The following is a 288358-nucleotide window of genomic DNA, read 5'->3' as shown; positions in this document are numbered from 1 at the left end:
TGGTCGGTTTCTTATTGCTGGTTTTCTTTCCCGACCTGCAGACTCGTGCTTTGTGTCCTACTTTTCCACACTGTCTGCACACTTTGTCTTTGAACCAGCAATCATTCTGGTCATGTGTTGTTCTGCCGTAGCGATAGCACTTCTCTGTTCCATATGACATTTCGTTTGTGCCATATTCTTGCGGTCTCTGTTGTATCTCTGCAGTGCCCCGTGCTGCTGCTTCATATGATAGCGCAATGCTGAAAGCCTTTTCCAGCGTAAGGTCCTTTTCAGATAAAAGCCGTTTCTGGGTTCCTTCACTTTGAAGCCCACACACAAACTTATCCCTTAAAGTATCTGCTAGTCCCGTTCCAAACTGGCAGTGTTTCGATAGCTTGCGCAGTTCCGTTAAATACTCAGCATTACTTTCATCTTTATGCGAAACTTGTGAAACTTAAATCTTTCTGCTATCAGCAGCGGTGTGGGGTTTAAGTGGTCCTGTAGGATTGACACTGTATTTTCAAAATCCTTTTCTACTGGCTTCTCTGGGGTTACTAGGTTTCGTAGTAAGCCATACGTTTTTGCACCCATTGAATTCAACAATACCAGCGCTTTCTTGTCATCTGGCACTTCATTCGCCTTGCAGTATACTTCTATGCGTTTGACATATGTCGTCCAATCTTCGACTTCATTGTCGAACGCTGTGATACTCACTCTTCGGCATTTTTGGGTGTGGTTAGACTGGCTTAAAATGGCGTCTCCCGCGCTTTCCTTTCTTCCCCGCTGCGGCTTAAAATGGCGTCTCCCGCGCTGCTGCCAACGCCGCTCTCGGCGGTCCTCGTGGCAATGGCAACACCTCGCGTTTTCCTGCGTGCCTCTCTCCCCCGTTGATGCTGCTCGGCCCTTGAACACCGGCTGCGCTCTGCTCTCTTTCGTCGCTCTCCCCCGTTGATGCCGCTCGGTCCTGAACACCGGCTGCGCCCTGTGTGCTCTGCCCTCTCTCTCTCCCCCGTCGACGCTGCTCGGCCTTTTTCTGTGCCGCTTGGTCGGGCTCTAGCCCGCCGCTGTCCGGGAAGGGTCTGCGCAGTACCTGTTGCCAGCCCGTTTTGCTCAACCACCGTGACTGGAAAGCCAAGCCTGGCTCTCGACAGCCTCCCCTGCGATGCTCAAATCTCCGCTGGATGACTGGCCGGTTGCCCGTGGTCGACGCCCGTGCTTCTGGACTCGACCTTCTTCCACTGTTCTCCAGGAGCGAATCCCTGGGAGGTGATGCAGAGTTGCAGGTAGGTTCGAATCTGCCTCGTCGCCAATGTTAGGTCCGTATATCTTAATGTTGTGTCCTTCAATAATCAGACAACAGACTGCAGGGAACGATTCAACAGATGTTTACTCAACGTGGTTCAAACTGCAACTGAAACAACAGATTACTACTCAGCGTTATATACAGGTGTGGTCACTGCCGGTGCTACAGTATACATGAGCTGTAGAAAGTAGTTCCCCCCTTAAAGGTACATACATTACAGGCGGGGTAGCTGTACTAATTAGAAATAACATCATGGCAGTAGAAAAAAGGGACATAACTAACATTAAGATAGAAACAGAATCCACATGGATTGAGAAGAAGTGGTTGATCACACTAAAAGGGGTATTCTGCAGACCATCTAATATTGGAAGGGAAGTAGAGGAAGAAATATGTAAGCAAATCTGTGCAATGAGTAAAAGACATAGGGGGAGAAATACAGTATCGCCCCATTTGGGGCACAATTATCAGCCGGGCGCAAATTATCGCCTCCGACTACAAACTTGGCTTTTATCGCCCCCGGAGGTGATTGGAGTGCTAAATCAAGCGCTTCACATGTGTATTAAGGTGCAAAGTCCGAGGAGTGAGGCGCTACCTCAGAGCACTGGTGAAGCTCGTGTGATGTCAGTCAGCAATGGAACACAGACACAATGGCGCCGGCCAGTTCTTAAAGCAGAGGGTTGATCTTGCTCTCCAGCCACATCCTGCTCATTGCAGCCTTGAATCTCGGCCTGGAGAGACCTGTACATCAAATCTGCTGGAAAGAACAATGGAGAGGCCCAGGGAAAGAGCTCAGAGTGCAGCCCCCACAGTCTCTTCTAAATCGATACAAGGAAGGGCAAATCAAAATGAACCTGCAAAGTGCTGCTCAGTACCCAAAACTCCTTCACACAGCGTTGAATCTCTCCAGAAGTCGCTCTCTCTCGATCAGAATGCGTGGTGCAAAAATGTTACCAACAAAAAAAGGCAGGAAGCGTTCGCCTTTAAATAGCACTCCCCCAGTCCCTTCCTGACTGCAAAACGCTCCCCTCAACCTGTCGTTGCTAACGGCAGGCGGTAAAGCAGGGGGCGCCAATCAATATCCGGTCTGGGGTGCTACCGGGGCATTGCACACTTGACTGACATCATGATCTGCCGGCGCAGGAGATCATGGCAGTAGTGTTTAGCACCGCCGCAAAATGTCTAGTTAATTTTGTAAGCGGCACAAACATTGCCGCGCACGGGCGCTAGTTGCTTTGTGCCCCATTAGCGCCCTCTTAAGGCACTAACGGGAGGCGCAAACCAACTGAATTTTTCCCCCACAGAATAATAATCATGGAAGATTTCAACTACCCCCAAATAAATTGGCAAAAAGGGGAAAAGGGAATGGAGTTTTTACAGTGTGTTCAGGCCTCTTTTCCTACCCAGTACGTAAGAAGCCCAACAAAAGAGGAATCACTGCTCGATCTACTAATGAGAAATGAACCAGAGCCGATACGAGAAGTAAATATAGGGTAATATCTAGGCAATAGCGATCACAAGATAATAAGGTTTAAAATAATGATTGAAAAAGGCCAAAGTACTAGATTGTAAAAAAGCTAATTTTGAGGGGATGGGAATGGAACTAGGGAAGGCAAACATAGAAACATAGAAGATGGGAGCAGGAGTAGGCCATTCGGCCCCTCGAGCCTGTTCCGCCATTTAATGAGATCATGGCTGATCATCCATATTCAGTACCCGGTCCCTGCTTTCACCCCATATCCCTTGATCCCTTTAGCCTTAAGAAATATATCTAACTCCTTCTTGAATATATTTAATGAATTGGCCTCTACTGCCTTGTGTGGTAGAGAATTCCACAGGTTCACCACTCTCTGGGTGAAGAAATTCCTCCTCATCTCCATCCTAAATGGCTTACCCCCTTATCCTTAGACTGTGACCCCTGGTTCTGGACTCCCCGACCATTGGGAACATCCTTCCTGCATCTAGTCTGTCTAGTCCTGTTAGAATTTTATAAGTTTCAATGAGATCCCCTCTCATTCATCTAAACTCTAGCGAATAAACTGGAAAAAATTACAAAGAGATAGAACAGCAGTGGGAAATATTTAAAAAGGTGATCAATATGGTTCAGGAGAATATATTCTGCTAAAAAAACAAGATCAAACTAGCCAATAATGAACATAAGAACATAAGAAACAGGAGCAGAAGTAGGCCAATCGGCCCCTCGAGCCTGCTCCACCATTCAATAAGAGCATGGCTGATCCAATCTTGGCCTCAACTCCACTTTCCCGCTCTCTCCCCATTCCCCTTGACTCCCTTGTAGTTCAAATGTCTGTCAATCTTCGCCTTGAATATATTCAATGACTCCGCCTCCAGAGCTCTCTGGGGTAGAGAATTCCAAAGATTCACGACCCTCTGAGAGAAGAAATTCCTTCTCATCTCCGTCTTAAATGGGTGACCCCTTATTTTGAAACTATGCCCCCTAGTTCTAGATACCCCCACTAGGGGAAACATCCTCTCAGCATCCACCCTGTCAATCCCCCTCAGAATCTTATATTTTTCAATAAGATCACCTCTTATTCTTCTAAACTCCAATGAGTATAGGCCCAACCTGCTCAACGTTTCATCATATGTCAACCCCTTCAACCTAGTGAACCTTCTCTGCACTGTCGCCAATGCAAATATATCCTTCCTTAAATATGGAGACCAAAACTGTACGCAGTACTCCAGGTGCGGTCTCACCAGCGCCCTGTAAAGTTGCATCAAAACTTCCCTACTTTTATATACCATACCCCTTGCAATAAAGGCCAACATTCCATTAGCCTTCCTAATTACTTGCTGTACCTGCATGCTAACTTTTTGTGTTTCATGTACTTGGAACTTCAGATCTCTTTGTACCGCAGCATTTTGTAGTCTCAATCCATTTAAATAATAATTTGCTTTTTCATTCTTCCTTCCAAAGTGGATAACCTCACATTTTCCCACATTATACTCCATCTGCCAAATTTTTGCCCACTCACTGAACCTATCGATATCCCTTTGCAGACTCTTTGGGTTGGATTTTGATTGAGGAGTCGTGTAGCAGGCAGGACAACAACTTTTGGGGTTGTAGTCCCGCCTCCATCGAGTTGTGGCCAACCCACGCAATTTTCATTGATTGACCTTGTTGAGCCCACCCAGCAGGCTCAGCAGGCCAATTAAGGGCCACCCAGCAATAGGTGACGTCAGAGATTGACATTTCGTCTGTCAAAAGCTTTTGACAGATGAAATATCAGCATTTGACAGCTCTTTGAAGCTGTCAAACACTGACAATCTGTACTCCAAGTTAATTCCTTCCTCTCAGGCTGATTTAGAGATCTCTCCAGAACAGAAAGCTGAATGCTGCAACTTTTGACAGATCGCGGCCATTCTGCTTTCTGTGCCAGTGAGATGAGGGACTCCAGAGACCTGAAGGAAGGAAGGCTGTAAAGGTAAGTAAACTTCTTTAAACACTTTACACACACCAAACACACTTACCTCTGAACTCATGCACCCATCACTCACCTGAACACTGGACATCTCGAACGCTCCAAGCCCTTCAGCCTGACGGTCCGCCTCGCTAACTTGGCGTGGTTTGGAGCCGTCAGGAAACCCACACTTCAGCAATAAAAATAGGGATTAGGCTAAAAACTGCCTGTTAACTACCTGTTAACAGGCAGTTCATTGGCACTAATCCTCTTCCCGCCTCGGGGAGGCGGGTCCCAGTGCGGGTCGGGTACCCGCCTCCTTTGAAACTGGCATGGAGGCGGGTTGGGGGGCGTGATGGGTTTGTGCCCCCCCATTTCAAGATTTTAACCCCCCACACACCTCCAATCCCGCCTCCATGGCCCAATGAAAATCCTGCCCTTTGTGTCCTCCTCATAACTTACTAACCCACCTATCTTTGTATCATCAGCAAATTTGGCTACAGTGCACTCGGCCCCTTCATCCAAGTCATTAATATAGATTGTAAATAGTTGAGGCCCCAGCACTAATCCCTGTGGCACCCCACTAGTTACTGATTGCCAACCGGAAAATGACCCATTTATCCCGACTCTGTTTTCTGTTAGTTAGCCAATCCTCTATCCATGCCAATATATTACCCCCAACCCCATGCACTCTTATTTTGTGCAGTAACCTTTTATGTGGCACCTTATGGAATGCCTTCTGGAAATCCAAATACACCACATCTACTGGTTCCCCTTTATCCACCCTGTTTGTTACATCCTCAAAGAATTCTAGCAAATTTGTCAAACACTATTTCCCTTTCATAAAACCATGTTGACTCTGCTTGATTGTCTTATGATTTTCTAAATGTCCTGCTATTACCTCCTTAATAATGGATTCCAGCATTTTCCCAATGACAGACGTTAGGCTTACTGACCTATAGTTTCCTGCTTTCTGTCTCCCTCCTTTCTTGAATAGTGGCGTTACATTTGCAGTTTTCCAATCTGCTGGGACCTCTCCAGAATCCAGGGAATTTTGGTAGATTACAACCAACGTATCCACTATCTCTGCAGCCACTTCTTTTAAGACCCTGGGATGCAGGCCATCAGGTCCAGGGGACTTGTCGGCCTTTAGCTCCATTAGTTTGCCTAGTACTTTTTCTCTAGTGATAGTTTTAAGTTCCTCCCTCCCTATGGCCCCTTGATTATCTATTATTATTGGGATGTTTTTAGTGTCTTCTACCATGAAGACCGATCCAAAATAATTGTTTAGAGTCTCTGCCATTTCTCTATTTCCCATTATTAATTCTCCAGTCTCATCCTCTAAGGGACCAACGTTTACTTTAGCTACTCCACTCCTTTTTATATACCTGTAGAAGCTCTTACTGTCTGTTTTTATATTATTTGCTAGTTTACTCTCATACTCTATCTTCTCCCTCTTTATAATTTTTTTAGTCATCCTTTGCTGGTTTCTAAAATATTCCCAATCCTCTGGCCTACCACTAAACTTCGCAACATTGTATGCCTTTTCTTTCAATTTTCCAAAAATTCACAACCCTCTGAGTAAAGAAATTCCTTTTCATCTCAGTCTTAAAAGGCTGACCCCTGATCCTGAGACTCTGTCCCCTAGTTCTAGACTCTCCAGCCAGGGGAAACAATCTACCCTGTCAATCCCCCTCAGAATCTTACATGTTTCAATGAGATCACCTCTCATTCTTCTAAACTCCAGAGACTATAGGCCCAATCTACTCAATTTCTCCTCATAGGACAACCCTCCCATCCCAGTAATCAATCTAGTGAACCTTCATTGCACCGCCTCCAAGGCAAGTATATCTTTCCTTAGATAAGGAGCCTAAAACTGTGCACAGTACTCCAGGTGTGGTCTCACCAAAGCCCTGTACAATTGTAGCAAGACTTCCTTACTCTTATACTCCAACCCCCTTGCAATAAAGGGCAACATGCCATTTGTCTTCCTAATTGCTTGTTGTACCTGCATGCTAGCTTTCTGTGTTTCCTGTACGAGGACACCCAAATCTCTCTGAACACCAACATTTAATAATTTCTCAGCATTTAAAAAATATTCTGTTTTCCTATTCTTCCTACCAAAGTGAATAACCTCACTGTTTGACTTTTAGTTTTGTCAGTCCTTCCTTTTGTGTGCTCTCCTTGGGGTGGGGGTGCAGAGAGGTTGGGGGGGGTGTGTGTTGAGCGTTGAGGGGAGGAGGCATACTGCTGGTCTTTGTCCAAATGTCTGAGCCACCAGCTGATTTCTAGCCACCCTGCCTGTTGTAGCCGTGCCTGCCTCAGGGGAGGGGGAGGAAGGGCACGACCCCAGTGACATCTGGGTTGGCATCCTCCAGATCTAATGACGTCTCCTCTGCCAGGTTAATTGCAGGGCACAATTGCATAGTGCACAGCAGACCATCACAATCCTCGGCACTTTGCTAGGTGAGTACTGCAAACCCCCCACCCCCCGACCTGCCCAGGCACTGGTAGCATGATTTCAGCACCTGTATTGTCCTCTCCACCACTTGGCGTGTGTACGGTTGTACCACTGCTGTGCTGCATTGTTGGTGACATGGAATGGTGTCATCAGCCACAGCTTCAGCAAATCGGCCTTGTCCCCTAAAATCCATCCCCCTCTTTGTCCTTCCCTGGTGAACGAGTGATATAACTTTGAGTGTTGAAGGACAAAGGCAGTATGCGCGCTTCCCCAATGCTCTGCCTTAGAAGCATAGAATCATAGAATGGTTTCAGCACAGAACAAGGCCATTTGGCCTGCCGAGCCCGTGCCGGCTCTCTGCAAGAGCACTTCAGCTAGTCCCACTCCCCCGCCCTACCCACTTAGCCCTACAAAATGTTTTCCTTTAGGTACCTATCCAATTCCCTTTTGAAAGCCACGATTGAATCTGCCTCCACTGCTTTTTCAGGCAGTGCATTCCAGATCCTAACCACTCGCTGCGTTAAAAAGTTTTTCCTCATGTTGCCTTTGGTTCTTCTGCCTTAAATCTGTGTCCTCTGGTTCTCGACCCTTCCGCCAATGGGAACAGTTTCTCTCTATCTACTCTGTCTAGACCCCTCATGATTTTGAATATCTCTATCAAATCTCTTCTCAACCTTTCTGCTCTAAGGAGAACAACCCCAGATTCTATCCATGTAACTGAAGTTGATCATTCCTGGAACCATTCTTGTAAATCTTTTCTGTATCCTCTCTAAGGCCTTCACATCCTTCCTAAAGTGCGGTGCCCAGAATTGGACACAATACTCCAGTTGAGGCCGAACCAATGCTTTATAAAGGTTCATCATCACTTCCTGGATTTTGTACTCTATGGCTCTATTTATGAAGCCCAGCATTCCGTATGCTTTTTTAACTGCTTTCTCAACCTGCCCTGCCACCTTCAACGATTTGTGCACATATACCCCCAGGTCTCTCTGTTCATGCACCCCCTTTAGAATTGAACCCTTTAGTTTATATTGCCACTCCTCGTTCTTCCTGTCAAAATGTATCACTTCGCACTTTTCTGCGTTAAATTTCATCTGCCATGTTTCTGCCCATTCCACCAGCCTGTCTATGTCTTCTTGAAGTCTATCACTATCCTCCTCACTGTTCACTATACTTCCAAGTTTTCTGTCATCTGCAAATTTTAAAATTGTGCCCTGTACACCCAAGTCCAAGGGCTGGATTTTGCCAGCCCTGGGGAGGCGGGTTTGGAGGCGGGACTGCCGGGAAAATGGAAGAATCTGGGGGCGGGTGCCCATCCCGCCTCCATGCCATCTTGCCAGGAGGCGGGTAGCCGTCCTGCGCCAGGTCCCGTCTCCTTGGAGGCAGGAAGGGATTACAGCCACTTAACTACCTATTAACAGATAGTTAACAGGCAGATAAGAGGATTATCCCCATTTTGCCCACACAAGTGCGGGCTTCCTGAAGGCTCTGAAACCCGCCAGGGTCACCGAGGTGAGTAGGAGTCTGCGGGGGTCTGCAGGGTGCAAAAGTGCGCTGCGAAGGTAAGCGATGGGTGCAAGTGTGGAGAGGTGAGTATGTGAGTTAAGTGGAAAGTGTTAGATAAAGATTACTTACCTTTGTTTCTTACTGCAGGCTTCAGGAGTTGGGTATGCGGAGAATCTCGCACCTCCGCGGCAGAGATGTCAGATGGCTGTTGCATTCTCCAATGCAACAACTATCTAATTTCTGCAAAAGAAAGAGGTTTGATGAGGTCTTAAATTCAAGAGCTCATCAAACTACAGAGAATGTCAGTGTTTGACAGCTTCACAGAGCTGTCAAATGATGACAATTCATCTGTCAAAAATGTGTGACAGATGAAACATCATATGCTGATGTCGTCTGTAACCGGCTTTCCCTTAATTGGCCTGCTAAACCCGCTGGGCGGGCTTAACAAGGTCAATCAAGGGAAAATAGCGTGGGTTGGCCAGAAGTTGATGGAGACGGACTGAAACCCGAAAAGTGGGAGTCCCGCCTCCAAAAGCTCCCCATTGGCAAAATCCAGCCCCAAGTCATTAATATATATCAAGAAAAGCAGTGGTCCTAGAACCGACCCCTGGGGAACACCACTGTGTACCTTCCTCCAGTCAGATAAACAACCGTTCACCACTACTCTCTGTTTCCTGTCACTTAGCCAATTTCGTATCCATGCTGCCACTGTCCCTTTTATTCCATGGGCTTCAACTTTGCTGGCAAGCCTATTATGTGGCACTTTATCAAACGCCTTTTGGAAGTTCATGTACACCACATCAACTGCATTGCCCTCATCAACCCTCTCTGTTACCTCATCAAAAAACTCTATCAAGTTTGTTAAACACGATTTGCCTTTAACAAATCCATGTTGGCTTTCCTTAATTAATTTATATTTGTCCAAGTGGACTGTTTAATTTTGTCCCAGATTATCGTTTCTAAAAGCTTCCCCACTACCGAGGTTAAACTGACTGGCCTGTAGTTGCTAGGTTTATCTTACATACATTTTTGAACAAGGGTGTAACATTTGCAATTCTCCAGCCCTCTGGCACCAGCCCCGTATCCAAGGAGGATTGGAAGATTATGACCAGTACCTCCGCAATTTGCACCTTTACTTCCCTCAGCATCCTAGGATGCATCCCATCCGGTACTGGTGAATTATCTACTTTAAGTTCAGACAGCCTTTCTAGTACCTCCTCTTTATCAATTTTTATCCCATCCAGTATCTCAACTACCTCCTCTTTCACTATGACTTTGGCAGCATCTTCTTCCTTGGTAAAGACAGATGCAAAGTACTCATTTAGTTCCTCAGCCTTGCCCTGTCTCCATGCATAGGTCTCTATTTTGGTCCCTAATCGGCCCCACCCTTCCTCTTACTACCCGTTTACTATTTATATGCCTAAGGAAGACCTTTTGAGCCAGGTCTCCGTTATAACCATTGTGGTAAACCACTTTTATCGTTCACTATCGTTACACTATAGTTATCACTGTTATATCGTTATCACTGTTCACACTGTTGTATCACTATACGAGGTCGCCTCTTGTCACGCTGTTATACCTGGGCTGACCACTGCTGACTCCGCCCATGGCTCCACCTACCTGCCCAGGTATAAAGGTGGTCGACTGGCTGGTATTCCTCCTTGTTGGATCCGATCACCCATGAGGGTGGGCTCTGTTATTTAGCCAATAAAAACCTATAGTTACTTTCTTAACTCGTCGCTTTTCATTGGATGAATTGATAGGTATATCAATTTTATTGGCTAAATTTTAAAATGTCGACACTTGAGCAGTCAAACGACCAGCCAAGCGACCAGCCAGACGCCCAGCTACAACAGCCACAGCAGCCTGCCTGGCTGCGAGCCCTCAGACCACCGTACCTGGACCTAAATCCACAGGCAGCAAACTCAGCCCTCGACTTTGAACACTGGCTGAGCTGCTTCGAAGCCTACCTGGGAGAATCCGGCGTGCCTCAGAAATCCATGCTAAGAGTTCTGAACGCCCAAGTGAGCCCTAAAGTATTCACACTCATCCGGGACCTCAAAACATACGAGGACGCCATCAACCGGCTGAAAAGACAGTACCAAACCCCGGTAAATTCCATGTATGCCAGACACCTCCTAAGATCCCGCCCGCAACAGCCAGGAGAGCCCATGGAGGAATTTTTACGGGTGCTACAAGCACTCGGCAGAGACTGTAACTTTAAAGCGGTAACGGCGGCAGAAAATACTGAAGACAATGTCCGCGATGCCTTCGTGAAAGGCCTGCGGTCCGACTACTCACGGCAAAGACTACTGGAAGCAAGGGACCTCGACCTGGACAAAGCTGCAGCCCTCGCTCTCTCTCTAGAGGTGGCCCATCGGGACCTCGAGGCATACTCAAGGTACTGTAACTCGCGACCCTGGGACTTGGGACCGACCCCGACCGCGATACCCCCCGCAGCACCCCCCCTGGGACCTACCTCAGCGTCGGCGTCCCGGATCCGATCGAGACCGCCACCCCCGGTACCGGCTCCGACATCGGACCCCCGCAATCGGGCCGCCGGCTGCTTCTTCTGTGGCCAGGCGAAACACCCGAGGTCGCGCTGCCCAGCCAGGAACTCTACCTGCTCAAACTGTATGAAGAAAGGCCAATTCGCTAAGGCCTGCAGAGGTGGATCATCAGAGGCCAGAAGTGCCTCATGCGAGCTGTGGGGGCGGCCATCTTCCTTCAAGGCAACAGAGGCCAGCATCCCCACATGTGAGTCATGGGGCGGCCATCTTTGATACAGGCAACCGACACCAGCAGTGCCTCATGTGAGTTACGGGGGCAGCCATCTTCTCCGCCATTTTGTCCAACCTCGTGGGAGACGCCATTTTACCCACCACGCTCGACCGCCACCGTGCCTCTAGACCCGACTACCGCCTCACCCGCAGACTACAACGACTCGCTCAGCTATACACTAGCCTCCGTCTCACTGGACCAAGCCCGCCCGCATCACCTGTCCAAGTCAATGATGGACATCAGAGTAAACGGCCACGCCACGACCTGCCTGTTCGACAGCGGAAGCACGGAGAGTTTCATCCACCCAGACACGGTGAGCCACTACTCCCTCCCTGTCCTGCCAACGCGCAACCGGATCTCGATGGCATCGAGATCCCACGCCACAGACATCAGCGGCTACTGTGTTGTGACCCTATCGGTTAAGGGTACGGAGTATAAAAATTTTAAACTCCTCGTCCTCCCCCAGCTATGCGCCGCCGTCCTACTAGGGCTAGACTTCCAATCCCACCTCCAAAGCGTCACGCTAGCATACGGCGGACCCCTCCCCCCACTCACAGTCGACAACCAACAGATTTTAAACTGCCCACCGCGTAACACCTGCGGCCTATCCACCCTCAAGGTCCCGCCACCTTCCCTGTTCGCTAACCTCACCCCCGACTGCAAACCCGTCGCGACCAAGAGCAGGCGGTACAGCGCCGGGGACAGAGCTTTCATTAGCTCTGAGGTGCAGTGTCTCCTGAAGGAGGGCATCATCGAGGGGAGCACCAGCCCCTGGCGTGCCCAGGTCGTGGTCGTTAAGACCGGCAATAAAAACCGCCTGGTCATCGACTACAGCCAGACCATAAACAGGTACACCCAGCTGGACGCATACCCCCTTCCCCGCATATCTGATATGGTCAATCAGATTGCGCAGTACCGGGTATTCTCCACCATCGACCTTAAGTCGGCCTATCACCAACTCCCTATCCGCCCTGAGGACCGCCAGTATACAGCCTTCGAGGCGAACAGCCGCCTCTACCACTTCCTTAGGGTTCCCTTCGGCGTCACCAACGGGGTTTCGGTCTTCCAAAGGGAGATGGACCGGATGGTTGACCAGAACGGGCTGCATGCCACGTTCCCCTACCTAGATAACGTCACCATCTGCGGCCGCGACCGGCAGGACCATGACGTTAATCTGGAGAGATTCCTCCGTACGGCCCAACGGCTGAACCTCACCTACAATAAGGAGAAATGTGTGTTTAACACCTCGCGCCTTGCCATCCTCGGCTGTGTAGTAGAGAATGGAGTCATCGGCCCCGACCCCGAAAGAATGCGTCCCCTCATGGAGCTACCCCTCCCCCACTGTCCAAAGGCTCTGAAGAGAACCCTGGGGCTCTTCGCCTACTATGCCCAATGGGTGCCCAATTATGCAGACAAAGCCAGACCCCTCATGAAGTCCACATCCTTCCCCCTTACGGAGGAAGCGTGCGCAGCCTTCTCCCTCATTAAGGGAGACATCGCCAAGGCCACAATGCACGCAGTGGACGAGTCCATCCCCTTCCAAGTGGAGAGCGATGCATCCGACTTCGCCCTAGCCGCTACCCTTAACCAGGAGGGGAGACCAGTGGCCTTCTTCTCAAGGACCCTACAGGGCCCTGAGATCCGACACTCGTCGGTCGAGAAGGAGGCCCAAGCGATTGTGGAGGCGGTACGACGCTGGAGGCATTACCTGGCAGGCAAACGATTTAGCCTCCTCACCGACCAGCGTTCGGTCGCTTTTATGTTTAATAACAAGCTGAGGGGCAAAATCAAGAATGACAAGATATTGAGGTGGAGAATCGAACTATCCACCTATGATTATGATATCTTGTACCGGCCAGGTAAGCTGAACGATCCCCCTGATGCTCTGTCACGAATTACATGCGCCAGCGCGCAAAGTGATAGACTTCAGACCCTCCACAACGACCTCTGCCACCCCGGGGTCACCAGACTTTACCACTTCATTAAGGCCCGCAACCTGCCATACTCCATCGAGGAGGTCAGGACCATGACCAGGAACTGCCAGACCTGTGCCGAGTGCAAACCGCACTTCTTTAGGCCGGACAGAGCAAGCCTGATCAAGGCCACCCGCCCGTTCGAGCGCCTGAGCATCGACTTTAAGGGGCCCCTCCCGTCCTCTGACCGTAATGTGTATTTCCTCAACATCGTTGATGAGTACTCCCGTTTCCCCTTTGCCTTCCCCTGCCCAGACATGACCAGTACCACGGTCATCAAATGCCTGAACGACCTCTTCGCCTTGTTCGGGTTCCCAAACTATATACATAGTGACCGGGGCTCCTCCTTCATGAGCGAGGAACTCCGTCAGTTCCTACTAGCGAGAGGTATTGCTGCAAGCAGGACCACCAGCTACAACCCCCGAGGGAACGGCCAGGTAGAAAGAGAGAACGCGACGGTATGGAAGGCCGTCCTCTTAGCCTTAAAGTCTAAGGGCCTCCCAACCTCCCGCTGGCAGGAAGTCCTCCCGGCAGCCCTGCACTCCATCCGGTCACTACTTTGCACTGCCATTAACGCCACCCCCCATGAACGAATGTTTGTTTTCCCCAGGAAGTCGACTACGGGAACCACACTACCAACCTGGCTGACCTCCCCGGGGCCCGTCCTGCTGCGAAAGCACGTGAGGACCCATAAAACGGACCCCCTGATCGAGAAGGTGAACCTCCTGCACGCTAACCCCCAGTACGCCTATGTGGCTTACCCGGACGGGCGGGAGGACACAGTCTCCTTGCGAGACCCTCGGGCATTCCGGAGACACCACCTTTATCACCCCCCACCCCAATTCCAGCTCAGGTAGATGGCATGCCGGAACCCCACGAGCCTTCGCCGACCACGCAGACACCAGCATCAACACCGGAGAATGCAACACCGCCGCTGCGACGATCAGAAAGGCTTACGAGGCCTCCGGACAGACTGACTTACCAGAACTGGTAGTACACTTCACCCCGCCGGACTCAAATCTAAACAAGGGGTGAATGTGGTAAACCACTTTTATCGTTCACTATCGTTACACTATAGTTATCACTGTTATATCGTTATCACTGTTCACACTGTTGTATCACTATACGAGGTCGCCTCTTGTCACGCTGTTATACCTGGGCTGACCACTGCTGACTCCGCCCATGGCTCCACCTACCTGCCCAGGTATAAAGGTGGTCGACTGGTTGGTATTCCTCCTTGTTGGATCCGATCACCCACGAGGGTGGGCTCTGTTATTTAGCCAATAAAAACCTATAGTTACTTTCTTAACTTGTCGCTTTTCATTGGATGAATTGATAGGTATATCAACCATGACATCATATTCCCATGTGGCTATTTGCGCCTGCAGCTCACCAACCTTATTTTCCATGCTTCGTGCATTCACACACATGCTCTGTAAACCTATCTCAGACCTTCTTGTATTTTCTCTTAGTCTGACCCACCTATATACCTAAGACTGTCCTACTTCTTACTCTTGTGCTATCTGTCTTTCCCAATCCTTTGTGTATCTTGTTTTTTCTTTCTACTGCTACATCCTGGTGCCCATCCCCCTGCCAAATTAGTTTAAACCCCAACTTAACTTTCATGATCTGCAGTTAGGCATCACAAAGTATCATGACATTCAATGAATGGTACCCTTTCTTGTTGAAGGACTTCACAGGTGCTTGACGGGATACTTTCAGTGGCACATAGGTTCCTGCCCACCCCATTTCCACCGGGCTAGTAGGATTAAAATCATCCCTTCTGTGTTTTAATTGTCTACTTTGATGACCATTCAGAAGTGAAATCAGGAAGCACTATTTCACAAAAAGGGTTGTAGAAATCTGGAATTCTCTTCTCCAAAAGGTTGTGGATGTTGGGACAATTAAAGCTTTCAGCATTGAGGCAGACAGTTTTTTGTTGGGTAAGGGTATCATGGGGTATGGAGCCAAGGTGAGTAAATGGAGTTGAGGTACAGATCAGCCCTGATCTAATTGAATGGCAGAACTGGCTCGAGGGGATAAATGGCCTACTGCTGTTCCTATCATTCTACAGTGAAGAGTTAGGAAGAAGTGGGATTAATGGGAATGAAATTCACTTCAATGGGAAAGAGAATTGGGCGGATTGTAAAACAGGTGGCCGATTTGCTATCAAGTCATGTTCTCCACTCTATAAGTTAATTAAAAAAAATCACTCCCTATAACCCACCAGCCTTTGACCCACATCCAGTGCCCCCTTGTGATTAGACGATGAAATAAAGGATAGTTTAAAGCGCCATGCATGTTATAAATCAGTCGTTTATTGAAACCATTTCCCACACGTACTGGGTTCTTTGGGTGCAGGTTTGTGTAGCAGGAGACAAATTATAAACATCTTATGGAACAGTTGAGTAATCCATCAACCCAGGGAGGAGATTTTTTTTTACTGTATATCAATAATGCCGCACTATGGCCCCGAATTTCCACAGGACCTTCCAGCAGAAGTCAGCCAGGTGTGCAGTAGAAAGCCTGGGACTGAGGCCTGGATGTGGATATGCCAGGTCCCAGTTTTACTCTCAGTTCCTGGAGGGCTGGTTGGGAATCCTATTGGGAATGGAACCTCCGTCCAGCCTAAATCAGACCGAGCGTAGCTGGGGGAGTGAATTCCCAGGTCAGGACTTGCCTCGCTCCTGGCCTGGGTTATGCAGGGTGACTGGTACATTGGGAGGAACAATGCGTAGCGGCTTCAACGCCGGTGTATTTGGGGGATCACTGGAGGACTGGGCCTGGTGCTGAGGCTAGGGCTGAGGGCTGGGACGAGGGCTGGGCCTGGAGCTAAGGTTGGGGGCTGGGGATTGGGGCTGTTGCTGGAGCTGGGGCTGGAGTTGGGGCTGGGCTCTGGGCCTGAGGCTTGGGCTGAAGCTGGGGCAAGGCTGGGGCTGAAACTGGAGCTGGGCCCTGAGGCCTGGGGCTGGAGCTGGAGCTAAAGCTGGGTCTAGGGCTGGAGGCACAGACCCAAGTTGCTCCCCAGTGCCACAATACCTGCCTCTCCTGAACTGCAGGATGCACCCCTGCTGGTGTGGGCATCTGCCATGAACAGCTAAATTAGGGAACTTACTCTGCTCCCCAAAACGCTAGTGGGGCTAGTGGCAGAGGTTCAAAGGAAGTACATCTTGGAACGTATGCTGGGAGAAAAGGCTTGAGGAAGTTAGGGCCCTATGTAACTGGTCTAATGATGGGCACCTGACACCTGCAGAAACGCACAATTTTTAGAAGGCTCCATATTAAGCTATTGAGATAGTTTACACAAGTCGACTTTCTGCTTGCTCAATATGAAGCGCACACTGGCCTAGAAATTGGATCGTGACTGCACCCTGCCCATGCCCAGTGAGGCCAGCGACAGGGGGTTCAGCTAATCACCAACAGAGAGGTAATGATCCATGGCAACAAGGGATTGACCCTGTTACCCACAACCATCCAGTTGCTTCAGACTCTTTCTTGAAGAGATCAGAAGAATCCCTGAGAAAATTGTCAAGGCAACTGGCAGCTGATTTCTGCTCTAATGATTGACTGGCTGCAGGTTTCTGCTCTAATAATTTCCTGTTATTTGGGGCTTTGGAAGAAACAACTTCCCATCTTGTATTTGTCTGCCTATCGATCCATATCCTGCTCACTACTTGCTGGCAGAGTAATATTTGTAAAAATGATTAACCATTAATAATAATTAGTAATATTTTAACTCTTACTTGGACTACTGGTGCACTCTGCCAATTGTGAGCCTCCTTGTAACATTTTATTATGTTAAAGGCACTATATAAATATATAAGTTATTGTTGCTGTATACTGCTTTTTGAAAAAGCCCAGGATATGTGACAGAGCGATAGTACACTCTGTAGCTGCGGTAGGAATATGAAACCCTGTGTGTCCTCCAAAGGCTGCTGCACTTCTGAGCTGTCACCTCCACTTGCTCCTCCACCACTGCAATGAAGTTCACAACAATCAAAGATTAGTTAAGATAAGACTCATCCTTCTGTTGAAACCTTCAGCCCCCTCATCAAAGCATCCAACTGCATCTTGAATGACTCCAGGGTTTTTTGCCCTTGCGACCCTACCTAGAGATAAGTCAGTCCAGGTATGAATCACTCTCTGTGTGAAGAAGTGCTTCCTAACATCAGTCCTGAATGTGCCTTCTTACGAGCTCATCTTGTAGTCATGGTTTAAGTGGCAATAACACTGATGATTAATTTAAGTAGGACACAGCTGCATCACAGGCAGCTGCTGAGAGAGAGCTACGAGACAAACTAATCAGAGAGACTTTCAGTAATGTCTAATCATATTATCGCTATACAACATCTACAATGACCGGGTTGCTCCGCATAATTTAAATCTACAACCCTTCAGACTATTAATCCATCATTAAAGACAGAGGTTGTAGGAGGGTCTGAAATTCTTTCCCACTCCAGTACAACTTTAAGTTTCCAACTGAACAATCATGAACATTATCAATATATTACACTCAACAAAAAGCATTTAAGGTCTGGAACTTCATACCTCAGATGCCATTTAGTTTCCCCTAACTGAAATATCTCCCTGGATGTAGTGTATGTAACCTGTACCACCTTAAGAGACTACCTTAAGGTGATGAACTACTTTCTGATGGCTCCTGTATATTGTAGTACCGGTGGTGACCACACCGGTATATAAACCCTGTGGAGCAGTTTGTATTTCAGTTCAGCCCTGACCCTCAATTACTGAAGACCTGTTTAAGTATTCTGTTGTCTGTGTACAGTTATTCAGCATAACTACATTTGGAAAAGCACAGACTCAACAGTGGCGACGAGTCTGATCGTACCTAGCGGCAGTTGTGTATCCAAGGAAGCTTCGTCCTCAGAACGGGCGTCGAAAAGGGGCATCCGCCCTCATCATCCTGCTGAGCACCGCATCGCACGGGAGGCATCAAGAACCCGGTTTGGAATTGCTGGCCACGAAGTCCACCATCAGCAACAGGCAGTGATCATCCCTTCTACGACAGCGGCGGGTAAGCCCGATCTAGCGACACGGAGAGAAAGTCGGCCGAGTTGTCAGTGGGAGAAGGGGAGGGAAACCGAAGAAAAGGGCGGAGAACACGACCGCAGCCGGTGAAAGGGGCCGGACTGCAATCGGGCAGAGACGCGCAGCAGCCAGAGAAGCGTTAATGTCCACGAGGACCGCGGGAGCGGTGGGGAACAAGAGCAGCAGCGTCGGGGGAAATAAAGGACCGCTGGGAGGCAAGATCGGCAACAGCGCGGTAATCGCCATTTTAGTCGGCGGGGGAAGAAGACAAGCACGGGAAAAGCCGCCAAGCGCGGGAAGCCGCCATTTTGGAAAATAAATAAATTAAAGGAAACTCAACAAGATGCCAAAAACGGGTAACATCACTGCTTTTGATAGCGATGTAGAAGATTGGGCCACTTATGTGGAACGCGTTGAAGTTTACTGTACAGCGAATGAGGTACCGGCGGATAAGAAAGCACTAACCATATTAAACTCGATGGGTGCGAAGACGTACGGGTTATTAAGGCACCTTGTAACACCAGATAAACCGGTAGGAAAGAGTTTCGCAGAGATTGTTACTATCCTGCAAGAGCATTTAAACCCCACGCTGCTGCTGATAGCGGAACGATTTAAATTTTACAAAAGAATTCAGCTTAAAGAGGAAAGCAACGCTGAATTCTTAATCGAACTGCGCAAGTTATCAAAGTACTGTCAGTTCGGTACAGGACTAGCAGACGCTCTGAGAGATAAGTTCGTGTGTGGGCTACTAAAGGAAGGAACCCAGAAGCGACTGCTAGAGGAAAAGGATCTTACGCTGGACAAAGCTTTCAGCATTGCAGCATCGCACGAGGCAGCAGCACGAGGCACTGCGGAAATGCAGCAAAGGCCATCGGAATTCAGCACCAATGAAATGGCATTGGGTGCAGTAAAGTGTTATCGTTGCGGAAGGACAACGCATGATCAGAACCAGTGCTGGTTCAAAGATAAAGAATGCAGGAAATGTGGCAGACTTGGTCACATAGCGAAAGTATGCCGGTCAGGAAAGAAGACCAGCAACAAAAAGTCGCCGCAGGAGAAGTATAAGAAAGTACACAAGGTGACAGAGAACAGTTCGGATGAACAAAAGACGGATTCAGACTCCAGCAGTAAGGAACTGGGTTGTCTAAAAATACATAATGTGGGTAACACAGCAGACCACCAAACTGTCTGGGTCATGCTTCGGATAGCAGGAGTCCAAGTGAAGATGGAATTGGACACTGGATCGGCACTGACGGTCATGAATAAGCAAGAGTACAAAAGGTTATTCTCACACATTCCCCTGAGGGATACGGAGATTGTATTGAAAACATACACGGGGCAAAGAGTATACCCCATCGGAAAGATAAAGGTAAAGGTGGTCTACAATGGTAAAGAAAGTCAGGGAATGGACTTGTATGTGTTACCTGAAGGAGGTCCACCACTACTGGGACGGGAATGGATCCAGAGAATAACTATGGACTGGCATTCCTTACAAGCACTAACTGTAGATTCCTGTAAAGAGGACGACGTCAAACCTAAACGACTGTCCAAAATATTGGACGATGCTAAGGAGGTGTTCTAACAGGGACTGGGAACACTGAAAGGAATTACGGCAAACATCAAGGTTGAAGAACATGCAAACCCAAAATTTTTCAAAGCCAGACCGGTACCTTATGCGATACGACCTGCTGTGGAAGCAGAGCTGGAAGGGCTAGAACATTCAGGAGTACTGTCAAAGGTGGACTGGAGCGAATGGGCCACGCCCATTGTTCCCGTCATGAAGCGTTCGTTGAGCAACAAGCCGGGGGAACCTGGGAAGGTTCGCATCTGTGGCGATTTCAAGATCACTGTTAATCCGGTTCTTCACACAGTGCAATATCCGCTTCCGCGGATTGAGGATATCTTCGCTTCGCTGTCTGGCGGGAAACACTTCACCAAGATAGGCCTGGCGCAGGCGTACTTACAGATGGAAGTGGATGAAGCGTCATGCCAGTATCTCACGATCAACACACATAAGGGCTTATATCGGTATAATAGACGGGTTTTTCGAGTGGCATCGGCTCCAGCGATTTGGCAAAGTGCCATGGAGCAGGTATTACAGGGAATTCCAGGCACACAATGCTACCTGGACGACATTCTGATTACAGGAGATGATGATAAGGAACACCTCGCGAATTTGGCGCAGGTGCTCACCAGATTGAAAGAATATGGACTCAGAGTTAATCGCCAGAAATGTGAGTTCTTTCAGAAGCGAATCTCGTACTGCGGTCACGTCATTGACCAGGAGGGGCTTCATAAGTCACCTGACAAGATCGAAGCTGTTGTGAAAGCTCCCGCTCCGGAAAATGTATCCCAGTTGAGGTCGTTCCTTGGGTTGATTAACTATTACCACAAGTTTCTCCCAAATTTATCCACGGTGTTACACCTGCTGAACACTCTTTTGCAAATAGGAGTACCATGGAAGTGGAGCGAGGACTGTAAGCGGGCTTTTCAAAAAAGCAAGGCACTGATCACCTCTAAGGAAGTGTTGGCTCACTTTAACCCAACGCTGTCTATTCGTTTAGCTTGTGATGCTTCTCCATATGGTATCGGGGCAGTGCTCTCACATAAGTTGCCAAATGGCTTGGAAAGGCCAGTCGCGTTTGCATCCAGATCATTGACCTCCGCTGAGCGCAACTATGCTCAGATAGATAGGGAGGCTCTCAGCCTCGTGTGGGGAGTGAAGAAATTTAACCATTACCTGCAAGGCCAAAGGTTTACGCTGCTGACAGATCACCAGCCGTTGGTTTCCATTTTTAACCCTAAGAAGGGTGTTCCGGTTATGACGGCGCAGAGGCTTCAGAGATGGTCCCTTTTCCTAGGGGCACATCAATATGATATCGAATTCAAAGGTACAAAGCAACATGGTAATGCTGATGGGCTGTCGCGCCTGCCACTACCTACAGTGGAAGAGGCACCGGCAGTTGACCCTGTCGAGATATTTCACTCGACCATCATCGAATGTTTACCAGTCACCAATGCGAGTATTGAGAGAGAGACCAGAAACGACCCGACACTGTCTCGGGTCTACGATTTGACAGTGAAGGGATGGCCAACACATGGCGAACCACTGTTACCGGCATTCTCAGCCAGACGAGAGCAGCTGTCCGTCTGTCAAGGAACATTGATGTATGGAACAAGGGTGATTATTCCTCCTAAATTAAGGGAGAGAGTTCTGAAGGAACTGCATGAAGGTCATCTGGGGGGAGTCAAGATGAAAGGCCTTGCTAGGGCTTATGTGTGGTGGCCAGGTATCGACAAACAAATAGAGGATCTGACTAAAAGCTGCTCAGTGTGCCAAAAAGTTCAAAATGCACCTCCAATTGCACCGCTGCATCCGTGGGAATGGCCTTCAACCCCATGGCAACGTGTGCATATCGACTTTGCAGGTCCATTCATGGATTCCATGTTTTTGATAGCGGTAGACGCACACTCTAAATGGCCGGAAGTGATTAAGATGTCAACCACTACCTCTGAAAAGACGATCGCAGTTCTAAGAACCATATTTGCAAGGAATGGGTTACCGGAACAAATATGTTCAGGCAACGGACCACAGTTCGTGTCAGAAGAATTCCAGAAATTCATGAAGAAGAATGGGGTGAAACACTATACATCTGCCCCATATCATCCGGCTACAAATGGGTTGGCCGAGAGATTTGTAATGTTCAAAAAGGCGATAAAGGCCATGAGCGAAGACCATATTCCACTACAACACAAGGTGGACAATTTCCTGATGGCATATCGAAACGCCACGCATGCAGTGACAAATCAAAGCCCTGCCATAATGTTCTATAACAGGAGGTTGCGGTCCCGGTTGGATTTATTAAAACCCAATGTGCGTAGGGAAGTCGAAAACAAACAATTCCAGCATGTAAATAACAAGGGCACTCGGAGTTTCGAAATAGGACAACCAGTGTTGGCCAGGGACTATAGGAATGATAAATGGCAATCCGGAACAATTCATGCCCGACAAGGACCCTTGATGTACACGGTAGACGTTGGTGAGAACGTAATACGACGTCATGCTGACCAACTTGTGGAATCGAGAACAAGGGTCGACCCCATGTCTACGGCAGAGACACCAGTCGAAGAAGTTATTGAGCCTGTAGCATCTACCTCAGATTCGAACGTACATGATGATGTTCAATCCATAAGAGATCAAATGGATGAGTCACCCCAGCAACGAGAACCAGAGACCCCTGAAAGGCGTTATCCGGCCCGGATCAGGAGGCCTCCTCAGAGACTGAATCTTTGAACAGTTTTGTGTGAAAGTTGTATATATGTTATCCATGTTATGTTTAAATTGGGGTGTACACTGTTAAGCTAAAAGGGGAGGAATTGTAGTGTATGTAACCTGTACCACCTTAAGAGACTACCTTAAGGTGATGAACTACTTTCTGATGGCTCCTGTATATTGTAGTACCGGTGGTGACCACACCGGTATATAAACCCTGTGGAGCAGTTTGTATTTCAGTTCAGCCCTGACCCTCAATTACTAAAGACCTGTTTAAGTACTCTGTTGTCTGTGTACAGTTATTCAGCATAACTACATTTGGAAAAGCACAGACTCAACACTGGAGTTATGCACAAAGAGGCTGTGCTTCACTCCAGCAGCGCTGGAAGAGCTTTGCACTATCTGACAGGGAGATCGGCCTCCTCAAGAACCAGGAGAGCTCTCACTGTAGTTCGGGAAATCACTGCAGTGCTTAAATTCCAGGGCACTGAATGATTCTAAGAGGCAACAGGAGACTTAGGAACATAGCAACAGGAGTAGGTCATTCAGCCATCTGCTTGTGCAGAAGGCAAGTTATTAATGCTTTGTTAGCCCTTCTGCAGCTGAAGGCAGATCCTGCATTCTCAACTTGTGTTATGCGCAATTTCTCAGGATGTATCGGATGCATTTTTGTCAGCTCAAATGGTAGCTCTTCTTTAGCTAATAACAATATCTGTTGAGTTGCTTTTATAAATGATTAGAAGGCAAGCTAGAGGACAAATTTCAGAATCTTTATCCATGTAATTTTGGTTTTGAGTGTTTGTGTATGTGTGAGTGTGTGTTTTTGTGTGTGAGACAGTGGCCTTGATTTTCCTGGAGCCATCGGGCGGGGTTTCAGGCGGGCGGGGGCTGAAAATCACAGAAATAGGGGGTCGCGACCCCCCCCGCCCGATTTCCCGCCCTGCCCGACTTTCGCCCCCGTGTTTCAGCGTGATCCGTATCAGTCCTGCCTGCAGCAGGCGGGAATGGTCGGCGGGAGCCTAATGATCACTAATTGGCATGTTTAATCCTATTTTCAGGGGCCCTTGGAATTTTCAGCCTTTCCCCATGTAAACCACGCCTGGTGGGTGTAAGAATTCGCAATAATTTACAGTTCTGAAGATTAATTTTTTTGTTTAAAGAATCCCTGAGCGTTGTGCTTTTAAATTTCCAGGGATAAAAATGGCTGTCATACCACATGGCCGAAGACAAAGGGGCTTGGAAGCAGCTTTCTGTGTCTGGAAGTAAGGTTCAATGGAGACAAAACGTTACCACAGGACAATGCTTTGTTTGCAAAGCAATTGAATGCTATTAGCATTTGTTTGTATATCGAGTGGATACATCTAAACTGCAGAAGAGACTTTTGTATCTTGAATGGGATCCGTTTAAGAATTGAATGGGTCTAAATCACCTAGCATTCTGGACAATAGAGCAGTTGTATTTCCCTTTTGTTTCAGCCCAGGGAGCTCCGGAAGACACATTAACCCAGTCCAACCACTCTGAGTTAGCCAATCACAGCTTTCTCTTGTGTATTGGACCCTTTGGGTGGGGAATTTTGCACACAGCCCTTGCAGGGCAGAACGGCAGGACCTCACCAGGTATAAAAGATAGCTGCTGAGAAGCTATCTCTCTCTTTACTTCGCTGGACCACAGGTGAGCAGGGTGTTCTGACTCCTCAACAAGACAACCTAGCAGGAGTTTGGGATGGTGATTTAAGGGAATTGCTAAGATTGTTTAAATAACATTGTAGCCATTGTATCCCTCGTTTTCACCGTCTGCAACCCCCTGTTATATAGTTTTACTGTAATTACTGTGTTCGTGTGGTATAGTTTATTCTTTTGATTGTAGTTTATTTAGGTAATAAAACTTGATTTTTCTCTCATCCAAACCACTTGTCCGTTTTAATATCATTAATAATAAGTTCCTCCACTCAGAACTGAAGGAGGGGTAGCGATTCGAAACCGCTGTTTGTAAATTGGTTTAGAGTGCAGCAGCAAAAGCCTGCTGACCAGGTGAATTACTGTAAACCAGGTAAAAGGTTGGAATTGGTCAGAGCTCAGAGGCAAAGGCTGCTGGCCAGGTAAATTACCATAAACCAGTTAAAAGATGCCCCCCCCTTACAAATGCCGAGCCAGGTAGAAGTGGAGGCAGTTTTTGATTTAATAAGTGGTCCGGATCTGGAGAAAGCATCAGCTATAGTTTCTCTCATTTTCAGTATGTGGGTAGCCCTGCGGATGTTAGCAGCAGCGTGTAGGCTGACCTATCATGGTATAGGTGGCTGGGTTAAGGAGGGTGAGAAGAGGGTGCAGGAGGAGGTTAAAGATGCCAAGAATTGGGAGTCCCAGCTTGAAAAATGCCAGGCGGAGGTAGAACGCCTCAGAGAGGTGTATGAGGCCAGAGCTAGTGGAATGAGGGTGCGGGAAGAAAATGCACGCCTCACACTAGGGGTCACGAAATGCCAGGCATTTATAGAGTGCCTTGTGCAGGAAGTAGCAGAGGCTAGGGACAATGAGATGAGGCTACAAGAGGAGAATGCACACCTCACCCAAGAAGCTAGCGAGGGAGAGAGCCATGCGAGAAACAAGGCAGAATTCCTAAAGTACCAAATTATAGGAGTAAAGAGGAGCGAGATGAGGCTGCGGGAAGAGAATGCCCGCCTCACCTCAGAAGTAACAGAGCAGGAGGAGAAATTTAGGGAAGTAAAGGCAGCTTATAAGCTGGCCTGCGCCCTAAGGTTTGAGGAAGCAGATCATGGCCCCTGTAGGGCAGAGATAGAAAGGCTTTAAATGCATCAAAGGGGATGATTTGTCTGATCAGCCCGAAGGCAGGTCAGCTGGACTTTACTGGCAGCCCAAGTAGAACCATCCCACAGGCAGCACCCAGAAATGTGCTGGATTGGGAATTACAGACCCCAAGACCGCAGCCCACAGCTCCGAGTCTTGAGGAGCTCTGGCAGCGAGGAGGGGTGAACAATGGGGTGGTAGGAGAACACCAGCAGGTCCCGCTAGGCAGGCGGGGACCAGGATCAGTGTACCCCCTCCAACAACGGAGGTACGGTCCGCCCATGAGGAGTGAGCCTGAGAATAGGAATCCTCAGCCCACAGCAAGTTCGAGTTCACAGGCAAGCACTGTGGCTTGTGTGGGGGGAGGAGTCATTCATGTTCAGAGTAAGCTGTTTAAGCCAGGGAACAGGGAAGGAGAGTTCTGGGACCCCTGTAGAGCAGGTCCAGTAGCAGAAATCCGGGAAAAGGGAGGCACACAGTGGATAGTTTTGGCCCCAGACGAAAGGCAGGTCCAAAATTCCCCATTTAAAGCCACCTGGGTGAGGGAACATGAGTTTGCTGTCCATGCAAGTTCAAGTTCACAGCCTACAAAGACAGGCAATGTGGCTTGCTTCCAGGGACAAGTTGTCCAGCCCACCAATTGGAACACTTCCCTATCCCAGCGGGACCCTAGTTTTGCCCAAAGTTCAAATTTAAAAGGATTATGTGGCTCAGAAATGGAGAAACAGCAGCCTGGGATTAGAAATCAGCAGGCTGCTGCCCATTCATTCACTGAAACTGCCCGCACATGTGCAGTCACTGGTCTGGAGACAGGAATCCCCCAGTCTTCCGAACAGCAGATTCACGCAGGTGCAGTGGCCTGTTTAAAGGGACCAGCTTCCCAGCCCACTTCTAGAGTGGTCCCCCCCATGATGTGGGACCCTGGGGGGGCAGGGATAGAAATCCCTCTTGCAGGAGACATAGGGAGGGAGCTAACACCAGGTTTTAAACATGGGGAGGAAAATTTCCAGCCACCAGCAGCGGGTGGTGAGAGTATACCTGCCCTTCGCACAGGAGTGGGCAGGGAAGAGCAGACAAACCCAGAGAGAGATTTGCACCGGCAGGCTGCCAGGTACATTAGACAGTGCGGGCTATTTGGACATGGGGGAGAAGGTTCCCAGCCAGCTAGGGCTGCGACCCTGGCTCAGGGTCCGCCAGCCAAAGTTTCCCCCACAGAGACGCCCCTCAGAAGGTGTCAGCGGGCCCGCAAGCCCGAGAAAAGATGGACACCCACTTTACAGTGGAGTAGGGCGGTCTCCCGAGCCAGGGAGAAGCCAGACAACAGAGGCCCCCACTCAACAGCCATAAGCTGCGAGGGACCAGAGACAGGGGGCAGTCCAGCTTCGCTGCAGCCAGCAGCAATCTGTGACAGTGCCAGAGATTAGCCTGGCCGCCCGGAGACGGGCGGCATTTGTATCATAGCTATGTGTATATAGCTTGCTTTAAGGTGTAAATTGTAAGTTTAGATTTAACTGGTAGTTTAAGTGTAAGTTTAAGTTTACATGTGTGCCAAATGTTTGCATTTTGGTCCAAGGTCGAGGGACCCGACCATGTCTCCACCTAAGGCAGCAGGTCAGTGAGACCTGGCTGCGTGTCCTTTTAAGTTTTTGCAGGAGATTGGAAAATGAAGCAGCCCTGTTCACCCAGCCCGAGCTGGGCACCGAATGAAGATATGGAGACAGAATGTTGGGGATCACCTCGCCACTGGACGAATCCAGGAGACCCCGCAGCGATCTTCGGGAAAAACCGGACAGTGTCCGGAGGAATTTGCCTACTCCTCCTACGGGGAGGTGATGGCCCCAGCTGGGTGGGGCACAGCCCCCAACCCAGCACCATCCTGACCGAAGTTCCACTTGCGGGAGACCTCGCTGTTGAGGAGTCACGATGGGGGAGCGCGGGTGCCTTGTGATAGGGACGCGTTCCTCGGGGGTGGGTGGTGATGGGCCGGGAAAGATTGTATAGAGGAGGGGGAGACCCAAGAGTCGCATGGGTGCATTCGGGGAAGGGAGGAACTCACCCGGGGGCCCACGGGCAAAGTGAGCTGGGAAGGATGAGTGGGTGGCCGGATCTGGGATCCAAGTTTGTGTGGGGCCAGGGAGAGCCACCACACAGGCACCCATCATTTTCTACAGCCAGTCGAGGGTAGACGGGAGGGGGAAAGACTGGGAGTCGAGATCCCATGCTCCCCGGTCTCAGTCTGTGCTAAGATATATTTTAAACAGGAGGGGTACCCCGCCTCCACAAAAGGACAAGGGAACGGCTCGGGGCTGGTGGAGCAGACTGGTCTGTAAATCCATTCTGCCTGTTTTAAAGTTTAAGAAACAGGGGGGTGGAAGGTACTTTTACTGCCCGGGTGGGAGGAGCAATACCCACTCGAATTTCGCGACCCATAATCGGCACGTGATGATCGGGGTTTATTTAAGCATGTTGTTTCAAATGTTTAATGATTTTTTGTATTTTGTGTTGCAGCCCCAAGTTGAGCAGAGGCGTAGGATCCTCTCCGTGCTTGGGACCATTTTGTGGCAACTCCAAGTTGAGCAGAGGCGTAGGACCCTCTCTGTGCTTGGGATCATTTTGATTACATTGTGTAACTAAGATTGCAACATTTTGTAATAAGCTATGATGTAAAAATAGGTGATTTTAAATTTGGTTTACATTGTATAATTTTACAAGCGTGTAGGGGTATGAGACCCCTTATTGAAAACTGAAGTATCTGTAAGATGCCTACCGTACCATGGTTTTTTTTCTTGAATTTAAGGGGAATAGACGGGACGGGGATCAGTGGCAGATAGCTATTAGGTAAATACAGGGGATGGTTGTTTGTGAGGGGTCAGAAATTATTGCTCATTTCTTCAAGAGGATACTACAAGCAAGCTGGAAGTATCCAAGGGCGGACTGTAAGAATTCGCAATAATTTACAGTTCTGAAGATTAATTTTTTTGATTAAAGAATCCCTGGGCGTTGTGCTTTTAAATTTCCAGGGATAAAAATGGCTGTCATACCACATGGCCGAAGACAAAGGGGCTTGGAAGCAGCTTTCTGTGTCTGGAAGTAAGGTTCAATGGAGACAAAACGTTACCACAGGACAATGCTTTGTTCACAAAGCAATTGAATGCTATTAGCATTTGTTTGTATATCGAGTGGATACATCTAAACTGCAGAAGAGACTTTTGTATCTTGAATGGGATCCATTTAAGAATTGAATGGGTCTAAATCACCTAGCATTCTGGACAATAGAGCAGTTGTATTTCCCTTTTGTTTCAGCCCAGGGAGCTCCGGAAGACACATTAACCCAGTCTAACCACTCTGAGTTAGCCAATCACAGCTTTCTCTTGTGTATTGGACCCTTTGGGTGGGGAATTTTGCACACAGCCCTTGCAGGGCAGAATGGCAGGACCTCACCAGGTATAAAAGATAGCTGCTGAGAAGCTATCTCTCTCTTTACTTCGCTGGACCACAGGTGAGCAGGGTGTTCTGACTCCTCAACAAGACAACCTAGCAGGAGTTTCGGGTGGTGATTTAAGGGAATTGCTAAGATTGTTTAAATAACATTGTAGCCATTGTATCCCTCGTTTTCACCGTCTGCAACCCCCTGTTATATAGTTTTAGTGTAATTACTGTGTTCGTGTGGTATAGTTTATTCTTTTGATTGTAGTTTATTTAGGTAATAAAACTTGATTTTTCTCTCATCCAAACCACTTGTCTGTTTTAATATCATTAATTATAAGTTCCTCCACTCAGAACTGAAGGAGGGGTAGCAATTCGAAACCGCTGTTTGTAAATTGGTTTAGAGTGCAGCAGCAAAAGCCTGCTGACCAGGTGAATTACCGTAAACCAGGTAAAAGGTTGGAATTGGTCAGAGCTCAGAGGCAAAGGCTGCTGGCCAGGTAAATTACCATAAACCAGTTAAAAGATGCCCTCCTTACAGTGGGAACACCGCTGATGAAACCTGGCGTGAACAATGTCAGCTTGCTTGCTTTCAGCTGCAGGTCAATCAGGAATGAAGAGATTTAATCAGCCAGCATTTGTAGGCTGCAGGACCTTGTTGCTTAAGGCTTGGGGCAACTTGTTGAAGGCTTAGGCACAGCTGTGGAAGGTTGGAGCCTCACACACTTCTCCAGTGTGAGCTCCTGGGAATCCCCTCTCAGCACCCTAACTCAGCGCCTCCTCAACGGAGGCATCTGCCAGAAGCATGGGAGGCCTTTTGTTCCTTCCCTTCTTGGCATTAGAGGATCTCCAACAGCAGAGGAGGCTGCAGCAGATCCAGCAACAACAGCAGATCCAGCAACAACAGCAGATCCAGCAACAACAGCAGCACCAGCAACAGCAGCACCAGCAGGAGCGACAGGCTGCGGCTCAGCCACCTGAGGCAGCACAGGCCAGAAGGGGCCAGATCATGGAAGGCCGTCGGCGCAGGAGATACCCCCCAAACAGGGTCTACAGACACAGGGTGAGCTACCTCAACATGACTGAGCAGCAGTGCCAAAGGCGGCTCCGACTTTCACGAGAGGTAGTGACTGACATCTGCGCAATGCTACAGCAAGACCTGCTGCCCAGAGCACCAGGTCGACACTCCTTACCAGTGGCCATCAAAGTCACCACCGCACTCAACTTTTATGCCTTGGGCTCCTTCCAGGGATCAGCAGCAGTCATCAGCGGCATCTCCCAGGCGGCCGCACACACTTGCATCAAACAGGTCACCGATGGCCTCTTTGCCCTTGCACACAATCACATCCATTTCACCCGGGATCGCGCAAGTGTGAGGACGCGAGCGCGTGGATTAGCTCAGCTGGCAGACTTTCCAAGGGTGCAGGGCGTCATTGACTGCACACATGTGGCTCTTAGGGCACCCCATCGCAATCCAGGAGTTTTTGTCAACCGCAAGGGCTTCCACTCCCTTAACGTTCAGCTGGTGTGTGACCACAAGAAGGAGATTTTGCATGTTTGTGCCAAGTACCCTGGCAGCTGCCATGACTCCCTCATACTGCGCCAGTCTACTGTGCCTCCGCTATTCAGTCCGCCAAACAAACTTCAGTGATGGCTACTTGGAGACAAGGGATATCCCCTGCGGGCTTGGCTAATGACGCCGGTGAGGAGACCAGCCAACGAAGCTGAGGAGTGCTACAACTCCAGCCACATTTCCACCAGATCCATTATCGAGCAAGCCATCAGATTGCTAAAGATGCACTTCAGATGCCTCGATAGATCAGGTGGAGCCTTACAGTACTCATCAGCCAGGGTCTCCAAAATCGTCGTGGTATGCTGTGTGCTTCACAACATGGCACAGCGTCGTGGCTTGCCGATTCCGCAGGACCAAGAGGCTCCTCACAGAGCCGCCTCGGATGAGGATGATGCTGAGGAGGAGGAGGAGGAGGAGGAGGAGGAGGACGGAAACGAGCATCCTGCAGAGGCCCGTCAACCAGCGGCACCAGTGCGCGAGAACATTGTTGGGTGGAATGCAAGGAATGCACTCATCCTGGGCAGATTTGCGTAGCCTGGTACCTCAAACACTGTAGCCTCGCTGCTTCTTAACTGACCATGGACAGTGGCTCATCCCTGCGCATTTCTACCTATTGGACCAGCTTGCTGACATCTGCAAGTAATCCTAAGGCCTCAATGTGAAATCCCCATTTGCCAAATGACAGACGCCACAACTCCAGCAGTTGCAACCAGATTTTTTATGTGCAACAAAGTAACGGCATTAAAACTATATACAAGACTTCTCACCCAAGTGACTACCCTTGTGATTAGTGGTGCCTTATTTTTCTCTTGCACGTGCTCCTACGTAGTGGTACCCCTGTGGCTTCAGCAGATGTGGAGGCCCCTTGCTCACTTTGCTGCTGCTCCTGTCTCGACATCTTTGGCGGGCGTCCTCTGGGGTGGCGAGGCTGTGAGGGCTCGCCAGCAGTCTGCTGCTCCTGCGGCTGTGCAGGGGTTGAGACTCCTATCTCACTTGGGTGTGGACTCCGGCGGGGCTCTGACCGAGGGCTCTGAAGTGGCATGGAAGTGAGAGCGCGTGGAGAGGAGCCCCCACTACCTTGAGGTGTGCCAGCAATCTCCCTCTCATGGGTCAGCACCCCCTCAGTGCCTGCAAGTGGCTGGACAGCACCTTGCTGCACATCAGTGGGGCCATGGGGACCTGTACGGTGAAGGTCATGGAAGCGCGTCCTGCACTGTATCCAGGTTGTTGTGTATGTGCCTTTAAGAGAAGAACTGATTCTATACTGCAGTACCGGCAGTGACCACCCCTGTATATAAAGCCATAGCAGGCTTCTGTATTTCAGTCTTGAATTACTCCCTGTTCAGTAAATACCTGTTTTATTGTTCTCCTGCAGTCTGAGTATTATTGATCCTCGGACACTACACAGGTCCGTCAGCTGACTCCCTGAGAGTTGACCTCTGCAGCCACCTCCAACCATGCAGCCCTGGTCTCTTTGGGAGGCCTCTTCATCCCTGAGCTAGGGAAGAGGACCTCCCTGTGGGCCCTTACCCCATCCACCAATGTCTGGAGTGACGTCTCGTCAAACTTGGTGGCAGCTCGGCCTCTGCCGCTGGCAGCAGCTGGTGCAGACTCCTCTGCCATTCTGCAAGTCTGTTTGGGAAGCCTGCAGAGGTTGAAAAGCTTGCTGGACACTTTAAAAGCACCACGAATGATGACATCATACTGTGGGCTTTCTGTGGAAATGGACAATTAGCAAGCGTGTCCACACGCTGGAAATAAATTGGCCACTTGAGGGAAAATTGCGTGCAGCTAGCTGACCCATTTAGATTCAAGTCAGAACCTGACATTCGGGGAACCTGACAATTCCCCGCACCTTCAGGAAAATCGGGGCCAGTATGTGTGAGAGTGTGTGTGTTTGTGTGTGAGAGTGTGTGTGTTTGTGTGTGAGAGTGTGTGTGTTTGTGTGTGAGAGTGTGTGTGTTTGTGTGTGAGAGTGTGTGTGTTTGTGTGAGAGTATGTGAGACAATTGGCTGGATTTTGATACTGGAGGCATGTAGGAGGCAGGACTACAACTTTTGGTGTTGTAGTCCTGCCTCCATCGAGTTGTAGCCAACCCACGCGATTTTCAGTTGATTGACCTTGTTGAGCCTGCCCAGCGGGCTCAGCAGGCCAATTAAGGGCCACCCGGCAACAGGTGACGTCACAGATTGATATTTCATCTGTCAAGCGTTTTTGACGGATGAAATATCAGCGTTTGACAGCTCTTTGAAGCTGTCAAACACTGACAATCTGTACTCTAAGTTAATTCCTTCCACTCAGGCTGATTTAGAGATCTCTCCAGAACAGAAAGCTGAATGCTGCAATTTTTGACAGCTCGTGGCCATTCTGCTTTCTGTGCCGGTGAGATGAGGGACTCCCGAGACCTGAAGGAAGGAACGCTGTAAAGTAAAATAAATAAAACAACTTTAAACACTTTACACACACCAAATACATTTACCTCTGCACTCATGCACCCATCACTCACCTGAACACCGGACATCTCGAATCCTCCAAGCCCTTCAGCCTGATGGTCCGCCTCGCAAACTTGGCATGGTTTGGAGCCGTCGGGAATCCCACACTTCAGGAATAAAAATAGGGATTAGGCTAAAAACTGCCTGTTAACTACCTGTTAACAGGCAGTTAATTGGCACTAATCCCCTTCCTGCCTCGGGGAGGCGGCTCCCAGCACAGGTCGGGTATCCGCCTCCCTTGAAACTGACATGGAGGCGGGTTGGGGGCAGGATGGGTTTGTGCCCCCCCATTTCACGATTTTAAACCCCTACACGCCTCCAATCCCGCCTCCACGGCCCAATGAAAATCCTGCCCAATGTGTGAGACTGTGTGTGTGAGTTTGTGAGACAGTGTGTGAGACTGTGTGTGTGAGTTTGTGAGACAGTGTGTGAGACAGTGTGTGAGACTGTGTGTGTGAGTTTGTGAGACAGTGTGTGAGACAGTGTGTGTGAGTTTGTGAGACAGTGTGTGAGACTGTGTGTGTGAGACAGTGTGTGAGACTGTGTGTGTGAGTTTGTGAGACAGTGTGTGAGACAGTGTGTGTGAGTTTGTGAGACAGTGTGTGTGAGACTGTGTGTGTGAGTTTGTGAGACAGTGTGTAAGACAGTGGGGTCAATTTTAACTCAGGTGCGGGGAATTGTCGGGTTCCCTGAATTTAGTGTTTCCCACATGAATCTAAATGGGTCTGTGAGATTGATGCAATTTTAACTCAATTGGCCAATTGATTTCCCACGTGTGGGAAGCCTTGGCAATTGAGTATTTCCAGTCAGAAAGCCGCAGACTATGACATCATCATTGCTTCTGCTTTTAAGGTCCACAGCAAGCCTTGCTTCTTCTGCAGGCTTCCAAACTTTACCAATAAGATGGCACAGGAGCCTGCAGGAGCAACGGCCAGCGTGAGGACAAGAGCTGCCCCAAAATTTGATGAGGCTTCACTCCAGGCATTGCTGGATGGTGCTAGGGCCCACAGGGAGGTCCTGTTCCCTTCTTCAGGGAGGAAGAGGCCTCCCAGTCAGACCAAGGCTGTGTGGCTAAAGTGGCTGGGGAAGTCAACTCCTTGGGGCTCACACGGCGCACCTGGCTGCAGTGCAGGAAAAGATTCCATGACCTTCATCGCACTGGAAAAATAAGTACTGTATGAAGTTTCCATCACCCTCAATCTGATCCCCATTGCCTTTCCTCACCAGCACTCAGCTTTAGCTATCTCTTCCTCCACATCCCACTTGACACTGACATCCATGCACCCTTACCCATTCCCTCTCTCTCTATGCTCACATTCACTTAACTATTCGACCATGCAGTCCTCACACTCCCTCTCATTCTGATGCTTTGAACACAACTGACAACACACAAGGAGGGCCCTTGGTCTTGCAACCTCACTCTATCATTGTCTCCTTCTAAGTATCTATGCTATGCAATCTCTGCACTCACTCCTTCATTCTCACTCAACCTCCACTTGTCTCCCTCATTGCAGGAAAAGAGAGCTCACAACAGGAGAGAGTGAGCCAGGACAGGAGGAGGGCCGTCCTCATTAGCCCAGCTCACTCCCTGGGAGGAAGCCGTCCTGGAGATTGTCGGGGCTGAGATGCGGAATTTGGGGAAGGACAGACAGGTGCATCCCCGCAAGCTGGTGACAGAATATTTTTCCATCTCTCTCATTGGCATTGCATGAGTCGCTGATATTGGCCCAGAAATTCGGGTCGGGGCCTTCCCGCGGGTGCAAGCCCCCGATCTGCGCTTACCTTGCGTGCCGGCCGTTGAGCTGTGGGCCCCCGTGGAATTCCGATCTGGGGCCTGGTCCAGCTGCCGGCGCACAGTGCTTGCGTATCCCAGGGGCGCAGTTAGTTCGATGCGTCCCCTGGGATCTCGTGGGCCATGGGCAGCCAATCGGAGCAGGGAATGCTCCATTCATAAGGCTGACCGGAAGTGCTGTCAAACTTAGAAATACTACGGGCCCTTTCTTCTTACAAAACATCACTAAATCTTCAAATAATTTTTTTTTTAAATCACATTTTTTAAATAACCTATAAATTAAATGAAATAACTATTTTAAACAATAATTTAAATTTTTGAAAAAAATATTTTTTTTTTCTAACGGGGCTAAAAATAAACTTACCTTGCTTTAAAGTATTTAAAAATAATAAACCTGTGGAAAAAATGTTTTAATTTTAATTAATTCACCACTTACATTTCTAAATTCTGCAGGCTTACCTTCCCGGGAAAACCTGTAAAAAAACGAAGTTCGATGTGCACGCGCAGCCTCCCCCGCGCACTCGTACGACCTCTGAACCCCTTCGTTCAGAGGAACAGAAGTGCCAGTTTCCCGCGCATGCGCAATGCATGCAGGAAACCGGCACTTCCATTGGGCCTACGGGTGAGTACCCCATGCGTACCCACCCGTGGAGACCTGAATTTCTGGGCCAATGATTCTGAAGCTACATTATATGAACTTATGATCATCTGCAAAATGCAATGTGCATGTAACCTTGGCATCATATCTCTAACTTTTTCCTTGACTCCCCCACAGGACCATCGAGAGCCCCTGTCCCCAGTGTGCAGGAGGCAGAGCCTGAGATGCCAGACTCCTCAGAGGAATCTGCAACCTCTGAGGGCACAGCGTCAGCAGAAATAAGCGCACCCAGCACCAACGCAGACACTCACACCTCGGTGGGACCTTCGGGACATAGAGTAGAGTTGTCACCTGGTGTATCACAGCTCACAAGTGAGCATCAGCAGATTGTGGAGACAGGGAAAGCAGTGAAGAGTCCTCGTCGGAAGGCGCAGGACGGTGCCAGCTCAGCTCAGCTGCATGTCGACCCTTTGCCTCTGGGTCCATCCGTAAGATCAGAGGTGATGGAACTCCATGCACAGATGCAGGAGTCTCTGGCAGGTTTTGTCTCTCGGGTCGCTGCGATTGTGGAGCGAATGGAGGAGTCCATAGGGAACATGAGCAGAGCCTTTGTGGAGTCAGTGGCGCATGAACACATCAACACGGAAATGATAGCTACCTACGTGGAAATGATTGCTGCCTCTGTGGTAAGGCTGGCTACCGTAGAGGAGAGGATGGCTACGGTAGAGGAGAGGAGGGCTACGGTAGAGGAAAGGAGGGCTACGGCCATGGAGGAGGTTAGTCGCCAGGGTATGGAAAACATGGTGAGTGTTCAGAATAGAATGACATCTCTTGAGGAGCGATGGGCATCTATTGAACAGAGAAACCAGACCTTCATGGAAGTCCTTCTGAGTAGGACTGCCATTGCAGATACGGGTCCCCATGGCCCCCCTGATGTGCAGCAAGGTGCTCTCAAGCCACTTGCAGGCACTGAGGGGGACCTGACCCATGAGAGGGAGGTTGGTGGCAGACCTCAAGGAAGTGGGGGCTCCTCGCCAAGCGCTCACACTTCCATGCCACTGCAGAGCCCTCGGTCAGAGCCCCGCCGGAGTCCACACCCAAGTGAGATAGACGTCTCAGCCCCTGCACAACCGCAGGAGCAGCAAACTGCTGATGAGCCCTCACAGGCTCGCAACCCCAGAGGACGCCTGCCAAAGGTGTCGAGACAGGAGCAGCAGGAAAGTGAGCAAGGGGCCTCCACATCTGCTGAAGCCACAGGGGAAGCACTACGTAGGAGCACACGTAAGAGGAAAATAAAGCACAAATAGTCACAAGGGTAGTCACTTGGGTGAAATGTTGTGTATTTTGTAAAAATGCCATCAGTTGTTTGTTTTGCATAAAAATTCTGATGGCAACTGCTGCAGTTCTGGCATGTGTCATTTCGCGAATGGGGCTTTCACATTGCGGGCTTAGGATTACTTGCAGTTGTCAGGATGCTGGTCAAATAGCTCGGACTCCGCAGGGTTTGGCCATTGTCGATGCTCAGGTAAGAAGCTGCGAGGCAAAAGAGTTTTATTTACTAGGCTAAGCAAATCTGGCCAGGATGAGTGCGTTTCTTGCCTCCTGGGCAGCAATGTTCTCGCATAATGCTGCCACTGGTTGATGGGCCTCTGCAGGATGCTCGTTCTCACCCTCCTCCTCCTCCTCCTCATCATCATCATCATCATCATCATCATCATCATCATCTGAGGAGTGCATGTGAGGAGCCACTTGGTCCTCAGGAATCTGCAAGCCACGACGCTGTGCCATGTTGTGAAGTGCACAGCAAACCATGACGATTCTGGAGACCCTGGCTGCTGAATATTATAGGGCTCCACCTGATCTATCCAGGCATCTGAAGTGCATCTTCAGCAAGCCGATGGTTTGCTCGATTACGGACCTAGTGGGAATGTGGCTGGAGTTGTAGCGCTCCTCAGCTTCGTTGGCTGGCCTCCTCAACTGCGTCATTAGCCAAGTCCTCAGGGGATAGCCCTTGTCTCCAAGCAGCCATCCGTGAAGTTGGTCTGGTGGACTGAATAGCGGAAGCACACTAGACTGGTGCAGTATGAAGGAGTCATGGCAACTGCCAGGGTATTTGGCACAAACATGCAAAATCTCCTTCTTGTGGTCACACACCAGCTGAACGTTAAGGGAGTGGAAGCCCTTGCGGTTGACAAAAATACCTGGATTGTGATGGGGTGCCCTAAGGGCCACATGTGTGCAGTCAATGATGCCCTGCACCCTTGGAAAGTCTACCAGATGAGCTAATCCAACCGCTCGCGCCGTCACATTTGCGCGGTCCCTGGTGAAATGGATGTGATTGTGCGCGAGGGCAAAGAGGGCATCGGTTACCTGCGTGATGCAAGTGTGTGCGGCCGACTGGGAGATGCCGCTGATGTCTGCTGCTGATCCCTGGAATGAGCCTGAGGCAAAAAAGTTGAGTGCGGTGGTGACTTTGATGGCCACTGGTAAGGAGTGTCCACCTGGTCCTCTGGGCAGCAAGTCTTGCTGTATCATTGCGCAGATGTCAGTCACTACCTGTCGCAAAAGTCGGAACCGCCTTTGGCACTGCTGCTCAGTGAAGTTGAGGTAGCTGACCCTGTGTCTGTAGACTCTGTTTGGGGGGTATCTCCTGCGCCGACGGGCTTCCATGCCGGGCTGCTGACCTGTGCTGCCTCAGGTGGGTGAGCAGCAGCCTGTCGCTCCTGCCCCTGCTGCTGCTGCTGTTGCTGCTGTTGTTCCTGGTTCTGCTGCTGCCACACCTGGTGCTGGTGTAGGATTTGCAAAATTCCCACATTTCCCCAAGGTTATTAATAAAGGAGACCCTATGGACAATTTTAAAAGGGTACCCAAAAGATGGCGTCCGTACCGCGTGACCAAAAACCTGTAAGATTTTAAAAGCTTGGACTGTGCTGCACAGAACAAGCTGCTTTGGGAAATCGAAACTTAAAATGCATTTCTGTGAAAAAGGACTTTTGTGTTTGAAAACCTAGCCAGTTAAGCAAACACTGAATATGCATTTCATCAGGTTGGAACAGATCACCCCAGTTAGGCCTAAGCGCAAGGCCATTAGTTTGTTCGCATACATACTCGGAAACAGCTTAGGGAAGCGACCAAGGCTGCACAGGCCGATTAAAATGCATTAATGACAATACAGCCCGGACATCGGGCCATTAGGTGCGATAAACAGCCATCTAAAACCAGTTAGTTTAGATTGGTATAATAATTTAAAACAGCCCACCAAAAGTGAAACAATGGACTGACCTGATTTGGCACGCAGATAAGGGCCATCCGAAGGAGTATAATTGTAGGCCCATCAGTAACCAACCCTCTCTTGCCCTCTTGGCTCTTGCTCTCTCTTTCCATCCCGCGCTTGCCACCTGGTCACTGCCCGTGTCTTCCCGAACCCATCAGGGACGCCCGGCATCGCACCAGGCGAACACGGGCAAACCAGGCCAGACGAGGCGGGACGAGACAAGGCGAGGCGAGATGAGACGAGATGCGATGGGATGAGATGAGATGAGATGAGATGAATTGGGAGAAGATTGAAGAACGCTTCGAATAATCAGGCCTTCAATCCAGCCGACCTACGACTATCTTCATGCAAACTTCAGCTGCTGCCGCCCAAGGAAGAAGAACCATCATCCCTGCAAGGTAAAGTACCCAAGCAAAGACTTTAACCTCGGGCTACTTTACCTGGACGATGCCCTTGCAGCACCCTGAGACCACGTGACGACGGCAGGCCCCAGAGAGCACAAAGAGCGAACCCCAAACCCCACAACTGTTTGAACTCAGCAGATTTTGACTCGGTGAGCATGAATTCCTGGCCCCTCTTAGCTTAATCTAGTTAGGCATAGGGGTGGGATAAGGATAAGGGGATTGTTAACGTAGTTTTGTTTTCCCTCAATGTGCCGTGTGTTCCCCATTCCCTGTATAAGTATAGTTATCTTGTTTATGCCTGTAATCATTTACTAGTAATTTCCCATGAGACTGTGTTTTTTATTCCTGTTTTAATAAAATCTTGGTTTTCTTACACCAAACCACTTGTCTACTCGAGTTTTCTGTATTGCCACCTGCACCTAAGTCCGGTGTCTAGAACCCAGGGGCATGGGAGCGATTCGAACCGCTCACCAACAGTCAGGGGCATAACTGACTGGGTGCACGCGCCACACCCGCCACCCCCTACACTGGAGGTCCTCTAATGCCAAGAAGGGAAGGAAAAAAAGGCCTCCCATGCTTCTGGTAGATGCCTCAGTTGAGGAAGTGCTGAGCGAGGGTGGCGAGAGGGGTTTCGCAGGAGGTCACACTGGAGAAGTGTGTGAGGCTCCAACCTTCCACAGGTGTGGATAAGCCTGGTAAAAGTTGCCCCAGGCCTGAGACAACAAAGTCCTGCCACCTGCAAATGATGACTGATCAAATCTCCTCTTTAATGGTTGACTTGCAGCTGATAGTCAGCAAGCCAATAGTGCTCACGTCAGGTTTCACAGGCGTGATCCCCACCAGGCGTGTTTTATGTGGGAAAAGGGTTAAACAGGCAAGGGCCTGTTAAAATGGGATTATAAAGGCCAATGAGTGCTGTTTAAGGGCCGTAAAGACCAGTCCCGTCTGTTGCAGGCGGGACTGATTCGGGACCATCAGACACGCCTGGGTTAAAATGGCTAGGTGTCGGGAACCAGGCGGGGGAGGGGGGTCCCGGCCCCCAGGTTTTGCGATTTTAACCCCCCACACGCCTCAAAGCCCGCCTGACGGCTGAGTTAAAATTGAGCCCAGTGTGTGTGATTGTGTGTGTGAGACAGTGGGCAGGATTTTCATTGGGCCATGTAGGTGGGATTGGAGACATGTGGGGGGTTAGAATCTCAAAATCGGGGGGCATGAACCCATTCCGCCTCCATGCCAGTTTCAAAGGAGGCGGATACCCGACCTGTGCTGGGAGCCACCTCCCCGAGGCGGGAAGGGGATTACTGCCAATTAACTGCCTGTTAACAGGTAGTTAACAGGCAGCTTTTTGCCTAATCCCTATTTTTATTCCTGAAGTGTGGGATTCCCGATGGCTCCAAACCACGCCAAATTAGCGAGGCTGAAGGGCTTGGAGGATTCGAGATGTCCGATGTTCAGGTGAGTGATGGGTGCATGAGTGCAGAGGTAAGTGTGTTAGGTGTGTGTAAAGTGTTTAAAGAAGTTTAATTACCTTTACTTACCTTTACAGCCTTCCTTCCTTCAGGTCTCGGGAGTTCCTCATTTCACCGGCACAGAAAGCAGAATGGCCGTGAGCTGTCAAAAGAGCTGTCAAACAATGATATTTCATCTGTCAAAAGCTCTTGACGGATGAAATGTCAATCTGTGATGTCACCTGTTGCCGAGTGGCCCTTAATTGGCCTGCTGAGCCCGCTGTGCGGGCTCCACAAGGTCAATCAAGTGAAAATCGCATGGGTTGGCCACAACTCGATGGAGGCGGGACTACAACCCTGAAAGTTGTAGTCTCACCTCCTACATGCCTCCAGTATCAAAATCCAGCCCAGTGTGTGTGAGAGTGTGAGACAGTGGGCAGGATTTTCATTTGGACGTGGAGGCGGGATTGGAGGCGTGTGGGGGGTTAAAATCCAGAAATCGGGGGGCACGAACCCATCCCGCCCCCAACCCGCCTCCATGCCAGTTTCAAAGGAGGTGGGTACCCGACCCGCACTGGGACCCGCCTCCCTGAGGCGGGAAGGGGATTAGTGCCAATTAACTGCCTGTTAACAGGTAGTTAACAGGCAGTTTTTAGCCTAATCCCTATTTTTAATGTTGAAGTGTGGGATTCCCGACGGCTCCAAACCACGCCAAGTTAGAGGAGGTGGACCGTCGGGATGAAGGGCTTGGAGGGGTCGAGATGTCCGGTGTTCAGCTGAGTGATGGGTGCATGAGTGCAAAGGTAAGTGTGTTTGGTGTGTGTAAAGTGTTTAAGTAAGTTTAACATGCCTTTACTTACATTTACAGCCTTCCTTCCTTCAGGTCTCGGGAGTCCCTCATCTCATCGGCACAGAAAGCAGAATGGCTGCGAGCTGTCAAAAATTGCAGCATTCAGCTTTCTGTTCCGGGGAGATCTCTAAATCATCCTGAGAGGAAGGAATTAACTTAGAGTACAGATTGTCAGTGTTGGACAGCTTCAAATAGCTGTAAAACACTGATATTTCATCTGTCAAAAGGTCTTGACAGATGAAATATCAATCTGTGATGTCACCTGTGGCCGGGTGGCCCTTAATTGGCCTGCTGAGCCCGCTGGGTGGGTTCAACAAGGTCAATCAAGTCAAAATCGTGTGGGTTGGCTAGAACTCGATGGAGGCAGGACTACAACCCCGAAAGTTGTAGTCCCACCTCCTACCCGACTCCTCAATGAAAAGTCAGCCCACTGTGTGAGAGTGTGAGACAGTGTGTGTGAGACAGTGTGTGAGAGTGTATGTGTGAGAGTGTATATATGAGAGTGTGTGTGTGAGTTTGTGTGTGAGAGTGTGTGTGAGTTTGTGTGTGAGAATGTGTATGTGTTTGCATATAAGAGTGTGTGTGTGTGTCTGTGTGTGAATGTGTCAGAGTGTGTGTGTGTGTCTGTATGTGAAAGTGTCAGAGAGTGTGTGTGAGTTTGTGTGTGTTTTTGTGAGAGAGAGTGTGTGTGTTAGTGTATGTGAGTGTATGTGCGTGCGACAGAGAAAGAGAGAAGCACAAAGAGGCAGAGAACCACTATAAACCTGAGCCCATACTGATTACACATTTGCAGCACCTTTTTTCTTCTTTTATTCATTCCTGGGATGTGGGCATTGCACGACCCGCCCAATGGTCATCTCCACAAAGGAACTGACAATTGGGTGTGTTCTATAATAGACAGGCAATCCTCTCTGCCAGTTTAACGGCTCAAACAGTGAAGGTTAAAATTACCCCCTGAAAGCAGAATCTGTGCAGGTATTCATTCAGCAGTGACCATAGAGCCTTACGCTAGTGATTACATAGGATTACATCCTGCAAGCCTTGGAAGGAGCAGAGTTTCTGCCTATCCCTTTACACGGCCAGTGGCGTAGGAGGAGGGAGGGCAAGGGGTGGGAAATCCCACTGCCAGGAGATCTCGCCTGCCCCCACCTGCCCATCTCACAAGGACCCTGTGCATAATTGATCTGGTGAGGCATAGCAGGCCTGTGACTGGTAGCGGTGGGGCCCATGTGAGAATCCAGTACTGGATCGTGGCCTGGATCCCTAAGGAAGAAGGATGTTTTTCTTTTACATTTCAGCCACTGATTCCACCAAAGTTCACCAGGGTCAATGGGAGGTCCCTTGATTAGCAGGTGAATGACGAGCGTCTGCACCACTAGGGCTGCATTTGGGGCTCCCGTCTCCCCTTCCCTAATGAAAGCCCACTTACAAAGGGGGCTGAGCAGGCACCACTTCAACCACTTCCCCGTCCCCATCCGTATGTGGCAGCATTCGCCAGCTTCCCGACATTCGCTAATCGAGAGACCTCCCCCCCACCCCATCAACCCCAGCCATCCCTGACCTTTGGTGGGGTCTGTGGCTGACGTCCGGGGAAGGCGCATTCCATCAGACTTTCGGCACCCCTAATGCCTACCTCCAGCTGGTACATCTGGCATACTTTTTGCTGTGTATTAATTAAATAGATAAAGGAATATATGGATACAAAAGCAAAATACTGCAGATGCTGAAAATCTGAAATAAGAAGACAAAATGCTGAAAACACTCAGCAGGTCAGGCAGCATCTGCGGAGAGAGAAACAGAGGGGGAGATTTTGTCAGGGACTGCTGCTTGTCGGGTTTTAGTCCTGTCTCCATCGACTTCTGGCCAACCCATGCTATTTTCCTTTGATTGACCTTGTTAAGCCCACCCAGCGGACTTAGCAGGCCAATTAAGGGGAAGCTGGTTACAGAGAACATCAGCGTATAACGTTTCATCTGTCAAAAATATTTGATAGATGAATTGTCATCGTTTGACAGCTCTGTGAAGCTGTCAAACACTGACATTCTCTGATGTTTGATGAGTCCTTGTATTCAAAACTCACCAAACCTCTTTTGTGAGCAGAAATGAGATGGATGTTGTATCGGAGAATACAGCAACCATCTGTTATCTCTGCTGGTGAGATGCGAGACTCTCCATATCCCCAATTGTTGAAGCCTGCAGGAAGAAACAAAGGTAAGTAAACATTTTCTGTCACTTTTCACTCACCTCACATACTCACCTCTCCACACTTGCACCCATCACTTACCTTCACAGCGCACTTTTGCACCACTCCGACCCCCGCAGACCCACTGCTCGCCTCGGTGACCCTGGCGGGGTTTCCCGACGTCGGGAAGCCCGCGCCTCTGTTGGAAAAATGGGGATAATCCTCTTAACTGCCTGTTAACTACCTGTTAACAGGCAGTTAAGTGGATGTAATTCCCTTCCTGCCTTCAGGAGACGGGACCCGGCACGGGTCAGCTACCTGCCTCCTGGGAAGATGGCACGGAGGCGGGTTGGGGGCGGGATGGGCACCCGCCCCCAGATTCTGCCATTTTCCCGGCAGTCCCGCCTCCAAACCCACCTCCCCAGGGCTGGCAAGATCGTGCCCAGAGTTAATGTTTCAGGCCGATGACCTTTAATATATATCTATAAATAGAGCTCTGTATTATATTGAAGCTGGGTCTAAGTTCTTAGCTGATGATACAAAGCTCTGTTTCATGGGAACTCTATAACATTTTTATACATATATAAAAAGATGTAGGATTCGCAAAATTGAACTTTATGTTATAAAGGGTCGAATGGCAGAAGAGGCCATGATTTTAAAGACTGTTTTAAAAGAAGCCTAGGAAAAAGGGGCATTCAAAATGGCCACCAGACCCCGTGACCAACATATTGGGACACTTTGAAAGGACCTCAAAGGTTGTAATCTCTGGATTACTCCCAGTGCCACGTGCTAGTAAGTATAGAAATGGGAGGATAGAGCAGATGAATGCGTGGCTAAAGAGTTGGTGTAGGGGGGAGGGTTTTACTTTCCTGGATCACTGGGCCTGCTTCTGGGAAAGGTGGGACTTGTACAAGTCGGACGGGTTGCACCTGAACCAGAGCGGGACAAATATCCTTGCGGGGAGGTTTGCTAGCACTGTTGGGGGGGGTTTAAACTAACTTGGTAGGGGGATGGGATACAGAGGGGAGCTGAAATAGGGGGGGATGTGCTGCCAATTATAGAGAAAAAAACAAGTCAGCTTGGTAGACAGGGCAAATATATAAGGGCAAGGCTGGATGGCATCTATTTTAATGCAAGGAGTCTTGCAAATAAGGTGGATGAACTGAAGGTGTTGATAAACACATGGGAGTATGATATTGTTGCTATCACGGAGACATGGTTGAGGGAAGGGCAAGACTGGCAGCTCAATATTCCGGGGTACAGAATCTTCAGGCGAGACAGAGGGGGAGGTATAAGAGGAGGGGGTGTCGCAATATTAATTAAGGAGTCAATTACTGCAGTAAGGAGGGATGATATATTAGCAGGGTCCTCTAATGAGGCCATATGGGTGGAGCTTAAAAACAAAAAGGGGGCAAGCACTTTGCTGGGAGTGTACTATAGGCCTCCAAACATTCAGGGGGAGATAGAGGAACAGATATGTAGGCAAATCTCAGAGAAATGTGCAAATAATAGGGTAATAATAATGGGGGATTTCAACTTCCCCAATATTAACTGGGATAGTCAGAATGTGAAAGGCTCAGAGGGTGTAGAATTCTTAAAGTGCATCCAGGAGAGCTTTTTGAGCCAGCATGTAGAAAGTCCTACAAGAGAGGGGGCGGTACTGGACCTAATTCGAGGGAATGTGGCCGGCCAAGTGGAAAAAGTGCTAGTAGGTGAGCACTTTGGTGATAGTGACCATAATATGGTGAGATTTAAGGTGGCCATGGAAAAGGACAGGGATGGGCCGGAAATAAAGGTTCTAAATTGGGGGAAGGCCGATTTTAATAGGATAAGGCAGGATCTGGCCAAAATGGACTGGGATCAGCTACTTGTAGGAAAATCCGCATCGGAGCAATGGGAGGCTTTCAGAAGGGAGATTGAGATCATACAATGGCAACATGTTCCCGTAAAGGTCAAGGGTGGTTCCAAAAACCACAGGGAACCTTGGATGTCAGGGGATATACGAGAATGGATTAGGAAAAAAAGGAGGGCTTTTGGTAGATACAAAAGGCTAAAGACAGAGGAAGCCCTAGAGGAGTACAAAAAGTGCAGGGGGATACTTAAAAAAGAAATTAGGAGATCAAGGAGGGGCCATGAAATAACACTGGCAAGCAAAATAAAGGAAAATCCGAAGATGTTTTATAAGTATATTAAGGGTAAGAGGATAACTAGGGAAAAAATAGGGCCCATTAGGGACAAAAGTGGCAATCTGTGTGTGGAGCCGGAAGATGTAGGAGGGGTTCTAAATGAATTTTTTGCATCTGTTTTCACTATGGAGAAGGACGATGTAGACATAGAAATAGGGCGGGGGGACTGTGATATGCTCGAACATATTAACATCGAGAGGGAGGAGGTATTGGCGGTTTTAGCTGGCCTAAAAATGGATAAATCCCCAGGCCCGGATGAAATGTATCCCAGGCTGCTGTGTGAGGCAAAGGAGGAGATTGCGGGGGCTCTAACACATATATTCAGGACCTCTCTGGCCACAGGGGATGTGCCAGAGGACTGGAGAACCGCTAATGTAGTACCATTATTCAAGAAGGGTAGTAGGGAAAAACCGGGGAACTACAGGCCAGTGAGCCTAACATCAGTGGTAGGAAAATTATTGGAAAAAATCCTGAGGGACAAAATTTGTCTCCACTTGGAGAGGCAAGGATTAATCAGGGATAGTCAACATGGCTTTGTCAAGGGAAGATCATGTCTGACTAATTTGATTGAATTTTTTGAGGGGGTGACTAGGTGTGTGGATGAGGGTAACGCAGTGGATGTGGTATACATGGATTTCAGTAAGGCCTTCGATAAAGTCCCGCACAGGAGACTGGTCAAGAAGGTAAGAGCCCATGGAATCCAGGGTGCCTTGGCACATTGGATACAAAACTGGCTTAGTGGCAGAAGGCAGAGGGTGATGGTCGAAGGTTGTTTTTGTGACTGGAAGCCTGTGGCCAGTGGGGTACCACAAGGATTGGTGCTGGGTCCCTTGCTGTTTGTGGTCTACATTAATGACTTGGATATGAATGTAAAGGGTATTGTCAGTAAGTTCGCGGATGATACAAAAATTGGTAGGGTGGTAAATAGCGAGGAGGGTAGCCTCAGTCTGCAGGACGATATAGATGGGTTGGTCAGATGGGCGGAACAGTGGCAAATGGAATTTAACCCGGAAAAGTGCGAGGTGATGCACTTTGGGGGGACTAACAAGGCAAAGGAATACACAATGAATGGAAAGACCCTAGGCAAGACGGAGGGTCAGAGGGATCTGGGTGTGCAAGTACACAGATCCCTGAAGGCGGCGGAACAGGTGGATAAGGTGGTAAAAAAGGCATATGGGATACTTGCCTTCATTAGCCGAGGCATTGAATATAAGAGCAAGGAGGTTATGATGGAGCTGTATAAAACACTGGTTAGGCCACAGCTGGAATATTGTGTGCAGTTCTGGTCGCCACACTACAGGAAGGATGTGATCGCGTTAGAGAGGGTGCAGAGGAGGTTCACCAGGATGTTACCAGGGCTGGAGCGCTTCAGCTATGAAGAGAGACTGGGCAGGTTGGGTTTGTTTTCCTTGGAGCTGAGGAGGCTGAGGGGGGACATGATTGAGGTGTACAAAATTATGAGGGGCATAGATAGGATGGATGCTGAGGAGCTTTTTCCCTTAGTAGAGGGGTCAATAACTAGGGGGCATAGATTCAAGGTAAAGGGCGGGAGGTTTAGAGGGGATTTGAGAAAGAACTTTTTCACCCAGAGGGTGGTTGGAGTCTGGAACTCACTGCCTGAAAGGGTTGTGGAGGCAGAAACCCTCACAACATTTAAGAAGCATTTGGATGTGCACTTGAAATGCCATAGCATACAAGGCTACGGGCCAAATGCTGGAATATGGGATTAGATTAGACAGGGCTTGATGGCCGGCACGGACACGATGGGCCGAAGGGCCTCTATCCGTGCTGTATTACTCTATGACTCTATGACTCTATGGTTCCTGCAGTCCTCAGACAGCTTTGTGGATTCAGCCCACAGTAAGTTCTGGAAGCCGTTTCTGAGAGAACGAAACCAGACACCCACATATACATATAGATTGGATGCAGATCCAGTCAAGATCGGCCTGTAGATAAAGGCCATCTAAATGTTTACCCAGACAAAAGGGAACAGTTTTATATTCATGAGAAGAGCATCAAGGACCCGTTAAGGACATCACCAGGAGATTAAAAACAATGAAGGTAATTCCAGACCAGAGATGGCCCTTTACCGGCCATCCCAAAGTATTTTAAAATATAATAACTACCCTGCTGTGCATAAGCCCGCCAAAAGTTAAACAAAGACTAACCTGATTTGGGCGGGAGAAAAAGGCTTCTCCTGAGAAGTATATCTGGGGAACCTGGGGGTAGCAAAAAAAGGGGAGCCATCGTGGTGCTACCATCGTATTCGGTGGCATCATTGCTTGAAGAAGGGGAAGAAGACAGTTCGAGCCGACGTCCTGCCCCGGGGTAAAACATCGGGAGATCATCGACCTACCCCGGGCCGTTTGATGAGACCAAGGACCGTAGTCCTAAGAAACCTATATGAATATTGTCAAACAGATGGTCGTCCTCCACACTGGTGTCCAGGCCCACTGAGATCCGGCCTGCTCGTGACCTTCACATCGAGGAAGAGAGCAGTGTGGCACAGCCCGCAGTGCCCACCACGAGGAGACAGGATGCCTGAAGGGATCAAAACACAGACCTGTTTCAAAACCTTACACTTCCTAGTTGGATTGGTGAGCATGTTTCTGGCCCTTCATAATCGGATCTAGATAGGTTAAAGGGGGTGGTCATTTAGGGTATAATTAACATGAGTTGTTGTCCCTCGATGTTCCGTGCGTTTCCCCATTTCATGATGATCTTTGTAGAGTATAATATGCCTGTATTTGCCTTAGTTAGTATTGTGTCGTTATGATTTGTTTGTGTTTTTCCCTCCCATGTACCCTCTTATTTGCTTGCATTTGATTTGTTTTATATTATGCAATAAAATTCCATTTTGTTTCATCAAACTTGGTCTATAAGAGTTTTCTCTACATTGTAGTTCCTGCCCCAAAGTCCAGAGTATAGAATCTAAGGGGCGAGTGGGTCGAACCACTCACGGGTTTACTGTGCAAGAGGGAGAGGCCTCTAGAGAGAGAAACCTCTGCGATCTAAAACCCCTTACAGAAAATGGTGACCGCGGCAGGTCTCTGGCAGTAGGATTGTAATGTACTAGATCCAAGTTTGAATGGACGAAATGGTATGGATGAGAGGAGAGCGGATTATGTCTTTAGCAAGGTAAATCTCACTAAGCAGTGGATTTCCGATCTCTTACAGGATGGGCGTCCGGTGGACGCAGCCATCAGGTGGACAGAGAGCAAAGAGCATAAGAAGTCAGTGGAGAAGGCAGTGTGGCTGATGTGTTACAAGAAGCAAGTCCAGATCTTGAACCGAGTCGTTGCAGCACAGGCAGCCAGGATCACAACCCAGGCAGCAGAGACAGAGGAAAAGGCCATGGGTGGGGAAAAACTCATCACAGCACTTCACGCGCTGAATCAGGAACACCAAGTGGTAGCTAGTCAACATCAGGCTAGGTAGAGTACCTGGAGTGCCTGGTTACTGAGGCAAAAATCGATGAAACGAGGATACGGGAGAAAAACGCCCGCCTTGCACAACAGTTAAGAGCACAGGAGGAGAGAGTAGTGGAGGTTAAGGCAGCTTACAAGCTAGCCCTCAAGCACGGGTTTGAGAGCACAGACCACGACCCCTGCCAAAAGACCATAGAGGACCTAAGAACGGCCCTGGCTAAGGCAAAAGGCATGGTGTGTCTCGTCAGCCCGAAAGCCAGTCACATGGACTTTTTAAAGGAATCGAAACAGCTGATTCCAGCCGAAGTAGTTGTGTCACCAGCCACCGAGCCCTCAGCACCGCCGAGCTATAGTGAGGCTTGGCTGGAAAAACAGGGGGTGGTAAAAGAGGAGGTAGCCGAGGTGGAATGTGAGGAAGGACAGCCACTGGTAGCAAAGCCGGGACCGGCACCAATGTGTCCTGCTCGGCACCAGAGGTTCGGTCCCAACGCCGCAAACGGCGATGATGGACCCCACCTGAACCAGCTCGTGGTGCCCTACAGTGCCCAACAAATAAGATCCATGGTGACCCACCTCCCAAGACTCACAGTAAAGGGAGATCCCTCAGTTCATTTCAGGGAGATAGAGGAGACAGCCGCCATTAATGATTGTGATGATCAGGAACAGGTGAAAATGTTGCTCTTCTCCCTGGATTGCACAATCCTTCAGTGCCTCTCAGATGAGAGTAAGAGGGGACGGAAAGGGTATGTGGATCTCAGGGAGGAAGGTTTAGAAGTAATGGGAGTGGACGACGGTAGTCCGTTCGACCATGTGGAAGGGACCGTGCAGCTATCTGGAGAACCCCCACGGGTTTTCGCAGAAAGGCTGTGGCCAGTGTATCGACGCAGTTGTCCGGGTGTGCCTGAATGGGCTGCAATGAATGCTGAACAGCGGGTTCATTGGCTCCGTTGCTTGGTTACCAACAGCTTGCCAGAGATACGGGCCCTAGCCAGATCTTGGTTTGATCCCCAAGGTCCCGGTATCACGGAGGAGACGGTGCTCCGCCAGCTCAACGTTGCGTATAAGAATTGTAGAGGTCTGGAAACACCTCCCCAGAAGGGAAAGGTGCATGAGGCAAAACCCGCAGCCCCAAGCAAGAAGGAGTGGCGTCAGGAGGGGAATCGTCCTGCCCAAGCCAAGCTCAATTGCTATGGGTGTGGGAAGGATGGACATTAGCGCAAGGACTGTAGAAATCCGTGGAAGGATAATAAGGGAAAATTTCCCGCAGCCCAAGCCCAAGCCCAGACCGCTGCCCCAGCACCAGCCCAAACCCAAACCGTAGCTCCTGTCCCAGCACAAGGAGTTGGTGCAGCTATGAACCCCGCTGCGATTGAATCAATTTTAGAGACATTGCGGTCTCTTATGATTTCGCAGGGGAAGATAGCCGTCACCACTGGTCTTGTCGTTCCCGAAACCCCGACCGCTGTGCCCAAATGACTAGAGCCGGCGCAGCCCGTTTACTTGTGTGCGCTGCGATATGATATATGGAGGCGACCCCTCGTGGAGATGGAAGTGGAGGAGGTAAAAGGTACCTATCTGTTGGATACGGGAGCATCGTGCACCGTGATCCACGCAGATAACCCTATCACCTCGCCTCTATCCACTGGGGTTCCATATATTCTGTCGGGCTTCACAGGCAAGGAACAGGCTGGCGCGTTTTCCATTCCCCTCTCCGTTCGTTTAGGACCACTCCGCACCAAGTGGAAGTGTATACTAATGAAGTGGGAAGTGGAGAATGGGAAAGGTATCCTCGGGTCTGATTTCTTGGTAGAACACGGGATCCTCGTGGATCTAAGAAATCACTGTCTCTGGGGAGCGGGTAAGGGTAAACCGGGAAAGATAGTCGTCATCCCAGGGAAAGGAGAAAGAGGGACCCTGTGTACCGTGAAGCCGAAAGAGGGCTACGACCTCGAACTCATGGTCGCAAGCGTCCCACAAGATCTGCAGGCATTTGTGTCAGACCATCTGACTACGTTTGCCATGCACAAGCACGATTGCGGGAGGGTCACCGGGTTTGAGGTCAGAGTAGACGGAGACCCCATGGCCCGACCCCAAAAACAGTACAACTTTCCCCGGGAAGCGGAGCCCGATATGGAGACAGCAATGTCTTCATTGGTGCAGCAGGGCATGTTGAGACCGATAGTCACCCATGTGAACTCTCCTTTATGGCCGGTAAGGAAGCCGGACGATTCTTGGAGAGCTACGGTGGACTACAGAGTCCTCAATAGCAACATCCCCGCCTGCGCGCCAACGGTAGCAGCAGTTGCCGACCTGATAGGAAGTATTCCAGCATCCGCGACCACTTTCACGGTGCTGGATATTTCCAATGGGTTTTGGTCCGTCCCTTTAAGGAGGGAGGATCAGTACAAGTTTGCCTTTACCTTTAAAGGGCAACAGTACACCTGGAACTGCTTGCCACAGGGTTTCCACAACAGCCCCAGCATTTTCCAGCAATGCATGGCAGGGAGTTTAAAAGAGTTCAGCCAGCCCAACCAACTAGTGCAATATGTGGACGACCTGCTCCTTTTCACAGATTCCAGAGAGGAGCATGGCCCACTATTAGCCGAGTTAGTGGAGCTGCTGGGTAGAAAGGGTTTCAAAGTGAACCCAAAGAAGGCACGGATCGGCCAGCAAGAAGTAAAATTCTTGGGTCTGACCATCTGCGCTGGCGAAAGAGCTACAGATAAAGCCAGGCAGGAATCAGTACAAGACCCACCGGTCCCCACCACCGGAGCCCAGGAGTGGGAAGTAGGAGATAAGGTCATGGTAGGAAACTCTGCCTGAGTGGGGAGTTCCGAACCACTGTATAAGGGGCCCTACAGGATTGTAGCCAAAGCCAGCCCCATGGTATATGCAGTGAAGTTGCCCCAGCGCACTAAATGGTTTCACATCAATCAGTGCAAACTGTTTAAACCGGGTGCAAAAGAACCAGTGGCCGAAGCCAGGTCTGAGAGTAAAAATCCTCAGCCTGAGGCGTGCAGTGAGCCACAGACCACACAAGCTGGAACTGTAGCCTGCTTGGAAGGCGAAGCTGTCCCGCCCACCTGGGGGGAGGTTTCCCCACTGGCCTGGGACTCGGACGAGGAGGAGCCCGAACAGCAAGGCCCTGCCCTCGACACGATTCTGGAGGAGGTGGAGTCGGAGGACGGAGGTCCCGCCCTCGACTCAAGCGTGGGGGAGGTAGAAATTGGGGGCAGAGATTCTCCACCTGTAGGGACAGGTGAGGAGGAGCCGTCTGCCACAGGCCCAATTCTGAAGGGTCGGAGCCTGTGGGGAGGGAGCCGAAGCCCACAGTCGTGGAAGAGCCACGGGCTGTGAATGCTGAAGTCCCACCCGAAGGTCCATTTGCTAAGGGAGCTTGCCCAAATCCCAAAGGGGCGGAGCTTGAAGGAAGGGAGCCGAAGCCAGCAGCTGTGGAAGTGCCACGGGCTGTGAGGGCTAAAGTCCCACCCGAAGGTCCGCTCGCTAAGGGAGCCACGCCAAAAGTACCTCTTCGCAGGTCAGCTCGTATGCCTCAGCCGGTAAAACCTTGGCCCGATTCCCCCACCTTCAGTAAACGCAGACTTGGGAAACCCCTGGCAGAACGCCATCCCCAGTTGACAGCAAAAGGCTGCGAGGAACCCAAGCCACAGGTCACTGCAGCCCCACCACAGGGAGCGGCAAGCTGCAGTCCAATCAGGGATTAGGCAAGATGCCCGGGGACGGGCGGCGCTGTACATAAGTTTAAGTTTTAAGTTTAAGTTGTGTAAATATTAAAGTGAGTAGTGTTAAGTAGTTTTGGAATCTGCCCAGTATGTGTGTTGTTTTGGATCGAGGTCGAAAGACCCGATCATGCCTTCACCTAAGCCAGAATCTCTCGGGAGCCTGGCTATATCGTTTAATTTTGTTACAGGAACCAAAAAGATGACGAGAGGAATTCTCGTCGTGGTCATGGTAATCAGGTGGAGCTGGGCCTATCGGGGCCGCACCAAGGACTCCACGGTCTATGGGTGCTCTGGCAACAGAGGCCCCATCGCGATCGATGGAACCGGCCCGCGGGACGCTGAAGAGACTTCTGCCTACTTCCATGAAGGAAGATGGCCAGGCTGGCTGGGGTCGAACTCTACTGAATACTCCAGCCAGACGGGGTTTGCATACAGAGAGACATCTCTGATGTGCCCCAGGGTGCGGATCATTGCACCCAGAATAAGCGTCACCGTCGGGAAGAAGATTTGCCTGGTTTGACCTTTGAATCGCTGGTGGTGGCTGCGCAAGTTGAGCATGAGGTCTTGGGCAGGATAGGGAGGCAAAGAAGGGGTGCAGTAAATGATATTTTCACAGCTTTTAATACAGGAACTTCCGTCATCAACACACTGGATGACGTGGAGCTGCAAACCCAGATCAATGGTTTGAAAACACAATTAAGAAAGATACTGAATGACGAGAACAAGGTAGTGGGTTCTGAGTTACATGAGGACCAGGCCATGACACTACACTTAAAAGAAATTATAGCTGAGCTGGAGAAACACGCCAGAACGGTAAATGCTCTCATCAGGGAGGATCGGAATGCGTCCGATCAGGCTGCGCAGAACGAAGCTTGTGTGCTGTACGGGGCGTGGTTACTGGGCGAGGGCCGCAGTAACCTGGAGGATTTGAAACAAGGTTTAGTCCCCTCCTGGATCAGCAACAAGCACCTCGCAGCTCTCCACCCTTTTGAGAACGCATTGAGCCCGTGCCAGCTCAGACTAGCTTCAGAAGCCTACCCAGTCCCAGTGGACTGTGGACGGTCTAACTACACCATTATGGGTATAGTGGTAAGAATGCCGGTGATGGGAAAGACAGCTAAACCCGCCCCGGTATACAGGGTGGAGAACATTGGAGTCATTCAGGGGGGTGCGCACATTCGCTACACAGGGGTCCCACCTTACATCATTCGATGGGAGCATGCAATGATGGGTACCGACCTCTCGGGGTGCCGGAACCGGGGAGCACACATCATCCTGTGTCCCCAGCACTTGAATGCCCATTCAAAACCACAGTGCGGGTTCAGAACTGCTGGCGCGGAGCCTATAAATTGCACCATGGAGGCAATGGAACAAGGTCATGTGCCCCCGCAGGTGACATCTATAGGAGGTGGGACATACTGTGTCACCACTGCAGCGCCCCACTACCAACATGGACAGCACGGTTGGTGTCCGGTTAGTGACAGCAGCTTCTGTTTCAAGCCCAGGGCAGAAGTTCAAGTGGCGCAAGAGCGAATTGTCCCCATTCCTGAACCTTCCACTGTTCACATCACTGTTAAAGAGAATTTCACCACTCTGCAGCGATTCATTGCACATTTTGGATATATCATTCCCCCTCTCCCTGAATGCCTCACCAAGATATTAAAAGCCGTTGTTGTTTCAAAGAAATATTTCTATACACTGGAGCAGAAGACTTTAGAGATAGGGGCAGACATATTGAATATAGTGACCCCACCGTGGTGGGACCTGTTCACTAATATAGAAGTCCCTTCTTGGATTAGGATAGCCTCCCACATTCTTGTAGTGTGCCAGGTTATCATTGTAGTTTATTTACTGTTTGTACACTGTATAAAGGTCAAACATTCGCAAAAGTATGAGAACAGAGGGGAATGGAGGGAGCATTATGTGCGGGTAGAAGAAGAGACACCCGTTTAGATTTTTGCTGCTCTGTATAAAGTTAAAGTTTTCCCTCCCTCCTCTGTATTATTTTGATATGTATTCATGTGCATTTGATTTTTTGTGTGTGTACTTTATTTTTATTCTTGAAGTTTATTAGATGTGTTGTTATTATTAAAAGATAGTGTGTATGCACCAGGTGATGTAAGGGTAATAGGCCCCCCTCCACGCCTGGAAGTGAGTATGTCAAATTTCACATCTGAAGTATTGCCATCTATAGATGCTTAATGTACACTAGGCTTTTCTGAAATGGGAAATGCATGTGTCGTGGGGTCATAGATAGGTAAATACTGGGGATGGTTTGATTATGGAAAGTCAGAAAATTTTGCTCACCCAGAATTATGATACTTCAAGCAAGTTACAGTATCATCAGGGGGGAGTGTAGGATTCGCAAAATTGAACTTTATATTATAAAGGGTTGAATGGCAGAAGAGGCCATGATTTTAAAGACTGTTTTAAAAGAAGCCTAGGAAAAAGGGGCATTCAAAATGGCCACCAGACCCCGTGACCAACTTATTGGGACGGTTTAAAATGGTTTCTGCAGTCCTCAGACAGCTTTGTGGATTCAGCCCACAGTAAGTTCTGGAAGCCGTTTCTGAGAGAACGAAACCAGACACCCACATATACATATAGATTGGATGCCGATCCAGTCAAGATCGGCCTGTGGAGAAAGGCCATCTAAATGTTTACTCAGACAAAAGGGAACAGTTTCATATTCATGAGAAGAGCATCAAGGACCCGTTAGGGCATCACCAGGACATTAAAAACAATGAAGGTAATTCCAGACCAGAGATAGCCCTTTACCAGCCATCCCAAAGTATTTAAAAATATAATAACTACCCCGCTGTGCGATAAGCCCGCCAAAAGTTAAACAAAGACTAACCTGATTTGGGCGGGAGAAAAAGGCTTCTCCTGAGAAATATATCTGGGGAACCCGGGGGTAGCAAAAAAAGGGGAGCCATCGTGGTGCTACCATCGTATTCGGTGGCATCATTGCTTGAAGAAGGGGAAGAAGACGGTTCGAGCTGGCGTCCCGCCCCGGGGTAAAACATCGGGAGATCATCGACCTACCCCGTGCCGTTTGACGAGACCAAGGACCGTAGTCCTAAGAAACCTATATGAAAATGGTCAAACAGATGGTCGTCCTCCACACTGGTGTCCAGGCCCACTGAGATCCGGCCTGCTCGTGACCTTCACATCAAGGAAGAGAGCAGTGTGGCGCAGCCCGCAGCGCCCACCACGAGGAGACAGGACGCCTGAAGGGATCAAAACGCAGACCTGTTTCAAAACCTTACACTTCCTAGTTGGATTGGTGAGCATGTTTCTGGCCCTTCATAATTGGATCTAGATAGGTTAAAGGGGGTGGTCATTTAGGGTATAATTAACATGAGTTGTTGTCCCTCGATGTTCCGTGTGTTTCCCCATTTCATGATGATCTTTGTAGAGTATAATATGCCTGTATTTGCCTTAGTTAGGATTGTGTTATTATGATTTGTTTGTGTTTTTCCCTCCCATGTACCCTCTTATTTGCTTGCATTTGATTTGTTTTACATTATGCAATAAAATTCCATTTCGTTTCATCAAACTTGGTCTATAAGAATTTTCTCTACATTGTAGTTCCTGCCCCAAAGTCCAGAGTACAGAATCTAAGGGGCGAGTGGGTCGAACCACTCACGGTTTTACTGTGCAAGAGAGAGAGGCCTCTAGAGAGAGAAACCTCTGTGATCTAAAACCCCTTACAAAGAGAGAAGCTATCTTTCGGATTAGCCATGCATTATTCTGAGTACCTGTGATTATTCTGAGTACCTGTGATTATTCTGAGTACCTGTATATCTCAGGCACCTATTGTTTTGTTGAGAAAGCCTACTAATGCACAAAGGCTGAGAACTTTTAGCAGCGAATTCGAGAGTAAGTGATTTTTATGCTCTATAACGGGAAAACATTATCTCGTTGTAAAAGACTCTCAGCCTCTTTGAAGTTAAGGTAAAATAGAGGCTGCTCCTCTGTGAAGGGTTTAGACATGAAAGGTAATGTTATTAAAGCAGCTGAAGAAATCAGCACTCCATTATTTAGGAAGAGAGGGAGGGAGAAACCAGAAAACTACAGGCCTGTCAGTTTAACATCAGTTGTGGGGAGATTACTGGAATCTATCACCAGGGCCAGAGTGACTGAGCACATAGACAAGTATGAGTTCATCAAAGAGAGACAGCATGGATTTGTGAATGTAGGTCATATCATCGTAGAATTATGCACCTCGTTATTAATCCCCCCACAGCGGGTGGGAGGGAATCAGGGGAGCGGTAAATTTTTTTAATGGAAATGCGTCTCCCACCTGCCGTGTATGCGCCCTTGCAGTTTTCACCACGGCAGATTTTGAGGCGTGCGAGTGTCCCACGTGGAGCGTGGGACACTTCATTAAGGTATTTAAATCAGGCTGTTACAGTGCAATTGGGAGCCCGATTTAAAATTGCCGTGCGGGTTTCCCATGGCTCAGCAGTAAAAGGGAGGCCGGAGCTGCCGGCTCAAGAAGGTAAGTGCCTTTTACAGCACTCCCTGTGGGCCAAGAAGAGCAGGAATGCTCCCTCCAGCCCCTCAAGGAAGCCTTCGGCTTCTCCCCTCGTGATTGCCTCTCTCTGCTAACCCCCACCCAAGCCCCAATCACTAGCTTTCCCAACATTTGCTAATCGAGAGACCCCCCACCCCCACCCCCCCAACCCCAGCCGTCCCTGACCTTTGGTGGGGTCTGTGGCAGACGTCCGGGGAAGGCGCATTCCATCAGACTTTCAGCACCCTATCCAAAATGCATCACATCACACTTCTCTGCATTAAATTGCATCTGCCATGTGTCTGCTCATTTCACCAGTCTGTCTGTGTCCTCCTGAGTTTTGCTACTTTCCTCCTCACTGTTTACTACATTTCCGAGTTTTGCGTCATCTGCACACTTTGAAATTATGCCCTGTATATCCAAGTCCAGGTCATTAATATATATCAAAATAAGCAGTGGTCCTAATACCAACCCCTAGTGGGGACATCACTGTATACTTCCCCCCAGCCTGAAAAACAACTGTTCACCACTACTCTCAGCTTTCTGTCTCTTGGCCAACTGCTACTGCCCCTTTAATCCCATGGGCTTTAATTTTGCTAACAACTCTATCACGTGGTACTTTATCAAAAGCCTTTTGAAAGTCGATGTCCACAACAATTGTACTAACTTCATTAACCCTCTCCATTACTTCATCAAAGAACTCAATCAGGTTTGTCAGATATGTCGGCCCCGATATTTACAGGGAGGCAAGGAGGGAGGAGTTCTGGCTGAAATTAATAGGAGGATGAGTTTTAAGGTTTTTCACCCAGCTTTCCGCTGAACAGCCAGTCTGATTGACAGCCTACCTGCTTGTTGGGTGGCAAAACCTCAGCACAAGGCCGCAGCCAGGGAACGGAGAAGATAGAGGTCAGGGAGAAGATTGAGGTCAGGGTGTAATCGAGGCGGGGTGGGGGGGCTGGTGTCGGTGATTGCAGGAGGGTCAGTAATCATGGGGGGGTGGGTCGGTGATTGCGGTGAGGAGAAAGAGGCTTACTTGTTGGGTCTGGAGGAAACACTAATGCTCCTCCTGGCCCACAAACTGTGCTCTAAATGCACTTACATTATGGATTCAGTCCTTACCACTTTCTTTTACCTGCCACAATTCCTGGGCGCCAGGGAAACAGGCCAAAATGGATTAAAGATTAAAAAAACCTGTAAAAATGGAGGCACGCAGCCTCCTTAAAAGGTCTTAATGACTGTCGCGTGTCCTGAGAGGGGATTGGTCACCCACCCCTGATCTGCCTCCGTTAAAAGTGGAAGTGGGCAGTTTGGGGTCGGGTTTGAGATTTTTACTTCCCACCCGACCAAACCCAGCCCTTCTTGGATGCTAAAATCCACCCCCCCCCCACCCTCAACCTGTCACGTCTAACTAATCTAGTTGAATTTTTTGAGGAGGTCACTAACAGGGTGAATATAGGAGGATCAATAGATATTGTCCATATGGACTTCCATAAGTCATTCAATAAGGTTCTGCACAAGACATAATTAACAAAAATAAAAGCACACGGAATTAGAGGTAACCTTGTGACATGGGTTGGAAATTTGTTGGGAGGTAGGAGAGAGAGACTAGGGATAAAGGGAATGTACTGTGATTGGCGGGATGTGACATGTGGCGTTCCCAGGGAACTGCCTTGGGCTCTCAGCTTTTCATCATATATATCAATGACTTGGATGCAGGAATAGGGAGTTGCATATCCAAGTTTTAGATGACACTAAGTTAGGAGATACAGCAAGTTGTGTCGATGGGAGCAGGAAGTTAAAAAGGGACATAGAAAGATTAAGTGAGTGGGCAAAACTGTGGCACTTGAGGTACAGATCAGCCATGAACTAATTGAATGGTGGAACAGGCTCAAAGGGCTGAGTGGCCTACTCCTGTTCCTAAGTTTCTATGAAGGGTTTTTAAACTTGTATGTGCAAGTAATTCCTTTTAGGTGAGATGACATCACCTCTTGTAGGATACAAAGTTAGGAAACCCCTGAACCACAGTGCAACATACAGGAGGACCTGTGCAGGAAGTCATATTAGATGGTTACTATTATATTGTTGCCCAAGAAAGAGATGGGACATAAAAACAGAAAATGCTGGAAATACTCAGCAGGTCAGGCAACATCTGTGGAGTCAGAAACAGAGTTAATGTTTCAGGTCGATGACCCTTGTAGGGGGTGGCGGGTGGCGCGTGCGCCCAGTGAGTTATGCCCCTGACTGCCTGTGAGCGGTTCGAATCGCTCCCACGCCCCTGGGTTCTAGACACCGGACTTAGGTGCAGGCGGCGATACAGAAAAACCGAGTAGACAAGTGGTTTGGTGTAAGAAAAACCAAGATTTTATTAAAACAGAAATAAAACACAGTCTGATGAGAAATTACTGGTAAACAATTACAGGCATAAACTGTAGTGTATGTACCTTTAAGGGGAGAACTACTTTTTACAGCTCCTGTATACTGTAGTGCCGGCAGTGACCACACCTGTATATAAACCCTGAGTAGGGATCTGTACATTTAGTTTTAGAGTAACCCTCATCCAGTAAATACCTGTTGATTGTTCCCTGCAGTCTCGTGTCTAGTTATTGAAGGACACACAACATCAAAATACACGGATCTAACATTGGCGACGAGGCAGATTTGAACCTACCTGCAACTCTGCATTACCTCCCAGGGATTCGCTCCTGGAGAACAGTGGAAGAAAGTTGAGGCCAGAAGCACAGGCGTCGACCACGAGCAACCGCCCAGTCATCCAGCGGAGATTTGAGCATCGCAGGGGAGGCTGTTGAGAGCTGGGCTTGGTTCTCCAGTCACGGTGGTCCAGCGAAACGGGCTTGTTGTGTATGTACCTTTAAGGGAATAACTGGTCTCAGACTGCAGTACCAGCAGTGACCACCCCTGTATAAAAGGCCCTAGCAGGCTTCTGTCGTTTCAGTTTCCAGGTTGTCTCCATTCAGTAAAGACTTGTTATAATCCACTCCTGCAGTCCGTGTCTCAATTATACACGGACATAATACTGGCGACGAGTAAGAAACAAACTTACCTGCAACTCGGCAGCACCTCAGACGACGTTATTGAAGTTCGGAGCCAGAAGAAAGAAAAAAAAAATAATCCAAAGAAACTCAAGAAACGGGCGCCGACCGTGGGCAACCGCCCTCCAAATCATCGAATTGAAAAGTTGCAGGAGAGACTGTCGAGAGCCAGGCTTGGTTCTCCAGTCTGTGGTTTCCCAGCTAATCAGGCTGGTGGCAGGTAGTGCACTGATCCTTCCTGGGCTGCGGCGGGCTAGAGCTCGATCGGGTGGCTCTGCAATGGGGCCGGGCAGCGAGTCGGGAAGCAAAGAGAGAGAGAGAGGGTGGAGCACACAGGGCGCGGCCAGTGCTTCGAAGCCGGGCAGCGTTCGGACCTAAGAAGAGGGAGGGAAGTGTCCCAGAGGGTCCGCTCCACGACGGGAACAGTTCTTCAATTAACGGAGCAAATATTGAAGCGCGATAGAAAAATAAAAATACCGCGGAGAGCGGCGTTGGCAGCAGCGATCGGGGAGGCGCGAAGACCATAGGTCATCGCCATTACAGGATAGTAAAATAAATATAATCGCCAGCTGCGGCAGCGGCGGGAAAGCGCGGGAGGTGCCATCTTAACTCGGCGGGGAAGAAGGAAAAGCGCGGGAGGCGCCATCTTAGATTTTCAAGGTGCCAAAGACTGGCGATATCACTGGCTTCGATAATGCAATAGAAGACTGGACCACGTATGTGGAAAGAGTCGAGGTATATTGCGAGGCAAACGAAATAGCCGATGAGAAAAAGGCATCGGTATTGCTAAATTTAATGGGCGCAAGAACGTACGGCCTATTGCGGGATCTGATTACTCCAGCCAAACCGAAGGCGAAGAGTTTTAACGAAATTGTTGCTATCCTACAGGAACACCTAAATCCTACACCGCTGCTGATAGCAGAAAGATTAAAATTCCACAGGAGAAATCAGCATAAAAATGAGAGCAATGCTGATTACCTTACGGAACTACGCAAGCTATCAAAGCACTGCCAGTTCGGAGCAGGACTGGCAGATACCTTACGGGACAAATTTGCCTGTGGACTCCTGAGTGCAGGAACCCAGAAGAGGTTACTCTCAGAGAAAGAGCTGACGCTAGATAAGGCTTTCAGCGTGGCAGTATCGTACGAAACAGCAGCAGCTGCAGAAATACAACAAAAGCCACAGGAATACGGCACCCACGAAATGACACGGGGATTTGCAAAATGTTATCGCTGCGGCAGAACAAACCATGACCAGAAGGACTGCTGGTCCAAGGACAAAATATGCAGGCAATGCGGAAAGATGGGACACATTGCACGAGTTTGCAGGTCTGGGAAGAAGACCAACGACAACAAAAAGGCTACTAAGGAACCGTACAGGAAAGTACAAAAGATGGCGGACAGTAGTTCTGAAGACCAGATGAGCGATAGTGAATCCGGGAACAAGAGACTAAGCTGTCTCAAACTTCACAACATAATCGCAAAAGAGGATCACCGAACCATTTGGGTCACCCTCACGATAGCAGGGTCCCAAGTCAAAATGGAATTGGATACAGGATCAGCTCTAACCGTCATGAATTGACGAGACTACGAGTGGCTATTCTCACACAAACCCTTGAGAGAGACATCCATTGTCTTGAGGACGTATACGGGGCAAAAAGTATACCCCAGAGGAAAAGTAAGGGTGCCTGTCGAATACAACGGCAAGAAAATACAGAAATTGTATCTCTACATTCTGCAAGATGGTGGACCACCGTTATTGGGACGTGAATGGATCAGAAAGATAAGTTTAGACTGGCACTCCATTCAGGTACTGACGGTGGCTGGTAAAAAGGATGACGACGTCACTCCTGGACGATTGTCAACAATCTTAGCTGATGCCAAAGAGGTATTTCAACAAGAACTGGGCACTCTTAAAGGCGTAACCGTCTCGATAAAAATAGAGGAGAATGCAATTCCCAAGATTTTCAAAGCAAGACCGGTACCATATGCAATTCGCCCAGCCGTCGAGGCAGAGCTGGAGAATCTGGAGAATGCAGGCATGTTATCTAAGGTAGACTGGAGCAAGTGGGCGACACCCATCGTTCCTGTCATGAAGAAAACGTTAAACAATAAGTCTGAGGAGCCAAGGAAGGTTCGCATCTGTGGGACTTCAAGGTGACGGTGAACCCAGTCCTTCACACAGTACAATATCCTCTTCCAAGGATAGAAGATATCTTCGCCTCACTATCTGGAGGGAAGCGTTTTTCAAAAATTGACCTAGCACAAACATATTTGCAGATGGAGGTTGAAGAATCCTCTAGGAAGTATCTCACGATAAACACTCACAAAGGTCTTTACCAGTATAATCGACTGGTATTCGGAGTAGCATCAGCTCCAGCGATATGGCAAAGAGCGATGGAACAAGTCCTGCAAGGGATTCCGGGGACTCAGTGTTACTTGGACGACATCCTAGTGACAGGTGAAGATGACAGTGAACACCTTGCCAACCTAGAGCAGGTGCTCACTAGACTACGTGAACATGGGCTACGAGCCAATCGCCCCAAGTGCGAGTTTTTTAAGAAACAGATATCGTATTGTGGCCACGTGATTGATGAAGAAGGGTTGCATAAGCCCCCTGACAAAATTGAAGCCGTAGTTAAGGCTCCAGCACCTGATAATGTGTCGCAACTGAGGTCATTCCTCGGATTGGTGAATTACTACCATAAGTTTTTGCCGAATTTGTCCACAATTTTGCATCCACTGAACGCCCTATTACGAACGGGAGTAGCATGGAAATGGAGCGATGAATGTAAGCGGGCCTTTCAGAAGAGTAAGGACCTAATCACTTCAAGAGAAGTATTGGCTCACTACAACCCATCACTACCGATAAGACTGGCATGTGATGTGTCTCCCTACGGCATTGGGGCGGTACTGTCATATAAATTCCTTGATGGTTCAGAGAGGCCGATAGCTTTTGCGTCATGCTCGTTAACTTCAGCCGAGCGTAACTACGCCCAGATTGACAGAGAGGCCCTCAGCCTGGTGTGGGGGGTGAAGAAGTTCAATCACTACCTGCACGGTCATAAATTTACTCTACTAACTGATCATCAACCTCGCGTCTCCATTTTCAACCCTCAGAAGGGCGTACCGATAATGACGGCACAACGGCTACAGAGGTGGTCCCTTTTCCTAGGGGCTCACCAATATGACATCGAGTACAAAGGAACTAAAGAGCATGGGAATGCTGATGGATTGTCGCGCCTACCATTGCCGATGGTGGAAGAAGAACTGGCAGTGGATCCAGTGGAGTTATTCCACTCTATTATAGTCGAATGTCTCCCTGTGACGAATGCAAACATAGAAAAGGAAACACGAAATGACCCGACACTCTCCTGGGTCTATGATTTAATGGTGAAGCGATGGCCAGCACATGGCGAACCACTGCTGCCAGCATTCTCGCCGAGAAGAGAACAGCTGTCAGTGTGCAGAGGAACCTTGATGTGTGGATCCAGAGTAGTAATTCCACCCAAATTGAAGAAAAGAGTGCTCAATGAGTTTCATGAGGGTCATCTGGGAGGGGTAAAAATGAAGAACTTAGCCAGAGCGTTTGTGTGGTGGCCGGGAATCGATAGAGAAATCGAAGAGATGACCAAGAGCTGTACAGGATGCCAGAAGGTCCAAAACGCCCCACCACAAGCCCCTCTACATCCATGGGAGTGGCCCTCATCTCCATGGCAAAGGGTGCACATTGATTTTGCTGATCCCTTTATGGACTCGATGTTTTTAATTGCGGTGGATGCACATTCAAAGTGGCCAGATGTAATAAAAATGTCCTCAACCACCACAGAAAAAACTATCACAGTCTTACGAACCATATTCGGGGCAGCACGGTGGCATAGTGGTTAGCACTGTTGCCTCACAGCGCCAGGGACCCGGGTTCGAATCCGGCCTCGGGTGACTGTCTGTGTGGAGTTTGCACATTCTCCCCGTGTTTGCGTGGGTTTCCTCCGGGTGCTCCGGTTTCCTCCCACAGTCCAAAGATTTGCGGGTTAGGTTGATTGGCTATGATAAATTGACCCTTAGTGTTAGGGGGATTAAATACGTGGGGTTACGGGGATAGGGTGGGATATGTGTTGGTGTAGGGGTTACGGGGATCGGGTGGGATATGTGTCGGTGCAGGCTCGATGGGCTGAAATGGCCTCTATCTGCACTGTGGGGTTTCTGTGATTTCTGTGATTTCTGTGATATTCGCCAGGAATGGGCTGCCTGAACAGATTTGCTCTGATAATGGACCACAGTTTGTTTCTGAAGAGTTCCGGAGGTTCTTAAAGAACAATGGTGTTAATCATTACACATCTGCCCCATATCATCCAGCCAATAATGGATTGGCCGAGAGGTTTGTCCAAACATTCAAGAAGGCTATCAAGGCAATGTGTAATGAAGATATACCCCTACAACACAAGGTGGATAACTTCTTGTTTGCCTACCGGAATGCGACACATGCGGTTACCAACCAAACTCCAGCCATGATGTTACATAGATACATAGAGATAGGAACAGGAGTAGGCCATTCGGCCCTTCGAGCCTGCTCCGCCATTCAATGAGATCATGGCTGATCTTCGTCTGAGATCATAGCTGATCTTACCAGTTCAGTACCCCGTCCCCGCCTTTTCTCCGTAACCCTTAATCCCCTTAGCCTTCAGAAATATATCCAATTCTCTCTTGAAAATATTTATTGAATTAGCCTTCACAGCCCTCTGTGGCAGGGAATTCCACAGGCTCACCACTCTTTGAGTGAAGAAATTCTTCCTCATCTCTGTTTTAAATGATTTGCCCGCTATTTTTAGACTGTGGCCCCTGGTTCTGTGCTCCCCGGCCATTGGAAACATTCTCTCTGAATTCAGCCTGTCCAGGCCTGCCATAATTTTATATGTTTCGATGAGATCCCCTCTCAATCTTCTAAACTCCAGTGAGTACAAGCCCAAACTATTTAATCTCTCTTCGTAGGTCATTCCCGCCATTCCAGGTATCAGCCTGGTGAATCGCCGTTGCACTCTTTCCATGGCAAGAACATCCTTCCGCAGATGGGGCGACCAAAACTGTACACAATACTCCAGATGCGGTCTCACCAGCACCTTGTACAGCTGTAGTAAGGTATCCCTATTCCTATACTCGAACCCCCTTGATATGAAGGCCAACATACCATTTGCCTTCTTAATCGCCTGTTGCACCTGCATGCTCTCCTTCAGTGACTGGTGCACAAGAACACCCAGGTCCCTCTGCACTTCCCCATCTCCCAATCTATTGCCATTTAGATAATAATCTACCCTCCTGTTTTTACCCCCAAAGTGGATAACCTCGCATTTATCCACATTATAGTGCATCTGCCATGTATCCGCCCATTCCCCCAACCTGTCCAAATCGCACTGTAGCCTCCTGACATCCTCATCAGAGCCCACCCCTCCTCCTAGTTTAGTGTCGTCAGCGAATTTGGAAATATTGCATCCAATTCCCTGATCCAGATCATTTATATATATTGTGAACAGCTGGGGTCCCAGGACAGATCCTTGCGGCACCCCGCTGGTCACTGCCTGCCACTCCGAAAACGAGCCGTTTATTCCAACTCTCTGTTTTCTATCCGCCAGCCAGTTCTCTATCCACGTTAATACTTTGCCCCCAATCCCATGAGCCTTAATTTTGCATGATAATCTTTTGTGTGGAACCTTATCGAAGACTACGATGCCGCTTGGATTTGGTTAAGCCAAACGTCAGAAGAAATGTGGAGAACAGACAGTTTCAGAATATGAATGAAAGGCCGACTAGGAGTTTTAAGATAGGTCAACCAGTTTTGGCCCGGGACTACCGCACAGAGAAATGGCAGCCAGGAACGATCTGTACACGGCAAGGACCTCTAATGTATACTGTGGACGTTGGCGAGAGCATTGTAAGACGCCATGCTGACCAGATTCTAGAGTCACTGGAAAACGTCAACTCCACACCACGATCTGATACACCTGGCGATGAAACTGAAGTACCAATTGCATCTACTGCAGAATCGGTGATATTGGAAGCAGACGAACTAAACAACGACATTGATCCTGACTCAACCTTGCCAGAAGAACCTGATATCCCAAAGAGGTATTATCCAGACAGAATCAGGAAGCCTCCTCAAAGACTGAACTTATAATTGCTTAACTTCAACCAATGTATCAAGCAACCGTAATTGTAATTGTAATTAGTTATTATTTAGTTGTTAAATGAATGTTATGTACTGTTTATCTAAAAGGGGAGGAATTGTTGTGTATGTACCTTTAAGGGAATAACTAGTCTCAGACTGCAGTACCAGCAGTGACCACCCCTGTATAAAAGGCCCTAGCAGGCTTCTGTAGTTTCAGTTTCCAGGTTGTCTCCATTCAGTAAAGACTTGTTATAATCCACTCCTGCAGTCCGTGTCTCAATTATACACGGACATAATAGGGCTGGCAACAGGTACGGCACAGACCCTTCCCTGACAGCGGTGGCTAGAGCCAACCGACGGCACAGAAAAGGCCGAGCAGCGTCGACGGGAGAAGAGAGAGGGTAGAGCGCACAGGGCGCAGCCAGTGTTCAGGACCCAGCAGCGTCGACGGGAGAAGAGAGAGGGTAGAGCGCACAGGGCGCAGCCGGTGGTCAGGACCGAACGGCATCGACGGGAGAAGAGAGAGAGGTGCAAAGGAAAACGTGCAGAGCGCAGCCGGTGTTCAAGGGATGAGCAGCGTCAGTGGGGAAGAAAGGGAAATGCGCAGAGCGCAGCCGGTGTTCAAGGGCCGAGCAGCCGAGAAGAAGGGAGAGCGCGGGAAACGCCATTTTGAGCCGCAGGGGAGAAGAAGGGAGGGCGCAGGAAAACGCCATTTTGAGCCGCAGCGGAGAAGAAGGGAGAGCGTGGGAAAATGCCATTTTGAGCCGCAAGAAGAAGGGAAAGCGTGGGAAAATGCCATTTTTAGCCAGTCTAACCACACCCAGGGATGCCGAAGAGTGGCAGTATCACAGCGTTCGACAATGAAGTCGAAGATTGGACGACATATGTTGAACGCATAGAAGTGTACTGCAAGGCGAATGACATGCCAGATGAGAGGAAAGCGCTGGTATTGTTGAATTCCATGGGTGCTAAAATGTTTGGCTTACTGCGAAACCTAGTAACCCCAGAGAAGCCAGTGGAAAAGGATTTTGGAAACATAGTGTCAATCCTACAGAACCACTTAAACCCCACACCGCTGCTGATAGCAGAAAGATTTAAGTTTCACAAAAGGAACCAGCATAAAGATGAAAGTAATGCTGAGTATTTAACGGAACTGCGCAAGCTATCGAAACACTGCCAGTTTGGAACAGGACAAGCAGATACTTTAAGGGACAAGTTTGTGTGTGGGCTTCAAAGTGAAGGAACCCACAAATGGCTTCTATCAGAAAAGGATCTTGCGCTGGACAAGGCTTTCAGCATGGCAGTATCACACGAAGCAGCCGCACGGGGCGCTGCAGAGATACAACGGAGACCGCAAGAATATGGCACAAATGAAATGTCATACGAAACAGTGAAGTGCTATCGCTGCGGCAGAACAACACACGACCATAATGATTGCTGGCTTATGGACAAAGTGTGCAGACAGTGTGGAAAAGTAGGACACATAGCAAGAGTCTGCAGGTCGGGAAAGAAAACCAGCAGCAAGAAATCTCCACAGGAGAAGTACAAGAAGGTACATAAGGTGACAGAGAGTAGTTCAGACGAACAGAAAAGTGATACAGACTCCGGAAGCAAGGAGCTGGGTTGTCTGAAACTACATAAGGTGATCTAAACGGAGGATCACCAAACTATCTGGGTCACGCTCAAGATAGCTGGAGTCCAAGTGAAAATGGAATTGGACACAGGATCAGCCCTAACAGTCATAAACCGAAGGGACTACAAGCGGCTATTCTCACATATACCCTTGAGAGATACAGAGATTGTCTTGAAGACGTACACGGGGCAAAAAGTCTACCCCAAAGGAAAAATAAGGGTGAACGTTGTCTATAACGGTAAGGAAACACCAAAAATGGACCGATATGTATTGCCAGATGGAGGACCACCACTACTAGGACGTGAATGGATCCGGAAGATACAGCTAGATTGGCATTCCATACAAGCACTGACTGTAGATGCCAAAAAGGATGACGACGCCACACCTGGACGACTGTCAAAAATGCTAACTGATGCACAAGAAGTGTTCCAGGAGGGACTTGGAAAACTAAAAGGCATACCAGCAATGATCAAAATAGAGGAAAATGCAAGCCCAAAGTTTTTTAAGGCCAGACCGGTGCCTTATGCGATCCGCCCAGCCGTCGAAGCAGAGCTGGAATGTTTGGAACATTCAGGAGTACTGTCCAAGGTGGACTGGAGCGAGTGGGCCACACCCATCATTCCTGTAATGAAGAGGTCGTTGAGTAATACGCCTGGGGAACCAAAGAAAGTTCGCATCTGTGGGGGCTTTAAGGTGACAGTGAACCCAGTCCTTCACACGGTACAATATCCGCTTCCGCGGATTGAAGATATTTTCGCCTCACTATCTGGAGGGAAACGCTTCACTAAGATTGATCTGGCCCAGGCGTACCTGCAAATGGAGGTAGAAGAAGCCTCGAAACAGTACCTCATGATCAACACTCATAAAGGTCTCTACCAATACAACCGGCTGGTGTTTGGGGTAGCATCAGCTCTGGCTATTTGGCAAAGGGCAATGGATCAAGTCCTGCAAGGGATTCCAGGGACCCAGTGTTATTTGGACGACATCCTGGTCACGGGCGAAAATGACAGTGCTCACCTTGCCAACCTGGAGCAGGTGCTCACTAGATTGAAGGAATATAGGCTCCGAGCAAATCGCCACAAATGCGAGTTTTTCCAGAAGCAGATCTCGTATTGTGGCCACGTTATTGATGAAGAGGGGTTACATAAGTCCCCTGAAAAGATTGAGGCAGTAGTCAAGGCTCCAGCACCGGAAAATGTGTAACAACTGAGGCCGTTCCTCGGGCTGGTGAACTAATACCATAAGTTCTTGCTGAATTTGTCTACAGTACTACACCCACTGAACACCCTACTGCAAACGGGGGTACCATGGAAGTGGAATGACGAATGTAAATGAGCTTTCCAGAAGTGAAAAGAATTGATCACATCAAAAGAGGTGTTGGCTCATTTCAACCCAGCACTACCAATTCGGTTGGCGTGTGATGCATCACCCTATGGCATTGGAGCGGTGCTGTCTCACAAGTTCCCGGACGGCTCGGAGAGGCCGGTAGCCTTTGCGGCTCGGTCACTAACCTCAGCCGAGCGTAACTACGCCCAGATTGACAGGGAGGCCCTCAGCCTAGTGTGGGGAGTGAAAAAGTTCAACCACTATCTGCACGGGCAGAAGTTCACCTTGCTGACTGACCACCAACCACTTGTCTCCATCTTTAATCCAAAGAAGGGCGTGCCGGTGATGACTGCGCAACGGCTACAAAGATGGTCCCTTTTTCTAGGGGTGAACCAATATGAAATCGAGTATAAGGGCACGAAACAGCATGGAAACGATGATGGGCTATCACGCCTGCCACTGCCTACTGCGAAGGAAGCACCAGCAGTGGACCCTGTCGAAATATTTCATTCGACTATAATTGAACGCTTGCCAGTAACTAACGCTGATATAGAGAAGGAGACCCGAAATGACCCGACACTGTCTCATAAGAACATAAGAACATAAGAAATAGGAGCAGGAGTAGGCCAATCGGCCCCTCGAGCCTGCTCCGCCATTCAATAAGATCATGGCTGATCTGATCCTAACTGCCAATCCACTATCACAGAACCATCTCCTGCATCTAACAGAATTAGACACACGAAATAGGAGCAGGATCAGGCTACACGGCCCCTGGGCCCGCTTCGCTACCCACAGGGCCATGACCGATCCGAACCTAGACTCATGTCCAAATTCCTGCCCGCTCCCCGTAACCCTTAATTCCCTTTACTTCTAGGAAACTGTCTATTTCTGTTTTAAATTTATGTAATGATGTAGCTTCTACAGCTTTTTGGGGCAGCATATTCCATGGACTTACCACCCTCTGAGTGAAGTAGTTCCTCCTCATCTCAGTTTTGAAACAGCAGCCCCTTATTTTAAGACTATGCCCCCTAGTTCTAGTTTCACCCATCATCGGGAACATCTTCCCTGCATCCACCCGATCCAACCCCTTCACAATCTTATATGTTTCAATAAGATCGCCTCTCATTCTTCTGAACTCCAATGAGTAGAGTCCCAATCTACTCAACCTCTCCTCATATGTCCATCCCCTCATCCCCGGGATTAACCGAGTGAACCTTCTTTGTACTGACTCGAGAGCAAGTATGTCCTTTCTTAAGTATGGACACCAAAACTGTACGCCGTATTCCAGGTGCGGTCTCACCAATACCTTGTACAACTGAAGCAATACCTCCCTATTTTTATATTCTATCCCCCTAGCAATGAAAGCCAACATTCCATTGGCCTTCTTAATCACTTGCTGCACCTGCATACTAACCTTTTGAGTACTTCAGTACTTTCCAGTTTCTTGCCATTAAAATAATAACTTGCTCTACGATTTTTCCTGCCAAATTGCATAACCTCACACTTTCCAGTATTGTATTCCATCTGCCAAATCTCTGCCCACTTACTTAGCCTGTCTATGTCCCTTTGAAGGTTTTTTATGTCCTCCTCACTCACTACTTTCCCCCCCATCTTCGTATCATCTGCAAACTTTGATATGTTACACTCGGTCCCCTCCTCCAAATCGTTAATATAGATTGTAAAGAGTTGGGGACCCAGCACTGACCCCTGCGGAACACCACTAGTTACTGATTGCCAGTCTGAGAATGAACCATTTATCCCAACTCTCTGCCTTCTGTTAGATAGCCAATCCTCTATCCATGCCAGAATATTACCCCCAATCCCGTGATTTTTTATCTTAAGCAATAATCTTTTGTGTGTCTCGGGTATATGACTTGACGGTGAAGGGATGGCCAACACATGACGACTCACTGTTGCCAGCATTCTCATCCAGAAGAGAACAGCTGTCAGTATGCCAGGGGACCTTGATCTGTGGATCCCGAGTGGTAATTCCACCCAATTAAGGGAGAGAGTGCTAAATGAGCTTCACGAAGGCCATCGGGGAGGGGTGAAAATGAAAAGCCTTGCTAGGGCTTATGTGTGGTGGCCGGGGATCGATCAGCAAGTTGAGGACCTGACAAAGAGCTGTTCAGGATGCCAGAAGGTCCAAAATGCACCACCACATGCCCCTCTACACCCATGGGAGTGGCCCTCATCGCCATGGCAATGGGTGTGTTGTGTATGTACCTTTAAGAGAATAACTGGTCTCAGACTGCAATACCGGCAGTGACCACCCCTGTATAAAAGGCGCTAGAGAGCCTCTGTTGGTTAGTTTCGTTTATGCCTTTCACCAGTAAAGACTTGTTTGTTTCTCTCCTGCTAGTCCGTGTCTCAATCATTCACGGACTTAACACTGGCGACGAGTTAGAAAGAACTTACCTGCAACTCAGCAGCAGCTCCGACGACGTTGAAGGTCGGACGAAGAAAAAAAAGGAGTCCATTGAAACTCGAGGAACGTGCGTCGACCGTCAATCATCGGGTTCAAGGCTTTGCAGGAGCGACATTCCAGAGCCAGGCTGGGTTCCTCGGTCCGTGGTTTCCCAGCTAATCGGGCTGGTGGCAGGTAGTGCTCTGATCCTTCCTGGGCTGCAATGGGGCCGGGCAGCGAGTCGGGAAGCAAGGAGAGAGAGAGAGGGTGGAGCATACACGGCGCGGCCGGTGTTTCGAAGCTGGGCAGCGTTCGGACCTCAGAAGAGGGAGGGAAGTGTTCCAGAGGGTCCGCTCCACGACGGGAAAATAATAAAAGAAAAAGAATACGCGCAAGAAACCGTGGAAAGCAGCGCTAACAACAGCGGGGAAGAAGGAAAAGCGCGGGAGGCGCCATTTTGTTAAATCAGAGAAGAAGGCAAAGCGCGGGAGGCGCCATTTTAGATTTGCAAGATGCCGAAGACTGGCTGTATCACTGCTTTTGATAATACATTAGAGGACTGGACCACGTATGTGGAAAGAGTCGAGGTATATTTCGAGGCAAATGAAATAGCGGAGGGGAAAAAGGCATCAATATTGCTAAGCGTAATGGGCGCTAGAACGTACGGCCTATTGCGGGATCTGATTACTCCAGCCAAACCGAAGGCGAAGAGTTTTAACGAAATTGTTGCTGTTCTACAGGAGCACTTAAACCCTGCGCCGCTGTTGATAGCAGAAAGATTTAAATTCCACAGGAGAACTCAGCACAAAGATGAGAGCAATGCTGAGTATCTTACGGAACTACGCAAGCTATCAAAGCACTGCCAGTTCGGAGCAGGACTGGCAGATACCCTATGGGACAAATTTGTCTGTGGACTCCTGAGTGAAGGAACACAGAAGAAGTTACTCACAGAAAAAGAGCTGACGCTAGATAAGGCTTTCAGCGTGGCAGTATCGTATGAAGCAGCAGCCAGGGGAGCTGCAGAAATTCAACAAAAACCACAGGAATACAGCACCCACGAAATGACACGGGGATTTGCAAAATGTTATCGCTGCGGCAGAACTAACCATGACCAGAAGGATTGCTGGTCCAAAGACAAAATATGCAGACAATGCGGGAAGATTGGACACATTGCACGAGTTTGTAGGTCTGGGAAGAAGACCAGCAACAACAAAAAGGCTACTAAGGAACCGTACAAGAAAGTACAAAAGATGACGGACAGTAGACCAGATGAGCGATAGTGAATCCGAGAACAGGAGATTAAGCTGTCTCAAACTTCACAATGTAATCGCAAAAGAGGATCACCGAACCATTTGGGTCACCCTCACGATAGCAGGGTCCCAAGTTAAAATGGAATTGGATACAGGATCAGCGCTAACCGTCATGAATCGACGAGACTATGAGCGGCTATTTTCACACATACCCTTGAGAGAGACATCCATCGTCTTGACGACATATACGGGTCAAAAAGTATACCCCAGAGGAAAAATAAGGGTGCCTGTCGAATACAATGGCAAGAAAATACGGAAATTGTATCTCTACATACTGCCAAATGGTGGACCACCGTTATTGGGACGTGAATGGATCAGGAAGATAAACTTAGATTGGCATTCCATTCATGCAATGACGGTGGACGGTAAAAAAGATGAAGACGTCACTCCTGGACGATTATCAACAATCTTAGCTAACGCCAAAGAGGTATTTCAACAAGAACTGGGCATGCTTAAAGGCGTAACCGCCTCGTTAAAAATAGAAGAGAATGCAGTTCCCAAGTTTTTCAAAGCGAGACCGGTACCATATGCAATTCGTCCAGCCGTCGAGGCAGAGCTGGAGAATCTGGAGAAGGCGGGCGTGTTGTCTAAGGTCGACTGGAGCGAGTGGGCGACACCCATCGTTCCTGTCATGAAAAAAACGTTAAGCAATAAGTCCGGAGAGTCAAGGAAGATTCGCATCTGTGGGGATTTCAAGGTGACGGTGAACCCTATCCTTCACACAGTACAATATCCTCTTCCAAGGATAGAAGACATCTTCGCCTCACTGTCTGGAGGGAAGCGTTTTACAAAAATTGACCTAGCACAAGCATATTTGCAGATGGAGGTTGAAGAGTCCTCTAGGAAGTATCTCACGATAAACACTCACAAAGGTCTTTACCAATATCATCGATTGGTATTCGGAGTAGCATCGGCTCCGGCGATATGGCAAAGAGCGATGGAACAAGTCCTGCAAGGGATTCCGGGGACTCAGTGTTACTTGGACGACATCCTTGTAACAGGTGAAGATGACAGTGAACACCTTAACAACCTAGAGCAGGTGCTCACTAGACTACGGGAACATGGGCTGCGAGCCAACCGCCCCAAGTGCGAATTTTTTAAGAAACAGATATCGTATTGTGGCCACGTGATTGATGAAGAGGGGTTACATAAGTCCCCTGACAAAATTGAAGCGGTTGTTAAGGCCCCAGCGCCTGAAAATGTGTCGCAACTGAGGTCATTCCTCAGGTTGGTGAATTACTATCATAAGTTTTTGCCGAATTTGTCGACAATTCTGCATCCAGTGAACGCCCTGCTACGAACGGGGGTAGCATGGAAATGGAGCGATGATTGTAAACGTGCTTTTCAGAAGAGTAAGGACTTAATCACTTCGAAGGAAGTATTAGCTCACTACAACCCAGCACTGCCAATCAAGCTGGCGTGTGATGCGTCTCCCTACGGCATTGGGGCGGTACTGTCACATAAATTCCTTAATGGTTTGGAGAGTCCGATAGCTTTTGCGTCACGCTCGTTAACTTCTGCCGAGCGTAACTATGCCCAGATTGACAGAGAGGCCCTCAGCCTAGTGTGGGGGGTGAAGAAGTTCAATCACTATCTGCACGGTCAAAAATTTACTCTACTAACCGATCATCAACCTCTTGTCTCCATTTTCAACCCTCAGAAGGGCGTACCGATAATGACAGCACAACGGCTGCAGAGATGGTCCCTTTTCCTAGGGGCACACCAATATGACATCGAGTACAGGGGAACTAAACAGCATGGAAATGCTGATGGATTGTCACGTCTACCGTTGCCGACGGTGGAAGAAGAAGACCTTGCAGTGGATCCAATGGAGTTATTCCACTCGACCATAGTCGAATGTCTCCCTGTGACGAATGCAAACATAGAAAAGGAAACACGGAATGACCCGACACTATCACGGGTCTATGGTTTAACGGTGAAGGGATGGCCAGCACATGGCGAACCACTGCTGCCAGCATTTTCGTCAAGAAGAGAACAGCTGTCAGTGTGCAGAGGAACCTTGATGTGTGGATCCAGAGTAGTAATTCCACCTAAGTTGACGGATAGAGTGCTCAATGAGCTTCATGAGGGTCATCTGGGTAGGGTAAAAATGAAGAGCTTAGCCAGAGTGTTTGTGTGGTGGCCGGGAATCGATAGAGAAATCGAAGAGATGACCAAGAGCTGTGCAGGATGCCAGAAGGTCCAAAACGCCCCACCACAAGCTCCTCTGCATCCATGGGAGTGGCCCTCATCTCCATGGCAAAGGGTGCACATTGATTTTGCTGGTCCCTTCATGGACTCGATGTTTTTAATTGCGGTGGATGCACATTCAAAGTGGCCAGAGGTAATAAAAATGTCCTCAACCACCACGGAAAAAACTATCGCAGTTTAACGAACCATATTCGCCAGGAATGGGCTGCCTGAACAGATTTGCTCTGACAATGGACCACAGTTTGTGTCTGAAGAGTTCCGGAGGTTCATAGAGTCATAGGGCTAGAAATTCACTTTGGCCCCGCCAGCTGGCTAGCGCCCAAAAGTTAGCGCTGCGCGCGGAGCCAGCTGCGCCCGTCAGAAATTCAGTTTTTGCGCCCCAAGTCGGAACCGGGCGCTATTCCAGGGTGTGCCCGCCCCCGCTTGGGGCGCTGAAACTGAATTTCAGCGCTGCAGGTGCCGCAGCGCCACCCGCTGCGGAGCGGCAGGCTGCGGTACTGCAGGCCTCCTCCTTCTCTTAAGGGGGAGGTGCCTGCAACTCGGAGATCGCCGCTCGCTAGTGCCGGCAAATGAGCCCGGCACCACGGAGAAGTGCCGGGCTCCCGGAAAGCAGCCGGCAATGCCGCGGGGGGGGGGGTGGAGGAGGCCGGGGAAGGAGGTGCGGGCAGGCGGCGTCCGAAAAAGCGGCCGGCTGCACCTCCGCCTTAACTAGCGCCACTAAGGCTGCAGCACGGCCCAGTCTTCACATCGTTGTTTGCGGCCGCTGCGGAAGAGGCGGCCGCAACTAAATATGGGGGTCGGGCTGGTAGCGGGGCGGAACCGGGGCACTGCGCACACCGATGATGTCATCGGTTCCGGCACAGCGCTACCGGCTACCGCCGCCATTACCGCAGCACTGAATATCAGCGCAAACTCCTCTACTGGCGCAGAAGCCCTCTTTGGGCGGTAACTGGGCGCAACGCCCACTGAATTTCTGGCCCATAGAGTCATAGAGTTTTACAGCACAGAAAGAGGCCCTTCGGCCCATCGTGTCTGCGCCGTCCATCAATCCCTGTCCAGTCTAATCCCATTTTCCAGCATTTGGTCCATAGCCTTGTATGCAATGGCATTTCAAGTGCTCATCCAAATACTTCTTGAATGTTGTGAGGGTTCCCGCCCCCACCACCCCCCCAGGCAGTGAGTTCCAGATTCCAACCACCCTCTGGGTGAAAAAGTTCCTCCTCAAATCCCCTCTAAATCTCCTGCCCCTTACCCTGAATCTATGCCCCCTTGTTATTGACCCCCCTACTAAGGGGAAAAGTTCCTCTTTATCTACCCTATCTATGCCCCCTCATCATTTTGTACACCTCAATCAGGTCCCCCCTCAGCCTTCTTTGCTCCAAGGAAAACAACCCCAGCCTGTTTAGTCTTTCTTCATAGCTGAGGCGCTCCATCCCTGGTAACATCCTGGTGAATCTTCTCTGCACCCTCTCCAAAGCAATCACATCCTTCCTATAGTGAGGCGACCAGAACTGCACACAGTACTCCAGCTGTGGCCTCACCAGCGTTTTGTACAGCTCCATCATAACCTCCCTGCTCTTATATTCTATGCCTCGGCTAATGAAGGCAAGTATCCCATATGCCTTTTTAACCACCTTTTCTACCTGTTCCGCTGCCTTCAGGGATCTATGTACATGTACACCAAGGTCCCTCTGACCCTCTGTACTTCCTAGGGTCCTACCACTCATTGTGTATTCCCTTGCCTTATTTGTCCATCCAAAATGCATCACCTCGCACTTTTCAGGGTTAAATTCCATTTGCCACTTTTCTGCCCATCTGACCAACCCGTTTATATCGTCCTGTAGCCTGAGGCTTTCCTCCTCTCAACTTACCACCCCACCAATTTTCGTGTCATCTGCGAACTTACTGATCATACCTTTTACATTCTCATCCAAATCATTTATGTAGATCACAAACAGCAAGGGACCCAGCACCGATCCCTGAGGTACCCCACTGGACACAGTCTTCCAGTCACAAAAGCAACCTTCGACCATCACCCTCTGCCTCCTGCCACTCAGCCAGTTTAGGATCCAACGCGCCAAGGCACCCTGGATCCCATGGGCTCTTACCTTCTTGACCAGTCTCCTATGCGGGACTTTGTCAAAAGCTTTACTGAAGTCCATGTAAACCACATCCACAGCATTTCCCTCATCCACACACCTAGTCACCCCCTCGAAAAATTCAATCAGATTTGTCAGACATGATTTTCCCTTGACAAAGCCATGCTGACTATCCCCGATTAATCCTTGCCTCTCCAAGTGGAGACTAATTTTGTCCCTCAGAATTTTTTCCAATAATTTCCCTCCCACAGATGTTAGGCTCACTGGCCTGTAATTCCCTGGTTTATCCCTGCTACCCTTCTTGAATAATGGTACTACGTTAGCTGTTCTCCAGTCCTCTGGTACATCCCCTGTGGCCAGAGAGGTTCTGAAAATTTGTGTCAGAGCCCCTGCAATCTGCTCCACAGCAGCCTGGGATACATCTCGTCTGGGCCTGGGGATTTATCCACTTTTTGGCCTGCTAAAACCGCTAGTACCTCCTCCCTCTCGATGCTAATATGTTCAAGTATGTCACAGTCCCCTTGCCCGATTTCTATGTCTACATCGTCTTTCTCCATAGTGAACACAGATGCAAAAAATTCATTTAAAACCCCGCCTACATCATCTGGCTCTACACACAGATTGCCACTTTGGTCCCTAATGGGCCCTACCCTTTCCCTGGTTATCCTCTTGCCCTTAATATACTTATAAAACATCTTAGGATTTTCCTTTATTTTGCTCGCCAGTGTTATTTCATGGCCCCTCCTTGCCCTCCTAATTTCTTTTTTAAGTATGCCCCTGCACCTTTTATACTCCTCTAGGGCTTCCTCCGTCTTTAGTCTTTTGTAACTACCAAAAGCCCCCCTTTTTTTCCTAATGCATTTTTGTATATCCCTTGTCATCCAAGGTTCCCTTTGCTTGTTGGTCCCACCCTTGACCTTTACAGGAACATGTCGGCGTTGTACTCTCTCTATTTCCCTTCTGAAAGTCTCCCACTGTTTTGATGTGGGTTTTCCTATAAGTAGCTGCTCCCAGTCCACTTTGGCCAGATCCTGCCTTATCATATTAAAATCGGCCTTCCCCCAATTTAGAACCCTTATTTCCGGGCCGTCTTTGTCTTTTTCCATGACCACCTTAAATCTCACCGAATTATGGTCACTGTCGCCAAAATGCTCTCCTACTGACACTTCCACCACTTGCCCGGCTACATTCCCTAGAATTAGGTCCAGTACTGCCCCCTCTCTTGTAGGACTTTCTACATGTTGGCTCAAAAAGTTCTCCTGGATGCACTTTAAGAATTCTGCACCCTCTAAGCCTTTCACACTCTGACTATCCCAATTTATATTGGGGAAGTTGAAATCCCCCACTATTATTACCCTATTATTTTCGCACTTCTCTGAGATTTGCCTACATATCTGTTCCTCTATCTCCCCCTGACTGTTTGGGGGCCTATAGTACACTCCCAGCAAAGTGCTTGCCCCCTTTTTGTTTTTAAGTTCTACCCATATGGCCTCATTAGAGGAACCCGCTAATATATCATCCCTCCTTACAGCAGTAATTGACTCCTTAATTAATATTGCAACACCCCCTCCCCTTTTACACCCCCCTCTGTCTCGCCTGAAGATTCTATACCCCGGAATATTGAGCTGCCAGTCCTGACCCTCCCTCAACCATGTCTCCGTGATAGCAACAATATCGTACTCCCATGTGTTCAACAACAACTTCAGTTCATCCACCTTATTTGCAAGACTCCTTGCATTAAAATAAATGCCTTCCAGCCCTGCCATATTCCCTTTTGCCTTCACATATTTGCTCTGCCTTCCCAGCTGACTTGTTTTTTCCTCCGTATTTGGCTGTAAATCACCCCCTACTATAGCTCCACTCTGTATCCCATCCCCCTGCCAAGTTAGTTTAAACCCCCCCCAGCAGTGCTAGCAAACCTCCCCGCAAGGATATTGGTTCCCCTCTGGTTCAGGTGTAAACCGTCTGACTTGTACAAGTCCCACCTTTCCCAGAAGCAGACCCAGTGATCCAGGAAACTAAAGCCCACCCTCCTGCACCATCCCTTTAGCCACGCATTCATCTGTTCTATCTTCCTATTCCTATACTCACTAGCACGTGGCACCGGGAGTAATCCAGAGATTACAACCTTTGAGGTCCTGCTCTTTAATCTTCCACCTAGCTCCCTAAATTCTTGCTGCAGGACCTCATCCTTCTTTTTACCTATGCCGTTGGTACCAATGTGGACCACGACCTCTGGCTGTTCACCCTCCCCCTCCAGAATGCCCTGCAGCCGCTCAGTGACATCCTTGACCCTGGCACCAGGGAGGCAACAAACCATCCTGGATTCACGTCTATGGCCACAGAAACGCCTATCTGTTCCCCTTACTATAGAATCCCCTACCACTATTGCTCTCCCACTCTTTTTCCTCCCTTCCTGGGCAGCAGGAGCACCCCCAGTGCCAGGAAGTTTGCTGCTGCTGCCTTCCCCTGGTGAGTCATCCCCCTCAACAGTATCCAAATCGGTATACTTGTTTGAGAGGGGAATGGTCACAGGGGTCTCCTGCACTACCTGCCTGCTTCTATTTCTCCGCCTGGTGGTCACCCATTTCCTTTCTTCCTGTGCAGCCCTTACCTGCGGTGTGACCAACTCACTAAACGTGTTATCCACGACCCTCTCAGCATCGTGAATGCTCAACAACCCATCCACCCGCAGCTCCAGCGCCTCAATGCGGTCTGCTAGTAGCTGCAGCTGGATGCATTTCCGGCACACGTGGTCATCAGGGGCACCGGCAGTGTCCCTGAATTCCCACATAGAGCAAGAGGAGCATAACACGGGGCTGGGCTCTCCTGGCATGACTTACCCTTTAATTAATTTAAATTAATTCACTATCCCCAATTAAAGATATCTCTAAGGCGCTTGTATAGTCTACCAACAGTCCCTGCTACACCAGAAAAGACCCTAGTAACTATAAATTACAGAGTTAAAGTTTAAAAAAGAGAAATACTCACCAACCAATCACTTACCTGCTCCCTGGTGACGTCACACTCTGATTAATTTTTACCTCTCTCCCCGCTGCTGAGTTGGTATGCCTCGCTGCTTGCGCTGGTTTTTATACCGGGCTCACCTCGCTGCTCCCTGCTCCGTGCTCTGACTCCGACTGGTCGGGCCTCGCTGCTTGCGCCGGTTTTTATACCGGGCTCACCTCACTGCTCCCTGCTCCGTGCTCCGACTCCGACTGGTCGGGCCTCGCTGCTTGCGCCGGTTTTTATACCGGGCTCACCTCACTGCTCCCTGCTCCGTGCTCTGACTCCGACTGGTCGGGCCTCGCTGCTTGCGCCGGTTTTTATACCGGGCTCACCTCGCTGCTCCCTGCTCCGTGCTCCGACTCCGACTGGTCGGGCCTTGCTGCTTGCGCCGGTTTTTATACCGGGCTCACCTCGCTGCTCCCTGCTCCGTGCTCCGACTCCGACTGGTCGGGCCTCGCTGCTTGCGCCGGTTTTTATACCGGGCTCACCTCGCTGCTCCCTGCTCCGTGCTCCAACTCCGACTGGTCGGACCTCGCTGCTGGCGCCGGTTTTTATAGCGGGCTCACCTCGCTGCTCCCTGCTCCGTGCTCCGACTCCGACTCTTAAAGAACAATGGTGTTAAGCATTACACATCTGCCCCATATCATCCAGCCACTAATGGATTGGCCGAGAGGTTTGTCCAAACATTCAAGAAGGCTATCAAGGCAATGTGTAATGAAGATATACCCCTACAACACAAGGTGGACAAATTCTTGTTTGCCTACCGGAATGCGACACATGCGGTTACCAACCAAACTCCAGCCATGATGTTCTTCAATCGAAGACTACGATGCCGCTTGGATTTGGTTAAGCCAAACGTCCGAAGAGATGTGGAGAACAGGCAGTTTCAGAATATGAATGAAAGGCCGACCAGGAGTTTTAAGATAGGTCAACCAGTTTTGGTCCGGGACTACCGCACTGAGAAATGGCAGCCAGGAACGATTTGTACATGACAAGGACCTCTCATGTATACCGTGGACGTTGGGGAGAGCATTGTAAGACGCCATGCTGACCAGATTCTAGAGTCACTGGAAAACGTCAACTCCACACCACGATCTGATACACCTGGTAATGAAATCGACGTTCCAATTGCAGCTACCGCAGAACCGGTAATATTGGAAGCAGATGAACCAAACAACGACATTGATTTTGACTCAACATTGCCAGAAGAACCTGATACTCCAAAGAGGCGTTATCCAGACAGAATCCGGAAGCCTCCTCAAAGACTGAACTTATAATTGCTTAAACCTAACCAATGTATCTAGCAACAGTAATTGTGATTGTAATTCGTTATCATTAGTGTTAAATGAATGTTATGTACTGTTTATCTAAAAGGGGAGGAATTGTTGTGTATGTACCTTTAAGAGAAAAACTGGTCTCAGACTGCAATACCGGCAGTGACCACCCCTGTATAAAAGGCGCTAGAGAGCCTCTGTTGGTTAGTTTCATTTATGCCTTTCACCAGTAAAGACTTGTTTGTTTCTCTCCTGCTAGTCCGTGTCTCAATCATTCACGGACTTAACAGGGTGCATATTGATTTTGCTGGTCCATTCATGGACTCAATGTTTCTAATAGCCGTAGATGCGCACTCGAAATGGCCTGAGGTAATCAAAATGTCGTCCACCACCACGGAGAAAACTATTGCAGTCCTACGGACCATATTTGCCAGGAACGGCTTTCCAGAGCAGATTTGCTCTGATAATGGACCACAGTTTGTGTCTGAAGAGTTTCGAAGATTCATGAAAAGGAATGGGGTAAAGCATTACACATCCGCCCCGTATCATCCAGCCACAAATGGATTAGCTGAGAGGTTCGTACAAACCTTTAAGAAAGCAGTAAGGGCCATGTGCGATGACGACATTCCACTGCAGCATAAGGTGGACAATTTCCTGTTAGCCTACAGAAATGCAACACATGCAGTCACCAACCAGACCCCGGCCATGATGTTCTTTAACTGAAGGTTGAGATCTCGTCTGGATTTGCTCAGACCAAATGTACAAAGAGATGTTGAGAATAAGCAATTCCAGCACATCAATGAGAAGCCGACAAGGAGCTTCAATGTAGGGCAACCAGTCTTGGCCCGCGACTACCGAACAGAGAAATGGCAACCAGGAACGATATGCACACGGCAGGGGCCACTAATGTACACAGTGGATGTTGGGGAGAACATTGTGAGACGCCATGTCGACCAAATCCTCGAGTCACAGGAACGAGTCAACCCCATGTCTCGCGCACCTGGTGATGAACCCGACATACAGTTAGCATCTACCCCAGAAACAGTAGCATCGGAAGCTGATGAACCAACTGACGACAGGGGGCCTCCGCACCAAGAACAAGACACTCAGGAAAGGCGCTATCCAGAAAGGATCAGGAAGCCGCCCCAAAGACTGAATTTATAAATGGACTATTTTCAGTTAATGTGCATGTTAAAAGTGTTAATTGTTAAATGAATGTTATGGTACTGTCAATCTAAAAGGGGAGGAATTGTAGTGTATGTACCTTTAAGGGGAGAACTACTTTTTACAGCTCCTGTATACTGTAGTACTGGCAGTGACCACACCTGTATATAAACCCTGAGTAGGGATCTGTACGTTTAGTTTTAGAGTAACCCTCATCCAGTAAATACCTGTTGATTGTTCCCTGCAGTCTCGTGTCTAGTTATTGAAGGACACACAACATCAAAATACACGGATCTAACATAAACAAATAATTCTACTTATACAGGGAATGGGGAACACACGGCACATCAAGGGAAAAACAATTACTTTAACAATCCCCTTATCCTTATCCCACCCCTATACCTGACTAGATTAAGTTATGAGGGGCCAGTAATTCATGCTCACCAATCCAAAACCTGTTGCTTTAACATTTGCGAGTTTTGAGGTTTGGTCTCCTGTCCTTTGGGGTACCCCATCGCCACGTGGTCTCAGGGCGCGGTGCTGGAGCTGTTGCTGTGACACATCTTCCCTCTCCTCAGCTACCGTCGTTGTCTCGTCGCGATGGGTTCTCTTCTTCTTCTCCCTCGGGCGGTCGTTGGCGGTAACGTTGCGTTTGTGGGACGGTTGGCAGTCTTCACTGCTTAGATTTTTTTTCTACACATTCTTGGAACGCCGGTACATTCGTTGCGGCGTGGACACCTGCGTTTAACACCAGCTCATTCGCAGTGTCCAATAGCCAACTTATTCTCACTGTCCATGCATATATTTTCTTCCCCAAGCGCCAGCTTATAACTAGGCGATCGGTCTTTATCAATGCATCTTTTGCTGCCCTTCTCTGCTCTTGTCGGGTCTTTACCTTTTTCTTCGTCTTGCCTTGCCTCGCCTCGTTTTGTCTGCCCCTTTTCGTGGCCCGTGTGTCCTGCATGACTTTGGACTCGGGTCTCGTTCCCCTCTCTGCGATTGGTATGGATGTCCTTGGTTGTTATACAATGCGGGGAGCGAGAAGAGAACCCGCCACGAGGCCAGGGCACGAGTACGAGCGGCAGCAGCCCAGGAGGTCAGAGTCGAGAGAGCAGAGGAAGAGAGAGAGCGATTGCCACTGACGGCCTACAATTACACTCCTTCTGAAGGCCCTAATCTGCGCGCCAAATCAGATCAGTCCATTGTTTAACTTTTGGCGGGCTGTTTTAAATGATTATACCAATCTAAACTAACTGGCTTTAGATGGCCATTTCTCACACCTGATGGCCCGATGTCTGAGTTGTATTGTAATTAATGCATTTTAATCGGCCTGTCCAGCCTTGGTGGCTTCCTTAAGCTGTTTCCGATTATTTATGCGGACAAACTAATGGCCTCATGCTTAGGCCTAACTGGGTTCGATCTGTCCCAATCTGACGCAATGCATATTCAGTGTTTGCCTAGCTGTCAGGCTTTTCAAACACAAAGTCCTTTTCACAGAAAATGCATTTTAAGTTTCGAGTTCCCAAAACTGCCTGCTCTGTGCTGCAGAGTCCAAGCTTTTAAAATCTTACAGGCTTCTGGTCACGAGGTGTGGACGCCATCTTTTTGGGTACCCTTTTTAAATTGTCCATGCAGGGTCCCTTTTATTAATAACCTTGGGGGAATGTGGGAATTTTGCGAATCTTACACCCTTCATCAGAGATGGGACCTTGTGTTACCTAGTGTTACATTGCCTGCCATCGCCAAGTCATTAAGCTGTTTCCTGTACTGGTTTACAATTGCAAGGGTGAGAGAGTCACTGCCTTCCCCCTCCACATGGCATCTAAGTCACCTTTTCTGTGGTTTCCTCCCATGGGCATCCAGTAGTTTTTCGCTCCTCTGCTACATTTCGCCCAGGAATGTCTGAAGCTCAGCCTTTTATTTTATCTCTCCTTCCAATGCATTGCTCCCTTTCTTTGGGTAGCTCTGCTTTCTCCTCCAGTAAAAGACATGTTTCAAAAGAGCCACAAATCCTTACATGAGCCAGCCACCACAGCAGCCGGACGGTCTTCTCAGTCCACCCTCAGGATCATGACCCAGCCTACCGCTGCAATCTTCAGCCATTTCTTCTTGTTTAGAGGCTGAACCAGTAGTTTCCACCTGTCCCCCGCATCGCAGTACTCCCATGTTACATTGGAATAGTGCTACAGAAATGCCACGGGAGTTTTTTTTTTAAATTCGTTCATGGGATGTGCGCGTCGCTGGCAAGGCCAGCATTTATTGCCCATCCCTAATTGCCCTTGAGAAGGTGATGGTGAGCCGCCTTCTTGAATCACTGCAGTCCATGTGGTGAAGGTACTCCCATAGTGCTGTTAAGGAAGGAGTTCCAGGATTTTGACCCAGCGACAATGAAGGAACGGCGATAAATTCCCAAGTCAGGATGGTGTGAGCCTTGGAGGGGAACTTGGAGGTGGTGGTGGCCCCAGTGCTTGCTGCCCTTGTCCTTCTAGGTGTTAGAGTTTGTGGGTTTGGGAGATGCTGTCGAAGAAGCCTTGGTGAGCTTAAACAAGCCGACACCACATTTTACAGTGCTGCAGGTGGGAGGAGGTGGTCGGTGGCCGCACTTACCATCTTTGAGACGCAACACTGCTGTAAACGGCCCAATGCAATTCCAGGGCAGGGTGTTGCTACTACATAGGGGATAACATCAGGGCCAAAGTGACAGAAAAAAGCAAATTTCATTTTTTATTCAATTGCATTCTGGGAATTTTCCTGGGTGCTTTGCCATCAAACCCTAGGGCTAGTCCATTATTCCACGAGGACTGTCAATGAGTGGTGCTTCTGAGTGAGTTATATTTTTAACCATTGACATTGGTTGGCGAGGTATTCAGTTGTGTATATGTAAATATATTTACATGTGCACACACATTGGCACGTTTCAGTGATCTTTAAAAAACTGCAAGAGAGTATTTAAAAGACTTGATTAAATATTGTACAGCTTGAAGAGAATGAATACTTTACTGAATTTTTGGAAAGTGCGTTAGGTAGTGTTACTAAATAAATCATTTTCACGTCGGTCGGACTTGAATTTAATTTTATGCTTACAAATTTGAGACAGGGTGAGGGAATTGAAGACCCGTAATGATTGTGAGAGATTTAATGAATTAATATATAAATGGAAGAGAATTATATATTTATTTATTTGTTTGGTCAGTGGGCTTGGAGTAGCAGCGAATGAATTATTCATTTTAAATTCAAATTTAGACATGTTGGATTTGATATGGAATGTAAGGAATTATGCAAGGGTAGATGAATTAAGCATGGCAGATTAGAGGAATGAATTTGGGGTGAAGGTGGAATGATTTAATGATTTATTTGTTAGAAGGTTAGGGATGGTTACTCGTTTGTTTTTAAGCTGGCTGTTGTGCGCTAAACACATGTCAGGGTGGATGAATGCTGGGATTTTTCCCTAACCCTCGGATTTGCTAAGTAACCCTTGGATTAACAAAGCAGCATCACCAAGGGCACTGCAGAGTAGACCCTGATGTGCTGGAGAATTGGTCTGTGTTGAACGCCGTGTAGAACTGAATCACTCAACAGCTCAGAATGGCATCTCTGAAAGCAAGAACATTGCTGGGCCACTGGTTGGCTTTGAAGTGAAGGGGCAGCTGCTGCGAGGACTGGCAAAGCAGGATCATCACAGTGCAAACAAAAGACCTCCTCTTCAGCACTTACCAGGCCCAGCTCAGTTACAGTCACTGCAGGGAGAAGCCTAAAGCTATTCAAAAGCACTATGTTTGACCTGTGCTGCCTACTTTATCCACAACTGTCAGCTCAGTCCACAATCAGCGGCCCTGTTAGTTGCCACAAAGGTAACAATGCCATTAAATGGCCCAACTCTGCATTCGTCCAACTCTGGCCTCTTGTGCATCTTCCCACTTCTTTCACCCCACCATTGGAGGCCGTGCCTTCAGCCGTCTAGGCCCTAAGTGCTGGAAATCCCTCTCTAAATCGCTGCCTCTCCAGTGCTCTCTCCCCCTTTAAGATGCTCCTTAAAACTTACCTCATTGACCAAGCTTTTAATTACCTGTGTTAATATCTTCTTCTTTGGCTCTGTGCCAATTTTTGTGTGATTACGCTCCTGTGAAGCACTTTGGGATGTTTTACTACATTAAAGGCACTATATAAATGGCAGTTGTTGTTATTTATTTATGAATGGGTCTCCTTGAAACATCAAAGTGATGCCACTACAAAGGCCAGTTGATATGTAGGGATATTCCGCCTTCGAAAGTGACTGTTGTCCTGCATGCCAAAGCAGAATAACTTGTTAAATCCAATGGGTAGCAGCAGGGCAGATATTTTGCTTCTGCAGCCCCAGGCAGGGAGCCTCACTTGACAGGAGCATATATCAGACAATCACACAGCCCATGACGGAAAAGCCACGGTCTGCCCCTGCGTTCTCGGTGAGCATGATACCCCACCTTGATAGCACTAGGGACTACAGGAATGTTGAAATGTCGCAGCATGTCCCAGAGTGAAGGGTCATTGACACCATGCACGTGGACATTCCCATTCCCAACCACAGGACCAATGTGTATGTGGTTGGAAGGATTCCATTTGATGTGCAGATGGCGAGTAGTAGCAAGTACAAAGTAGTACAAGCCAATGCTCGTTACCTTAGCAACACCCATGATTCATTTATTCACAGACAATCTGATGTGGTGACCACGGAGCTGATAATGTTATTTTGACGCCTTGTATTAACTGGGTGCAGAGGCCTCAGGCCTATTCTGTGCTCGACGTGCACTGCATAACATAAAGAAAGAAACTTTCTTTATGAACTTTCATTTATATAGCACCTTTCACATCCTCAAGATATTCTAAAGTGCTTCACAACCAATGAAGTACTTTTGAAGTGTAGTCACTGTTGTAGTGTAGGAAATGCAGCAGCCGATTTGCGCACAGCAAATTACATCCACCCGAGAAGACAGAAAGATTGACGTGTATGCAATAGCGCTCAATGATGCATTCATCCTCCTTGCTATCTATATATATGTGTGTGTGTGTGTGGGTGTGCGTGCATGTGCACACGTGTTTGCGCGTATCTGTGTGTACATGTGCACACGTGTGTGTGTGTGTATTTGTGTGTGCCATGGTGCACACAAATACACACACACAAATGTACGTGGTCCCAGAGTGAGACTCACTGGTGATATGGGCTTAGGTGGTGCTGTTCTTATTGCTGCTTTCATTTACTTCAATGAAGACAGCACACGGCCGACATGCAAGCTGTCAAACACTGACAGTCTTACTTCTAACCTGAGTCCTTCTCCACAGACTCAGCTAGAAATCTCTCCTGCACAGTAAGCTGAAGGCTGTCACTTTTGACAGTCCGCAGCCATTCTGCTTTCTGTGCCGGTGAGATGAGGGACTCCCGGGACCTAAAGAAAGGAAGGCTGAAAAGGGAAGAAAAGGTAATTTAAACTTCTTTAATCACTTTAGACACACCAAACACACTTACCTTTGCACTCATGCACCCATCACTCACCTGAACACCGACATCTCGACCCCTCCAAGTCCTTCAACCCGACAGCCCGCCTCCTCTAACTTGGCGTGGTTTGGAGCTGTCGGGAATCCCACACTTCAACCTTAAAAATAGGGATTAGGCTAAAAACAGGCAGTTAATTGGCACTAATCCCTTCCCGCCTCGGGGAGGCGGGTCCCAGTGCGGGGCGGGTACCCGCCTCCTTTGGAATTGGCATGGAGGCGGGTTTGGGTGCGGAGTGGTGTCGGGACCCCTGATTTCGGGATTTTAAGCCCCCCCCCCCCCCCACGCCTCCAATCCCGACTCCACGACCCACTGAAAATCCTGCCCTATGACTCTATGGGCTGGATTTTATCAATGGGGACGTGATGGAGGCGGGACTCCCACTTTTTGGTTTGTAGTCCTGCCTTCATCGACTTGTGGCCAAACCGCGCTATTTTCCCTTGATTGACCTTGTTAAGCCCGCCCAGCGGGCTCAGCAGGCCAATTAAGGGACACCTAGTTACTGGTGACGTCAGTGATTGACATTTCATCTGACATGAGCTTTTGACAGATGAAAAATCAGTGCTTGACAGCTCTGTGAAGCTGTCAAACACTGTCAATCTGTCTTCTAACTTGAGTCCTTCTACTCAGACTCAGCTAGATATCTCTCCAGACCAGCAAGCAGAATGCTGCAGCTTTTGACAGTTCAGCGGCCATTCTGCTTTCTGTGCCGGTGAACTGAGGGACTCCCGAGAACTGAAGGAAGGAAGCCTGCAGGAGAAAGTAAAGGTAAGTAAAACTTATTGCCCAGAAATTCGGGTCAGAGGCTTCCCGCGGGTGCAAGCCTCCGACCTGCACTTACCTAGCGCGCCGGCCGTTGAGCTGTGGGCCCGCGTAGGATTTTGATCCTGGGCCTCCTCCAACTGCCGGCGCGCAGTGCCTGTGTATCCCAGGGGCGCGGTTAGTTCGATGCGTCCCCTGGGATCACGTGGGCCATGGAGAGCCAATGGTAGCAGGGAAAAGCCCATTCATAAAATTGACAGGAAGAGCTGTCAAAACTATAAATACTATAAGCCCCAAAACATGACTAAAACTTCAAATAATTTTTTTTTTTAAATCACATTTTCAAAATAACTATAAATTATATAAAATAATTATTTTAAACAATAATTTAAATTTTTGAAAAAATTAATTACATTTTCTAACGGGGCTAAAAATGAACTTACCTTTCTTTAAAGTATTTAAAAATAATAAACCTGTGGAACAAATGTTTTAATTTTAATTAATTCACCACTTACCTTGTTAAAAGCAGGCCTTGCGCCTGCTTTTTACATGTGTAACTCCTGGAGACTTACCCTCCCGGAGAAACCTGCAAAAAAACTGTAAGTTCCATGCGCACGCGCTGCCTCTCCGGCGTACGCGTTCGACCTCTGAACCCCTTCCTTTAAGGGAACAGAAGTTCCGGTTTCCCGCACATGTGCAGTGCATGCACGAAACCGGCACTTCTGTTGGGCCTACGGGTGAGTACCCCGTGCGTACTCACCCGTGGAGACCCGAATTTCTGGGCCAATAAAACACTTTACACTTACCTCACACACTTACCTCTGCACACATGCACCCATCACTCACCTGCACAACGGACATCTCGACCCCTCCAACCCGTTCAGACCGACGGTCCGCCTCGCTAACTTGGCGTGGTTCGGAGCCGTCGGGAAGCCCACACTTCAGGGCTAAAAATAGGGATTAGGCAAAAAACTGCCTGTTAACTACCTGTTAACAGGCAGTTAATTGGCACTAATCCCCTTCCCGCCTCGGGAAGGTGGCTCCCAGCACAGGTTGGATACCTGCCTCCTTGGACATTGGCACGGAGGCGGGTTGGGGGCGGGATGGGTTCCTGCCCCCCCGATTCTGCAATTCTCCCACCACTCCCGCCTCTAAACCCGCCTCCACAGGGCTTGGAAATTCGAGCCCAATGACTCTATGAAACGAGCGGACTATCATAAAAACCCATCTGGTTCTCTAATGTCCTTTAGGGAAGGAAATCTGCCATCCTTACCTGGTCTGGCCTATATATGACTCCAGATCCACAGCAATGTGATTGACTCTTAACTGCCCTCTGAAATGGCCTAGCAAGCCACTCAGTTGTACCAAACCGCTACAAAAACAATCATAAGAATAAAATCAGATGGACCACCTGGCACCATATTCGGACTCGACAAAGGCACACCCAGCCCAGTCAACCCTACAAAGTTCTGCTCACTAACATCTGGTGACTTGTGCCAAAATTGGGAGAGCTGTCCCACAGACTAGTTAAGCAACAGCCTGACACAGTCATACTCACAGATTCATACCTTTCAGCCAATGTGGAAGCAGCATGCTATAGACACAGCTAAGCAATCCCACAAACAACGGATAAGATCAAAGCTCTGCAGTCCAGCTACACCCAGTCATGAATGGTGGTGGAGAATTAAACAATTAATGGGAGGAGGAGGCTCCACAAACATCGTCATCCTCAATGATGGCAGAGCCCAGCATTGAGGGCAAAAGACAAGGCTGCAACATTTTCAACCATCTTCAGCCAGAAGTGCCGAGTGGATGATCCATTTCGGCCTCCTCCTGAGGTCTCCACCATCACAGAAGCCAGTCTTCAGCCAATTTGATTAACTCCACGTGATATCAAGAAACTGCTGATTGCACTGGATACCGCAAGCACTATGGGACCTGACAACATCCCAGCAGTAGTGCTGAAGACTTGTGCTCCAGAACTAGCCGTGCCCCCAGACAAGCTGTTCCAGTACAGCTACAACACTGGCATCTACCTGACAAAGTGGAAAATTGCCCAAGTACGTCCTGTCCACAAAAAGCAGGACAAATCTAATCCAGCCAATTACCGCCCCATCAGCCTACTCTCAATCATCAGCAAAGCGATGGAAGGTGTCACCGACAGTGCTATCAAGCAGCACTTACTCACCAATAACCTGCTCACTGATGCTCAGTTTGGGTTCTGCCAAGATCACTCGGCTCCTGACCTTATTACAGCCTTGGTCCAAACATGGACAAAAGAGCTCAATTCCAGAGGTGAGTGAGAGTGACTACCCTTGACATCAAGGCAGCATTTGACCGAGTGTGGCATGAAGGAGTCCTAGTAAAATTGAAGTCAATGGAAATCAGGGGAAAACACTCCACTGACTGGAGTCATACCTAGCACAAAGGAAGATGGTTGTAGTTGTTGGAGGCCAATCATCTCAGGCCCAGGACATCGCTGCAGGAGTTCCTCAGGGCAGTGTCCAAGGCCCAACCACCTTCAGCTACTTCATCAATGATCTTCCCTCCATCATAAGGTCAGAAGTGGGGATTTTCGCTGATGACTGAACAGCGTTCAGTTCCATTCGCAACTCCTCAGATAATGAATGCATGCAGAAAGACCTGGACAACATTCAGGCTTAGAACATAGGAACATAGGAACAGGAGTAAGCCATTGAGCCCCTCGAGCCTGTTCCACCATTCAATGAGATCATGGCTGATCTGCGACCTAACTCCATATACCCGCCTTTGGTCCATATCCCTAATACCTTTAGTTAACAAAAAGCTATCAATCTCCGATTTAAAATTAAGAATTGATCTAGCACCAATTGTCATTTGCAGAAGAGAGTTCCAAACCTGTACCAGCCTTTGTGTGTAGAAGTGTTTCCTAATTTCACTCCTGAACGGTCTGGCTCTAAATTTTAGACTATGCCCCCTAGTCCTAGAATCCCCAATCAACGGAAATAGTTTCTCTCTATCTACCCTGTCTGTTCCCCTTAATATCTTGAAAACTTCAATCAGATCACCCCTTAACCTTCTAAATTCTAAGGAATACAACCCTAATTTGTTTAATTTCTCCTCGTAACTTAACCCTAGATGTCCAGGTATTATTCTGGTAAACCTATGCTGCACTCCTACCAACGCCAATATATCCTTCCTAAGGTGTGGTGCCCAGAACTGCTCACAATACTCCAGGTGTGGTCTAACCAGGGTTTTGTATAGCTGCAACATAACTTCTACCCCCTTGTATTCTAGTCCTCTAGATATAAAGGCCAGCATTCCATTAGAGTTTTACATTATTTTCTGTATCTGTTGCTGGGCTGATAAGTGGCAAGTAACATTCCTGCCACACAAGTGCCAGACAATGACCATCTCCAACAACTTAACTGGACCAGCCACATAAATACTGTGGCTACAAGAGCAGGTCAGAGGCTGGGTATTATGCGGCGAGTGACTCACCTCCTGACTCCCCAAAACCTTTCCATCATCTACAAGACGCAAGTCAGGAGTGTGATGCAAGGCTCTCCACTTGCCTGGATGAGTGCAGCTACGACAACACTCAAGAGGCTCAACACCATCCAGGAGAAATCAGCCTTCTGATAGAATTCTTCATTAAGATGGAGAGTGAAGTATTTGACTCAGAGACTAGGGTCCTGAAATTAAATAAAGGAAACTACGATGGTATGAGGCGCGAGTTGGGTAGGATGGATTGGGGAACGTTACTTAAAGGGTTGACGGTGGATAGGCAATGGCAAATATTTAAAGATCGCATGGATGAACTACAGAATTTGTTCATCCCTGTTTGGCATAAAAATAAAACAAAAAAGGTGACTCAACCGTGGCTAACAAGGGAAATTAGGGATAGCATAAGATCCAAGGAGACGACATATGGGTGGGCGTGTGTGCTGTGAGGAGGATGCCGAGAAACTCCAGGATGATTTGGATAGGTTGGGTGATTGGGCAGAAGCATGGCAGATGCAATATAACGTGGATAAATGTGAGGTTATCCACTTTGGTAGCAAAAACAGGAAGGCAGATTATTATCTGAATGGCAATAGATTGGGAAAAGGGAAAGTGCAATGAGACCTGGGTGTCCTTGTGCACCAGTCGCTGAAGGTAAGCATGCAGGTGCAGCAGGCGGTTAAGAAGGCAAATGGTATGTTGGCCTTCGTAGTGAGAGGGTTTGAGTACAGGAACAAGGATGTCTTGCTGCAGTTGTACAGGGCCTTGGTGAGACCACATCTTGAGTATTGTGTGCAGTTTTGGTCGCCTTATCTGAGGAAGGATGTTCTTGCCATGGAAGGAGTTCAGCGAAGATTCACCAGGCTGATACCTGGGATGGCAGGAATGACGTATGAGGAGGGATTGGGTCGATTGGGCTTGTACTCGCTGGAGTTTAGAGAATGAGAGGGGATTTCATTGAAACTTATAAAATTCTGACAGGACTGGACAGATTAGATGCAGGAAGGATGTTCCCGATGGCAGGGGAGTCTAGAACCAGGGGTCACAGTCTAAAGATAAGGGGTAAGCCATTTAGGACTAAGATGAGGAGGAATTTCTTCACCCAGAGAGTGGTGAACCTGTGGAATTCTCTACCACAGAAGGCAGTTGAGGCCAATTCATTAAATATATTCAAGAAGGAGTTAGATATATTTCTTAAGGCTAAAGGGATCAAGGGATATGGGGAGAAGGCAGGGACAGGGTACTGATTTTGGATGATCAGCCATGATCTCATTGAATGGCGGAGCAGGCTCGAGGGGCCGAATGGCCTACTCCTGCTCCTATCTTCTATGTTTCTATGTTTCTTCTTGATTGGCATCCCATCCACCACCTTAAACATTCACTCCCTCCACCACCAGCGTACCGTGGCTGCAGTGTGTACCATCTACAAGATGCACTGCAGCAACTTGCCAAGGCTTCTTCGACAGCACCTCCAAAACCCACAACCTCTTCCACCTAGAAGGACAAGGTTAGCAGGCGCATGGGAACTCCACCACCTCCAAGTTCCCCTCCAAGTCACACACCATCCTGACTTGGAAATATATTGCCATTCCTTCATTGTCACTGGATCAAAATCATACAACTCCCTCCCTAACTGCACTGTGTGAGTACGCTTACCACATGGAGTGCAGCGGTTCAAGAAGGTGGCTCACTACCATCTTCTCAAGGGCAATTAGGGATGGGCAACAAATGCTGGCTTTGTTAGTGACGCCCACGTCCCATGAATTAATTTTTAAAAAGGAGAGCGAGGATGAATGTACTGCGTCAATGGCTACCACTGTCTCAGGCACCAGCTCAGAGACTGGCATCATGCACAACTTAGAGGCTAGCTTAGAAGAGAAATCCTCACAGTGGGACGTACTGGGCACTAACGGGCAGCAGCCACGCAGGGTGGAAGGAACACCACAGGTGCCACCTTTCAGGGGGGCGAGGTCGCATATTGTTCTGCTGCAGAGGAGTCACATGAGGGCCTTGCAGGCCCAAGTTTCAGAAGAAGGCTGATAGGTGCGACAAACCAAATTCTTGGTGCAATGGAGAGCCTGCCTGAAAGCCTTGTATGTCATGTTTAGGGGGATGGTGGCTCTGGGCTCCTTGGTTGAAAGGGGCTTGCAGAGTGCCTCCGATATCCAGAGATCTGTCCTCCAGCAGATCACTGGGCGGGCTGAACAGAGGTCCCGAGGTAGTGGCGTGGGAATCATGGAGCAGGAACCTACTGGCCTCTCTCTGGATGCCAGCATTGCTGCTCCCTCCCCCGCCACTCCACCATTGCCCTTGCAGTTGCCTGTCACCCAGGCAGCCCAGACTGCTCAAGCCCATGCTGAGCTGATGCAGTTTGTAGGGGGTGGCGTGTGGTGGTGTTTGGCGCGTGCGCCCAGTCAGTTATGCCTCTGACTGTTTATGAGCGGTTCGAATCGCTCCCATGCCCCTGGGTTCTAGACACCGGTCTAGGTACAGGCGGTGATACAGAAAGGACTCGAGTAGACAGGTGGTTTGGATGTAAGCAAACTCAAGATTTTATTAAACAGAAAAATAACACAGTCTTATGAGAAGTTACCAGTGTATAAAATTACAGGCAAACACAAATAACTATACTTATACAGGGAATGGGGAACACACGGCACATCGAGGGAAAACAACTATCTTAACAATCCCCTTATCCTTATCCCACCCCCATACCTAACTAGATTAAGCTATGAGGTGCCAGAATTTATGCTCACCAATCAAAAGATCTGCTGAACTCAAAACAGCGGTGGGGTTCGGGGTTCGCTCTTTGTGCTCTCTGGAGCCTGCCGTCGTCACGTGGTCTCCGGGTGCTGCAAGGGCGTTGTCCAGGTTCGAGTACCCCAAAGTTAAAGTCTCTGCTTGGGTAATTTACCTTGCAGGGGTGATGGTTCCTCTTCCTTGGCCGACAGTTTGAGTTTGCATAAAGATAGTCGCAGGTCAGCTGAGACTGAAGGCCCGATCATTCGAAGCTTGTCTTCAGTCGTCTCCTCAGTTTGTCTCCTCAGTTCATCTCCTCAGTTCATCTTGCCTCCTCACCTCGTCGCGTCCCGCCTCGCCTGGCCTGGATTGTCCGTGTCTGCCTGATGTAGTGTCTGGGCAATTCCAAATGGAGTGGGGAAAGGCACGGGCAGAGGCCAGGGGGTAAGCGCGGGACGGGGAAAGAGCAGCAGCCACAAGGGCAAGGAGCAAGGAGAGGCTAGAGAAAAGAGAGAGATTGCTACCCGGGGCCTTCAACTATACTCCTATGGATGGCCCTTATCTGTGCGCCAAATCAGGTTAGTCCTTTGTCTTAATCTTGGCGGGCTATTTTAAATAATGGTAGCAATCTATACTAACTGTTTTTAGATGGCCGGTAATCGCATCTACTGGCCCGATAATTGACTTGTTTTGTTATGAATGCACCTTGATGGGCCTGTCCAGCCTCGATGGCTTCTTTAATCTGTTCCCAATTATTTATGCAAACTGCTTGATGGCCTTAACTATAGGCCTAACTGGGTTTAGATTTGTCTCCAATTTGATCTAATACATAATTCAAAGTCCTGTCTGGTTTTCAAAATGCAAAGTCTCTCTTCACAGAAACTGCAGCTTTGGTTTTGATTTCTCCACAAGCTGCCTGCGTCGCAGAGTCCAAGTTTTAAAATCTCACAGGCTTTCTGCCACGAAGCATGGACGCCATATTGGGTACCCTTTTTGATTTAAAAATGTCCACGCAGGGTCCCTTTTATTAATAATAACCTTTGGGGAAATGTAGAAATTTTGCAAATCTTACAAGTTTGAGGCATGGCCATCACGGCCCACAGCCTCTCGAGGGCATCTCAGGAGGACATCTGAACTCCCCTCTTCAGATTCTCAGCAGCCATCCGCCTTGCCTGTTACTGCCATTGGGGTTGCACTTTGTGGAAGCACTAGATTAGGCATGAGCACTTATAGATAACCACTAAAGGTAAGCATCAGGGTGAATAGTTTAATATTTGTAAGTGATATTGTTTCTGTCATATTTACATAGTTTGTTTTTGTTGTATATAAACAGTGATTATGGTAATTGGGTAGTGGTGGAATCGGAGGTCTTTTTTATTGTGATCTTCATGGGGAAGGGGTTGAAAGGATTGAATGCAGATGATGGACTGCCTGATGAATGCTAAGTCATGGAAGGTACCGGAGACTGATGGTGGAACACGTCTTTCAAAAGCGCTGTTGAACTAGATGGCAGCGAGCAGCCCTCCCAGGTGCGGCCCATCTACCTGGAAGTCCCTGGTGCTGCCCCTCCTCTACCTCCTCTTCCTTTTCCTCCTCCTCCTTCTCCTCCTCCTCTTCTTCCTCCTCCTCTTCCTCCTCCTCTTCCTCCTCCTCCTCTTCCTCCTCCTCTTCCTCCTCCTCCTCTTCCTCCTCCTCCCTCTTCCTCCACTTCCTCCTCCTCCTTCTTCTCCTCCTCCTCCTCCTCTTCCTCCTTCTCCTCCTCTTTCTCCTCCTCCTCCTCCTCTTTCTCCTCCTCCTCCTCCTCGTCTTCCTCCTCCTCCTCTTGTGGCTCCAGAGCTTGACCCTATGGCACAATTGCTGGTCTCTCATGATCGCCAGATTGTGAAGCATGTAGAAAATCACCACAATTCTGGACGCCTTCTCGGCCGTGTACTGCAGGGCATCTCCTGATCGGCCAAGGCATCTAAAGCTCTGCTTGAGGACTCTAATGGTCTGCTTAATGATACTCCTGGTGACTGAGTGGCTCTCATTGTATGAGTGCTCAGCTGGTGTCTGGGGGTTTCTCACAGGAGTCATGAGCCTTGGCATCAGAGGGTATCCCTTATCACCTAGTAGCCAGCCATGCACATTGTGTTGGGGCTCAAAGATCAGTGGGGTGGATGACTGTCTCATTATAAAAGCGTTGTGGCAAATCTCTGGATTGCAGGCATTCACCTGCAGGATGCGTCGCCGGTGGTTGCAGACAAGCTGTACATTGAGGGAAAGGAATCCCTTCCTGTTCCTGAACACCTCCTAGTTTAAATGAGGGGTGTGCATATGTGTACAGTCAATGGCTCCTTGGACCATGGGGAATCCCACAATCCTGTCAGATCCTAGTGCTCTCTGCCTCTGGTCTTCTCTGGCAATAGGGAATGACATATAATCATTCCCCAGAGCGTATAGAGCCTCAGCAACCTCCCTTATGCAGAAGTTCACAGAGTATTGTGATATGTGACTTATATCACCTGTGGCAGCCTGAAAGGTTCCAGTAGCATAAAAGTTAAGTGCTACTGTGACCTTGACTGCCACAGGCAATGCAGTCCTGGCTGTGCTGCCCTCCTCACTCTCCTGTCCCTCTCTCCTGCAGCAGCTAGTGCTGCTCTGCCTGGCTCATCACCTCCTCCAATTTGTCATGCAGAGCAAGGGGGACCCCTAGCAAGATTCCCATGACCAAGCACTCCCTTTCTCCTGGTGACTTTTTTAAGGTTCCCAGTAAGGTGCAGTAACACAGCACTCACTCTCTCTTTAGGTGAAGTTCTGAGAGAATATCTGGGCAAAATGTTGATATAGAAACATAGAAACATAGAAGATAGGAGCAGGAGTAGGCCATTCGGCCCTTCGAGTCTGCTCTGCCATTCAATGAGATCATGGCTGATCATCCAAATTCAGTACCCTGTCCCTGCCTTCTCCCCATATCCTTTGATCCCTTTAGCCTTAAGAAATATATCCAACTCTTTCTTGAATATACTTAATGAACTGGCCTCCACCGCCCTCTGTGGCAGAGAATTCCACAGGTTCACCACTCTCTGGGTGAAGAAATTGCTCCTCATTTCAGTCCTAAATGGCTTACCCCTTATCCTTAGACTATGACACCTGGTTCTGGACTCCCCTGCCATCAGAAACATCCTTCCTGCATCTAGTCTGTCCAGGTAAGGCGACCAAAACTGCACACAATACTCAAGGTGTGGTCTCACCAAGGCCCTGTACAACTGCAGCAAGACATCCTTGTTCTTGTACTCGAACCCTTTTGCTACGAAGGCCAACATACCATTTGCCTTCTTAACCGCCTGCTGCACCTGCATGCTTACCTTCAGCGACTGGTGCACAAGAACACCCAGGTCTCTTTGCACTTCCCCTTCTCCCAATCTATTGCCATTCAATGTTGGTGAAGTCTTGACAAAGTGTCCCAGAAAGTTTCCCAATGTATCTCAAAAGCCCTCTTCAAACGCAGTGTAGTCAGTTGATCTCAATTAGCAAGTGAACAGTGAAAGCTGAGCATGGCTTTAGATAGCACTCAAAATACTCACAAGGACTTATTTACTCCTGTTCAGCTGGCTGCTGTTAGGAGAGGCCGTTAGATTAAACGTTTCCACCAAAATGGCCTGCAGCCTCTTTAATGAGCTCTAGCAGGCAACTTATTGTCAATCAGCCCCTTAACAATCTTCCGGACGGCTGTTCCTAGCGCATGCTTCAACTCCTTTACCAAGGTGGCATCTTGCACTAAACGCAGGCTAAACAAGCGTTGTAGCTTAAGACCCCACCTTGGCCACTTCTTTACCTCTTTAGCGCTAAAAGTATTTGGCCAAAACGACCCCCCCAATGTGTTTATCCGTACAGACCCTGCCTGTGTTGTTTTCCAGTAAAATCAATGCCTGTATTTTTTATCAGTACAGTCAATGTCTGTGTTGTTTATCAGTACGGTCAACGCCTCTGTTGTTTACCAGTACAGTCAATGCCTCTGTTTTTTATCAGTATGGTCAATGTCTGTGTTGTTTATCAGTACAGTCAATGTCTGTGTTGTTTATCAGTACAGTCAATGCCTGTGTTGTTTATCAGTACAGTCAATGCCTCTGTTGTTTATCAGTACAGTCACTGCCTCTGTTGTTTATCAGTACGGTCAATGTCTGTGTTGTTTATCAGTACAGTCAATGTCTGTGTTGTTTATCAGTACAGTCAATGCCTGTGTTGTTTATCAGTACAGTCAATGCCTCTGTTGTTTATCAGTACAGTCAATGTCTGTGTTGTTTACCAGTGCAGTCAATGCCTCTGTTGTTTATCAGTACAGTCAATGTCTGTGTTGTTTATCAGTACAGTAAATGTCTGTGTTGTTTATCAGTACAGTCAATGCCTGTGTTGTTTATCAGTACAGTCAATGTCTGTGTTGTTTATCAGTACAGTCAATGCCTCTGTTGTTTACCAGCACGGTCAATGTCTGTGTTGTTTATCAGTACAGTCAATGTCTGTGTTGTTTATCAGTACGGTCAATGTCTGTGCTGTTTATCAGTACAGTCAATGCCTCTGTTGTTTATCAGTACAGTCAATGTCTGTGTTGTTTATCAGTACAGTCGATGCCTCTGTTGTTTATCAGTACAGTAAATGTCTGTGTTGTTTACCAGTGCAGTCAATGCCTGTGTTGTTTATCAGTACAGTCAATGTCTGTGTTGTTTATCAGTACGGTCAATGCCTGTGTTGTTTATCAATGACATGAATCTTGTCATTCATGTGGAAATGACTTATGACATAATACTGGGTGGCCTGCTGGTGGCGCTGTCCAGGGAGAGTATAAATACTCGGGCATGGGCCCAGCTTGCTCAGGGCATTCTTTAACAGGAACTAGTGAAGGACACAACTAGATCTCCATGTTGAAAAACAGTTGATTAAAGCCTTGTTTAATACTCAGACCAAGTGCCTAGTAGTTTTCTTACGTCAATCAGTACAGTCAATGTCTGTGTTGTTTATCAGTACAGTCAATGCCTGTGTTGTTTATCAGTACGGTCAATGCCTGTGTTGTTTATCAGTACAGTCAATGCCTGTGTTGTTTATCAGTACGGTCAATGCCTGTGTTGTTTATCAGTGCAATCAATGCCTGTGTTGTTTATCAGTACGGTCAATGTCTGTGTTGTTTATCAGTACAGTCAATGTCTGTGTTGTTTATCAGTACAGTCAATGCCTGTGTTGTTTATCAGTACAGTCAATGCCTCTGTTGTTTATCAGTACAGTCAATGTCTGTGTTGTTTACCAGTGCAGTCAATGCCTCTGTTGTTTATCAGTACAGTCAATGTCTGTGTTGTTTATCAGTACAGTAAATGTCTGTGTTGTTTATCAGTACAGTCAATGCCTGTGTTGTTTATCAGTACAGTCAATGTCTGTGTTGTTTATCAGTACAGTCAATGCCTCTGTTGTTTACCAGCACGGTCAATGTCTGTGTTGTTTATCAGTACAGTCAATGTCTGTGTTGTTTATCAGTACGGTCAATGTCTGTGTTGTTTATCAGTACAGTCAATGCCTCTGTTGTTTATCAGTACAGTCACTGCCTCTGTTGTTTATCAGTACGGTCAATGTCTGTGTTGTTTATCAGTACAGTCAATGTCTGTGTTGTTTATCAGTACAGTCAATGCCTGTGTTGTTTATCAGTACAGTCAATGCCTCTGTTGTTTATCAGTACAGTCAATGTCTGTGTTGTTTACCAGTGCAGTCAATGCCTCTGTTGTTTATCAGTACAGTCAATGTCTGTGTTGTTTATCAGTACAGTAAATGTCTGTGTTGTTTATCAGTACAGTCAATGCCTGTGTTGTTTATCAGTACAGTCAATGTCTGTGTTGTTTATCAGTACAGTCGATGCCTCTGTTGTTTATCAGTACAGTAAATGTCTGTGTTGTTTACCAGTGCAGTCAATGCCTGTGTTGTTTATCAGTACAGTCAATGTCTGTGTTGTTTATCAGTACGGTCAATGCCTGTGTTGTTTATCAATGACATGAATCTTGTCATTCATGTGGAAATGACTTATGACATAATACTGGGCGGCCTGCTGGTGGCGCTGTCCAGGGAGAGTATAAATACTCGGGCATGGGCCCAGCTTGCTCAGGGCATTCTTTAACAGGAACTAGTGAAGGACACAACTAGATCTCCATGTTGAAAAACAGTTGATTAAAGCCTTGTTTAATACTCAGACCAAGTGCCTAGTAGTTTTCTTACGTCAATCAGTACAGTCAATGTCTGTGTTGTTTATCAGTACAGTCAATGCCTGTGTTGTTTATCAGTACGGTCAATGCCTGTGTTGTTTATCAGTACAGTCAATGCCTGTGTTGTTTATCAGTACGGTCAATGCCTGTGTTGTTTATCAGTGCAATCAATGCCTGTGTTGTTTATCAGTACGGTCAATGTCTGTGTTGTTTATCAGTACAGTCAATGTCTGTGTTGTTTATCAGTACAGTCAATGCCTGTGTTGTTTATCAGTACAGTCAATGCCTCTGTTGTTTATCAGTACAGTCAATGTCTGTGTTGTTTACCAGTGCAGTCAATGCCTCTGTTGTTTATCAGTACAGTCAATGTCTGTGTTGTTTATCAGTACAGTAAATGTCTGTGTTGTTTATCAGTACAGTCAATGCCTGTGTTGTTTATCAGTACAGTCAATGTCTGTGTTGTTTATCAGTACAGTCAATGCCTCTGTTGTTTACCAGCACGGTCAATGTCTGTGTTGTTTATCAGTACAGTCAATGTCTGTGTTGTTTATCAGTACGGTCAATGTCTGTGTTGTTTATCAGTACAGTCAATGCCTGTGTTGTTTATCAGTACAGTCAATGTCTGTGTTGTTTATCAGTACAGTCGATGCCTCTGTTGTTTATCAGTACAGTAAATGTCTGTGTTGTTTACCAGTGCAGTCAATGCCTGTGTTGTTTATCAGTACAGTCAATGTCTGTGTTGTTTATCAGTACGGTCAATGCCTGTGTTGTTTATCAATGACATGAATCTTGTCATTCATGTGGAAATGACTTATGACATAATACTGGGCGGCCTGCTGGTAGCGCTGTCCAGGGAGAGTATAAATACTCGGGCATGGGCCCAGCTTGCTCAGGGCATTCTTTAACAGGAACTAGTGAAGGACACAACTAGATCTCCATGTTGAAAAACAGTTGATTAAAGCCTTGTTTAATACTCAGACCAAGTGCCTAGTAGTTTTCTTACGTCAATCAGTACAGTCAATGTCTGTGTTGTTTATCAGTACAGTCAATGCCTGTGTTGTTTATCAGTATGGTCAATGCCTGTGTTGTTTATCAGTACAGTCAATGCCTGTGTTGTTTATCAGCACGGTCAATGCCTGTGTTGTTTATCAGTACAGTCAATGCCTGTGTTGTTTATCAGTACGGTCAATGCCTGTGTTGCTTATCAGTGCAATCAATGCCTGTGTTGTTTATCAGTACGGTCAATGCCTGTGTTGTTTATCAGTACAGTCAATGCCTGTGTTGCTTATCAGTGCAATCAATGCCTGTGTTGTTTATCAGTACGGTCAATGTCTGTGTTGTTTATCAGTACAGTCAATGCCTGTGTTGTTTATCAGTACAGTCAATGCCTCTGTTGTTTATCAGTGCAGTCATAGCCTGTGTTGCTTATCAGTACAGTCAATGTCTGTGTTGCTTATTAGTGATGTGCCTCAATGAATCCGAGACTCGACGTTAACGGAGCAAAGCAAGGCTTTTATTAACTCAGAAAGTAATACACATTGGAGAAGTGTCTCTCATCCAGAGATCTGCTGTACTGCTGTGAGACACACTGGGGCTTGCTTAAGTAGGGGCCAGGTATGGGCGGAGCCCTACACACAATACAATACAGGTAAGGAAATGAAACTGAAACTAAACTAAACACAGAGAATACAGTGCCTGATGAATGGCATATTTCATCACATTCACCCCTTCTACAGATTTAGTCTGTTTGGGGGTTTGATAGTCCTCTGTGACCGACGTAGCTGTTGTGGTGCCGCGGGTGTCGGCTGGGTGTCCCCGGTGGCCTCCTGGGTCTCTGCCGGGGGCGCCGCCAGGGTTGTTGAAGGGGTAGTTGGTGGGGGCACCGTTGGTCGATGTTCTTCCATGGGCGGTGAAAGGATAGTGGGTGGGTAAGAATTGCTGTGATCGTTGTTGCTGTTGTTGTCGTGGTTGTTGTCGTTACCGGCTGGGGCGACGTCTTTTATGGACACGGTGTCCTCCCTTCCGTCGGCGTGCCGGACATACGCGTATTGGGGGTTGGCGTGGAGTAGGTGCACTGATTCCGCGAGGGGGTCCGTCTTGTGGCCCCTCACATGCCTTCGTACAAATACCGGACCTGGGGTGGAGAGCCATGACGGCATGGGTACGCCTGAGGTGGATTTCCGGGGAAAGACAAACATTTGTTCATGAGGCGTGGCATTAGTGGCAGTACACAATACCGACCGTATCGAATGGAGCACATCTGGGAGGACTTCCTGCCAGCAGGAGATAGGGAGGCCCTTGGTCCTTAGAGCTAGAGTGACTGCTTTACATACTGTCCCATTCTCTCGCTCCACCTGGCCGTTACCCTGGGGGTTGTGGCTGGTGGTACGGCTCGTGGCGATCCCCCTGGACAGCATGTACTGGCGTAGCTCTTCACTCATGAAGGACGCCCCCCTATCCGTATGGATGTAGCTCGGCATACCGAACAGGCAGAACAGGCTGTTGAGGCATTTAATGACCGTGGCGCTGGTCATGTCTGGGCAGGGGAAGGCGAATGGGAAACGGGAGTATTCGTCCACAATGTTCAGGAAGTAAACATTGCGGTCGACTGACGGAAGGGGGCCCTTGAAATCTAAGCTGAGCCGCTCAAAGGGCCGTGTAGCTTTGATTAAGTGGGCTCTATCTGGGTGGTAGAACCGAGGCTTGCACTCGGCGCAAGTGCGGCAGTTCCTGGTCAGAGACCGAACTTCCTCAATCGAGTAGGGTAAGTTGCGGGATGTGGTGATTATTCTCTATGTTTAGTAAGAAGTATTGTGATTGGTTGTTTGTTTCCTGCCTTGGGATATATGCTGTAATCTCATTGGTAGTTGATGTCATGTGATTTGTGGTGGCCATCTTAAATTCAGTTCTTTCCAGCCTTTAGTTGGGACTGGGTGTTGAAGATGTGCTACAGGATTTTTAAGTTAATAAAGCCTAGATTAGAAAGGCAAATCTATTCTTTATTTCAATTTATTAACTTTATGTCAGAATGGAGCGATATCTTCAACCAGAACGATTCAATGCTGACCCTAATTCTGCAGGAGTGGATGATAAATGGAAACATTGGTATTGTACATTTAAAAACTTTTTGGGCGTGTTGGATCAAGAGTCTCTAAATAAGCTGAATATGCTGATCAACTACATTGCTCCGGATGTGTATAAGTATATTTTGGACTGTAAAACTTATGAAGTGGCTATTTCTACATTGGAAAAGATTTTTGTTAAACCAAAGAATGAGGTATTTGCACGTCACCTTCTATCTGCCCGTAGGCAGCAGGTGGGAGAATCTTTGGATACTTATTTACAAGCACTTCAGTGCCTTAGTGTTAACTGTAATTATAAGGCCGTGATGGCTGAAGAATATAAGGAAGAATCGGTACGGGATGCTTTTATTAATGGATTACTGTCTAGATCAATTCGTCAGCGGTTGTTAGAAAATAAGACTTTGGATCTTAAGAGTGCTTTTGAGCAAGCTTCTACATTGGATGTGGCTCAGAGAAGTTCGGATTCTTATACTCTTTTTAATCGGCCTGTGACTGTGGTTTCGGCAGTTCCAGATGAAAAGGAATTATGTGGACTTAATAGGAGTGGTTTACTAGATTCTGAAACAGTTTCTACTTCAGCAGCTGTTGCCTCTAGGATTCAGAAGTGTTATTTTTGTGGGAACGTCCGGCACCCTCGTCTGAAGTGTCCTGCTCGGGAGGCTGTGTGTAGTAAATGCGGCAAGAGAGGTCATTACGCATGTGTGTATAAATCATCAGGTTCAATTATCTCCTCTGTGACTATTCAGCCTTTAGATAGGACGTTTATTGCATCAATTTCTGCTGCATTTGCTCATGGCCTAAACAAAGCTATAGTTACGGCCCAAGTTAATGGGTTGGAAGTGAAGGCCCTTATAGATACGGGCAGTACCGAGAGTTTTATAAGTCTTCAGTTTGCAAAGGAGAAGCATTTGAAAATTTCGCCTGTTTCCTATCAGGTGTGTATGGCTCAGACGACCCTCACTTCACAAGTAGCTGGTTGTTGCCTTGTGAAATTGATTCTTCTAGGTAATACGTATACTGATATACGCCTATCTGTTTTGCCTAATCTCTGTGCGGATATTTTGATTGGTCATGATGTGCTTCAGTTACACGAGTCTCTTAGTCTTTCATTTGGAGGGACTAAGCCACCTTTATCTACTTGTGGATTAACCTCTTTATCCATTTCTCCATTATCACTTTTTTCCAATTTGATGCTGGATTGTAAGCCAATTGCTACCAAGTCAAGAGGGTATAGCAGTCAGGATAGAGAATTTATTAATTCTGAAGTTCAACGTCTCTTATTGGAAGGAATCATTGAACCTAGTTGTTCGCCTTGGCGGGCACAGGTAGTTGTCACGACTAACGAGAGACATAAGAAATATCCTTGGAGCAGTTGTGCATTCTATTGATGAGCAGGTTCCTTTTGTGATTGAGGCGGACGCTTCTGATTTTGCAATTGGGGCTACTCTGAACCAAAATGGAAGACCTGTGGCCTTTTTCTCACGTACCTTGAACAATAGTGAAAAAAGGCATTCTTCAATAGAGAAAGAGGCGTATGCAATAGTAGAAGCACTGCGTAAATGGAGACATTACTTATCGGGGCGACATTTTACGTTGGTAACTGATCAAAAGTCTGTGTCCTTTATGTTTGATGTCAAACATTTTGGAAAGATTAAGAATGATAAAATAATGAGGTGGAGGATTGAGTTGGCATGTTACCATTTTGATATAGTTTATCGTCCGGGGAAAGATAACGTTGCTGCTGATGCGCTGTCGAGGGCTTATTGTTCTGCGATTCACGGAGATACGCTTATTAATCTTCACAATGCCTTATGCCATCCTGGGGTTACGAGGATGATACACTTCGTACGCAGTAAGAATTTGCCCTTTTCAGTTGAAGACGTCAAGCGGATGACTTCATCATGTTCTATCTGTGCTCGGTGTAAACCGAATTTCTTTAAGCCTCAACGAGCTCATCTTATAAAGGCTACTTCTCCTTTTGAACGTTTGAGCGTCGATTTCAAGGGGCCTCTTCCTTCAACTACTCAAAACCGATATATATTTACTGTTGTGGATGAGTTTTCAAGGTTCCCTTTTGCTTTTCCTTGCGCAGATGTATCAGCTGCTACAGTTATCAAATGTCTGACTCAACTTTTTGTCATCTTTGGGATGCCTGCGTATATCCATTCGGATCAGGGAAGTTCTTTTATGTCTTCCCAGTTGAAGGAATACCTTCAGAGTCGGGGAATTTCTACTAGCAGAACTACCCCGTATAATCCCCAGGGTAATGGACAGTGCGAACGATACAATGGGGTGATCTGGAAGGCAGTTATGTTGGCTTTGACATCCCGGAACCTTAAGAATACACAGTGGGAAATGGTACTGCCTGATGCCCTGCATTCCATTAGATCATTGCTTTCAACGGCTACTAATGTGACCCCCCATGAAAGGCTCTTTAACTACCTGCGGAGATCTACTATGGGATATTCGGTACCTTCATGGCTTACTATGCAGGGACCTGTGCTGCTTCGACGCCATGTTAGATTGTCAAAATATGATCCTTTAGTGGAGGAGGTGGAGCTGTTGGAGGCAAATTCCCAATATGCTCATATTCGATTCCAAGATGGGAAAGAAAGTACCGTTTCAATTAAAGGCTTGGCTCCTTGTGGTGGCCAGCCCTCTTCTGAGGATATTAACAACAGTCAAGATTCAGATAATGTGGATGCTGTTACAGATACTACGAATATTTCCAATCCGGCTGCCGATAATTATACTTCTATTAGTCAGCCTTCGATGGATGTTCATGACCGTCCCAGTTTACCTCCTGATGGGATTTCTAATCCGGAAACCATTGAAAATCGGGATATGGATAGCCTTCCTGCAGAAGATACTTCTGTGTCTCCTGGTGTGGGAGGGCAAGGAATTTCACCAAGGTTAAGAAGGTCGACACGAACAAGATGTCCAGTCGACCGATTGAAAATGGACTTTTAAATTGATAGTAATGTTTTAAAATTGTTGAAATATCATATTATATTGTTTTAGTTGAGAGATACTTAATACTTATGTGCAATGTTACTATTTGTTGTTGCTCACTTAGTATTGTGTCATGTTGAATAGTTTTCTTTTGTCTGTGCATAGTTTTAGTTGTAAATAATTAATTATAAATTGTAAAGGTTATTTAGGTTGGAGTATATTTTAAAAGGAGGGGTGAATGTGGTGATTATTCTCTATGTTTAGTAAGAAGTATTGTGATTGGTTGTTTGTTTCCTGCCTTGGGATATATGCTGTAATCTCATTGGTAGTTGATGTCATGTGATTTGTGGTGGCCATCTTAAATTCAGTTCTTTCCAGCCTTTAGTTGGGACTGGGTGTTGAAGATGTGCAACATGATTTTTAAGTTAATGAAGCCTAGATTAGAAAGGCAAATCTATTCTTTATTTCACAGGACTTTATGAAGTGGAACAGCCGTGTGACCCCTGGGTGGCAGAGGTCGTTGTGGAGGGTCTGTAGCCGATCCCCGGTGGCGCTGGCACACATCCCTCGTGAGAGGGCGTCGGGGGATTCGTTAAGGGCCCCTGGCCGGTAAATGATGTCATACTCGAAGGTGGAGAGCTCGATCTGCCACCTAAGAATCTTATCGTTTTTAATCTTCCCCCTCTGTTTATTATTGAACATAAACGCTACCGACCGCTGGTCGGTAAGTAGGGTGAAGCGTTTGCCAGCTAGGCAGTGCCGCCAGTGGCGCACTGCCTCCACGATGGCTTGGGCCTCCTTTTCCATGGATGAGTGTGTGATCTCGGGCCCTTGGAGGGTCCTCGAGAAGAAAGCTACGGGCCGCCCCGCCTGGTTGAGGGTGGCCGCCAAGGCAAAGTCAGACGCATCACTTTCCACTTGAAAGGGAGTGTTCTCGTCCACTGCCTGTAGCGTGGCCCGCTCAATATCCCGCTTAATGCTTTTGAAGACGGCGTGGGCCTCAGCAGAGAGCAGAAAAGAGGATGCTTTCAAGAGGGGGTGGGCTTTGTCGGAGTAGTTGGGGACCCATTGGGCATAATAAGAAAGTAACCCCAGGCACCTTTTCAGGGCTTTGGGAGTGTTGGGCAGGGGGAGCTCCCGCAGGGGGAGCTCCCGTAGGGGGCGCAATCGGTCGGGGTCTGGTCCGATTTCCCCATTCTCCACCACGCTGCCTAGTATGCAGAGGCGCGTGGTGTTGAAAACGCACTTGTCCTCGTTGTAAGTGAGGTTGAGTTTTTGTGCGGTTTTCAGGAACCTCTCGAGGTTCGAGTCGTGATCCTGCTGGTTGTGACCGCAGATGGTGACGTTGTCGAGGTAGGGGAAGGTTGCCTGCAAGTGGTGGTCATCGACCATGCGGTCCATTTCCCTCTGGAAGACCGAGACCCCATTCGTCACCCCAAAGGGGACTCTGAGGAATTGGTAGAGGCGTCCGTTCGCCTCGAAGGCGGTGTACGGGCGGTCCTCTGGTCTGATAGGGAGCTGGTGGTACGCTGACTTGAGGTCGATGGTGGAGAACACCCGGTATTGGGCGATTTGGTTCACCATCTCGGATATGCGGGGTAGCGGGTAGGCGTCTAGCTGGGTGTATAGATTAACCGTCTGGCTATAATCTATCACCATCCGCTTCTTCTCGCTACCCCTCACCACCACCACTTGGGCGCGCCACGGGCTGTTGCTGCGTTCGATAATGCGTTCCTTCAGGAGCCTGTCTACCTCGGTCGCGATAAACCGCCTGTCCTCCCAGCTGTACCTCCTGCTTTTGGTCGCTATTGGCCGGCAGTTGGGAGTAAGGTTCGCGAATAGCGAAGGCGGCTTTACCTTCAGGGTAGCCAGACCGCACACTGTGAGGGGCGGCTGGGACCCACCGTAATTGAGCGTGATGCTTTGGTGGTGGCACTGGAAATCCAGGCCCAAGATCACGCTCGCACATAGACTCTTCATGATTAGTAATTTAAAATTATCGTATACAGTTCCGTTAATGGACAATTGTACCGCGCAGTAACCCATAATGGTCGATGTCTGGGTTTTATCAGCCATAGAGATGGTGCCCCGAGCAGGGACCACCGATTGAGAGAGTTGTTGTGCTAGTTCAGGGTGGATAAAACTCTCCGTGCTTCCACTGTCAATTAAACATTTAACCCCGCACCCGTTTGCCTCGATGTCCACCATTGATTTGGATAGCGGGTGCGGTCTGGTCTGGTCCACTGTGACCGACGCCACTGTAGGGCCCTGATCGAGACAAGATGGCGTCCACGCTGTCTGCTCACAAGATGGCGGACCCCACGAGGTTGGGCAAGATGGCGTCCAAGATGGCCGCTCCCACGGCGCACACGCGGCGGTGGCGGGTTTTCCAGCGGGGTTCCCTCTGCACACCTTCCCGAAGTGCCCCTTCTTACCGCACTTAAAGCAGGTGGTGCCTTTCGCCGGGCACATGTTTCTGATGTGCTTCGGCTGCCCGCAGAAGTAGCAGTTGGGGCCCCGACGCGTCGCGGCTGTCGTAGGGCTTCTGGGGGGAGAGCGGGGCCCCGACGGTGTCGGGCTGCCGGGCGGGGAAGATGCCTTCCAAGATGGCGGCGCCCTTGGTGCACACGTGGCGGCGTGGGCAGCGCGGGCCGAAGAGTAGGCGTCCGAGTTTCTCTGGGCCACATCCAGGGATCGCGTTGTGTCCACAGCCTGTTTCAGGTCCAATCCCGTTTTTTCCAGTAGTCTCTGCCGGATGTAAGTGGAGCTGAGGCCTGCGATAAAGGCATCACGAACAAGCTCGTCAGTGTACACTGCGACTTTTACATCTTGGCACTTGCAGCCTTTGCCAAGCGTTTTCAGGGTGACTAGGAACTCATCCAGCGATTCCCCAGGTCGCTGTGTGCGAGTAGCGAGCAGATGCCTAGCGTACACCTCGTTCGTAGGCTGCTGGTAATGCGCCTTTAGGATATCGCAGGTGGCCGGGTACGTGTCGGCGTCTTGGATGAGGGGGTAAACCCGGTGGCTTACCCAATTCCGCAGGATTCCGAGTTTCATACTCTCAGCGTCCGTAGCGCCTGTGACGGCTGCGGAATTGTCCAGGAAGAATTCCATACACTTAAACCAGTGTCCGAATCGTGCCGATGTGTCCGAAGCATGCGGGTCCAAATCCAAACGTTCTGGTTTCAAGAGTTGGTCCATTGCGTTGAAAATTGAGTTAATAAAATTGATGTGCCTCAATGAATCCGAGACTCGACGTTAACGGAGCAAAGCAAGGCTTTTATTGACACAGAAAGTAATACACATTGGAGAAGTGTCTCTCATCCAGAGATCTGCTGTACTGCTGTGAGACACGCTGGGGCTTGCTTAAGTAGGGGCCAGGTATGGGCGGAGCCCTACACACAATACAATACAGGTAAGGAAATGAAACTGAAACTAAACTAAACACAGGGAATACAGTGCCTGTTGAATGGCATATTTCATCACAATTAGTACAGTAAATGTCTGTGTTGTTTATCAGTACAGTCACTGCCTCTGTTGTTTATCAGTGCAATCAATGCCTGTGTTGCTTATCAGTATGGTCAGTGTCTGTGTTGTTTATCAGTCTCCCTAATTATTGAATCACCTACAACTACCACATTACTTTTCCCCACCTTCTCCCTTTGGACAACCCATACTCTACGGTGCCATTGTCAGCATTCTGGCTGTCCTTTTGACAGTATTCATCCTCATCCTCACAGGTAGCAAGTACATTGTACCTGTTGGATAGGATCAGTTTCTGTGGATCCTTGTTCTCTATCTCATCTGGGTTCCCCTTACACTGTACACTATCGGTCACACCAACCCCAATCTAATCATGTACCTCTCTACGAGATGCGTCTGAGGTCTGGAGCAAACTGTCCAAATACTCCCCCTCCCTTATGTGTCAGAGTTTCTCCAACCCACACTGTAGCTCAAAGACTCTGAGCCAGAGAGATTCAATGCAGAGACATCTACTGCAGACGTGTTCACTCGGGACAGTCTCGCTGTCCATAAGAACATAAGAATTAGGAGCAGGAGTAGACCATACGGCCCTTCTAGTCTGCTCCACCAATCAATAAGATCATGGCTGACTGTCAACCTCAAATCCACTTTCCCGCCCGATTCCATATCCCTTGATCGCCTTGGGTCCAAAAATCTATCAATCTCAGCCTTGAATATACTCAACAATTCAGCATTCACAGCCCTTTGGGTGGAGGATTCCAAAGATTCACAACCCTCTGAGTGAAGCAATTCCTCCTTATCTCAGTCTTAAATGGCCGACCCCTTATCCTGAGACAGTGCCCCCTAGTTCTAGACTCTCCAGCCAAGGGAAACAACCTCTCAGCATCTACCCTGTCAATGCCCCTCAGAATCTTATATGTTTCAATGAGATCACCTCTCATTCTTCCAAACTCCAGAGAATAGGCTCAATCTACTCAATCTCTCCTCATAGAAACATAGAAACATAGAAGATAGGAGCAGGAGTAGGCCATTCGGCCCCTCGAGCCTGCTCCGCCATTCAATGAGATCATGGTTGATCATCCAAATTCAGTACCCTGTCCCTGCTTTCTCCCCATACCCCTTGATCCCTTTAGCCTTAAGAAATATATCCAACTCCTTCTTGAATATATTTAATGAATTGGCCTCTACTGCCTTCTGTGGTAGAGAATTCCACAGGTTCACCACTCTCTGGGTGAAGAAATTCCTCCTCATTTCTGTCCTAAATGGCCTACCTCTTACCCTTAGACTGTGACCCCTGGTTCTGGACTCCCCGACCATCGGGAACATCCGTCCTGCATCTAGTCTGTCCAGTCCTGTCAGAATTTTATAAGTTTCAATGAGATCCCCTCTCACTCTTCTAAACTCCAGCGAGTACAAGCCCAATTGTCCCAATCTCTCCTCATACGTCATTCCTGCCATCCCAGGTATCAGCCTGATGAATCTTTGCTGAACTCCTTCCATGGCAAGAACATCCTTCCTCAGATAAGGTGACCAAAACTGCACACAATACTCAAGATGTGGTCTCACCAAGGCCCTGTACAACTGCAGCAAGACATCCCTGTTCCTCTAGTCAAACCCTCTCACTACGAAGGCCAACATACCATTTACCTTCTTAACCACCTGCTGCACCTGCATGCTTACCATCAGCGACTGGTGCACAAGGACACCCAGGTCTCGTTGCACTTCTCCTTCTTCCAATCTATTGCCATTCAGATAATAATCTGCCTTCCTGTTTTTGACACCAAAGTGGATAACCTCACATTTATCCACATTATATTGCATTTCCATGCTTTTGCCCAATCACCCAACCTGTCCAAATCATCCTGGAGTTTCATAGGACAACCCTCTCATCCCAGGAATCAATCTGGTGAACCTTCATTGCACAGTACTCCAGGTGTGGTCTCACCAAAGCCATGTACAATTGTATCAAGACTTGTTGTTTCTGTTGTTTATCATTTCAGTCCCTGTCTGTGTAGCTTATCAGTACTCAATGCTTGTGTTGTTTGTCATTACATTCCCAGTCTGTGTTGTTTATCAGTGCCCCAAACTATGAACAATTACCCTTAACAGCAGGGTGGGTGGTTATATCACCCTGTATTTTAATGTGCACATCTTAAAAGCTATGTTTCTTCGTCTCACCGTTGTCTTTGTTTTTTTTATTCATTCATGGGATGTGGACGTCACCGGCAAGGCCAACATTTATTGCCCATCCCTAATTGCTCTCGAGAAAGTGGTGGTGAGTCTCCTTCTTTAATAAAACTGAGTGGCTTGCTAGGCCATTTCAGAGGGCAGTTAAGAGTCAACTACATTGCTGTGGGTCTGGACTCACATGTAGGCCAGACCAGGTAAGGATGGCAAATTTCCTTCCCTAAAGGACATTAGTGAACCAGATGGGTTTTTACAACAATCTGGTAATTTCACGGTCACAATTACTGATACTAGCTTTTTATTCCAGATTTATTTAATTAATTGAATTTAAATTCCCCAGCTGCCGTGGTGGGCTTAGAACGCTTGTCTCTGGATCAATTAGTCCAGGCCTCTGGATTACTAGCCCAGTAAAATAACCACTATGCTAACATACCATGTGTGCTATCTTCAATCCAAATCTGATGCTCTGTCTAGGTTCAACCTGACGGCCAGTGATGGCAGAGGGGACGTGAGCCTGAGAGGAAATCTGGTTCTGCTGAGACACCACCCTGTGTTTTCCACCACCCCCCCGCCCTAACTCACCCTGCCCCATTTTGCACACAGCAAGATCCCATTAACAGCAATGAGGTAATGACCAAAAAAATCAATTTTTTTAGTGATGTTGGTTGAGGGATAAATGTTAGCCAGGAGAACTCCCCTACTTTACTTTGAATATTGCTATGGGATCTTTTACATCTACCCGAGAGGCAATGTTTCCTCTAGTTTTCTTTCATGCATGGTCCCTGTAACTGGCTGCAGGGCCTATTCAAATTTTTGCGCATGGGTGATTCCTTCCATTTAAAAGCCTGCTTAGCAGGAATGTTGCAGAGGGCAGACGGGGCCTTAGTTTAGCATCTCTTCTGAAAGACGGCACCTCTGACAGTGCAGCGCTCCCTCAGTACTGCACTTGAGTGTCAGCCTAGATTACATGTTCAAGTCTCTGGAGTGGGACTGAGAGGCGAGAAGCACTAGCAACTGAGCCAAGGCTGACAGTCAGCTTTCCACAGCTTTGGATTGGGGTGCGGATTTCCCAATGGGAATCCATTTGCTTTGATGAGGAGGATGAGGAGATGGATGAGGCGAGATTGGAGGCTCGGAGTGAGGCTGCACAGAAGAACTTTGTTTCCGACGCTTACATACCAAACCTCTTACATGAACATTTCTATACTCGATCTACTTGTTTTACTGCATGCCCTTTGCTTTTTGCATGGCAAGTCAGGAGATACTTTCCCTGTATTTTATCTCCATCGGTGTTGCTACTTACATTCGTGTATAGTGGATGTCACACTTTTTGATCTTATATTTGCTCTGTATTTTCTCATTAACAACACCGTGCATTAAAACTCAGGCCTGGTGTTCTTTTGAAACATATATTAAAATATATCAAGGCTCCACTTATCATATTTATTCACAGAATCTGCACTGAAGAACACAATTGCACTGTTCAAAGTATTCCTGCATTTCAGTTAATAACTTTAGTAACTTGCAATAAAGAATGTTGCAGCGACGCTACTCATGTTACACAACATGGATCTTGTAAGCTGTAAAGAAAGTCTACTCTTTTACAAGGTTAAGCCATATCTCAATACACACCCAAGAAAACATCGCAAGTTAAACAATGACAATGTTTAAATACATTTAAAATTGAAGCCTTTTTGACTGCATCTTACAGGCTACATGTGGTCATAACTACGACATGACAATCAGGCTCTGCACAGCTTAATCAGTATAATATAATCAGAAAAAGCTGGATACACTGAACAGGTCAGGCAGCATTCTTTGGAGAAACGGCAGACAACGTTTCAAGGCATTGACCTTTCCTGAAGACTGGGAGATGTTACGGGCGAGCAACATTTAAAAAGGAACACAACACGGTAAAAGTGGCAAGGGGGGAATAAATAGACGCACACATGAAAAGAAAAAGGATGCTGTGAAGTGCTTAGGTGGAGGACAGGAGATGGTTAAATGGCAGATGTGATATTAGCAGGAGACAAAAGAAAAGAGCCCAAAGAAAGAAAATACATATGCAAGGCACAGTGAGTGTTTGAAGAAGAAAGGGAAGATAGATTATGAAAGTAAATTAGCAAAAAATATAAAAACAGATAGTAAGAGTTTTTATAGTTATATAAAAAGAAAAAGGGTGGCTAAAGTAAATGTTGGTCCCTTAGAGGATGAGACCAGGAAATTAATGGTGGGAAATATGGAGATGGCAAAAACACTGAATGAATATTTTGTATCAGTCTTTACAGTAGAAGACACTAAGAATATCCCAACACTGGATAAACAGGGGGCTAAAGGGGGGGAGGAGCTAAACACGATCAAAATCACTAAGGAAGTGGTACTCGGTAAAATAATGGGACTCAAGGCGGATAAATCACCTGGGCCTGATGGCTTACATCCTAGGGTCTTGAGGGAAGTGGCGGTAGGGATTGTGGATGCATTGGTAATAATTTTCCAAAACTCCCTGGACTCGGCAAAGGTCCCGGCAGACTGGAAAACTGCTAATGTAACACCCTTATTTAAAAAGGGCAGTAGACAGAAGGCTGGAAACTATAGACCGGTTAGCCTAACATCTGTGGTAGGTAAAATTTTGGAGTCCATTATTAAGGAGACAGTAACAGGACATTTCGATAATCATAATTTAATAGGACAAAGTCAGCATGGTTTTATGAAGGGGAAGTCATGTTTGACAAATTTGCTGGAGTTCTTTGAGGAAGTAACATATAGGGTGGATAAAGGGGAACCAGTGGACGTAGTGTATTTAGACTTCCAAAAGGCATTTGACAAGGTGCCACACAAAAGATTATTGCTTAAGATAAAAAATCACGGGATTGGGGGTAATATTCTGGCATGGATAGAGGATTGGCTATCTAACAGAAGGCAGAGAGTTGGGATAAATGGTTCATTCTCAGACTGGCAATCAGTAACTAGTGGTGTTCCGCAGGGGTCAGTGCTGGGTCCCCAACTCTTTACAATCTATATTAACGATTTGGAGGAGGGGACCGAATGTAACATATCAAAGTTTGCAGATGATACTAAGATGGGAGGGAAAGTAGTGAGTGAGGAGGACATAAAAAACCTGCAAGGGGACATAGACAGGCTAAGTAAGTGGGCAGAGATTTGGCAGATGGAATACAATACTGGAAAGTGTGAGGTTATGCACTTTGGCAGGAAAAATCATAGAGCAAGTTATTATCTTAATGGCAAGAAACTGGAAAGTACTGAAGTAGAAAGGGATCTGGGGGTCCTGGTGCACGAAACTCAAAAGGTTAGTATGCAGGTGCAGCAAGTGATTAAGAAGGCCAATGGAATGTTGGCTTTCATTGCTAGGGGGATAGAATATAAAAATAGGGAGGTATTGCTTCAGTTGTACAAGGTATTGGTGAGACCGCACCTGGAATACTGCGTACAGTTTTGGTGTCCATACTTAAGAAAGGACATACTTGCTCTCGAGTCAGTACAAAGAAGGTGCACTCGGTTAATCCCGGGGATGAGGGGATGGACATATGAGGAGAGGTTGAGTAGATTGGGACTCTACTCATTGGAGTTCAGAAGAATGAGAGGCGATCTTATTGAAACATATAAGATTGTGAAGGGGTTGGATCGGGTGGATGCGGGGAGGATGTTCCCGATGATGGGTGAAACTAGAACTAGGGGGCATAGTCTTAGAATAAGGGGCTGCTCTTTCAAAACTGAGATGAGGAGGAACTACTTCACTCAGAGGGTGGTAGGTCCATGGAATATGCTGCCCCAAAAAGCTGTAGAAGCTCCATCATTACATAAATTTAAAACAGAAATAGCCAGTTTCCTAGAAGTAAAGGAAATTAAGGGTTACGGGGAGCGGGCAGGAATTTGGACATGAGACTAGGTTCGGATCGGTCATGGCCCTGTGGGTAGTGGAGCGGGCCCAGGGGCCGTGTAGCCTGATCCTGCTCCTATTTCGTGTGTCTAATTCTGTTAGATTCAGGAGATGGTTCTGTGATAGAAGATTTGAGGTTAGGATCAGATCAGCCATGATCTTATTGAATGGCGGAGGAGGCTCGAGGGGCCGATTGGCCTACTCCTGCTCCTATTTCTTATGTTCTTATGTTCTATGTTCTTATAATTAGATGGTTAGGTAGAAAGGGAAGCATGATAAACCAGCAAGACGGAGCCAGTTGAGTGACCTGGGAGTCTGGTGGAAAAAGAAAAGGACGCAGGTTGACACCAATGGCACAGACCACTCCACCAGTCGTGTTCTGAAGAGGGTGCCCACCCCAAGTATCAATCCGCCCTCTTCCCCGATCCCCAGAAACACCGGCACACAAATCCCGCGTTGCCAGCACTGACTACCAGAGAGAAAATGGGAGCTGTGGTTAAGATCAGAAGTTGTTAACGCCAATGTTAAGGTCAGAGAGCTGCACTGTGCAAAGATGAGGTGCTGTTCCTCGAGCTTACGTTGAGATTCATTGGAACAGTGTCAAAGGCCAAATTCAGAGAGGTCAGAGTGGGAGTGGGGTGGAGAGCTGAAATGGCAAGTGACGGGGAGCTCAGGGTCACACTTGCTAACAGAATGGAGTTGTTCAACAAAACAGTCACCTAATCTGTGTTTGGTCTCCCCGACGTGGAGGAGACCACACCGTGAGCAGTGAATACAGGATGGTTGCTCAATTGGTGTCTCAGCATGTTGCTGGCTCCAGTATCCTAAGTCCTACCCTTTCGGCTGCTCTGTTGTTTTTTATTCTGCATTATGTTATAGATAACCCCTGAACTTCTGCTGTAACTCTGTCGGAGATGCGGCAGAAAAGGGGGTTTCTGCCGTCCCTTCAACAAGGTTGCGGCATTGCACAAAGCCTGAGGAAATTCAGGGCCATGTGTGATCTCTGGAGCTGCGGCATGACATAAAGAGGTGGGACGAGGAAAGAATGAACGGTTAGGGTGAATTTTACAAAATCACGCCTCATGGGGGTGGGGAAGAGAAGCCCACCCAACGGGAGTGCAGATCCAGAATTCAGGTGACTGGGGAAACAATACAAGCAAGCGGCTGGAGAATCCATAGGGATTTAAGGGAGCTGGACGGGTTCTTGACTGGGGCAGAGATCGCATCATATAGAAGGCAAGTGTCTTTATAGCGAACACTCGGTCCAAGTGATCTCCTGGACTGCTTTTGATCGCCTGAGGGGGTCGAAGAGGACTCTTCCAGAGTATTTTTTCCCATATTGGCACTGGGTTTTTTCTTCTGTTTTTTTGCCTCTCGCAGGATATTACATGGCGGTGAGCGGGTGGGGGTTGTGGAAGGGGGAGGAAATGTTTAGTCATGATACTCCAGCCATCATGAGTATGGGACAGACTTGATGGAACAGTTAGTCTATCTTTGCCCATCAATTTTGTATGAAAGTGGGATGAGGGAAGGCTCGGGGAATGTTGACATCCCTCCCTCCATAGGAACTGATGAAGGCTAAGAAGTTGGTGAGTGAGGTGGGGGCTGAAGAGTTTCATTTTAACATGAAGTCGATGAGCCCTCCCCAGGAACGGAGTCCATAATGAACCAATATGATAAACTGAAACTGAAGTTGAATATGTCAGGTAAGGTAGCATAGTGTTACATAGAAACATTGAAACATAGAAGATAGGAGCAGGAGTAGGCCATTCGGCCCCTCGAGCCTGTTCCGCCATTTAATGAGATCATGGCTGATCATCCAAATTCAGTACCCTGTCCCTGCTTTCTCCCCATATCCCTTGATCCCCTTAGCCTTAAGAAATATATCTAACTCCTTCTTGAATATATTAAATGAATTGGCCTCAAATGCCTTGTGCAGTAGAGAATTCCACAGGTTCACCACTCTCTGGGTGAAGAAATTCCTCCTCATCTCAGTCCTAAATGGCTTACCCCATTTCCTTAGACTGTGACCCCTGGTTCTGGACTCCCCCGCCATCGGGAACATCCTTCCTGCATCTAGTCTGTCTAGTCCTGTTAGAATTTTATAAGTTTCAATGAGATCCCCTCTCATTCTTCTAAACTCTAGCAAATATAAGCCTAATCGACCCAATCTCTCCTCATACGTCATTCCTGCCATCCCAGGTATCAGTCTGGTGAATCTTCGCTGCACTCTCTCCATGGCAAGAACATCCTTCCTCAGATAAGGTGATGAAAACTGCACACAATACTCAAGGTGTGGTCTCACCAAGGCCCTGTACAACTGCAGCAAGACATCCTTACTCCTGTACTTGAATCCTCTCACTATGAAGGCCAACATACCATTTGCCTTCTTAACCGCCTGCTGCACCTGCATGCTTACTTTCAGCGACTGGTGCACAAGGACACCCAGGTCTCGTTGCACGTCCCCTTTTCCCAATCTATTGCCGGTCAGATAATAATATGTCTTCCTGTTTTTGCCACCGAAGTGGATAACCTCGCATTTATCCACATTATACTGCATTTGCCATGCATTTACCCAATCACCCAACCTGTCCAAATCATACTGGAGTTTCTCTGCATCCTCCTCACAGCACACACGCCCACCCAGTTTTGTGTCGTCTGCAAACTTGGAGATATTACATCTAGTTCCCTCGTCTAGATCATTTATATATATTGTGAATAGCTGGCGTCCTAGCACTGATCCCTGCGGTACCCCACTAGTCACTGCCTGCCACTCAGAAAAAGACCCATTTATTTCAACTCTTTGCTTCTTGTCTGCCAACCAGTTCTCTATCCAAGACAGTACCTTACCCCCAATCCTGCGTGCTTTAACTTTGCACGCTAATCTCTTATGCCGGACCTTATCAAAAGCCTTCTAAAAGTCCAAATACACCACATCCACTGGTTCTCCCTTATCTATTCTAACAGTTACATCCTCAAAAAATTCCAGTAGATTAGTCAAGCATGATTTACCTTTTGTAAATCCATGTTGATTTTGTCCGATCCTGTCACTGTTTTCCAAGTGCTCTGCTATTACATCTTTTATAATGGACTCTAGCATTTTCCCCACTACTGATAGCAGACTTATGATATCCCGTTTTCTCTCTACCACCTTTTTTAAATGGTGCTGTTACATTAGCTATCCTCCAATCCATGGGAACTGTTCCAGAGTCTATAGAATTTTGGAAGATGCCCAGCAATGCATCTACTATTTCTCGGGCCACTTCCTTAAGTACCCTAACATGTAGATTATCAGGCCCTGGGGATTTATCGGTCTTCAATCCCGTCAATTTCCCTAACACCATGTCCTTACAAATACTGATTTCATTCAATTCCTCCCTCTCATTAGACCCTATGTTCCCCGACCTCTCTGGGAGTTTATTTGTGTCCTCCTTTGTGAAGACAGAACAAAAGTATGTATTTAATTGGTCAGCCATTTCTTTGTTCCACATTATAAATTACCCTGATTCTGACTGCAAGGGACCTACGCTTGACTTCACCAATCTTTTTCCCTTCACATATCTATAGAAGCTTTTACAGTCAGTTTTTATGTTCCCTGCAAGCTTACTCTTATAATCTATTTTCCCCCTCTTAATTAATCCCTTTGTCCTCCTTTGCTGAATCCTAAACTGCTCCCAATCCTCAGGTTTGCTGCTTTTTTTGGCCAATTTATATGTCCTCTCCTTGGATCTTATGCTATCCCTAATTTCTCTTGTTAGCCACGGTTGAGTCACCTTTTTTGTTTTATTTTTATGCCAAACAGGGATGAACAAATTCTATAGTTCATCCATGCGATCTTTAAATGTTTGCCATTGCCTATCCACTGTCAACCCGTTAAGTAACATTCCCCAATCCTTCCTAGCCAACTCATGCCTCATACCATTGTAGTTTCCTTTATTTAAATTCAGGACCCTAGTCTCTGAGTCAACTACTTCACTCTCCATTTTAATGACGAATTCTATCATATTATGATCGCTCCTCCCCAAGGGGCCTCGCACAACAAGATTGCTAATTAATCCTTTCTCATTACATAATACCCAGTCTAAGATGGCCTGATTTCTAGTTGGTTCCTCGACATATTGGTCCAGGAAACCATCCCATATACACTCTAGGAATTGCTCCTCCACAGTATTGTTACTAATTTGGTTAGCCCAATCTCTATGTAGATTAAAGTCACCCATGATAATTGTGTGCTCTTATTGCACGCGTCTCTAATTCCCTGTTTAATGCCATCCCCAACCTCAGCATTACTGTTTGGGGGTCTGTATACAACTCCCACTAATGTTTTCTGCCCCTTGGTATTTCTCAGCTCTACCCATACAGATTCCACGTGTTACTGAACTAGTAATCTAGTAGGCCTGGACTAATGATCCCAAGACACGAGTTTAAATCCCACCACAGCAGCTGGGGAATTTAATTTCAATTGACATCACTGCAGGAGTTCCTCAGGGCAGTATCCTAGGCCCAACCAACTTCAGCTGTTTCATCAATGACCTTCCCTCCATCATAAGGTCAGAAGTGGGGATGTTCGCTGATGGATGCAGTCCGTGTCCATATGCAGCAAGACCTGGACAACATTCAGACTTGGGCTGACAAGTGGCAAGTAACATTCGCACCACACAAGTGCCAGGCAATGACCATCTCCAACAAACGAGACTCTAACCATCTCCCCTTGACATTCAATGGCATTACCATCACTGAATCCCCCACTATCAACATCCTGGGGGTTACAATTGATCAGAAACTGAACTGGACCAGCCATATAAATACTGTGGCTACAAGAGCAGGCCAGAGGCTGGGAATTCTGCGGCGAGTGTCTCACCTCCTGACTCCCCAAAGCCTTTCCACCATCTACAAGGCACAAGTCAGGAGTGTGATGGAATACTCTCCACTTGCCTGGATGAGTGCAGCTCCAACAACACTCAAGAAGCTCAACACCATTCAGGATAAAGCTGCCCGCTTGATTGGTATTCCATCCACCACCTTCAACATTCACTCCCTCCACCACTGGCGCACTGTGGCTGCAGTGTGTACCATCTATAAGATGCACTGCAGCAACTCGCCAAAGCTCCTTCAACAGCACCTTCCAAACCCACGACCTCTACCACTTAGAAGGACAAGGGCAGCAGACGCATGGGAACATCACCACCTCCAAGTTCCCCTCCAAGCCACACACCATCCTGACTTGGACCTGTATCGCTGTTCCTTCACTGTCGCTGGGCCAAAATCCTGGAACTCCCTTCCTAACAGCATTGTGGGTGTACCTACACCATATGGACTGCAGCGGTTCAAGAAGGCGTTCACATCCTATGGATGAATTATACCCTGCGTGAAATGGGTGTAGACTTTAATAATAACGCCCAACAAGGCTACAAAAATGGAACGATCGTGGTTCCTGTGGGATTCGAGCACTCTAAACTAAAAAAAATCATTTTACTGGAGTTGGCAGCCATGGGGGCCGTTGAGGAAGCATGAGTGGAGCAAACTTTCTAATGATCCACTTAGCAGGTTTGCAGTGGTCACATCACGAACGATGCAGTTAGAGATGTGACATCTGCAAACCTGCTAAAGGTGCATTTCCGTCGATCTTCCACCCAAGTTACAGCAGGAGATTGGGAAACCCCAGAGGAACCTTTACCCCCTCAGTGTTTTTTGTTCTGATTGGCTTAGCTGAACACCTTGGAAAAATGATGAACCCAGATGGCCTTGAACTTGCGTTGGACATGAAACACTGCAGTCTATATTACAATTATTGTTTGCAGGAGTGCGCCTTGCAGTGTTTTTTTGATAAATTCAATATACCCATTCTCCAACTCCCAGAAGAGGTTAGTACATTTTTAAACTGTGAGAAGCTAGTCACATGATGAGTCTTGTGCTGGATGACGTGTTAGTGCGGGTTCAATAGCGAATGGAATTTATTCCCCTGAGATGGGGGAATGTCTTAAAATCATTGTTGGGCACGGTAGTCCAGTGGTTATATTACTAAACTAGTTAATCCAGGGAACACAAGTTCAAGTCCCACCATGGCAGTTTAAGAATTTAATATTTTTTGTTGAATCTGGAGATAAAAAACTGCTATCAGTAAACGTAAAGCTGTCGGATTGTCGTAAGAATCCAACTGGTTCACTAATGTTCTTTGGGGAAGGAAACCTTAACCGGTCTGCCCTACACATGACTCCAGTCCCACACCAACATGGTTCACTCCTAACTGCGGTCTGAAGTGACCCAGCAAGACACTCAGTTCTATTAAAAACCATTATAAATACAACAGTTCAAGATGAAGACCCACCACCAACTTCTCGGGCAACTAGGGATGTGCAATAAATGCCGGCCTTACAATGCCCACATCCCGAGAATGAATCATTTTTTTAAAAGCCTTGTACCTTGAAAATGTTCATTAATTTGCAATATGAGTACTAAAAGTGCTGACGCATGCAACACTCGCTGGCTTTGAGTGGGAAGTGTAATCTAAAAGGAATCACCACAGTTTTGTTCTGCTCATTCCCAAAATCAGATGCAGCCATGTTGAACCAAATATAACAGGACATAGGACATGAAAGAAAATGGTAATAAACACCTTTTGCAGCTTGTAACTTAACATTAATCATAGGTCATTATTCTACATGACCTTTAACTGATCTGAGCCACAGTATCACTAAATAGCTACCATATAAAGAATAGCATGGCGTCATGAATATTCTCATTTAAGAATTAATACTTAACATTTTGCACACACGATGGATAAAACGCAGCTATATTACTGACTATCAGTATAGGATTCCATAGGCCACGTTAAAAAAAGCTCAGTGCCCGAGAATACTGGCAGTGCCCGCTTGTCACTGGAGTACTGAACAACTGTCACAGCTGCTGATACATCACTACTTACACTAAGAGCAGCCAATTAAAGTATAACGGGCGACATGCTCCAGTCTTCACTTCAGAAGAGACATTTTGAAGCATCGTGACCTGTTAGTACATTTAATGTCTCCTTTGAGTTCTGAATTTGAATACTTTTTCCCCTGTAGAAAGCTGAAATAGCCTCACTCCATAACAGCTGATTGAACTTCAGCAGGTCCAGTAAACTTCAGTAGTCGTTTTAGTAACATGCTGACCCTGTGTACATAGTCATTCACAGTCTTTTTGCTTTCTCATGTGGAGATCAGCAGTATCATAGAAATGTACCTGATTGGCTTGATACTAACAGTGACAGTTGCCCTCGGCAGCCACCTGATGTGTGTGACACGTGGAACACTTTCTCACTGGGACAGTCTGGGTTTACTGCTGCTCTCTGTGCCGCCCGTTGTTTCAGCTTCTACACTGTCCCCACACACTCATGTTTGTTCTAGTTCACCTTCTACATCTTCTCATTCCCTCCTCTGCTCCACTTCAAGCTCTGGATGAGTACTCTCTACCAATGCATTTGAGGGAACTGCAAGGCTGAGGAATTTAGCACAAGATTCCATTCCTTTAGCCAGTTGGCAAAACTCAAATGGAGTTACTCGCAGAGTCTCAGTTATTACTCGAGAAATTTATATAATGAAAAAACAGACAGGCAGACAATGAGCTACTGCACACACCAGAATGTCTTCCCTTAACCCTCACTTTGCCAGTGGTAGAATTTCCATCCATACATTTACTTTTAAATATGCTTGATGGACTAATAAAAGCAATCTAATTTCAAACCCAACCCCTTTCTATTTTGACAAAACAATACTTATACACTTTCTAACGGGAGAGCAAAAATGGCAACTAAAGCGAGACATCCTACTTCTACTGAGCATTTCCAAAAGGTACCCAGTACACCATGGGCTTTATTCCTACTTCCATTAATTTTTTGTAGGGAAAAGAAAAGAACAAACTTGCAATTAGATAGCTCCTTTCACGTCCTCAGGATGTCCCCAAGCACGCCACAGTGTCAATGAATTACTTGTTGAAGCATAGTCACTGTTGTTTTGTAGGGAAATGCGGCAACCAAAATTGCATGCAGCAAGATCCCAGAAACAGCAAATGACCGACTAATCTGTTTATCTACTGTTGGTTGAGGGATGGCTATTGGTCAGGACAACTGTCTGCTCTTCCTCATATAGTGCCACGGTGCAGGGAGCAGGGGTTGATGTCCACCGGAACAGGCTGAGCCTCTCCTTAATGGGGATGAATTTTATTTTGGGTGGAAATCAAGCGGGTGGTGTGATTGTACCACCTGGTGCTTATGGGCAGTTCGCCAATGCTGGCCTCATAGGTGTTTCCTGAGCGGCCTGCAGTGGTCCCTTTAAGGACCGCTGGGTAGGCTGCTCTATGCCTAGTATCAATGGGCAGAACATGCATGCTATGCTCACCCCGCCCACTGGTACATGAAAATTGCATCGGAGTCCTACAAGCAGCGAAGGTCCCCCGACTTGCAAATTCAGAGGAGGCTCCTCCCTGAAACAGGCAGGGACTCGGGCTGGCCATTTCCACGGCGGGTGGGAATTGGTAGCGGGATTGGAGCGGTATGTTCAACTCTGCTTCCGCCCGGTGGAGGCCATGAAAATTGGCCCCATCATCTTACTCAAAGGATGGCACCTCTGACAATGCAGCACCAGCCTAGATTACAGGCTCCAGTGCTAGAGTGGGGCTTGAACTCATGGCCATCTGTCTCAAGAGGGGAGAGTGCCACCAACTGAGCCAAACTGATACAAAGGAACCAGCTTCCATGTTGAACTGCACCAAATGAGCATGCCCAGTTGACTAATGAGATGACACAATCTACTGCTCTATGAGTATTCATCTAAAGACGTGTTTGTCTGACTGAAGAAGCTCGAACTCCTGGAAATGTTTTTGGAATTACTTCGAGAGTGCCCATTGAAACTCATGTTTCGTAAAGCTGCGCCCTTTTTGCTGCAAGTCCCCACACTGTCATTTTCGGATGTGTCAAATTCCACCGTCAGGTTGGACTCCATGCGGGAGATGGTATAAGCGCTGTTCTGTCGGGTAGGCTGAATCCTGGTCGATTGTAGTTCCAGTTCATCGTAGCTGGAAAATTCAATGAAGGGGCACCATTGGAAAGCCCTCTTGAACCCTGCTCGAAATCTGCAAGCACATAAATAAAGAGAATGCTGAGGCCACCTGTACACCGTGATCTTGGGTGACGCGCACCCCTAAAATTATAAGGACTGAAACTCAGTCACGTCAGTGTAAGTGCCAGGATGCACTTTCCCACTATCTCTGCCACTGACCCTGCTGAGGCTCGTGAGGTCAGAGGGCGGGAATGCAAGTACTAGGTCTTTGTTTGGCAGAGGGCTCCAGATGACCCCTCACCTCCCCAAAAGAGGCAAGAAATGCCAGCCAAAGCTCGCTGGGTCAGGAGGAGCGCTGGGTTTCCCTCTCCCCCCAGAAAGGGGAAGAAGCTACCCTCAGCAGCTCTCTAGGTCAGGAGGTCACTTGTAATTTTATATATAAACAAACCTTTGGCCTCTCATCTTCCAGCGGGGAGGGCGGGGGGTGGGGGGATGGAGTGGTCCAGGCTTCGATCCCCAGGTGAGCCCCACACCAACCTCCATTGGTCAGGGGTACCTACGCCAACCCAACTAAAGCTGGGGCACAAGAACTCCTGACTTATGGAGTCCATACCCTGACCCCCTTAACCATTCCATGGATGACCTTGTAAAGGTGGGCAGAGGCTCTGTCCTCATAAAGTTATCTGGAAAACTTTGACCCTACGGCTGGGACCCGATGTATTTAGGTCCCGTAACTTTAGCTGGAGATCGGCAGAAACAACATAAACACTCATGGGAGTTCTAGGCAGTGGAGTTTAATTGCAACTAACTGCTACTTTATCCTCATGAATGGCTGCTCCACACAACCTAAACCTCGTCATGTTTATTTCCATATCATAGAATCATAGAATGATACAGCACATAGAAAAAGGCCATTTGGCCCATCGTGTCTGTGCCGTCTCTTTGGTAGAGATATCCAATTAATCCCCCTCCCCTGCTCGCTCCCCATAGCCCTGTAAATGTTTTCCCTTCAAGTATATATTCAGTTCTCTTTTGAAAGTTACTATTGAATCTGCTTCCACCACCCTTTCAGGCAGTGCATTCTAGATCATAACTTGTGCCATAAAATAAATTCACCTCATCTCCCTTCACGATTGTACCTTCATAACTATCCAAGCCGGCAAATTAAAAATGTGTGTAATATACACATATATCTATCATGGATTTTACCATGAAGGGTCATCTCTTCGTTTACCCGGGGAGATGGACTGATCACATTTATATCTTTCTCTGCCAAATGTTCCAATATGTATAAAACCTTAAATAAGTTTTTTCTTCTTCTAAATGTACAAAAAACTTTCTTTTCTACTCCTGCTCCTATCTTCTATGTTTCTATGTTTCTATGCCTGTTCAGTAAGGCAGGGTCATGTGGCAGAAGAAGATGAGAAGAGGTTTTGATTTTCTAGGTTCAGCAACAACTTGCATTTATATAGCACCTTTAACATAGAAAAATGTTCCAAGGTGTATTCTGAAAAAAAAGTATGCCGAGCCAAAGAAGGGGGATATTAAGATGGGAGAGGTGGATTTTAAGGAGGGCCTTAAAGGAGGAAAGCGAGGTGGAAGGGTATTCCAGAATGGGGGTCTAGGCAGCTGAAGGCACGGCCACCAATGGTGAGGTGAATTGGAAGTGTACATCAAAGAAACAATGGCGGGGTGTTGGAGAGGTAGAGCTGGGTATCATCAGCATACTTGTGGAAGTTGACCCCATACCTACAGGTGATGTGGCCAAGGGGCAGCATGTAGATGAGGTAGAGGAAGGGGCCAAGGATAGATCTCTCGGGGACACCAGAGGTAACTGTGTAGGTAAGACATTGCTGGAGATGCTCCGGCTATGATTGGATAGGTAAGAATGGAACCAAGTGAGAGCAGTCCCACTGAGGTGAACAATGCAGGAGAACTTTTGGAGGAGGATGGTGTGGTCGATCATGTCAAAGGTCAAGGAGAATTAAGAAGGGTTAAGACATCACAATCACAGTCAGAGATGTCCTTTGTTACTTTGGTTTGGGCTATTTCACTGCTGTGGTAGAAGCGGAAACCTGATTGGAAAGATTTAGGAGGTGACATTTTTAATATATCACAAAATCAGAGAGAGCAAGTTAGACTTACGGGTAAATTTTCATCTTTATAACACCTGGCGCAGAGCTTCCTGGTCCCAAACATACACTGGGAATTGGAGCACGTTCCTGAATTCCTGATCTGCATATCCATTGTGTAAAGCTGAATGTCAGGGGTACTAAAGAGGAAAATTTAACATCTGGGCATCTGGGAAAGAGGTGGTAAGGGGAAATGAGGTCCAACCGTGAAAATTGGACTAGTCTTGAACTGATTCCATCAGATGGAGTCTGACATCTGAAAATCCACCATCCCCTCCTGGAGAACTCATTTTGCCCATTGCCCAGTTTTCCTTCAAAATGTTGTCCCTCTCCTGAAGCAACGATTCATGCTGGTGGTGGTGGGGGCTGTGCGTTATTGGGGATATTTCCACCCACATAGCTATTCTTCAAAGGCAGCCTGGACACTAAGCACCATAGGGTGTTCAACCAAGTCAGCAGGTTGAGCCTAGTTCTCAACCAGTACTCACAACACGCTCGCATGCTTCCAGCAGGGATTACTGGAAGTGATCGGGAGTGAGAATCCTGGCCAGGTTTTCCCTTACTTCTCCCAGTAACGTTGCTGTAAGTTACGCAACCCCATCACTGTCATGGCAGAACTAGCTCGACAAAACCAGCGATCGAAGCTGGGACCTTCCTGACCTGAATGGGTCAGCATTTACCCACTGGCTTGTTGAAAGGATGGGAAGACTCCCTTTTCAACTGAGAATCAACGCTTGACCTACTTCTGAGTAAGAAAATAAAAGATAAAACTAACTCTGCGACCATAAAAAATGATCTCTTTAAGTCTGTAATCTGTTTTGGGGAATTTCCAAAATGGCCTCCAAGCATTTATGACAAGGGCAGGGAGCCAATTACAAACCATTTCTGAACTAGGAACAATATATATATTCAAATGCTGAGTAGAAAGACTCCCCATGCCCCATGCCCCAGTCCCCAACCCAGAGTGCCTGACTTACCGGCTGTTTAGGCAACAGTATATGATGGGGTTGTGCATGTTGGAACTCATTGCCAGTAAGAACACAGCTAAGTAAACCTGTTGTATGGGCTTCCAGCTGCTGACTTGTGGGTACTGTTTGGTCACGATAAAGAAGATGTGGTAGGGCAGCCAGCAGATGGTGAAGGTGAACACCACCACAATCATCATTTTAACAACCTACAGGAGATGTGTAGATAAGGAAGTGTATTATAATCAAAGAAGCAACATTTTCATTATTTCTAAACATATGGCAAAGTGATGTAACTCACATCTAAAAAGGAAAGAAGCTCATTTATACAGCGCCTTTCGCAACCTCAGCATGTCCCGAAGCACTATACAGCCAATGAAATACGTTTGAAGTGTCGTCACTGTTGTAACGTAGGGGAATGTGGTAGCCGATTTGTGCACAGCAAGAACCCACAACCAGAAAATGAATAAATCATCTTTTCTTGGTGCTGGTTGAGTGATAAATGTTGGCGAGGACACTGAGTTGTGCTGCAGCATTTTTTACGTCCACACGAGAGGGAAGGCAGGTTTAACGTCTCGTCCGAAAGACAGCACCTCCGACAGTGCAGCACATCGCAGCTACTGCACTGAAGTCGCTGGAGTGGTGCTTGAACCCACAACCTTCTGGCTCAGCAACCCAAGGCTGAGACCAATACAGTTTACATCGCTGACATCTGTAGTGATGACAATGAGATATGTCTACACAGATTGTTCTCCATTCCAAAACAAAAGAACAGGTTTTTATTGAAAAGTAACATTTACCCTGAAGAGACTTCAACTGGCACAGAATATCCTGGAATGTTTTGGTGAAAGTACAGAGTGGCACCGTTTTTTTCCAGTGGAAATTCCTGCATAAATGACTAAAGCTGGTTTTATGCCAGAACTTCAGTGCATGCAAATTTTCTCAATCATTTGCATACTCCTAAATTGCATCCACCAACTCCCCACTTAGCACATTCCCCATAGACCCGCACCCATGTAAAAGTTTCCTGCATTGCTGCACACTGAATAATTCAGGTCATCAAGATAACGTAGTGCCCGGGGCCCCAATATCACGCACAGTGCCCGGGGATCCCAATATCACCCACAGTGCCCGGGGATCCCAATATCGCCCACAGTGCCCAGGGCCCCAATACCACCCACAGTGCCCAGGGATCCCAATATCACCCACAGTGCCTGGGGATCCCAATATCACCCACAGTGCCCGGGGCCCCAATATCACCAACAGTGCCCGGGGCCCCAATATTACCCACAGTGCCCGGGGGTCCCAATATCACCCACAGTGCCCGGGGATCCCAATATCACCCACAGTGCCCGGGGATCCCAATATCATCCACAGTGCCCGGGGCCCCAATATCACCCACAGTGCCCGGGGCCCCAATATCACCCACAGTGCCCGGGGATACCAATATCACCCACAGTGCCCGGGGATCCCAATATCACCCACAGTGCCCAGGGATCCCAATATCACCCACAGTGCCCAGGGACCCCAATATCACCCACAGTGCCCGAGGATCCTAATATCACCCACAGTGCCCAGGGATCCCAATATCACCCACAGTGCCCAGGGCCCCAATACCACCCACAGTGCCCAGGGCCCCAATATCACCCACAGTGCCCGGGGATCCCAATATCACCCACAGTGCCTGGGGCCCCAATATCACCCACAGTGCCTGGGGATCCCAATATCACCCACAGTGCCCGGGGTCCCAATATCACCCACAGTGCCCGGGGCCCCAATATCAGCCACAGTGCCCGGGGCCCCAATATCACCCACAGTGCCTGGGGCCCCAATATCACCCACAGTGCCAGGGCCCCAATGTCACCCACAGTGCCTGGGGCCCCAATATCACCCACAGTGCCTGGGGCCCCAATATCACTCACAGTGCCCGGGGATCCCAATATCACCCACAGTGCCCGGGGTCCCAATATCACCCACAGTGCCCGGGGATCCCAATATCACCCACAGTGCCCGGGGCCCCAATATCACCCACAGTGCCCGGGGCCCCAATATCACCCACAGTGCTCCAGGCCCCAATAACACCCACAGTGCCCGGGGCCCCAATATCACCCACAGTGCCCGGGGCCCCAATATCACCCACAGTGCCCGGGGCCCCAAAATCACCCACAGTGCCCGGGGCCCCAATATCACCCACAGTGCCCGGGGCCCCAAAATCACCCACAGTGCCAGGGGTCCCAAAATCACCCACAGTGCCAGGGGCCCCAATATCACCCACAGTGCCCGGGGTCCCAATATCAGCCACAGTGCCCAGGGCTCCAATATCACCCACAGTGCCTGGGGATCCCAATATCACCCACAGTGCCCAGGGATCCCAATATCACCCACAGTGCCCGGGGCCCCAATATCACCCACAGTGCCCGGGGATCCCAATATCACCCACAGTGCCCGGGGCCCCAATATCACCCACAGTGCCCGGGGATCCCAATATCACCCACAGTGCCCGGGGCCCCAATATCACCCACAGTGCCCGGGGATCCCAATATCACCCACAGTGCCCGGGAATCCCAATATCACCCACAGTGCCCAGGGCCCCAATACCACCCACAGTGCCCAGGGCCCCAATATCACCCACAGTGCCAGGGGATCCCAATATCACAGACAGTGCCCGGGGATCCCAATATCACCCACAGTGCCCGGGGTCCCAATATCACCCACAGTGCCCGGGGCCCCAATATCACCCACAGTGCCTGGGGATCCCAATATCACCCACAGTGCCCGGGGTTCCCAATATCACCCACAGTGCCCGGGGATCCCAATATCACCCACAGTGCCCGGGGCCCCAATGTCACCCACAGTGCTCTGGGCCCCAATATCACCCACAGTGCCCAGGGCCCCAATATTACACACATTGCCCGGGGATCCCAATATCACCCACAGTGCCCGGGGCCCCAATATCACCCACAGTGCCCGGGGCCCCAATATCACCCACAGTGCCCGGGGCCACAATATCACCCACAGTGCCCAGGGCCCCAATGTCACCCACAGTGCCTGGGGCCCCAATATCACCCACAGTGCTCCGGGCCCCAATATCACCCACAGTGCCCAGGGCCCCAATATCACCCACAGTGCCCGGGGCTCCCAATATCACCCACAGTGCCCGGGGCCCCAATATCACCCACAGTGCCCGGGGATCCCAATATCACCCACAGTGCCCGGCGCCCCAATATCACCCACAGTGCCCGGGGCCCCAATATCACCCACAGTGCCCAGGCCCCCAATATCACCCACAGTGCTCGGGGCCCCAATATTACCCACAGTGCCCGGGGCCCCAATATCACCCACAGTGCCCGGGGATCCCAATATCACCCACAGTGCCTGGGGCCCCAATATCACCCACAGTGCCCGGGGCCCCAATATCACCCACTGTGCCCGGGGCCCCAAAATCACCCACAGTGCCCGGGGCCCCAATATCACCCACAGTGCCCGGGGCCCCAATATCACCCACAATGCCCGGGGTCCCAATATCACCCACAGTGCCCAGGGCCCCAATATCACCCACAGTGCCTGGGGATCCCAATATCACCCACAGTGCCCAGGGATCCCAATATCACCCACAGTGCCCGGGGCCCCAATATCACCCACAGTGCCTGGGGATCCCAATATCACCCACAGTGCCCGGGGCCCCAATATCACCCACAGTGCCCAGGGCCCCAATATCACCCACAGTGCCTGGGGATCCCAATATCACCCACAGTGCCTGGGGCCCCAATATCACCCACAGTGCCCGGGGCCTCAATATCACCCACAGTGCCCGGGGCCCCAATATCACACACAGTGCCCGGGGCCCCAATATCACCAACAGTGCCCGGGGATCCCAATATCACCCACAGTGCCCGGGGATCCCAATATCACCCACAGTGCCCGGAGCCCCAATATCACCCACAGTGCCCGGAGCCCCAATATCACCCACAGTACCCGGGGATCCCAATGTCACCCACAGTGCCTGGGATCCCAATATCACCCACAGTGCCCGGGATCCCAATATCACCCACAGTGCCTGGGATCCCAATATCACCCACAGTGCCCGGGATCCCAATATCACCCACAGTGCCCGGGGATCCCAATATCACCCACAGTGCCCGGGATCCCAACATCACCCACAGTGCCCGGGGATCCCAATATCACCCACAGTGCCCGGGGATCCCAATATCACCCACAGTCCCCGGGGCCCCAATATCACCCACAGTGCCTGGGGCCCCAATATCACCCACAGTGCCCGGGGTTCCCAATATCCCCCACAGTGCTCGGGGCCCCAATATCACTCACAGAATTGTGGGCCACGATTTCTGCCATCCTAAAAACAAGTATTATTCACAAGTCTGACCTTCTCATCTGTAATTTTTCCAAGTTGCTCGTTCCAACAGCGCTATTATAACTTCTGTCTCTACAGATCATCTTCAGAGCTCTTTTGTGTCATCCAATCAAGTGGATGACTTGATTGGATGACACGAAAATGGCAAACCTATCAAACACGTTGCATGAAAAGTTTGATCGTCACTTAGAAAAAGAATGAGACAGTGCCAATACCACCTTTTAAGACACTCTCACAATACTGGTCTACCAGGCCTTCCAAAGATATGTAGCCACCCGTCAGTGCAGTACTGAGGGAGTGCTACACTGTCAGAGGTGCCGTCTTTTGGATTAGATATTAAACTGAGGCCCCATCTGCCCTTTCAGGTGCATGTAAAATATCCCATGATATTATTGGAAGAAGAGCAGGGGATTCTCCTGGTGTCTAAGCCAATATTTATCCCTCAACCAACATCACTAATATACAGATTATCCGATCATTATCTCATTGCTGTTTATGGGACCTTGCTGTGCTCAAATTGTCTGTCATGTTTTCTACATTACAGTAGTGACTACAGCCAATGAAGTACTTTTGAAGTGTAAAGAGCTTAGGGACAGCCGAGGTTGTGAAAAGCACTGTATAAGTGAATGTTTTTGCTTTAATATCTAATTGACAGGGGCTCATTTTGAAACATTGAACAGTGTGTGTTCTGATCCACAGCATTTAAATTTAATGCTGCTGGTATGTAGAGACATACAAATCATTCCTTAGTTTGACAGGAAGTGCAGCTAATGACTGCTGAAAGTATGGGGGAAAAATTCAGTATCGCCCCGTTTGGGGCGCCATTATCGGCCATGCGCAAAGTTTAGCGCCTGGCGCTAATTATCGCCTCCGACGGCAAACTTGGCTTTTATCGCCCCTGGAGGTGATTGGAGCGCTAAATCAGGCGCTTCACATCTGTCTTAAGGCGCAAAGGCCGAGGAGCGAGGCGCTACCTCAGAGCACTGGCGAAGCAAGGAAGGGCAAATCAAAATAAACCTGCAAAGTGCTGCTCAGTACCCAAAACTCCTTCACACAGCGTTGAATCTCTCCAGAAGTCGCTCTCTCTCTCTCAAAATGTGTGGTGCAAAAATGTCACCAACAAAAAAAGGCAGGAAGCGGTCGCCTTTAAATAGCGCTCCCCCAGTCCCTTTCTGACTGCAAAACGCTCCCCTCAACCTGTCATTGCTCATGGCAGGCGGTAAGGCAGGGGGCGCCACTCAATATCCGGTCCGCAGCGCTACCGGGGCGTTGCGCACTTGACTGACATCACGATCTGCCAGTGCAGGAGATCGTGGCGGAAGTGTTTAGCACCACTGCAAAATGTCTAGTTAAATTCGCGAGCGGCGCAAACATCGCCGCGCCCAGGCGCTAGTTGCTTTGCGCCCCATTACTGCCCTCTTAAGGCGCTAACAACTGAATATTTCCCCCATAATGCGTTAACACCACTGTCATAAAATAGTATGTGTGACTGAATGAGAAACAAAGGGCCAGATTCACCAAAAGGAGGTGGACCTTGATGTGGAAGAGACTCTCGCCAGTAGGTCCATGACTCTTGATATTGATATTAATCGCACACAAGAGGAGATGTGCCTGCAGAAAAGACCTTTAAAGTGAAGGGAAAGCTGTGATTTCCCAATATAGGCTCCTGATGGACAAAGTTTTGCACGTTTGACTTGCCCGTTTAATGTCAGTATCAAGCTATACCATGTCAGCCATAACATGGGCCAAGTGAAGATTAAAGCCATCTTTACCTTTGCCCCCACAACGCTCCTTAACCTCAGAAGAACACCCTCCACTGCACCAATTCTCATACTAGCAATCTCTGCAAGGTTCAGACCTGCTTAATTCATTGACTACCCACTTTAGGTTTCAGCTTTTAATTTGAGCTAATCCCTTCCAACTTCCATCGTTAATTTACTCATTGTCTACCACCCCAGGTCCACCCCAAGTTTCTCACTGAGATATCCTTTGCACTGAGCAACTCCTCATCCTTGGTGATTTCAATGTCCCTCTCAGCTCCTCCTGACCTCGCTCAGCTACATTGGCGTCCTGTCCCCCAGCAACTCAAATTTAAAAGTTTACATCTTCATGTTCAAATCCCTTCATAGAAACATAGAAACATAGAAGATAGGAGCAGGAGTAGGAGTAGGCCATTCGGCCCTTCGAGCCTGCTCCGCCATTCAATGAGATCATGGCCTCACCCTTCTCTATCTCTAACTTCCACCAGCCCTACAAGCCCCAGAACTCTCTGTTCCTCCAAGTTTGGCCTCATGCCCCCCTTCCATCGCTCCACCATTGGCGGCTGTGCCTTCAGCTGCCCAGGCTCCACGTTGTGGAATTCCCTCCCTAAACTCCCCCACTTCTCTACCCTACTCTCCTCCAGCAAGATCCTCCTTAAAATCCATCCCTTTAACTAAGCTTTTGGTCACCCCTACTAATATCTCCCACTGTGGCTTGGTGTCTGTTTTTTTTTATGACAACTCCGTGAAGTGCCTCCAGGTGTTTTCCTACATTAAAGGTTCTATACAAATGCAAGTTGTTGTTGAAATAAAATGGGTTTGTCAGAATCTCGATGAACAATCCGTGAAGCTTGATCTGTTGTCTTTCTGATGCCTACAGATCTGACAATCCCTGTCAAAAACACTAAAAGTCATTCCTTTCACAATTGAGAATCTAACAAAAAGAAGCATTAATATTCATCCCCTAGAAGGTATTCATGCAGTCAAAGCATGGTCAGGCAATGACAAATATAGCGCAGTCTTCCAGTCCAGCTGAATTCACAGTCAATCATGTTCTCGCAGTCACTTTCAATTATTCTCTATGTGCTGTATGCCACCTCTTCCATTCCTATTTTCCACTTTTTCTCTCCTGGTCCAGGTATCAGTATAATTAAGAATTAAAGCCAAGTTTGTTATCAGCATTATTTGATCAAATTATATTCATTAAGCAATCCTGGCATAAAATTACTGCGAGGGATAATATTAGCATAAACTCAGAGGCCGATTTGAAAATGTTGATACAACAGGTACTGCTCACTCTCACTTCCAGCCACTTTGTCAGCATGTCAGCCATGGCTCAATTAGTAGCACTCTCGCCTCTGAGTCAGACGGTCGTGTGTTCAAGTCCTACTTCATGGACTTGAGCAGATAATCTAGGCTGACACACAGTGAAGTACTGCACTGTTGGACGTGTCATCTTTTGGATGAGAAAGTTCAACTGAGGCCCCGTCGGCCCTCTCATGTGGGTGTAAAAGAGCCCATGGCACTATTTCAAACATTTAATCAATAGTAAAAGGATAGTCAAAGGAAGGGTGGGGCCAATTAGGAATCAAAAAGGAAACCTTCTTGTGGAGGCAGAGGGCATGGCTGAGATACTGAATGAGTACTTTGCATCTGTCTTCACAAAAGAAGAGGATGCTGCTAATGTCAAAGTAAAGGAGTTAGTCAGACAGAAATTGTTTCGGATAAAAGCAGATAAAGAGGAGGTACTTAAAAGGTTGGCAGCACTACCTTGGCAGGGGGATGGGCACCAGCATGTAGGAGTGGAGGAAAGGAATGGGGTGCAAGGAAGAGTGAGTGTGTTGGATGGTACTGGAGGAGAAGGTAGTGCTGGAGGCAGAAGTAGTATCATATTAGATAGGAGCCGACTAAGAAAGACTACAAAAAATTCAAAAATGTGTTTAGAATGCATGTACGTAAACACACAAAGTGTGGTGAATAAGGTTGGTGAGCTACAAGCACAATTAGTCGTGTGGAAATATGATGTTGTGGCTTAAAAATGGTGAGGACTGGGCACTTAATATTCAAGGGAACAAGGTGTTCAGAAAAGATAGGGAAGGAAAAAAGGGAGGTGGGTGGCAGTGCTGATTAAGGAAGACATTGTAGTGTTGGAAAGGGAGGATGTTTTTGAGGGGAATCGGACAGAATCCATTTGGTTAGAGTTGAGGAGCAAAAAGGGTATGATCACGCTATTGGGGGTATTCTACAGGCCTCCAAATAGTGAGAGGAGGATAGAGGGGCAAATCTGCAGGGAAATCGCAGAGATATGCAAGAGCTTTAGGGCTAGATTTTCAGTATAGACAGTTTTGGGGCGCTAACCTTAGCGCCCGCCCGAAGTTAGCGCCCGCCCCAAAGTAGCGCCCCGTTGCCGGAAATTCAGTGGCTTCGCCCTAAGAGGTTGGTGGAGCGCTAAAAGAGGCGTTCCACTACTATCTTTAGGCGCTAAGCCGGCGGTGCAGAGCGCAACACCCGAGCTTGGGCGCAGCGCACGGCAGACACTCTGGTGCCAGTGAGCTCTTAAAGGGGAAGGGTGCATGTGTTTTTTTCAAAGGCAGAGTCTGGGGGGGAAAACAGCAGGAAGAGGAGGAGGAGGAGGAGGAGGAAGAGGAGGAGGAGGAGGAGGAGGAGGTGGTGGTGGTGGTGGTGGTGGTGGCGGTGGCGGAGGCGGCGGCGGTGGTGGTGGTGGTGGCCGGAAACATAAATACACCATTCACAACAACACACTGGATCCTCCCACACAACACATGCAGACTGCCGTTTATAGTGCAGGAGGAGTGCCCTTTAATTTGCGCTCCCCAGGGTGTGTTGCGTTCCATTTTACAAACGCTCTGGACGCCAGCCGCACAATGGGGCGGTCCGACTGAAGTTTGGATTCGGGGCGGCCAAAGGGCGTTGCACGAGGATGTGACGTCATTTTCTGCGCGCGCATCCGGGCGGCCGCTAAACTTTGCGCCGGCGCTAACGGGCAACTTAATTTGGGGCGGGGCGCAAACTGCGCTGCGCCCGGGCGCTACACGCATAGCGCCCGAAAATCACTTCTCTTAAGGCGCTAACTGCTGGCGCAAGCAACTGAAAATCTAGCCCATAGAGTGGTGATATTGGGGGACTTTAATTACCCAAATATCGATTGGGATAATGCTAGTGTAAAGGGAAAGGAGGGGGAGGGATTTCTGAAATGTGTTCAGGAGGATTTCCTTGACCAATATGTTCTTGGCCCAACTAGGAAGGAGGCATTGCTGGATCTGGTGCTGGGGAATGAGGTGGGTCAGGTCGACCAAGTGTCTGTGGGAGAACACTTGGGTACGAGTGATCATTGTATCATAAGATTTAGATTAGCAATGGAGAGGAGCAAGGATCAATCTAGAGTGGAACTTCTAAACTGGAATAGGGCTAACTTCAATGGGATGAGAAAGGATCTAGCCAGGGTAAAATGGAACCAAAGACTGACAGGAAAAACTGTAACGGAACAATGGGTGATATTTAAGGAGGAGATGTTCCAAGTACAGGCTAGGTACATTCCAACAAGAGGGAAGGGTAAGGGAACCAAAGCAAGGGCTCCTTGGATGACAAGGGAGATTGAGAAGATGATGAAACAAAAAAAGGTGTATGATGAATGTCAGGTGAATTCTTCAAGGGAAAACCAGACCAAATACAATAAGTTGAGAGGGGAAGTGAAGATGAAAATAAGATTGGCAAAGAGAGAATATGAGAGTAGAATGGCAGTTAACATAAAAGGGAACCCAAAAATCTTCTACCGGCATGTAAACAGTAAGCAGGTAGTAAGAGGCGGGGTGGGGCCTATTAGGGACAAAAAAGGTGATATATGCTTAGAGGCGCAGGGCAAGGCTAGAATACTCAATGAGTACTTTGTATCGGTGTTTACTAAGGAGGTGGATGCTGTCAAAATATCAGTAGAAGTGGAAAAGGTAGAAGCAATGGAAGGGGTGAAAATTGATAGACAGGATGTACTAGAAAGGCTGGGTATGCTTAGAGTGGACAAGTCGCCTGGTCCAGATGGCTTGCATCCCAGGTTGCTAAGGGAATTGACGGAGGAGATAGCAGAAGGGCTTGCCATAATTTTCCAATCTTCCCTCGATGCGGGGGAGGTGCCTGAGCATTGGAAAGTGGCAAATGTGTCACCATTGTTCAAGAAAGAGTATAAGGACAATCCTAGTAACTACAGGCCAGTGAGTTTAACATCAGTGGTGGGTAAAATTTTAGAAACAATAATCAAGGAAAAAATTAACAGGCACTTGGAGAGGTTTAAGCTAATTAAGGAGAGCCAACACGGATTTGTAAAAGGCAGATTGTATTTGACGAATCTGATTGAATCTTTTGATGAAGTAACAGAGAGGATTGATGAAGGGAATGCAATGGATGTTGTCTACATGGATTTTAGGAAGGCTTTTGACAAAGTATCACATAGAATGCTGGATAACAAAATTGAGGCTCATGGAATAGGTGGGTCAGTGGCAGCTTGGATAAGGAATTGGCTTAAGGACAGAAAACAGTGAGTTGTGGTAGATGGCGGTTTTTCAGACTGGAGGATGGTAGATAGTGGTGTTCCCCAAGGGTCAGTGCTGGGGCCACTTTTTTAATATATATAAATGACCTGGATATTGGAATACAGAGTAGAATTTCTAAATTTGCCGATGACACCAAACTTGGGGGTGTGGCAAACAGTGATTTAATACAGAGAAGTGTGAGGTGATGCATTTTGGCAGAAGGAACAGAGAGAGGCAATATACATTTAATGGCAGTTTTAAAGAGTGTGCAGGGACAAAGGGACCTGGGAATTAATGTGCATAGGTCCCTGAAGGCAGCGGGACATATTGAGAGAGTTAGCAAAGCATATGGGATCTTGGGCTTCATAAATAGAGGTATTGAGTACAAAAGTAGAGAAGTTATGCTGAACCTTTATAAAGCGCTGGTTAGGCCACAACTGGAGTATTGCATCCAGTTCTGGTCACCACACTTTAGGAAGGATGTAAAGGCCCTAGAGAGGGTGCAGAGGAGATTTACCAGAATGGTTCCGGGATGGGAGATCTTAGCTACAAGGCCAGGTTGGAGAAGCTGGATTTGTTTTCATTAGAGCAAAGGAGGTTGAGGGGTGATTTGATAGAGGTGTACAAGATTATGACAGGTTTGGATAGGCCAGACAGGGAAAGGCTGTTCCCACTAGTTGATGGTACAAGGACTAGGGGATAAAGATTTAAGGTTTTGGGCAAGAATTACAGGGGGGACGTGAGGAAAATCTTTTTTACGCAATGAGTGGTGAGGATCTGGAAATCGCTGCTGATGGAAGTGGTGGAAGCAGAGACACTCAATGTTTTCAAGGGGAGACTGGATAGGCACTTGAGGGAAATAAACTTGCAGGGCTACGGGGATAGAGCAGGGGAATGGGACTGATTGGATTGCTCTACAGAGAGTCAGCACACACTAGATGGGCTGAATGGCCTCCTTCTGTGCTGTTATGACTGTATGGGCTCGATTTTGTCAATGGGGTGCTTTTGGAGGCGGGACTCCCACTTTTTGGGTAGTAGTCCCGCCTCCATCGACTTGTGGCCAACCCACGCTATTTTCCCTTGATTGACCTTGTTGAGCCCGCCCAGTGGGCTCAGCAGGCCAATTAAGGGACACCTGGTTACTGGTGACATCAGCGATTGACATTTCATCTGTCAAGAGCTTTTGACAGATGAAAAATCAGCGTTTGACAGCTCTGTGAAGCTGTCAAACGCTGACAATCTGTCTTCTAACTTGAGTCCTTCTACTCAGACTCAGTTAGAGATCTCTCCAGACCAGAAAGCAGAGGCTGCAGCTTTTGATAGTTCAGCGGCCATTCTGCTTTCTGTGCCGATGAGCTGAGGGGCTCCCGAGAACTGAAGGGAGGAAGCCTGCAGGAGAAAGTAAAGGTAAGTAAAACTTATTAAAACACTTTACACTTGCTTCACACACTTACATCTGCACACATGCACCCATCACTCACCTGCACAACTGACATCTCGATCCCTCCAACCCCTGCGCACCGACGGTCCGCCTCGCTAACTTGGCGTGGTTTGGAGCCGTCGGACAGCCCACACTTCATGGCTAAAAATAGGGATTAGGCAAAAAAACTGCCTGTTAACTACCTGTTAACAGGCAGTTAATTGGCACTAAACCCCTTCCCGCCTCAGGGAGGCGGCTCCCAGCACAGGTCGGGTACCCACCTCCTAGGACATTGGCAATGAGGCGGGTTGTGGGCGGGATGGGTTCCTGCCCCCCGATTCTGCAATTTTCCCACCACTCCCACCTCCAAACCAGCCTCCTCGGGGCTTGGGAAATCGCGCCCTATGACTCTATGACATTCAAAGTAGAAAAGTCACCCAGTCCAGATGCGATGCATCCTAGGTTGCTGAGAGAAGTAAGTGTGAAAATTGCGGAAGCTCTGGCCACGGCCTTCCAATATTCTTTGGATATGGGAATGGTGCTGGGGGCTGGAGGGTTGCAACTGTTACAAGCCTGTTCTAAAAAGGGTAGAAGGATAAACCAGGTAACTACAGGCCAGTCAGCCCAATATTGGTGGTGGGCAAACTTTTAGAGACAATGGCCTAGAAATTCAGTTCGGACGCTATTGCGGCGCTAAAGTCGGGCGCTCGGCAAATTTAGCGGCCGCCGGAAAGTGCAGGCGACCTCGCCGAAATTCAGTAGATTTGGCCAACTTTTTGGCCGAGCGCTGCAATAGGCGTTGGAACCCTGTGTTCAGGCGCTAATCCGGCGATGCGGCCTGATAACGCCGATTCCGGGCGCAGCGCAGGTGCGATCATGTGGTGAGTGTCAGCAGACACCCTGACGCCGGCCAGCTCTTAAAGGGGGAAGGGTCAACTTTGACTACAGCCACGCCCTGCATGCTGTAGCCCTGCAACTAGGCCTCAGGACTGGTTGTGTCCCAAATCAACGCCTGGAGGTAATGGAGAGGGCCCGTGAAAGAGCCCAGCGGTTCTCTGACCATGCGCTGGGTGTGCTCCTTCATGGGGTACGCAAGAGAAGACGGGTCGTGTGCCCGGCTAGTGGCAGGAAGGCTCCCAGGAGCAAGTTCAGGGAGGCCTGGACCAAAATTGCCCGGAGGGTCTCCTCCAACTCTGATGTTCCCAGGAGTGCGGACCAGTGCCGCAAGAAATACAATGACCTATGTCGGCTGGTCAAGGTGAGTACCCTTTCCAGTGTCCCCCTCATCCTTGCATGTGCACCTCCCATTAGGGCCAAAGGGACATCAAAGGTCTAATGCCCAGCCCTCCTCCCGCTGCAATGGCACTTGCATGTTAATCAATAGCTCTTTCTGCACTTATCACACTGTCCAAGCTATTCCACCATGGGAGGCCTCACACACAGCAACAGGGCACCACACTGTCCAAGCTATTCCACCATGGGAGGCCTCACACACAGCAACAGGGCACCACACTGTCCAAGCTATTCCACCATGGGAGGCCTCACACACAGCAACAGGGCACCACACTGTCCAAGCTATTCCACCATGGGAGGCCTCACACACAGCAACAGGGCACCACACTGTCCAAGCTATTCCACCATGGTAGGACTCACACACAGCAACGGGGCACCACACTGTACTTAGACGCCCTCCTTTCTCTTGCAGGCCAAGCTGGCGAGGAACGCCAGGAGCCTGCGTGTCACTGGTGGAGGCCCTCGCGATTACCAGGAGCTAACGGTTCTGGAAGAGAGGGTGGCCCGACTCCTGCGTCACCCGGTGACTGGGCCTGTGGCGCTCGGCGACGCAGACCCTATACTGGAACCCACTGGTAAGGACAGGACCGGGTGCACCTCTCTCCTTGCCCTCGCGCATCAGATCTACATCCTTCCCCACTGGCCGAAAAATGCGCATAATGCACCAGTGCGGCCTCCCTCGCTGTCGGCCTGTCCTCACTCTAAAGCTACACTTGTGCCTTCCTGCTTTCAGCTGGTGAGGAGGAGGTGCTCCCTGAAGCCCACACAGCCAGGCCCTCGGAGGAGGAGGACGTCGAGGAGCAGCAGGAAGGCGCCACCTCGGGGGAACCCTCCTCCGCTCCAGGAGATGGCAATGAAGGGGAGATGTCTGGCGTGCTGGAGAGCCAGGGGGAGGCGGGGGAGGGGAGCCCCGAACCTGGTCCCAGTGGCATGGACGCACGCGGCAAGGCTCCGGCGGCACGCCAGCCTTCTGCCCAGAGGGGGGAGGCGGTGGAGGGGAGGGCAGAACCTGCTCCCAGTGGCGTGGCCGCACGCGGCAAGGCTCCGGCGGCACGCCAGCCTTCTGCCCAGAGGGGGGAGGCGCCCTCCAGTCCGGACTCGGACGTCGCCCAGGAGGTGCGCCTCCTGGACGAGATGTCGGCGGCGTCGGAGCGGCGGCACGTCGAATTCATGGAGGTGGTGGCACAGATGCCTCACGCCATCGAAAGCCTCGCACAAAGTGTGGTGGCTTTCGGCCAATCCCAGGCCAGGGGGCTGGAGCAAATCGCAGCAGCGCACGCCAGGGGGGTGGAGCTCCTTGTGGCAGCGCATGAGAGGGGGGTGCAACAACTCGAGGCAGCGCAGCACGCCAGTCGCCAGCTGAGAGGTGCTGGGCAGACAATGGCACTGCAGATGCGGGCACATGCCGGTGCAGTTGGGGCACTGACTTCTGCCACCCTCGCACTGGCACGGAGGCGTCGCCAGGCCAGCCGCCGCCCTGCTGCCGCACACCGGTCTGGCGACCAACAGTTTGGCGCGCTTGCTCCCTGGCCAGGCCGCCCGAGTGCACGTGTGTCTGGCGAGCAGCGCGCGCCTGGCATCACCCACCTTGTCCCCATTGGTGCAGGCGAGCCTGCCACTCCCCCAGCCAGGGTGCAAGGAGCTGCTGCAGGCAGTGAAGAGGGCCACCCACAGCTGCAGCAGCCACCAGCCGGCCCCTCCCGGGCCCGCCCTCGTGTAGGCCGACCCCCAAGGGCATCTGGCGAGACGCCTTGTCGCCCTGAAGATCCTTCCCCCAGCCTCGCCACAGCCTCACGGCCCAGCTTGAGGCGCAGCAGCAGGACGGGCCGGGGCAAAAGACGGCTGTCGACGGACTCGCCCTCTCGCCACACCGAATAGAGTGTGGTGAGCGAGGGTTTGGGTGATGCGGGGGCTTCTGTTCTGGGGGGCATTATGTTGTTTGGTTTTATGGGGGTGTTTGTGTTGTGGGGGGGGCTTGTTTTTGTTAGGCCAGTGAGGAAGGCCATTTGGATGTTGATGTTTTGTTAGTCCTCCCCAGGCTTTGGGAGTGACAGAAGTTTGTGACTGTTTTTTGGGGGTCTTCTCTGTTTTGCTCTTCCATGTGGGAAGGGCCCTGAGTTTTTGAAATAAAGATGTTTATTTATTCACCATGTGCAGGTGTCATGTTTCAAGTGGTTGTTGGATTAACCGGCTGAGGGCTTGCGGAGCGGCTGCCTTCAGCTGCGTTCAGTGGCCCAGGCCATTCCCTGACAGGGGGCCTAGAAGTGTCGAGCAATAAGCCCCCGGCGGACGGCCCTTGGACCTTGTCGCTCCCTCCTGGCCTGGTGCTCCTCCTCCTCAGGGTCCTCCTGCTCGTCCTCCTGAGGTGGTGGGGCAATGTCAGGTGGCAGTGCCTGAGTCCTGCGGATAGCCAGGTTGTGGAGCATGCAGCACACCACGACGAACTGGGAGACTCTATCCGGCGAATACTGAAGAGACCCGCCCGAGCGATCCAGGCAACGGAACCGTTGCTTGAGGACGCCTATCATTTGCTCTATTAGGTTCCTTGTGGCTTGATGGCTTTCGTTGTATGCCAGCTCCGCTGGGGTCCTGGGCGCGCGGAGCGGGGTCATGAGCCATGTGCACAAAGGGTAGCCCTTGTCCCCGATAAGCCATCCCCTTGGTGGAGGCTGTGCCTGGAACATGTCAGCCACAGTAGCCTGGCGCAGGATAAAGGCATCGTGGCTGCTTCCTGGGAAGCGGGCATTGACAGCTAGGATGCGCTGCCTGTGGTCACACACCAGCTGCACATTTAGGGAATGGTAGCCCTTCCGGTTGCGGCATTGCTCGGCATTGTGGATAGGTGCCCGCATAGCCACATGCGTGCAGTCAATGGCGCCCTGCACCATGGGGAAGGCCGCGATCCTGGCAAATCCGACTGCACGCTGCTCCTGCTTGTGTTGGGTCATGGGGAAGGAGATGAATTGGTGCCTCCTCGCGAAAAGTGCTTCGGTGACCTGTCGGATGCAGCGATGCGCGGCGAACTGGGAGATGTTCGCAATGTCCCCAGCAGCGGCTTGGAAGGAGCCGCTTGCATAAAAGCTGAGAGCCACCGTGACCTTCACTTCCACCGAGAGAGACGTTCTGGACATGAGCTGTGGCTGCAAATCTGCGTGAAGCAGCTGGCAGATCTCTCCAACCACCTCCCTTCTGAAGCGCAGCCTCTTAACACAATGCGCCGCAGTCATGGTGAGATATGAGACCTGCTCCCGGTATTGCCTGACTGGGTAAGGCCTACGTTGGCGACGCCTAATGGCCCCTCTGCGTCTAGGCATGCCTGGCCCTCTCTCAAAGCGTCTGCGAGCCCTTCGCACAAAATGTAGCAACTGAGGGTTGGCCCCCCATGCAGCCCCCATTACAAAGTTCCAAACAGCAAAATCACAAGGATGCAAATGTCAAAGCACTGGCTAGAAGCCAAAAATACCTCTCCTATGGTGTCCGAAATCAGTAATCTCTGTGCCTTGCTCTCTGTGCAGAAATCCAAAGCAGTAAAGTCATTGCAGAGAAATGGCTGGCTTTTATGGGTGAGTGGATGTGCCCTTTAATTAGCGCTCCCCGAATCCCACAGGGCCTCTGTTGAGTTCCATTTCACAGTTCTTAGCAGCGCCACGCCCACATCGGCCGGGCGCCACTGAATTTCCGGTTTGGGGCGCACAAACGGCGTTGCACGATGAAATGACGTCATAAGATGCGCGCGCAGCTGAGCGGGCGCTAACACTTTGCGCCGGCGCTAAATCCCAGCTGAATTTCGGCGTAGGTGCAGATCCGGCGGTGCCCAGGCGCTAAGTGGCTAGCGCCGGAAATCTGGCGCTAACGGCTGGCGCAAACAGCTGAATTTCTAGGCCAATAATCCTAGACAAAATTAATTGTCAATTGGAAAATCATGGGTTAATCAATGCCAGCCAGCACAGATTTGTTGCAGAGAAAGACTAACTTGATTGAATTCTTTGATGAAGTAACGGAGAGGGTTGATGAGCCTAGTATGGTTGATGTTTTGTATATAGAGTTTCAAAAGGCAATTGATAAACATAGAAACATAGAAGATAGGAGCAGGAGTAGGCCATTCGGCCCCTCGAGCCTGCTCCGCCATTTAATGAGATCATGGCTGATCATCCAAATTCAGTACCCTGTCCCTGCCTTCTCCCCATATCCCTTGATCCCTTTAGCCTTAAGAAATATATCTAACTCCTTCTTGAATGTATTTAATGAATTGGCCTCAACAGCCTTCTGTGGTAGAGAATTCCACAGGTTCACCACTCTCTGGGTGAAGAAATTCCTCCTCATTTCAGTCCTAAATGGCTTACCCCTTATCCTTAGACTGTGACCCCTGGTTCTGGACTCCCCCGCCATTGGGAACATCCTTCCTGCATTTAGTCTGTCTAGTCCAGTTAGAATTGTATAAGTTGCAATGAGATCCCCTCTCATTCTTCTAAACTCTAGCGAATATAAACCTAATCGACCCAATCTCTCTTCATACGTCATTCCTGCCATCCCAGGTATTAGTCTGGTGAATCTTCGCTGCACTCTCTCCATGGCAAGAACATCCTTCCTCAGATAAGGTGACCAAAACTGCACACAATACTCAAGATGTGGTCTCACCAAGGCCCTGTACAACTGCAGCAAGACATCCTTGCTCCTGTACTTGAATCCTTGAAGCCAGTGTCGGGAGCGGTGAGAGCGGAGGTTCAGTGAGTATTTAAACTCACTTTCGCAGGCTTTCTTTCAGAGGCCAGTGTCGGGAGCGGTGGGAGCGGAGTTTCAGTGAGTATTTAAACTCACTTTCACGAGCTTTCTTTCAGAGGCTGGTGTCGGGAGCAGTGAGAGCGGAAGTTCAGTGAGTATTTGAACTCACTTTCGCGGGCTTTCTTTCAGAGGCTTACCAATCTCACAGACAGGCGGTGGAGTTCCAGAGCCACGTCACGATTCAAAACGTGACGCAGGCAGGAGGAAGCAGCTGATTGGGTGAGTACGGCCAGGTGAGTATTTATACTACTCTATAGTTTGAGTTTATAAAGTTTAGAAGGTCTTAATTTTGTGGTTATAGTTTCTAAGGTCTCTGTTGTGTAGTGGGGAGTGCTTGGAAACAAGGGCCCTTGAGTATATCATTTAATTGTAGTATAATTGGTGATATTGATTTAATTTACATTAATTAAAGGGCAAGTCATGGCAGCAAAGCTCGGCCCCGTGGCATGCTCCTCCTGCACTATGTGGGAAATCAGGGACACTTCCTGTGTCCCTGACGACCATGTGTGCGGGAAGTGTATCCAGCTGCAGCTACTGGCAGACCACGTTGCGGCACTGGAGCTGCGAATGGATACATACTGGAGCATTCGCGATCCTGAGGACATCATGGATATCACGTTTAATCAGTTGGTCACACCGCAGGCAAAGGTTGCACAGGCAGGAAGGGAATGGGTGACCGCCAGGCAGAGTAGTAGGCACAGGTAGGTAGTGCAGGGGTCCCCTGTGGCCATCCCCCTTTCAAACAGATATACTGCTTTGGATATTGTTGAGGAGGATGGCTTATCTGGGAAAGGCAGCAGCAACCAACTTCCTGGCACCATGGGTGGTTCTGCTGCACAGGACAGGAGGAAAAAGAGCGGGAGAGCTATCGTGATAGGGAATTCTATTGTAAGGGGAATAGATAGACGTTTCTGCGGCCGCAAACGAGACTCCAGGATGGTATGTTGCCTCCCTGATGCAAGGGTCAAGGATGTCTTGGAGCGGCTGCAGGGCATTCTGGAGGGGGAGGGTGAACAGCCAGTTGCCGTGGTGCATATAGGTACCAATGATATAGGTAAAAAACGGGATGATGTCCTACAAGCTGAATATAGGGAGTTAGGAGGTAAATTAAAAAATAGGACCTCAAAGGTAGTAATCACAGGATTGATACCAGTGCTACGTGCTAGTCAGAGTAGAAATAGAAGGATATTTCAGATGAATACGTGGTTAGAGGAATGGTGCAAGGGGGAGGGATTCAAATTGCTTGGACATTGGAACCGGTTCTGGGGGAGGTGGGACCAGTACAAACTGGACGGTTTGCACCTGGGCAGGACCAGGACTGATGTCCTAGGGGGAGTGTTTGCTATTGCTGTTGGGGAGGGTTTAAACTAAAATGGCAGGGGGTTGGGAACCTGTGCAGGGAGACAGAGGAAATGGAAGCAAGGATAGAAGCAAAAGACAGGAGGGAGAAATGCAAAAGTGGAAGTCAGAGAAATCAAGGGTGTAACTCAAACATGGCCACAATAAACAATAATTCTAAAAGGTCTAAGAGTGTTAAAAAAAATAAGCCTGAAGGCTTTGGCCTAGAAATTGGGTTTTGGCTTAGCCAGGGCTTTAGCGCCGGAAATTAGTGCCGGCGCTAAGTCCCCTGCGCGCGCCAAAAATTCAGTGGCGCCGCGCCCAAACGGCTGCCGGCGCTACTGAAGGGTCTTAGCGCCTGGAAAAGGGCGCTAACTGCCGTTTCGCGCCGCAATTCCGGCGCTGCGGCACCCGATGCGGTGCGGCAGGCTGGGGAAGTGCAGGCCTCCTCCTTCCGTTAAGGAGGAGCTGCCTGCACCCGGCTGCGGCCCGCGCAAATCTGCTTAAAAATGAGCCTGGCACCTCGGACAAGTGCCGGGCTTGCATCTGTTCCGGGGGGGGGGGAGAGAAGTCCGGGGAGGGAGCTGCGGGCAGGCGGCCGGCGGGAAAGCGGCCGGCCGCCGCGGGGCCTTTAATGCGCCGGCGCTAACTGCAGTAAGACACCTCTGACAAAACGCTGGTTGCGGCTGCCACGGGCGAGGCGGCCGCAACTCAATTTCGGAGTTCGGGCGGGTTACCATGGCAACCGGGACGCTGCGCACACCGATGACGTCATCGGTGCCGGCGCAGCGCTACCGGAGCAACGCCGATTTAGGGCCCCAGGGAATTTCACTACTGGCCATAACTCCGGCGCAAGGCCCTCTAGCGCCTCAAATGAGGCGCTAAGGCTACTGAATTTTCAGCCGTTTGTGTCTTAATGCGAGGAGCATTCGTAATAAGGTGGATAAATTAGCTGCGCAAATAGATGTAAACGGATATGATATAATTGGGATTACGGAGACATGCCTCCAGGGTGACCAAGGCTGGGAATTCAACATCCAGGGGTATTCAATATTCAGGAAGAACAGGCAAAAAGGAAAAGGCAGTAGGGTAGCATTGCTGGTTAAAGTGGAGATTAACACAATAGTAAGGAAGGATATTAGCTCTGATGATGTGGAATCTGTATGGGTGGAGCTGAGAAATACCAAGGGGCAGAAAACGTTGGTGGGAGTTGTATACAGACCCCCAAACAGTAATGCTGAGGTTGGGAATGGCATTAAATGGGAAATTAGAGATGCGTGCAACAAGGGCACAGCAGTTATCATGGATGACTTTAATCTACATATAGATTGGTCTAACCAAATTCGTAACAATACTGTGGAAAAGGAATTCCTAATGTGTATACGGGATAGTTTCCTGGACCAATATGTCGAGGAACCAACTAGAGATCAGGCCATCTTAGACTGGGTATTATGTAATGAGAAAGGATTAATTAACAATCTTGTTGTGCGAGGCCCCTTGGGTCGGAGCGATCATAATATGATAGAATTCTTCATTAAGATGGAGAGTGAAGTAGCTGATTCAGAGACTTGGGTACTGAATTTAAATAAAGGAAACTATGATGGTATGAGGGGCGAGTTGGCTAGGATGGATTGGGGAATGTTACTTAAAGGGTTGACAGTGAATAGGCAATGGCAAACATTTAAAGATCGCATGGATGAACTACAGAATTTGTTCATCCCTGTTTGACATAAAAATAAAACAAAAAAGGTGACTCAACATTGGCTAACAAGGGAAATTAGGGATAGCATAAGATCCAAGGAGATGACATATAAATTGGACAGAAAATGCAGCAAACCTGAGGATTGGGAGCAGTTTAGGATTCAGCAAAGGAGGACAAAGGGATTAATTAAGAGGGGGAAAATAGAGTATGAGAGTAAGCTTGCAGGGAACATTAAAAACTGACTGTAAAAGCTTCTATAGATATGTGAAGAGAAAAAGATTGGTAAAGTCAAGCTTAGGTCCCTTGCAGTCAGAATCAGGGACATTTATAATGGGGAACAAAGACATGGCAGACCAATTAAATACATACTTTGGTTCTGTCTTCACAAAGGAGGACACAAATAAACTCCCAGAGATGTCAGGGAACATAGGGTCTAATGAGAGGGAGGAACTGATGAAATCAGTTCTCCCTGGTGTCCTGGATAATATTTATCTCTCAATCAACATTACTAATAAACAGATTTTCTGCTCATTCTCATATTGCTGTTTGTGGTACCTTGCTGTGTGCAAATTAGCTGCTGTGTTTCCTACATTAAGTCAGTTGACTCAACTTCAAAAGCTATTCATTGGCTGTAAAACACTTTGGGATGTCCTGTGGTCCTTTCTTTGGCAAAAAAAATGGCAGTGAAGCAAGTGTGAAGTTTAACAGGAAAGGATATGTGGCCATGCAATGTCTTTGACAATCAAATCACAGCAAAATAATCCTTTCTCATTATGCAGTGACTACGGCCAAGATCCTATGGAGATTCTGATTACATTGTCCATTTGAGAGACCCATCAATATGTGTATAACTGATGCACATTTTAATGGCACAATGGTGTAGGAAAACTAGAAAACAAAATACTGGGGCTCATTTCTAGTGGGATAGAATTGAAAAGCAGAGAAGTTATGTTAAACTTGTACAGTACCTTGGACCACACTTGGAGTACTGTAAACATTTCTGGTCTCTATATTATAAAAAAGGATATAGAGGCACTGGGGAAGGTGCAAAAAAGATTTACTAGAATGATACCAAAACTGAGAGGTTATACCTATCAGGAAAGCTTGAACAGGCTGGGGCTCTCTTCTCTAGAAAAGAGAAGACTGAGGGGTGATTTGATAGAGGTCTGTAAGATTATGAAAGGGTTTGATATGATAGACGTAGAGAAGATGTTTCCACTTGCAGGCGAGACCAGAGCTAGGGCCATAAATATAAGATAGTCACTTATAAATCCAATAGGGAATTCAGGAGAAATTTCTTTACCTAAAGAATGATTAAAATGTGGAACTTGTTACCACAGGGAGTAGTTGAGGCGACTAGCAAAGATGCATTTAAGGGGAAGCTAGATAAACACATGAGGGTGAAAGGTATAGAAGGATATGTTAATTATGGTTAGATGAAGAAGGATGGGAGGAGGCTCGTGTGGAGCATAAACACCGGGGCCAAATGGCCCGTTTCTGTGCTGTAAATACTATGTAATAACAGATGCTTCAAGAATTATGGTGAGTATATGCACATTTTCATGGCACACGGGTGTAGGAAAACTAGAAATGGATTGTCAACCCCAGCAACCATGTTGGGCTTCCATCACAAACAAGGGAAAAGACAAGTTTGTCCTGGAGGCACACTCTACACAAGCCCCTTCACCCAACACCCAAATTATACACTCAAAAGATACAACAGACCAACACAGGAATGCTAGTAAGCCAACAAGAGTGACTCCTCAGAAACCACGCAAAAGGTAACAACCCAAGCAACAGGACCAAGAGCTAATGTAGGCAAGCCCACTTGAACCCACCAGCCCAAACGAACCCCAGAGACCAGGGCCGAGTTGTCCCAACTACTGAATACGCCCACAAAATGCAGAGCCACAAGAAAATCTAATGGACCAACGCAGTCTTCCACAGGTGCTGTGCCAACAAACTATACAACAGCTCCAGCAAAATATATATCTCTATGTGGGGTGATTTTCATCTCAATCTCTCCCCCATTTACACTCAAAAAACAGGACGGTAATAGGCCCAGAACGAGGCGCCTGCTAATCCTATGATTTACCGCTGCTTTGACGCCTGTTCCAATTTTTGGATGGACTTGTATTTAGGCGGTCAGAGCTCGCATTGGAAAAAGGTGGGAGGCTCGTACCTACATGCAAATTGGGGTCAAGTGACATCATTTAGATCCCGAAGCCATTTTCATCAATCGCTGGCCAACTACTGCCCCTTGCTGCTCCTGCCCACCAGCCATGGATGGTCCGAGTCGGGAGGCGGCCATTCCAGCGATACTTAAAGGGATTCTCAGCTGTTGTCAGGTAATACTGGATGGAACATTTGGAGATATTTTTCCACCTTAACGGATTTGAAAGCTTATGTAGTCACAGTTGTAGGTTCTGTGCACGTGTTGCCTGCTGGGCCATGCTGTCGCTTCTGTCTGTTGCCAGCGAAAAATGCAACTCCCCTTTAAAGTTGTGGGCCTTTGACGAGTGGCCCGATTACCCGCTTCCCATTGGCGAGCTGCCTATGGGGAGCAAGTTTCACGCTGGCAGCTCGCTGACTGTGTGTTAATGAGGAGCAACCTAAAAATTGCACTGGATCCCCCTCACCCTGCCCGCTGCCCGGCCATTTACTGCAACCACATGAAAATCGCCTCCTATATGTTAGACGTTCGTGCTGCTCGACAGTAAGGCAGTTCGGGCAATCAGACATGGAGGTATGGAGCGCTATGATCAGCCTACAGCACTACAGATTTTCTGGTTGAAAGAAGGAGAAAGGTTCCAGTGCTAACCTCCATGGTGGATTATCCGATCTGTCCTCCCCTTTTGCTCAGAGTGTTAACGCAGTAAATCCTATTCATCAAAAAAAATTGGCCAATCTGCACGACAATTTATTTCATTACGCTTCTCTCTCCTCAGGTACTGCCCCCCTCTCCCTGAAATCTGCCATCATCACCCCTCTCCTCAAAAAAACAACCCTTGACCCCTCTGTCCTTGCAAACTACCGCCCCATCTCCAACCTCCCTTTCTTCACCAAAGTCATTGAATGTGTTGTCGCCTCCCAAATCCGTGCCCATCTTTCCCGCAATTCCATGTTTGAATACCTCCAATCAGGTTTCCACCCTTGCCACAGTACCGAAATGGCTCTCATCAAATTCACAAATGACATCTTTTGTGACTGTGACAAAGGTAAATTAACCCCCCTTGTCCTTCTTGACTTGTCTGCAGTCTTTGACACGGTTGACCACTCCATCCTTCTCCAATGCCTCTCCACCGTTGTCCAGCTGGGTGGGACTGCACTCGCCTGGTTCCATTCTTATCTATCTAAACGTAGCCAGAGAATCATCTGCAATGGCTTCTCTTCCCACTCCTGCCTCGTTACCTCTGCTGTCCCCCAAGGCTCTATCCTTGGCCCCCTCTTATTTCTCATCTACATGTTGCCCCTTGGCGACATCATCCGAAAACACAATGTCAGTTTCCACATGTACGCTGACGACACCCAGCTCTACCTCACTACCACTTCTCTCGATCCCTCCACGATCTCTAATTTGTCAGACTGCTTGTCAGACATCCAATTCTGGATGAGCAGAAATTTTCTCCAATTAAATATTGGGAAGACTGAAGCCATTGTTTTCGATCCCCGCCACAAACTCCGTTCCCTAGTCACTGATTCCATCCCTCTCCCTAACATCTGTCTGAGGCTGAACCGCACTGTTTGCAACCTTGATGTCACATTTGACCCTGAAATGAGCTTCCGACCACATATCCACAGCATAACAAAGACCGCCTATTTCCACCTCCGTAACATTGCCCGTCTCCACCCTTACCTCAGCTCATCTGCTGCTGAAACCCTCATCCATGCCTATGTTACCTCTAGACTTGAGCCGCAAGAGGGAAATTGGGCTAGGGTCACTGCGGCCAGAAGTCCCACCTGACCCTCCAAGGAGGAAAATCCAGGCCGTAATTTGCTTTGTCCATGCACTGGTCAATGCTTTTGCTAAAAATTATTTTGTGTGCTAGTTTAACGCAGCTCTCAACCTCTTTAAAATAAACAGGGTCTTGACTGCACTAAAACAGGACATGAATTGACTTTAATGGAAAAGAAAATTGGGCGTGGTGTAACACGGGCTGGCAATTCGCTGTGCCCATTTTGTGCTACTTGGCGTAGAGCAATTACTTCCACAAAGGATGTCAATGCATTAGCTAGTCAGGTACCAAAGGCAGTCAGCCCACTAATGTCCTAGACCTAGAAATTGGATGAGGCCCGAAAACAGGTGGGGGCACCACCCAGCGTTATTTGCCTCTGCCTGTTCTAAGTACTGTAGTGCGCGCAGCATGCAAACTTTGTGTTGCCTTTTCATATACATGATTGCAGCACTGATCTCAGCTCCTAACATGCTGCTGATTGGCTTAGCATCAACGGGGAGGGTGGGGGGGGTGGCCAAAATCGGGTGCCATCTACTGGCCAATAAAGTTTAGCCACAGGAACGGTAGTGTAGTGGTTATATTACTGGACTAGTAATCCAGACGGCTGGACTAATGATCCAGAGACGTTGAACTCAAATCCTACCACGGCAGCTGGGGAATTTAAATTCACTTAATTAAATAAATCTGGAATAAAAAGCTAGTATCGGTAATGGTGACCATGAAACTACCGCATTGTCGTAAAAACCCATCTGGTTCACTAATGTCCTTTTGGGAGGGAAATCTGCCATCCTTACCTGGTCTGGCCTGCCCTATATGTGACTCCAGACCCACAGCAATGTGGATGACTCTTAACTGCCCTCTGAAATGGCCTAGCAAGTCACTCAGTTGTAACAATCTGCTACAAAAACAATATTAAGAATAAAACTGGACGGACTAACATCGAGGGACCTGTGCCAAATTGAGAGAGCTGTCCCACAGACTAGTCAAGCAACAGCCTGACATAGTCATACTCACAGAATCATACCTTCCAGCCAATACCCCAGATACCACCATCACCATCCCACCGGCAGGACAAACCCACCAGGGGTGGTATACAGTTGGAAGGGAGTGGCCCTCAACATTGACTCCGGACCCCATGGAGTCTCATAGCTTCAGGTTAAGCATGGGCAAGGAAATCTGCCCATTGCTCAATGCACCACACCCCCATCACTCACCTACCAACAATCTTGATCAAACAAGACTCATACCTCACATTCATAGCTTCCCCTCACCCTCAAACACTTACCACTGCTGCAACACTCACATCCACATCTCCGACTTTGCACACACTGCCATTCAACCATGGCAGGCATATCACCCAAACCAAACTACACTCACTGACACACTTCCCTTACTGTTGCAGGAAGATATGGCTCATAACCGCAGAGGTGGCCAAGTGAGGGTTGAGAACCTAACTGACCTGGAGGAATCAGTGTTCCAAATAATTGGCGGGGCTGTGACAGAGTCCGTGGCGGGCGGAGAAGTGGAAAGCATTGCTGATTTTGATGGTATGCTCATACCTAATCCTTCTTCTCACATCCCACAATCTTTTCTCACTTACAAGCTGCTGATGGTGTATGCATGGAGATCTTGCTTCCCTCCCTCCCCTCACCACAACTCGACCCTTGTGCCTTTCTGCTTTCAGATATGCAACAATTGCAACCTGGCCAACCTGTCCCTGAACATGAGGAAAAGACTGATGGAGAAGACGATGACACACTGGCACGAGCTCAGTAAATGGCACTGTGCGGACTTTAGAGGGTATTATAGGAGGTGGCATCTACATGTGGTGAGTCACCAGGCATGAGTGGGCTGCAGCCAGGCCAGGGGGAAAGGGTAGCTTGGGTGTCAGCTCCCTGGAGGGCAAGCTTGCGCATGAGTTCTGCTCCACAGGACTCAGATGAGGACCTCGATGGGGCAGCCTTCAGAAGAAGGGTGATGGGCATGCACACGGAAATGCTAGGTGCAATGGCAAGCCTGCCAGAGAATCTCTTGTCAGTGTCAAGGAGCATGGAGGAGTCCGGCTCCAACATTGCACAGGTCTTTGCGCAGAGCTTGGAGCCCATGATTTCCAGAATGGAAATGATGGGCAACTCCATGAGAGACCTTGTGGACGCAGATATGCTGGTTGGTGTGATGGGCGATGTCGCAGCTTCCATTGGAGCACAGGCAGAAGTGACCTAATGTCTCACTGCTGCAGTGGAAGCTCAGACTGCTACCAGCGTCGCTGGGTTTACGAGAGTTGAAAGGGGCTTGCAGGGTGTCGCAGCAGACCAGCAATCTGTGCTCCAATGGATTGCTAGAATGCTGAGGCGCCGCACCGGGGGAGTGGCAGCGGCTCTCATATGACCACGATATGGGACACCCGCTCTGGCGAGCACTGCAGGGCTCTTCCCGAGCAGTCTAGGCAGCAGAACCATTGCTTCAGCACCCCACTGGACCACTCGATGAGGTTCCCTGTGGCAGCATGTGCTGTGCAGGAGTGGTGGGGTTGTGGAGGGGGGGCATCAGCTGGGTGCAGAGCGGGTAGCCCTTGTCTCCGAGCAGCCACCCTAGGGTTTGACGTGGTGGCTGGAAGATTGCTGATGCACCGGACTGACGCAGGATGAAGGCATCATGACTGCTGCCAGGATAGCGGGCATTCACCATCATGATGTGTGGTAACCTTTGCAGTTACGGAACATCTCAGGATTTGTATACAGTGTCCGCTAAGCCAGGAGTGTGCAGTCGATGGCACCCTACACCATGGGGAAGCACGCTATCCTGGCAAAGTCACATGCGCATTCATCTTGCTTCTCTCTGTTCAAAGAGAAGACAATGAAGTCCCTACTCCTGGAGTAGAGAGCCTCTGTGACCTCCTCAATACAGTGATGGACTGGGAGATGTTAGCTATGTCACCTGTTGCAGAGTGGAAGGATCCGGTGGTGAAAAAATTGAGGACCACGGTGACCTTGAGGGCCACTGGGAGAGCTGTTGTTGCCCTGATCTGAGGCTGCAGGTCTCGTTCCAAGAAGTGGCAGAGCTCTGTGACCACCTCCTTGGTGAACCGGAGCCTCCTAATACACAGCTCCTGGTTCAAAAAGTGCTCCCTAGGTGGGTAAGGCTGCCTGCTGAGAGCCCTCTTGCTGCCCGCCCTCCCCATCCCCCTGCAAGTATCTTGTCCTCTTCTTCAATGATTTCGCACCATCTCCCCATCATACTAGAGCACGAGGGAGACTGCAAGTAGAGCCCTCATGACTGGGAGCAACTGGTCTGAGCAGAACCCTTTAAATGAGAAGCAAGGCCTTCTCCACTTGCAGAAACACTCTCTGTTACCTCAGCAACTTTAAACAACTCTAGAAAGCTCCAAACAATTGCACAAACTTAGACAGAGCCAGTAGAACTGGAAAAGCAAGTCAGCTGTAAATTGTTGATGATCTCTTTAAATAGCACTGCTAGGGGTTCCTTCCTGCTATTGAATGCTTGGTCAGCTAGTCAGGAGTAGGAGAGGGTGTTAAAAGGAGTGGCGACATCCAAAATGGCAGATCGCGTGTCAAATCTGCGTTGCATACTCATTGGCATCCCGATCTGCCTCATCTAAATATGTGAAGCGAGTGCTGGCAACGGCAGCTCTACCAACCTCCCCAAAATGGTGGCCGCAGGACCTGCTGGAAGAGAGTCGGCTGCCATTTTTCCATCAAAACCGGCCTTAACAGTCGGTGCTAAACCGCCGGATTTCGTGGCCCTAGTCTCTTAGTAGGAACATTTGTTTGAGCGCAAAATTAACTGCGAGGAATTTCCCAAATTTATTTCAAAAACTGTACTTTAGTTCCTCTTTGCTGGATCTTATAGCACTCCTGGCCAACATTTATCCTTCAACCAACATCACCAAAACAAATTATTTGGTCATTTATCTCATTGCTGTTTGTGGGACCTTGCTAGGTGCAAATTACCTTTTGTGTTTCCCTACATTACAACAATGACTACACTTCAAAAGTACTTAATTGGCTGTGAAGCACTTTGGGTCATCTCGAGTTTGTGAAAGGCGCTATATAAATAAAAGTTCTTTCTGTCACTTCTCTCCCAAAGGCATCAGTTTAAACCAGGTCTTTCTCACCGACGCCCGATATTCCCATTTTTATTTCAAAATTAACTAAAGATTACAAGGCTGGGGCAACCCAGGCTGCAAATCCACCGATCATACATTGAGGTAAAGGAAGTTGCTTTCATTGATGGGTTTCTGTAGTGGGACAAGATTTGAGATAGCATTACAAGATGGCGGCCTGTGTGATGAACAGTTTCAGCTGGTGGAATAAATAGCACAAGACCAGTTCCTTGAGAAGGAACAAGATTGGAATTCATTAGGAATTTAATAAAGCATTCCCAGCTCAGATACAGAACAGGGCAGGTGCAGGGGAAAGCTCCCTCTATTCTCACCAACAAGTTATCTAAAAACTCAAAAGAACATCATACTGCTCGGTGTGAATCTTCTCTTTCCCATATCAGCCCTTCAGAATGAGACTGCCAGTTTAGTGCCAATTTCTGTCAAATGAGTGAGAGTTTTATGTTTTCAGCTTGTTCTCCGAAAACCAAGCTACGTCTTAAAATACCAAGATGAATGACTCATAGGTCACGAAAAATGATTTCTTGAAATGGAGTGCTCTGCCTCTGTGAGCTGACCATATAGATTCTCATCAATATTGTTCTGCATCACCATTTCTTTGAATGAGGGCAATAACATTCAGATTACATTTTCCTGTGATGAATACTTTTTTATTTCATGCTTTACTTATCAGGGAAAGACATTTTTTTCATTTGAGCTATCAGTAAAGTAGCTGAAAACTTTGGGCTAGAAATTAGGCCGTGACCATTTTTGGGTGTGTGGGGTGAACATAAGAACGTAAGAAATAGGAGCAGGAGTCGGCCATTTGGCCCCTTGAGCCTGCTCTGCCATTCAATAAGATCATGGCTGATCTGATCTTGGCCTCAACTCCACTTTCCTGCCTACTCCCCATAACCCTTGACTCCCTTATTGTTCAAAAATCTGTCTATCTCCACCTTAAATATATTCAATGACCCAGCCTCCACAGCTCTCTGGGGTAGAGAATTCCACAGATTCACGACTTTCTGAGAGAGGAAATTCCTCCTCATCTCCGTTTTAAATGGGTGACCCCTTATTCTGAAACTATGCTTCCTAGTTCTAGATTCCCCTATGAGGGGAAACATCTCTGCATCTACCTTGTCAAGCCCCCTCAGCATCTTATATGTTTCAATAAGATCACCTCTCATTCTTCTAAACTCCAATGAGTATAGGCCCAACCTGCTCAATCATTCTTCATAAGACAACCCCTTCATCTCAGGAATCAACCTCGTGAACCTTCTCTGAACTGCCTCCAATACAAGTATATCCTTCCTTAAATAAGGAGACCAAAACTGTACACAGTACTTCAGGTGTGGTCTCACCAATACCCTGTACAGTTGTAGCAGGACTTCCCTGTTTTTATACTCCATCCCCCTTGCAATAAAGGCCAACATTCCATTTGCCTTCCTGATTACTTGCTGTCCTGCACATTAACTTTTTGTGTTTCATGTACAAGGACCCCCAGATCCCTCTGTACAGCAGCATTTTGTAATCTCTCTCTGTTTAAATAATAATTTGCTTTTTTATTTTTCCTATCAAAGTGGATAACCTCACATTTTCCCACATTATACTCCATCTGCAAAATTTTTGCCCAGTCACTTAGCCTATCTATATCCCTTTGCAGATTCTTTGTTTCCTCTTCACAACTTACTTTCCCACCTATCTTTGTATCAACAGCAAATTTAGCTACATTGCACTCGGTCCCTTCATCCAAGTCATTAATATAGATTGTAAATAGTTGAGGCCCCAGCACTGATCCCTGTGGCACCCCACTAATTACAGTTTGCCAACTAGAAAATGACCCATTTATCCCGACTCTCTGGGGGAAAAATTCAATATCGCCCCGTTTGGGGCGCGATTATCGGCCGTGTGCAAAGTTTAGTGCCTGGCGCTAATTATCGCCTCCAACTGCAAACTTGGCTTTTAACACCCCGGAGTTTATTGGAGTGCTAAATCAGGCGCTACACACCTCTCTTAAGGCACAAAGGCCGAGGAGTGAGGCGCTACCTCAGAGCACTGGCGAAGGTCATGTGATGTCAGTCAGCAATGGAACACAGACACAATGGTGCCGGCCAGTTCTTAAAGGGGTGGGTTGATTTTGCTCTCCATCCATATCCTACTCATTGCAGCCTTGAATCTCGGCCTGGAGAGACCCGTACATCAAATCTGCTGGAAAGAACAATGGAGAGGCCCAGGGAAAGAGTTCAGAGTGCAGCCCCCACAGTCTCTTCTAAATCGATACAAGGAAGGGCAAATCAAAATGAACCTGCAAAGTGCTGCTCAGTACCCAAAACTCCTTCACACAGCGTTGACTCTCTCCAGAAGTCTCTCTCTCTCAGAATGCGTGGTGCAAAAATGTCACCAGCAAAAAAAGGCAGGAAGTGGTCGCCTTTAAATAGCGCTCCCCCAGTCCCTTCATGACTGCAAAACGCTCCCCTCAACCTGTCGTTGCTAGCGGCAGGTGGTAAGGCAGGGGGCGCCACTCAATATCCAGTCCGGGGCGCTACCGGGGCGTTGCACACTCGACTGACGTCACGATCTGCCGGCACAGGAGATCGTGGTGGTAGTGTTTAGTGCCGCTGCAAAACATCTAGTTAATTTTGCGAGTGGCGCAAACATCGCTGCGCACAGGCGCTAGTTGCTTTGCGCCCCATTAGCACCCTCTTGAGGCGCTAACAGGAGGTGCAAAACAACTGAATCTTTCCCCCTCTGTTTTCTGTTAGTTAGCCAATCCTCTATCCATGCTAATATATTACCCCCAACTGTGTGAGTTCTTATCTTGTGCAGTAACCTTTTATGTGGCACCTTGTCGAATGCCTTCTAGAAATACAAATACACTACATCTACTGGCTCCCCTTTATCCACCCAGCTCGTTACATCCTCAAAGAACGCCAGCAAATTTGTCAAACATGATTTCCCTTTCATAAAACCATGCTGACTCTGTTTGACTGTATTATGATTTTCTAAATGTCCTGCTATTACTTCCTTATTAATAGATTCCAACATTTTCCCAATGACAGATGTTAGGCTAATTGGTCTATAGTTTCCTGCTTTCTGTCTCCCTCCTTTCTTGAATAGGGGTGTTACATTTGTGGTTTTCCAATCTGCTGGGACATCTCCAGAATCCAGGGAATTTTGGTAGATTGCAACCAATGAATCCACTATCTCTGCAGCCACTTCTTTTAAGACCCTAGGATGCAGGCCATCAGGTCCAGGGGACTTGTCCACCTTTAGTCCCATTATATTATCCCGTACTTTTTCTCTAGTGAAAGTGATCGTTTTAAGTTCCCCCCTCCCTATAGCCCCTTGATTATCTATTATTGGGATGCTTTTATTGTGTTCTACCATGATAACTGATACAAAATATTTGTTCAAAGTCTCATCCATTTCCCTGTTTCCCAGTATTAATTCCCCAGTCTCATCCTCTAAGGGACCAACATTTACTTTAGCTACTCTCTTCCTTTTTATATACCTGTAGAAGCTCTTACTGTCTGGTTTTATATTTCTGGCTAGTTTACTCTCATAATCTATCTTCTCTCTCTTTATTATTTTTTTAGTCATCCTTTGCTGGTTTCTAAAATTTCCCAATCGTCTGGCCTACCACTAATCTTCGCAACATTGTATGCCTTTGTTTTCAATTTGATACCATCCTTTACTTCCTCAGTTTGCTGAGAGTTATGAAATATCTCCTTAAATGTCTGCCACTGCTTATCTACTGTCTTACCCTTTAATTTATTTTCCTAGTCAATTTTAGCCAACTCTGCCTTTATACCTTTGTAATTGCCTTTATTTAAGTTCAGGACACTAGTTTGAAACCCAACTTTCTCACCCTCAAACTGAATTTGAAATTCTTTCATGCTATGATCAATCCTTCCGAGAGGATCCTTTACTATGAGATCATTAATTAATCTGTCTCATTACACATTATCAGATCTAAGGTAGCCTACTCCCTGGTTGGTTCCACAATGTATTGTTCCAGGAAACCATCCCGAATATACTCTATGAACTCTTTCTCAAGGGCCTTGGCCAATTTGATTTGGCCAATCAATATGAAGATTAAAATTGCCCATGATTATTGCAGTACCTTTCTTACAAGCCTCCATTATGTCTTGATTTATGCTCTGTCCTACAGTGTAGCCACTGTTAGGGGGCCTAGAGACTACTCCCACCAGTGACTTCTTTCCCTTACTATTTCTTATCTCCACCCAAACTGATCCTACATCTTGATCTTCTGAGCCAATATCATTTCTCATGACTGCACTGATCTCATCCTTTATTAACAGAGCTACCCCACCTCCTTTTCCTTTCTGCCTTTCCTTCTGAAATGTCAAATACCTCTGAATATTCAGTTCCTCTGTAATGTTTATTAGATCATACCCATTTACTTCTATTTGTGCCGACAACTCATCTATCTTGTTACGAGTGCTGCATGCATTCAGATAAAGAGCTGTTAATTTTGTCTTTTTACCATTTTTCCCTACTCTGACCCCACTTTCTGATGCACTCTTATATTTATACACTCTGTTCCTTCCTGTCACACTCTGGCTATCATTACCCCTATCGCTACCCTGAACTATTGCCTTCTCCTTTCTCTTTGACTTTTTAAAATTTCCACTCACCTGAATCCTCCCTCCCACTATTTAGTTTAAAGACCTATCTACAGCCCTAGTTATTTGATTCGCCAGGACACTAGTCCCAGCAGAGTTCAAGTGAAGCCCATCCCAACAGAGCAGCTCCCTCTTACCCCAGTACTGGTGCCAGTGCCCCATGAATCGAAACCCTTTTCTCACACACCAATCTTTGAGTCACATCTTTCTGAACTTACTTGCCCTATGCAAATTTGTTCGTGGCTCAGGTAGTAATCCAGAGATTATTACCTTTGTGGTTCTGCTTTTTAATTTAGCCCCTAGCTGCTCATACTCCCTCAGCAGAACCTCTTTATTTGTCCTACCTATGTCATTGGTACCTATGTGGACCACGACATCTGGATCTTTCCCCTCCCACTCCAAGTTCCTCTCCAGCCCAGAGGAGATGTCCTTAACCTGGCACCGGGCAGGCAACCCAGCTTTCGGGACTCACGCTCTGGGCTGCAGAGAATAGTATCTATCCCCCTAACTATACTGTCCCCTACCACTACTACATTTCTTTTTACTCCCCCGACTTGATTGGCCCCCTGTACCATGGTGCTGTGGTCAGTTCGTTCATCGTCCCTGCAGTCCCTGCTCTCGTCCACACAGGGAGTAAGAACCTTGTGCCTATTGGACAACTGCAAGGACTGGGGCTCCTCCAATGCTACTTTCTGGATCGTCATAACTGCCTCACTCGTAGTCACACCCTCCTGTCCCTGACCACGGACCAAATTTGAAGTATTTAATCTAAGGGGTGTGACTGCCTCCTGGAACAGTGTCCAGGTAACTCTTCCCCTCCCTGAAGGATTGCAGTGTCTGAAGCTCGGACTTCAGCTCATCAACTTTGAGCCGAAGTTCCTCAAGCAGCCAACACCTACTGCAGATGTGATCGCCGTGGATCACACTGGTGTCCACCAGCTCCCAGGGACCAGTGCTTGGGCCTCACCTATTTACAATCTACATCAATGATTTGGATGAGGGGACCAAATGTAATATGTCCAAGTTTGCTTATGATACAAAGCTGGGTGAGGCGTAAGTTGTAAAGAGGATGCAAAAAGGCTTCAAGGGGACATAGACAGGCTAAGTGAGTGGGCAAGAACATGGCAAATGGAATATAATGTGGAGAAATGTGAAGTTGCCAACTTTGGTATGAAAAATAGAAAAGTATAGTATTTTTCAAAATGGCGAGAGATTGGGAAATGTTGGTGTTCAGAGGGACCTGGGTGTCCTTGTACACGAATCACTGAAAGTTAACATGAAGGTTCAGCAAGCAATTAGGAAAGCAAATGGTATGTTGGCCTTTATTACAAGAGGATTTAAGTATAAGAGTAAAGACGTCTTACTGCAACTATATAGGGCCCTGGTGAGACCACATCTGGAGTATTGTGTACAGGTCTCCTTACGTAAGGAAGGATATACTTGCCATAGAGGGAGTGCAATGAAGGTTCACCAGACTGGTTCCAGGGATGGGGGGATTGTCCTATGAGGAGAGATTGAGTAGACAGGGCCTAAATTCAATAGAGTTTAGAAGAATGAGAAGTGATCTCATTGAAACATACAAAATTCTTACAGAGCTTGACAGGGTAGATACTGGGAGGATATTTCCCCTGGCTGGGGAGTCTAGAACCAAGGGCAACAATCTCAGAATAAGGGGTCGGCCATTTGGACTGAGATGAGGAGAAATTTCTTCACTCAGAGGGTGGTGAATCTTTGGAATTCTTGGGCTGATAAGTGGCAGGTAACATTCGCGCCACAGAAGTGCCAGGCAGTGACTATATCCAACAAACGAGAGTCTAACCACCACCCCTTGACATTCAGTGGCATTACCATCGCCGAATCCCCCACCATCAACAGCCTGGGGGTTACCATTGACCAGAAACTTAACTGGACCAGCCACATAAATACTGAGGCAACAAGAGCAGGTCAGAGACTAGGTATTCTGCGGCAAGTGTCTCACCTCCTGACTCCTCAAAGTCTTTCCACCATCTACAAGGCACAAGTAAGCAGTGTGATAGAATACTCTCCACTTGCCTGGATGAGTGAAGCTCCAACAACACTCAAGAAGCTTGACACCATCCAGGACAAAGCAGCCCGCTTGATTGGCACCCCATCCACCACCTTAAACATTCACTCCCTCCACCACCGGCATACCGTGGCTGCAGTGTGTACCATCTACATTATGCACTGCAGCAACTTGCCAAGGCTTCTTCGGCAGCACCTCCCAAACCCGCGACCTCTTCCACCTAGCAGGACAAGGGCAGCAGGCACATGGGAATACCACCACTTCCAAGTTCCCCTCCAAGTCACACACCATCCTGACTTAGAAGTAGATCACCGCTCCTTCATCGTCGCTGGGTCAAAATCCTGGAACTCCCTACCTAACAGCACTGTGGGAGTACCTTCACCACACGGACTGCAGCGGTTCAATAAGGCGGCTCACCACCATCTTCTCAGGGGTAATTAGGGGTGGGCAATTAATGCAACGCGCACATCCCAGAAACGAATAAAAAAAACATTCAAGACGGAGATCAATAAACTTTTGAATATTAAGGGAATCAAGGGATTTAGGGATAGTGCAGGAAAGTGGAGATGAGGTAGAAGATCAGCCATGATCTTATTGAATGGCGGAGCAGGCTTGAAGGGCCAAATGACCTACTCCTGCTGCTATTTCTTATGTTCTTATGTTCTTATGACCATTTTTGGGTGCGTGGGGTGGGGCTATAGTTTGCTCCCCCATGCCTGAATGGTGAGGCCCGAGGCCCAATATCTGGAGAAGTCTCAAGAGCCTGCCAGTGAAGAGGACTCCAACTTTAGACTGTTGCTCTGAAGAAATTCCTTGGCCTAGAAATTCAGTTTGGGGCGGCCAGCTCGCTCGCGCCCAGAAAGTACCGCTGCGCGCGGAGCCACTTGCGCCCGCCGGAAATTCAGTTTCAGTGCCCCAACTCGAAGGCAGCTGCTATTCAAGGGTTTCGGCGCCCCCGCTTGGGGCACTGAAACTGAATATCGGCGCGCTAGGTGCCGCAGCGCCACCCGCTGCGGAGCGGCAGGCTGCGGTACTGAAGGCCTTCCTCCCTCTCTTAAGGGGGAGATGCCTGCAACAGCGAGATCGCCGCTCGCTAGTGCCGGCAAATGAGCCCGGCACCACAGAAAAGTGCCGGGCTCCCGGAAAACAGCCGGCAATGCCGCAGGGGGGGGGGGGGTGGAGGAGGCCGGGGAAGGAGGTGCGGGCAGGCGGCCGCCGAAAAAGCGGCCGACCGCACCTCCGCCTTAACTCGCCCCACTAACGCTACAGGACGGCCCCGTTTTCTGATCGCTGTTTGCGGCCACTGCGGAAGAGGCAGCCGCAACTAAATATGGCGGTTGGGCCGGTAGCGGGGCGGTAGCGGGGCACTGCGCACACCGATGACGTCATCGGTGGCGGCGCAGCGCTACTGGCTAACGCCGCCATTACCGCAGCGCTGAATATCGCCGAAAGCTCAGCAAGTGGCGCAAAAGCCCTCTTTGGGCGAAAACTGGGCGCAAAGCCTACTGAATTTCTAGCCCCTTGTCTTTTGAGTGCGACAGACAGATACTAGATGCAGGACTTCTTAATATCAGCAATGTGAGATTATATATAAATTAATGGGAACAGCGAATTAAAATAATGTGTTAGCCCTGTGACTCCATGTTATGCAACTGTACGGAGCAACCAGGACAAAAAGCTTGGACATCCCATCCCAATGTGGAATTGTTTGTCTCACAACTGTCAACTTCAGGAGCGTTTCACACCATGTGACAGTCAACAGTTCATTCAACGGTGACAAATTCTGTCAGACAAAACCAACTTTAATTGTTTCTGAATATTCATAACATATTTTGTTTTAACCTTTCGTTTGGCTTTGAGCTGCTCGTGGTAGTTCTCTGACGTGTCACCAGGAATCTCCCCACCCCACAGTGTGATTCCAATGATGGTGTAGGTAATAGCCATCACAACTAACGGCAGCAGGTATACCAGGACAAGCACAGCGATTTGGTATCTGTAAGAGAAAGGCGAATAATAAATAGCAGCAAGCCGGTATCCAAAAGGGCAGCAAGTGTAGCAGATAAATCAGGAAATTCTCACAGCTCAGTGTTGTCTGGTTCTCACTCGCACTGGTGTACTTCTCGCACTAACCCACCAACCTACCCGACTCCTCAATCTAATTTCATTAGCAGACAACCTTGGTGTTCTGTTCAAGTGGAGCTGAATCTTTTCTTTTAAACCCCAAATCCCAAGCCATCATCAAAACTGCCATCTTTCCAACTTTGCCACTTACTCCCCCATCTCACCTCCTCCAGTAGTAGTGAGTCTTTGGTTTAGTGGTAGCGCTCCCACCTCAAAGTCAGAAGGTGCAGGGTTTGAACCCCGCTCCAGACTGTCCCGGCAAATGGAGACAGTCATTTGCTTGTCTCCGGCTCTGAATTCGGGGTTGATATACAGCAGGATACTCACCCTGGGTGCCCCCACCCCCCATCATTTGGCCTGTGGGAGCCCATCAAATCCTCCTGCCGTATCAGATTAACCACCCTATTGGCTGGTGTAAGGATGGCCATGGAAGGAGTATTCACGCTGTAGCCTGTCAGACTGTTAATCAGCCTGCGAATCCTTCCACTCTTCTCCAGGGGAAAACAACACCTACTCCCTTCACTTATTTCTCAGATATTCACCTCATCGACATAAGAACATAAGAAATAGGAGCAGGAGTAGGCCATTTGGCCCTTCGAGCCTGCTCCACTATTCAATAAGATCATGGCTGATCTTCTACCTCATCTCCACTTTCCTGCACTATCCCCATATCCCTTGATTCCCATAATATTCAAAAATCTATCGATCGCTGTCTTGAATATACCCAATGACTGAGCCTCCACTGTCCTCTGGGGTAGAGAATTCCAAAGATTCACGACCCTCTGAGTGAAGAAATTTCTCCTCATCTCTGTCCTAAATGGCCGACACCTTATTCTGAGACTCTGACCCCTGGTTCTAGACTCCCCAGCCAGGGGAAACATTCTCCTTGCATCTACCCGGTCAAGTCCTGTAAGGATTTTGTATCTTTCAATGAGATCGCCTCTCATTCTTCTAAACTCTAGAGAATATAGGCCTAGTCTACTCAATCTCTCCTCATAGGACAATCTCCCCATCCCAGGACCCAGTCTGGTGAACCTTCATTGCACTCCCTCTATGGCAAGTACATCCTTCTTTAGGTAAGGAGACCAAAACTGTACACAAAACTCCAGGTGTGGTCTCACCAGGGCCCTATATAATTGCAGTAAGACATCTTGGCCTAGAAATTCGGTGGTGCCCCGTTTGGGGCGCCACGCTCGCCTGGGCGCCGGAATTACCGCTGCGATCAGAGCCATTGCGCATGCCAGAAATTCAGTTTGAGCGCCCCAAGAGGGGCGCGGGGCGCTGCTCGAGGCGCCCCGCGTCCCTCTTAGGGCGCTGAAACTGAATATCGCAGCACAATGTGCTGCAGTGCCACACGCTGCGGCACAGCACGCTGCGGTACTGTAGGCCTTCCTCCCCTTCTTAAGGGGGAGGGGCCTGCACCAGCGCGATGATCGATCGCGAGTGCCGGCAAAAGAGCCCGGCACTGAGGAGAAGTGCCAGGCTCTCAGGACACAGCCGGCACTGCCCGGGGGGGGATCAGGAGGCCGGGGACGGAGGTGCTGGCAGGCGGCCACCAAAAAAAATGGCCACCCCGCACCTCCACCTTAATTTGCACCACTACTGCCACAGGTAGGCCCCGTGAACCAGGCACGATTTGCGACCAGCGTTCCAGAGGCGGGCGCGACTAAATATCACGATCGGGGCGGTAGCGGGGCGCTGTGCACACCGATGACATCATCGGTGGCGGCGCAGCACTACAGGCTAACGCCGCCATTAGCGCCCTGCTAAATATCGTGGGAGGCGTGGCCAGTGGCGCTAAAGCCACTGAGTGCCCTCTTTAGGCGCTAACTGGTGGCGCAGCCCACCGAATTTCTAGGCCCTTTACTCTTATACTCACATCCTCTTGTAATAAAGGCCAACATACCATTTGCTTTCCTAATTGCTTGCTGTACCTACATGGTAACTTTCAGTGATTCTTGTACAAGGACACCCAGGTCCCTCTGAACACCAACATTTCCCAATCTCTCACCATTTAAAAAATACTCTGCTTTTCTATTTTTCCTACCAAAGCGGATAACTTCACATTTCTTCACATGCCATGTTCTTGCCCACTCACTTAGCTTGTCTATATCCCCTTGAAGCCTCCTTGCATCCTCCTCACAACTTACAATCCCACCCAGCTTTGTATCATCAGCAAATTTGGATATATTACATTTGGTCCCTTCATCCAAATCATTGATGTAGATTGTGAATAGCTGAGGCGTGAGTTACAGCCTACCAGCCCGAAAATGACCAGTTTATTCCTACTCTCTGTTTTCTGTCTGTTAACCAATCCTTAATCCATGCTAGTATATTACCCCCAATCCCATGAGCCCTAATTTTGTTTAATAACCTCTTGTGTGGCACCTTATCGAATGCCTTCTGAAAATCCAAATACACCACATCCACTGGTTCGCCCTTATCTATTCTGCTAGTTACAACCTCAAAAAACTCTAACAGATTTGTCAAACACGATTTCCCTTTCATAAATCCGTGTTGACTCTGCCCAACCCTATTATTATTTTCTAAGTGCCCTGTTACCACATCCTTAATAATAGATTCTAGCTACTACTGATGTCAGGCTAACTGGTCTGTAGTTCCCCGTTTTCTCTCTCCCTTCTTTCTTAAATAGTGGGGTTACATTTGCCACCTTCCAATCTGCAGGAACCATTCTAGAATATATGGAATTTTGGAAAATAACAACCAATGCATCCACTATCTCTATAGCCACCTCTTTCAAAACCCTCGGATGTAGGCACTCAGGTCCAGGAGATTTATTGGCTTTCAGTCCCATTAATTTCTCCAGTGCTATTTTTTCAAAAGGAATTGCTGCATAAAAGGAGGCCATTTAACTCATCGGGCTGGATTTTGCTAGGGCCGGGGAGGCGGGATTGGAGGCGTGTGGGGGATAAAAATCGCAAAACTGGCGTGCGGGCCCAAACCCGCCTCCATCCCACCTCCACGCAATTTTCCTAAATTCATGTCTGCTGGTCCCGACTCCGTCCCGCCTCCAGGAGGCGGGATAGGCCCTTAAGGCCCTTAACAAGCCCTCAATTGGCTCTATAATCCCAGTTTCCTAACCAGTTGCAAGTTTAATCGTTTTCCCACAGGAAACACGCCTGGTGGGAAACACACATCTGAAACGTGGCGGGAGCACAACTGGCTTGCGGAGTAGCAGCTGCAGCTCAACCATTAAATGGCAGATTTGAACAGGCTTTAATTGCAGGTGGCATAACTTTGCTCTCTCAGGTCTGGGGGATCTTTCAGAAGGCATACCCACAGCTCTGGAAGTTTGCAGCCTGACAACCATCTCCAGTGTGACCTCCTGGGAAACCCCTTTCGCCACCTTCACTGAGCGCTTCCTCAACTGAGGCATCTACCAGAAGCATGGGAGCCATTTTTGTCCTGCCCTTCTGGATATTACATGAGGCCGCCCAACAGCAGCAGCAACAACAGTTGCGCCAAGCTGCTGCTGCCCCACCTGAGGATGCACAGGCCAGAAGGGGCCAGCGCATGGAAGGCCGTCGGCGCAGGAGATACCCCCCAAACAGGGTCTACAGACGCAGGGTCAGCTACCTCAACATGTCTGAGCAGCAGTGCCAAAGGCGGCTCCGACTTTCGCGAGAGATAGTGGCTGACATCTGCGCAATGCTGCAGCAAGACCTGGAGCCCAGAGGAGCAGCTGGACACCCCTTATCAGTGGCCGTCAAAGTCACCATCGCACTCAACCTTTTTGCCTCAGGCTCATTCCAGGGATCAGCGGCAAACATCAGCGGCATCTCCCAGGCGGCCGCACACACCTGCATCAAGCGGGTAACCGATGCCCTCTTTGCCATTGCGCACAATCACATCCATTTCACCAAGGATCGAGCAAGTGTCATGGCGAGAGCAGTTGGATTTGCTAATCTTGCAGGCTTTCCAAGGGTGCAGGGCATCATTGATTGCACACATGTGGCCCTTAAGGCTCCCTGTTAAGTCTGTGTGTTCCAGTTGTATTAAGATTAATTACTGACACAGACTACAAGAATAAAGTTCAACAGGTCTTTACTAGTTGGAGGTCAGGACTATACTAAATACAATATCACTACACAGTACTTATATACCGGTGGTCACCACCGGTATTACGTATACAGCAGCCAGAGAAAGTAGTACATCTCTTAAGGTGGAACAGGCTTAAGTTCTCTTAAGGTAGAACAGGTTACATACACCACAATCCTCCCTTTTTAGCTTAACAGTCATATCCCCATTTAACATAACATAATAACATATATACATATATAACTTCAGGTATAAACAGTTCAAAGGTTCAGTCTCTCAGGAGGCCTTCTGATTCGGTTTGGATAACGCCTTTCAGTGGTCTCTGATTCTTGTTGCTGAGGTGACTCTGCTTGTTGGTTTCCTATGTATTGGACGTCATCATCAGGTACAGTCCCTGCCGAGGTAGATGCTTCAGGTTCATTAACGTCTTCCACAGTTGTCTCTGTCGCAACCATGGGTTCGACCCTTGCTCTTGATTCTACCAGTTGATCCGCATGACGCCTTATCACATTGTTACCAATATCTACTGTGTACATCAGAGGTCCTTGTCTGGCCCGAATTGTTCCGGACTGCCATTTTTCGTTTCCATAGCCCCTTGCCAACATTGGTTGTCCAACGTCGAAACTTCGAGTGGACTTGTTATTAATATGCCGGAACTGTTTGTTTTCCACTTCCCTCCACACATTTGGTTTTAACAAGTCCAACCTGGACCGCAACCTCCTGTTATAAAACATCATGGCAGGACTTTGGTTAGTCACTGCATGAGCGGCGTTTCGATATGCCATTAGGAAATTGTCCACCTTGTGCTGTAGCGGAATCTGATCATCGTTCATGGCCTTTATTGCCTTTTTGAACGTTTGGACAAATCTCTCGGCCAACCCGTTTGTCGCCGGATGATATGGGGCAGAGGTATAATGTTTCACCCCATTCTTCTTTAAGAATTTTTGGAATTCTTCCGACACGAACTGTGGTCCGTTGTCCGAACATATCTGTTCTGGCAATCCGTTCCTTGCGAATATTGTTCTTAACACCGCAATTGTCTTTTCTGAAGTAGTGGTATTCATCTTGATCACTTCTGGCCATTTGGAATGTGCGTCCACCGCAATTAGGAACATGGAGTCCATGAATGGACCAGCAAAGTCAATATGTACGCGTTGCCATGGGGCTGAAGGCCATTCCCATGGGTGTAGCGGTGCGATCGGAGGTGCATTTTGCACTTTTTGGCACCCAGTGCAGCTTTTTGTCAACTCCTCTATCTGTTGGTCAATGCCCGGCCACCATACATAAGCCCTAGCAAGACTTTTCATCTTAACTCCCCCCAGATGACCTTCATGCAGTTCCTTTAGAACTCTTTCCCGTAACTTGGGAGGAATAATCACTCTTGTCCCGTACATCAAAGTACCATGGCAGACGGACAGCTGGTCTCGCCTTGCCGAGAATGCTGGTAACAGAGGATCACCATGTGTTGGCCATCCCTTCACTGTCACCTCGTAAACTCGGGACAGTGTCTGGTCGTTCCTGGTTTCTCTTTCAATACTTGAATTGGTGACTGGTAAACACTCGATGATGGTCGAATGAAATAACTCAACAGGGTCAACTTTCGTCGTCTCTTCTGCTTCAGGTAGTGGCAGGCGCGACAGCCCATCAGCATTGCCATGCTGCTTTGTACCTTTGAATTCTATTTGATATTGATGTGCCCCTAGGAAAAGGGACCATCTCTGGAGTCGCTGTACTGTCATCACCGAAACACCCTTCTTAGGGTTAAAAATGGATACCAACGACTGATGGTCTGTCAGAAGTGTGAATTTTTGGCCCTGCAGGTAATGATTAAACTTCTTCACTCCCCATACAAGGCTGAGAGCCTCCCTATCGATCTGCGCATAGTTGCGCTCAGCGGAGGTCAATGATCTGGATGCAAACGCGACTGGCCTTTCCGTGCCATTTGGCAACTTGTGTGAGAGTACTGCCCCAATATCATATGGAGAAGCATCACAAGCCAACTGAATAGGCAGTGTCGGGTTGAAGTGAGCCAACACTTCCTCTGAGGTGATCAATTCTTTGCTTTTGCGAAATGGCTTCTTACAGTTTTCGCTCCATTCCCACGGTAACCCCTTCTGTAAAAGAGCGTTCAGCGGGTGCAGTACCGTGGATAGATTCGGTAGAAACTTATGGTAATAGTTAATCAATCCCAGAAACGACCTCAACTGAGAGACATTATCCGGAGCGGGAGCCTTTACAACTGCCTCTATCTTGTCAGGAGACTTATGAAGCCCCTCCCGGTCAATGACATGACCACAGTACGAGATCCGCTTCTGAAAGAACTCACATTTCTGCCGATTAACTCTAAGTCCATACTCTTTCAGTCTGTTGAGCACCAGTTCCAAGTTTGCGAGGTGTTCTTCATCACCATCCCCTGTAATCAGAATATCGTCCAGGTAACATTGTGTGCCTGGAATTCCCTGTAATACCTGCTCCATGGCCCTCTGCCAAATTGCCGGAGCCGATGCCACTCCAAAAACCAGCCTATTATACCGGTACAAACCTCTATGCGTGTTGATCGTGAGGTACCGGCGTGACTCTTCATCAACCTCCATCTGCAAGTACGCCTGTGCCAGGTCTATCTTGGTGAAGTGTTTCCCGCCAGACAACGAAGCAAAAATATCCTCAATCCGCGGAAGCGGATACTGCACCGTGTGAAGCACCGGATTAACGGTGATCTCGAAATCTCCACAGATGCGAACCTTCCCTGGTTCTCCTGGCTTGTTGCTCGAAGGACGTTTCATAACGGGAACAATGGGCGTAGCTCCCTCACTCCAATCTACCTTAGACAGTACACCTGAACGTTCTAGCGCTTCCAGTTCCGCTTCTACAGTAGGTCGTATTGCATAGGGTACCGGTGTGGCTTTGAAAAATTTTGGTTGTGCATGTTCATCAATCTTGATGTTTGCCGTAATTCCTTTCAGTGTTCCCAGTCCTTGCTGGAACACCTCTTTAGCATCATCCAATATTTTGGACAATCGTTTAGGTTTGACATCTGTTTCCCCGGAATCTACCGTTAGTGCTTTTAAGGAGTGCCAGTCCATATTCATTTTCCTAATCCACTCCCGTCCCAGTAGTGGTGGACCTCCTTCAGGTAGCACATATAAGTCCATTACTTGGCTTTCTTCGCCCTTGTGGACCACTTTTACCTCTATCTTTCCGATGGGGTACACTCTTTGCCCCGTGTATGTTTTCAATATAATCTCCGTATCCCGTAGGGGAATATGTTGGAATAACCTTTTGTAATCTTTCTTATTCATGACCGTCAATGCCGATCCAGTGTCCAATTCCATCTTTACTTGGACTCCTGCTATCTGAAGAGTGACCCAAATTGTCTGGAGATCTGCATCCTTACCAACGTTGTGTACTCTTAAGCTACCCAGTTCATTACTGCTAGCGTCTGAATCTGACTTCTGTTCGTTCGAACTGGTCTTTGTCACCTTGTGCACCTTTATGTATTTTCCTTGCGGTGACTTTTTGTTGCTGGTCTTCTTTCCTGACCGGCATACTTTAGCTATGTGGCCAAGCCTGCCACACGTTCTGCATTCTTGGTTTTTAAACCAACACTGGTTCTGATCGTGTGTTGTCTTTCCACAACGATAACATTTTACAGTACTCAAACCCAATTTATTTGTACTGTGTTCCGGTGACCGTAGCTGCATTACTGCCGTGCCTCTCGCTGCGGCTTCGTGTGCTGCTGCCATAGTGACCGCTTTCTCAAGCGTCAGCTCATTCTCCTCGAGCAGTCGCTTTTGTGTATCTTCTTTTAATAATCCACACACAAATTTATCCCTTAGCGCGTCTGTCAGTCCCGTTCCAAACTGACAGTGCTTTGCCAGCTTACGCAATTCCATTAAATATTCAGCATTGCTTTCATCCTTCAGCTGCCTTCTGCTGTAAAATTTAAATCGTTCCGCTAGCATCAGCGGCGTGGGGTTTAGATGATTTTTCAGGACAGTAACAATCTCCTCGAACGTCTTATCTGCTGGTTCATCTGGTGATAAAAGGTGTTTCAATTGCCCGTATGTCTTCGCACCCATTAAGTTCAATAACGTTAGTGCTTTCTCTGCATCTGGGATTTTATTTGCTTTACAATAATTTTGTATGCGTTCTACATACATGGCCCAATCTTCGATGCTGCCATCAAAGGTATCAATGTTCCCATGTTTAGGCATCGTTGCAATTTATTTTATCCCAAGATGGCGGCTTCCCGCTCTTGTCTTCATCCTCCGCCTACAAAATGGCGGTTTTCCCGCGCTTGGCGGTCTTCACCCACTGGCTGCAATGGCGTTTGGCATGCCGCTGCTGCTCCCCTTTCCCAGCGGTTAGTAACTCCCCCGACGCTGTCTCCGCTTCACCGCGGCTCCCTCGGGCATTCGCGCTTCCCCGATGTCGCGCCTCGCAGCCCTTCTTGCAGCCCGGTTATTAGCACCGGCTGCGTTCGCCTTCACCGCGGCTCTCGCGCCTTCAGTCGCCCCAGACGCTGCGCCTTTTTGGCCCGAAAGCGGCCCGGCCCTTATCACCAGCCGCGATCGATGTCCCCGCGCTGCACCTTCCGGCCCGAATGCGGCCCGGCCCTTATCTCCAGTCGCGATCGATCTCACCGCCCTTATTCCTCCGTCTTCCTCCCCCCGTCTGTACAGCCAACGCGGCCGACTTTCTGCTCGCGTCGCTGACCGGCTTACCCACCACCGAGGTAGAAAGAAGATAGCTGACTGCCGCTGATGGAAGCTTCGAGTTCAGGATGTCTTCTGCACTCCGGGTTCTCGATGCCTGCCGCGCGACGTGTCTTCCAGCAGGGTGATGAGGGTGGATGCCTCTCTTCGACGCCCGTTCTGTGGACGAAGCCGCCGTGGATATAAACTGCCGCAGGGTAAGAATCGGACTCGTCGCCACTGTTAAGTCTGTGTGTTCCAGTTATATTAAGATTAATTACTGACACAGACTACAAGAATAAAGTTCAACAGGTCTTTACTAGTTGGAGGTCAGGACTATACTAAATACAATGTCACTACACAGTACTTATATACCGGTGGTCACCACCGGTATTACGTATACAGCAGCCAGAGAAAGTAGTACATCTCTTAAGGTGGAACAGGCTTAAGTTCTCTTAAGGTGGAACAGGTTACATACACCACACTCCCCATCGCAATCCTGGTATTTTTGTCAACCGCAAGGGCTTCCACTCCCTCAACGTTCAGCTAGTGTGTGACCACAAGAAGGAAATTTTGCATGTTTGTGCCAAGTACCCTGGCAGTTGCCATGACTCCTTCATACTGCGCCAGTCTACTGTGCCTCCGCTATTCAGTCCGCCACACCAACTTAACGGATGGCTACTTGGAGACAAGGGCTATCCCTTGAGGACGTGGCTATTGACGCCACTGAGGAGGCCAGCCAACGCAGCTGAGGAGAACTACAACTCCAGCCACCTTTCCACCAGAGCCATGATCAAGCAGACCATTGGTCTGCTGAAGATGCACTTCAGATGCCTGGATAGATTAGGTGGAGCCCTGCAATACTCAGCAGCCAGGGTCTCCAGAATCATTGTGGTTTGCTGTGTGCTTCACAACATGGCACAGCGTCGTGGCTTGCAGATGGCCGAGGACCAAGTGGCTCCTGACATATCCTCCTCAGATGAGGAGGAGGAGGAGGGGGAGGAGGAGAGCGAAGACGAACATCTTGCAGAGGCTCATCAACCAGCGGCAGCAGTGCGCGAGAACATTGGTGGCCGGCATGCAAGGAACGCGCTCATATTGGGCAGATTTGCTGAGCCTCGCCCATGAGGGACTATTGCCTCGCATCCTTTTACCTGAGCACTGACAATAGCCAGGAACCAGCTGACTTCTAGCAGTGTGACCACCATACTGACCTCAAAGTGAAAGTCCCATTCGCGAAATGACACACGCCACAACTACAGCAGTAGCCAACAGATGATTTATTACCATTATTCTGATGGCTTTCAACCATAACACATTAAATTCCACCCAAGTGACTACCCTTGTGACTATTTGTGCAGTTTCTTTCTCTTACGCGTGCTCCTACGTAGTGGTTCCCCAGTGGCATCAGCAGATGTGGAGGCCCCTTGCTCACTTCCTTGCTGCTCCTGTCTGGACACCTTTGGCGGGCGTCCTCTGGGGTTGCGAGCCTGTAAGGGCTGCGCAACAGTCTGCTGGTGCTGCGGCTGTGCAGGGGTTGAGACGCCAATCTCACTTGGGTGCTGACTCAGGTGGGGCTCTGACCGAGGACTTGTCAGTGGCATGGAAGTTTGAGCGCTTGGAGAGGAGCCCCCACCTCCTTGTTCTCTGCCACCATCATCCCTCTCATGGGTCAGGTCCCCCTCAGTGCTTGCAAGTGGCGAGAGAGCACCTTGCTGCACATCAGGGGAGCCATGGGGACCCGTGTCGGGACTGGCAGTCCTTCTCAGAGGGACTGCCATGAAGGTCTGGTTTCTCTGCTCAATAGCTGCCCATCGCTCCTCCAGAGATGTCAGTCTAGTCTGAACACTCACCATGTTTTCAACACTCGCGCGACTTATCTCCTCCATGGCCGTAGCCAGCCTTTCCACGGAGGTTGCCATCCTTTCCGTGGTAATGCGTTGATGCGCCAATGACTCCACAAAGGCTCTGCTCATGTTAGCGATGGACTCCTCCATTTGCTCCACACTCGCAGCAACCCTGGAGACAAAACCTGCCAGAGACTCCTGCATATTTTCCTGGAGTGCCATCACTGCTGATACTGTGGATGGACCCAGAGGCAGAGGGTCGACATGCAGCTGAGCCGAGCTGGGAGAGTGCTGCGCCCTCCGACTAGGACTCTCCACTGCTGTCCCTGTCTCCACCATCTCCTGAGGCTCACTTGTGAGCTGTGATACACCAGGTGACAACACTACTCTATGTCCCGAAGGTCCCACCGAGGTGTGAGTGTCTGCGCTGGTGCTGGGTGCGTTGCCTTCTGCTGACGCTGCGCCCTCAGAGGTTGCAGCTTCCTCTGAGGAGTCTGGATGCTGAGGCTGAACCTCCTCCTGCGTCCTGGAGACGGGAGCTTGCGATGGTCCTGTGGGGGAGTAAAGGAAAGTGTCAGAGATGAGAGGCCAGGGTTACCTGCACAGTGCTTATTGCAGATGATCAGAGGTCCATCTGCTAGAGCTTCCAAGTCATTATCAGCGAGTCATGCAATGCAATTGAGAGAGTTGGAAAACTCTTCTGTCACCAGCTTGCTCTGCTGCACCGGTCTCTCCGTCCCCCACTTGTGTGTCGTCCTGGATGCCGACGATCTCCAGGATCGCCTCCTCCCATGGGGTCAGCTGGGCTAAGGAGGCTGCCCCTCCCCCTGTCCTGGCTCGCTCTCTTTGGTTGTGAGCTCTCTTTTCCTGCAATGGGGGAGACAAGTGGAGTTTGAGCGAGAATGAAGGAGTGAGTGTAGAGAATCAATGGCATAGATGCTTAGAAGGAGAGAAAGATGGAGTGAGATGGCAAGACCAAGGGCCCTCCCTATGTGATGTAAGTTGTTTTCATAGCATGACAGTGATAGGGAGTGTGAGGGCTGCATAGTCCATTAGTTAGGTGAATCTGACCATAGAGAGAGAGGGAGTGGGAAAGGGTGCATGGATGTCAGTGTCAAGTGGGATGTGGAGGAAGAGATTGGTAAAGCTGAGAGCTGGTGAGGAAAGGCAATGGGGATCAGATTAAGAGTGATGGGAACATCATACTCACTTTTCCAGTGCGCAGAAGGTCATGGAAGCGTTTCCGACACTGGATCCATGTTCTGCTGGTATTCGAGCTGGCGTTCACCTACTCAGCCACACAGCCTTGGTGTGCTGGGGTGGCTTCTTCCTCCCCGAGGAGGGGAAGAGCACCTCCCTGCTCTCTGTCGCTCCCTCCACCAATGCCTGGAGGGCTGCCTCGTCAAATCTGGGGGATGCCTTACTCCGATGTGTCGCCATGATTGATGATGGTAGCAGCAGCTGCCAGGGCCAGAAGCTTGGCAGTCTGCTGAAGTGAGCAAGGCTTGTGGAAGCCCTTCAATGAAGCAGCAGTGATGATGTCATCGGAGGCGAGCTTCCCACCTGAGCAGTTCTCCGGCTAGGGGTTCCCACACGTGGGGAATCAATTGGGCTATAAAATCAAAATTGCATCAATTTCCCACATCGTTCAGGATTCGTGTGCGAAACACGAAATGTGGGGAACACGACCCCAACCCGCCCCCGTAGCAAAATCCAGCCCATCGTATCTGTGCCAGTGCTGGGTCTTCCACTGGAGCGCTCTACACTATGCAATTGGCCTAACTTTTCCCTGATCTATTAGTATTCTTCCTTTTCAAATACTTATCCAATTCCCTTTTAAAATGAGGTTCATGGCTGGAGTTTTCCGTGGTGGGTGTGGGAGGTGCGGGGGGGTGGTGGGCGGTGGGGTGTCAGCGGGCGGAATCGGTGGCGGGTCGGGTGGGAAAGTGGTCTTTTTTTGACAGTGGGTCGGGACCCCGCGATCAACCTGCTGCCATGCGCCTTTCCCAATGTCGAGTCTGTCAGCGCTGAGCAGACCTGACACGCAGTGGTGGGGGACCCAAAGTAAGATGATTATTGCCTTGTTGACAGATCATTAACAATACATTCAACCTTACTTTTTTCTTTAACTGCTCGTCCATGGGATCCATGCTGCTCGGGGATCATATCTGTTTAGCTGAGGCGGGAGTTGAATGGCCATTCAATGAGCTGATTACTCGACAGCTTGAAATGTGCTATAAAAGTTCCCACCTCACAGCTATTCACTTTCCAAGCTCAGAAGCTGTTGCTTACTCCATTTGGAACACAGAGTGAGCTTTATGCAGGCTGCAAGTGTTTGGAGCAAACTCTCTATCCAGTGTCACCTCATTGGAACAACCTCTCTCACTATTGACAGATTGCTTCTGTCATCTAAACTTCACGTGCCATCTATTCCATTAGCATGGGTACTGTTTATATTGTTTCACCTTGGTACTCAGAATCTGACCACAATCAGCCCCAACACCAGCAGAACCAGGCACACCAGCAGCACCAACAACAACACCAACCTTCTCCGCAATCATCTGATGCTGCACAGGACACAGGGCATCAGCAACCGAGCACATTGCTGCCTGGGAGGCCAGCGATGGCCTCACCATGGCCAGATTTACTTAATTTGATGCTGTACACCCTGGCTGCCACATGATGTGCCAGGTTGGCACCACCACACAACAACACCACAAAGCATCCCTACAATGCCCAAGCCATTCCTGTCACACTCACCACCATTGCAGGGGTACCGTTATTGTCTCACCATTCACCGCAACTCACTAAGCCACTTCCAAAGCTGCACACAAATCTGTACAAGAATGCAAAGTGTTGAAAATAAAGGTTTCAATGTTTTCCCACATTATACTCCATCTGCCAAATTTTTGCCCACTCACTTAGCCTATTTATATCTCTTTGCAGATTCTTTGTGTCCTCTTCACAACTTGCTTTCCCACCTATCTTTGTATCATCAGCAAATTTGGCTACATTACACTCGGTCCCTTCATCCAAGTCATTAATATAAATTGTAAATAGTTGAGGCCCCAGCACTGGTCCCTGTGGCACCCCACTAGTTACAGTTTGCCAACCGGAAAATTACCCATTTACCCTGACTCTGTTTTCTGTTAGATAGCCAATCCTCTATCCATGCTAATATATAACCCCTAACCCCGTGAGCTCTTATCTTGTGCAGTAACCTTTTATGTGGCACCTTGTCGAATGCCTTCTGGAAATACAAATACACTACATCTACTGGTTCCCCTTTATACACCCTGCCCGTTATATCCTCAAAGAACTCCAGTAAATTTGTCAAACATGATTTCCCTTTCATAAAACCATGCTGACTCTGCTTGACTGCATTATGATTTTCTAAATGTCCTGCTACTGCTTCCTTAATAATGGACTCTAGCATTTTCCCAATGACAGATGTTAGGCTAACTGGTCTATAGTTTCCTGCTTTCTGTCTCCCTCCTTTCCTAAATAGGGGCATTACATTTGTGGTTTTCCAATCCGCTGGGACATCTCCAGAATCCAGGGAATTTTGGTAGATTGCAACCAATGAATCCACTATCTCTGCAGCCACTTCTTTTAAGACCCTAGGATGCAGGCCATCAGGTCCAGGGGACTTGTCAGTCTTTAGTCCCATTATTTTACCGAGTACTTTTTCTCTAGTGGTAGCAATTGTTTTAAGCTCCCCGCTGTTGGATCCGTGGTTCAGTGGATATGCTATTATTAAATAATCACACGGATGCTGTACATTAACAAATAACAGGTCTTTACTGGAGGGGGGTAATCTCTAGACTGGGGTACAGAGGCATGCGCAAAGCTTATATACCGGTGTGGTCACTGCCAGTACTACAGTATACAGGAGCTGTAAAAGTAGTTCTGACTTAAAGGCACATACACTACAATTCCTCCCCTTTTAGATTAGTAATACCCCTAATATTCAAATAACAATTAACATTTCAACATGTACATTAAACAACAAAAGTCCATTTATAGATTCAGGCCTAGAAATTCAGTATAGCCACGTTTGGGGCACTACAGCCGGGCGGCCGCTAAAGTTTGCACCCGGCTCAACTTCGCGCCACCTTCGCCGATATTCAGTGGCATCGCCTCAAGAGGTTGCTGCTGCGCTAAAACAGGCGATGCACGACTATCATTAGGCGCTAAGCCGGCGGCCCGGGGCGATACCCCCGAGGGCGGGCGCAGCGCAGGTGCAGCAAGCTGCTGATTGACGGCAGACACTCTGGCGCCGATGAGCTCTTAAAGGGGGAGGGTGGATTTGTGTTTTTTGAAAGGCCGAGACTGGTCGATTTGTGTTTTTTGGGGGGGCTTCTCTCCATTAGTTTGTTATGTGGGAAGGGCAGAGGTATCAAAGTAATAAATGTTCTTAAATCGCACTGTCCATGCTTTCTTTTGGAAGTCCTGGTTGCCCTGCTCGGCTGAGGGCTTGTGGAGCGGCTACATTCATCTTGTGCCATTGGCACAAGCCATTCCCTGAGAGGGGGCCTAGAACCGATGTTCAATAAGCCGCCGACGGGCGGCCCTTGCACTTTCTGCCTCCCTCCTGTGCTGGTCCTCCTCCTCCTCCTCTGGTGGTCCTCCAATGTCTGGTGGCAGTGGCTGAGTCCTGCGGATAGCCAGGTTGTGCAGCATGTAGCACACGACCACGAAATGGGAGACTCGCTCAGGCGAATACTGTAGGGCTCCTCCGGAACGATCCAGACAGCGGAACCGTGGCTTCAGGATGCCGATTGTTTGCTCAATGATGCTCCTGGTTGCTTGATGGCTGTCATTGTATCCCTCTTCACCAGGGGTGCTGGGCGCACGGAGCGGGGTCAGCAGCCAGGTGCACAAAGGATAGCCTTTGTCCCCGAGAAGCCATCCTCGTGGGTGAGGCTGGGCCTGGAACATGTCTGCCACAGAAGTCTGGCGCAGGGTGAAGGCACCGTGGCTGCTGCCTGGAAAGTGGGCATTGACAGCTAGGATGAGCTGCCTGTGGTCACACACCAACTGCACGTTGAGCGAATGGTAGCCCTTCCGGTTGCGGTAATCCTCGGCATTCTCTAGAGGTGCCCGCAAAGCCACATGCGTGCAGTCAATGGCGCCCTGCACCATGGGGAAGCCCGCTAACGCTGCAAAGCCCATTGCACGCTGTTGCTGCTTGACAAGGGCCATGGAGAAGGAGATGAACTGACGTCTCCTTCTGAAAAGGGCATTGGTCACCTGGCGGATGCAGCAATGTACGGCAAACTGGGAGATGTTGGAAATGTCCCCAGTAGCGGATTGGAAGGAGCTGGTGGCATAGAAGTTGAGAGACACCATCACCTTCGCTGCCACCGACAGAGACGTCCTGCTCCTCAGATGTGGCTGCAGATCTCCGCGAACCAGGTGGCAGATCTCAGTGACCACCGCCCTTCGGAATCGCAGCCTCCGAACACACTGCTCGTCAGACATGTTCAGATATGAGAACTGCTGGCGGTATACCCTGGGTGGGTAAGGCCTCCATTGCCAACGCCTGTTGCCCCCTCTCTGTCTGGCCATGACTGCCACTCTCTCACGGCGTCTCTGAGCCCTTTGAATGCAATGGAGAAGGCCAACGTTTGCACCCATTGCAGCCCCCATTATATGTTTCCAATCAATGAGATGGCTCTGAAGTTAAAGACAAGTGCAAAGCTGTGGCCTGAAGCCACAAGTACCTGTGCGAGTGTTGAGCCAAACCAGAAAGCTCTCTACCTTTGTCTCTCTGCAAAGATCCGTCTCTCACAAAGAAGGAGTGTTGCAAAATGGCTGCCTTTTCTACTGCAGGAGGAGTGCCCTTTAATTTGCGCCCCCCGCGCCCCGCAGCGACTGTGAACCGTTCCCCTCTACCAGTTGCTAGGGGCGCCAGGCGCACAATAGGCCGGCACCACTGAATTTCCGGTTTGGGGCGCACAAAGGGCGTTGCACGATGAAATGACGTCAGGATCTGCGCGCGCAGCTGAGCGCGCGCAAAGGCTTTGCGCCGCCGCTAAATCTTTACTGAAGTTGGGGAGAGGCGCAGATCGCGCTGCGCCCGGCCACTAGCCGCCTAGCACCCCACATCTCCTCCTCCTAAGGCGCTAGCGGCTGGCGCAAACAACTGAATTTCTAGGCCTCAGCCTTTGGGGCGGCTTCCTGACCCTTTCGGGATAGCGCCTTTCCAGAGGTTCTTGTTCTTGGTGCAGAGGCGATTCTGACCCCTTTTCATCAGGTAGTTCATCGGGTTCCACTGCTACTGGGTCTGAAGTAGATGCTACCGGTATGTCGGTTTCATCCCCAGGTACTCGAGACATGGGGTTGACGCGTTCCTGTGACGCTAAGATCTGATCGACGTGGCGTCTCACAATGTTCTCCCCGACATCCACTGTGTACATTAATGGCCCCTGCCTTGTACATATCGTTCCGGGTTGCCACTTCTCTGTTCGATAGTCACGGGCCAAGACTGGTTGCCCTACATTGAAGCTCCTTGTCGGCTTCTCATTGATGTGCTGGAATTGTTTGTCCTCAACATTTCTTCGCACATTTGGTCTGAGCAAGTCCAGACGAGATCTCAACCTTCGGTTAAAGAACATCATGGCCGGGGTCTGGTTGGTAACTGCATGTGTCACGTTTCGGTAGGCTAATAAGAAATTGTCCATCTTATGCTGTAGTGGAATTTCATCGTCGCACATGGCCTTTATCGCCTTCTTAAAGGTTTGTACGAACCTCTCAGCCAATCCATTTGTGGCTGGATGATACGGGGTGGATGTGTAATGCCTTACCCCATTCCTTTTCATGAATTTTTGGAACTCGTCAGACACAAACTGTGGTCCATTATCAGAGCAAATCTGCTCTGGCAAACCGTTTCTGGCAAATATGGTCTGTAGGACTGCAGTCGTTTTCTCTGTAGTGGTTGAAGACATTTTTATCACCTCAGGCCACTATGAATGAGCATCCACTGCTATTAAGAACATTGAGTCCATGAATGGACCAGCGAAATCAATATGCACCCTTTGACATGGAGAGGAGGGCCACTCCCATGGGTGTAGAGGGGCATGTGGTGGTGCATTTTGGACCTTCTGGCATCCTAAGCAGCTCTCAGTTAGGTCTTCGATTTGTTGATCGATTCCCGGCCACCACACATAAGCCCTAGCAAGGCTTTTCATTTTCACTCCCCCCAGATGACCTTCATGTAGCTCATTTAGCACTCTCTCCCTTAACTTGGGTGGAATCACCACTTTGGATCCACACATCACTGTCCCCTGGCATACTGACAGCTGTTCTCTTCTGGATGAGAATGCTGGCAACAGTGAGTCGCCATGTGTTGGCCATCCCCTCACCGTCAATTCATATACCCGTGACAGCGTCGGATCATTGTGGGTCTCCTTCTCTATATCCGCGTTTGTTACTGGCAATCGTTCAATTATTGACGAATAAAATATCTCAATAGGGTCCACTGCTGGTGCTTCCTCCACAGTAGGCAGTGGCTGGCGCGATAACCCATCAGCGTTCCCATGCTGTTTCGTGCCTTTATATTCTATTTCATATTGATTCGCCCCTAGAAACAGGGACCATCTTTTCAACCGCTGTGCAGTCATCACTGGAACGCCCTTCTTAGGATTAAAGATGGAGACAAGTGGTTGGTGGTCAATCAGCAAGGTGAACTTCTGCCCATGCAGATAGTGGTTGAATTTTTTTACTCCCCATACTAGGCTGAGGGCCTCCCTGTCAATCTGGGCGTAGTTGCGCTCGGCTGAGGTTAGTGACCGAGACGCAAAGGCTACTGGCCTCTCCAACCCGTCTGGGAATTTGTGCGACAGCACCGCTCCAATACCGTAGGGTGATGCATCACATGCCAAACGAATTATTAGTGCTGGGTTGAAATGGGCCAACACCTCTTTTGATGTGATCAAGTCTTTACACTTCTGGAAAGCTCGTCTACGTTCGTCATCCCACTTCCATGGTACCCCTGTTTGCAGTAGGGTGTTCAGCGGGTGTAATACCGTAGACAAATTTGGTAAGAACTTGTGGTAGTAGTTTACCAGCCCGAGGAACGACCTCAGTTGTGACACATTTTCCGATGCTGGAGCCTTGACTACTGCCTCAATCTTGTCAGGGGACTTATGTAACCCCTGTTCATCGATGACGTGGCCACAATACGAGATCTGTTTCTGGAAAAACTCGCACTTGTGGCGATTAGCTCGTAGCCCATACTCCTTTAATCTGGTGAGCACCTTCTCCAAGTTGGCGAGGTGATCACCGTCATTTTCGCCCATGACCAAAATGTCGTCCAAATAACACTGGCTCCCTGGAATCCCTTGCAGGACCTGATCCATCGCCCTTTGCCAGATAGCCGGAGATGAGGCTACTCCAAACACCAGCCGGTTGTATTGATAGAGACCTTTATGAGTGTTGATCGTAAGGTAATGTTTCGAAGCTTCTTCTACCTCCATTTGCAAGTACGCCTGGGCTAGATCAATTTTGGTAAAGCGTTTACCTCCAGATAGCGAGGCAAAAATATCCTCAATTCGTGGAAGCGGATATTGCACCGTGTGAAGGACTGGGTTCACTGTCACCTCAAAATCCCCACAGATGCGGACCTTCTTTGGTTCCCCAGGTGTATTACTCAACGACCTCTTCATTACAGGAACGATGGGTGTAGCCCACTCGCTCCAGTCCACTTTGGACAGTACTCCTGAACGTTCCAACCCTTCCAGTTCTGCTTTGACAGCTGGTCTGATCGCATAAGGCACTAGTCTGGCCTTAAGAAACTTTGGGCTTGCATTTTCCTCTATTTTAATCGTTGCTGTTATTCCTTTTAGTGTTCCTAGTCCCTCCTCGAACACTTCTTTTGCGTCAGTTAGCATTTTTGACAGTCGACCAGGTGTGACGTCGTAATCCTTTTTGGCCTCAACCTTCAGCGCCTGTATGGAATGCCAATCTAATTGTATCTTCCGGATCCATTCACGTCCTAGCAGTGGTGGTCCTCCATTTGGCAATACATATATATCCATTTTAGGTATTTCCTGGCCTTTATATGTCACTTTCATCCTTATTTTTCCTTTGGGGTAGACTTTTTGCCCCGAATACGTGTTCAAGACAATCTCTGTAGCTTTCAAGGGTATGTGTGAAAATAGCCGCTTGTAGTCGCTCTGATTTATGACTGTTAGAGCTGACCCTGTGTCCAATTCCATTTCCACTTGGACTCCGTCTATCTTGAGTGTAACCCAGATAGTCTGCTGATCCTCCATTTCAGTTACCTTATGTAGTTTCAGGCAACCCAGCTCCTTGCTTCCGGAGTCTGTGTCACTTTTCTGTTCGTCTGAACCACTGTCCATCACCTGGTGTACCTTTTTGTACTTCTCCTGTGGAGATTTCTTACTGTTGGTTTTCTTCCCAGACCTGCAGACTCTTGCTATGTGTCCTGCTTTCCCACACAGTCTGCACACTTGGTCCTTGAACCAACAATCTTTCTGGTCATGTGTTGTTCTGCCGCAGCGATAGCACTTCCCTGTTCCATAGGACATTTCATTGGTGCCATATTCTTGCGGTCTCCGTTGTATCTCTGCAGCGCCCCTTACGGCTGCTTCGTGTGATACTGCAATGCTGAAAGCCTTGTCCAGCGTAAGGTCCTTTTCTGATAGAAGCCGTTTCTGGGTTCCTTCACTTTGTAGCCCACACACAAACTTGTCCCTTAACGTGTCTGCTAGTCCCACTCCAAACTGGCAGTGTTTCGATAGCTTGCGCAGTTCCGTTAGGTACTCAGCATTGCTTTCGTCTTGGTGTTGGTTCCTTTTATGGAACTTAAATCGTTCTGCTATCAGCAGCGGTGTGGGGTTTAAGTGGTCCTGTAGGATTTCTACTATGCTTTCAAACTTCTTGTTTACCGGCTTCTCTGGGGTTATTAGATTTCGCAGTAACCCATAAGTTTTTGCACCCATGGAATTTAACAGAACCAGTGCTTTATTAGCATCTGGCACTTCATTCGCCCTGCAGTACACCTCAATACGTTCCACATATGTCGCCCAATCTTTGACTTCATTGTCGAACGTAGAGATACTGCCACTCTTCGGCATCCTTGGATGTGAGTTAACTATCACAAATGGCGCCTCCGCGCTTCCCCTTCTTCTCCGCTGGCACAAAATGGCATCTCCTGTGCTTTCCTTCCTTCCCGCGCTCGCCCTTCTTCTCCGCTGCGGCTTCTAAAAATGGCGCCTCCCGCGCTCTTCCCTCTTCTCCGCGGCTCAATGGCGTCTCCCCTTTCTTCGCCCCGTGGACCCTGTTCAGCCCGTGAGCACTGGCTGTGCTCTGCGCGTTCTTCTTTTTATATTTTTCGACGCCGCTCAGTCTAGAACCCGGCTGTTTCTTACCCTCTCTCTCTCCGGTTTGTTTTATTTTTCTCGACGCCGCTTGGTGTTCAACCCCCGGCTGCGCCCTCCGCTCTTCACCCTCTGTCTTACCCCGTCGACGCTGCTCGGCTTTCTCTCCGCCGTCGGTCGGCTCCAGCCGCCGCTGCTCAGGAAGGGTCTGCACTGGACCTGTCGTTGGTCTCTTACTGCTCGTTGTGGCTGGGGAACCAAGCCCGGCTCTCCACAGCCTCCCCTGCGAAGTTGGATCTCTGCCTGACTGCTGGGCGGTTGCTCGTGGTCGACGCCCGTGTTCCTGGCCTCGACTATTTAAAAAAAAAAATGTTTTTATGTTGCAGGTAGATTCGAATCGACACTCGTCGCCACTGTTGGATCCGTGGTTCAGTGGATATGCTATTATTAAATAATCACACAGATGCTGTACATTAACAAATAACAGGTCTTTACTGGCGGGGGGTAATCTCTAGACTGGGATACAGAGGCATGCGCAAAGCTTATATACCGGTGTGGTCACTGCCAGTACTACAGTATACAGGAGCTGTAAAAGTAGTTCTGACTTAAAGGCACATACACTACACCCCCTCCCTATAGCCCCTTGATTATCTATTATTGGGATGCTTTTAGTGTCTTCTACTGTGAAGACCGATACAAAGTATTTGTTCAAAGTCTCATCCATTTCCCTGTTTCCCATTATTAATTCCCCAGTCTCATCCTCTAAGGACCAACATTTACTTCAGCTACTCTCTTCCTTTTTATATACCTGTAGAAGCTCTTACTGTCTGTTTTTATATTTTTAGCTAGTTTACTCTCATAATCTATCTTCTCTCTCATTATTTTTTTAGTCATCCTTTGCTGGTTTCTAAAAAATTTCCCAATCGTCTGGCTTACCACTAATCTTTGCAACATTGTATGCCTTTGTTTTCAATTTGATTGGGACTTGGTGCGAGTTAGGACACGGGCAGCCGAGTTTTGGATGACCTCAAGTTTACGTAGGGTAGAATGTGGGAGGCCAGCTAGGAGCGTGTTGGAATAATCAAATCTAGAGGTAACAGAGAGTTTCAGCTGTGGATGAGCTGAGGCAAGGGTGGAGACAGGCGATGTTACGGAGGTGGAAATAGGCGGTCTTAGTTATGTCGCAGATGTGTGGTCGGAAGCTCACTTCAGGGTCAAATATAACACTAAGATTGCGAACAGTGTGGTTCAGCCTCAGACTGATGTTAGGGAGAGGGATGGATTCAGTGACGAGGGAACGGAGTTTTTGCTGGTGACCAAAAACAATGGCTTCAGTCTTCCCAATATTTAATTGGAGAAAACTCTGCTCATCCAGAACTGGATGTCGGACATGCAGTCTGACAATTTAGGGACCGTGAAGGGGTCGAGAGAAATGGTGGTGAGGTAGAGCTGGTCGTCGTCAGTGTACATGTGGAAACTGATGCTGTGTTTTCGGATGATGTCGCCAAGGGGCAGCATGTAGATGATAAATAGGAGGGGGCCAAGGATAGATCCTTGGGGGAAACCAGAGGTAATGATGCGGGAGCAGGAAGCGAAGCCATTGCAGGTGATTCCCTGGCTACGATTAGTTAGATAAGAATGGAACCAGGCCAGTGCAGTCCCACCCATTAACAGAAACTTTACATGAACATTGGATAAACCACTCAAGTGGCTCCCCTTGTATGTTGTTTGTTGGTATGTTTGCACTAGGATGAGGGTGAGTATGAGGGGTGGCTAGTGAGATGGGGAAGTGATAATGTAGATAGAGAGGGATGGGTGGTGGTGCAAGGTAAGTTGATGTGAGTAAGGATATGCAGGAGTAGGGTAGGGAAGGCAGAATGATGGGGATGTGATGAGTGGCACAGGAGGATGAGGTTGAGTGTGGCTTTGTACTAACGCTTCATGATCTACTGAGGTAATTGAAAGGTCCTCCTGCCCACATCCCTGCATGTGCCCTCCTGTGCAATGTGCAACCAGGCTGTTTAGGTCTCCTGGGGAGGTCTCTTCCGCCCATTGGAAGGGAAGAGAACCTCCCTGCGTGCTGTGGCTCCCTCCATAAGCATATGGAGAGAGTCATGGGAGAGCCTGGGTGCAGCCCTGTGCATCTATGCAGTCATCATCACTGTTTGCAGCACCTCAGTGATGTAGAACACTGAGCACAAATGTCAAGATAAATTTGACCATGGTCCCTTTAAGGAAACCGGCTGATAACGCATCATGAAATGACATCATCAGACCCGCTTCTTCTAATTGGCCTGCGAAATGCGCTGGGAGGGTTTAACAAGCCCTATCAATGGAAAGTCATTTCACAGAGCGGGATGGAGCCAGCAGCAGGGCCGCCACCAACATCGTCCACCATGGATCTGCAGAGGTCAGTAAAATCGTGGCCATAGTCTCTGCCTCAGTAGCCACTTTTGCATTGAACAATTATCAAGGGTAGCTGCAGCTGAAGTATCCTCCTCCACATACACCAGACTAACCTCCCACTGAGTGATATTATACTATTATTACCTTTAAAAGAACCAGAGGGGTGATTAGGAGAATTTTTTAAAAATTACATATGTTATGATTTGGAGTGGACTGCTTGAAAGGGTGGTGGAAGCAGATTCAATAATAACTTTCAAAAGGAAATTAGATAAATAATTGAAAAGGAAAGATTTGCAGTGCTTTGGTGAAGGAGCAGGCGAGTGGGACTATTTGGAGAGCTCTTTCAAAGGGCAAACGGCAAATGAGGTTCGACACAGATAAATGTGAGGTATTACATTTTGGTAGGAAGAATACGGAGGTCACTTATTACTTGGAGGGTGCGAGTCTAGGTGGGGTAGAGGAACAAAGGGATCTAGGAGCACAAATACACAAATCACTAAAAGTTGTGACACAGGTTAGCAAGGCCATTAAAAAAGCAAACCAAGCACTAGGGTTTGTTTCTAGAGGTATAGAATTGAAAAGAAGTTATGCTAAACCTGTATCGGACCTTGGTTAGACCACACTTAGAGTACTGCGTATAGTTCTTGATGCCATATCATAAAAATGATATAGAGGCACTGGAGAGGTTGCAGAGAAGATTTACAAGGATGATACCAGAAATGTGAGGGTATACATATCAGAAAAGGATGAACAGGCAGGGCCTCTTTTCTCTTGAAAAAAGAAGGCTGAGGGGACCTAATAGAGGTCTTTAAAATTATGAAAGGTTTTGATAGAGTGAGTAGAGAGAGAGTGGGCTGGATTTTAATTCAGGGGCGGGTTGGGTTCGTGTAATCCGCATTTCGTGTTATACACACGAATGTAAATCGATGTGGGAGATTGATGCAAATTTAACTTAATTGTCCAATTGAGTTCCAACGTGTGGGAACCCATGGCAAATGAGTTTTTCCAGTCTGAAAGTCGCCTCCGGTGACATCATCACTGCTGCTGCATTTAAGGTCTACAGCAAGCCTTGCATCTTCTGCAGACTGCCAACCTTTTGGCCTTTGGTGTGGGAGGGACCTGGAGGCACCATGAGCAGTGGGAGAGCTAAGTCTGCTCCCAGATTCAATGATGTGGCCCTGCAGGCATTAGTTGATAGAAACATAGAAGATAGGAGCAGGAGTAGGCCATTCGGCCCTTCGAGCCTGCTCCGCCATTCAATGAGATCATGGCTGATCATCCAAATTCAGTACCCTGTCCCTGCCTTTTCCCCATATCCCTTGATCCCTTTAGCCTCAAGAAATATATCCAACTCTTTCTTGAATATATTTAATGAACTGGTCTCCACCGCCCTCTGTGACAGAGAATTCCACAGGTTCACCACTCTCTGGGTGAAGAAATTCCTCCTCATTTCAGTCCTAAATGGCTGACCCCTTATCCTTAGACTATGACCCCTGGTTCTGGACTCCCCGGCCATCAGAAACATCCTTCCTGCATCTAATCTGTCCAGACCCGACAGAATTTTATAGGTTTCGATGAGACCCCCTCTCAATCTTCTAAACTCCAGTGAGTATAAGCCCAATCGACACAATCTCTCCTCATACGTCATTCCTGCCATCCCAGGTATCAACCTGGTGAATCTTCGCTGCACTCCCTCCATGGCAAGAACGTCCTTCCTCAGGTAAGGTGACCAAAACTGCACACAATACTCAAGGTGTGGTCTCACCAAGGCCCTGTACAACTGTAGCAACACATCCTTGTTCCTGTACTCGAACCCTCTTGCTACGAAGGCCAACATACCATTTGCCTTCTTAACCGCCTGCTGCACCTGCATGCTTACCTTCAGCGACTGGTGCACAAGGACACCCAGGTCTCTTTGCACTTCCCCTTCTCCCAATCTATTGCCATTCAAATAATAATCTGCCTTCCTGTTTTTGCCACCAAAGTGGATAACCTCACATTTATCCACATTATAGTGCATTTGCCATGTTTCTGCCCAATCACCCAACCTGTCCAAATCGTACTGGATTTTCCCGACATCCTCCTCGCAGCTTACCCTCCCACCCAGCTTTGTGTCGTCTGCAAATTTGGAGATATTACATCCAATTCCCTCGTCCAGATCATTAATATATATTGTGAACAGCTGGGGTCCTAGGACTGATCCTTGCGGTACCCCACTAGTCACTGCCTGCCACTCGGAAAACGACCCGTTTATTCCAACTCTTTGCTTTCTGTCCGCCAACCAGTTCTCTATCCAAGTCAATACCTTGCCCCCAATCCCATGTGCCTTAATTTTGCACGCTAATCTCTTATGTGGGACCTTATCGAAAGCCTTCTGAAAGTCCAAATACACCACATCCACTGGTTCTCCCTTATCTATTTTACCAGTTACATCCTCAAAAAATTCCAGTAGATTAGTCAAGCATGATTTACCTTTTGTAAATCCATGTTGACTTTGTCCGATCCGGTCACTGCTTTCCAAGTGCTCTGCTATTAAATCTTTTATAATAGACTCTAGCATTCTCCCCACTACCGATGTCAGGCTTACCGGTCTATAATTCCCCGCTTTTTCTCTACCACCTTTTTTGAATAGTGGGGTAACATTAGCTACCCTCCAATCCATGGGTACCGTTCCAGAGTCTATTGAGTGCTGGAAGATGACCAGTAATGCATCTACTATCTCTAGGGCCACTTCCTTAAGTACCCTGGGATGTAGACCATCAGGCCCTGGGGATTTATCGGCCTTCAGTCCCATCAATTTTCCCAACACCATTTTCCTACAAATACTGATTTCTTTCAGTTCCTCTCTTTCATCAGACCTTATGTTCCCCGGCATCTCTGGGTGGTTATTTTTGTCCTCCTTTGTGAAGACAGAACCAAAGTACGTACTTAGTTGGTCTGCCATTTCCTTGTTTCCCATTATAAATTCCCCTGATTCTGACTGTAAGGGACCTATGCTTGACTTCACCAATCTTTTTCTCTTCACATATCTATAAAAGCTTTTACAGTCAGTTTTTATGTTCCCTGCTAGCTTACTCTCATATTCTATTTTCCCTTTCTTAATTAATCCCTTTGTCCTCCTTTGTTGACTCCTAAACTGCTCCCAATCCTCAGGATTATTGCTTTTTCTAGCCAATTTATATGTCCTCTCCTTGGATGTTATGCTATCCCTAATTTCCCTTGTTAGCCACGGTTGAGTCACCTTTTTTGTTTTATTTTTATGCCAAACTGGGATGAACAAATTCTGTAGCTCATCCATTCGGTCTTTGAATGTTTGCCATTGCCTATCCACCGTCAACCCTTTGAGCGCCATTCCCCAATCAATCCTACCCAACTCTCTCCTCAGACCATCGTAGTTTCCTTTATTTAAATTGAGGACCCTAGTCTCTGAGTCAACTACTTCATTCTCCATCTTAATGAAGAATTCGATCATATTATGATCGCTCCGACCCAAGGGGCCTCGTACAACAAGATTGCTAATTAATCCTTTCTCATTACATAATACCCAGTCTAAGATGGCCTGATCTCTGGTTGGTGCCTCGACATATTGGTCCAGGAAACCATCCCGTAAACACTCCAGGAATTCCTCCTCCACAGCATTGTTACTAATTTGGTTGGCCCAATCTATATGTAGATTAAAGTCACCCATGATGACTGCTGTGCCCTTATTGCACGCTTCTTTAATTTCCCTTTTCATGCCATCCCCAACCTCCACCTTACTATTTGGAGGTCTATATACCACTCCCACTAATGTTTTTTTCCCCTTAGTATTTCTCAATTCTACCCATACAGATTCCACATCATCAGAGCTAATATCCTTCATTACAATTGTATTAATCCCTTCTTTAACCAGTAATGCTACCCCACCTCCCTTTCCTTTTTGCTAGAGCACATAAGGAGGTGCTCTTCCCTTCTATAGGGAGGAAGAAGCCTCCCCAGCAGACCAAGGCCATGTGGATACAGGTGGCAGAGGAGGTCAACTCCTTCGCAATGACCCGCAGAACCTGGATAATGTTAGATCCACCTCAGTTGTGACACATTTTCCGGTGCTGGAGCCTTAACTACTGCCTCAATCTTTTCAGGGGACTTATGTAACCCCTCTTCCTCAATAATGTGGCCACAATACGAGATCTGCTTCTGGAAAAACTCGCACTTGTGGCGACTAGCTCGTAGCCCATATTCCTTTAATCTAGTGAGCACCTTCTCCAGGTTGGCGAGGTGATCACTGTCATTTTCGCCCGTGACCAGGATGTCGTCCAAATAACACTGGGTCCCTGGAAACCCTTGCAGGACTTGATCCATTGCCCTTTGCCAAATAGCCGGAGCTGATGCTACCCCGAACACCAGTCGGTTGTATTGATAGAGACCTTTATGAGTGTTGATCGTGCGGTATTGTTTTGAGGCTTCTTCTACCTCCATTTGCAAGTACGCCTGGGCCAGATCAATTTTGGTGAAGCGTTTACCTCCAGATAGCGAGGCGAAAATATCCTCAATCCGTGGAAGCGGATATTGTACCGTGTGAAGGACTGGGTTCACTGTCACCTTAAAATCCCCACAGATGCTGACATTCTTTGGTTCCCCAGGCGTATTACTCAACGACCTCTTCATTACAGGGATGATGGGTGTAGCCCACTCGCTCCACTCTAATTTGGACAGTACTCCTGAACGTTCCAACCCTTCCAGCTCTGCTTCAACGGCTGGTCGGATCGCATAAGGCACCGGTCTGGCCTTAAAAAACTTTGGACTTGCATTTTCCTCTATTTTAATCGTTGCTGTTATGCCTTTTAGTGTTCCAAGTCCCTCCTGGAACACTTCTTCTGCGTCAGTTAGTATTTTTGACAGTCGTCCAGGTGTGGCGTCGTCATCCTTTTTGGCCTCAACCTTCAGTGCCTGTATGGAATGCCAATCTAATTGTATCTTCCGGATCCATTCGCGTCCTAGTAGTGGTGGTCTTCCATCTGGCAATGCATATAGGTCCACTTTACGTATTTCCTGGCCTTTGTATATCACTTTCACCCTTATTTTTCCTTTGGGGTAGACTTTTTGCCCCGTGTACGTCTTCAAGACAATCTCTGTATCTTCCAAGGGTATATGTGAAAATAGCCGCTTGTAGTCCCTTTGGTTTATGACTGTTAGGGCTGATCCAGTGTCCAATTCCATTTTCACTTAGACTCCGTCTATCTTGAGTGTGACCCAGATAGTCTGGTGATCCTCCATTTTGGTTACCTTATGTAGTTTCAGACAACCCAGCTCCTTGCTTCCGGAGTCTGTATCACTTCCCTGTTTGTCTGAACTACTGTCCATCACCTTATGTACTTTTTTGTACTTCTCCTGTGAAGATTTCTTGCTGTTGGTTTTCTTCCCTGACCTGCAGACTCTTGCTATGTGTCCTGTTTTTCGACACTGTCTGCACACTTGGTCCTTGAACCAACAATCCTTCTGGTCGTGTGTTGTTCTGCCGCAGCGTTAACACTTCCCTGCTCCATCTGACATTTCATTGGTGCCGTATTCTTGCGGTCTCCGTTGTATCTCTGCAGCGCCCCGTGCGGCTGCTTCGTGTGATACTGCCATGCTGAAAGCCTTGTCCAGCGTAAGATCCTTTTCTGATAGAAGCCGTTTCTGGGTTCCTTCACTTTGAAGCCCACACACAAACTTGTCCCTTAACGTATCTGATAGTCCCACTCCAAACTGGCAGTGTTTCGATAATTTGCACAGTTCCGTTAAGTACTCAGCATTACTTTCGTCTTTATGCTGGTTCCTTTTGTGGAACTTAAATCTTTCTGCTACCAGCAGCGGTGTGGGGCTTAAGTGGTCCTGTAGGATTTCTACTATGCTTTCGAAATTCTTATCCACGGGCTTCTCTGGGGTTATCAGGTTTCGCAGTAAGCCATAAGTATTTGCACCCATGGAATTTAACTAAACCAGTGCTTTCCTAGCATCTGGCACTTCATTCGCCCTGCAGTACACCTTAATGCGTTCTACATATGTCACCCAATCTTCAACTTCATTGTCGAACACCGTGATACTGCCACTCTTCACCATCCCTGGGTGTGATTTAACTGTCTAAAATGGCATCTCCCGCGCTCTCCCTTCTTCTCCTCTGGCACACAATGGTGTCTCCTGCGCTTTCCTTCCTTCCCGCGCTCGCCCTTCTTCTCCGCTGCGGCTTCTAAAAATGGCGTCTCCCGCGCTTTCCCTTCTTCTCTGCGGCTCAATGGCATCTCCCGTGCTCTCCCTTCTTCTTCCCGTGGACGCGGTTCAGCCCTTGAGCCCTGGCTGTGCTCTGTGCATTCTCCTGTGCGCCTTTCCCATTGCCGTCGCTCGGTCCTGAACCCGGCTGCTGCTTTACCCTCTCTCTCTCTCTGCTTGTTTTTCCTCGACACCGCTCAGTTTTCAACCCCCTCTCTCTTACCCCATCAACGCTGCTTGGCTTTTCTATGCCGTCGATCGGCTCCAGCCGCCGCTGTCCGGAAAGGGTGTGCGCTGCACCTGTTGCCAGTCTGTTGCTGGATCATCGTGGCTGGGGAACCAAGCCCGGCTCTCAACAGCCTCTCCTGCGATGTTTACTTTCTGCCAGATGACTGGGTGGTTGCTCGTGGTTGACGCCCGTACTTCTGGCCTCGACTTTCTTCCACCGTCCTCCTGGAGCGACTCCTTGACGGGAAATGCAGAGTTGCAGGCAGGTTCGAATCGACCTCGTCGCCACTGTTAGATCCGTGATTCTTACAATAGGATGTTTCCCAAGAACTACGCGGAGGCTGTAACTTAACAATAAACAGGTATTTACTGGAGTAGGGTAGTCTCAAGACTGGGAGTACAGAGGCATGCTCAAGGCTTATATACAGGTGTGGTCACTGCCGGTACTACAGTATACAGGAGCTGTAAAAGTAGTTCTCTCTTAAAGGTACATACACTACAGATACAGTGTAGGAAGAGATTTCATGACCTTCAGCGCACTGGAAAAGTGAGTATGATTTTCCCATCACCCTCAATCTGATCCCCATTACCTTTCCTCACCAGCACTCAGCTTTAGCAATCTCTTCCTCCACTTCCCACTTGACACTGACATCCATGCACCCTTACCCATTCCCTTTCTCTCTATGGTCATATTCACCTAACTATTCGACTATACAGCCCTCACACTCCCTATCACTGCGATGCTATGAAAACAACTGACAACACACCTCGGTGGGACCTTCGGGACATAGAGTAGTGTTGTCACCTGGTGTATCACAGCTCACAAGTGAGCATCAGCAGATTGTGGAGACAGGGATAGCAGTGGAGAGTCCTAGTCAGAGGGCGCAGGACTCTGCCAGCTCGGCTCAGCTGCATGTCGACCCTCTGCCTCTGGGTCCATCCATAAGATCAGCAGTGCTGGAACTCTAGGAACAGATGCAGGAGTCTCTGGCAGCTTTTGTCTTCAGGGTCGCTGCGAGTGTGGAACGAATGGAGGAGTCCATAGCGAACATGAGCAGAGCCTTTGTGGAGTCACTGGTGCATGAACGCATCACCACGGAAAGGATGGCAACCTCCGTGCAAATAATGGCAACCTCCGTCTAAAGGATGGCTACAGTAGGCGAGTGTTTGGCTGCGGCCATGGAGGAGATAAGTCGCCAGAGTGCAGAAAACATGGTGAGTGTTCAGAATAGAATGACATCTCTGGAGGAGCGATGGTCATCTATTGAACAGAGAAACCAGACCTTCATAGCAGTCCTTCTAATTAGGACTGCCAGTGCAGATATGGGTCCCCATGGCCCCCCTGATGTGCAGCAAGGTGCTCTCAAACCACTTGCAGGTGCTGAGGGGGACCTGACCCATGAGAGGGAGGTTGGTGGCAGACATCAAGGAAGTGGGGACTCCTCTCCAAGCGCTCGCACTTCCATGCCACTGCAGAGCCCTCGGTCAGAGCCCCACCAGAGTCCGCACCCAACTGAGATCGGTGTCTCAACCCCTGCACAGCCGCAGGAGCAGCAGACTGTTGACGGGCCCTCACAGGCTTGCAACCCCAGAGGATGCCCGCCAAAGGTATCGAGGCAGGAACAGCAGTAAAGTGAGCAAGGGGCCTCCACGTCTGCTGAAGCCACAGGGGAAGCACCACGTAGGAGCACGCATAAGAGAAAGATACTGCACAAATAGTCAAAAGGGTAGTCACTTGGGTGAAATTTGATGTATTGTTAGAAAAAGCCATCAGATTAATAATGTTAATAAAAAGTCTGATGGCTACTGTTGTAGTTGTGGCATGTGTCATTTTGCGAATGGTACTTTCACATTGAGGGCTTAGGATTACTTGCAATTGTCAGTATGCTGGTCAAATAGCTAGGAATCCGCAGGGTCTTGGCCACTGTCGATGCTCAGGTAAGAAGCTGCGAGGCAAAAGTGCTTGATCGGCTAGGCTAAGCAAATCGGGCTAAGAATAGTGCATTCCTTGCATCCCGGGCAGCAATGTTCTCACGTAATGCTGCCGCTGGTTGATGGGCCTCTGCAGGATGTTCATTTTCGCTTTCCTCCTCCTCCTCCACCTCCACCTCCTCATCATCTGAGGAGGATATGTGAAGAGCCACTTGGTCCTCAGGAATCTGCAAGCCACGACGCTGTGCCATGTTGTGAAGTGCACAGCAAACCACGATGATTCTGGAGACCCTGGCTGCTGAGTACTGCAGGGCTCCACTGGATCTATCCTGGCATCTGAAACGCATCTTCAGCAAACCGATGGTTTGCTCGATTATGGCTCTGGTGGAAATGTGGCTGGAATTGTAGCTCTCCTCTGCTTCGTTGGATGGGCTCCTCAATGGCGTCATTAGCTACGTCCTCAGGGGATAGCCCTTGTCTCCAAGTAGCCATCCGTTAAGTTGGTCTGGTGGACTGAATAGCAGAGGCACACTAGACTGGTGCAGTATGAAGGAGTCATGGCAACTGCCAGGGTACTTGGCACAAACATGCAAAATTTCCTTCTTGTGATCACACACCAGCTGAACGTTAAGGGAGTGGAAACCCTTGCGGTTGACAAAAATACCTGGATTGCGATGGGGTGCCTTAAGGGCCACATGTGTGCAGTCAACGACGCCCTGCACCCTTGGAAAGCCTGCCAGATGAGCTAATCCAACCGCATGTGCCGTGACACTTGCTTGCTCCTTGGTGAAATGGATGTGATTGTGTGCGATGGCAAACAGGGCATCAGTTACCTGCGTGTTGCAAGTGTGTGCGGCCGCCTGGGAGATGCCGCTGATGTCTGCTGCTGATCCATGGAATTAGCCTGAGGCAAAAAAGTTGAGTGCGGTGGTGATTTTGACGGCCACTGGTAAGGGTCGTCCACCTGGTCCTCTGGGCTCCAGGTCTTGTTGCAGCATTGCGCAGATGTCACCCACTACCTCTCGCGAAAGTCGGAGCCGCCTTTGGCACTGCTGCTCACTCATGTTGAGGTAGCTGACCCTGTGTCTGTAGACCCTGTTTGCGGGGTATATCCTGCGCTGACGGGCTTCCATGCGCTGGCCTGTTCTGGCCTGTGCATCTTCAGGTGGGTGAGCAGCAGCCTGACACTCCTGTTGCTGCTGCTGCTGTTGGTGCTGCTGTTGTTCATGGTTCTGCTGGTGCCACGGCTGGTGCTCGAGCTCATCTAATGCCCAGAAGGGAAGGAAATAAATGGCTCCCATGCTTCTGGTATATGCCTCAGTTGAGGAAGCGCTCAGTGAAGGTGGCGAGAGGGGTTTCCCAGGAGGTCACACTGGAGATGGGTGTCAGGCTTCAAACTTCCACAGTTGTGGTTAAGCCTTCTAAAAGTTCCCCCAGACCTGAGACAACAAAGTCCTGCCACCTGCAAATGATGGCTGATCAAATCTCCTCTTTAATGGTTGACCTGCAGCTGATAGTCAGCAATACAATTGTGCTCCCGCCAGGTTTCACCGGCGTGTTTCACACCAGGCGTGTTTCACATGGGAAAAGGGTTAAAATCGCAAAGGCCTTTCAAAATGGGATTAAAGAGGCAATTTAGTGCTTGGAGGCGGGACGCAGATGGGACCATTTGACACGAATGAATGAAAATTGCTCGGAGGCGGGATGGAGGCGGGGATGGTCCCGCCCGCCAGTTTTTGAGATTTTAACCCCCCACACACCTCCAATCCCGCTTCCACGGCTCAATGAAAATCCTGCCCAGTGTTTCCACTTGTGGGGAAGAGCATAACTAGAGGCCATCAATATAAGATAGTCACCAAGAAATCCAATAGGGAATTCAGAAGAAACTTCTGGTGCTAATTCTCCAACTTTTCTAATTATACCTGTTGAGATACCGCGGCAAACGTGGGAGTCGAGACCAGAGCTAGTATAACACAACTGCTTTTATTCTACCTCATGGCAAAGAGGAACTGGAAAAGCCCGCGCATCCACTTAAATACTCCCCAGACAGGAAGTGCTCCCGGCAGCCTGTCCCTGCGGGAAACAAGTTGCTGGAGGAAAGGGCCCCCGGCTGGGGGCGTCTGCTTAAACTGTCCGTGCCGCCGTGAGCGGATTATGTCCAGTGGTGGCGTGTCACCACAGAGCTCCCCCCAGAATCCACTTAGGAGGAGTGGACAAGTCGTGACGGTGGTCTGATGGTTCTGCCGCAGCGGCTCTGAGTGGTCGCTGGTCTAGTTGGTGGGGCCGGGCGGTTCGCCGCCGGCTGTGCTGGCTTGCTGGCGGGACAGCCTCTAGTTGGAGGCCGGGCCACGGGGACCTGTTCCCCTGGTTCTGTGTGTGCTGGTTTGAGCCGGTCGATGGAGACTGTGTCGACCCTGTCACCGAGTCGCAGCTTGAAGACCTTGTCCCCGGTTTGTAGTACCTCGTACGGTCCATCGTACGGGGGTTGCAGGGGCCCGCGGTGCGCATCGTGTCGCACAAAGACGAAGCGCGCCTGCTGTAAATTTGGCGGGACGTGAGGTGCGAGTTCGCCGTGTCGGTTGACCGGAAGTGGGGCGAACTGCTGAGCGGAAGAGAAAGAGTTGAGCCGCTGCTGTTCGGCCGACCAAGGCGTGGTAGCCTCTGGAAGGAATTCGCCTGGGACGCGCAGCGGTTGTCCATAGACTAACTCCGCTGCCGAGGACTGGAGGTCTTCCTTGACCGCGGTGCATAGGCCTAGTAGCACCCACGGTAGGCGGTCAGTCCAGGTACTGTCCTGCAGGCCGGCGCGGAGTGAGGCCTTGAGTGACCTGTGGAAGCGTTCACAAAGCCCGTTGGCCTGCGGGTGGTACGCCGTGGTTCGGTGGAGCATCACCCTGAGGTTGCGTGCTGTGGCCGTCCAGAGTTCGGAGGTGAACTGGGCGCCTCTGTCGGAGGTTCTGTCGGCCGGTACGCGGAACCTCGCAACCCAGGTGTTAACGAACGCCCTGGCGATGTCGGCTGTGGTGGTGGAGGTCAGCGGCACTGCCTCAGGCCAGCGTGTGTAGCGGTCGACCATCGTGAGGAGATAAGTTTGGCCTTGCGATGGCGGCAGAGGACCGACGATGTCGACGTGTACGTGGTCGAAGCGGCGGCTGGGTACCTCGAAGTCTCCCAAGGGTGCTTTTGTGTGAAGCTGTACCTTAGCCCGTTGGCAGGCGAGGCAGGAGGTGGGCCAAGTCCGAACATCTTTGCTGAGGCCGCGCCAGACGAAGCGCTGGGAGAGGAGTTTGACGGATGCGCGGGAACCCGGGTGGGAGAGCCCGTGGAGCGCGTCGAAGATGCGGCGGCGCCAGGTTGCAGGGACGACCGGCCTGGGTTGGCCGAGTGAGACATCGCAAGTGACTGCCATGGCCTCGGGCCCGTGCGCGACCTTGGCTAGGCGTAGCCCTGGCAGGCTGGTAGCTGCCGAGAGGAGGTCTGGGTCCGTGAGCTGGGCCGCTACTAGTTGCGCGTAGTCGACCGCGAGGTGGTTCGCGCAGATGGCGGGACGGGAAAGGCAGTCGGCGACAACGTTGTCTCTACCGGAGACGTGCTGGATGTCTGTAGTAAACTCGGACACGGCCGCGAGCTGGCGTTGCTGCCTAGCGGACCAGGGTTTGGTGTGCTTGGCCATCGCGTATGTGAGCGGCTTGTGGTCCATGTACGCGGTGAAGGGGCGGCCTTCCAGGAGGAACCTGAAATGGCGGACCGACAGGTGGAGCGCGAGAAGCTCGCGGTCGAAAGTGGAGTATTTGACCTCTGGGGGGCGCAGTTGGCGGCTGTAGAAGGCAAGTGGCTGCCACGCGCCATTGACCCACTGCTCGAACACGGCGCCGACCGCGTGGTCGGAGGCGTCGGTGGTGAGCGCGACCCGGGCATCGGCCCTCGGGTGCGCGAGCAGGGTGGCGTTGGCGAGCGCGTTTTTGGTGGCGTCGAAGGCGGCTGACGTGTCAGTGGTCCAGGCTACGTCCATCTTGCCGGATTTACCTCGGAGGGAGTCGTATAGGGGCTTCATGAGGGCTGCAGCTCTGGGGATGAACCTGTTGTAGAAGTTCACCATCCCGAGGAACTCCTGGAGGCCCTTGATGGTTGTGGGGTGGGGGAATTGCTGGACGGCCTGCACCTTGTTGGGCAGGGGGACGGCCCCAGCAGGGGTGATGTGGTGACCGAGAAAATCGATCTCGGTTAGGCCGAATTGGCACTTCGCCGGGCTGAGGATGAGCCCGTGTTGGGCTAGGCGCCCGAACAGGATGCGAAGGTGTTCGAGGTGTTCCTGTTTGGAGGAGCAGGCCAAGAGAATGTCGTCTAGATAGACGAATAGGAAGTTCAGGTCCCGGAGGACTGAGTACATAAGGCGCTGGAAAGCCTGGGCTGCATTCTTGAGGCCGAAGGGCATCCTCAGGAACTCGAACAGGCCGAATGGGGTGATGACAGCCGTTTTGGGGATGTCCGCGGGGTGTATGGGGACTTGGTGGTAACCGCGCACCAGGTCGACCTTGGAAAAGACGGTTCGTCTGGCCAGTCGGGCCGAGAAGTCCTGGATGTGTGGCACCGGGTATCGGTCGGGGGTGGTGGCGTCGGTGAGGCGGCGGTAGTCCCCGCAAGGGCGCCAGCCTCCGCCGGGCTTGGGGGCGATGTGGAGGGGTGAGGCCCAAGGGCTGCTGGAGCGGCGGATGATGCCGAGTTGTTCCATGGTGGTGAACTTGGCCCGCGCGATTTCCAGCTTGGCCGGGTTGAGTCTGCGGGCGTGGGCAGAAACTGGGGGGCCGGTGGTGGGGATATAGTGCTCCACACCGTGTTTGGCGGCTTTGGCCGAAAAGGTCGGGTTAGTGAGGGCGGGAAACTCGGCTAGGAGTGCCGAGTAGTCGTCCGTGGCTCTGGCGAGGCAGTAGGTCATCAGGCCGGCCGAACGGGCCGGGGTGAATGCGCCGGGGATGGGGGCCATAGTGTTGATGTCGACGAGGCGGTGCCTCGGAATGTCGACAAGGAGGCCGTGGGCGCGTAGGAAGTCGGCGCCGATGAGTGGGCAGAGGACCTTGGCTGTGAGGAACTCCCAGCGGTAGCGGCGGCCCGCGAGGTCGAGCATGACCATGCGGGTGCCATATGTGCGGATGTCAGAGCCATTGGCTGCGGCCAGCGTGATACCCCGTGTGCCGCGTTGGATTTCGAGGGCGGAGGCGGGGGTGATGCTGTGCTGGGCCCCTGTGTCGCACAGAAATCGGCGGTTGGTTCTGTCGTCGGTGACGTACAGTAGAGGCCCCTTTTGCCCTGCGGCCATCGCGGGGGCCGGTGCGGGGGGGGTTTGAAAGTACACGGTGGCGTGCAGCATTGGGCCCTAGTGCCAAAACGGGTGTGGTAGTAGCAGTGACCCGGAGTGGTAGGGCGGTCGGGCCTAGGGGGCCGGGAAGACCGCGTGGTCGTTGCCGTGAGGTCGGGCGCGACGTCGCGAGCGGACTGTGCAGAGAGCAGCCGGTCGGCCTTTTCGGCTATGTCATTCAGGTCCGTGGAGCCAGACTCCACAATGAGCGGGCGGATGCTGGCGGGGAGCTGCCGAATGAAAAGCGTGCGAAAGAGGGCGCCGGTGTTTTTGTCGTCCGAGAGGGACAGCATGTGGGAAAGCAGATCCGAGGGTGAAGCGTCACCAAGGCCGGGGAGGTCAAGGAGTTGGCAGTTTCGCTGGTAAGAGGACGTTTGAAATTTTTTAAGGAGCGCAGCCTTCAGATGTTCGTACTTGCCTTCCGGTGGTGGCTCCTGCAGCGCTGCCCAAACCTTGGGGACTGTGGCGTAGGTGAGAGAGGAGACGAGGTAGTCGTACTTTGTGGCGTCGACTGCAATGTGTTTCAGCCGGAATCTGGACTCAGCTTGAACAAACCAGGCTTCGGCCAGGTTCTCCCAAAAGTCCGGTAGTTTAACCGTGGCTGCGTTTGTATCCGCCATGCTAGCTTAGGATTCGTCCTGAGCGTCGGGGTCACCAGTGTTGAGATACCGCGGCAAACGTGGGAGTCGAGACCAGAGCTAGTAAAACACAACTGCTTTTATTCTACCTCATGGCAAAGAGGAACTGGAAAAGCCCGCGCATCCACTTAAATACTCGCCAGACAGGAAGTGCTCCCGGCAGCCTGTCCCTGCAGGAAACAAGTTGCTGGAGGAAAGGGCCCCCGGCTGGGGGCGTCTGCTTAAACTGTCCGTGCCGCCGTGAGCGGATTATGTCCAGTGGTGGCGTGTCGCCACATACCGCCCATTCCTGGGCTATAATGAATTTCTAGCCTAATGATTATGATAAACTAATCTGTTAACTACTTAGGTGGCAGTTATGCTCCTCACATATCACTAAATACATCACTCTGGGATTGTACCCCATCCCAGTGCCTTCCAGCACTGACTACTGTAATTGGATCAGCGGGAGGAAACCTCGTCCACATGGGGCATGCCGATGGAAGAGTCACCTTAGGATCATCCGCCCATGTTGCTAGAAACTTTGGCACCTATCTGCCTGTTGGGGATAGGGGAGTAGGCAGAGCTACTTATGCCTCCGCCCCCCCCCCAACCACCCCGACTGTGGCACTTCTCTGCTCGACCACCCTCAAGAAAGGGGCTGATCCTGGAAATATTTGTTAAAAAATTATGTATTTCTCTTCGGGTGTCCTTGTGAAGGCTCACCTTACTGTCTGCTACTATGACATTGGGAATCTTCAGTGGGTCAGCGGTGGGAACTCCTGCTTAGGGAGTGACCCCGACCCCACTCGACACCTTCCCCCAGCCTGTTATTTGCCACATAATGGGGCAGGTGGAAGTTCTGACCTTTACAAGGCAATCAGAGAACTCCGTGAAACAGGGTTCTCCAGGTCCCTCCTTTTGCCTGCGGTCTTCTGCCAATGACCAAGGGGATAGGCTGGCAATGTAAGCCTGACTATATGTCACAAGCAGTTACAGGACTAGAGGCTATTTTGGGAACAATTGTACAAATCCATGCTGATGTATTGGGGAACCTTGCCCTTCAGAAGTGTATAATCGAGAATTCGAGATGCACACTACCTTTGAATTTCCAAAGCACCCAATTGGCAAGACTTTACATGGGGAGGACAAACTTGTAAAATTCCCCCCATTCATCCAGACTGCCCTTAACTACAGGGGTAAATTGCATTAAATCAGCACTCATAAAATCCACCCAATATCATCCAGAGAATGTAGGACACATCCTGAACAATCTGTGAGGTATTATTAATGAAAGTGTTAAAGAATCCCAATGAAATTCCATGGTGTGATATTTTGAAAAAGAATGTGTTGTTGACAAAAGAAGCTAATTTATACTATCGCACAGCGCAGTCAACATATTTGGTTTAAAAAGTGGCGATTCTACTGTACATAGTTTAATCTTTAGCCATGCACTTGTCAATGTGAAGAATTGAGCTAGCACAAACATTTTATGATTGGAGTTCAGGGATTTACGAAGAATGTAGACCTCAGGAAAACGATGTTTTGTGAAGCGACTCAAGGCTTCAGATAGATAGTTTTCCACTGCTGTGCAGGAAAGGACTAATTTAGCCGTGGCTCAGTGGTAGGATGCGTGCCTTTAAATCAGAAGGTCATGGGTTGAAACACCACTCCAGACACATGAGCACATAACCTAGGCTGACACTCCAGCACAGTACTGAGAGAATGCTGCACTATCAGAGGTGCCGTCTTTGGGCTGAGACGTTAAACTGAGGTCCCGTCTGCCTTCTCAGGTGGGGATGAAGGATCACTATGTGAAGAGGAGCGTTGTACTGGTTAATATTTATGTCTCAACCAACACCACCACAAAAACAGATTATCTGGTCATTTATCTCATTGCTGTTTGTTGGACCTTGCCGTGTGCAAATTGGCTGCAGCATTTCCTACATTACGATAGTGACTACACTTCAAAAGTACTTCACCAGCTGTAAAGTGCTTTGGGATGTCCTAAGGACGTGAAAGGCACTATATAGACTCAAGGCGTTAGATTTTCCCCCGATGCGAGCTTTGTGGAGTCAGCCAGGGGAGTGCACCCACCAGTTGCTCAATAGACCCCGGTGGGAGGCCTGGTCCATTTTGAAGACTGGGCCTCAGCAGCATTCGGCCAGCAGACTGCAGCCAGAAACTGAACGTTCTGGGGCAGAACACCGGCTCCAGACAGCTGAAATACCGGGCCCACCAGCCGGCTTCCAGGGTAGAAGAAGGTTCATTCGTGGAAGCATGAGGTGGGCGGGTTCTGATTTCGCAGAAGCACACTTGCAAGGGAGAGTGGGTAAGAGAATCAGTGCATTGATTCCCAACGGCAGGGGGTGGTGACTGAGAATTCAAACCAGATGCTGGAAAAAGTTCTTGAAATTCACCACCTTAAGAAGTAGAAGCCAAGCTTGTGACCTAATGGAGGTGCCATTGCTAAACAGTGGTGTGCAAAATAAAGCACAAAGAAATCAAATTGCTTATTCTGGTCAAGCAATCCATCAAAGATAGACATTTTTTGTAATAAATCTGTTCTCCTAACCATAGAAGGCACAGATCTAAATTGCTCAGAAAGTCTACAAAGCTTGTTAAATGCCACAAGGTTTATAAGACTGTTGTATTTGTACCAATGGTAAGATAATGAACACAAAGTGGAATTCGATAAACCATATCAGAATACACCAGACACAGCATTAAAAATACAAGGAGCTGGCCCGAGTGCATGATTTCAAACTTCTGCACGAGAGAGAGAAGCAAAACTCCTCATGATCAGAACTGTTGGTCAATTGTGAAAAAGGAGGTTTAAAGAACGAGTAGATACCCTGACATTGCACATCGCATGTTGGAAGATTGGACATGTCTCATGTTTTCGGGTCACTGTTTTTGTTTTACTTTGCTTTTGTCTCCTCTTCTGCTTCTCTATTCATTAGCTTTGCTGTCTCTTTATTTCTCGGTCTCTCGATTTCTTTTTCTCTCTCTCTATGAAACTCAGCAGTGCAGCCTGTCTCTGACATCATGCAGCCTTGGCAACAGTTCATCTCGTGTCCCACTGGATAAGATGATCCGTTTAATATTAATGGCTACAGTTAGGGGGCTTAGTTGGTATTTTTTTTACTGCTTTGACAACCCGTTTGTTGTCAGGGGCGGGCAAGGACACTTGGAACTTCTCTCGCCAATAGACAAACTTGCGTCATGGTAGTTTCCTGGTTTATCTATTGTCAGAAAAATTTCCGATATGCAGAAAATTTCCCCCTAAATAGTAAGAAACTGAATAGCAGCATGGCTTCTGTTCGATCCGTGATTCTGAGAGTATGATGTTTTTCAATAACCACACGGATGCTGTAACTTAACAATAAACAGGTATTTACTGGAGGAGGGTAGTCTCAAGACTGGGGGTACAGAGGCATGCGCAAGGTTTATATACAGGTGTGGTCACTGCCGGTACTACAGTATACAGGAGCTGTAAAAGTAGTTCTGTCTTAAAGGTACATACACTACAATTCCTCCCCTTTTAGATTAGTAGTACCCGTAATATTCAAATAACAATTAACACTTTAACATGTACATTAGACAACAATAGTCCATTTATAGATTCAGTCTTTGGGGCGGCTTCCTGACCCTTTCGGGATAGCGCCTTTCCTGAGGTTCTCGTTCTTGGTGCAGAGGCGATTCTGGCCCCTTTTAATCGGGTAGTTCATCGGTTTCCACTGCTACTGGTTCTGAGGTAGATGCTACCGGTATGTCGGGTTCATCCCCAGTTACTCGAGACATCGGGGTTGACTCGTTCCTGTGACGCTAAGATCTGATCGATGTGGCATCTCACAATGTTCTCCCCGACATCCACTGCGTACATTAATGGCCCCTGCCTTGTGCATATCGTTCCGGGTTGCCATTTCTCTGTTCGGTAGTCACGGGCCAAGACTGGTTGTCCGACAATGAAGCTCCTTGTCGGCTTCTCATTGATGTGCTGGAATTGTTTGTCCTCAACATTTCTTCGCACATTTGGTCTGAGCAAGTCCAGACGAGATCTCAACCTTCGGTTAAAGAACATCATGGCCGGTGGCTGGTTGGTAACTGCATGTGTCGTGTTTCAGTAGGCTAATAAGAAATTGTCCACCTTATGCTGTAGTGGAATTTCATCGTCGCACATGGCCTTTATCGCCTTCTTAAAGGTTTGTACGAACCTCTCAGCCAATCCATTTGTGGCTGGATGATACGGGGCGGATGTGTAATGCCATACCCCATTCCTTCTCATAAATTTTTGAAACTCTTCGGACACAAACTGTGGTCCATTATCAGAGCACATCTGCTCTGGCAAACCGTTTCTGGCAAATATGGTCCGTAGGACTGCAATCGTTTTCTCTGCAGTGGTTGAGGACATTTTTATCACCTCAGGCCACTTCGAATGAGCATCCACTGCTATTAAGAACATTGAGTCCATGAATGGACCAGCGAAATCAATATGCACCCTTTGACATGGAGAGGAGGGCCACTCCCATGGGTGTAGAGGGGCATGTGGTGGTGCATTTTGGACCTTCTGGCATCCTAAGCAGCTCTTAGTTAGGTCTTCGATTTGTTGATCGATTCCCGGCCACCACACATAAGCCCTAGCAAGGCTTTTCATTTTCACTCCCCCCAGATGACCTTCATGTAGCTCATTTAGCACTCTCTCCCTTAACTTGGGTGGAATCACCACTCTGGATCCACACATCACTGTCCCCTGGCATACTGACAGCTGTTCTCTTCTGGATGAGAATGCTGGCAACAGTGAGTCGCCATGTGTTGGCCATCCCCTCACCATCAAATCATATACCCGAGACAGCGTCGGATCATTGCGGGTCTCCTTCTCTATATCCGCGTTCGTTACTGGCAATCGTTCAATTATTGACGAATAAAATATCTCAATAGGGTCCACTGCTGGTGCTTCCTCCACAGTAGGCAGTGGCAGGCGAGATAGCCCATCAGCGTTCCCATGCTGTTTCGTGCCTTTATATTCTATTTCATATTGATTCGCCCCTAGAAACAGGGACCATCTTTGTAACCGTTGTGCAGTCATCACTGGAACGCCCTTCTTAGGATTAAAGATGGAGACAAGTGGTTGGTGGTCAGTCAGCAAGGTGAACTTCTGCCCATGCAGATAGTGTTTGAATTTTTTTACTCCCCATACTAGGCTGAGGGCCTCCCTGTCAATCTGGGCGTAGTTGCGCTCGGCTGAGGTTAGTGACCGAGACGCAAAGGCTACTGGCTTCTCCAACCCGTCTGGGAATTTGTGCGACAGCACCGCTCCAATCCCATAGGGTGATGCATCACATGCCAAACAAATTGGTAGTGCTGGGTTGAAATGGGCCAACACCTCTTTTGATGTGATCAATTCTTTACACTTCTGGAAAGCTCGTCTACGTTTGTCATTCCACTTCCATGGTACCCCTGTTTGCAGTAGGGTGTTCAGTGGGTGTAATACTGTGGACAAATTTGGTAAGAACTTGTGGTAATAGTTTACCAGCCCGAGGAACGACCTCAGTTGTGACACATTTTCCGGTGCTGGGGCCTTGACTACTGCCTCAATCTTTTCAGGGGACTTATGTAACCCCTCTTCATCGATGACGTGGCCACAATACGAGATCTGTTTCTGGAAAAACTCGCACTTGTGGCGATTAGCTCGTAGCCCATACTCTTTTAATCTGGTGAGCACCTTCTCCAAGTTGGCGAGGTGATCACTGTCATTTTCGCCCGTGACCAGGATGTCGTCCAAATAACACTGGGTCCCTGGAATCCCTTGCAGGACTTGATCCATTGCCCTTTGCCAGATAGCCGGAGCCGAGGCTACCCTGAACACCAGCCGGTTGTATTGATAGAGACCTTTATGAGTGTTAATCTTAAGGTATTGTTTCAAAGCTTCTTCTACCTCCATTTGCAAGTACGCCTGGGCTAGATCAATTTTGGTGAAGCGTTTACCTCCAGATAGCGAGGCGAAAATATCCTCAATTCGTGGAAGCGGATATTGTACCGTGTGAAGGACTGGGTTCACTGTCACCTTAAAATCCCCACAGATGCGGACCTTCTTTGGTTCCCCAGGCGTATTACTCAACGACCTCTTCATTACAGGAACGATGGGTGTAGCCCACTCGCTCCAGTCCACTTTGGACAGTACTCCTGAACGTTCCAACCCTTCCAGCTCTGCTTTGACAGCTGGTCTGATCGCATAAGGCACTAGTCTGGCCTTAAGAAACTTTGGGCTTGCATTTTCCTCTATTTTAATCGTTGCTGTTATGCCTTTTAGTGTTCCGAGTCCCTCCTGGAACACTTCTTTTGCGTCAGTTAGCATTTTTGACAGTCGTCCAGGTGTGACGTCGTCATCCTTTTTGGCCTCAACCTTCAGTGCCTGTATGGAATGCCAATCTAATTGTATCTTCCGGATCCATTCATGTCCTAGCAGTGGTGGTCCTCCATCTGGCAATACATATATATCCATTTTAGGTGTTTCCTGGCCTTTATATATCACTTTCACCCTTATTTTTCCTTTGGGATAGACTTTTTGCCCTGTATACGTCTTCAAGACAATCTCTGTAGCTTTTAAGGGTATATGTGAAAATAGCCGCTTGTAGTCCCTTTGGTTTATGACTGTTAGGGCTGATCCTGTGTCCAATTCCATTTTCACTTGGAGTCCGTCTATCTTGAGTGTAACCCAGATAGTCTGGTGATCCTCCATTTTGGTTACCTTATGTAGTTTCAGACAACCCAGCTCCTTGCTTCCGGAGTCTGTGTCACTTTTCTGTTCGTCTGAACCACTGTCCATCACCTGGTGTACCTTTTTGTACTTCTCCTGTGGAGATTTCTTACTGTTGGTTTTCTTCCCAGACCTGCAGACGCTTGCTATGTGTCCTGCTTTTCCACACTGTCTGCACACTTGGTCCTTGAACCAACAATCCTTCTGGTCATGTGTTGTTCTGCTGCAGCGATAGCGCTTCCCTGTTCCATAGGACATTTCATTGGTGCCATATTCTTGCGGTCTCCGTTGTATCTCTGCAGCGCCCCTTGCGGCTGCTTCGTGTGATACTGCCATACTGAAGGCCTTGTCCAGAGTAAGATCCTTTTCTGATAGAAGCCGTTTTTGGGTTCCTTCACTTTGTAGCCCACACAAAAACTTGTCCCTTAACATATCTGCTAGTCCCGCTCCAAACTGGCAGTGTTTCAATAGCTTGCGCAGTTCCGTTAGGTACTCAGCATTGCTTTCGTCTTTGTGTTGGTTCCTTTTATGGAACTTAAATCGTTCTGCTATCAGCAGCGGTGTGGGTTTTAAGTGGTCCTGTAGGATTTCTACTATGCTTTCGAAATTCTTGTTCACCGGCTTCTCTGGGGTTATTAGATTTCGCAGTAACCCATAAGTTTTTGCACCCATGGAATTTAACAAAACCAGTGATTTCCTAGCATCTGGCACTTGATTCGCCCTGCAGTACACCTCAATATGTTCCACATATGTCACCCAATCTTCGACTTCATTGTCGAACGTAGAGATACTGCCACTCTTCGGCATCCCTGGGTGTGATTTAACTGTCAAAAATGGCGTCTCCCGCGCTTCCCCTTCTTCTCCGCTGGCACAAAATGGCGTCTCCCGCGCTTTCCTTCCTTCCCGCGCTTGCCCTTCTTCTCCGCTGCGGCTTCTAAAAATGGCGTCTCCCGCGCTCTTCCTTCTTCTCCCCGCGAACACTGTTCAGCCCTTGAGCCCTGGTTGTGCTCTGCGTGTTCTTTTTTTTTCTCTCGACGCCGCTCTGTCCTGAACCCGGCTGTTGCTTTACCCTCTCTCTCTCCGTTTTTTTTTTCTCGACGCTGCTTGGTTTTCAACCCCCGGCTGCGCCCTGTGCGCTTCACCCTCTGTCTTACCCCGTCGACGCTGCTCGGCTTTCTCACCGCCGTCGGTCGGCTCCAGCCACCGCTGTCCGGGAAGGGTCTGCGCTGGACCTGTCGTCAGTCTCTTGCTGATTGTCGTGGCTGGGAAACCAAGCCCGGCTCTCCACAGCCTCCCCTGCGATGTTCACTCTCTGCCAGACGACTGGGCGGTTGCTCGTGGTCGACGCCCGTGTTCCTGGCCTCGACTTTCTTACACCGCCCTCCCGGAGCGAATCCTCGAAGGGAAATGCAGAGTTGCAGGTAGATTCGAATCGACACTCGTCGCCACTGTTAGATCCGTGATTCTGAGAGTATGATGTTTTTCAATAACCACACGGATGCTGTAACTTAACAATAAACAGGTATTTACTGGAGGAGGGTAGTCTCAAGACTGGGGGTACAGAGACATGCGCAAGGCTTATATACAGGTGTGGTCACTGCCAGTACTACAGTATACAGGAGCTGTAAAAGTAGTTCTGTCTTAAAGGTACATACACTACAGCTTCATCAAACAGGAAGGAACTGTCGTCAAACTCGCCAGCAGCCACTTCGGAGGAGTGTGGCAGGATGAGGATGAGGAAGCCCACAGTATCCTAAGGGTTAAGCTGACACATGGAGCTATTTCCAGCCCAGATGTCCATTCCTTCTATCACAATGCAAATGGTGCATTGAGGGAGTGCACCCCTCTGCATCATTTGCGAAAACTGCTTTCAAAGATCCACAGAGAAAAGGCTCAAAAGTAACCCATGGACTGTGGGACATTTGTCAGGAAAGGTTCCCAAAGAGGTTTGCCTGCTTCCCCTTTCTCCGCAGCAACAATCATCCACAAGCAACTAATTTTAAACTTCTGGCAGATTTCATATTCCCATGAACATTGTTATGTCACAGGAATGGGGACAATTTCAAACAAACGTGAATTTAAATCATATATTCATTCCAGAACTTTCCCCAACATCGAAACAAGTTAATGAAATTGCTTCCTGCAACAACTGATTTCCATTCCAATGAATAAGTCTCCTGGCACCCAATAGATCACAGCCTGATTTCCCAGCCTTGGAGACTGGTTGATCAGGGACCAAAGAATGAGACGATAAACACAAGGCTTGGGGGGTAGGGGGGAAGAAGCCACTGTCAAAATGAACATTGGTTGGAGATGGGCTACATGGACACGGGGGTTACATTGGAAAACCCCCGAAAACGGGAGTGGGGATCGCAGTACGCGATTAACCTGCTCTCGTTCATTGCGATGCACGCATCTGCAGGGTGCCTGATATCGCGAGTGACTAGCACTACTTAAAGGCAGCCTGCACCTCTTAAAAGGGGAGGTGCATTGTGGCTGCAGGAAGTGGTGGAAGTCCTTTGAAAAATGAATCTGGGCTGTAATACTTTGAGGAATGGTTGAACATGCGAGAGCGAGCACCAAGGTTTTCCGGCAATGCACTGCCGATCTTGGTGCAAGACGTGGAGAGAAGGAGAGACATCCTGTACCTGCAGTGGGGCAGGAAGCCCTCCAGGCATATGTTTAGGAGGCAGTGGGAAGAAATAGCTGTGAGGGTCAATGCCAGGAGTGTTGCTCCAAGAACATGGATGCAGTGCGGAAAGATGTTTGTCAACGAGTTGTCAAGGTGAGGGAGTTCAACCTTCAAATACCATATCCTACCAACTGCACCACTAACCTCATCCACTGCTCACCCCTATCACCCACCTACCAACAATCTCTATCAATCAGTACTCAACCCTTCAATTTATATACTTTTACTCACCCTCACACACTTAGCACTGTTACAAGTCTCGCAGCCACAACTCACAGCTCGCACACACTGGCAGCTATTCAACAGCCACATCACCCAAACACATTGCACGACACTCACTGACACACTTCCCTCTTTCTTGCAGGAGAAGGTGGCTCATAACAGAAGGCAGCAGGAAAGAACTGGAGGAGGACAAGTACATTTTAACCCCCATGGAGGAGACAGTGCTGGTCATCAAGGGAAGGGGAATCGCTGAGGCCAAGGCCACTGGCCAGACTGAAGGGAATCAATGATGAGGGTACACCTAATCCTCCTTCTCTCTTCCCACTTCCCCCTCATCTCAAAATCTCTTCTGACTCAAGCTGCAGATGGTGTAAGCATGCAATTCTTACTTTCTCCTCACCCCTCACCACAACCCAACCCTTATCCCCTTTTCATTTCAGATACCCAAGAACTTGAACCTTCCCAGTCAGTGGAGGAAGAGGAAGAAGACAGTGAAGATGAAGAGACACAGTCACTCGATCTTACACTCGCAGCCACCAGCTCAGAGATTGACACTGCGCATATTTTAGAGGCTAAGATAGAGGAGGGATCTGCACATGGTGAGACACTAGGCACAGGTGCGCAGGAGCCAGGGCGGGGAAAAGGATAGGGCAGGTGCCAGCTCGCTGGAGGGAGAGGTTGCATACTAGTTCTGCTGTAGAAGAGTCAGATGAGGACTTCGATGAGTACAGAGGGTTGACGTACACAACCAAATGCTTGGTGCATTGAAAGTCTGTGCACAATGTAAAGGAGCATGGAGGATTACAGCTCCAACTTGGCACAGGGCTTTGTGCAAAGCTTGGGAGCCCATCCTTTCCAACATGGGTGGTCACCTCCATCAGCACATCTGTGGAACCCAGCATGGTGCAGCGTCTGATGGTCAATGTCACAGCTTCCATTGCAGCACAAGCAGCTTCCAGCAAAGGTTTGAGTGCTGCAGTGGAAGTTCAGACTGCTGCCTTGCAATTTCAGACTGCTGCCATTGTGACTCTGGATACCAGTGTTCAAAGGGCCTTCCTGGGCATCACAGCAGTCCATTAATCTATTCTCCAACACATCAGTAGGATTCCTGAGATGCAGCCCTGGGAGAGAGGCAGCAGCTCCATGAAACATGAACCTGCTGTCCTCTCTCAGGATGACAGCATTCCTGCTCCCATCCTGCCACTCTGCTAGTGCCCTTGCTGTTGTCCATCAGCCAGCCAGCCCAAACCGCTGCAGCCTGAAGCCGAGCCCCTTCTAGGTGCAGAGCTGCTCGAGGTCGCCCTCCAAGGCCATCTGCCATCTCCTGAATTGAAGGTCAGTAGCCCTCCACTACTATGCTGCAGCCACTGGGAAGCATCTCGTAGGAGAATTAGGACAGGCCAAGGCACACAGAAGACAGGTACTAAGGAATGCACAAGGGTGATTAGTTTAATTTTGTATGCATTATGTCATGAATGAATTTATGAAATCCGATTGGAATGTGCATTTTCTGGTGGTTTTATTTTTGTGTTGTCAGGAAGAGAACAATGTGATGGTCAGTGATAGAGGAAAGGTGAGGAGTGTGGGACGGTTGGTGAATGGGGAGATGTGGTTGAGGTTACTGCTATTGCTCATGAAAAATTTGATCACGTAGAGCCCGGGCAGAAAAGGGCGGTCTACGTCATAGCCTTCCTTCATCTTCTTGTTCCTCCACTTATTCCTCCTCCTAAGATTCTCACCTGCTTGTGGTGGCAAGGGCTGTTGCCTCATAATGGCCAGGTTGTGCATCTTGCAACATACTACCACAAACCTTGACACTTGCTCAGCCAAGTACTGCAGGGCCCCTCTAGAGCTTTCCAGGTGTCTAAAATATTGCTTAAGGATGCTGATCGTATTCTCTATAATGTTCCTTGTGGGAGCATGGCTCTCATTGTAGGCCTGCTGGGCACATGTGTGTGGGTTCAGGGTTGGAATCATGAGCCATGCCATGAGTGCATAACCCTGGTCGCCCAGTAGCCAGCCTTTGACTTGTCGTGGTGGGTCAAATACAGGTGGCACAGTAGGACTGCCGCAGAATGAAGGAATCATGACTACTACCAGGATAATGGCTTCTCACCTGCATGATGTGCTTGCCTGTGGCTGCACATCAGCTGCACATTGAGGGACTGAAATCCCTTTTGGTTCATGAAAATGACCGAGTTGACATGAAGTGCACGCAAGGCAGTATGTGCAGTCAATGGCACCCTGGGTCACGGGGAAGCCTGCAATCCATGCAAACCCTCATCCTTGCTCTGCCTGCTTGACTCTGGCAAGAGGGAATGAGATTAAACTGTCTCTCTTTGTACAGAGAGCATCAGTGACCTTCCTTATGCAGCAGTGCACTGCAAACTGCGAGATGTTGCTTACATCTCCAGCAGCAGCCTGGAAGAAGCCAGGTACATAAAAGTTAAGAGCCATGTGAGATGCAAAATTACACTGGGATCCATCATTGTATAAATACATTTCCCCTATGGCTGTTCCACCACAATCCACCCCACCTCCCCCCGACACAGCTTGTACCCACTCAATCCTGGTACCCACCTTCAACTCAGTGAGGTGCGTAATCTTACAACATTTAGTCCATGAGGCCTGTATCACCCAGCATCAGTGAGAGATCCAACTTGTCAGCCATGTGATACCTTGGGGGAAAATTTCAACCCCAAAAAATGGGTGGGTGGGAGGTTAAAATGTTGGGTGGAAGGTTGAAGTGTTAAAAATCTGAATCCTGACCCCAATACGCCCACTTCTGGTTTTAATGGAGGTGGGACACCCAACGTGCTCCCAGGAGGGGGTTGACAATTTAAATATTATAATGAGGCTGTGTGCCTCATATTTATCCATTTCAAATTTAACCCTGGCTGGCCAGTTTTCCCTAGCCTCTGGAAACCCGGCGCTTAAGGGAGAAGAGGGCTGCTGGATCCAGGAGGCGAAGTGCTTTTCCACTTACCTGGTGGATCCAGCTTACATGCTTCACCAACCCCCGCGATCGGGCAACCCCCACCCTTCCGATCTCTTCCCCACCCCACCCCGCCCCGACCTCCCCCATCAGGCCTCCAATCTCCCCAATCTCCCCCTGCCCCCTCACACAGAGGCATCCAATCTCCCCCCCCCCCCCACCGTCATCCGATCTTTCCCCTCCCCCCCACCCCCACCCCTAGCCCGGCCGAGGCCTCCGTTCTCTCGCCTCCCCCCCTATTCCACTGGCCTCCGATCTCTCACCGCACCCCACCCACCCCAGCCTCCGATCTCCCAACTACACCCCCCCACCCCCAACCCCAGCCTCCGATTGCCCACCCTGCAAAGGATATGTAGCACAGCTTTGCTTACAGTAAACACTCACGTAAAGTCAGCTCACACTTACATGAAGTCTCCTGGCCACTTCAAAAGGCAGAGAACTCGCTCTGGCTGCTGCTTGATTTCTGAGTAATAGCACTGAGGGAATGCAAGAATAACAGCCAGGCTCCAGATGCTTGCAATGATGACTTTAGTTGCAGTTGCTGACAGCCTTGGCTGTAAAGGATGTATAATGGCCATGTACCTTCAAAAACAGAAAAGAAAATCAACTGGTTACACCTTTTTACAGTGAATTTGGTAGGTTACATTCATACCATTCGCTGCACTTAATTGGGAATAATAATTTTTTCTTGATTAATTTTTCAAGGATTTGTCCTTGGAATTTTCACGCCATTGAAGAAAAGTGAGTAGATGAGCCAGGTATGTTTTCCAGGCCAGTTTCATGCCCAGTATGTGCTACGTTAGATGATTTCAACTGGGCAGTGGTAATGGATTTAGATTCAAGACCCTTCAGTTGGGGAAGGGAAAATTGCCCATCACTCTTGCTCATTATCGTCTAACCCCTGCTGGAAGTAGGCGGGAGAATTGGTTGAGGACAGGATTGGGTTTGGATGAGATGTTCCAATGCCAACACAGAAAAATAGCCCGCAGACAATCACTGTTAGGTCTCACACATGACTAATAGCCACTAGTATAAGCAATCAGTAGGGTGAGCAATGTCCTTGGGACCCTATTCAGCCTTCAGGAACAGGAAGGGGGAAAAAAGTAGTAGATCACGATGAGGATAGTTTTAGGCTTCAGAATGGTAAAATGTGCAGAAGCATGGCAGATGGAGTTCAACGTGGAGAAGTGTGAAGTGATGCACTATAGGAGATTAATATGAAAAGACAGTATACTGTAAATGGCACAATTTTGAAAAGTGTAGATGAGCAGAGAGACCTTGGTGTCCATATACACAAATCCTTAAAGGTGGCAGGGCAAGTTGAAAAAGTGGTTAAAAAAGCATATGTGTTACTTGGGTTTATAAATAGAGGCATAGAATAAAAAAATCAAAGAGATCATGCTAGAACTTTATAAATTACTGGTTAGACTTCAGCTGGAGTATTGTGGACAATTCTGGGCACCAACACTTTAGGAAAGATGTTAAGGTATTAGAAAGAGTACAGAGGAGGTTTACCAGGATGTTACCAGGGATGAGGGACTTCAGTTATGAGGAGAAGTAGGAAAAGTTAGGACTGCTCTCCTTTGAACAGAGAAGATTATGAGGAGACCCAAGAGGTTTTGATAGAATAAATAGGGAAAAAGTATTCCCTCTGCTGAGTGGATCAATGACTAGAGGTCATAGATTCAAAATCATTGGGAAAAGATCTAGAGGGGAGACAAGGAGAATGTTTTTCCACTCAGTTGTCGGGATCTGGAACACTCTTGAAAAGGTGGTGGAAGCTGATTCCATAAATAATTTTAAAAGGGAGTTGGACAGGTCCTGGAGGATGAGGAAAAAGCGGATATGTGGGACTAAGCACGACTGCTCTTTCAAAGAGCCAGCACAGGCATGACGGGCCGAATGGTCTTCTTCTGTGCTGTAAGTTTCTATGATTCTATTTCTATGAAAATTGGTGAAGAGTACAGGAATCCTAAAACCCCAAATGCTTTCAGCCACTAAATTTCTAGAAGCCCCGACCAACAGGAGGCCAGAACTCCGGCCTCAATGCTGGTTTGAACTCAGTGGGGTAGTCACATCCGATGGGAGCAGAGTGGCAACTTCCCTATTGTATCTAGCCGGTTCTCCTGGTAGGGCCTGTGAGTCAGGCTAATGATCTGTCCATGTAAAAAAGGGACTTTGTTACTGAAATGACTCAGAGCACGATCTGCTGGATGTAAAAAAGAATGGAAAAAAAGGGTGCCTCATGTGCCATTAGGTATAGAAGATAAGGAGGAGGAGGAGGAGAAGGAGAAGGAGAAGGAGAAGGAGGAGAAGGAGAAGGAGGAGAAGAAGGAGAAGGAGGAGGAGTAGAAGAAGGAGGAGAAGGAGAAGGAGGAGAAGGAGAAGGAGGAGAATGAGAAGGAGGAGAAGGAGGAGAATGAGAAGGAGGAGAATGAGAAGAAGGAGGAGAAGGAGGAGGATGAGAAGAAGGAGGAGGATGAGAAGAAGGAGGAGGAGAAGATGGAGGAGAATACAGAGGAGGAGAAGAAGAATCATAGAAATTTACAGCAATGAAGGAGGACATTCGGCCCATCGTGTCTGTGCCGGCCGACAAAGAGCTATCCACCCTAATCCCACTTTCCAGCACTTGGTCCGTAGCCTTGTAAGTTATGGCACTTCAAGCCCAGCCTATCCAATCTTTCCTCATAGCTAAAATTCCCCAGCCCAGGCAACAACCTCGTAAATCTCTTCTGCACCCTCTCTAGTGCAATCACATCCTTCCTCTAATGTGGGGACCAGAAATGCACCGGTCCTGCTACCTTCAGGGATCTGTGAACATGCACTCCAAGGTCCCTCTGATCCTCTGTACTTCTCAGTGTCCTACCATTTATCGTATATTTCCTTGCCTTGTTAGCCCTCCCCAAATGCATTACCTCACACTTCTCCAGATTGAATTCCATTTGCCACTGTTCTGCCCACCTGACCAGTCCATTGATATCTTCCTGCAGTCTACAGCTTTCTTCTTCATTATCAACCACACGGCCAATTTTTGTATCATCTGCAAACTTCTTAATCATACTTCCTACATTCAAGTCCAAATCATTGATATATACCACAAAAAGCAAAGGACCCAGTACTGAGCCCTGCGGAACCCCACTGGAAACAGCCTTCCAGTCACAAAAACACCATTCGACCATTACCCTTTGTTTCCTGCCTCTGAGCCAATTTTGGATTCAACTTACCACTTTGCCTTGAATCCCATGGGCTTTTAGTTTCATGACTAGTCTGCCACATGGGACCTTATCAAAAGCCTTGCTAAAATGCATATACACTACATCAAATGCACTACCCTCATCGACCCTCCTCGTTACCACCTCAAAAAATTCAATCAAGTTAGTCAGACACGACCTTCGCTTAACAAATCCATGCTGACTGTCCCTGATTAATCCATGTCTTTCTAAATGAAGATTTAACCTGTTCCTCAGAATTTTTTCCAATAATTTTCCCACCACCGAGGTTAGGCTGACTGGCCTGTAATTACTCGGTCTATCCCTTCCGTTTTAAACAATGATACCACGTTAGCAGTCCTCCAGTCCTCCAGCACCACACCTGCAGTCAGAGAGGATTGGAAAATTATGGTCAGAGCCTCTGCTATTTCCTCTCTTCCATTTCTTAACAGTCTGAAATACATTTCATCTGGGTCTGGGGATTTATCCACTTTCAAAGATGCTAAATCCCTTAATACTTCCTCTTTCATTATGTTTACTTCATCTAATATTTCACACTCCTCCTCCCTGATTGCAATGTCTGCATCGTCCCTCTCTTTTGTGAAAACAGACGCAAAGTATTCATTAAAACCATACCCATGTTTTCCGCCTCCACACACAGGTTACCTTTATGGTCCCTAATAGGCCCAACACTTACTTTGGTTATCCTCTTGCTCTTAATGTATTTATAAAACATCTTTGGGTTTTCCTTGATTTTACTTGCCAATATTTTTTCATGCCCTCTCTTTGCTTTCCTAATTTCCTTATTAATTTCGCCCCCGCACTTTCCATACTCCTCTAGGGTCTCTGCGATATTGAGCCCTCAGTATCTGTCATAAGCTTCCCTTTTTTTCTTTATCCTTCCCTGTATGCCCCTTGACATCCAGGGAGCTCTAGATCTGTTAGTCCCACCCTTTTTCTTTAAGGGAACATACTTGCTCTGAACCCTCACTATCTCCTCCTTGAATGCCTCCCACTGCTCTGACACTGATTTACCTTCAAGTTTCTGTCTCCAGTCCACATTGGCTAAATCACATCTCAGCTTAGTAAAATTAGTTTTTTCCCAAATGAGAAAATTTATTCCATGTCTATCCTTCTCCTTTTCGATAACTACTCTAAATCTAACTTTTTAAAATTAGTTTATAGGATATGGACGTCGCTGGCAAAGTCAGCATTTATTGCCCATCCCTAATTGCTCTCGAGAAGGTGGTGGTGAGCCGCATTCTTGAACCGCTGCAGTCCGTGTGGTGAAGGTACTCCTAAAGTGCTGTTAGGTTGGGAGTTCCAGGATTTTGACCCAGCGACGATGAAGGATCGGCGATATGCTTCCAAGTCAGGATGGTGTGTGACTTGGAGGAGAACTTGGAGGTGGTGGTGTCCCCATGCGCCTGCTGCCCTTGTCCTTCTTGGTGGAAGAGGTCACGGGTTTGGGAGGTGCTGCCGAAGAAGCCTTGGAAAGTTGCTGCAGTGCATCTTGTAGATGGTACACACTGCAGCCACGGTACGCCGGTGCTGCAGGGAGTTAATGTTTAAGGTGGTGGATGGGTTGCCAAACAAGCGGGCTGCTTTGTCCTGGATGGTGTTGAGCTTCTTGAGTGTTGTTGGAGCAGCACTCATCCAGGCAAGTGGTGAGTATTCCATCACACTCCTGACTTGTGCCTTGTAAATGGTGGAAAGGCTTTGGGGAGTCTGGAGGTGAGACACTCGCCGCAGAATACCTAGCCTCTGACCTGCTCTTGTTGCCACAGTATTTATGTGGCTGGTCCAGTTAAGTTTCTGGTCAATGGTGACCCCCAGGATGTTGATGGTGGGGGATTCGGCGATGGTAAAGCCATTGAATGTCAAGGGGAGGTGGTTAGACTCTCGCTTGTTGGAGATATTCATTGCCTGGCAGTTGTGTGGCTTGAATGTTACCTGCCACTTATCAGCCCAAGCCTGAACGTCATCCAGGTCTTGTTACATGCGGGCATGGACTGCATCATTATCTGTGGAGTTATGAATGGTGCTGAACACTGTGCAGTCATCAACGAACATCCTCATTTCTGACCTTGTGTTGGAGGGAAGATCATTGATTCAGCAGCTGAAGATGGTTGGACCTAGGACACTGCCCTGAGGAACTCCTGCAGCGATGTCCTGGGGCTGTGATGATTGACCTTTAACCACCACAACCATCTTCCTTTGTGCTAGGTATGACTCCAGCCAGTGGAGAGTTTTCCCCCCTGATTCCCATTGACTTCAATTTTACTAGAGCTCCTTGATGCCACACTCGGTCAAATGCTGCCTTGATGGCAAGGGCAGTCACTCTCACCTCACCTCTGGAATACAGCTCCTTTATCCATGTTTGGAGCAAGGCTGTAATGAGGTTGGGAGCCGAGTGGACTTGGCGGAACACAAACTGGGCATCAGTGAGCAAGTTATTGGTGAGTAAGTGCCACTTGATAGCACTGTCGATGATAACTTCCATCACTTTGCTGATGATTGAGAGTAGACTGATGAGGCAGTAATTGGCCGTATTGGATTTGTCCTGCTTTTTATGGACAGGACAGCACAAATCTTCAGCACAATAGCCGGGATGTTGTCGGGCTCATAGACTTTGCTGTATCCAGTGTGCTCAGCTATTTCTTGATATTACGTGGAGTGAACCAAAATGGCTGAAGTCTAGCTTCTGTGATGGTGGGGACCTCCGGAGTAGGCTGATATGGATCATCTACTTGACACTTCTGGCTGAAGATGGTTGCAAACGCTTCAGCCTTGTCTTTTGCACTCACGAGCTGGGCGCCACCATCATTGAGGAGGGGGATATTCATGGAGCCTCCTCCTCCTGTTAGTTGTTTAATGGTCCACCACCATTCACGACTGGATGTGGCAGGACTGCAGAGCTTTGATCTGATCCACTGATTGTGGGATCGCTTAGCCCTGTCTATAGCATGCTGCTTCTGCTTTTTAGCATGCATGTAGTCCTGTGTTGCAGCTTCCCCAGGTTGGCACCTCACTTTTAGTTATGCCTGGTGCCGCTCATGGCATGCTCTTCTACACTCCTTATTGAACCAGGGTTGGTTCCATGGGTTGATGGTAACAGTAGAGACGGATATGCCATGAGATTACAGATTGTGGTGGAATACAATTCTGCTGCTGCTGATGGCTCACAGTGCCTCATGGATGCCCAGTTTTGAGCTGATAGATCTGTTCTGAATCTATCCCATTTAGCACGATGGAGGGTGTCCTCAGTGTGAAGATGGGACTTCGTCACCACAATGACTGTGCAGTGGTCACTGCTACAAATACTGTCATGGACAGATGTGTCTGCGACAGGTACTAGGTGAGGACGAGGTCAAGTAGGTATTTCCCTCGTGTTGGTTCTCTCACCAACTGTCACAGGCCAACTGTCAGAGACCCAGACTGGCAGCTATGTCCTTCAAGACTCGGCCAGCTCGGTCAGTGGTGGTGCTACCGAGCCACTCTTGGTGATGTACGTTGCCACCCAGAGTACATTCTGCGCCCTTGCTACTCTCAGTGCTTCTTACAAGTGGTGTTCAATATGGAGGAATACTGATTCATCAGCTGAGGGAGAGTGGTAAGTGGTAATCAGCAGGAGGGTTCCATGAGGATGCTGAGAAACTCCAGTATGATTTGGACAGGTTGGGTGATTAGGCAGATGCATGGCAGATGCAGTATAATGTGGATAAATGCAAGGTTATCCACTTTGGTGGCAAAAACAGGAAGGCAGATTATTATCTGAACGGCAATAGATTGGGAGAAGTGGAAGTGCAACGAGACCTGGGTGTCTTTGTGCACCAATCGCTGAAGGTAAGCATGCAGGTGCAGCAGGCGGTTAAGAAGGCAAATGGTATGTTGGCCTTCGTAGCGAGAGGGTTCGACTACAGGAACAAGGATGTCTTGCTGCAGTTGTACAGGGCCTTGGTGAGACCACACATTGAGTATTATGTATAGTTTTGGTCACCTTATCTGAGGAAGGATGTTCTTGCCATGGAGGGAGTGCAGCGAAGATTCACCAGACTGATACCTGGGATGGCAGGAATGATGTATGAGGAGAGATTGAGTTGATTGGGCTTGTACTCACTAGAGTTTAGAAGAATGAGAGGGGATCTCATTGAAACTTATAAAATTCTAACAGGACTAGACAGACTAGATGCAGGAAAGATGTTCCCGATGGCAGGGGAGTCCAGAACCAGGGGTCACAGTCTAAGGATAAGGGGTAAGCCATTTAGGACAGAGATGAGGAGGAATTTCTTCACCCAGAGAGTGGTAAACCTGTGGAATTCTCTACCACAGAAGGCAGTTGAGGCCAATTCATTAAATATATTCAAGAAGGAGTTGGATATATTTCTTAAGACTAAAGGGATCAAGGGATATGGGGAGAAGGCAGGGACAGGGTACTGAATTTGGATGATCAGCCATGATCTCAGGATAGATTTGCAGCCCTCTCATTTACATTGCATGAGTGACTGATATGGCATCTGATGCTCATAAAGATTGAGTTATGATCATCTGCACAATTCGATGTGCATGCTATGTTAATATCACATGTCTAACTCATGCCTTTACTCCCCCACAGGACCATCGAGAGCCCCCCTCCCCACTGTCCAGGAGGAAGCTGCAACCTCTGAGGGAGCAGCGTCACCAGGACTCAGCCCACCCAGCACCAGCGCAGACACACACCTCGGTGGGTCCTTCACGAGATAGATTAGTGTTGTCACAAGTGAGCATCAGCAGATGGTGGAGACAGGAACAGCAGTGGAGAGTCCTTGTCGGAGGTCGCAGGGCGCTCCTAGCTGTGCTCAGCTGCATGTGGACCCTATGCCTCTGGGGCCATCCAGAAAGAGAGCGGTGCTGGAACTCCAGGAACAAGTGCAGGAGCCTCGGGCAGGTTTTGCATCCAGGGTAACTGCAAGTGTGGAGAGAGTGGAGGAGTCCATCTCTAACATCAGCACTGCCTTTGTGGAGGCAATGGCGCATGAATGCACCACCGTGGATAGGGTGGCAATCTCCATGGAAAGGATGGCTACGGTTATGGAGGAAATAAGTTGCCAAAGTCAGGAAAACATGGTGAATGCTCAGAATAGAATGACATCTCTGGAGGAGCGATGGGTAGCTATTGAGCAGAGAGACCAGAGCTTCATGGATGTCCTTTTGAGGAGGACTGCCAGTGCAGATACAGGTCCTCATGGCCCCCCTGATGTGCAGCAAGGTGCTGTCCAGCCACTTGCTAGCACTGAAGTGTGGCTGAACCACGAGAGAGATGTTGGTGGCAGGCAACAAAGGAAGTGTGAGGTCTACTCCAAGTGCTCACACTCCCATGTCACTGAGGAGCCCTCGGTCAGAGCCCCACCAGAGTCCTCACCAAACTGAGATGGCCGTCTCAGCCCCTGCACAGCCGCAGGAGGAGCAGACTGTTGCTGAGCCCTCGCAGGCTCGCAAACCCAGAGGACGCCCGCCAAAGGTGTCGAAGCAGGAGCAGCATGAAAGTGAGCAAGATGCCTCCACATCTGCTGAAGCCACAGGGGAAGCACCGCATAGAAGCACGCATAAGAGAAAGATTAAGCACCTACAGGCACAAGGGTAGTCATTTGGGCGCTTTGATGTAATACATATTGTGGGAGAAATTCGGTATCGCCCCGTATGAGGCGCAATTATCGGCCGGGCGCAAAGTTTAGCGCCCGACACTAATTATCACCTCCGACTGCAAACTTAGTGTCTATCGCCCCTGGAGGTGATTTGAGTGCTAAATCAGGCACTACACATCTCTCTTAAGGTGCTAACGTCGAGGAGCGAGGCGCTACCTCAGAGCGCTGGCGAAGCTCATGTGATGTCAGTCAGCAATGGAACACAGACACACTGGCGCTGGCCAGTTCTTAAAGGGGAGGGTCGATCTTGCTCTCCAGCCACACCCTGCTCATTGCAGCCTTGAATCTCGGCCTAGAGAGACCTGTACATCAATTCTGCTGGAAAGAACAATGGAGAGCCGAGGGAAAGAGCTCAGAGTGCAGCCCCCATAGTCTCTTCTAAATCGATGCAAGGAAGGTCAAATCAAAATGAACCTGCAGATTGCTGCTCAGTACCCAAAACTCCTTCACACAGCATAGAATCTCTCCAGAAGTCTCTCTCTCTCTCAGAATGCGTGGTGCAAAAATGTTGCCGACAAAGAAAGGCAGGAAGCGGTCGCCTTTAAATAGCGCTCCCCCAGTCCCTTCCCGACTGCAAAATGTTCCTCTCTACTGGTCGTTGCTGGAGGCAGACGGAAAGGCAGGGGGCGCACTCAATATCTGGTCCGGGGCGCTACCGGGGCGTTACACGCTCGACTGATTCACCCGAGCTGGTTAGTAGCTTGCAAGTTGTGTGGACACCAGGGATCCAGTGATTGCTGTGTAGTTAGGTTCTACATTAGTGTGAATTGAGTAACAGTTAACTGCACAATCCCTCGCTCCCAGCAGGTGACCATGCTGGAAGGGAGGGCAAGTCACACATATGGAACCAACACTGTTGTGTATGTACCTTTAAGGGAATAACTGGTCTCAGACTGCAGTGCCGGCAGTGACCACCCCTGTATAAAAGGCCCTAGCAGGCTTCTGTAGTTTCAGTTTCCAGGTTGTCTCCATTCAGTAAAGACTTGTTATAATCAACTCCTGCAGTCCGTGTCTCAATTATACACGGACATAATACTGGCGACGAGTAAGAAACAAACTTACCTGCAACTCGGCAGCATCTCTGACGACGTTATTGAAGGTTGAAGCCAGAAGAAAGAAAGAAAATAAATAATCCAAAGAAACTCGAGAAACGGGCATCGACCGTGGGCAACCGCCCTCCAAATCATCGAATTGAAAAGTGCAGGAGAGACTGTCGAGAGCCAGGCTTGGTCTTCAGTCTGTGGTTTCCCAGCTAATCGGGCTGGTGGCAGGTAGTGCACTGATCCTTCCTGGGCTGCGGCGGGCTAGAGCTCGATCGGGTGGCTCTGCAACGGGGCCGGGCAGCGAGTCGGGAAGCAAAGAGAGAGAGAGAGGGTGGAGCACACAGGGCGCGGCTGGTGCTTCGCAGCCGGGCAGCGTTCGGACCTAAGAAGAGGGAGGGAAGTGTCCCAGAGGGTCCGCTCCACGACGGGAACGGTTCTTCAATTAACGGAGCAAATATTGAAGCGCGATAGAAAAATAAAAATACCACGGATAGCGGCATTGGCAGCAGCGATCGGGGAGGCGCGAAGACCATAGGGCATCGCCATTACAGGATAGTAAAATAAATATAATCGCCAGCGACAGCGTTGGCAGCAGCGGCAGAGGCGGGAAAGCGCGGGAGGCACCATCTTAACTCGGCGGGGAAGAAGGAAAAGCGCGGGAGGCGCCAGTTTGACCCATCGGGGACGAAGGCAAAGCGCGGGAGGCTGGGAATATATCACTGCCTTCGATAATGCAATAGAAGACTGGACCACATATGTGGAAAGAGTCGAGGTATACTGCGAGGCAAACAAAATAGCAGAAGAGAAAAAGGCATCGGTATTGCAAAATTTAATGGGCGCAAGAACGTACGGCCTATTGCGGGACCTGAATACTCCAGCCAAACCGAAGGCGAAGAGTTTTAATGACATTGTTGCTACCCTACAGGAGCACCTAAATCCTACACCGCTGCTGATAGCAGAAAGATTTAAATTCCACAGGAGAAATCAGCATAAAAATGAGAGCAATGCTGATTACCTTACGGAACTACGCAAGCTATCAAAGCACTGCCAGTTCGGAGCAGGACTGGCAGATACCTTACGGGACAAATTTGTCTGTGGACTCCTGAGTGAAGGAACCCAGAAGAGGTAACTCTCAGAGAAAGAGCTGACGCTAGATAAGGCTTTCAGCGTGGCAGTATCGTATGAAGCAGCAGCAAGGGGAGCTGCGGAAATACAACAAAAGCCACAGGAATATGGCAGCCACGAAATGACACGGGGATTTGCAAAATGTTATCGCTGCGGCAGAACAAACCATGACCAGGAGGACTGCTGGTCCAAGGACAAAATATGCAGGCAATGCGGAAAGATGGGACACATTGCACGAGTTTGCAGGTCTGGGAAGAAGACCAACGACAACAAAAAGGCTACTAAGGAACCGTACAGGAAAGTACAAAAGATGACGGACAGTAGTTCCGAAGACCAGATGAGCGATAGTGAATCCGGGAACAAGAGACTAAGCTGTCTCAAACTTCACAACGTAATCGCAAAAGAGGATCACCGAACCATTTGGGTCACCCTCACAATAGCAGGGTCCCAAGTCAAAATGGAATTGGATACAGGATTAGCTCTAACCGTCATGAATCGATGAGACTACGAGCGGCTATTCTCACACATACCCTTGAGAGAGACATCCATTGTCTTGAGGATGTATACGGGGCAAAAAGTATACCCCAGAGGAAAAATAAGGGTGCCTGTCGAATACAACGGCAAGAAAATACGGAAATTGTACCTCTACATTCTGCAAGATGGTGGACCACCGTTATTGGGACGTGAATGGATCAGAAAGATAAGTTTAGACTGGCACTCCATTCAGGCACTGACGGTGGCTGGTAAAAAGGATGACGACGTCACTCCTGGACGATTGTCAACAATCTTAGCTGACGCCAAAGAGGTATTTCAACAAGAACTGGGCACTCTTAAAGGTGTAACCGCCTCAATAAAAATAGAGGAGAATGCAATTCCCAAGTTTTTCAAAGCAGAGCTGGAGAATCTGGAGAAGGCAGGCATGTTATCTAAGGTAGACTGGAGCGAGTGGGCAACACCCATCGTTCCTGTCATGAAGAAAACGTTAAACAATAAGCCTGAGGAGCCAAGGAAGGTTCGCATCTGTGGGGACTTCAAGGTGACGGTGAACCCAATCCTTCACACAGTACAATATCCTCTTCCAAGGATAGAAGATATCTTTGCCTCACTATCTGGAGGGAATCGTTTTACAAAAATTGACCTAGCACAAGCATATTTGCAGATGGAGGTTGAAGAATCCTCTAGGAAGTATCTCACGATAAACACTCACAAAGGTCTTTACCAGTATAATCGACTGCTTTTCGGAGTAGCATCAGCTCGGCGATATGGCAAAGAGCAATGGAACAAGTCCTGCAAGGGATTCCGGGGACTCAGATACTTGGACGACATCCTAGTGACAGGTGAAGATGACAGTGAACACCTTGCCAACCTAGAGCAGGTGCTCACTAGAATACGTGAACATGGGCTACGAGCCAATCGCCCCAAGTGCGAGTTTTTTAAGAAACAGATATCGTATTGTGGCCACGTGATTGATGAAGAGGGGTTGCATAAGTCCCCTGACAAAATTGAAGCGGTAGTTAAGGCTCCAGCGCCTGAAAATGTGTCGCAACTGAGGTCATTCCTCGGATTGGTGAATTACTACCATAAGTTTTTGCCGAATTTGTCCACAATTCTGCATCCACTGAACGCCCTACTACGAACGGGAGTAGCATGGAAATGGAGCGATGAATGTAAGCGGGCCTTTCAGAAGAGTAAGGACCTAATCACTTCAAGAGAAGTATTGGCTCACTACAACCCATCACTACCGATAAGACTGGCGTGTGATGCGTCTCCCTACGGTGTTGGGGCGGTACTGTCACATAAATTCCTTGATGGTTCAGAGAGGCCGATAGCTTTTGCGTCACGCTCGTTAACTTCAGCCGAGCGTAACTACGCCCAGATTGAAAGAGAGGCCCTCAGCCTGGTGTGGGGGGGTGGTGAAGAAGTTCAATCGCTACCTGCACGGTCAGAATTTTACTCGACTAACTGATCATCCACCTCTCGTCTCCATTTTCAACCCTCAGAAGGGCGTACCAATAATGACGGCACAACGGCTACAGAGGTGGTCCCTTTTCCTAGGGGCACACCAATATGACATCGAGTACAAAGGAACTAAACAGCATGGGAATACTGATGGATTGTCGTGCCTACCGTTGCCGACGGTGGAAGAAGAACTGGCAGTGGATCCAGTGGAGTTATTCCACTCGGCTATAGTCGAATGTCTCCCTGTGACGAATGCAAACATAGAAAAGGAAACACGAAATGACCCGACACTCTCCTGGGTCTATGATTTAACGGTGAAGCGATGGCCAGCACATGGCGAACCACTGCTGCCAGCATTCTCGCCGAGAAGAGAACAGCTGTCAGTGTGCAGAGGAACCTTGATGTGTGGATCCAGAGTAGTAATTCCACCCAAATTGAAGAATAGAGTGCTCAATGAGTTTCATGAGGGTCATCTGAGAGGGGTAAAAATGAAGAACTTAGCCAGAGCGTTTGTGTGGTGGCCGGGAATCGATAGAGAAATCGAAGAGATGACCAAGAGCTGTACAGGATGCCAGAAGGTCCAAAACGCCCCACCACAAGCCCCTCTACATCCATGGGAGTGGCCCTCATCTCCATGGGAAAGGGTGCACATTGATTTTGCTGATCCCTTTATGGACTCGATGTTTTTAATTGCGGTGGATGCTCATTCAAAGTGGCCAGAGGTAATAAAAATGTCCTCAACCACCACAGAAAAAACTATCACAGTCTTACGAACCATATTCGCCAGGAATGGGCTGCCTGAACAGATTTGCTCTGATAATGGACCACAGTTTGTGTCTGAAGAGTTCCGGAGGTTCTTAAAGAACAATGGTGTTAAGCATTACACATCCGCCCCATATCATCCAGCCACTAATGGATTGGCCGAGAGGTTTGTTCAAACATTCAAGAAGGCTATCAAGGCCATGTGTAATAATGAAGATATACCCCTACAACACAAGGTGGATAACTTCTTGTTTGCCTACCGGAATGCGACACATGCGGTTAACAACCAAACTCCAGCCATGATGTTCTTCAATCAAAGACTACGATGCCGCTTGGATTTGGTTAAGCCAAACGTCAGAAGAGATGTGGAGAACAGGCAGTTTCAGAATATGAATGAAAGGCCGACCAGGAGTTTTAAGATAGGTCAACCAGTTTTGGCCCGGGACTACCGCACAGAGAAATGGCAGCCAGGAACGATCTGTACACGGCAAGGACCTCTAATGTATACCGTGGACGTTGGAGAGAGCATTGTAAGACGCCATGCTGACCAGATTCTAGAGTCACTGGAAAACGTCAACTCCACACCACGATCTGACACACCTGGCGATGAAACCGAAGTACCAATTGCATCTACCGCAGAATCGGTGATATTGGAAGCAGACGAACCAAACAACGACATTGATCCCGACTCAACCTTGCCAGAAGAACCTTGATATACCTATCAATTCAGTTCATGAAAAGCAACGAGTTAAGTTAGTAACTATAGGTTTTTATTGGCTAAATAACAGAGCCCACCCTCGTGGGTGATCGGATCCAACAAGGAGGAATACCAGCCAGTCGACCACCTTTGTACCTGGGCAAGCAGGCAAAGCCATGGGCGGAGTCAGCTGTGGTCAGCCCAGGTATAACAGCGTGGCAAGAGGTGACCTTGTGTAGTGATACAACAGTGTAAACAGTGATAACCCTAGTGTAACGATATAAACAGTGATAACCATAGTGTAACGATAGTGAACGATAAAAGTGGTTTACCACAAACCTGATATCCCAAAGAGGCGTTATCCAGACAGAATCAGGAAGCCTCCTCAAAGACTGAACTTATAATTGCTTTACTTCAACCAATGTATCTAGCAACCGTAATTGTAATTAGTTATTATTTAGTTGTTAAATGAATGTTATGTACTGTTTATCTAAAAAGGGGAGGAATTGTTGTGTATGTACCTTTAAGGGAATAACTGGTCTCAGACTGCAGCACCGGCAGTGACCACCCCTGTATAAAAGGCCCTAGCAGGCTTCTGTAGTTTCAGTTTCCAGGTTGTCTCCATTCAGTAAAGACTTGTTATAATCAACTCCTGCAGTCCGTGTCTCAATTATACACGGACATAATAAACACTGCCTTCCCTGCGAGTGCAGCTCACCTCCGGGAGTTTGAAATTACAGAATTAGCCCAAAATATTTTGCTGCCAAACTTCAGAAGAGCACATTTTGGAGTTATGCAAAAAGCCCGAGGGAAGATTAATTGGGAAACCACACAAAAATAAAACAAGAGAAAACAAATGGTTTGTATTTTAAGTAGAAGATGTTGCAAGACCTAAACAGCAGTGGCCAGATAAATTGGTTAGAAGCAACCAAAAAAAAACCAAGCAGAAGTATTTCAGAATATCTAAAGACACAAGAGGGTAAATTCACCAATCCAGCACTCCCAGTGGGGAGCCACATTCGACGGGAGCGCGAGTCAGTGAATTGTAGCCTCTCCCAAACACACATTGCCTTTGAACATAGCTCCCTGTTGGAAGTGTCAGGCCAGTGTATTTACTCTAAGCAGTAAGGAGGGTTGAGATTCAGACAAAAGACAGTTCAAAGTAGCTAAACATAACTACTGTATTAGGAAAGGAAGGAAACAGATGGACAAAAGCACATTCTTTCAAGACATTTTTCAGCTAAATACATATTAGGATGGTCAAGGAATTGGAAGGTCCATTAAGAAATATATTAGAATCAGCACAGATGGTCAAGATGTTTAAAATTGATTTTTCATAAAGCAGGCCATATGCCAGTTTTGATGAAAACAATGTTAATAAGGCATATGTTATGCAAAAGCTTGAAGGATTAAACATCTACAAGCATCCTGAGCCAGATGGATTATATCTTAGAGCGCCCAAGAAAGAAATTAGTGATGCTATTTTTAGGTACTGAAGTAATATCTGAGAACTAATGCAAAGAAAAGCAAATGTGATTCCAAATTCCTAAAAAGTGAGGGACAAATAGATAGTTACAGACAGAGTATCCCAACAAGGAAAAGTGGGGAGAATATGTTGGCCTTCGTAGCAAGAGGGTTTGAGTACAGGAACAAGGATGTCTTGCTGCAGTTGTGCAGGGCCTTGGTGAGACCACATCTTGAGTATTGTGTGCAGTTTTGGTCGCGCCTTATCTGAGGAAGGATGTTCTTGTCATGGAAGTTCAGCGAAGATTCACCAGGCTGATACCTGGGATGGCAGGAATGACGTATGAGGAGAGATTGGGTCGATTGGGCTTATACTCGCTGGAGTTTAGAAGAATGAGAGGTGATCTCATTGAAACTTATAAAATTCTGACAGGGCTGGACAGACTAGATGCAGGAAGGATGTTCCCGATGGTCGGGGAGTCCAGAACCAGGGGTCACAGTCTAAGGATAAGGGGTAAGCCATTTAGGACAGAAATGAGGAGGAATTTCTTCACCCAGAGAGTGGTGAACCTGTGGAATTCTCTACCACAGAAGGCAGTAGAGGCCAGTTCATTAAATATATTCAAGAAGGAGTTGGATATATTTCTTAAGGCTAAAGGGATCAAGGGGTATGGGGAGAAAGAAGGGACCGGGTACTGAATTTAGATGATCAGCCATGATCGCATTGAATGGCGGAGCAGGCTCGAGGGGCCGAATGGCCTACTCCTGCTCCTATCTTCTATGTTTCTATGTTTCTATGTAGAATACATGCGGGCATTATACAAGGTACTGTTAATGGTCATCTGAAGATATAGACCCAAAACTTCCAGTGGGGTGGGAGGGTAGAAGTCAGGTTGATTGCCCAAGAATAAAGGGCACAATTTGGAGTGGAACCTGGATTGGCTGAGATGCCACCCAGCTTGCAAAACAGCCCAGATTCCAGCTAGGGATGAGCGGGGAACCTGGCAAGTCTTTTGCTGTCTCACCCCCAACAAGGCAGCTTTGGGGACGTGCCCAGGGGTCCTTCCAGGGTACTGGAAGCAAGCTTAGAATTACCGAAAGAGAGAGGTGCAGAAATCTGGGAGAGGTGCAGTGGTCTCAGCTCAGAGCAACGGCTGCTGTCAGGACTCACTCTCCAGCATCATGCATGCAGAAGCAGAGGAACAGCTAGGTGACTGCTGAACCACCAGTCCTTTGGCTGGGGACATAATGAGAGTGACAAAAGTAAACGAGCTGGCGACATTAGGTGATGGTACACAGCAGCCAACAAAAGCACAAGCAGGTCTACAGAAGCCTGATGGTCACACCTTTCCTCTATCATTTAGAAGTAGGATAGGAGAAAGTCCAATGCACAAGTGGGGAAATGGAGCAACCCATCACAGCAGCTAAAGGCTGTTCTTCACTGGATAGGAAATGCTGACATTGCATACAAGGAAAACTAAATGTGGAATACTTGAATTGGAGTCAGTGCACAATTTTTTTTAAGGCAACGAAGCGCAAGGAGATAGAAAAAACACAAGGTGGCTGCCATACTTTGACTGACATCGAAATACATTGTTCTGCATTGAGTCTATCTTATTGGGGAGGTGGCTTATGTGGACCCCTATTGTTCCTCCTTAACATCCTATTGGCCCATATTTCTTGCAGCTCATCGTCAGCTGGGAGCCTCATGAATCTGTAGACACAAGGCCCCGATGCCATTTAACAACCTACTGGGTGGACCGTGTTCCGTGGACAGTAAAACCTGGTGAGCAAGAGGAAGAGGCCTACAAAAGGTAAGCGTTAGAATTATTTTGTGGGGCCAGGAGTAGCAAGACTGCCTCGCTGGGCTCCACAGCAATAATGTGGGTGCAAAGTGGCTGCAGTGTGTAGCATCTACAAGATGCACTGCAGCAACTCACCAAGGCTCCTTTGACAGCACCTCCCAAACCTGCAAACTCTATCACCCAGAAGGACAAGGGCAGCAGGTGCATGGGAACACCACCAACTCCAAGTTACACACCGTCCTGACTTGGAAATATATCGCCGTTCCTTCATCGTCGCTAGATCAGAATCCTGGAACTCCCTCCTTAACAGCAATATGGTAGTACCTTCACCACTGGGACTGCAGTGGTTCAAGAAGGCAGCTCACCACCACCTTCTCAAGGGCAATTAGGGATGGGCAATAAATGCTGGTCTTGCCAGCGACACCCACATCCCAGGGACAAATTTAAAAAAAAGCCACCCTGGGCTCACCCCCCACCACTGCATCCTCCCCCCAGGACCTACCTTTCTGATGGTTGGGTAGCCTGCAGACCACCTGATATTACACCAGTGAGCTGCAGCAAGACACTTGTTCGAGGCACGTAATGCTCCAGAAAAACGGTAATGAGGCCCGGCCCATAAAACAGACCAGCCGCAGGTACCAGGTGGCAGGGCCACATAGTCTGCTAGTAGGTCATCTGAAAGTTCAAACCCCCGCTCCACAGCCTCTCCGACAATGCAGCATTCCCTCAGTACTGCACTGGGGTGACAGCCTAGATCATGGGCTTAAGGGCCCACAGTGGGGCTGGAACTCACAGCTTTCTGACAGAGTGCTACCATTGAACCAAGGCTGACAGTGGCACCACATTTTGGACAATAGCACATCCTCTGCCCATGATTTTCTGTTCATTCATCTTCAAGGATAGAAAATCACTGGACGCCAAGAAATTTCCCAATATGGGCACCAAGAAGCAAGCCTCCCTTTATATTTCACCCCAAGTGGCCTACAAAGGTAAAAGGATTGGCCTTCCCTGCCCTATGCCATTGGCTATGCTGCTTTTAATAAGAGATCATTTACAAAGGGCTTTTACCTAGTCCCTGATACAAAGTAAACAGCTGGTAGGGACTGGAATATTTCTCATTGACTACAGCCCTGCTTTCTTCCAGTCAAGGCTGATAGTTACAGTTTGCAAGAGCTTCCAGTCAAGTTCAAACATCTGGCTTTCAGCACAGGGAATACTAACAAGTTCGAACTTGAAAGCTTTACTCTGTATGATGATAAACATTGGGCTGAATGGAAACCCAGATGTGCAGCAGCAATTTCCACAGCACTTCTTTCGATCTCCTGCCAAAGTCACGGTGGAAGATTGGGGGACTCCACCCCCACCTCGTTATTTATGAGATAAACAAAAATTTGAATTTTTATGCTGCGAGTTGCATCGCTGTTACACCTTTTAAAAAAAAGATTTGCAACCAGTGGCAGTCAAGAGAGGTATTTTCATGAGGGTTTCCTGGGTCAGCTGATTTGCATACCCATTGGTATAGTGATTGGCGTAAATCCCATGTCATTTTGTTGGAGTGCATGGAAACTGGAGGCCAGCCTTTAAAAAAAAAGACAGTTGTGGCTACATACTTCTGCATCAGACAGGGGGATAACCTGGTAAGGAAGGAGCAGTGCTTGGCTCACTCACTTGACTCTCAGATAACTTCACTGCATGTCTTAATCTTTTCAACCGTGTCTACAACAGGAGCACCAGACAAGGCAGCAGGGCCTGGCACCAAGCAGGAGGTGAAGAACACAGGACTCACTGATTCAGACCTCTAAGCCCTCCTGGAGGAGATTGAAGTCAGGAGGCACAGTACAAGTGGGTGGGTGTGACAGCAAGCCTGCCAGTAATATCACTCGTGCCACCTGGAAGGAGGTACCACTGAATGCCAACACCCTCACCCCTAGCACTATAAAACAGTGCTGTAAAAAGTTCAATGACCTCACCAAGGCAGGGGTAAAGTAACACACCGGATACACTTCCTTTTCTTCCTTGCCCACCGTGGGCACCAGCACACTCTTCACCTTCTTAAAGCAACACTTGCACAACTAACACTTCACAATGTCCCCTGGCTAAAGGGGCTCAAACTTCGGATCTTGCAATATGGCTATCCAACTCTTCTAATAACAATTACTTACATGCACAATCCTAAAACTCCTTCCTCCATTTTGACAGCCTCACACGCTCACATCTCTTACTCAATTGTCCCATGTCACCTGACACACACTCCGCTGTTAGAGTAATAAGGAGAAGGCTATCTTCTTGTTTGAGAAATTCACATACAGTGCCTCCCACAGGGCGGTCACTGGAGGGGATGTCCACACATTTAAACCCTTCATGCGCTATGAAGACAAGATAATGCAGCTCATGGAGAGGCATGTGAAAATGCATTTTTTTTTACATAGAATATATAACACAGAAACAGGCCATTTGGCCTAACTGGTTCATGTTAATGCTCCAAATGAGCCTCCTCCCAACCTACTTCATCAAACCTCATCAACATATCGTTCTATTCCTTTCTCCATCATTTGTTATCTAGCTTCCCCTTAAATGTATCTCTGCTATTCGCCTCAACTGCTCCCTGTGGTAGCGAGTTCCACATTCTAACCACTCTCCAGGTAAAGAAGTTTATTTAGTTGCAGAAAAAAACCAGAGACAAGTGTGTTATAGACATGCAAATATAAACGTCAACTGTGGGGAACCATGATCTACTAGATGCAAGGCATGATGATACTCCAATGTCTTGCTCTGGCGAGACAAAAGTTGAAAAAATGGGTTGCCTGATGTGTCACTAGGCACAGGAGTCATTTTTAGCCCCAAGTTCCATCTCTCTCCCTGTCACTTCACTTAGGCAGTGCCTGATGGGGCATAAATTGTGTCCCATTTGATCCAGAATTGAGCATCAGACCCCACGTCCTAATGGTCTCAAGGGATATGGAACTAAGGTGGGTAAATTGAGTTAGAATCATAGTATGGCTACAGCACAGAAGGAGGCCATTCGGACCGTCGAGCCTGTGCCAGCTCTATGCAAGAGCACTTCCACTTCAGCTAGTCTCACTCCTCGGCCCTTTCCCTGCAGCCCTGCAAATTTTTTTCCCTTCAGGTACTTACCCAACTCTCTTTTGAAAGCCATGATTGAATCTGCCTCCACCACCCTTTGAGACAGTGCATTCTAGATCCTAATCACTCGCTGCGAAAAAAGGTTTTTCCTGATGTCGCCTTTGGTTCTTCTGCCAAGCACCTTAAATCTGTGTCCATCTGGCTCTTGACCCTTCCGCCAATGGGAACAGTTTCTCTCCATCTACTCTGTCTAGACCCATCATGATTTTGAACATCTCTATCAAGTCTCCTCTCAACCTTCTCTGTTGAACAGCTGCAGCTTCTCCAGTCTATCCACGTAACTGAAGTCCATCATCCCTGGAACCATTCTTGTAAATCTTTTCTGCACCCTCTCCAAGGCCTTCACACCCTTCCTAAAGTGCAGTGCCCAGAATTGGACACAATACTTCAGTTGAGGCCGAACCAGTGTTTTATAAAGGTTCATCATAACTTCCTTGCTTCTCTATTCTATTTCTCTATTTATGAAGCCCAGGATCCCATATGCTTTTTAACTGCTTTCTCTCCTCCCCTGCCACCTTCAACGAATTCTGCATTTACCCCCAATCTCTCTGTTCATGCACCCCCTTTAGAATTTTACCCTTTAGTTTATATTGCCTGTATCACTTTGCACTTTTCTGCATTAAATTTCATCTGCCACGTGTCCGCCCATTCCACCAGTCTGTCTATCTCCTCTTGAAGTCTATCAATATCCTTCTCACTGTTCACTATACTTCCAAGTTTTGTGTCATCTGCACATTTTGAAACTGTGCCCTGTACACCCAAGTTCATGTCATTATTGGCCCAGAAATTCGGGTCTCCACGGGTGAGTACGCACGGGGTACTCACCCGTAGGCCCAATGGAAGTGCTGGTTTCGTGCATGCACTGCGCATGCGCGGGAAACCGGAACTTCCGTTCTCTTAAAGGAAGGGGTTCAGAAGTCGAACGCATACGCCGGAGAGGCAGTGTGTGCGCATGGAACTTATGTTTTTTTTGCAGGTTTCTCCGGGAGGGTAAGTCTCCAGGAGTTACACATGTAAAAAGCAGGTGCAAGGCCTGCTTTTAACAAGTGGTGAATTAATTAAAATTAAAACATTTTTTCCACAGGTTTGTCATTTTTAAATACTTTAAGGAAAGGTAAGTTTATTTTTAGCCCCATTAGAAAATGTAATTAATTTTTTCAAAAATTTAAAATATTGTTTAAAATAGTTATTTTATGTAATTTATAGTTATTTTAAAAATGTGATTTAAAAAAAAATGTTTTTGAAGTTTTAGTGATGCTTTGGGGCTTATAGTATTTATAGTTTTGACAGCTCTTCCTGTCAATTTTATGAATGAAGCATTCCCTGCTACCATTGACTCTCCATGGCCCACGTGATCCCAGGGGACGCATCGATCTAACTGCGCCCCTGGGATACGCAGGCACTGTGCGCCGGCAGTTGGAGGAGGCCCAGGATCGGAATCCCACATGGGCCCACAACTCAACGGCCGGCGCGCTAGCTAAGTGCACGTCGGAGGCTTGTACCTGTGGGAAGCCTCCGACCTGAATTTCTGGGCCAATATATATCAAGAAAATCAGTCCTAGTACCGACCCCTGGGGAACAGCACTGTGTACTTTCCTCCAGTCCAATAAAAAAACGTTCACCACTACTCTCTGTTTCCTGTCACTTAGCCAATTTTGTATCCATGCTGCCACTGTCCCTTTTATTCCATGGACTTCAACTTCGCTGGCAAGCCTATTATGTGGCACTTTATCAAACGCCTTTTGGAAGTCCATCTGCACCACATCAACCCTCAATGTTACCTCAACAAAGAACTCAATCAAGCTAGTTAAACACTACTTGCCTTTAACAAATCCATGCTGACTTTCCTTAATTAATCTACACTTTTCCAAGTGATTGTTAATTTTGTCCTGGACTATCGTTTCTAAAAGCTTCCCCACTACTGAGGTTAAACTGACTGGCCTGTAGTTGCTGGGTTTATCCTTACACCCTTTTTTGAACAAGGGTGTAACATTTGCAATTCTCCAGTCCTCTGGCACCACCCCCATATCGAAGGAGGATTGGAAGATTATGGCCAGTACCTCCGCAATTTCCACCTTTACTTCCCTCAGCATCCTAGGATGAATCCCATCTGGTCTTGGTGACTTAACTACTTTAATTACAGCTTGTCTTTCTAGTACCTCCTCTTTATCAATTTTTATCCCATCCAGTATCTCAACTACCTCCTCTTTCACTATGACTTTGGCAGCATCTTCTTCCTTGGTAAGGACAGATGCAAAGTATTCATTTAGTACCTCAGCCATGCCCTCTGCTTCCATGCATAGGTCTCCATTTTGATCCTTAATCGGCCCCACCCCTCCTCCTACTACCTGTTTACTATTTATATGCCTATAGAAGATGTTTGGATTCCCTTTTATGTTAGCTGCCAATCTATTTTCATATTATCTCTTTGTCCCTCTTATTTCCTTTTTCATTTCTCCTCTGAACTTTCCATATTCAGCCTGGTCCTCACTTTACTCTTAACCTGACATCGGTTATACGCCCCCTTTTTCTGCTTCATCTTACTCTCTATCTTTTTCGTCATCCAGGGAGCTTTGACTTTTGTTGCCCTACCTTTCCCCCTTGTGGGAATGTACCCGAACCATCTTCTCGATTACAGTTTTGCCTGCCAGTCTTTGATTCCAATTTACCTGGGCCAGATCCATTCTCAACCACTGGCCTACCTCCAATTAATCATTTTTATTCTAGATTGTTCCCTATCCTTTTCCATAGCTAATCTAAACCTTATGATGCTATGATCACTATTCTCTAAATGTTCCTCTGACACGTGCTCCACTTGATCCACCTCATTCCCCAGAACCAGATCCAGCAATGTCTCCTTCCTCGTTGGGCTGGAAACGTACTGATCAAGAAAGTTCTCCTGAACGCACTTCAGAAATTCTTCCTCCTCTCTGCCCTTTACACTATTACTATCCCAGTCTATATTAGGATAATAGAAGCCCCCATTATCACTACTCTATAGTTCTTGCATTACTCTGTAATTTCCCTACAAATTTGCTCCTCTATATCCTTCCCACTAGTTGGTGACCTACAGAATACACTTAGTAGTGTAATGGCACCTCTATTGTTTCTTAACTCGCACCAAATAGATTCTGTCCTTGACCCCTCCAGGACATCCTCTCTCTCCAGCACTGTAATATTTTCCTTTATCACCTCCTTTCTTTCCTTCCCTATCTTTCCTGAACACTTTGGGCTGGATTTTATGAATGGAGATGTGTTGGAGGTGGGACTGCTGCTTGCCGGGTTTCAGTCCCACCTCCATCAGCTTCGGGCCAACTAGTGGGATTTTCCCCTGATTGACCTTGTTAAGCCTGCCCGGCGGGCTCAGCAGGCCAATTGGGGGAAGTCAGTGACAGAGCACGTCAATGTATGATGTGTCATCTGTCAAGAATTTTTGAAAGAAGAAATGTCATCATTTGACAGCTCTGTGACATTCTGTGTAGTTTGATGAGACCTTATGTCCAGGACTCATCAAACCTTTCTACTTTGCAGAAATCAGCCAGTCTGTGATCTCGACAATGGAGATGTTGGGGACTCCAGCTCCACAGTGGCTGAAGGCTGTAGGTAGAAACAAAGATAAGTAAACATTTTCTAACACTTTACACTCAACTCACATATTTACCACTCCACACTTGCACCCATCACTCACCTCTACATCACACTTTCAGCCCCCTCCGACCCTCGCAGACCTCCTACTCACCTCCTACACCCCAGCTGGGTTCACCCAGGTCGGGAAACCCGCACTTCAGGACAAAAAATGGGGATAATCCTATTTTCTGCCTGTTAACTACCTGTTACCAGGCAGTTAATAGGCTTTAATCCCTTCCCGCCTCCAAGGAGACGGGACCCAGGGCGGGACAGCTTCCCGCCTCCTAGCAAGAGGGCACAGAGGTGGGTTGAGGGTGGGTTTACCACTCGCCCCCAAATTCTGCCACTTTCCCATCAGTCCTGCCTCCATACCTGCCTCCTCGGGGTTGGTAAAATCCAGCCCAGAATATCCAGGAATATTTAGTACCCAATCCTGCCCTTTTTTGAGCCAGGTCTCAGTTATTACCACAACATCATATTCCCATGTGGCTATTTGCACCTGCAGCTCACCAACCTTATTTACCACGCTTCGTGCATTTACACACATACACTGTAAACCTATCTTAGACCTTCTTGTATTCTTTTAGTCTGACCCCACCTAATACTGTACTAATTCTTACACTAGTGCTATCTGTCTCTCCCAATCCTTTATGCACCTTGTTTCTCCTTGCTAATGCTACATCCTGGTGCCCAGCTCCCTGCCAAATTAGTTTAAACCCTCCCCAACAGCACTAGCAACTCCCCCTCCACGAGGACATTGGTCCCAGCTCTGTTAAGGTGCAACCCCTCCGGCTGTACAGGTCCCACCTCCCCCAGAACCGGTCCCAATGTCCCAGGAATCTAAAGCCCTCCCTCCTGCACCATCTCTCCAGCCATGCATTCATCTGCTCTATCCTCCTATTTCTATACTCACGAATTTGTGGCACCGGAAGTAATCCTGCTTTTTAATCTCTCTCCTAGCTCCCTAAAATCTGCTTGCAGGACCTCATCCCTCTTTCTACCTATGTCGTTGATACTGATATGGACCACGACCTCTGCCTGTTCACTCTCCCCACCCCTCAGAATGTTCTGCAGCTGCTCAGGGACATCCTTGACCCTGGCACCAGGGAGGCAACATACCATCCTGGAATTACGTCTGCGGCCACAGAAACATCTGTCTGTTCCCTTAACTATCGAATCTCCTATCACTATTGCTTTCCTGATCTTCCTCCTCCCCCTCCCCCCACCAACTGAGTTGAAGTACAGATCAGCCATGATCTAACTAAATGGCAGAACAGGCTCGAAGGGCTGAATGGCCTATTAGCCCCTACCAAGACTACTTATTTCCACTTCCACAACATTGCCCAATTCCCCTTGACCTCACCCCAGCTGCCACTAGAGCCCTCATTTATGCCTCGGTTGCTTCCAGACCCCATTACTCCAATACTCCCAAGTTCGACCCTTCACAAGTTATAGCTCATCCAAAACTCCACCACCCACATGCAATCCCGCACTAAAACCCCGATTTCAACCCTCCACGCCTGACAAGAAAGGGTCATGTGGATGGTTAAAATATCGGCAGCATGGCACTCACTGTACATGCACTTCGCTCCATTTTAGCAGGGACGTGTTGTGTAACGTATGAGGCTTTCACTTCAGGCAGACAAATGGCCACATTGACATTCAAAAATCAGGGTCTGATGACATAATTCAGACCCCAATTATTTTTTAACCAGTAGCTGTGTAGTTAGCGCTTGGTGCCAGCCTCGCCAGGGAAACCCAGTGACCAGGATTACCAGGCCCAGAAGTGGGCCAAAAAGGTAACATTATTTTTTTTTTAAAACTGTGCAGACCCTTCATCTGAAACAACCAAAGTAAAGGGCTACACCATAGACATTAATGTCCCATTCAAATGCTGACTAACAAGAACATAGGAACAGTAGGTCATTCAGCCCCTCAAGCCTGATTCAAATGACCTGCTGTGTATTTCCAGCATTTTCTGTTTTTATTTCAGATTCTCAGCACTTAGTTATTTTTCTTACATCAAGTACAAGTAGGTAATGTCTGAATAATACACCAATTTTCCTTGTTATCTCTTGTTAACTAAACTTCCTGTTGTCTCCATGCCTGGTCACAGCGCATTTAACAAAAAGAATATGAAAAGCAGTGATTTAAATGAGCTTACTGAATCCTGCGAATGAGTGACAAACATGCTTACTGTCCAACAACATAGTCTTCTCTTGAGAAATTCGTGCACTTTTCACCCTAAGCCTCTTACCCATGGAAATCATTTTGTCCTCACTTTCTGAGTGCAGCACCGTATTTCTTGTAGATTAAACATTTTTCACAAATGCTTCCTCCATTAAGACCCATAATGGATAACTCTTGGAATCGTACCTGTTGTGTCCGTGTGTTAATGGAGACACGGAATGCAGGAGTTGGTTTCACAGGTGTTTACTGAACAAAGTCTGGAGGTGAACTAACAGATACAAGACACTATGCAGGCTTATATAGCCCGAGTGGCCATTACCGGCATTACAGTACACAGGGGGCTCTTAAAGGCACATACACCACAATTCCTCCCCTTTTAGACAACCAGTACATAACATTTTAAGTAATCATTAATTAACATGTTACAAGAACAATAATCTACACATTTGCTGCAGTTAATCAATTATAAGTCAGTCTCTCTGGAGGCTTCCTGACTCGGTCCGGATAACGCCTCGGTGGTGTAGTAGTTTTTGGTGGTGTAGTAGGTTCTTTTGGCAAGGTCGATTCGGCTTGAATGCCAGTGTCGGGTTCATCTGGTTCCAGTATCACCGGATCGGAGGTAGATACCATGGGTATCTCTGCTTCATCATTAGGCGTATAGAGTTGTGGTGTAGGTTGTCCCTTTTCAGATGACTCTATGATCTGGTCAGCATGGCGCCTTATTATGCTTTCTCCAATGTCCACGGTATACATCAGCGGTCCTAGTCGTGTGCAAATAGTTCCAGGCTGCCATTTCTCGGTACGGTAGTCCCGGGCCAAAACTTGTTGACCTATCTGGAAGGTTCTAGTTGGCCTTTTATTCATGCTTTGAAATTGCCGGTTCTCCACGTCCCTTCTGATGTTTGGCTTGATCAAATCCAGCCGGCATCTTAGGCTTCTATTGAAGAACATCATGGCGGGAGTTTGGTTTGTAACCACATGTGTTGCATTCCTGTATGCAAACAAGAAGTTATCTACCTTATGCTGTAGATTTATGTCTTCATTACCCATGGCCTTTATGGCCTTCTTGAAGGTCTGGACAAACCTTTCAGCCAATCCATTGGTGGCAGGATGGTATGGGGCGGACGTGTAGTGCTTAACCCCATTGTTTTTTAAGAACTTCCTGAAATCTTCAGACACAAATTGCGGTCCATTATCAGAACAGATCTGTTCAGGCAGCCCATTCCTGGCAAATATGGTCCTTAATACTGTGATGGTTTTTTCCGTGGTGGTGGAGGACATCTTTATTACCTCTGGCCACTTGGAGTGTGCATCAACCGCGATTAAGAACATTGAGTCCATAAATGGACCAGCAAAGTCGATGTGTACCCTTTGCCATGGAGATGAGGGCCACTCCCATGGATGTAGAGGGGCTTGTGGTGGGGCGTTTTGGACCTTCTGGCATCCTAGGCAGCTCTTGGTCATTTCTTCGATGTCTCCATCGATACCTGGCCACCACACAAACGCTCTGGCTAGGTTCTTCATTTTCACTCCACCCAGATGCCCCTCGTGAAGCTCCTTTAGCACTTTATCCTGGAGTTTGGGTGGAATCACCACTCTGGATCCACACATCAAGGTTCCTCGGCACACTGACAGCTGTTCTCTTCTTTGCGAGAATGCTGGCAACAGTGGTTCGCCATGTGCTGGCCATCCCTTCACCGTTAAATCGTAGACTCGTGAGAGAGTCGGGTCATTTCTCGTTTCCTTTTCAATGGCAAAATTTGTTACTGGTAGACATTCCACTATGGTTGAGTGGAACATCTCCACTGGGTCTACTGTAGGTGCCTCTTCTACCGTTAGCAACGGTAGGCGCGATAAACCGTCAGCATTCCCATGCTGTTTTGATCCTTTGTATTATATGTCATATTGGTGTGCCCCTAGGAAAAGGGATCACCTCTGTAGCCTTTGCGCTGTCATAATGGGAACACCCTTTTTAGGGTTGAATATGGAGACGAGGGGTTGATGGTCAGTCAACAAGGTAAATTTTTGTCCGTGTAGGTAATGGTTGAATTTCTTCACTCCCCATACCAGGCTGAGTGCTTCCCTGTCGATCTGGGAATAGTTATGCTCAGCTGAGCGTGACGCAAAAGCTATCGGCCGCTCCAAGCCATCAGGGAATCTATGCGATAATACCGCTCCTACGCCGTAAGGGGATGCATCGCACGCCAGTCTGATTGGCAGTGATGGGTTGTAATGAGCCAAAACTTCCTTGGACGTGATCAAGCCTTTGCATTTATGGAAGGCACGTTTACAGTCTTCGCTCCATTTCCAAATTACTCCCGTTTGTAGCAGTTCATTAAGAGGGTGCAGAAGAGTTGACAAGTTCGGTAAAAATTTATGATAGTAATTTATCAATCCCAGGAACGACCTTAATTGTGAGACATTTTCAGGTGCTGGGGCTTTTATGACTGCTTCAATTTTTTCAGGTGAGTTATGCAATCCTTCCTCGTTAATTATGTGGCCACAATATGATATTTGTTTCTGGAAAAATTCGCACTTGGGGCGATTTGCTCGTAGGCCCCGTTCTCTCAGCCTAGTGAGCACCTGCTCCAAATTGGCAAGGTGCTCATTGTCATTTTCTCCTGTTACAAGGATGTCGTCTAGGTAGCATTGAGTCCCCGGAATCCCTTGGAGGACTTGCTCCATAGCTCTTTGCCAGATAGCTGGAGCTGATGCTACTCCGAAAACCAGTCGATTGTACTGGTACAGGCCTTTGTGTGTATTTATCGTGAGATAATTTTTAGAGGTCTCTTCAACCTCCATCTGTAGATATGCCTGTGCCAAGTCAATTTTGGTGAAACGTTTCCCTCCGGATAGTGAGGCGAAAATATCTTCTATCCTCGGAAGAGGATACTGTACCGTGTGAAGGACCAGGTTTACAGTCACCTTGAAGTCCCCACAGATGCAAATTTTTCTCTGTTCTTCAGATTTATCATTATTCAACGTTTTCTTCATGACCGGGACGATGGGTGTTGCCCACTCGCTCCAATCTATCTTGGATAATACGCCTGCCTTTTCCAAATTCTCCAGCTCTGCCTCGACTGCTGGACGAATTGCGTATGGCACCAGCCTTGCCTTAAAAAACTTGGGAATTGCCGCATCTTCCACTTTTATTGAGGCGGTGATGCCTTTCAAGGTTCCTAGTTTCTGTTGAAACACTTCCTTGGCATTGGCCAAGATGTCTTTTAATCGTTCAGGTATGACGTCATCATCATTTTTTTTCTTACTGGTCACTGTCAGTGCCTGAATGGAGTGCCAGTCTAAACGTATCTTCCTGATCCATTCACGTTCCAACAGCGGTGGACCACCATCTTGCAGAACGTATAAATACAACTTCTGTATTTCCTTGCCGTTGTATACAACAGGCACCCTTATTTTCCCTTTGGGGTATACTTTCTGCCCCGTATATGTTTTCAAGATAATGGATGTGTCTTTCAAAGGTATATGCGGAAATAGCCGCTCGTAATCCCGTCGACTTATGACGGTCAGAGCTGATCCTGTATCTCGCTCCATTTTAACTGGGGACCCCGCTATCGTGAGGGTAACCCAAATGGTCTGGTAATCTTCTTTGGCAATTACATTATGTAATTTGAGACAGCTTAGTCTCTTGTTTCCGGAGTCGCTATCGCTCTTCTGGTCTTCGGAGCTACTGTCCGTCATCATTTGTACCTTTCTGTACTTTTCCTTATTGATTGTTTTCCTGTCCGTGGATTTTTGTGTCCAGATCGGCATACACGTGCAATGTGTCCAATCTTTCCGCATTGCCTGCATGCTTTGTCCTTGAACCAGCAGTCCCTCTGGTCATGGGTGGATCTGCCGCAGTGATAACATCTCTCGAAACCCCGTGTCATTTCATGGGTGCTGAAGTCCTGTGTCTTTTGCTGTATCTCTGCAGCTCCTCTTGCGGCTGCTTCGTATGATACAGCCATACTGAAAGCCTTGTCCAGTGTCAAATCTTCCTCAGAAATTAGCCTTTTCTGTGTTCCTTCACTTAGGAGACCGCAGATGAATTTGTCTCGAAGAGAATCTGCCAGTCCTGCTCCGAATTGGCAGTGCTTTGATAGCTTCCTTAATTCGGTGAGGTAATCAGCGTTACTTTCATTCTTGTGCTGATTCCTCTTGAAGAATTTGAATCGTTCCGCTATCAGCAGTGGTGTTGGGTTTAAGTGCTCCTCTAGGGTATCAACAATCTCCTTAAAATTCTTGTCCTTTGGTTTGGCTGGAGTGATTAAGTTTCGTAACAGCCCGTATGTCCTTGCGCCCATTAGATTTAGAAGTACTGATGCCTTTTTATCATTTTCTATTCCATTTGCTGTGCAATATACCTCCACTCTTTCCACATATGTGGTCCAATCCTCTATATCGTTATCGAAAGCATTAATATTGCCAGCCTTAGGCATCCTGAAAAAAAAATGGCGCCTCCCGCGCTTTCCTTTCTTCCCTGCAGAAAAAAAATGGCGCTTCCCGCGCTTTCCCGCCGCTGCTGCTGCTGACAACGCTGTTTTCCGCGGTTTTTATTTAAAGGTGGAGACTCGTTCCCGCCGGACTCTCTGGGACTTTTCCCTCCCTCTGCTTGGTCCGAACGCTGACCTGCTTTGCAGCGCCGGCCGTCTCCCGAGTGCTCCCCCCCTCTGTCTCTGTTTGCCTCCGCCTTCGCCGCTCGGCCCCGCTGCAGAGCCAGCCAATGGAGCCCCAGCCCGCCGCCCAGGAAGGATTATTGCAGTACCTGCCACCAGCTCGGCTAGCTAGTGAAACCACAGTTTTTTTTTCTTTCTTGCTTTTCTTCGACTTTCGTCTGAGGAATCGATCTCCTTGAGGTGCTGCCGAATTGCAGGTAAGTCCATTTCCAATTCGTCGCCACTGTTGTATCCATGTGTTAATAGAGACACGGAAGGCAGGAGTTGGTTTCACAGGTGTTTACTGAACAAAGTCTGGAGGTGAACTAACAGATACAAGACAATATACAGGCTTATATAGCCCGAGTGGCCATTACCGGCATTACAGTACACAGGGGGCTCTTAAAGGCACATACACCACAGTACCCACTTCCACTTTGCAAATCCCACAGTTTCATCTGAAAATATCTTTAGCCTCCAACCGTCAAGATGTTTCATGTAATAGAACTTCTGCTGGTGGAATGACTGGTAATTTCAATATATTTCACATATACAGAAACAGCGACCGACTAGGCCGCACCAATCACAGCAAGGCTGCTTTCAAACCATGCTTCCGATCTTGCCCTGACCGGTGTGTTCCTGTTCTACGTTAGCTGTAGCTTGACCGTTACTGCTGACTGCAGGACCCAGAATATAGGGATCATCTCCGCCATGAGGAGAGCCGAGGACCGTGACAGATGGAGACGTACTATCCACCAAACAATCCTTTGACGGTCTATGATGATGATGATGATGATAATAAAGATGATGTTCACTATAGGTTAGTTGCCACTGGCCCTGCCCACCCTACCTCGGCAACCTTCTCCCGTGCCCGTTGTTCCTCCAACCCTCACCTTTTGTACAGCCCCACCCCCTCCATTTGCCCTACCATTGATGGGCATGCCTTCCGCCACCCCAGCTCTAATCTCTGGGGCTCCCTCCCTAAACCTCTCTAACCTTCAAAAAAACTTCGAACCCCAAATTTTCAATTTTGTTCCTGCCTCCTAGAGACTCCTCCTGTGAGTTGGTGTCCATTCCTTTATCCATTGTATCCATTTTTGTTTCACCTCCCTCTGTTAGCTCCATTCCCTCCAGCATATTTCTGTGCATTGTCCTTCCCCATCTCCTAGCTATCTACTCTTCCTTCTGCTGGTTTTATCCCTGTAATTTAAAGCCCAAGAGTTCACTGCCACAAACACTAATGGGTCACACAAAGGGTAGTGTAAATCTGGAAATATCTCCCTCAAAAGACCATAGATGCTGGGTCAATCTAAATTTTCAAGATGGAGATAGTTTTTCTATTAGGTAAGGGTATCAAGGGATATGGAGCAACGGTGAGTAAATGGAGATGAGGTACAGATCAGCCATAATCTAATGGAATGGCAGAATAGGCTCGAGGGGCTGAAAGGCCTATTCCTGTTCCTATGTTCTTTTGTAAGAAGTCACACAACACGAGGTTATAGTCCAACAGCTTTATTTGAAATCACAAGCTTTCGGAGCGCTGCTCCTTCGTCAGGTGAAGTGGAGTTTGTCCACCCCAGTCCAACTCCGGCATCTCCACACCATATGTTCTTTTGTACCATAGTAGCCACTGCTAATCTTGTCATTCTTGCATTTCTACTATACACAAGGATAAACATTAAGAATGTTGTCTTCTGGCGTGAAGCCTCACCCATCGGGAACACATACTGGCAAAGCGCATTATGATCCTCACTTCAGTGAAGCATTGCTGTCCCCTTTCCATGGCTCCAACACCCTTCCTATAATGTGGTGCCCAGAACTGCAATATTCCAGGTATGACCTAACTAATGTTTTATACAAATTCAACAGCACTTCCTTTCTTTCACATTCAAGGGCCCTACATATGAAACTCAGAATCCCATGTGCCTTTTTAATGGCCTTTCCTAGATCAAAAATCATGCAAAGCGTATACTTAATTATTCAATACACACTGCCGTTGGCAAACAGTGCGCACTGGAAAAGTCTACCCTTCAGTTTTTATGTTTTACTCTTTGGCCGGGAATTTCCTCAGAGCTGCTCCCGCAACTGCACCGGAAATGGGGATTCTGCACCAGTTTCGGCTGGTGGAGCAGAAGCAGCTCCAAAGAATCTATTCTATGAATCTATGAAACCCCTGGCCTTTATTTGTAAAAGAAAAGAAAGACTTGATTTTATGTCGTGCCTTTCACAACCTCAGGATGTCCCAACGCGCTTTACAGCCAATTAAGTACTTCTAAAATGTAGGGGGCAATTTTGTCAGCCCTGGGGAGGCGGGTATGGAGGCGGGACTGCCGGGAAAATGGCAGAATTTGGGGGCGGGTGCCCAAACCGCCCCTAACTCGCCTTCATGCCATCTTGCCAGGAGGTGGGTAACTGTCCCGCACTGGGTCCCGTCTCCTTGGAGGCGGGAAGGGATTAAAGCCTATTAACAGGCAGAAAATAGGATTATCCCCTTTTTGCCCTCACAAGTGCGGGCTTCCCGAAGGCTCCGAAACCCGCCAGCTCAGCTCAGTGAGTAGCGGGTCTGCGGTGGGGGGGGGGGGGGGGGCGGTGGGGGGTGCAAAAGTGTGGTGTGAAGGTAAGTGATGGGTGCAAGAGTGTAGAGGTGAGTATCTGAGGTAAGTGCAAAGTGTTATTATAAGTGTACTTATCTTTGTTTCTCCCTGCAGGCTTCAGTCGGTGTGTATGCGGAGAGTCTCGGACCTCCGCGGTAGAGATGGCAGATGGCCGTTGCATTCTCAGATGCAACAACCATCTCATTTCTGTAAAAGAAAGAAGTTTGATGAGGTCTTGAATTCAAGACCTCATCAAACTACAGAGAATGTCACTGTTTGACAGCTTCACAGAGCTGTCAAATGATGACAATTCATCTGTCAAAAATTATTGACAGATGAAACGTCATACGTTGACGTTCTCTGCAATCGGCTTTCCCTTAATTGGCCTGCTAGGTCCGCTGGGCGGGCTTAACAAGGTCAATCAAGGGAAAATAGCGTGGGTTGGCCAGAAATTGTTGGAGGCAGGACTGAAACTCGACAAGTGGGAGTCCCGCCTCCAAAAGCTTCCCATTGGCAAAATCACCTCCGTAGTCACTGTTGTAATGTAGGAAATGCGGCAGCCAATTTGCACTCAGCAAGGTTCCACAAACAGTAATGAAATAATGAGCAGATAATCAGTTTTAGTGATGTTGGATAAGGGATAAATATTGGTCAGGACACTAGGGAGAATGCCTCTGTTGTTCTTCAAATAATGCCATGGGATCTTTTGCGTCCATCTGAGAGGGCCGGTGGGGCCTAAGTTTAAGGTCTCATCTGAAAAATGGCACCTCCGACAGTGCAGCACTCCCTCGGTACTGCACCGGAGTGTCATTGTAGATTATGTGTTCAAATCTCTGGGGTGGAACTTGTACCCACAACTTTCTGACTCGTGCTAAAACTAAGCCACAGCTGACACGCTGGGAGTCATGAAATGATATCAAAATCAATGCCAATATTTTTATTTTACACATGTACTATTTTCAATTCAATTTTTATTTGTCATATATGCAGCAGACGTGTGTACTGCACAACAAAATGTTGATTTTTACAAGTCCTCCCAACATTGGAATAAATATGGCATAACAATGATAAAATACTAATAGAAATAATAAATAAAACAACAGTAATAAATAATAATAAATTATACATTCATGAGTCTTATGGCCTACTATCTACATAGAGTTAAGTTTAAAGCCAATCCTTAATGGGTGATTTCCGTGGACCCAGACGAGACAGACAGGCAGGGCAGTTGCACTGCAAGTCTCAGAGGTGGTAATTGTGTATCCAGGCAGGAGAGTGAGAACACAGTTTGCAAGCAAAGTGCAGAAGCAACATTCTAGAAGGGATCAAGGCTGAAACAAGGCAATGCTTCTCTAAATGACTAGTGCCGCCTAGCTCAGGGGATGCTGCCATCAGTCAAGAATCCTCAAACTGAAGTCTCTTTCTGAAAGTGCATTTACATTCAAAAATAGTGTTGGTTATAAAGTAAACTGCACCAAGGTATGGTACTGTAGTGGTGTTGCTGGACTAGTGATACAGGGGACGCGGCTAATAATGGCAGTTTGAGAATTTGAATTTAGTTTTAAAAATCTGGAAATAAAAAGCTGGTATCAGTAAAAGTGACCTTACATAGGATATACGGCACAGAAACAGGCCATTCGACCCAACCAGTCCATGCTGGCGTTTATGCTCCACATGAGCCTCCTCCCGTCTTTCCTCAACTAAATCTATCAGCATAACCCTCTATTCCCTTTTCCCTCATATGCTTATCTAGCCTCCCCTTAAATGCATCTATACTATTTGCTTCAACCGCTCCCTGTGGTAGAGAGTTCCACATTCTCACCACTCTTTGGGTAAATAAGTTTCTTCTGAATTCCCTATTGGATTACTTGGTGACTATCTTATATTGATGGCCTCTAGTTATGCTCTTCCCCACAAGTGGAAACGCTCTCTCTGTATCTACTCTATCAAAACCTTTCATAATTTTAAAGACCTCGATTAGGTCACCCCTCAGCCTTCTTTGATCCAAGAGAAAAGAGACCTTGAAGCTGTTGGATTGTCACAAGAACCCTGCTAGCTCACTGATGTCCTTTAGGGAAAGAAATTTGCCATCCTTACCCAGTCTGCCTATACATGACTCCAGTCCAATACCAACGTGGTTGCCTCTGAACTGCCCTCTGAAGTGCCCTCTGAAGTGCCCAAGCAAACCATACAGTATCAGACCTCTGAGTGCAGCGGTTCAAGAAGGTGGTCCACCACCACCACCTTTTCAGGGCAACAAATGCTGGCCTTGCCAAATGAGGCCTCTGGATTACTAGTCCAGCAACAATGGGGAGGTGGTGGCGTAGTGGTTATGTCACTAGATTAGTAAGCCAGAGGCTCAGTCAAATGCTCTGAGGATATGGGTTCAAATCCCACCACGGCAGCTGGTGGAATTTAAATTCAATTCAATTTAATTCTGGAATTAAATGTTAGTCTTAGTAATGGCGACCATGATACCATTGGCGATTGTTGCAAAAACCCATCTGGTTCACTAATGTCCTTTAGGGAAGGAAATCTGCCATCCTTACCTGGTCTGGCCTACATGTGACTCCAGACCCACAGCAATGTGGTTGACTCTTAATGCCCTCTGAAATGGCCTAGAAAGCCACTCAGTTGTAAACAACCGCTACGAAAAATAATAAGAATAAAACCGGACGGACCACCCGGCATCGACCTCGGCACCGGAAACGACAACGACAACGGCAAACCCAGCCCTGTCGGCCCTGCAAAGTCCTCCTTACCTGGGGGCTTATGCCAAAATTGGGAGCGCTGTCCCACAGACTAGTCAAGCAACAGCCTGACATAGTCATAATTACCGAATCATACCTTACAACCAATGTCCCAGACACCACCATCACCATCCCTGGGTATGTCCTGTCCCACCGGCAGGACAGACCCACCAGAGGTGGTGGCACTGTGGTATACAGTCGGGAGGGAGTGGCCCTGGGAGTCCTCAACATTGACTCAGGACCCCATGAGGTCTCATGGCATCAAGTCAAACATGGGCAAGGAAACCTCCTGCTGATTACCACCTACCGCCCTCCCTCAGCTGATGAATCAGTACTCCTTCATGTTGAACACCAATTGGAAGAAGCACTGAGTGTAGCAAGGGCACAAAATGTCCTCTGGGTGGGGGACTTCAATGTCAATCACCAAGAGTGGCTCGGTAGCACCACAACTGACTGAGCTGGCCGAGTCCTAAAGGACATAGCTGCCAGACTGGGTCTGCGACAGGTGGTGAGGGAACCAACAAGAGGGAAAAACCAACTTGATCTCGTCCTCACCAATCTACCTGTTGCAGATGCATCTGTCCATGACAGCATTGGTGGAAGTGACCACCGCACAGTCCTTGTGGAGACGAAGTCCCGTCTTCATGTTGAGGATACCTTCCACCGTGTTGTGTGGCACTGCCACCATGCTAAATGGGACAGATTTCGAACAGATCTGGCAACTCAAAACTGGGCATCCATGAGGCGCTGTGGGCCATCAGCAGCAGCAGAATTGTATTCAACTACAATCTGTAACCTCATGGCCCGGCATATCCCTCACTCTACCATTACCATCAAGCCGGGAGATCAACCCTGGTTTAACGAAGAGGGCAGGAGACCATGCCGGGAACAGCACCAGGCATACCGAAAAATGAGGTGTCAACCTGGTGAGGCTACAACACAGGACTGCTTGCATGCCAAACAACGGAAGCAACATGCGATAGACAGAGCTAAGTGATCTCACAACCATCGGATCAAATCAAAGCTCTGCAGTCCTGCCACATCCAGTCGTGAGTGGTGGTGGACAATTAAACAGTTAACAGGAGGAGGAGGCTCCAAAAATATCCCCATCCTCAATGATGGTGGAGCCCAGCACGTGAGTGCAAAAGACAAGGCTGAAGCATTTGCAACTATCTTCAGCCAGAAGTGCCAGCATCACAGATGCCAGTCTTCAGCCCATTCAATTCGCTCCACGTCATGTCAAGAAACAGCTGAAGATACTGGATACTGCAAAGGCTATGGGCCCTGACAACATTCCGGCAATAGTACTGAAGACTTGTGCTCCAGAACTAGCTGCGCCCCTAGCCAAGCTGTTCCAGTACAGCTACAACACTGGCATCTACCCGGCAATGTGGAAAATTGCCCAAGTATGTCCTGTCTACAAAAAGCAGGACAAATCCGACCCGGCCAGTTACCGTCCCATCAGTCTACTCTCAATCATCAGCAAAGTGATGGAAGGTGTCATCGACAGTGCTATCAAGCGGCACTTACTCAGCAATAACCTGCTAACTGACGCCCAGTTTGGGTTCCGCCAGGGCCACTCAGCTCCTGACCTCATTACAGCCTTGGTCCAAACATGGACAAAAGAGCTGAACTCAAGAGGTGAGGTGAGAGTGACTGCCCTTGACATCAAGGCAGCATTTGATCGAGTGTGGCATCAAGGAGCCCTAGCAAAACTGAAGTCAATGGGAATCAAGGGGAAAACTCTCCATTGGTTGGAATCATACCTAGCACAAAGGAAGTTGGCTGTGGTTGTTGGAGGTCATTCATCTCAATCACATGACATCACTGCAGGAGTTCCTCAGGGCAGTGTCCTAGGCCCAACCATCTTCAGCTGTTTCATCAATGACCTTCCCTCCATCATAAGGTCAGAAGTGGGGATGTTCGCTGATGATTGCACACTGTTGAGCACCATTCGAGACTCGTCAGATACTGACGCAGTCTGTGTCCATATGCAGCAAGACCTGGACAACATTCAGACTTGGGCTGACAAGTGGCAAGTAACATTCGCACCACACAAGTGCCAGGCAATGACCATCTCCAACAAGCGAGACTCTAACCATCTCCCCTTGACATTCAATGGCATTACCATCGCTGAATCCCCCACTATCAACATCCTGGGGGGTTACCATTGATCAGAAACTGAACTGGACCAGCCATATAAATACTGTGGCTACAAGAGCAGGCCAGAGGCTGGGAATTCTGCGGCGAGTGTCTCACCTCCTGACTCCCCAAAGCCTTTCCACCATCTACAAGGCACAAGTCAGGAGTGTGATGGAATACTCTCCACTTGCCTGGATGAGTGCAGCTACAACAACACTCAAGAAGCTCGACACCATTCAGGATAAAGCAGCCCGCTTGATTGGCACGCCATCCACCACCTTCAACATTCACTCCCTCCACCACCGGCGCACTGTGGCTGCAGTGTGTACCATCTACAAGATGCACTGCAGCAACTCGCCAAAGCTCCTTCAACAGCACCTTCCAAACCCACGACCTCTACCACTTAGAAGGACAAGGGCAGCAGACGCATGGGAACATCACCACCTACAAGTTCCCCTCCAAGCCACACACCATCCTGACTTGGACCTGTATCGCCATTCCTTCACTGTCGCTGGGCCAAAATCCTGGAACTCCCTTCCTAACAGCATTGTGGGTGTACCTACACCATATGGACTGCAGCGGTTCAAGAAGGTGGCTCACCACCATCTTCTCAAGGGCAATTAGGGATGGGCACTAAATGCAGGCCTAGCCAGCCAGCGACTCCCACATCCCATCAATAAATTTAAAAAAAAACACAACTACACTACCATAACTGGTGCAATTTACTTTATTACCAACACTATTTTTGGATGTAAATGCATCTAAGAATTAATTTTTAAAAATCACCATAAATAGGTCACCATGATGCGTTGCATCAATTGTAAATAATAAATACGGGGAGTCATTTTGCTAAAGGGCTTAAGAGCATCAGAAATTACAAGAACGAGGCTGGAGTGGTTTGTGATTTCCATCTGAATCCCAAGACAAGATTACAGCCTTAAAATCACACCAAGGTATCTGAAAAATTTATCATTTATTCCTCCTTTATAAAATCTTATTTTTGCACTGTTCTATTTATCCGTGGAACCCCACTTTTTTGATGGGCTCCAGTTACCTATATTCAGAATGTATTCCTACTGTACACTATATATAAACATGTTAAATCAGTTTTAGGTTTAATTTTGCCAACAGCCAACGCAATCTTTTTTTTTACACAGAGTGAGATCCATACTGAATGCAGCACAAATGCATTGATTTATATCAGTTACATAAGAAAAAGGAGCGGGAGTAGGCCGTATGGCCCCTCCAGCCTGCTCCGCCATTCAATAAGATCATGACTGAACTTTTGCATCAACTCCACTTTCCTGCTTTATCCCCATATCCCTCGATTCCCTTAGTGTCCAAACATCTATCGATCCCAGTCTTGAATATATTCAACAACTGAGCATCCACAACCCTCTGAGTGAATTCCAAAGATTCACAACCATCTGAGTGAAGAAATTTCTCCTCATTTCAGTCCTAAATGGCCGACCCCTTATCCTGAGACTGTGACCCCAAGCTTTAGACTCTCCAGCCAAGGGAAACAATCTCTCAGCATCTACCCTGTCAAGTCCTCTAAGAATTTTATACATTTCAATGAGATCACCTCTCATTCTTGTAAACTCCAGCGACTATAGGCCCATTCTACTCAATCTCTCCTCATAGTATATCTCATCCCAGGAATCAATCTAGTGAGCCTTTGTTGCACTTCCTCTAAGGCAAGCATATCCTTCCTTAGGTAAGGAGACCAAAACTGTTCGCAGTACTCCAGGTGTGGTCTCACCAAAGCCCTATATTATTGCAGCAAGACTTCCTTACTCTTCTATTCCAACCCCCCTTGCAATAAAGGCTAACATACCATTTGCTTCCTAACTGCATATTAACTTCATGTGATTCATGTACAAGGACACCCAAATCCCACTGAATCCCAACATTTACTAGTCTCTCATCTTTTAAATAAAATTCTACTTTTCCATTCTTCCTACCAAAGTGGATAAATTCATACTTGCCCACATTATATTCCATCTGCCACCTTATTGCCCACTTACTTAGCCAGTCTATATCCCTTTGCAGTTTCATTGGCCTAGAAATTCAACATTGCTAAAAACTGGTCGGTGTTAACGGCCGCCAAAATTGATGGCGCTGGCAGGACTGGTAAATTGGCGCCGGTGGCTAATTAACATTGGCTCAGCACTAAACTTACCGGGCAAGGCAGTTTTACTGACATTAGTCCTGGCAGGAGGCTCCAATGTAGCGTGGCTGTAGCATTACTGCAGCAAGAACAGCCTTCTCTTAAAGCAAGGCTGTCATTTCAAAAAGCAGTTTGCTCCCTTAAAGGGGAACTGCCTTCTAAAATGAAAAAAAATTAAAATCATGTAAAAATAGGCAGATTTTAGCCCTTACAGCTCAACTGAATTCTCAAATGGGAGTCTTCAGATTTTAAAGCTGAATTGCCTTCCGCAAAAACAAAATGTTAAAATTGCTTCAGCATGAACACAAATGACTCAGCAAGTCAGGAAAGGGGCACCCAGGGTCTTGCATGCAGCACTCCAGCTTTGTGCAGGGGGAAGGATGTGGGACCAGATCGCCGAGGCCATCACTGCCAGTAGTGTCGCCACCACGACCTGGCTCCAGTGCCCAAAGGAGCTTCATGACCTCAGATGAGTGGTCAAGGTCAGTGAATGCATCTTCAAAAGCCGTCTCCTACCAACTCACCACTAACCTCACACACTGCTCAATGCACAACTCTACCTCCCCCACTAACCTGCCAACAATCTGTACCAAACACGAGGCACATGTCCCATTCCTAGCTTCACTTCACCCCCTTGGAGGAGACGGTGCTGGCCATTCTTGGCAGGGGCATGGCTGAGCCCTTGGCCAGCGGTAGGCCTGAAAGAATACAAGATGCTGGCATCCTCATATATTATCCTCCTTCTTTCCCACCGAGCTTTGAATCAGCAGTAAATTGGATATATTTTACACTCGGTTCCCTCATTCAAGTCATTGATGTAGATTGCAAATAGCTGAGGCCCAAGCACTGATCCTTGTGGCACCCCACTAGTTACACCCTGCCATCCTGAAAATGTCCTGTTTATCCCTACTCTCTTTTCTGTCCGTTAACCAGTCTTCAATCCATGCTAATATTAGCCCTAATCCCATAAACTCTACTCTTATGTGACAACTTCTTGTGTGGCACCTTATCAAATGCTAAGGTTCTTGCTACCTGTGTGGATGAAGGCAAAGTCTGCAGGGTGGATGAGCAAAATAACCATGGCACCGTGGTACAAGAGGCCATTCAAGTGGGGGGAGTGAAAAGGAAAGTTGTAGTGGTAGAGGACGGTATAATCAGGGATATAAATACTGTTCTTTGCAGCCATAGCCGGGAGTACCGAAGGCTGTGTTGCCTGTCCGGTGCCAGGGTTACGGATATCTCCTTATGGCTGGAGAAGAATCTGGAGTGGGAGGGGGAGGATCCAGTTGTTGTGATCCACATAGGAACCAATGACATAGGTAGAACTAGGAATGAGGTTCTGCTGAGAGAGTTTGAGGAGCTAGGGTCCAAGTTAAAACGCAGAACCTCAAAAGGTAATAATCTCTGAATTGTTACCCAAGCCAAGTGCAAATTGCTATACAGACAAGCAGATCAGAGAATTAAATGCGTGGCTTAAAGAGTGGTGTGGGAGGAAGGGGTTTCGATTCATGGGGCACTGACACCAGTACTGGGGAAAGAGGGAGCTGTTCAGTTGGGACGGGTCCACACTGGCTGGGACCAGTGTACTGGCAAATCGAATAACTAGGGCTGCAAATAGGGCTTTATATTAAAATGGGAGTCTAAGTAAGCGGACTACCTGTGAGGGAATAAGTTGGCAAGTGACAACGAAGGAGTGACGTCAGAATTCAAAGGTGTCGCTGGCACAAGGGTGCTGAGAGGTGAGTATTTGTAGTAACTTGTTTTTTTTTTCTGTTTTCAGTATATTTCTGCTAAGTAGTTCATAGTCTATCTAATAGAAGGAGGTGCTGATTGGTGGGTAGCTGTTGAGTGTTTCTTGTTAAGTTTATTTCTGCTAAATTACCTCCATAGTCTGGTAAATAGTGGCATGGCAGGGCAGCTCAGTCCCGTGATTTGCACATCCTGTGCCATGTGGGATATCCTGGACGCTCCTTGCGGCCTGGACAACCACGTGTGCAGGAAGTGTCGCCAAATGCAGCAACTCGAGCTCTGGGTTTCGGAGCTTGAGAGGCAGATGGAGTCACTACAGTGCATCCGCAAGGCTGAGAAATACTTGGAAAGCATGTTTCTAGAAGTGGTTACCCCGCAGCCTCAGAATGTGCAGGCAGCGAGGGAATGGGTGACCACCAGGCAGAGAAGAAGAACCAGGCAGGTAAGGCAGGAATCCCCAGAGTGCATCTCGCTCGCTAACCAGTTCACAGTTCTGGAAACCGGTGGAGGTGATGGCTCCTCTGGGGAGAGCAGCCAGAGCCAAGGCCACGGCACCATGGGGGGCTCAGCTGTACGGGGAGGGGAGGAAGAAGAGTGGAAGAGCAATAGTGATAGGGGAATCATTGGTTAGGGGAACAGATAGGTGTTTCTGTGGACGCAGACTTGACTCCAGGATGGTATGTCACCTCCCTGGTGTCAGGGTCAAGGATATCACTGTGCAGCTGCAGGACACTCTGAGCGGGGGAGGGTGAACAGCCAGAGGTCGTTGTCCATATCGGTACCAACGACATAGGCAGAAAGAGGGATGAGGTCCTGCAGGCAGACTATAGGCAGCTAGGAAAGAGATTAAAAAACAGGACCTCAATTTACTCCCAGTGCCATGTGCTAGTGAGTACAGGAATAGGAGGATGGAACAGATGAATGCATGGCTGGAGAGATGATGCAGGAGGGATGGCTTTAGATTCCTGAAGCATTGCGACCATTTCTGGGGAAGGTGGTGATGTGCCTCAATGAATCTGAGACTCAACGTTAACGGAGCAAAGCAAGGCTTTTATTAACTCAGAAAGTAATACACAGTGGAGAAGTGTCTCTCATCCAGAGATCTGCTGTACTGCCTGTGAGACACGCTGGGGCCTGCTTAAGCAGGGGCCAGGTATGGGCGGAGCCCTACACACAATACAATACAGGTAAGGAAATGAAACTGAAACTAAACTCCCCTGCTTGTCACAGTCACAGGCACAATCAAACACAGAGAATACAGAGTGCCTGATGAATGGCATATTTCATCACATTCACCCCTTCTACAGATTTAGTCTGTTCGGGGATTTGATAGTCCTCTGTGACTGACGTAGCTGTTGTGGTGCCGCGGGTGTCGGCTGGGTGTCCCCGGTGGCCTCCTGGGTCTCTGCTGGGGGCGCCGCCAGGGTTGTTGAAGGGGTAGTTGGTGGGGGCACCGTTGGTCGATGTTCTTCCGGGGGTGATGAAAGGATAGTGGGTGGGTAAGAGTTGCTGTGATCGTTGTTGCTGTTGTTGTCGTGGTTGTTGTCGTTACCGGCTGGGGCGACGTCTTTTATGGACACGGTGTCCTCCCTTCCGTCGGCGTGCCGGACATACGCGTATTGGGGGTTGGCGTGGAGTAGGTGCACTGACTCCACGAGAGGGTCTGTCTTGTGGCCCCTCACATGCCTTCGTACAAATACCGGACCTGGGGTGGAGAGCCATGACGGCATGGATACGCCTGAGGTGGATTTCCAGGGAAAGACAAACATTCGTTCATGAGGCATGGCATTAGTGGCAGTACACAATACCGACCGTATCGAATGGAGCACATCTGGGAGGACTTCCTGCCAGCGGGAGATAGGGAGGCCCTTGGTCCTTAGAGCTAGAGTGACTGCTTTCCATACTGTCCCGTTCTCTCGCTCCACCTGGCCGTTACCCTGGGGGTTGTAGCTGGTGGTACGGCTCGTGGCGATCCCCCTGGACAGCATGTACTGGCGTAGCTCTTCACTCATGAAGGACGCCCCCCTATCCGTATGGATGTAGCTCGGCATACCGAACAGGCAGAACAGGCTGTTGAGGCATTTAATGACCGTGGCGCTGGTCATGTCTGGGCAGGGGAAGGCGAATGGGAAACGGGAGTATTCGTCCACAATGTTCAGGAAGTAAACATTGCGGTCGACTGACGGGAGGGGGCCCTTGAAATCTAAGCTGAGCTGCTCAAACGGCCGTGTAGCTTTGATTAAGTGGGCTCTATCTGGGCGGTAGAACCGAGGCTTGCACTCAGCGCAAGTGCGGCAGTTCCTGGTCAGAGACCGAACTTCCACAATCGAGTAGGGTAAGTTGCGGGACTTTATGAAGTGGAACAGCCGTGTGACCCCTGGGTGGCAGAGGTCGTTGTGGAGGGTCTGTAGCCGATCCCCGGTGGCGCTGGCACACATCCCTCGTGAGAGGGCGTCGGGGGATTCGTTAAGGGCCCCTGGCCGGTAAATGATGTCATACTCAAAGGTGGAGAGCTCGATCTGCCACCTGAGAATCTTATCATTTTTAATCTTCCCCTTCTGTTTATTATTAAACATAAACGCTACCGACCGCTGGTCGGTAAGTAGGGTGAAGCGTTTGCCGGCTAGGTAGTGGCGCCAGTGGCGCACTGCCTCCACGATGGCTTGGGCCTCCTTTTCCACGGAGGAGTGTCTGATCTCGGGCCCTTGGAGGGTCCTCGAGAAGAAAGCTACGGGCCGCCCCGCCTGGTTGAGGGTGGCCGCCAAGGCAAAGTCAGACGCATCACTTTCCACTTGAAAGGGAGTGTTCTCATCCACTGCCTGTAGCGTGGCCCGCTCAATATCCCACTTAATGCTTTTGAAGGCGGCGTGGGCCTCAGCAGAGAGCGGAAAAGAGGATGCTTTCTAGAGGGGGCGGGCTGTGTCGGAGTAGTTGGGGACCCATTGGGCATAATAAGAAAATAACCCCAGGCACCTTTTCAGGGCTTTGGGAGTGTTGGGCAGGGGCAGCTCCCGTAGGGGGCGCAGTCGGTCGGGGTCTGGTCCGATTTCCCCATTCTCCACCACGCTGCCTAGTATGCAGAGGCGCGTGGTGTTGAAAACGCACTTGTCCTCGTTGTAAGTGAGGTTGAGTTTTTGTGCGGTTTTCAGGAACCTCTCGAGGTTCGAGTCGTGATCCTGCTGGTTGTGACCGCAGATGGTGATGTTGTCGAGGTAGGGGAAGGTTGCCTGCAAGTGGTGGTCATCGACCATGCGGTCCATCTCCCTCTGGAAGACCGAGACCCCATTCGTCACCCCAAAGGGGACTCTGAGGAATTGGTAGAGGCGTCCGTTCGCCTGGAAGGTGGTGTACGGGCGGTCCTCTGGTCTGATAGGGAGCTGGTGGTACGCTGACTTGAGGTCGATGGTGGAGAACACCCGGTATTGGGCAATTTGGTTCACCATTTCTGATATGCGGGGTAGCGGGTAGGCGTCTAGTTGGGTGTACATGTTGATCGTTTGGCTATAGTCGATCACCATCCGTTTCTTCTCGCTACCCCTCACCACCACCACTTGGGCGCGCCACGGGCTGTTGCTGCATTCAATAACGCGCTCCCTCAGCAGCCTGTCCACCTCGGTCGCGATAAACCGCCTGTCCTCCCAGCTGTACCTCCTGCTTTTGGTCGCTATTGGCCGGCAGTTGGGAGTAAGGTTCGCGAATAGCGAAGGCGGCTTTACCTTCAGGGTAGCCAGACCGCACACTGTGAGGGGCGGCTGGGACCCACCGTAATTGAGCGTGATGAAGCAGTATGTAACTGAACCGACCAGGGGGCAAGCAACCTTAGATTTGGTCCTGTGTAATGAGACAGGATTAATTAAAAATGTCCTAGTAAAGGATCCCCTTGGAATGAGTGACCATAACATGGTTGAGTTCCATATTCAATTAGAAGGTGAGAAGGTTGGATCTCAAACAAGCATGCTGAGCTTGAATAAAGGAGACTATGAAGGTATGAGAGCGGAATTAATTAGAGTGGACTGGGAAAATAGATTAAAGGGTGAGACGGTACATGACCAGTGGTGTACATTTAAGGAGTTATTTTACAACTTCCAAAAAAAATATATTCCACTGAGGAAAAAAGGGTGTAAAAGAAAAGGTAGCCATCCGTGGCTAAGTAAAGTAATTAAGGATAGTATCCGACTAAAAGCAAGGGCATATAAGGTAGCCAAATCTAGTGGGAGGATGGAAGATTGGGAAGTCTTTAAAAGACAGCAAAAAATAACAAAAAGATTGATTAAGAAAGGGAAGATAGATTATGAAAGTAAATTAGCAAAAAATATAAACACAGACAGTAAAAGTTTCTGTAGTTCTATAAAAAGAAAAAGGGTGGCTAAAGTAAATGTTGGTCCCTTAGAGGATGAGACCGGGAAATTAATGGTGGGAAACATGGAGATGGCAAAAACACTGAACAATTATTTTGTATCAGTCTTCACAGTAGAGGACACTAAGAATATCCCAACACTGGACAAACAGGGGGCTCTAGCGGGGGAGGAACTAAATACAATTAAAATCACTAAGGAAGTGGTACTTGGTAAAATAATGGGACTCAAGGCGGATAAATCCCCTGGACCTGATGGCTTGCATCCTAGGGTCTTGAGGGAAGTAGCGGTAGGGATTGTGGATGCATTGGTAATAATTTTCCAAAACTCACTGGACTCAGCAAAGGTCCCGGCAGATTGGAAAACTGCTAATGTAACACCCTTATTTAAAAAGGGTAGTAGGCAGAAGGCTGGAAACTATAGACCTGTTAGCCTAACATCTGTGGTTGGTAAAATGTTAGAGTCCATTATTAAGGAGACAGTAACGGGACATTTGGATAAACATAATTTAATAGGACAAACTCAGCATGGTTTCATGAAGGGGAAGTCATGTTTAACAAATTTGCTTGAGTTTTTTGAGGAAGTAACATACAGGGTGGATAAAGGGGAACCAGTGGACGTAGTGTATTTAGACTTCCAAAAGGCATTTGACAAGGTGCCACACAAAAGATTATTGCTCAAGATAAAAAATCACGGGATTGGGGGTAATATTCTGGCATGGGTAGAGGATTGGCTCTCTAACAGAAAGCAGAGAGTTGGGATAAATGGTTCGTACTCAGATTGGCAACCAGTAACTAGTGGTGTTCCGCAGGGGTCAGTGCTGGGTCCCCAACTCTTTACAATCTATATTAACGATTTGGAGGAGGGGACCGAGTGTAACATATCAAAGTTTGCAGATGATACAAAGATGGGACGGAAAGTAGTGAGTGAGGAGGACATAAAAAACCTGCAAAGGGACATAGACAGGCTAAGTAAGTGGGCAGAGATTTGGCAGATGGAATACAATACTGGAAAGTGTGAGGTTATGCACTTTGGCAGGAAAAATCATAGAGCAAGTTATTATCTTAATGGCAAGAAACTGGAAAGTACTGTAGTACAAAGGGATCTGGGGGTCCTGGTGCACGAAACTCAAAATGTTAGTATGCAGGTGCAGCAAGTGATTAAGAAGGCCAATGGAATGTTGGCTTTTATTGCTAGGGGGTTGGAATATAAAAACAGGGAGGTATTGCTGCAGTTGTACAAGGTATTGGTGAGACCGCACCTGGAATACTGCATACAGTTTTGGTGTCCATACTTAAGAAAAGACATACTTCCTCTCGAGCCAGTACAAAGAAGGTTCACTCGGTTAATCCCGGGGATGAGGGGGTGGTCATATGAGGAGAGGTTGAGTAGATTGGGACTCTACTCATTGGAGTTCAGAAGAATGAGAGGCGATCTTATTGAAACATATAAGATTGTGAAGGGGCTTGATCGGGTGGATGCGGTGAGGATGTTCCCAATGATGGGTGAAACTAGAACTAGGGGGCATAATCTTAAAATAAGGGGCTGCTCATTCAAAACTGAGATGAGGAGAAACTTCTTCACTCAAAGGGTGGTAGGTTTGTGGAATTTGCTGCCCCAGAAAGCTGTGGAAGCTACATCATTAAATAAATTTAAAACAGAAATAGATAGTTTCCTAGAAGTAAAGGGAATTAAGGGTTACGGGGAGCGGGCAGGAAATTGGACATGAGTCTAGGTTCGGAATGGTCATGGCCCTGTGGGTAGTGGAGTGGGCCCAAGGGCCGTGTAGCCTTGTTCTGCTCCTACTGTGTTCTAATTCTGTTAGATTTCAGGAGATGGTTTTATTCCTGTTCCTGGCTGGGGTGGAGATCGCCTTTACAGAAGGTAAGTACTGTAGAAAATATAGGGACAGAGTGATCTCCTGGAAGAATTTCGATCGCCTAGATGGGTCGGAGAGGAATTTCCCAGATTTTTTTCTCCCAAATTGGCCATTGGGTCTTTATCTGGTTTTTCGCCTCTCCCGGGAGATCATATGGGTTCAGGTGGATGCAGAGTGATAGAAGATTTGAGGTTAGGATCAGATCAGCCATGATCTTATTGAATGGTGGAGCAGGCTCGAGGGGCCGATTGGCCTACTCCTGCTCCTAGTTCTTATGTTCTTATGTGATGCTTTGGTGGTGGCACTGGAAATCCAGGCCCAAGATCACGCTCGCACATAGACTCTTCATGATTAGTAATTTAAAATGATCGTATACAGTTCCGTTAACGGACAATTGTACCGCGCAGTAACCCATAATGGTCGATGTCTGGGTTTTATCAGCCATAGAGATGGTGCCCCGAGCAGGGACCACCGTTAGAGAGAGTTGTTGTGCTAGTTCAGGGTGGATAAAACTCTCCGTGCTTCCACTGTCAATTAAACATTTAACCCCGCACCCGTTTACCTCGATGTCCACCATTGATTTGGATAGCGGGTGCGGTCTGGTCTGGTCCACTGTGACCGATGCTACTGTAGGGCCCTGATCGAGACAAGATGGCGTCCACGCTGTCTGCTCACAAGATGGCAGACCCCACGAGGTCGGGCAAGATGGCGTCCAAGATGGCTGCTCCCATGGCGCACACGCGGCGGTGGCGGGTTTTCCAGCGGGGTTCCCTCTGCACACCTTCCCGAAGTGCCCCTTCTTACCGCACTTAAAGCAGGTGGTGCCTTTCGCCGGGCACAGGTTTCTGGTGTGCTTCGGCTGCCCGCAGAAGTAGCAGTTGGGGCCCCGATGCGTCGCGGCTGTTGTAGGGCTTCGGGGGGGAGAGCGGGGCCCCGACGGTGTCGGGCTGCTGGGTGGGGAAGATGCCTTCTAAGATGGCGGCGCCCTTGGTGCACGCGTGGCGGCGTGGGCGGCGCGGGCTGAAGAGTAGGCGTCCGAGTTTCTCTGGGCCACATCCAGGGATCGCGCTGTGTCCACAGCCTGTTTCAGGTCCAATCCCGTTTTTTCCAGTAGTCTCTGCCGGATGTAAGTGGAGCTGAGGCCTGTGATAAAGGCATCACGAACAAGCTCGTCAGTGTCCACTGCGGCTTTTACATCTTGGCACTTGCAGTCTTTGCCAAGCGTTTTCAGGGTGACTAGGAACTCATCCAGCGATTCCCCAGGTCGCTGTGTGCAAGTAGCGAGCAGATGCCTAGCGTACACCTCGTTCGTAGGCTGCTGGTAATGCGCCTTTAGGATGTCGCAGGCGGCCGGGTACGTGTCGGCGTCTTGGATGAGGGGGTAAACCCGGTGGCTTACCCAATTCCGCAGGATTCCGAGTTTCATACTTTCAGCGTCCGTAGCGTCTGTGATGGCTGCGGAATTGTCCAGGAAGAATTCCATACACTTAAACCAGTGTCCGAATCGTGCCGATGCGTCCGAAGCATGCGGGTCCAAATCCAAACGTTCGGGTTTCAAGAGTTGATCCATTGCGTTGAAAATTGAGTTAATAAAATTGATGTGCCTCAATGAATCCGAGACTCAACGTTAACGGAGCAAAGCAAGGCTTTTATTAACTCAGAAAGTAATACACATTGGAGAAGTGTCTCTCATCCAGAGATCTGCTGTACTGCCTGTGAGACACGCTGGGGCCTGCTTAAGTAGGGGCCAGGTATGGGCGGAGTCCTACACACAATACAATACAGGTAAGGAAATGAAACTGAAACTAAACTCCCCTGCTTGTCACAGTCACAGGCACAATCAAACACAGAGAATACAGAGTGCCTGATGAATGGCATATTTCATCACAGGTGGGACCTGTAAAAGCCGGATGGGTTACAACTCAACAGAGCCGGGACCAATATTCTTGCGGGGAGGTTTGCTAGTGCTGTTGGGGAGGGTTTAAAGTAGCTTGGCAGGGGGATGGGCACCAGCATATAGGAGTGGAGGGGAGCAATGGGGTGCATCCAAGAATGAGTGTGTTGAATGGTACTGGAGGGGAAAGTAGTGCTGGAGGCGGAAGTAGTACCATATTAGATGGGAGCAGACTAAGAAAGATTATGAAAAATTCAAAAATGTGTTTAGAATGCATGTACGTAAACGCACAAAGTGTGGTGAATAAGGCTGGTGAGCTACAAGTACAATTAGCCATGTGGCAATATGATGTTGTGGCAATAGCAGAAATGTGGCTTAAAACTGGTGAGGACTAGGCACTTAATATTCAAGGGTACACGGTGTTCAGAAAAGATAGGGAAGGAGAAAAGGGAGGTGGGGTGGCAATGCTGATTAAGGAAGACATTGTAGTTTTGGAAAGGGAGGATGTTCTTCAGGGGACAAGGACGGAGTCCATTTGGTTAAAGTTGAGGAGCAAAAAGGGTATGATCACACTATTGGGGGTATTCTATAGGCCTCCAAGGAGTGAGAGGGAGGTAGAGGAGCAAATCTGCAGGGAAATCACAGAGATATGCAAGAGCTATAGAATGGTGATATTGGGGGACTTTAATTACCCAAATATCGATTGATACAATGCTAGGGTAAAGGGAAAGGAGGGGGAGGAATTTATGAAATGTGTTCAGGAGAATTTCCTTGACCAGTATGTTCTTGGCCCAACTAGGAAGGAGGCATTGCTGGATCTGGTGCTGAGGAATGAGGTGGGTCAGGTCGACCAAGTGTCTGTGGGAGAACACTTGGATACGAGTGATCATTGTATCATAAGATTTAGATTAGCAATGGAGAGGAGCAAGGAACAATCTAGAGTGGAACTTCTAAACTGGAATATGGCTAACTTCAATGGGATGTGAAAGGATCTAGCCAGGGTAAAATGGAACCAAAGACTGACAGGAAAAACTGTAACGGAACAATGGGTGATCTTTAAGGAGGAGATGTTCCAAATACAGGCTAGGTACATTCCAACAAGAGGGAAGGGTAAGGGAACCAAAGCAAGGGCTCCTTGGATGACGAGGGAGATAAAGAAGATGATGAAGCAAAAAAAGGTGTATGATGCATGTCAGGTGAATTCTTCAAGAGAGAACCAGACCAAATACAATAAGTTGAGAGGGGAAGTGAAGATGAAAATAAGATTGGCAAAGAGAGAATATGAGAGTAGAATGGCAGTTAACATAAAAGGGAACCCAAAAGTCTTCTACTGGCATGGAAACAGTAAGTGGGTAGCAAGAGGCGGGGTGGTGCCTATTGGGGACAAAGAAGGTGATATATGCTTAGAGGTGCAGGGTAAGGCTAGAATACTCAATGAGTACTTTGTATCGGTGTTTACTAAGGAGGTGGATGCTGACAAAATATCGGTAGAAGTGGAAAAGGTAGAAGCAATGGAAGGGGTGAAAATTGACAGCCAGGATGTACTGGAAAGGCTGGGTATGCTTAGAGTGGACAAGTCACCTGGTCCAAATGGCTTGCATCCCAGGTTGCTAAGGGAATTGGTGGAGGCGATAGCGGAAGGGCTTCCATAATTTTCCAATCTTCCCTGGATGCGGGGGAGGTGCCTGAGAATTGGAAAGTGGCAAATGTGACATCATTGTTCAAAAAAGTGTGCAAGGACAATCCTAGTAACTACAGGCCGGTCAGTTTAACATTAGTTTTGGGTAAAGTTTTAGAAACAATAATCAAGGAAAAAATTGATGGGCACTTGGAGAGGTTTAAGCTAATTAAAGAGAGCCAAAAAGACAGATTGTGTTTGACTAATCTAACTGAATTTTTTGATGAAGTAACAGGGAGGATTGATGAAGGGAATGCAATGGATGTTGTCTATATGGATTTTAGGAAGGTGTTTGACAAAGTACCACATAGAAGGCTGGTTAACAAAATTGAGGCTCATGCAATAGGTGGGTCAGTGGCAGCTTGGATAAGGAATTGGATTAAGGATAGAAAACAGCGAGTTGTGGTAAGTAGCTGTTTTTTAGACTGGAGGATGGTAGACAGTGGTGTTCCCCAAGGGTCAGTGCAGGGGCCACTTTTTTAATATATATAAATGACCTGGATATTGGAATACAGAGTAGAATCTGTGCTGGAAATGGACTGCGAAACAGCTTGTGGTTGAGGAAAGTGATGAGATGTCAGGTGGGAGCTTTTACTGTACATTTGAAGTGGTCAAGCATTCAGCTGGAGCAAAGGCGATTCAACTCCCACCTCAGGTTCACAGACGTGGTCCTCAAGCAGCATGGATCCCATGGGCGAGCAGTTAAAGTTAAAAGGGAAGGTTAATTGCATTATTAAAGGGCTGTCAACAAACCAATAATTGGTTTAATTGGGGCACCTGGGGTTGGGTCAGATATCACACACGCGCCATTGGGAAAGGCACGTTGCAGCGGGTTGACAGCGGGGTCCCGACCCGCTGTCCAAAAAACCCCAAATTTCTCACCTGACCCACCACCAATCCCGCCCGCTGACCCCCCCGGAAAATTCTGGCCAGAGAGTTAGTATGCAGTTACAGCAAGCAATTGGGAAGGCAAATGGTTGGCCTTTATTGCAAGGGAGTTGGAGTACAAGAGTAAGAAGTCTTGCTGCATTTGTACAGGGCTTTTGTGAGACCACACCTGGAGTACTGTGCACAGTTTTGATCTCCTTGTCTGAGGAAGGATATACTTGCCATAGAGGCGGTGCAACGAAGGTTCACTAGATTGATTCCTGGGATGAGAGGGTTGTCCTATGAGGAGAGATCGAATAGATTAGGCATATAATATCTGCCGTTTAGAAGAATGAGAGGTGATGTCACTAAAACATACAAGATTCTGAGAGTGATTGACAGGGTAGATGTTGAGAGGTTGTTTCCTCTGGCTGGAGAGTCTACAATGAGGGGGCATAGTCTCAGGATAAGGGGGCAACCATTTAAGACTGAGATGAGGAGGAATTTCTTCACTCAGAGGGTTGTGAATCGTTGGAATACTCTCCCACAATGGGTTGTGGATGCTGAGCCATTAAGTATTTTCCAAGGCCGAGATAGCTGAATTGTTGGACTCTAGGGGAATCAAGGGATATGGGGAGCTGGTGGGAAAGTGGGATCTGGCAGAAAAGTGGAGTTGAGGTCAAAGGTCAGCCATGATCTTATTGAATGTCGGAGCAGTTTCGAGGGGTCATATGGCCTACTCCTAATTCTTATGAACTTATGTTGTTGTAGTTGTTGAAATTGAATAAAAGGTCAGAGGCTGGGTATTCTATGGTGAGAGCCTTACCTCCTGACTCACCAGATCCTCTTCACCACCTACTAGGCACAAGTCAGGAGTATGATGGTATACTCTCCACTTGCCTGGACAAGTGCAGTTGCAACTACACTCAAGAAACTGGACACCATCCAGGACAATGCAATCTACTTGATCAGTACCTCATCCAGTTGCTTCAACATCTGCTACCTCCACCACTGGCGTACCGTGGCTGCAGCGTGTACTACCTATAGGATGCATGGCAGCAGCTCACCAAGGCTTCTTTGGCAGCACCTTCCAAACCAGTGACGTTCAACATTTAGAAGGATAATGGCTGCAGATACATGGGAACACCATCACCTCAAAGTTCCCTTCCAGGTCACCATCATCCTGACTTGGGCATATAATCGCAGTTCCTTTATTGTCATTGGGTCAAAATCCTGGAACTTCTTACCTAACAGCACTGCGAGAGCACCTTCACCACACAGACTGCAGTGTTTCAAGAAGAAGGCCCACCACCACCGCCTTCTTAAGGACAATTGGAATGGGCAATAAATGCTGACCTTGCCAGTGATGAGAATGAAGTTTAAAAAGTCAATATTAAGGCACAGTGTTATATGGCAGCAGTACACCCATGTCGACAGTACACACTGACAGCAGATGCTGTGTCACCAGAAGAAATGTACTTATTTAGTGGGAGAAATTAATAGGGATGATTGTTACTTTGCTATAGTTTGGAAGTCACAGTTGGCAGCAGCCAATAGCACACACACGTACGTGTGCACACACACACACACAGTTATCATTTATAACTTGGGTTTGGCACAGTACTATAGACATCATTTAAAGCTTGCACACAATTCCAGGAACTGTTGCACCATTGAATAAACAGAATAATTCGCAGCAACTTTCATTTTGTGCCAAAGAACATCATAACTCATTGGTGCAGAACTTTCTTTTTTGCCATTCTAAGAGTTATCAGTGAGGTGTCATTTGTGAAAGGAACGGCACTGTTTCAGCACAACATTTCCTCCGGGCTTGGAATTCCTACCCAACAGTGTCACATAGATGGTATATGTTGCGTATTTGATATTTATCCAATAGACAGACCCAAATGAATAATGCAGATATGCCATCGCTTGGAGGTATATTTTGCCCTGTGTAAAATTGAAGATTTGTTTAATTATATATTATATTAAAAATCTTACAAAGGATACATGCTTCCTGTCCACTATTTTTGGTGATGCTTTTCTGTCAACTTTTATCAATCTAAACTGTTATGCCAACATTCCCATTCAATGTGGCTATGTCAACTGCCACAATGTCATTACAAGCTCTGGCCACTGCCTACAGCTTAGTAAAATAATTTTTCATTAACATTACACACAGAGCACATTAATGGAGTAATTTTCCAGCTTTACACTCTCGACGGGGAGCCTCACCTGCTGAGGATTCATATTGGAAATTCCAGGGAATTCTGTGCATGATCTTCTACATTCGGAAAATCGTACACCTGGGAGTCAAAGTCAGACGTTTATCCCGGATACTGTTGAGTGTAATTGGATGGGCTAATCACTTCAGCTTATGGTGTAAACTTGGATTTTTAAAAAATGTGAAAATGGGTACTTTGAGCCAGTATGCAACGGCAAATTGTTTTGAACAAGGAGTCACTGTGGGAATGTGGTTCAAAGGTATGGTGACAACACTCCGACCCACGTTTGCTGCTAGCAAGCTATCTCACCAGCCGCAGACCCTCAAGACTACGGCTCCAACAGTGACATAATGTCATTACATAGGATGCCTCCACTCCATTTACCTGCCTTTGTACCACATCCCTTGATACCCTTACCCAACTAAAATCGATCAATCTCAGTCCTGAAAGTTCCAATTGTCCCAGCATCCACAGCCTTTTGAGGGGAGTGAGTTCCAGATTTCCACTACCCTTTGAGTGAAAAGGTGCTTCCTGATATCACTCCTGAATGGCCTAGTTATAATTTTAAGATTATGCCTTCTTGTTCTGGATTCCCTCATCAGAGAAAATAGCTTCTCTGTACCTTCCCTATCAAATTGTTTATCATTTTAAACACCTCAATCAGATCATCCCTCAACCTTCTAACCTCAAGGAAATACAACCCAAGTTTATGCAACCAGTCCTCGTAATTTAACCATTTTAGCCACGGCATAATTTCGGTAAATCTGTGCTATACCCCCTCTAAGGCCAATATATCCTTCCTAAGTCCCCGTGCCCAGAACTGAATGCAGTGCTCCAGGTGGGTGTATTGCCATTTTATTTTGTTTTCAGAGCAATTATTGTGTACCAGTATAGACTGCTCAACGTTATGTTAGAGTATTCGAGCGGTCATTAAGATAGCAGATGAAGGAATTTCAAATGAACACATTTATTCATTAGTTACTCATATTGGGCAGCCTGATTTCCTTAAAAGCAGGATCTCTTGCAGTGCTGGGTGACCGTTATATTTGATTTGTGCTGGATGTGTTTCAGTGCCTTTTGCATATCTCAAAGGGCAGCTTCATCAGGGACTATCTGATGCCACTTTACAGAGTTGCATTGTCACTCCAGTTTCTGATGTTGTTTTGGTCTGGTGGGTGTTAAAAAGCTACTTACACTCTTAATTACCAGACTTAACTCTCTATGGCGAGTTTAATGACAGTTAATGTGCAAATCCTGCAAGTTCTTAAAATAACAGAGAGGTTGAGGGTAAGATGCCGTTTGTGCGAGGCAAACGGTGGACTGGCGTAAACCCACCAACAAGTTCTGGAGATTCACAACTCCCAGCATGTCTCTTAATCCCCTGAATTTGCTGGCCAATTTCTACATTAATAATGGCCTGCATCATTGACACACTGTTATTTTTCCAGCAAGACCTGGGCCATTGAGGAAGTGAAAGAAACAGCTTTTATTTTTTTAAGTGAGTGCTTTTATGATGGTCCGATACTGTTTTTCCAAAAGGAATTGATTTTAAAATGCAATTGCTGGACCATTGACTTTATAAAAGAAATGACAGGATCGCTAACCATTCAGCTGATGGTCTCTGTGAGCTCTTCAATGGAGCTCTTTACTCTAATCTCATCCCCCTGTCCTTTGCCTAAATCCTTTTAAAATTCTTATCCAATTCCCTTTTTAAATTCCTTTAATTGTCTCTGCCTCAGTGGTGCCTTGTGGTAAACCATTCCCTGTTCTAATACTCCGGATTTCCAGCGATAATCCTCAGTCTGTCTCCCCTTGTTACAGATTCATCAACCAGTGGAAACCACTGTTACACCCTCTCAAAACTCTTCATAATCTGATTTTTTTCTTCTTCATTACTCTCTAAACTAGACCATGTTTACATTTTGAATTGTCGAGGTTACATTTCTGGTCTTTCTACAAAATCCTCTCTAATCAGATTCCTGACTAAATTCAGTATTGAGAATTTCTCCGTTTGATAAACAGACCTGGAGTATTAAAGATTGATCTCTACTTTCAGCGCTATTTGGATGCGGGCGGGAAGAAAAAGTCACCTTTTTTGGGAATTCTCAAAGATCCAATTTATCATGTGCAAATATATTGAGGACGATTGCTTTCGCTTGAAATTGATTTGCGGGTCTGTACTCACGGTTACTGCGGTGCCAGTCGGCTCAGTGAACCGAGCTCTTGTATCATGATAGACCGCAACCGACCTGAAATGAACAGGTAGGCGGATTGCCGACCTGGAGGATTCAACCGACCCTCACCTGTACGGGGAGGGGGGAGGACTTGAGGGGGATTCCAGATCCTCCGCTGTGGGGGTTGATGGACAACTGACGACCCTTACATATGGGCTTCCCGACCCATACCTGAGTGTTAGAGGGACAGCTCCCCACCCTTACCTGTCTACAGCGATAGCGGCCATGGAGTAGATGCTGGCGAACACGGCGGCGATGGGGAAGAAGTTGTGGAAGCGGCAGTAAGTCTCCCCGAAATACCAGTCGTTGTGAACGGCGTAAATGAAATTGACCAAGGTGTTGAAGGCGGCCATGGAGGCGTCCGAGAAGGCGAGGTTCACCAGGAAATAGTTAGTCACAGTTCTCATCCTCTTGTGAGCCAAGATGATCCAGATGACGATAAGGTTGCCAAAGACCGCCACGGCCACCACCGAGCCATAGGCTATGGACCAGAGGGCGATCTGCCAGGAGGGCTGCACGAACTGGTTGGAGGAGTTCCCACTCTGGTTGTAGGAACTTGCCCGGCTCTCGTTGATACAACTGCTGGTGCAATTCGGTGTCAAAGTGTCCATCTTCTTGGGAGATGTTGACTGAGCTCCGAGTGTCCAGCCCAATGTTCTTCTGGTTGGTGGGCTGCCCAGTCCAGTGGTTCTAGGTTAACGAGGTGCCAAGTGTGGTAGATCGGCTTCTCTTACCTTGCCATCCAACTGGAGCCAGTGCAAATCCGGACTCCAGCAGAGGAGCAGATCCCGCTTCTTTTAATCTCTGTGGGGAGGGGGAGAAAACGTAGTTTGATGCAATGACACATCCTGGGAGTGGATAGGCTGAGATCAGCCAGAGCCCACCCCCCAACCTGCACTCGGCAGGCAGCGAGAGGGGGCAGTACAATCCCAGTCCCGGAGAAGCTGGTGGGTAAAGCCGGGCTGCAAATCGATCGGGGCGGCAAGAGCAGCGAACTTCTTACCCTTAACTTGTTGGACCAACTGTGCTGGCTTTCTGCAAATGAAAGCATTTGAGCACAACCCATAAAAAGGACAGATGTTCGGGGTGAAGATTGAGAAATAGTCACCCTCTCAAACGGTACTCCGGTGTGTTTAGAGTGAGGAGCAGTCTTATTCCGATAACTGTCAGCTCTCTGCTCCAGCGACACTCAGTCTCTTTCAGTTCTTTCATCCTCCGAAAACTACAAGCAATATTATAGCAGCTGCATCTCAATCCATCGTAAAATAAGTGTTCCAGGTCATTTTTTAACGACCGAATTCGTAAATGGCATTTAGTTCCGTGAATTTTTCTAATAATATTTATATAACATTCCGTAATGTTAATTCCCTAGGACTCATATTCCAGACTGACACTTCAGGACTGTACTGAGGGAGTACTGCTCTGTCCCAGGTGATCTCCTTGACATCAAACCTTAAGTTTAAACCCAGTCTAGCTGTTAAGATTAGAACATAGTAACAGGAGTGAGCCATTCAGATTAGAACATAGTAACAGAAGTAAGCCATTCAGATTAGAACATAGTAACAGAAGTGAGCCATTCAGATTAGAACATAGTAACAGGAGTGAGCCATTCAGATTAGAACATAGTAACAGAAGTGAGCCATTCAGATTAGAACATAGTAACAGGAGTGAGCCATTCAGATTAGAACATAGTAACAGGAGTGAGCCATTCAGATTAGAACATAGTAACAGAAGTAAGCCATTCAGATTAGAACATAGTAACAGAAGTGAGCCATTCAGATTAGAACATAGTAACAGGAGTGAGCCATTCAGATTAGAACATAGTAACAGGAGTGAGCCATTCAGATTAGAACATAGTAACAGAAGTAAGCCATTCAGATTAGAACATAGCAACAGGAGTGAGCCATTCAGATTAGAACATAGTAACAGAAGTGAGCCATTCAGATTAGAACATAGTAACAGGAGTGAGCCATTCAGATTAGAACATAGTGACAGAAGTAAATCATTCAGATTAGAACATAGTAACAGAAGTGAGCCATTCAGATTAGAACATAGTAACAGAAGTGAGCCATTCAGATTAGAACATAGTAACAGAAGTGAGCCATTCAGATTAGAACATAGTAACAGGAGTGAACCATTCAGCTCCGCCTCCACCGTTCAATTAGCTCACGGCTGATCTGCACCTCAACTCCATTACCTGCCGTATCCCTTGAGTAACAACAATCTATCAATCTCAGTACTGAAAGCTCCAATTGTCCCAGCATCCACAGACTTTGGGTGAAGAGAATTCCACATTCCTACTATCCCTTGTGTGAAAAAAGTGTTCCTGATTTCCCTCCTAAATGGTCTAGCTCTAATTTTAAGATTGTGCCCCCTTTTTCTGAATTCCCTCACCAGACAAAATCATTTCTCTGTATCTACCCAGGCAAAGGAACACAAGGCACAACTGGAAGAAGAGCAAAGAGTTTCCCCCGTTGCCCTGAACAACATTTCTCCCACAACCAAATAGAGTTTGAACACGTTATCCATCTCACTTGCTGTTTGTGGGATCTGGCTGTGCATAAATTGTCTGCAACAGTGACTGCACTTTAAAGGTAACTGATTGGCTGTGAAGCGATTTGGGATGTCCCGAGGCCATACTGAGGCTCTATATAATTGGAAGTTCACTCACTTGCTAGAACAGTACATCATTTGTTTGCAGGAATTTGCTGTGTATTATTTTGTAAATTTTTCATATTAAATTATTTTATCCTGTGCTGAAGTACTTGATCAGTGGGGTACTTCTTGAATCAAATCTACACAGTACAAACCACATACAGGTTTCCTTCAAATTCACTACAACACCTCTCTCTTGAAGACATTACAGTTCTAGGAATTCACCCAAGTGGCCTAGAGTGATGGTAAGCCATTCAACTATATGAGGCATCACAGCCAAGCTCAATCCTGTCTTCACCTGACATCTGCACATATGCACTTCTTGTCGCAATCGCGAATAATAATCAGGAGAAGGAGCCCTGACTAAACCCAGGAGCACTGAGGCAAAGTGTAGCAGCCCTACCATTGAGCAGGTTAATTCAGCACAGAACAAGGCCGAGAATTTCCTCAATATCAGTTACACCACTGTTGCCTCTTTAAAAAAAAAATCTCGCCCGACAGTGGCCTGCAGAGGGAGTTGCACATGGGTTTACTGGGACGACTTATTTGCATACCCATTGGTGTAAAACCCGTGTAAAACAGGGGTAAGCAGCGGAATTACATGGAAACTTCAGCAGCCTTTAAATAAACAGTTCAGCCCTCCCTCTTCAGCAGTGGATTGGGGGACAAACAGGTAAGAGAGGAACAGGCCTTAACTTTTTCATTTCACTCTGTAATAATTTCACTGCACTGGAGAGGGTGCTGGGCAGATTCACCAGAATAATGCCGGGGCTAAAAGGGTTAAATTATGAGGACAGGTTGCATTGACTTGGCTTGTTATCCCTTAAATATAGATGATTAAGGGATGATCTAATTGAGTTGTTTAAGATGACTAAAGGAGTTGATGGTGTAGATAGAGACAAAGTCCTAGAAATTCATTTCCCCCCGAAAACATGCACAGGGATCATGATGCGCGATCATCCCGCAAACTTCGAGCTGCCTGCTGATTAGCATGATCACGACCTTCAGCCCAGCACTGAACGTGCTGCTGATTGGCTGAACGTTCAGCAGGGAGCCCAACTTCGTGTGAGGCTAGCACCAATTAAAGCTAGGCTGTACTTCTTAAAGGCAGTCTGCACCTCTTAAAGGGGAGGTGTATACTGCCTGCAGCAGCCCATTGAACTGTCTGGTGAAGAGAGTGAGAGGAGGAAAAAACAAAAATTATGTCACAACAGGAGAGAGAGTATGCACCAAGGTTCTCTGATGCAGCACTGGAGGCCTTGGTGCAGGCGGTTAACTTGAGGAGAGAGGTGTTTCCACAGGGTGCCAGGAGGCCCCCCAGGCAAATGTGTATAGTCCATTTGGAGCAGATAGCTGCTGTGGTGAATGCCAACAGTTTAGCACCGAGGACCTGGATGCTGCGCAGGAAGAAGTTTAATGACCTCACATCCTCACCCACTCCCCACTCCGCAGGATGTGACTAGCGGAAATCAAATGTAAGAGGCATAGATTCCGTGGAAATCAAATGTAAGAGGCATAGATTCCTGGGTGTGGGTGGCACCAAGCCACCCAGAAATCTCACATGTGCCTGGGGGAAGTTGGTGCTGGCATCTCTCCACCCTAGGACTGCAGACCAGTGCTGCAAAATGTCCATTGACCTCACCAGGGCTGGCAAGGTACCATGCTGGGCACTCTCTCCTTTTCTTCCTTGGGAACCCTGGGCACCTGTGCACTCTTCACCTTCATAAAGTAAGACTTGCACAACTAACCCTTCACAATGTACCCTGTTTAAGAGACTCTCACTTGGCATCTTACACTATGATTACACATCTCCCCTCACAGCAATTACTTACATACACAAACCTGAATCCTCTTCCTCCACCGTAAAGGTGAGTGAACCAACAAGAGGGAAAATCCTACTTGAACTCGTCCTCACCAATCTACCTGCCGCAGATGCATCTGTCCATGACAGCATTGGCAACAGTGACCACCGCACAGTCATAGTGGAGACGAAGTCCCATCTTCATACTGAGAACACCCTCCATTGTGTTGTGTGGCACTAGGGTTGCAAAATTCCAAGAATTTTTAGAAGAGGAAACTTTCCATGGGAATTTTTGGGAATTTGGGGAATTTATGGGAATTTATGGGAATTTTGAGTTTTTTTGCACACTGATGGTTTTTGTCTCTGACCCTTATATTATCTTTGTCATCAAAATAGACATGCTGTTCCACACAAATAAAAACTTGCTTTCAAAACTTTATTTAGGTTATAATTTTGAACTTTATTGAACCCCCACAAAAAAGACCCATCTAAAATAAAATAAAAAGAGCGTCAGCTTATTTAGCCTGTAATTTGTCCTTATTTTGTCCCTTTGAGTCTTCTACTCATGAGTCTTCTGAGTCTTCTACTCATCATTGCTCCTCCTGATTCTCTGACTCTGGCGTATCCGTTTTCTCCTCTGTGTCACTGTCTAGCTGTGTGATGGACACTTCTGTATCTGGCTCAATAAGTTGTAGGTTTGCCCGGATAGCCACCAGTTTCTCCACTCTCTTGTTAGTCAGCCTGTTGCACACCTTTGTATGCGTATTCCCAAAAAGTGACCAGTTTCATTCAGAGGCCGCTGATGAAGGTGGGATTTGGAGTATCACCGATGCAATGGGTGACAGGGCCTCAGATGCACAAAGCCCCTTCCACCAGGTATGTGCACTGATATACTTGCATGATTCCCATATCCCGTCCCCATTCCAAAGACCTTGCTTGGTAGAGAACTTTGCCAGACTTCCCAGAAATTTTCCCACGTCCAGATTGAGGTGGCGTGAGAGGGTAGAAATCACACTGTAAGTGCTGTTGATCTGTTCTCCAGAAAGTATTGATCTCCCAACATGCTTTGGGTCCAGCATGTATTCTGCAGCATGAATCGGCTTGACGCAAAATTCTTGACGCGTCTGTATAAATTGAACAATTGCCTTCTCCTCTGCTTTGAGTAGCAGGGATGTGGGTAGGGCAATGCTGATTTGTTCTTTTAAATCAGCAAAAAGCCTGAGAACATCTGACAAGACAGCGGCATCTCCTTCAATCTGAGCAATTGCACATGCTACTGGTGAGAGTAGTTTAAGGCTGCTAACCACTTTCTCCCAAAACACATCATCCAGCAGTATTTTCTTGATGGTGGTTTCCATATCCCCAGACTGGGATATTGCCATTTCTTGCAGCCACTCCTTACCCTCCAGAAGGCTGTTGTACATTATGACAACGCCACCCCATCTAGTGTTGCTGGGCAGCTTCAGTGTGGTGTTCTTGTTCTTTGTCGTTTGCTTGGAGTTGTAGGTTGCTGCAACTACCTGTTTTCCCCTGACATACTTAACAACTTGCTTGGCTCTCTTGTACAGTGTTTCCATGGTTCTCAAACCCATGATGTCCTTGAGGAGCAGGTTGAGCCCATGAGCTGCGCACCTAATAGACATAATATGAGGGTAGGCCTCCTCCACTTGAGCCCAAGCAGCCTTCATATTCGCAGCATTGTCAGTAACTACTGCAAAGACCTTTTGTGATCCAAGATCGTTGATGACCGCTTTCAGTTCATCAGCCATGTATGTGCCTGTGTGTCTGTTGTCATTTGTGTCTGTGCTCGTGAAGAACACTGGGAGAGGAGTGGAGACGATGTAGTTTATGATGCCCTCCCCTCGTACATTTGACCACCCATCTGAGATAACTGCAACACAGCCTGCTATCTCTATCGTTTCTTTGCGCTTTCCTTGGACGCTGTTATACTCAGCCTCCAGCAAATAAGTAGACAAAGCATGTCGGGTGGGAGGACAGTATGCAGTGTAAGGGGTGGAGGGTGCTGGTGTTGCTGCTTGGCGCGTGCGTGCACCCAGTCAGTTATGCCTCTGACTGTTTTGTGAGCGGTTCGAATCACTCCCACGCCCCTGGGTTCTAGACACCGGACATAGGTACAAGGCGGCGGTACAGAGAAGACGCGAGTAGACAGGTGGTTGGATGCAAACAGAACCAAGATTTTATTGAAGAGGAAAAAAAACTTACTTAATACAATCTCATGGAAAAGAATTACTAGTGCCCACTTCTACAGGCAAAAATTACAACAGAATCATAATAATACTTATACTTATACCGGGAATGGGGAACACACGGCACATCGAGGGAAAACAACAATCTTAACAATCCCCTGATCCTTATCCCACCCCCTATACCTAACTAGATTAAGCTATGAGGGGTCAGAACTTCATGCTCACCAATCAAAAGGTTTGTTAGACTCAAAACAGCGGTTGGGTTCGGGGTTCGCTCTTGGTGCTCTCTGGAGCTTGTTGCCATCACATGGTCTCCAGGCACTGCAAGGGCGTTGTCTGGGTTCGCATACCCCAAAGTTAAAGCCTCTGTTTGGGTACTTTACCTTACAGGGATGGTTCTTCGTCGACAGCGGCCAGTTTGAGTTGGTGTGCAGATATTCGAAGGTCGGCCGAGGCTGAAGGCCCGATGATTCAAAACCTCCCCTCGTTTGGTCTTCTCCAGCCGGTCTGCCCCTCGGTGGTTTTCCGTTCTCCCCTCGTTGCGTCCCACCTCGCCTGGCCTGAATCTGTCCGTGTCCGCCCGACCCGGTGCTGGGGCAGTTCCAGATGGAGTGGGAAAAGGGCACAGGCAAAGGCCAGGGGGTAAGCGTGGGACAGGGAAAGAGCGGTAGCCACGAGGTCGAGGGGCCGAGGAGCAGCACCAGCACACCAACCAATGAAGGCACCTGACGATCTTGGACACCAACTCACCAACCATCCGTTTTTCACCAACGTTCTCTGAACCTACTTGCTACCCGAGGGGGCCTTAATCCTGAGGATTGGGAGCAGTTTAGGAGTCAACAAAGGAGGACAAAGGGATTAATTAAGAAAGGGAAAATAGAATATGAGAGTAAGCTACCAGGGAACATAAAAACTGACTGTAAAAGCTTTTATAGATATGTGAAGAGAAAAAGATTGTTGAAGTCAAGCGTAGGTCCCTTACAGTCAGAATCAGGGGAATTTATAATGGGAAACAAGGAAATGGCAGACCAACTAAATACATACTTTGGTTCTGTCTTCACAAAGGAGGACACAAATAACCTCCCAGAGATGTCGGGGAACATAGGGTCTGATGAAAGAGAGGAACTGAAAGAAATCAGTGTTTGTAGGAAAATGGTGTTAGGAAAATTGATGGGACTGAAGGCCGATAAACCGTCAGGGCATGATGGTCTACACCCCAGGGTACTTAAGGAAGTGGTCCTAGAGATAGTAGATGCATTACTGGTCATCTTCCAGAACTTGATAGACTCTGGAACGGTACCCATGGATTGGAGGGTAGCTAATGTTACCCCACTATTCAAAAAAGGTGGTAGAGAAAAAGTGGGGAATTATAGACCGGTAAGCCTGACATCGGTAGTGGGGAAAATGCTAGAGTCTATTATAAAATATGTAATAGCAGAGCACTTGGAAAGCAGTGACAGGATCAGACAAAGTCAACATGGATTTACAAAAGGTATATCATGCTTGACTAATCTACTGGAATTTTTTGAGGATGTAACTGGTAAAATAGATAAGGGAGAACCACTGGATGTGGTGTATTTGGACTTTCAGAAGGCTTTCGATAAGGTCCCACATAAGAGATTAGCGTGCAAAATTAAGGCACATGGGATTGGGGGCAAGGTATTGACTTGGATAGAGAACTGGTTGGCGGACAGAAAGCAAAGAGTTGGAATAAACGGGTCATTTTCCGAGTGGCAGGCAGTGACTAGTGGGGTACCGCAAGGATCGGTCCTAGGACCCCAGCTGTTCACAATATATATTAATGATCTGGACGAGGGAATTGGATGTAATATCTCCAAATTTGCAGACGACACAAAGCTGGGCGGGAGGGTAAGCTGTGAGGAGGATGGTGGGAAACTCCAATACGATTTGGACAGGTTGGGTGATTGGGCAGAAACATGGCAAATGCACTATAATGTGGATAAATGTGAGGTTATCCACTTTGGTGGCAAAAACAGGAAGGCAGATTATTATTTGAATGGCAATAGATTGGGAGAAGGGGAAGTGCAAAGAGACCTGGGTGTCCTTGTGCACCAGTCGCTGAAGGTAAGCATGCAGGTGCAGCAGGCGGTTAAGAAGGCAAATGGTATGTTGGCCTTCGTAGCAAGAGGGTTCGAGTACAGGAACAAGGATGTCTTGCTACAGTTGTACAGGGCCTTGGTGAGACCGCACCTTGAGTATTGTATGCAGTTTTGGTCACCTTACCTGAGGAAGGACGTTCTTGCCATGGAGGGAGTGCAGCGAAGATTCACCAGGCTGATACCTGGGATGGCAGGAATGACGTATGAGGAGAGATTGTGTCGATTGGGCTTATACTCACTGGAGTTTAGAAGATTGAGAGGGGATCTCATCGAAACCTGTAAAATTCTGTCAGGTCTGGACAGACTAGATGCAGGAAGGATGTTTCTGATGGCCGGGGAGTCCAGAACCAGGGGTCATAGTCTAAGGATAAGGGGTAAGCCATTTAGGACTGAAATGAGGAGGAATTTCTTCACCCAGAGAGTGGTGAACCTGTGGAATTCTCTGCCACAGAGGGCGTTCATTAAATATATTCAAGAAAGAGTTGGATATATTTCTTGAGGCTAAAGGGATCAAGGGATATGGGGAAAAGGCAGGGACAGGGTACTGAATTTGGATGATCAGCCATGATCACATTGAATGGCGGAGCAGGCTCGAAGGGCCGAATGGCCTACTCCTGCTCCTATCTTCTATGTTTCTATGTTTCAATTATACCTTCATCGAAAAACCTTATCTGCCCGCCAAATCAGGTTAGTTCTTTGTCTTAATCTTGGCGGGCTATTTTAAATAACGGTAGCAACCCATATTAACTGGTTTTGGATGGCCGGCAATCGCGTCTACCGGCCCGATAATTGACTTGTATTATCCTGAAAGTTCCTTGATGGGTCTTGTCCGGCCTCGATGGCTCGGTTAATCTGTTTCCGATAATATATGCAGACTGCTAGATGGCCTTAACTATAGGCCTAAACTGAATTTAGATTTTGTCTCCAATTCAGTCTAATGCATAGTTCAGTGTCCTGTCTGGTTCCAAAATACAAAGTTTCTCTTCACAGAAAGCCTGCAGCCTTAGTTTCGATTTTTTCCAAGCTGTCTGCGTTGCAGAATCCATTTTAAAATCTCACAGGCTTTCTGCCACGAGGCACGGACGCCATCTTGGGTACCATTTTTAATTTAAAATGTCCACGCAGGGTCCCGTTTATTAATAACAGCCTTCGGGGAAATGCAGAAATTTTGCGAATCTTACATTCCGCCCTGTGATACTAAAACTTGCTTGAAGTAGCATACATTTAAAATGAGCACAAATTTTTGACCCTCCATAGTCAACCTTCCCCTGTAATTACCTATCTAATATACCCACAACATATGCACTTCCCATTCCTTGAAAATGTAGTGTACATCAGCATACAGAGAGTAAAATTACAGACTTTACACACTCAGCCAAGCATGGAGGGGTCCTACACCCCTGCACCACTTGGTACACATATCTTTATTAAACCACGTCGCAAAAGAAAACAACAAAAGAAAAACCTTTAATTAAAATAACAAACACAAAGAAACAACAATTCTTTAATCAAAATATAGGGAAAAAACTTAAACCGGCGTATCTCCCTCCACCTTTACATAATGTTCTATCCAAATCCTCTGGTTTCAGAATTCTGACCACCGACCTTTTCCCTTACACTGAGCACAAACTAAATACAACACTATCCCTAACTGGCAAACCATGAGAATGTGGGAAGCCAGTCTAATCCATGAAGGGATCTCTATATTACTGGACAGGTTCCACCATGGTGGAGGCACAATATCCAATATCTTCGTCCCTATCTCTACTGTTTTCTGTTCGAGTGTACAAAAATGTTTCTGCGAAACTATAACGGCTTTGAATATTTTGGTCAGATGTACAGGGAGAGGGGAAATTTTGTAGCCAGAGTGCGCTACGTACTTTTGCAAATCCGTTAAATTCTCCTTCACAGTGAGGTGAACAGTGGAGGGTTCAGGAATGGGGACAATTCGCTCCTGGGCCACTTCAACTTCTGCCTTGGGTTTGAAACAGAAACTGGTGTCACTAACCGGACACCAGCTATGTTGTCCATGCTGGTAGTGGGACACGCCGGTGGTGACACAATATGTCCCACCCCCTGTATATGCTATCTGCGGGGGAACATGGCCTTGTGCCATTGCCTCCATGGTACAATTTATAGGCTTTGCATCAGCAGCTCTGAACCCAAACTGCGGTTTTGAAAAGGCATTCAAGTGCTGGGGACACAGGATTATGTGTGCTCCCCGGCTCCGGCACCCTGAGAGGTCGGTACCTGTCATAGCGTGCTCCCACTTAATGACGTAAGGCGGGACCACTGTGAAATGAATGTGTGCACCCCCTTGAATGACTCCAATGTTCTCAACCCTTTATACCGGTGCGGGTTGGGCTGTCCTACCCATGACCGGCATCCTAACTACTGCTCCCATGATTGTGTGGTTGGACCGCCCACAATCCACGGGGACTGGATAGGCTTCGGAGGCTAGCCGGAGTTGGCACGGGCTCAATGCATTCTCAAAAGGGTGGAGGGCTGTGAGGTGTTTGTTGCTAATCCAGGAGGGGACTAAACCTTGTTTTAAATCCTCCAGATTACTGCGGCCCTCGCCCAGTAACCACGCCCCATATAACACGCACACCTCATTCTGCGCAGCTTGGTCAGAAGCATTTCTGTCCTCCCTTATGAGAGCATTTACCATCTTTGCGTGCTTTTCCAACTCGGCTATGATCTCCTTTAAATGGACCGTCATGGCCTGGTCCTCATGCAACTCCGAGCCCACTACCTTGTTCTCATCCAGTAATATCCTTTTTAACTGTGTTTTTAAACCGTTTATCTGGGTCTGCAGCTCTATGTCATCCAAGCTGTTGATGACAGAGGACCCAGTGTTAAACGCAGTAAAAACATCATTCCATACACCCCTTCTTTGTCTCCCTGCATTACACAAAAATTCTCGGTGTGTGGTGTAGAGTTCGGTCTTGTCCACATGAGTAAAATCGAACTCGTAAAACTTCTTGAACATGTCCTTTAATAGGGCCTGGTATAACTGCTCTGTTTCTTTGGGGCACCACCCCGGTAAATGTACCTCCGTGAGATTTAAAATCACGGAGGCCACCGCGTAGTGTACCCCCTGGTACAGCATCTGATCGGTGGGGACTAGTAACAACCCATTCCCTGGTCCCTTGGTGGTGGTGGGGCAATCTTCCCTGGATAGCCTCGCCACCTGTGCCATGGGCAGGGGCTTACTGGGGCGGGTTACCAGCTCAGTGGCGTTGACCGGGATCTGGGAATATGGGACCGCACACACCTTCCTGCTGGCATCCCACCTAATCCCCCTCCCAGTGTCGTGCCACTGTCGGTGGAATATAATGGATATGCCTGCGGGGCAGACCGTCTCTGACCCCCACATACAGATGTAAATCCCTTGATCCGGTTCCCACCACTTGTCCCAACACACGCTTAGTCCTCCATGAGTCCCGGTAATTGTCCGATGGGTGTTGTCTCCCAACCGTTCCCATTCGACTTCAGGGTTCCTCATGTCCTTGCTCAATTTCCTGAGCCACCACCATCTATCCAGTGGAATGTGTCCTTTACACGTCAAACATATTCGCTTTCCAACGGTGACGCTGACCCTCGCAGTAACGACTCGTACCCG

General features: G+C 48.2%; 1 protein-coding gene across 1 annotated transcript; it reads right to left on the bottom strand.

Annotated features, from left to right (window-relative positions):
- Window positions 1-122549: 122549 nt before the first annotated feature.
- LOC147124160 (neuromedin-K receptor-like) lies at window positions 122550-276916 on the bottom strand. Its single transcript, XM_085983033.1, has 5 exons — window positions 276155-276916; window positions 218455-218631; window positions 167389-167539; window positions 129582-129778; window positions 122550-126545 (listed from the first exon to the last, which is right to left on the bottom strand). Exons 1-5 carry the CDS (start codon window positions 276559-276561, stop codon window positions 126230-126232), a joined length of 1248 nt encoding a protein of 415 aa, XP_085839159.1. The 5' UTR covers window positions 276562-276916; the 3' UTR covers window positions 122550-126229.
- Window positions 276917-288358: the final 11442 nt, after the last annotated feature.

This window comes from Somniosus microcephalus, chromosome 1 (genome assembly GCF_052327205.1).
Source record: "Somniosus microcephalus isolate GS21.2 chromosome 1, FLI_Smic_1.0, whole genome shotgun sequence".
Lineage (NCBI taxonomy): Eukaryota > Metazoa > Chordata > Chondrichthyes > Squaliformes > Somniosidae > Somniosus > Somniosus microcephalus.
Note: the sequence above shows the minus strand (reverse complement) of the source record. Positions and strands in the feature narration are given on the sequence as shown.

Excerpts from the sequence above, each read along its gene's own strand:
- LOC147124160 (XM_085983033.1), bottom strand. The coding sequence starts at position 276,561 with ATGGACACTTTGACACCGAATTGCACCAGCAGTTGTATCAACGAGAGC. Across the intron at positions 167,540-218,454 it reads AAGTGGCCAGGAGACTTCAT|ATACCAAATCGCTGTGCTTG; the intron begins GTAAGTGTGAGC and ends TTTCTCTTACAG. Across the intron at positions 126,546-129,581 it reads TACTGTTGCCTAAACAGCCG|ATTTCGAGCAGGGTTCAAGA; the intron begins GTAAGTCAGGCA and ends ATGTGCTTGCAG.